The sequence below is a fragment of the Polypterus senegalus genome, chromosome 6 (assembly GCF_016835505.1).
Source record: "Polypterus senegalus isolate Bchr_013 chromosome 6, ASM1683550v1, whole genome shotgun sequence".
NCBI lineage: Eukaryota > Metazoa > Chordata > Cladistia > Polypteriformes > Polypteridae > Polypterus > Polypterus senegalus.
Window position 1 is genome coordinate 26,998,153 of NC_053159.1, and position 220,757 is coordinate 27,218,909.

Sequence of the window (220,757 nt, forward strand, 5' to 3'; positions counted from 1 at the left end):
ACAGTGGTACCAAGGATTCCCTGAAGAGACACAGCACTGAAGGAGTCCAGACTTCATCTCAGGTCACTGGATAGTGTTCATGTCTCACAACCATATAGCAAAATAGGAAGCACCAGGACTCTTAAAGACTTGGACCTTTGTCCTTTTGAGGTATTGGGAACACCAAACACCCCTTTCCAGTGACCTCATGACCCCCATGCTCTCCTAAATCATCTACTGACTTAATGGGAAGAATCATCAGAGACATTAATGTTGCTGTCAAGGTTTTACATGCACGTGGAGGAGTGAGTTAAAATAAAGGTGACGTCAAGGAAATGGAAGGGGCCAATGTACTAAATTGAGGGCGATGTCAAGCTAAAAGAAAGAAGCAGTTGCACCTGGACTACTTGCTGCAGCAAACAGGGCAATAATGTATAGCAAGAAAAGGACATTTTTATGCATTCAGCTATTGCCCGATCATGGTTAGAGTATTGTTTGGGCTGTCTATGATCTTCTGCCCTTACTCTATTATAATCCTTACTATAATATATACAATGATGGGCTATCCATCCATCCTTTTTTGTGACCTGCTTATCCAGAGCCCTTCCACTGAGTCAGCACCTTAACGTGGTAGAGTGGTTTACATGATCAGTGATCCCCTGAGTGATGTTAAGTTGTGTACACCTGGTTGGGCCAGCCATGATGCCAAGGTCAGAAGTGAGGTCCTGACTAAGACTGACTCAATTGCCCCATTCCAACACCTCACTCACCCACCAAGTGTCCATCCAAAGTGGTGTGACTTCCTGCTGCCCCTTGTTGTCCCAACAGGATGTGAAGCAATGTGATTGAGTAATTGCACATCCGCACTAACCACAACACCATTGTGCAGGCTTTTCTTCCATCCATCTATTACGCCAACCTACTGCACCCTCCATTGCCCTGGTCATCATACCCACAGGTCTGCCTTTTCCAAATTGGGCTGCTCTCCCACCAGCATTGTGGTAGAAATCAACATCTTAATTAAAGAAAGAAACTTATCTTCTAACAGGACAAATTTGATAACAACAACAACATTTATTTACATACCACATTTTCATACAAACAATGTAGCTCAAAGTGGTTTACATGATGAAGAAAGAGAAAAAAGACAAAATAAATAATTAAAATTAGGGAACACTAATTAACATAGAATAAAAGTAAGGTCCGATGGCCAGGTAGGACAGAAAAAACAAAAAAAGAAAAAACCCCAGAAGGCTGGAAAAAAAAAAAAACTCTGCAGAGGTTCCAGGCCACGAGACCACCCAGCCCCCTCTAAGCATTCTACCTAACATCAGTGACCTCAATCAGTCCTCATTGTATTCACAGTTCACATGGAAGAATTTGATGATGATGGTCATGTGGACTTGTGGCCTTTAATCCATCAATGTAGGGACATCACGGTGCTTTGATTTAGGTGGTGGTGGTTTTATGTTAAACCACTCCACCATCTTAAGGTGCTGACTCAGTGGAAGGGCTCTGGATAAGCAGGTCACAAAAATGGATGGATGGATATTCCATCAATGTATATATTATAGCAAGGATTATAATAGAGTAAGGGCAGAAGACCATAAAACCGTTTAGTCAGTAATCAGTTAGGAGAAATGCTTGTCCATCAGCATCTTTTGCAGCACCAAGCAGAGGAGGGAGCATCTCTTTTAGTAGTCTGCTACAGCATGATGGGAATGGTCTGAGAAACAATGGACAGAAGTTAATTTTATATGCTATTGAATTGATATACATTTACTCTGGTTGGTTCATTGGTTTACATTCAAATGACTTATATAAAAGACTATTTTATTATTTTCTGGTTCTCCTTATACCCTTTGCGTTGAGCCGCCACCCTTGAAATGTCTTTTTATGTAACAACTGTCCATTCTGGTGGTTTACAGGACATCAGCTGACTTCGTAGTCATCTCTTAGTCTTCCTCCAGTACATTTTGTGTTTCTATGTGTTTCACTGCTGTCTGCATATCCTCAAGGCATTCAGCATTATCTGCACATTTTTTATAGGTGTGTCACAGCCCACAGATATTCAGAGCTGAATACTTTTGCTTTCTCTGTGCACAGTACTGCAAACTCTTGTAACATCCATTCTGCTTTACCTTTATATATATATATTTACTGCCATGCATCCTCACTCCATGTATTCCACATTATTTTGTATGTAAAGCAACATATATCCCCTGCCCCGGGTCATTCAATAATTCTTTGCATATATGTCACTGTTTCTACTTCTTTTGCATACTCTACTCTGTTGCATTTAAGGTGGCCATTGTTTTGTATTGTTGTGTCATCAGTCCCGCTCTTCTATGTGTTTCACCGCTGTCTGCATATCCTCAGGACATTCAGCAATACCTGCACACTCTATATGGGTGTGTCACAGCCCACAGATATTCAGGGCTTTATACTTTTGCTTTCTCTGTGTAGTCCACATGATGTGTACAGCATCTTCCGTCCATTTACTGTATACAATAGATATGTTGCTGCCTCTGCTTTCTCAATACATTCTGTACTATTCTGTTGATCTTAAGCTCATTCTCTTCACGTCTGTCACAGCCTCAGTCTCAATTTATTCAGTACTGTTAAACATGGCCTCTCACACCTCCTTTCACTCTTCAAGGGTCTGTTACTGACTCTGTTTCAATAAACAGTGCAGCCTGTTGTCCTCAGATTAATTCTGTGCAAGTGTGTCATGGCCTCCAATTCCTCTGTACATTCTGCACTATGCAGTACTGTATATTTAATGGATTTTTTAAAATTGTACCTCCATTGCCTATACTGTACATATTTATAACCAGTTCATTTGAGCTATAATAATAATAATAAGAAGAAGAAGAAGAAGAAGAAGAAGAGGAAGAAGAAGAAGAAGAAGAAGAAGAAGGGTCTGCGTTGTGTTTTGACTAAGAAAAAAACATTACTCGGGGTGCAGACCAAAATCATTTATGGAAAAGACAGGCCAGGCCTTTGGGATTTTTACCAAGCCTCATGATGGCCTGTCCAGAAAAGGAGTAGGTTAATAAAAGTGCTATATAAATATAATGTATTATTATTATTATTATTATTCATGTTTTCCTCCCTCGCTATAACATTTACATGCAAGTTTAATTCTAAACTGGAAAAGTATGACTGACTGTGGGAGAGGGAGGCGAATGCTGCAAAATTAATGAGGCTGAAGTGGTTCCCCTATACTGTCTAAATAAAGTGATTCGACTGTCTAGAAAGTGATATATAAATGTAGCTATCTTTTTATCTATATATGAGATCTACTCTTCTTAGATGCATTCTGTATAGGAATGCAATTTGTATGCTGCAGCCTCATCTACCATTAATTTTCTATGTGCCATATATACATCCTGTATATATTGCCCGCTGTACTGCTGAACCTCCATGAACTCGCCATAGGTTTGTAAGTACCTCTACGTCCGCAATATATTCCTGATCATTTTACGTTCTCTTCTCTTAAGTAATCTACTCTCTGTACATTCTGTAAATATTATTTTATCTCAATATCGCGTGTCCTCCCACTGCAGTGAGCACTGCCATCACAGAACGTAGCGTGTAGTTCGCGATTCGTGCTCGCGCTCGCCCTCGCCTCTGGAGGTGGCGCGCATCCGAGGAAGGGGCGGTGCTGGAAAAGGCGGGTGACGCGCACCGCTCCTTGCGCTTTGCTTCACGTCTCGTGCTGGCTAGGGCACGAGCGCAGCATCGCTGCTCTTCATTCCTGAAGATCTCTGATCGGTGCACGAGGGGGTGGAGGACGTCGCCGTTACTATTGCTGCCCTCGCTGAATGGATTACTGATTTAGAAGACGTGACCTTCTCCAGCGAGAACCTCGAAACTCCTTTAAGGCGCCATGGCCTCCGACGAGCTGGCTAATAAGCTCACCCGCCGCTTGAAGATAGAGGAGGGCGCCGGGGAGCCGGCTGCTTTGGCCCGGGAGGAACCGGAGGGGGGCGGCCACACTGAGTCGAATAAACCGTCGACCGCTAATGCGGACACAGAGCTGGGGGCCAAACTGCTCCGACGTGCGGACCTGAACGACGGACACGGAGAGTCGCAGCAGCCCAGCAAGAGAGTGTTCAACCCTTACACCGAGTTCAAGGAATTCTCCAGGAAGCAGATTAAAGACATGGAGAAGATGTTCAAGGAGTGAGTCCTGGCATGGCAGGGCAGGGCAGGGCAGGGCAGGGCGGGGTAGGGTGGTGAGCGGGTCAGGGGCGTGTGGGACCATGTTCAGGTCTGAGTCAAGTTTGTAGGTCAGTGGGGTGTGGACCAGGGTTACTTGAGCACTGAGGATTAGGTGCGGCCTCACGTTACAGGGTGAAATTGATAAAGGTTTGACACCGGGGCCGTGGGCACCAACGGACGGACAGACATGATGCCAAAGACGAAAGTGCAATGTGCTTAGCTGATATACTTTTAATTTGGCACACGCTAAGCCATGTGCCCGGTACAATCTTGATTTTCTAAAATTTCCTAGTCGATGTAGTATAGTATATGTGAAATCAGAGAGTTGGAAAATAAAGTTTAAATAAGAAAAAGGCGACGTCCTTGTTTTAGAGATGTAGTTTGAACTGGTTATGAGTCATTCTGATCTTTGTGTGACTTTTGTATCACAATGTTGTTGATCATGCAGGACTTCCAGAATGACAGTTTAGTAAAGCTAGAAGGGGGTCACCTGTTCTTGCAGCCGGTAAAGGGGCAGCAGGTCTGTTAACCCCTCTTTAAATAAGAGCGTTTGACACGTTGGTGTGAGCAGATCTGTAACGATCAGAAGCAAAGTATTGCAATTACCTTCACTGGACAGAGGTGTCCTCTTTTATCTGTGAAGCTTGTTTTGTAAGAACAACAGATCTGCTTGTTTTTGCACCTTAGCAGCCTTTCAGAACTACCAGACACTGGGAGACGCAGGCAGTTACATTTCCAGTAAATAACTTAACCTTTCAAAAAGCATGAACAAGTTCCTGAAATCTATCGGAATTTCACTTCTGTTTTTACCAGCTGGGAGGAGGGGACAAAAAACTTGCAGTTCTTAACTGATAATAGTTGTGTACTTGGGTGGGAATGGCAGAGTAGATTAGAGGTGGATTAGGAGTGTGCTACAGAAGTGTTGCTTTTGATGCAGCTAGTTGCTATTTCAATGTATTTTTGGGATTTGTACACGCCTGAACATTTGAGTTGAAGTTCTTGGTGTAATGTGTTCAGTATTCTGTGACCACACTGAAGAATAGTTTACTAAATAATTATGTCTTTTAGATAGATAGATAGATAGATACTTTATTAATCCCAAGGGGAAATTCACATAATCTTTTAATAGGTTACCAGATTTTGCCATGCTCTTTTATTCCAAGCTTCCTGATTTATATTTTATTTAGATAAAATTAATTAATGCTGTTTCTGTGGATATGATTGTCTGAGACATACTGTTTTAAATTATGTTTAATCAAGGAATCCATGCTGAATCTCCTGTTAAAGATGTATTAGTGGCCCATTGTAACTGTCAGTTACATTACCAAATGGCATTTGGATGGTGAGTAAAATATTTGGACATATTAAAAATGGCACTTGTTTTTGATCCATCCATCCATTTTCTTAACCCACTTATTCAGGGAAGGGTCTCAGAGCAATTGAAGCCTGTTTCTGCAAGTATCAGGCACAAAGCAGGGTGCCAATCCATCACAGGGTGAACACACACACCGGCAAATGTAGCATCATCAATACACTTACCTGAATTTCTTTGGACTGTGGGAGAAAACCAGAGCACCTGAAGAAAACCCATGTGAAAATTGGGAGAGCATATAAACTTCATGCAGTGAGCAGCCAGTGTGCTATTTGTTGTTTGGCAGCATTACTACCACTATGCCTCCTACTTGTTTTTTATTTATATGTCAAGTGTTCAGCAAAAAGGTACGGTGTTGTAAGAAGGTGTTTTTTTTTTTTTTAATCCAAGTTATTCTGAATAGTCAAATGAGGAGCGACCATTATTACAATTGATTGAAGAAGAATGAAGAACTTTTAGTGCCTTCAAAAAGTATTCAGAGCTCATCACTTTTTTCACTTTATTTTGCAGCCTTACACTACAATTGTTTAAATTCATTCTTTTTAACTCCTCAAGCAGCACTTAGTAGACCAAAATGACAAAGGAAAAAACGGGATTTTAGAAAATTTTGCAGATGTATTAACAAAAATAAACTATGACATTGACACAAATACTCAGACCGGTACTTGTGTACTAAACGGATGGCACTATTATTGTCACGCAAATCGGTGGGGCCACCACCTTGGTTGCTTAGTTTTTGGAGTTTAAATTATTAGACTGACCTACCTCAACCACAAATACTAACCTTAAAGTTCGTGGGGGTGGAGCATAGTTGCCTATAGGTCCCTAATGTTCATGTCCCCTTTGGGTGCCTAATCTTAAAAACGAAAATCCAATTTGCATCACAATAATAGAAAAGGGTACTAGCCATCAGTACCGTCCATTTAGTACACAAGTACCCACAGAGCCTTTATTTAGTTGAAGCCCCTTTGTCAGAGATTACAGTCTGAAGTCTCATTGGGTATGATGTGACAAGCTTCACACACCTGCATATGGAGAATTTTTGCTGTTCTTCTCTGCTGATCCTCTCAAGATGTAAGGTTGGACTTAGGCTGTCAATGGACAGGTATTTTCAGGTCTCTCCAGAGATGTTCAATTAAGTTCAAGTCTAGGTTCAGCTTGGTGCACTCAAGAAATGAGTTGCACCTAAGCGATTCCTGTTTTGTCTTTGCTTTGTGCTTAGGGTCAGTGTCTTGTTGGACGGTCCAGTATGAGTGGTTTGGAGCAGGTTTTCATTAAGGATGCTATCCCTTGATTTGAACTAGTGTCCAAGTCTCTGCCACTGAGAAACAACCCCACAGTGTGATGTTGCCACCACAATGTTCACCTTTGGAATGGTATTGCACAGGTGATGAGCTATGCCTGGTTTTATCAGACCAAGGAATCTTCTTTCTCACAGTTTGATTGTCCTTTAGGTGCATTTTGCAAACTAGAAACAGACTTTCATGTGTCTTTCATCGTTGTGTGAGAAGACCTTTACTTTTACTTTGCAGTTTACAGGGTGAGGTGGACTTTGATATTTGTGTTTTCAGCCCTTATCAGTGAAGTTTTGCAGTGATGGTTGTCCTTCTGGAAGTTTCCCCCATCTCCACACAGTTTCTCTGGAGTGACAACATCATGGTTGTTCCAAACATCCATCCATCCATCCATCCATTTTCCAACCCACTGAATCCGAACATAGGGTCACGGGGGTCTGCTGGAGCCAATCCCAGCCAACACGGGGCACAAGGCAGGAATCCAATCCCGGGCAGGGTGCCAACCCCCCGCAGGTTCCAAACATCTTCCATTTAATAATAATGGATGCCACTCTGCTCTTGGGAACCTTCATTGCTGCAGAAACGTTTTGTAGGCTTCCCTAAATCTGTGCCTTGCCACAATCCTGACTCTAAGTTCTGTAGACAATTCTTTTGACTTCATGGTTTGATTTTTGCTCAACTGTGGGGCTTTATAAGCACTGGTGTGCTTTTCCTAATCATGTCCAATCATATAGTTTGACCACGGGTGGACTCTAAACATGGTGTGAAAACATTTCAATGATTATCAGTAGAATGAGTTGCACCTGAGCCATATTTCAAGTGTCATAGTTAAAGGGTATGAGTACTTGTGTCAATGTGATATTTTCGTTTTTATTTTTAATAAATGTTCAAAAATACTGTTTTTGCTTTGTCATCCTGGGGACTTGAGTGCTTCTTGGAAAAGGGCAGTGGTCTGAATGCATTGTACTGTACTTTAATTTTTGTGCATTTCATAAATATTGTGGGATTTGCTTGCACAGTATTAAAGACAATTTCTTTTGTACATGTAAAAACTGAAAAATATAGAAACAAAAAAAAGCTTAAGTTCCACTGTATGTCTGAGAGACTGCATATATGCAAAGTGCTACTGGAGGGGCCTCCATTAAGTTACATGGTGATCATTAAGCTATTTTATCACAGTAAAATATTTTAAGTAGCTTCACAGTGGCAGCGGTTTGTTATTAACAGCTCCACCCATCCTTGCAGAGTGGGGCTGACATTTGTTTGACTGGGGATGTAATGTAGGATGACAGCGGTACAAAGGTTGGGTTCAGAATGACTTTGATGGACAGGTGTCTCGAGTATAGGTCAGAAGAACTTTGGTCACAAAGTGGACTGAGGGACACAGAAATCTGGATGTCAAATTGGAATTCATTTGGAAAAACATCTGTGGTGGCTTTGTGATTTGATGATAGTTAGAGACAGCAGTGCCATGTATGATGTAGTAAATGTGGGAAATTTTCATTTGCTGCTTGTTACTAAAGTAGCATAATTTGACAAAGCAGGGATAAATGTGCAGTTTGACAAATATTCTGTAGGGTCCTTCCCACTCAGCTCCTGAAGTAGTTAGTGTTAAAACCTACACATCATCTGAGACGTATTTGCAAGTATCTTGTGCACCTGTCATGTGTTTGCTGTTTAAAGTGATCCAACACATTTGACTCTGGCAAGAATCGTATTGTGTTCAAAAATTAAAACTGGATATGCAGCCCATGCAAAAGTAAGCTTTCCTCAAAGGTTACATTCTAACATTGCCTTGTGCCCTGTGTTGGCTGGGATTGGCTCCAGCAGACCCCCGTGACCCTGTATTCGGATTCAGCGGGTTAGAAAATGGATGGATGGATTGCATGCAGTGGTTGCTCTTTTATAATGGTTTCTGGTTACTAAACTATTGTGTAGTTTCTTTTTGATGTGCTGTCAGTGAAACAGAGATATTTTGTTGCTTTTATTTTTAAATCTGACACTGGAGAAGCAGTAGTCTCGGCAGCATTGTGGTAGCCAGCCCTGGATGAGGTACAACTACATTGAAGAGCACACTCATTCGCACACCCATACTCCCTCATAATGCACCAATTAAAAAATATTTGTGGCAAATATAAATTATTAGCTGGAAAATTGCCCATGAAGTCACAAGCTGTTCGGTTTATATTTAAATTGCAGCTGAACTTGTGACCCAGGTGTAATTTTACCTTTATGAGTTACAATGATCATAGTAAGTGCTTTGAGAAGGTATTCGCGTCTTAAAGGCAAGACTAAATGAGTCATTGCAATTCACTCTTGACATGTATTAACTGTCCTGTTGTCTGATATTATTGTCCGTGGCCTGCTTGTTAGCAGCAGTGAATGTATTGTTGCACTGGAAAGCTTCTGAAGGATATCCTTCGGCTTCAGAAAAGATAGCATTGCTGTTTCTACACAATGACATTCCTCTCTCTTTTTTTTTTTTTTTTTTTAACCAGCTCCAATATTTAATATGTTATAATTGGTGGTGAAGTTTTTTTCAGGTGTTTTGACTTCTAGACCAAATTAAAATTCATGCTACATTGCCTGTTAACATTGTACTCTCTTGCCAACCACTCAGATATATTGTGTATATCTATCCATTTGTCATTTTAACATGCTTATAGGGTCACGGAGACCTGCAGTCTGACTTGGCAACAACTGTGAATGAGATGTCAAACCATTGCAGAGCAAACTTCTGAATATGTCGACACTCAAACTTTTTGTACTAAGAAACAAGCTACAATGCTGGTATCACTTGAATCAGTACAGTGGAAGCAAGAATTGAGTTGAGAAAATACAGAGATACTTTTCACTTTTTGGTGTACTTATGTATAGGGTGGTCCAGATCTAATTATGCAATTTTCATTACGCTATAACTTATTAAGTTTATTACATAGAAAATCGCTCAAAAAATCTTGGACCATCGAGAAGTGTGCAAACTGACGACATGAAGAATCGTCTTTGCACAGAACTGGAATCGTCCCCGCATAAATCAAAGTCATCCAGATGATCTGGATCTGCATAATTAGATCTGGACCACCCTGTATTGTTAAACTGGAGAGTCTATCATGTGATTTTTAAGACATTTTTTTGATTATGTAGCATTTTGCTGCATTTGATAAGTATTTTTAACTGAAGCTGCATGTTATATCAGGTTAATTGGTGTTTTCATCCTGACCCTTCACATGCATGAGTGGACCCTGTCCAGGACTGTTTTCTGCCTTGTGTTCAATGTGGGCAGGGAGGGCTGTAGCCCCCTGCAACCCTAAATTTGATATTAAGTATGTTTGGTAATACTGTATTATGTAATGTTATTCTGGTAACCTTTTCTACAAACTTGGCTAGGATTGTCTATTTTGAATTTCTCATTACTTTGCTTTTGTTTTTTTTTTGTCTTGGCTGATTGAACTTCATATTGTGGTGGATAGTTTTAATATGGAGTCATGGATGCCATCAACTTTGGCATTCTGGCTCATTGTCACCTCCCACTGATCGTTAGAACAGTATTTACTTTTAATAGTTAATACTTAATGTTATAATTAAAAAGACCTGTTCGTCTCTATTAACAGTGTTTTTTTAATGTTTACAGTAATTATAAAAGTTTGCCTCTGTGGTGTTATTTTGCTCTGTTCTTAAAACAGGTTTCAATTTTGTTTCTGTTCTGGCTGGTACTTTTTGTGTACACAAGTCTCTGTTCACGTTGTGTGAGAAGACCTTTACTTTTACTTTGCTGCTTACAGGGTGAGGTGGACTTTGATATTTGTTTTTTTTTTTGAGCTGTAACAGGATGTGGGTGACACATCAATATTTAATGACAGGAAAGGGCCTTAAGTGACCAGTACATTATGATATGTTTTTAATGTTAATTATACGCTATTGTGTTTGTGATTATTTTTGTATTAGATTAGACGATATATCATACAATATTTATTGAAGAATGTTATGCCCTACAGGGTCTTCATTCCTGGACCTCAGACATAGCTGGACCATAGTTATTTCTATTTCATTTATGACATAAAATGAAGCATATACTATGAACCTGAACAATTACATAGGGAGTTAATGACACACGGCTGTAAAAAAGTGGAACTAAAGACTCTGCATTCGATTAGTTTAATTTTTGCATACCTTATCTTTATAAACTGAGCTTTGTGATAAGGATCATGGGCCAATTTGAAAAAACAATAAAAAAGAGCCATTCTGTGCTTGGTGAGATAGCAGCAGTATGACAAAGTGTTTTGTTTATTTTATTAAGCAGGTAAATTGTAAGAGCTGATTTGTAAGTGTTATTTAGTCATAGTTTAGCTGCAAATCAGTGTTTTTATTTTTATACATTACAACTAGGATCCAAGGTCACGCAAAAAGATAATTTCTTCTCTGGGATTAACAAAGTATATCGAAGCAAAATCAAAGATCATTTCAGTACTTGTGTATTAAGTAAGAAATGCAGCTCCTTATCTTTAAGTTGTAATTAAAAAAAAAAAAAAATGTAACTGAAAAAGCAGGTAGTTTCCTGAGAAGCAGTGAACACATTTTTATTGTGTGTGTGCGCGTGTGCATTCTCTTTTATAACAGATTCTAGGCTTTCTGCTTTCCCTTGGTGCTTTTGAAATTTGCTCTTTCTGGTACTAATGGTAAAGGAGATAATTTTTTTTAATAACTATGTCATAGGATGAGAAAAAATATGATACTGAAGAGTGTCATGGTAAACACCAATATGGTAGTCTCTGTTTTCTGTTAGCATAGCAAACCAAATAGAAAGTCCTTGACATTTGTAGGACATGTTTGACAAACGGTAGTAACAGCGAATTTTGGTGCTCAACGGGATGTTTTCTGTAGCAATTTTCTCTTAAAGGGATTATCTTTGGCTACAGCTGTGCAGGACTACATGCGCCACAACTTTTTATATATTTTAACCTTTACCTGAATCTCCCAATTAACTACCAGAGTAAATTGGCATAGAAAGTATAATATCTACAGGTGAAATGCCAAGAGTTGTAATGATTGTCTCTGCTGCCTCATGATGCGTTCACGTGCTGTCAGACAGATGGTAAATCTAAGTTGTTGAGTCAGAAATTCCACATGAATGCTCTACTAACTCGAAAATACAAATCGGACAATACTAAGTTAGCCATATTGTTACGACATAATGCTAACCTTTCACTTTAGTTAGTTAACATAAAAAGTGTAACCTAGTCAGCCGAAATGCTATTGTTTGGTCAAATTGCATTTGGAACAAAGTGATACACATTTAATGTGTTTATTTAGCCATTTATTTCCACAAAAATGACCATTTATATTTAATTGCTTTTTTCTTTTTTTTGATCAATAAACAAATCAGTAGCAACTTGGTGTTTCTCCGAAAAGTCTGACCCGAAGCCCACGTGAACATACTGCAGTGGGAAGGTGTTAGCTTCAGAGCTCCAAATAGTCTTAAGGACACATGAATGCAGCATTAGATTTCAAGGACCTAGATTTTGATCGTCTGGCTAAGTCATTATTTGAATGGAGTTGCAAGTTCTTGCCATAGCTTGATGGATGTATGCAGACGTATTCTTGTAGTCAGAGCACTGGACTCCAAACTGAGGCATTACATGTTTAAATCTCCATCTCTAACAGAGTGTGTGTTTCCGAGCAGAATACCTACCCTGCCATTGATTCAGCTGGTAAAAATACAGAAACAATTATAATATACCCTTAACTTGTTAGCCACCTTTGGTAAACATGGGCGCTAAACAAGCAAAATTACTAAAGTTGTTAAGCAGAGAAGTGCCAATTATTTCTAAATGAAGTTGCTAGACAAAAGTCTATGTTCATCTAATTTAAAGGCATTGGCTGAGACACACCCATCAAAAAGTGTTAGGGTTAAAGAATCTTTTAAACTAAAAAGACATCCCGTCACACTGGGAACCCATAGTTGTAGCACCTGAGATCTGAGAATGAAAATTCCACATTCATTTCTTATTTTTTATCTTAAAGTATCTTCCCCTTTGCCTTTTTGGCTTTATTGTTGCAAAAACAATCAAGTAAAGCAAACTGCATAAATTCTTTATAAATGTTCAGGTAAACTCTGCTGATTTTGATGAACTGTTCTGTTACTTCGACCTGACTGACGATATGTGTACTCTTTGTGCATTCTGTGATCGTCTGAGTCCATGTACTGAAAGTGCTGTTCCCTATTGCTTTCTTTTCTGTTTGTTTAAATCATAAGTCCATCGAAACAGAGCGATACTATTGTCTTCAATAAAATGGCATAAAGATGCCTGTTGTAGCTTTTTTTTTTTTTTTTGCAGATCTGAGTTTTAAAACTGGAATTTTAATGTAATTTCTCTTAAGGCATTTGTAATTCCACAACTTGTTGGTACTTGTTACTGTATTTACAGTATTTTAAAACTATTAATAACTGATGTCTTTGTTATCATGCTAATGCTTTGCTTTATTGCAAGGTTATTTATCTTTGAAGAGCACAGCATGATGGAGGACAGTCATGGAACCTATGGTCTAAAATTACCGCAATTCCACAGTTGGATGGATTGGAGCTAAGAGGCAGCACAGGTGTTTGTCAGCTGCAAACTCACTGCATGTTTATACTGCATTTGTAAGAAGATGTGCAGTAGAGGCAAATTAAACCTCAATAGAAACTTGAGAATCTTTACTTATAAAGACGTTTAGAACAAAAATACTTTATATATATATATATATATATATATATATATATCTTTATACTGTATATAAAATTAAATGGGTTGTCTGCATCTATTCCAAAAAACATTGTAACCCCCTAGGCTTTGAACCTTGATATTGGTCTTATTTGGGATCTTATTGGTTGATATGCACAACAAGAAATGTAGATATGGGCTACGTGACTCACGTAATTGGGCTTCTGGTTCCTCTTACTGCAAGCATACCTGCAGCTGCAAGTTCCTGGCTGACAGGAGAAGAAGAAAACAATGCGTACAGCATTGCTGGCAGGTAAAGAACCATGGCAACCTTTGCTGACACAGTGAGGCACATTGCACAAACTGACTGATTGCTTTCCTGACAAATGCAAGCCACACACTCGGAGCAGAACAGAAAGTCTTACACAAGCAAAAAACTGAAAGTGCCATCTTCCTCCACCACATGATTGGGCTTTTGGTCCTCCTCACAGAAAGAGGCAGTGCAGCCGTGACCGATTGTTTTCATTGCAGATGTCATACACTTCAATCACACAAGACGGTTCTACACACTCTTAGGACATGACAAAGGATGGTTTCTTCCAGGGCAAATTAACCTGGGGTGCTGTGTTTTGTGATAGGGGCATGAACCATCTTTCTTTGAGGGCCGGATATCTGAGTGTTTCCTAGTGTTTTAGATATAAATATTACATTTGTAACCAAGTTGTAAGATTACAAGTCCCTAGGAGAGAAGGCCAAATACTTTCTCGACATGGTTTGGGCTGTGAAATGAAATTCTAGCCTTTACACAGCAGGCACATGTGATGATAGGAATGAAAATATAATTTTATTAGTATTAATGAAATTCTAATTTTGCACACTGTATCAGTGACAGTATATTTTGTGAAATTCCATTTTTGTTAAGGTAATTTTTACTTGTTTTACTGCATTCGCTTTCTTATAGCTCGTTTTCATACATCACTTTTATTAACATAGAATAACGCTTCAGGTCATCATAGTCTTGTTCTTAAATTTATAATTCCGTAACTTCTTTCTTAGTTATTTTAGGGTATTGTTTACAAGGGTGCAGATTTTGTTGTGACATTTGGGAGATCTTACCTCTGACCATTTTAAGGTTGGGAGTTACTTGCTTCTGATCACAAACAAAAAAAAAAAAAGAAAAGTAGACCATTGAAATGTAATGCCAATTGTCAAAATTTGACCGAGATTGACTTGCCAGTATTTTTTGCTTTTCACATTAATAATAATAAAAAAAAAAGTGTGCTATGTTATAATAAGCAGCTGATACAATCACCTAGCCAGCCAAGGCAGGCATGCCACAACTGGTCAATTAGATGATCAATTTTCAAATTTTTACACACCTACCCAGCAACCAAGAAAAATTAAAAAATAATTTTTGGGGTGGTTGTACACCCATCAGGTCCTGTCAACATTTTTTGTATTGTGCACTATGATATTTATTATGAAAAGAAAATTAAAAAAGTTAAATTTGCAGTTATTTCTGTGGAACAGTTAACTAAACAAAACCATTTAAGCTGATTGTGAGCCTTACTGTATTTTCAAATGAATGGTCTGAATATTGTAAGGAGTAGTTTAGGAACGCTGCTCTTACTTCGGCTGTCTCACACAACAACAACATTTATTTATATAGCACATTTTCATACAAACAGTAGCTCAAAGTGCTTTACATAATAAAGAATAGAAAAATAAAAGACACACTAAGAAAACAAAATAAATCAACATTAATTAACATCGAATAAGAGTAAGGTTCAATGGCCAGGGGGGACAGAAAAAACAAAAAACTCCAGACGGCTGGAGAAAAAATAAAATCTGTAGGGATTCCAGACCATGAGACCGCCCAGTCCCCTCTAGTCATTCTACCTAACATAAATGAAACGGCTCCATATTGAGGATATGATTACTGTGTTTCTGGAGACTGTGTGTTCTTATGTTTCTGCTGTTTTTACTTTTGTGTACCACTCCCACAACTCTGTGTATGCCCAGTGATGGGCTACTGCGTCATCCTAGGTTGATTTGTACCTTGTGCACTTTGCTGTGAGGATAGGCTCCATCTCTGGTGGTATGACTTTTATAAAACCACTAAAACAATGTCTAGAAATTCAGAACATTTTATCCTATCCATCCATCCATTTTCCAACCCGCTGAATCCGAACACAGAGTCACGGGGGTCTGCTGGAGCCAATCCCAGCCAACACAGGGCACAAGGCAGGGACCAATCCTGGGCAGGGTGCCAACCCACCGCAGATGTTATCCTACAGGACTTAAAATATTCACCCAAATAAAAATATTTAAATTTTGTATGGTTACTGCTAAGAACATTTACTATGTAAGAACTTTAGTTTGAGACCCACCCGGATATCCTACCGTAGAATTTCTGTTGTGTTTTTTTAAACAAAGTGGCAATCAAAATGCTGTGTAAACTCGGTCCACTAAAAAATCTATCCATCTTCTAAACCCACTTTAACAAACAACTATTACTATGGTGAGGGCCTCAAGAGTAACATACAGTAACACATTTGGCTACTTGAATCAGGCAACCCAAGCTCCGTGTTTGACTGTGGGATTTAACTCCAGGTTTTTTTTTTTATATACGAGTCTTGGAAATTTCAGATAAATTGAATCCTAGTAGAAGAATAAGTACTCTTGAAAGAAGAATTCCTTCTTGATAAACATGTATTTTTTTCCCCAACAGTCACGAATGAGATGCCTTTTTTGCTTTTGCTTAGAATGTGCTCATTACTGGAATGGTCGAGACTCACCCGAGTGGATGTGACTTGTACTGAGTGTGTTATATTCTAGAGGATTCTACAGGAAAATGGGGGCAGGCGATTCCTTTGTATGTACAACCATGAATAGGCTAGCAATCCTTATATCTTATAATATTTTCTTCTTTGCTCAGATAGTAGATGAAAAGAAGTTTATTGGTGTATCGGTTGTTCTTTTTTTTTTTTTGCCCTTTTATACACTTGATTTTTATTTTTGAGTATTTTCAGATATTAGGTTAAAATATCTACTGTGATCACTATTATTATTTTTAATTTTACACAGTTATTCTTAAAAGATATTATGTCAGGAATGTTCAGTTTTTGTATAGATAATCGTCATTACATTGTACTCTACAAAAATGTTAAATTTCAAAACCTTACACTGAAAAGCATTGGCGAATTTGCAAACACATCTATTTTAAAACAGAGACTCAATCTGTGTGACTGTAATTAAATATTTTACTGTTTCAGATTTACCTTGCGAGAGTTCACACCAACTTCAATTTCCTCTTTTACTCGTTTGACCCCCTTTCTTGCTGTCAAAATGGATCCTCAGATCCACAGTTAAGCCAATGTCATGTTATGCAACTTGTTGTCGTGGAGCATGTCAGATTTGCTGATTGCTGTTGTTAATCTTACTGCTGCACCATGTCAAAATACACAACTGAAAATCAAAGCCCATGTCACATTTACCGACTGAGCGCTGACCTTGAAGCACAGTTGTACACGCTCGTTTTTCTGACAACCAATAGCGTCTTGCTTTTACGAAGGTTTAACAGCTGCAGCAAGTTCATCATCAGTCGCTGCAATTTATTTCTTTTCTCCATGCTGTTTTGGTATGTAAAATTGGAGAAAATGGACAGATAAGCTTTAGTCCTGTTTGTAAGGTTGAAAACGTCCATACCTTATTGCTATATTCTATGCATTGTACTTCGGGAATAACATTTATTGGTTCATTTGTTTTGTCGATTTACCTGTGTACATTGCCTGCTTGTCTAACTGATGTGAAAATCAAACCTTTTTGATTTTATCCTAGCCAATTACAGACTAGTTGTTCTCAGTCATGAGGTATGTCATGTTAGGTGATCATCTTCACAGGAGTGTGCTGCTGACTGCCTCTGATAAGTGAAAATTGGTGAAAAAGTCATCTAATGTTACGTGGGCTTTAGTCAAACTCTGGGATAGATATGCACGCACAAGCCACTTTTACACCAGTTCGACATCTTCTGTTGTTTAAAGTAACTTAACCATAAAAGTAAAAAACAAATGCACATATCTAGAAAGTAATGTAAGAGGAAAGAAATTGTTTGAGCATCACTGTAGGCAAAGTCTGAACCAATAGGTACTCCATATATATGTTAAACTTAAAACAAGTTCTTGGCTATATTATGTGTACTTTATAATGAAATCAACTTAATATGATTTATTAGCCAAGCTCTAGACATGCTGTCCGTCATAGTCCAAAGCACTCAATGTTCAAAAGACAGTCATCAGCACTCCACAACCATCAACTAACAACACAGGACATCAGTCAGTGCCATGTATATACCACTTGAATTGGAATGTGCTGTCTATCAAATCTTTCTTGCCACCATAAGCCTATTTAGGTTATGGTTTTAAGGTTATATTTAATGTAGTTCACTATTGCAAGTATTTGCACTCTGTTATTACTGTTCTTTTGAGTATGTCTCACTGTTAAAAATATTTAGTAAACAAAAATGTGATAACTGGCTCTTTGATGAAGTAAAAAAAATCCAAAATGCTCCAGCTTTCCAATTGAGTTAACAAAGTCATGAATGCATCTAATGTTATGCCACACATATGCAATATTTTATAGCTTTTTTTGTATCAGTGCTGCTTTACAGTATGCTATGCTGGATGCCAGCTTCCTCCAGCTTCTTTGATATCACTGCTTGTGCTGCATGTTACTAAAGAGAAATTCTTCTATTTCACATTTTGTCTTTAGCCGTGAAAGTAGTTGTTAATTAAACATTGCAGAAAGCCATTCCAAACAGTTATTTGAAAATATACTATATGGTTCAAAGATGCCTGATGACACAGGCTGAGACCACCAAGTGACAATGACCATGGTCTTGCCCTTTTTATCCTAGGTTGACCCCAGCTTGCATATGGAACCTATGCTTTGAAATTTCGCAGTTGCTTTTTTGAAATATCTGGTCATTACTCCCCCAATGCCTCATTCAAGAGTGACATAAGTGTATTGATAGAAAAAAATCGGACCACCATTCATATTATACACTTTGCTGCAATGCTGCATCTATTACAATATATAATATATATAACATTCTGAAATGCATCAAGAATTTTGCCAAGCGTTACCCCTTTAAGTTGTAACAGATAATGTGTGCCATTTTCTTTAGTAGTATTTGAACTTATAAAGATTTATAACCTTAAGCCTGTCAGTACTAATGCTTGCATGTAAACAAGGAATATTAAATAGTTTAGAAAAAGGAATTAGATAATCTTTTTACCAGGTATTTTACATGTTTATCTACATATGAAACAATTTGTTGCTATGTGTCCATATGGAGTAGTGAGTTCTGTATGTGTGTGTTTGTGATTTTTTTTTTTTATCCCCTGTTTTGCATTACTTTAACATGTTAGAGTGAGAATACTGGACTGAAAGTCCTGTTCTTGTCAAAATTGTTCTAATGTTAGAGTGGCCTTTGAAGGGAAGAAGTATTACAATATTTCACGGGCACATATACAGAATTAATAGATAATATAGCACCATTCATTGTCACTTTTATCCCAAAATATTTTTCAGAAGCCCTCATCAATATACGAAAGAACAAACAAGTTCAGTAATTTGTATCCCATTCAGGATTACACAATTAAAGAAAGAGGGATTATTACACATAAAGTATTAAAGCTGTTTTGGCTGCTCTAGTGTTCATCTTCTTTGTGCATGTTTTATTCCATTAGGGGCCAATTCTTTTAGATGACACAAGGTAGTAAGGTACTCTAATCCTGACGGTGACCAAATGCTAGTAACATTAGGGGAAGATAAGAGGATAGACATTCATTATTTTTATTCACATTTACCCAGAAAGAAGACTAGAATATCAATGAAATATCTTTGTAATGAATGGAGCTTCTAAGTAGAACGCTGTTCCAGTATATCTACAGTGTTTTTGTATTCTGGCTTTTCCATCATACTTTCATTATGTGTTAGGGAACAATATAGTAGAAAGCTGTAGCTTGACTCCTCTACTACTACCAGTCATCACTTATAGGAATAGTGGTGAGCACTAGTGAAATAAATATATGGATATCATTATGCGTACTGTATTGCTTCACATAAAATCTGGGAGGAAATATGACACCATAAAAAAGTTGGTTGTGGTAGTACTTTGATGTATGGAAAATCTCTGAACTGACCATTGTATACTGCAGTACAACTAGTGCCATCTTTGATCATGTGAGACAGAAGCTTTGGAGAGCTAAGCTACTTTATGAAGCGCGGGGTAGGTTATGGAGCATGCACTGGTATAGCACGTTGCTGCACCCACCATATGATGAAACAGCTTGGGATCCCTGTTGTGAAACCCCCAGGCAGACACTCTGTCTAGTCCCACTCTCTGAAATTGACCATCTATCTGCTGCAGCCAGGTGTTACATGGACATCCCCTTGGCCTGGTCCATCCTCTTGGGTCCTCAACAATGAGGATCCGGTGAGCCGGATCACCCTCGGGGAATCGCACCACATGGCCATAGTGCCGTAACTGACACTCCCTCATAATGCTGGTAATGTGCCTTATTCGGGACTCCGTGAGCAACTGCTCGTTCGACACAAAGTCAAGCCAGTGGTACCCAAGGATTCTCCAAAGAGACACAGTACCGATGGAGTCCAGTCTTCATCTTTGGTCACTTGATATCATCCATGTCTTGTAACCGTACAGCAAAACAGGAAGCACCAGGATTCTAAAGATTTGGGCCTTCATTGTCTTGCAGAGATAGCGACTTTGTCAAGCCAAAATGTGAATTTCCTTTCCAGAAAGCCATTACCAATGGGTCATAGCAGCATACAAAGAAATGTCTGTTTATACCACGTAAATGAAGCCTCCAACAACATAATGCCGAGACTGCCTTAACAATGAATGTTCTGTGTGACAATCACTTGTCATTATGTTGTTGACTGTAACGTACAATATTTCTTCTTGTAAGCTAAGTGTACTGAAAAATGGCACAATGCACAAAACACACATCTCACAGCAGCCTCTGATGAGTGGGTTTATCAAGACATTGTGACTGCTTGTGTTTTTGGTAATGATTGCAATGCGCTTTATAGTACATTTAATTTTTTGTTGCATCATATCTCTACTCTTGTCAAATCGATAAACACATGCTGCATCTTTAATTACAGTGATTACATTAATTTTCAGGTTATGTAATACTAATATTAGTCAAAATCTGAATTTTGCAGGGAACCAAATATCAAGTTGTTGACCCATATGCATACTTGACTATCAAAATTAGTCAGAATACACATCCCTAAATGAAACCCTCAAAAATCCTATAGACCTAAAAGTGCTTGTCTGGTTCTGTTACTAGCTTGCACTATAGCGTGTGGCTTGTGGTAGGCAAATAATTAAGGTCGGGCAGTTGTTTACAACATTAAGAAGAATGCCTAACAATAGAATCTGACCCTTCCTTGTGAGAATGCCATTTTAATTTACTGTTATTGCTCTGGTAAGCTGCGCCGAGGCCTCTGATAAGTAGCTGTTTGTTAAAATTGCCACACAGCCACACTTCCCAGCACAGACTAGTGGATGAACACTTGATCTTGCCCAATGTGTACTTATGACTAAAGCACAAAGACTGTCTACTTGTATCTTCAATATGAATTTTCAACTTGTAGCCAAAATAGTGTAAGTTACCCAAGTAGTCACACTATTACTTTACAACAATTTGTTTTCTGATGTGTTCATACAGTTTGTTAAAACGGCTACTCCTAGAAACACCACCCTCCTTGTCCAGTGCTCTGCAGAATGACCTAATAACAGGGAGGTTAAAGATGATTTAGGTAGTATCCCGAGTGCTGCAGTTTTCAAGGTTTAAAGGGTTTTAGGCTATATGGGCTTAAGAAATCTATCTATCCTGGCCTCAAGGATTGCATTAATCAAGGAAATGAGCTGGGTGCAAACTATGCACCAAAGGTCCACTTTAACAGCCCATTGTAGCTTTAAGTAAATAGAGGTTTACCTTGCTTGGTATCGTGTAAAGTTAATTGAGTCTGACCATCATTAATATCTGTTGTTTTTCCATTTATAACCTTCATTAAGTCTACTGACTAGCTGTAGGGTTTCTGCGGCACTGTGAAAATGAAAGATGTGGTGAAAAAAAGCCCACATTTTCTTTGTTCTTTATACCAGGTGACATGTGTAATGACAAATGTCTTTATAAGTGAGCTAAATTTACACTCTTATCCCTCACCACCTTAATTTGAATTGATTTTTCTTCCTGCTGTTAATTTTTTTGCCCAGTTAAAAATACATTTTATCTTTAATTAGATAAAATTAGATGTGTCCCCTAAGCAAAACAGAGCAGGAAGATGAGCCCAAATATTCAAACTGCACTGAGAAGGAAGAGCTACTACAGATTCCCTGTAACACCGTGCCTTTGGAAGTCTGTCAGCCTCAGCGAGAGTCATGGTCACTTTAAACTCATCAGATTAGCCTTCTAAATAGTACTAATGAGCCTTGGCTGCTTGCCAGACAGGATTAGTGCAGTCTAAATTATGCACTGATTTTGGCTCCACCAGTGCTGCACACAGAAGGAGGAAGATGCAATCAGCTTGTTCTTCCTCCTTTATTTTTAAATAATACACTTCATAGTGTAAACAGAAAAAAAATATTTAGTTCAGGAAATGTTAAGTGAAACATCTCTGGTGTAACACTGTAGTTTGGACACCTATGGTTTTGATACTATAACTGTATATTGTTTAACTAAAAGTCTTTGCTGCTAGATAGTCATGAAGTGAGCTGCAGGTGTCTCGGCCTTGAATAATAAAGGAATCCCTACTAACTTTCTCCTCCTTCCTTGCCTTCTGCAAGGTTATTCTTTTGCACCTGGGATTTTGTGAGGCCAGTCTTCAACCCAAGCACTGACAGCCATTGCACATGTAATGATATCTGACATTGATGAGAAACAAACCCTAGCTGTACACAAAATGCCTAATCTGGCCTTCAGGAAATAGATTCAAAGTGTAATGTAGTTATTGTTTCGCTTTAATTGAATGGTCCATTCTTAGCACTTCAACGATTGTTGGGACCCAGCATTATTATGCTGTGTCATAGAGGCTTTGGTCTACTCTGATTTGGCTCTAGAGAGAGATTATGCTTTTTAAATGGGAACTGTAGTGAGGAGTGACCTTAAGATGTTAATGGTAATAATTGATTCTTTCTTACACTTGAGTTTTAATTTTATTCTGTGCATGAGTTTTTCGGTTTTCATATTGTTTGCACAGTAATGTAAAAAGCACTCTTAATTGTGCACTGTGAAATAGAAAGTGATTATCAGAATGTGGCACAGGCCCTTTGCGTGCAGTAGACCAAAAGAGTGAACTTGCCTGTTGCTGTGGGAATGAAGGAGTCTGTCCTTAGGCCCTTTAATGTTACAGCCTGCCATTATGTCTTTCTGAATGGAAATGATTTAATTATTATAAGTGCTTTCTTGGTTTCCCCACAGCTCCGTGGAGGATAATTTCTTTATAACGTCAAAGCACCGTTTTGGGATAATACTTTGAGCAGCCATGGTAATAGATAGATCTGATAATGGGCTGGTGCTGATTACTTGTACATTCCCACATCTTAAAAATAAAATTTTTCAACTGTATGTTGCTGTGAAATTCTTTTTAACCCCCATCTCCAAATCCCTTTTCAAGATTTTTGTTTTGGAAAGATTTTCATTTTGTCTTCTTTCGATTTGACATTCATAAATAAAGAAGAGGAATATTAGGAGGAAGTGTATCTTAACACCTATGTGATTGTAGTATAAGAGTGAGGGACAACAATCACATTGCTGGTTCTGACAAATCTCTGTTATTTACTGAATGAATTGTTCATCTACAATTAAGCATGTCACATATATCTGCTTCAGGTTAAGGTAAGCAATCTCTAGCATTTTTTTTTATACAGGCAGTCCCCGGTTACGTATGAGATAGGGACTGTAGGTTTGTACTTAAGTTGAATTTGTATGTAAGTCGGAACAGGTATATTATTTTAATAATTGCTATTGTTGACCGACTGTAACCAAGTGCTCTGCCAATATGAATGATGGAGTTTTACTTCTCTCTGACCTTTTTATTATTTCTACTTTATTTTCAATGGTGATGTTTTTTCTCTTCTTTACTGTATCACCAGCGCTTGCATCAGATTTGTGTTTCAGAGACATTCTTGAAGGGTTAAGACAAAAGGTTAAGATGAGCTCTTCTGCACACCACTGTACATGCTATCACAGCAGGAAGGCACCTGTCGTCCGCATGTTTGATGTACTGAATGAGAGACAACTTTGTGCTATGTGCGTAACGGTACAAGCAGGCTTGCTATTGAGAATGAATGGGGGCGGCAAGGGGCTGTTCATCACCAGCCCACCTCACAGTCACCTCCATTACAGTATGCTGACTGCAGCGTCCGCCCACCGAGAACGAACACATGAAACGCCCCCCTCCGCATCATCAAGCCTTCGTCCTGCACACGAGCGATAGTTGTGGCCCCGGTGACTATGGACCACGGGTCACTGCTTGCTGCCGGGAACCACCCAAGGGACACTACACTGCGCGAGCAGCAAAATCGCCCGCCTCCAGCCTCCATCCAGCCCCCGCTTGCAGCCTCCCCAGGCCGAAGATGACGGAGCGGGAGTTACTGAGGCACGTGCATCGCAGCTGCAGCCCCGTTCGTAAGTCGTAGGTCGGATGTCCGTAACCTGGGGACTACCTGTATTAGGCTTGAAGCCTTTGAAATGAAACTTGATGGTGTAGCATTTGATACAATGAGTATGATGTGAAATCTCCACACAGTACTTTTAAAACAATGTCACTCAACCTAAACAAACATGAAAATGTAGTTTTGTTTTTTTTTTTTTTTTAAATCAATTTCCATATTTTTCTTTTTTTTTTTTTTACTCGCTGTTACCTATCGGCACTGAAATCTGAGCTGATTTTACTCCCACGGAATGCCATCATACCATCATAGTTTCAGGTGATCCGTGACCTCATATGTAAACAAGACACAATCTAAGTATGAGGAGGTAAATGCTTTTTTTACTTTTTTTCCAAGGAGAGTATTTGTAGTCCAGAGACTTGTTGGCTTGGCTGAATCTGAAAAACATATTGGTATCAACACTGCAGTTTAATAGAGATTTGTCTGCAGGTCAATTTGTGCACCTCCGCTGTTCTTCTAAACCTTTCTGTCTTGATTCTTCAGATTAGCAGTAGAGCTGAAACAGGAGGGAACTTCACCACTCAGTTATTGTGAGTAGTTATGGGTAGTTTATTGTATTTGGCACAGTAAGTAGTGTGGCATCAAGTGAAATGAAAATAATATGTTGGCTGTGTGAAATGCTGCTGTAGTTTTCCTTGGATTTCCTAAAGATTTTTAGCATTCTTAATGAACTCACAAAATATGGCCAGATCAGGAAAGAAAACACTGTGCTGAAATGTAATCATTTTATGTAGGATGTTCTCAGTGTGCCTCTAAAGAGAGCTTAATTTTATTCAGCACATGAACTTAAAACATTACGTATCATGTTGCTGTCTAGAGTTGATTACTAATTCATAGTTGCCCAGAGTTGTTTTTAATCATGCCCTTTCATATACCAGGCTGTTAATGGTGCTCTGTGAAGTCCCAAGTTAAACGTTATTGTTTCGCAAGAGGACTATTTACTGTTTCATAGATTTGCTAATTTTTAACTTGTGCTTGCTGAGTCCAATTCGTTTTTAAAACATCTGTAATTTCACCACTACCCTAAATGCACACATTTGGCAATTATGCCTCAATATATAGAAAACCTGGTATTCAAGCGAATTATCCTTTTATAAAAAAAAAAAAAAAAAGGGCTCTGGTTTCCTCTCACAGTCCAAAGACTTTCAGGTCACATTAGGAGGACTTTATTATCCCAGAGGGAAGTTTGCTTGTGTCAGGAAAATACAAAACATTGGGCAGTGATGTCTGGATAGAAGACAGTAAACCAAGACACATCAACAGAAAACTAGTGTGATAATAAGTACACACACACAAGATTATTACAAAGTAGAATAATTACTTTTAACAGTACGAAAAATAATAGTTCAGAATTTAGTAGCATCCCTACAAGTAACAGAATTCAAAATGCTTATAGCTCCTGGAATAAATAAGCTGTTAAATCTGCTGCTCTTTATACTTGGAAACTCAAATCTGCAGCCTTATGGCAACAACTGAAATTTAGAAAGAAGGAGATGGCTGCTGTCTGACAGAATTGTTTTGGTCTTCTGACAAGTTTTACAATGTTCTTAAAATAGTTTATATTCTTAATGCTGAGGATGCCAAACCAACATATAAAAGCAAATGTGATAACAGTTTCAATAGAATTAGATAAGGTGGACTGACATCCTAATTGGCCTGTGAGTATGTATGTGTGTGTTCAACTTGCAGTGCTCCAATGGTGTTCCAGCCATTTGCCCAATGATTGCTGGGATTAGCTCCAGCTGCCATGCAACCCTATCCTGGATAAGTGGGTCAAGGAAACTGATGATTGGATATTCTAATAAAATAATAAAACGACAGCAAACTCTTGAATCAGTAAAATTCATTCACACAAACCTTGCAGCATGTTAAAACAATTTTCTTGGTTTGATTAATTTTAATGTGGTTTTAAAATGTACTGTAAGTGCCATGTACGAGTATTTAAACACATCTATTTATTTTCTGATCTCACTTTCTCCACTTTAGGTTTCATTGTACAATCACACACCCTGGACAATTTAAAGTAGTCAATCGACTTAACTTCATGTCTTTAGTCTATGACAGGAAATTGGGAGTCCCCAAAGGAAGCACATATGAGCAATAAAGCATACAACCTTACAAAGAGGTCACCAGCTGGAAATCAGATTGTGAAGCAACATATTGACAAATTAAAAAGCAAAGAAAAGCCTTTCTCTGTGGTGGTCTTCCTCTGGCTATTCCAGCTTACCTCCCACATACCAAAGACAGGTTTTAAGTTAACTGTCAATTCCAAACTGGCTGTCTGTGACTATGCCTTCTATTGGGCTGGCACCCTATCCAGGGTTGGTTCCTGTCTTGTGCCTGAAGCTGCCGGTATAGTTTTTGGCCACATTGTTTTAAAATCTTATATTCTGCTTTAGTGTCATGAGATAGCAGATTCAGATCTTGGTGTGGACAGGAAACAGTGGTGTATGTTTAAATGTCTAAAACAGTATCATTGTGTGCATTGAGCAGCAAGCATACCTCTTGTTTGCCTTGCTGATTAAAGCCATGCCCACAGCAAACCTCATATTCGCATACACATACAAGAGAAGCTGTGCCAGTGTGTAAAGCTAAAAAAAAAATTTAAATGTATTTTTAAAATCAAAAGACATGACTGTATTTATAATTTATTAGCTCACACGTCTGCTTGGTGTATGTTACTGAAATACTTGACATTCAGGGTGCTTTATGAAGGGTTTGCATTTTTTTTTTTTTAAGTGTCCAATTTTATAACATTGACTTTTGTTATAAACACTTATGGTATAATCTTCAAAAATAATGCAAAACTACATAATTGGAATTTAAAAATGGAATGTTTTCATCATATTTTTTAAATCAAGGGAATGGTAAAATTTGGAACCTTGGGTTGTAATTCTTTTAATGGCACAACCATCTTCGCTGGGCTATGTGTAAATGTTGAATTGAAAACCACAACATTCTTACAGGTCTCATTAAGACCAGAATAAACAACGCCTTTCTTCTATATATACAAACCCTCATTAGTACAGTACTCGCAGGCTTCTCCAGTCAGATAATGTAGCCCTTTCTGCAGCAATGTCCTCCCAAAAGCACAAAGCTGTGATCCATTCCTTTCAGACTGAAACACTTATTTTAGAATTGTGTAGTAATAAAATCATTAATTTTCTAGTATTGACTAGTAGAACCAGTACAAGACACTTTAACAGTACCCTAGTAGCCAAAATAATTAAAAAAAAAAAAAGACAAATGTACAAAACAAAGAGTGTATTCAAGTTCTATAGATAGGTAGATCTTTATTTGCCCTCAGGGTGGGAAACTGGACTTTTTACAGAAGTTCTTCAAATTAATAAACAAACCAATAAACTTGAACACAATTGTAGGTTCTATCAGAATACATATGAACAGAAGAAATACAAATCCCAAGGTGCCTTACTAGATCCATGAATTTCAGGAAATACGTTCCTGTCTGTGTGATGGAATTGCCCACTTACTTAGTTTATGAAAAAATATCACAGGAAGAGACTCGCTTCACTCCTTCTACCAGCTGAGCACTTGTCTGCCACAACACTTGTCTCATCTTGCCTCTAGCGGTCAATTCTGCCGATTGTTATTACTTCCAGGATAATTATTGGGTCTTTAAAGTTTTGTAGTCCGCAGACCACAGTCTCATTTGGTGGCCCCTTCCGTAGCCTTTAAAGATCCAAGATGCATAGGCAGCCTCCAGTCAGCCCACTGTACATGAGATGTACCACAGCTGTAGTTGCCTCCTTCCAGCCCCTTGTGTTATCTATCTACCATACGTACTCTCACTTTTGGTACAGCCCTATTCTCCTTCATATGAAGGATCAGGCATCCTACCATTTGGTTGTTTCACCTGCTCTGTAGCATCTGGGCAAAGCATAACCTTATTCTATTGCATGTCTCTCTTGCACTTAGTGGGTAGTTTTATCACATACAGCCCATATGAAAGGCATACTGGAGTCAGTGATGCCTTTCTCCTTGCCTGGGCATGATCGATTGTGTCATCAATGTTGGCACAGGAGTTTTTCTTTTTCTCTCTGTGTCTGATATATTTGCCTTTTCTGCATGCATATTATTTATTAGCCAGGCCATTCATCAAAATAAAAGAAGCTAGCCCATTAATAAACCCAATTTGCCTTGTCTTTTGTTCTGTATGGTTTCATATTGTGTGCCATTAGGTAGTCAGGCACTTCAAGTTCTAATGCACTATTGACAGTATTTATGTTTTAATTTGGTTAGTTTTTTTTTTTCCATTAACACCTTATTGTCAGTGACTTCATTTGGACCTTTTGACCTATGAACTTCAAATCCGCCACTTGCCTACGGCCAATAGAAAACTTTTAAAAATTTTGAAGATAATTATTCTAAGTAAAAAAGTATGTGTGATAACTGCTTTAAATGTTGCACAGCTTATAATAAATGAAGCACAACATATTGCCCAGATAAAAACATGTTATACTTCTAGAAATAATGACTTTAGACCAAAAATAAACACACATGGTAAACATTCTCAGGCCCACTTAATCCAGTTTATTGTTGCAGGCAGCTGAAGCCTGTCTTGTTAAATACAAAACAAGATCAACTTTATTTTGTTAATACATAAATATTAAATTATATGGGGGGTGTATTTTATGAGCCTTGAGTATTTTTTGGAGTAAAATGTAATTTAACCATCATTTAAAATTAGTTAAATTACATTAAAACAAACTGCAAAAATAAAGTAGGTGAAAAAAATATGATGGACCAGGCATTAATCAAGCAAAACAGGCACAACAGTAAAGAAAAGATGCTGCACCTGGGCGCTTATATACAATTCATTTTTTGTTTTTTTTTTATGTGTCATGAATGGTAAAAAGGACAGAGTGTTAAACATGAATAGATAATTCATTTTTTATTTTGTTTTTTGCATCTTTTGAGCGATTGAAATAGAATTTTCAAATGGTGGTTATTTCACATGAATAAGGTACTTACATACCTGAACCACTACAAATTACATATTGTTAGAGCTGCTTTGCCTCAGTGTTAGACTTTTTTGGGTAAATTAATCGGTCTTTTCAACAGCCTCCTCTGCAGATGCTCATTTAGAATTCTTCATAATGTAATTATGTCTGAATCTATCAACTTTGTGAAAAGTTAAAATGAAATAAGCCTAGGAAAGTTCAGAGATGCACAATATATCGGGAACTGTATTGTTATCGGCTGATATTCATTAAAAATGATAACATCGAAATCGGTCAGATGTGTACATTTTAACCGATACATGCCAACCGATATAATTCAGGCTTGTCAACACTGTCAGTTCACTAAATAATTAAATGTTTTTTCATTGTTCGACAAGGCAGACATTAACCTGCAGAAAAACACACATGCAAGCGCAGCCCCTTGCGCTCACAAAAAAAAAAAACCCAACACCACAGGGTTTCCTAGTTTTGCTGACAGGAGCACTACGCGCGTTGTTTATTCATTGAGTGAATATCGTTGGTAAAGCAGTACGTCAGCCGTGTGGTCATATTTTTCTGTGAAAAAGGAAGATAACAGAGTTGCTATCTGCTCTACCTACAAAAATGAGAACCACCATAACGAATTATACACGGAATTTCTAGCAGCTAATGCTACCAAAACGAAAGTTAAATCAGATGCTGCCAGGCTCACTAGCTGTAGCCTTATACAGGAAATCCTTCAAAACGTAAAGACGTTTCCTAAAGCTAAAGGCAAAACTACTAAAATAATGGAAATGATCGCACTCGATGACCAGCCTTTTTCCCTAGTTGAGGACAAAGGATTTCGTTGGTTACTACATCATTTAGAACCTCGCCACATTCTTCCAAGCTGGCGATACTTTGCAGATGTCTCACTGCCTACATTATACAATGTGATTGCTACTCATATCCACGAGCTTTTAAGAAACAATGCCCCCAGCATTAGCTTCACTACAGATATGTGGAGCGCAGAGGTCTGCCCCATGAGCATGTTGAGTCTAACGACACTCTGGATTTATGACAATTTTGAGTCAAAAAGAGTGGTGTTGCATGCTAAAGAGTTCTCATTCTGCAACTTTTATCGCACAAACTTTCGATTCCATGTTAGCGAAGTGGAACATTTCAAAAAGTAATGTGCACGTTGTGCATCGTGACAACGCTCGCAATATGGCAAAAGCTATGGAAGAAAGCGGCATTAAAAGTTTAAAGCTGCATGGCTCACACTTTGCAGCTTGCTGTAAATGAAGACTTATTGAGCCAGAGCATCATCTCCGACTGTGTTTTTCATTGGGAGGCGAATAGTTACTCATTTTAAGCACTCACGGCTTGCTCTTTCACAGCTCAGAGAAATAAAAACAGACCTTGGTACCCCAACAAGAATGCTTCAGCAGGACGTTCCTACTCATTGGAACAGCACATATTATGTACTTAAACAGTCTTATTGATCAGAAGTGCACTCTTGCTGCGTATGGTGCTGAATATGAGTATCCTGCCTCTTTCACGGTGCAACAGCATGGTTACTAAACAATAACATTTATTTATATAGCACATTTTCATACAAATAATGTAGCTCAAAGTGCTTTACATGATGAAGAAAGGAGAAAAAAAGACAAAGTAAGAATTAAAATAAGACAACATTAATTAACATAGAATAAGAGTAAGGTCCGATGGTCAGGGAGGACAGAAAAAACAAAAAAAAAAACTCCAGACGGCTGAAGAGAAAAAAATAAAATCTGCAGGGGTTCCAGGCCACGAGACTACCCATTCTGGGCATTCTACCTAACATAAATGAAACAGTCCTCTTTGTATTTAGGGTTCTCATAGAAGAACTTGATGATGGTGGTCATATTGACTTCTGCCTTTTAATCCATCAATGTAAAGACATAAGTGCGCATTCATCTATGATTGTGGATATGATTCTGTCTGTTGAAGCGCTTACACGTCAACTTAAAAAGTGTGGCAAGACAGATTTCGGAGTTCAGACGGCGAAAACCACACTTTTGGAGGCTGTCATAAAACGCTTCAGTAGTGCATTCTCTGAGCCACTATGCTATCTATCTACTGTCCTTGATCCACAGTACAAAGATCGATCGATTTTTTTGACCAAGATACCAAAAAACAAGCACAAGAAGCACTTCAGAAACAACTGGTTGAGATGCCAGCTGGTGAAGGAGATGGTGAAAGCAACAGCAAACCACAAGAGAAAAAGATTTACACTCGGAGAGATGTTTCTGCTTCATTGCTGGAGATGTATGTAGAAATTCTTGAAGAAAATTCGTATGTGGTTGCAAAGCTGCCAAGGTAAAATAACAGGATTATAAAATTAATAATAATCATACTAATTAGGTTGACCAGATGTCCCTAATGGAAAAACAAAACACTGTTATGGATTTAAATTTTTTTTTTTTTTTAAACACAAACCATACACTGCAGCTTCCAAATAGTCAATCAGTATCATCCTGCATTTACAAGGCAAACTGCTCTGCAAACATAAGCTGAGAAGAAACGGAATTTACATTTGCCAGATAGCCTACAAAACTGTCATTGCAGCGGTGCAGTTTGTGGGGTTTTCCATTGTAGATAGTCGAGTCGCTGTGGAAAATTAGTGGAGGAATTTAATTTAGTGGGCACTTAGCAAAAAGGAGGAACATGTTCACCTGCATGGTAGAATGGCAGCTTCAAGTTTTGTACATTGTGAAAGATGTGTCTCCTGTGTCTAAACTGTAAACGATTTTAAGACAAGATTTATTCCAGTTTTAATGTAAGCATTCTTTTAAGACGAAATCACCCTGAAATATACAGCGGTCTCTCAACATTTCAAGGCACATCTGCATTACAGCACAAGCTGTTCCAAAATGAAATACTTTGTATGTCTTAAAAGTTCATCCGCATCACACTTTATACAGAATGCCCTTCATGTGACCCAAATCATTATACATCAAGCTTTCAGCATCACATGTTTTTATTAATGGCAGTGGTTGGTACAGATGGTTGTCCTGTTTTTCTTTACCACAAATCTGGTCAACCTGATAATTTATTATTCTTATTATAATAATACAGGTAAACGTTTGTAAACTTTTTTTTTTTCAGCTGAATAACTATCTCAGCGAGCCCCCTATCTCTAGAAATAACTGCTCCCTCCAGCATTGGAAAAGCAATGCAGCCTGTTTTCCAACTTTGGCCAAGGCAGCAATCAAGTGCCTATCGGCACCTTGTACCAGTGTTGACAGTGAACGCCTTTTTTCAGCTGCGTCAAATATAGTAAATGAAAAGAGAAACAGGCTTACTGGTGAAAAGGCAGCAATGTGTCTTTTTGTTAAGAAAAACCTACCATTTGTACTTTTAAAGAAGCCAACTTAAGCTCAGGGTTACAGGCCTCATTGTACCCTTTATGTTAGTTACTGCAGAAATAATATGCATTCATTTTTTTGTTAATATACCCAATGCCATGTTATGTAATGGCATGGTGTGTTGATGTGCTTAAGTTATTCAGAATGTGTATGTTAAGCAGATTTTTCTATATGACCTGCAGTGTTTTTTGTATAGAGATGAGCCATATCTTGCTCTTTTTCTCCCGCATAAATTACTGGCTGCTTATATAGCAAAGAAGAACATAAAATTCAGCAAGTTAATTAAAAGTTAATCTCTGTTTCACATGCTACTGTTGTTTCTTTGATAATGCATAATATATTTTCAGCATGCCTAAAACATTCATACCTGAAGTAAATAAAAAAATATATATATATCGGCCATCGGTTATCGGTATTGGCAAAGATGGACAAAAACATATCGGTTATCGGTATCGGCCAGAATTTCCATATCGGTGCATCACTAGTTATGACACAGCAAGTGTTTTTTTTTTTTTTTTGAAATACTTGCTCCTTCATGGTTTAAAGCCTGACGCACTTAAGAACAGTGATTCCACCTCCTTAATAACCAAACCTCTGCCGCAGTTAATAGCTCATTTTGAGCAATAAGAATTGCTGCCATTTTCCAAAAGCATAAAAACCATTGGGTTTGTTTACTGCCAGTTGCTACCCATTTAAAAGAAAAATGCTTAAAGTGCCTTGCTGGATTTACAGATAAGTGTGGAGGAGGAAAAGTAAGAGAAGAACATCAAAATTCTGTAAAAGTACTTTGCACACTGACTGGAAAGATAGTAGGTGTAGCGTATTAATTTTTAAAATTAGTCTTTAAAATATGACAGTGATCATAATATGTAAAAGAGTGATTAACCTGAGCACTAAACCTCTACCTGACTTTTCAACCACTTGAGCCAGTGTCATTTTAATTAACTGGCCAAACGATTGCCAACAATCTGTTTTTTGAAATTTCCAGTTTGCATCCTGTGCCCACCTCAGGTGTTCCTTTTTCCTTGTTAGTGGTTATGGTTAATCACAAGTTACACAAGCTTATGAAGACTGTTCAAAGCATCAACCCACTTGTGGGAGGATATCAAATGGCTTACCTTACAACCAGCTATGCAGTGGTTTCCAAGGTCGGTCCTGGGGGACGCCTGTGGCCGCAGGATTTTATTCCAACCAATTTCCTAATTAGAGGTTAATTTCTGCTCTAAACTGGGCTGCAGCCATCATTAAAATATTGTTTCTCACTTTCTATCTTTATTGTGTCCACCCAGAAACATCCAACAAAGCACGTTCACTTGTCAAGTAATGTAGCAGGTATTTGTGTGTTGGTTTTGAACATAAGGAGTAATTTATTTCCCTTGTCTCAAAAATGGTTATTACTTTATTAAAGCATTATCTTGGTAATTTGCAATTTGGTGGTGGAAATTATGGAAGTATTGTTGCTCATTGAAGATAATCATTTTGAGTTTCAAAGGAGACTGTTTAAAATGTGGCATAAGAAAGAAGAATCAGAATAGCAGAGGAACATTTATGTATAAGAATTGCTTTCTCGCAGTGTGGTGCCTCCTCTTATCACTTGTGTTTTGATTCTCCTTTGTTTTGTACTCTCTTGTGTACTTTGTAAGGTGCATAGCAAAGAAGACTGATTGATAAGATACTTCCTGCATCATTTTGTGCTCTTTTTTTTTCTTTTTCAATTAAAGTACGTGGAAAATCTTTGGCATGATCAAACACAAGGCTGGGAGACTTCCGTGGATGGCTGTGCCAGTCTGCTCTATTATGCACCTGCTAACATCTGTGCAATTGCTTTAACACTCACCTCTTTATGATGTGCAAACAGTTTTTAACTCCTGGGTTACTAAACTGTTAATTCCCATACATACATTTAACTGCTTGACCTGTAACCAAGCCTCCATGAATTAAAGCACCTGGACTACTTTGCATTACTGGTTTCTTTTTGTTTTGCCAATCATCTGTAGCTTTTTAATTTTTATTGTCTGATATATATTGCATGTTCATATTTGATTTTTTTTAATTGATAAGGTTGTGCATTTATTTATATTTATGTCCTTTTGTTTATTTAGCAATTTGTGCCTGCTGTGTCATTACACTGTGTATTGTATTGTTAATGCATGTTTGTTAATGCAGGCTACTTTTCATTGTCATTTAAGGTATAGTTACATTTAATTGAACTAAGGCTAAATTAATTTAACTTAATTTGGAAGTAAATAGGCACACCCAGAACAACATGCCAATCTGGAAAGTTACAGACTACTGTGCCAACTAATGCACCAACGTGCAGCTCTAAATGGTTCTTTTTAAACTTATTTACAAACAAAGCCACACTCTGAGAATCTTTGCTGATGCCATGTGATAAAAACTTTATTTAATTAAAAATGACTATAGTTAAAGGTGAGCAATTAAACTGGTAGAAATGAAAACCTGCATCCACAGTGGTCATTCAGGTCTGACTTTATGAACAATTATTGACTGAAGGACTGTTTGAAAGTCAGTTAGAGATCAGAAGTGGTGCTAATAAAATATTTGAGCACATTTGGCAGATGTATGGTACTTTGTAGTAGAGTTTTATGGCTATTTTTTGAAGATCTCCTTTTGGGTGAGATGTCAGGCTTATGTTTCATTCAGTATTCTTTGTTAATATCCATTTTAAAATACCTGTATCACAAATGCCATTGTATGGTTGAGGCAGATGGAAAGCGATATCTGTACTAATCCTAAGCCTAGACGAATGGACACTAGAATAAATCGGCTTAAGTATGCAATACTAATTCAGAATTGTCAAACCAGTATTGTGTAAATACATTTTATTCATTCTTAGCAGCAGCAAAGTGTTTTTTTTTTTTTTTGTCTCGGCACGGGTCTGTAGTAGTGGTTTAAATATTTCAGAGCCTTAAGACCATCTGCTGTAAGAGCCAAGTGCAACAGATGCATGCTATAGTCTGTCCAATAAGGGTTTTAACATAGAAAATTTAAGACCATTATCTCTAGTCAGATAATCTTAAAGTCGTTGTGGGGTTTCGACAAACAAGAAATTGTACTGTTTTGTGGGGTTAATGATTTATATTTTTTGTGCTCAGTCATATATGTATCAAAATTTTATCCAGGTAGTCGTGCACAACGATTTTGAATTTGACTCTAATGCTTTGTGTCTTCTATACAGTTATTTGCATTCTAAATCAGTTTTGGTTTTCTGGAACTGTTTTAGGGAATCACGGCTAAACAGAAACCACATCAACCTTCACCGTCACACTATTCATTTTGTTACAGGAAATGATTAACAATTTAAATAGATTATCTTTTGTGCTGTTATCTTTGACAGTGTCTTAACTTCTTCCTTGTATGGACACATAGCTGCTAGTGTTGTAGCATAACAAGGCCATTGCGTGGGGGTTCACCTTATTTTTGAGCAGTGATAAATTCCTGTAGGTTACTTCCACTATGCTTTATAAAATATTAGAACTGTTTTTCTGTATTTACAAGCAGGCTATTTCAAAACCAGCTCTTTGACTTCTAGCTAGTGCCACAAGTATGTTAAATAGAGTGCATTACGAATAGCTTCCTTATTTCAGATAGAGGAAGTTGGAGCCACTCCTTGCAAATGGGTTCTGTATATGTTAACCCAGAGCTCATCTGTCAATGACTTCCTCTCATGGGGCCTCTTATAAGCAGTGTTGGCAGCTCATGTTCCCAGTAGCAGAACACCTTTTTAAAGAAGCTGCATTTCTGTAGAGTTCACTTAATGTAATGCCTGATGCTTCTGCTTCAGCTTCTGAATCACTAATTCCCCTCCTCCACTGGAACACATGAAACGGAGCCTTGCAGTATGTTTGTGGAGGCCGAACGTACACCAACAGTCCAAGAACTGAGAAGTCCTACAGGAAATGAAGCATATGATACACAGGGAATTGATTCGCAGTGAAGCCCGATTTGTGGCAAGAATCTTCTCGTAATGTCAGGTGCTGCAACCGCTCTGCCCTTTTTCCTGTTTCAAGCATTCTGGCCAATGACGAACCTATTCTTACAACACTGAGTTGATTTTTTCCCCCATTTTTTTAATACAGCTTAACATGAATGTTGTCTTCTGTTACAGATTTTGTGGCTTACATTGGAATAAATGAATTTTGTCATTTTCATGCTGAAATTAATCAATGCTCTTCTGCTTGGTCGCTGCCAATATATTCTCATACAATGCAACCTGTTCCGATTGTTGATACAAAAATAATACTGTAAATTTGTGGCAATTGGCCTACAGTGTATTCTGATTATCTTGCAAGTTGCCTCAGACTAAATAAATATTTTTTCATTGTTAGACATTATTAGAATAGCAGATGTTTACAAAAAACATACATTTACAAAAGTTCAGAATCTTTTGATTTCATATAAATAAAATGCAGTTATCTGACTTTCTCAACAACAAAAACGCAATTTCCCGTTTAGTTATAAAGCTGAAATGTTGCCAGCATTGTGTGTCTAGAGCAGTAGATTATCTGATAAAACAGGACATTTCAATATATTAGTATTTAGTAGTAAAAACCCCCACAACAGAAAAACTAAATACCCCAAAATCTCAAAAATATTTTGACTGATTTGATTGAAATTTGATGACCCTTTGCTTTTGTCGTTGGCTCTACTCTCTTTCTCTCGGGCAGGGGTTGAATTCAAGTTAAAGTTTGACTCGATTGTATATAATGTTATTTTCTTCAAATAAAATCTATAAAAAATTTTAAAAAATGATGACATTATAGAAAGACAAAGAAAATTCACTGACCTGTGTTTTTAACTCAATATTTGTCAATAATTATGGAAATAGTGAATGGCCTATTTTAGTGGACTGCATCACACAGAGAAATTGGATTGCCAATTTATGCATAATAATGCTTCTGACGAATAGGATGGACAAAAGAGTGAAGAAGGGTAATTGTTCTACATAACAAGTAAAGAACAGGTAGCATGGTTCGTGGGAAATTCTCAAAAATGCTTTAAGTGATTTGATTGAAATTTCATTACTTTATTGAAAAAGAAAATTAGGTGACCCATTTTTTTAAATTTTATTTTATTGATGGTAATTCTGTAACAAATAGGCTATGCAAATATATACTGTGCTAAAAACTAACAATGGAGATAAAAGGGGCTGATGGTAAGTGAAGAAGAGGAAGAGGAGGTGTCCTGCACAGAATAAAAAGGCACTGGGTGATGTATTGCTTAGAAAATGAGCCGTGAAATGGATGAAGGAAAGTTAAGCAAAGGTCAGGTAAGATTCGGTTAATGATGGTGCCAGAGGCTGTGGTTGTGAGTTGCTGCTTCACTAGAAGCAAAAATATAAATCCTAGAAAAACTCAGTTAATGGGTCCTGCCCAACTAGAACAGAGAAGGGCTGAGCACTGTATAGTTCACAATATCATTTTTTCACCTGTTATATACACTCCTTACTTCTCTCTAGGTTTGAACCTCATTCCTTCATAAAAAAAAAAAATCCTTTGCTTGTCTACATTTGAGAATGCCGCGTCTTCTTTCTTGTACTTAAGAAAAAGTCACTACTAGAGATGCACGATCTATCGGGAACTGTATTGTTATCGGCCGATGTTCATTAAAATTGACAACATCGAAATCGGTCAGATGTGTACATTTTAACCGATACAGCCAACTGATATAATTCAGGCTTGTCAACACTGTCAGTTCACTAAATAATTAAATGTTTTTTCATTGTTCGGCGAGGCAGACATTAAGCTGCAGAAAAACACGCATGCAAGCGCAGCCCTTTGCGCTCACAAAAAAAAAAAATTGCCACGGGGTTTTCTAGTTTTGCTGACAGGAGCACTACGCGCGTTGTTTATTCATTGGGCGGATATCGTTAGTAAAGCAGTACATTACCCGTGTGGTCATATTTTTCTGTGAAAAAGGGAGATAGCAGAGTTGCTATCTGCTCTACCTGCAAAAATGAGATAATGCAAGGATGCTGCAGAATTAAATCTTTCAATACCACAAATTTAATTACCCATCTGAAGAACCACCATAACGAATTATACATGGAATTTCCAGCAGTTAATGCTACTAAAGTGAAAGTTAAATCAGATGCTGGGCTCACTAGCGGTAGCCTTATACAGCAAACCCTTCAAAACGCAAAGACGTTTCCTCAAGATAGCACCAGAGCTAAAGGCATAACTACTAAAATAATGGAAATGATCGCACTCGATGACCAGCCTTTTTCTCTAGTTGAGGATGAGGGATTCTGTTGGTTACTACATCATTTAGAACCTCGCTACATTCTTCCAAACCGGCGATACTTTGCAGATTATCTCACTGCCTGCATTATATGATGTGATTGCTACTAATATCCACAAGCTTTTAAGAAACAATGCCACCAGCATTAGCTTCACTACAGATATGTGGAGCTCAGAGATCAGCCCCATGAGCATGTTGAATCTAACGACACACTGGATTGATGACAATTTTGAGTCAAAAAGAGTGGTGTTGCATACTAAAGAGTTCTAAGGTTTTCATTCTGCAACTTTTATCGCACAAGCTTTCAATTCCATGTTAGCCAGGGAAGCATCTCCGACTGTGTTGCCATTGGGAGGCGAATAGTTACTCATTTTAATTACTCACACCTCGCTATTTCGCGGCTGAGAGAAATACAAACAGACCTTGGTACCCCAACAAGAATGGGGTACTAGTTGGAACAGCACAGCACGTATTATATGCTGAAAAGTCTTGTTGATCAGAAGCGCACTCTTGCTGCGTATGGTGCTGAATACGAGTATCCTGCCTCTCTCACAGTGGATCAGTGGGGACTTGTGAAAAACATGATTACTCTACTCGAACTATTCGAGCAACTTACTAAAGACATAAGCGCGCATTCATCTACAATTGTGGACGTAATTCCGCCTGCTTAAAAAGTGTGGCAAGACAGATTTCCGAGATTTCACTTTTGGAGGCTGTCATAAAACGCTTCAGTAGTGCATTCTCTGAGCCACTATACTATCTATCTACTGTCCTTGATTCACGGTACAAAGATCGATTTTTTGACCAAGATACCAAAAGACAAGCACAAGAAGCACTTCAGAAACAACTGGTTGAGATGTCAGCTGGTGAAGGAGATGGTGAAAGCAACAGTGAACCACAAGAGAAAAAGATTTGCACTCCGAGATGTTGCTGCTTCATTGCTGGAAATGTATGTAGAAATTCTTGAAGAAAATTCGTATATGGCTGCAAAACTGCCAAGGTAAAATAACAGGATTATAAAATTAACAATAATCATACTAATTAGACTGACCAGACGTCCCGAATGGAAAAAAAAACATTTATTTTTTTTTTTAAAACACAAACCATACACTGCAGCTTCCAAATAGTCAATCAGTATCATCCTGCATTTGCAAGGCAAACTGCTCTCTAAACATAAGCTGAGAAGAAACGGAACACGTTAATGACATCACCTTTTTTTTATTGTCAGGTTTTTGCAATTTACATTTGCCAGATAGCCTACAAAACTGTCGTTGCAGCGGTGCAGTTTGTGGGGTTTTCCATTGTAGATAGTCGAGTCGCTGTGGAAAATTAGTGGAGGAATTTAATTTAGTGGGCACTTAGCAAAAAGGAGGAACATGTTCACCTGCATGGTAGAATGGCAGCTTCAAGTTTTGTACATTGTGAAAGATGTGTCTCCTGTGTCTAAACTGTAAACGATTTTAAGACAAGATTTATTCCAGTTTTAATGTAAGCATTCTTTTAAGACGAAATCACCCTGAAATATACAGCGGTCTCTCAACATTTCACATCTGCATTACAGCACAAGCTGTTCCAAAATGAAATACTTTGTATGTCTTAAAAGTTCATCCACATCATACTTTATACAGAATGCCCTTTATATGACCAAAATCATTATACATCAAGCTTTCAGCATCACATGTTTTTATTAATGGCTGTGGTTGGTACAGGTGGTTGTCCTGTTTTTCTTTACCACAAATCTGGTCAACCTAATAATTTATTATTCTTATTATAATAATATAGGTAAACGTTTGTAAACTTTTTTTTTTCAGCTGAACTATCTCAGCGAGCCCCCTATCTCTAGAAATAACTGCTCCCTCCAGCATTGGAAAAGCAATGCAGCCTGTTTTCCAACATTGGCCAAGGCAGCAATCAAGTGCCTATCGGCACCTTGTACCAGTGTAGACAGTGAACGCCTTTTTTCAGCTGCGTCAAATATAGTAAATGAAAAGAGAAACAGGCTTGCTGGTGAAAAGGCAGCAATGTGTCTTTTTGTTAAGAAAAACCTACCATTTGTACTTTTAAAGAAGCCAACTTAAGCTCAGGGTTACAGGCCTCATTGTACCCTTTATGTTAGTTTTATTTAAAGTAATAGATGTCTGATTACTGCAGAAATAATATGCATTCATTTTTTGTTAATATACCCAATGCCATGTTATGTAATGGCATGGTGTCTTGATGTGCTTAAGTTACTCAGAATGTGTATGTTAAGCAGAGTTTTGTATATGATCTGAAGTATTTTTCTATAGAGATGAGCCATATCTTGCTCTTTTTCCCCCCGCATAAATTACTGGCTGCGTACGTATATAGCAAAGAAGAGCATGAAATTCCGCAACTTAATAAAAAGTTAATCTCTGTTTCACATGCTACTGTTGTTTCTTTGATAATGCATAATATATTTTCAACATACCTAAAACATTCATACCTTAAGTAAATAGAAAAAAAAATATCGGTATTGGCAAAGATGGACAAAACATATCGGTTATCGGTATCGCCCAGAATTTCCATATCGGTGCATCACTAGTCACTACAGCACATTTACAGGGAGAAAGCCCAACATAGTAAAGACATTTTCCCCTTTTTTTTTTTTTTACCACAAATTCATTACATCCATGGGTGTAGACTTAAAGAAGCACCTCAAAGCCTCCAAGGCCGCTCTTGACTGTTTAAAAGCCTCAAACTTATTACTGGCAGTTATTTTCTTCCACTCCACGCAGTACAGAAAACAACCCCAAAATTGTAAAAAGTTCCACTCATTAGATGGTCTTTATAAATATGAAGCCTGTCGACATCATTGCTGTTTGTAATAAGGTAAAATAAAACCTGATTCAGTGTTACAACTTTATTGTCTGGCTATGGATATGAGCAAAAAAAAATACAACTGACATAAAAAAAAGCTTGATTTAACAACTTAAAGAAATAAAAAATCATGAATATTTAATAAAATGAAGAATATACACTCATAATTTTAAATGTATACCTACTACCTATTGCAATTTTAAAGAGTACAGATTTCTATAAATTTTTGTTTTTGTAATTACCAAAAACAAATGTTCAGTATGAACGGCAGGAATTGATCAATGGCAGAAATGTTTTTCTCATGTGCAACTGTATGTAGCATGTTTAAGGAGTAAGGAGCTTCAGTAATAATAATAATATCCCCAGGTGAAAAAATACAAATATTGCATACAGAAAGTACTTAGTTACACGGTACTTCTGATTTCATATGATAATTATGATTCATATGATTTCATAATTGATGTTAATATAACCAAGAGCCGTTGTCTTTGAAAATTTCCCAGGCAAAGTTGGGTAACACAGCTAGTATAAAAATAGTAGTAGTATTGTCACATGCACAGAATACAGTAATATTATTACTTATATGTCCATCTAACATGCAGCAGATTGCACCTATTTCTGGTAAAACAGAATGAATTAAAACATTAGCTTCAGTTTAATAGAAAACATAAACCAGTTTACTTGATGCACCCCCTTACCCTGTTTCTGCTTCTTCAGATATGTTCCCAGTTAATTTAACCGTGAGAAAGACTCTATTATTGTTTAGCACCATTTTACTTTATATACAGTAGTTATGAATGGTTGATTTGCATTTGAAGTTCACTATGACTATAAACAATAATAACAGGAGTGATTTGGTTAGATAGGTAACCTAAGGCAGGACAAACTTATTTTGCAAGGCATGTACTCCTTTTTTAGCTTTTGAAATCATGAGAAACAACAATACTGTACTGTGATGCATATTTAGGAATTTAATTTAATAGCCCTTTCTAGCCATCTATCCTGTTTTGTTTTTATACAGGTTTAGTGTCAATGCAGCCTTTAACTATAAGAGCATGCTATATAGGGTCCTTATAGCCGAATGATCATTTGGTTATAATGTCTACCTTGACAAGGCTTTGTTCAGCTAGTAATATAGCAAGTAAAATTTGCAAAGAAGCCAGGAGCTGAAGCAAGTATAATAACATAATCTTTTTTTGCTGTCCCCCCTCAACGAATTCCGGTAATAAACCCAAAAATAGTACTTAAGCCACACCGTTAACTGATCAGAGGATATACCACTATTCAACAGAGATCTCAGTCCAGAGTTGAAGCAGTTGTCACAAAGGTGGCAGCACAATTTCTTGTGATCTGAACTGGAGCTATTCTAATTATTTTCCTCTAAAATGGCATAATAAAGTACCATGTTTGTGTATTTCAGTCAAGCAGTGTCATGAGGAGTTTTTTTTTTTTGTTACATAAAAAAACCATTATGTAAGAGCATAACAGAAGCTTCATAGGAGAGTGTCACTTGAAAATTAATGATTATGCCCTGTGTCATGTTTAGTGATCAAAGCCTTGTACAACTCTACTATGAGTCATTGGGTATAGTCTTTGAGTTAAAAATGTATAGAAGAAATATCTTGTGCTGTAGAACTTCAAGGACAAGCCAAGGAGTTTTTCCTGAACCATTTAAACATTTTCAATCTTCTTCTCTACTGCAGTCTTGTGTGATATGAGCAGAAGTGACTTTGACCTTGTGGCTGTAATGACAGTGGCATTCATTGCAATGGCTCTGGCAGGATGTGCAGAAGACCATTTTAATGCCCAGACATTGGCTGCCCAGAAACACTTGCCAGACAAGTTATATGTAGTAACATACTAGCCTTCTCATCTGGCACACAGTGTTCACTCATCTTAGGCCATAAGAGTCCCATGATGCAGAGGAAAAGGATTGGATCACAGAACTGACACACAAAAGTGAATTTTGCATATAAATACTGAATTACATGGAATTTGAAAATTTGGGTGAGATTGTAACAATCTTTATGAACCGATTAAACATGCAAGTGATATATCCTTGTATCATTTGGATAATATGTTCACATTTTTTTTGTTGTTCTTTTTAGTCAATAGTATTCTTTTCTGTCTTGCTTATGTGCCTCTGCGTTTATATGTGCACATCACGGTTTTCTGGGTGTCCAGGACGTGCACGTCAGTAAAGTTATGTGGGTTAACTAGTTGCATGAAACTAATAGGGGAAAATGTTGAAGTGACGATTATCTGGTACCTCAACAACATCCCAGAAAAGTAAGATATACAATCTTAAATACAGAATTTGGGGCTCAGTGATTTTTATGAATTAGTGCAATAGTTTTTCTGCCATATATCAAAGCAATAACCTAAATGAGGGTCTCGCTCCTTGTGTGGAGCTTGCTGATTATTAGAAGGGTGTATAAAAGCAGTGATTTTCAAGGGTTGTAGAGATATGACAGCCCTACATATATTTATCAGTTGTGAGAGTAGTTTGAGCAGACACGAGACACTTGGAGAGTCGTGGATTGGGCACTGCACAGTTATATACGTCAATCACAGATGGAAATAAACCAAATAAGCACATGCTACATCATAACATGAATTGCACTGGAGGAAATTAGGACTGAAATGCTTCAAGTTAAAAATTGCAACTATAGCTAAACTTTAATTCATTTTTCACTCATTTCTGAATTTAATTCATGCTGTGAACTTATTGCTGTTACAGACTATGTGCAAGTTGTTTTATTGCAATAAAAAATAATGCACATTGACATTTTGCAATTTTTTACTCTTACTGTAGTTGATCATATACTTTCTTTTAGTAAAGATGAGTGAAAAATCCTTCAAAAAACAACCAAATAAGAGAAAATTAAAGGTGAAAAAAATGTGTAATTTTTAAAAAACTTGAATGGATTTAATCCTAATTAATCATACTTGTCAGTTTGTAACACATGATATAAGGCTTTGGATTTCCTGATCAGCAATGGATGCTGTTTTTGTTTTATCTGCTTGGGTGTAGGATTAAAGGGGCGATTTTAATATACATGTGAGGTGTGTACTGGGGGCATATGCCATTTGGGGTGCATAGAGTCGGCTGACTCCAGGTTTTCCACTAGGGAATATGTGGCTTGGAGTGTGCCTTTTACAAGGGTAGGAAGTCCAGATTGGTATGGTTTTACAGTGAGGCCTTGGATAATGTAAGCATGTGTTCATTTTACATTTTTGATTCTTTTTTTTTGTGTGTAAGATGTTAAGGTTCATAGTGTCTCTTATTTAGGTTGTTCAGAATTCATCCCATTTATCCATTTCTGCTTTTAACATGCATCAGCAGTGGGTGTTTAAGCCCTAATGTACAATTAGCATACTTAGAAGCACAGCAGTGCTAACCAGCAGTTTAGCTAATTTTACATAACTGCATTTGTCACTTACTTAATCTGGGGGGTTTGACATAATATATAGGCTCCATATTGTGAAGCGTTTAGTAGAGTGTTGAAACGAGATGATTAGCCGCATGTAGATTAGTCTGCAGTGTAAAAACTGGGTGTCATGGCCATGGCATGCAAACTATCTAAATCTTCTTATCCAACAGGACAGTTGGACCATCCACAAAATCCTTAGGGTTATAATTATCACCTGACAAGCACAGTAATGAGTGTGAAGCTGTTTGAGCAAATTGTAAGGTGTTCACATCTTGTCTATTGAAGAAACTTAGCATTTGAGTGGTTGAATTGGGACTGCTGCATACTGGACCAGTGATTGTAATTAAGAAAAGACTCCCTTAAAATCTGCCTATATGAAATACACAGCCTTATGTATATGTATATACTGTATATGATACATATGTATTTATTTATTTAAAGAGCTTGGGACAAATAAAGCTATGGAATGATGGATCGAACGAATGAATGATGGTGGAAATTTCTCATGGAATTTTAGATTTGTCTGACACCAGAAGTATTTCTTTGGATGAACCAAACGCAAGTTGAGCAGGGTTAAGCAAAGGATAAAATGATATTGATGGTCAAAGACTATTATTTTTAATGATTCAGCGATTAACCAGGAAACACTCCAAACAGTGTTTGACAAAAAATCTAATCCAAGAGAGAGGTACCTCAATAGCCTTCTCATATGTGAGATGTCATTTGATGGGTGTATTTCCCTTTCAAAAATGTCTTTTCGAATAATAGGGAAACACTATGTTGTTTTACTTCCTCTTCTAATTAAACTCTGCCTTTTTCCAGGTAAACAGTGTTTTATGAAATTAAAAAAGGTCCAGGAACTTGAGATCACCATCCTTAAGTTGCTTATTTTTTTAAACCCAGTATCAACGGCAGGCAGAATGTAACTTGACTCCTTATATTATACTGTATGTTGTTAAAATTTGCAAAAGATTTGTAATTCGAAAGAACCACTGGCAGTGCTAACTGCAGCCTGGCATTGTGCCCCCACACTTAATCTTTATGCCACCCCATGCCAGTGCAGCCATTAATTGTTGTAGCATTGCTAGGGCAGGATTGAAGTTTAGTGGGTTTCAGTTTTTAAATCTTGCAAGCTACCCTATGGCGGTTTGGATGTTATCTGTCAAAACCTTTACAAACTACTGTGTAAAGGTTTTTTCCCTTTTTTTGTCTTAGGAGATCCCCTTCACAAGCCTTCATTCTTTTCCTTGCCCCAGTGTATGCTTTTTGTTATTACTTGTTTCAATTGAAAAAACCGTAGTGGTGGTGGCTACATGTATTTAATGTTCAAAGAAATTCAAGAATCAAAAAAAATAAAATCAGGAAATGCTTTACTTAAGTCTTACTCCAAAATAAGAACTGAGAATTGCTAAATACAAATACCCTTAGGCTTTGTTGTCATGACTACAGTACTTGTGCATCTTATTCTAACCTGGTCCTAATCCACCTAGTCTCACAGAGGTTGATGTCCTTTTTTTTCTTTTTTCTTCCAGTTATGATGCAGGGAAAGATGGATTCATTGACCTCATGGAGCTGAAGCTGATGATGGAGAAACTAGGAGCACCACAGACACACTTGGGCTTGAAGAACATGATTAAAGAAGTAGACGAGGACTTTGATGGGAAGCTAAGCTACAGAGAGGTGCCTTTAAATTTATGCTTGTTGCTAAATATTCTTTTAAGTTTAAGTAGCAGTTGCTGCCTCTTTGATTGGAAATGAGATGTGCAGTTCTTAACAGTCTAAGCAGCTAAATAATACCATGTAGACAAAAAACTGTTGCCCAGAGTTTGATGTTGTTCAGTAGTGGCACTACGAAAGCAAGTGTGCATTCAGGGGAGAAATAAGACATTAAAATAATCAATACTAAATGAAAAAAATGACTGTGTTCTTTACTAGATTAATTTCTAAAAATATATTTAGTATACATTTTGAATCTATTGTTTACTTTTTTTATTGCTGGCTGTATCACAAAAGTTTACAAAGTGTCAGTTTGCCTTTTTCCTGAGCCGTATTATTTCAATTAAGTAAAGCAATGAATTATATGGTGAAACATAAGTGGAAAGTGTATAGCATCCATATGGTGAACAAGTAAGAAAACAATAAGATAAATCAGATAGGACAGGGTTACTAGTTTGAAGTATTGCTTTCCAAGTGGGAATATGTTATGAAATGCAGTGAATTTGGCTCTTTAGAAGTGATCAAAAATGTCAGACTAAAAGACTTAATCAGAAACTGAATGAATCTATTAGGCATACCTATATTGGTTTTATAGTGTCACTAGCTCTTGTACCTCTTCTATTTGTAGGGCGGCACGGTGGCGCAGTGGTAGTGCTGCTGCCTCACAGTTAGGAGACCCGGGTTCGCTTCCCGGGTCCTCCCCTAGTGGAGTTTGCATGTTCTCTCCGTGTCTGTGTGGGTTTCCTCCCACAGTCCAAAGACATGCAGGGTTAGGTGGATTGGCGATTCTAAATTGTCCCTAGTGTATGCTTGGTGTATGGGTGTGGGTGTGTGTGTCCTGCGGTGGGTTGGCGCCCTGCCCGGGATTGGTTCCTGCCTTGCGCCCTGTGTTGGCTGGGATTGGCTCCAGCAGACCCCCGTGACCCTGTGTTTGGATTCAATGGGTTGGAAAATGGATGGATGGAAGAAATTTGTAGAATTTTGGCCATCTATTTGTTTTCCTACAGACTTAATTAATTCCAGGAGAGCAGAGACTTGTCTTGGAAAGAAAATACTCAGGAAAAAAACAGTATATCAGATTTAGTGTGCAGGAAGATATTTAATGCTTTATGCCCAAATTCAGCTTGATAAAGAACATGCTGTGAAAGTCATCGGTAAAGAACAGCAAGCAAGTGAGCAGGAGGCGTAAAGGAGTGGGCGAGCTGACCATGACAGCGTTATTTTAAAAGATGAAATGTTTAACTTGCTGTGTTAAAATTAATTGGTAGCCTAGAGTGCTCCCTTCTAAAAATTTCGAGAATAAATTGCTCCTGTGAGCCTTTTATGAAATTTCTTGTCAAATTCTGCTCCTTGATACTATTTATTTCAGAATTGAATAAAATCTGCCACAGTAATTTTTAGATTTCTTCAAAATGTCAGGAAAAAACGCAAGACTGAATTGACCTTGCTTGATTTAAGTTAGAGCACTTATTTACTCAAATGCAGCCATCTTAGCACTACCTTTTAAATTACACCAGGCAGATCACTTATTTACTAAAATGCCACCACTGTATATGAATGAATTAATGCAAAATTTTATTACATAATTTAACTGAAACAGAATGAACAGTAAAGCAGGTAAACATGATATTTTACTAATTTGCATTCCTTTTGATGTTTGTGCTGCACATCTAACTCTCCAATAGGCAAACTTAAATGAGCAGCTATAGTTGCTCCTCTTTCTTAAATATCGATCTCTTTTGACTTGGCTGCTACAGATTCCAAATAAGGCAAAGCAAATGTGAAATGCTGTGTTGTAGCTCCCCCTAGCATCAGCTCAGTAAAATAACATTTAAATAAAACAACACAAGGTTAGTGATGGACATCAACATTTTTGTTTATTGAAAAGCATATTGTAAATTTGGTTTCAAAAAACAGCCTCTTGAAAAGTCCAGTGTTTTAAGAGATGATTAACCAAAATGTTTTAAAGTATACAGAAAGATCAACAGTACTCTATTAGTATATTGCTATTTTAATTCTCCCTGACACTGCAAACAAACAGTATGTGCTTACTAAATCATTTGTGAAGATACCTTAAGCTTACTTTTTTATTTTTCCTTTCTCTTCATTATTTTCCCTGAGCAACATGATCACTCTGTCATATAAAGTAGGAAGGATGTGTTGGCCACATTTGCCTTCAGAGAAAATATTTTATAGTGATCACAACCAGAGTTCTGAGGTTTGAATACAAGACCTGGTATCTTACTGAACTTTACCTGTTATCCCAATGTCTATATGGATTTTACTTGAGGTAGTATGATATCTCAAAGCATGTGCTTGCTGGGTTGACTGGCAACCCAACCAAAAAATTGCACTGGGTGTGTGCATAAGTGGAAAAAAATGGGTTAAAAAATATTGGTTGGCTGAGTATGTCTTTGGCCAATCAAAAAATTTACTCTTCTATGTTACTGTAGTAGCTTGACAGCTTCTTTAGTACTTCTGAGTTGACACCTTCAAACCACACATCCTTTCATCAATAAGAATATCTAGTGATATTTAAGAAGAAATGTAATAATCAGGGGTGGCACGGTGGCGCAGTGGTAGAGCTGCTGCCTCGCAGTTAGGAGACCTGGGTTCACTTCAATGAGTTTACATGTTCTCCCCGTGTCTGCGTGGGTTTCCTCTGGGCGCTCCGGTTTCCTCCAACAGTCTAAAGACATGCAGGCTAGGTGGACTGGTGATTCTAAATTGGGCCTAGTGTGTGCTTGGTATGTGGGTGTGTCCTGCGGTTGGTTGGCACCCTGCCCGGGATTGGTTCCTGCCTTGTGCCCTGTGTTCGCTGGGATTGGCTCCAGCAGACCCCTGTGACTCTGTGTTCGGATTCAGCGGGTTGGAAAATGGATGGATGGATGTAATAATCAGTAGATTATTTCTGACTTAAACTGGAAAGTTAAGTGCAATTCAAAATACCATAGGTTACCTAAGAACGATAAAGCAATTAACTATGTTTATCTGATCATACACAACAATATGCTAATCACAAACCCTTTAAAATACAACACAATGAAAACAATACATCTAGATTCAATCATTGTTTATTGACTTTTTTGATAAATAAAAACAAATGAAATTTATAACTTAGATGAACTAACTTAAAACCATTTTGAAAGCTGTGTCACAGGGTGAATGAAACCTTAATGACTTGAGTCTCTGACTGTGTAGTGTGTACACAAGTAGTGTGTATTTGTTGTAGGCCACTGTTTGTGCTAAACAAACAACTTTTGCTACCTGCCATTATTTTTCATCTGTCTTGCCTTATTTTTTACTTTTTGTCACAGTTCCTGTTGATTTTTCGGAAGGCAGCTGCTGGTGAACTGCCTGAAGACAGTGGTCTTCATGCATTGGCCCGACTGTCTGAGATTGATGTTTCCACAGAGGGAGTAAAGGGAGCTAAAAACTTCTTTGAAGCAAAGGTAAGCAAAAAAACTGAGTAACCACATATAAACCCTGAAGGTGTGAAGTGTGGTTTGGACTATATATTTCCTAACACGCTGCTGCAGGTTAATGAACTATTGATATAATCTTCTCAGTCAGCTTTTTTTTTTTTAGACAGGCTGTGCTGAAGTCTCTGTGTTGGTGTCACTTTGTGAGTCATGCTGTACACTCTGCTGTGCAAAACAGTTTGTGTAATGTAAACAGGTTAATGATGGGATGCTGTGGACTTGGTGAAGATGACGCAGTCCTCTACTCACAAGCTGTTGTTAGATGGACATTGTAGAATGTCAGAGGAATTACATTCTTTGGAGATGAAAAACTCGATTTTGCTAATCTGTCTTTTTTCTTTCATGCTAAATCAAGATTAGTATAAAGTGGAATGAAAAGCCAGGTACCGTCCCTGGATGGGGTTTCAGTCTATCAAATGCGCACTTGTTCTGTTTGGTACAGGAGCAGTTTATGTCAGCTTTCCACTAATAACAACCACCAGGAACTAAAAGCAGACCAGTGACTTTACAATGTTTTCCTACTACAAGAAAGAACTTTAATCATCACTTTTACATTGATACCATCAAACCCATGTCACCTAACATTTGCATTCTTGTCTGTATGGGGGAATAAAATCTGTGTATTGCTTTTGTTTTAGTTTTTATGATTATTCTGTGCATGATAATATTTAATTTCAGCTCCTTTTGTTCTTTTGATGGGCTTTGTTTTGGCTAATGATTTCCAAGTTGTGCTCAGAACAGTTATCAGACCAAACTTGAACCTTAACTGCAGTGCAGTGAACTAATGACTCCATTGTACTGAAATACTGAGTACTGGACAAAGCAAACCAAATAATAAAATTGACAATTATAGTCTGCCTAATGACACCAGCTGAAACATATTAGGAACCATAATGTTGGAGCAGGAATCAAGAGAGCTGTGAACAGGAGATTGCTGAAGCCATCTGGGAAAAAGGGTATTAGAAGTTAAATGGGAACCAGCCTTAGCCTAGTTCTTCCTGGTTCCACATGTCAGTAAAAAAGCAATTACTAAGACAAGCATGGTTATCAACTGTGCCCTTGGATCAAATCCCACATAGTTACAGGGACACCTTAAAGCATGACACAGAAGACACTCCAGTCCTGAAACTAAACCTGGAGACCTCTAATGAAAAACTACCTGCTCCAACTTTTTTGCAAATTTGCTTACAAGCAGAATAAAGAAAATACATGTGTAGTAATATAAATGTATCAATTAAAACTTTATTTAGTGCTTTGGATATGTTTTAATGGTAGAATGCAACATTTGTAAAGGGGAGGGGGACAAGTATATAATAATGAAGAAGTGAGAGCTGGTTTATTTTCGCCTGAACAGTGTTTTACATATTCCTTAGCATAAGCTTCTTGCTGTATGTGTGCAGTATGTAATGATTTCAACAACAAGGCAGCAGCTGTAAGAATATAGCACAAATAAACATTTCACTATATCCTCTTCAGACATGCAGTGTAAGTTTCCTCTGTCATGATCGTGTTTTAAAACTGCTGTGGTTGCCTTTGTCTGATCAAACTGTGTCTCATTCTGCAGGTCCATGCTATCAATGAGTCAAACCGGTTTGAGGCCGAGATCCGTCAGGAGCAAGAAGAGAAGAAGCAGCAAGCGGAGGAGAAGAAACAGAGGCAGGCAGCCTTTAAGCAGCTACAGTCAGCCTTCAAATGACACACAAAGCGACTTTCCCATTTCTTTTTCCTCATTTACATACAAAAGAAAAATACTATCACAACCCTACATCTTATATCTAGGGGGGCTTGTTAAGGGGTGGTATGCCAGAGCATTTTGAGGATAAAACTATGGTGGAGTCTGTGGGCTGCCCCTACAACAAGTGTCAAAATATAGGTTTTGTGCCATTAATGTTATCATTCTGAAGTGTGTCATCACAAGCAACCATTCACCCAAAGGTTGCACTGTCTGAATGCATCTCAGGTCAAAGTACAGAAAGCTGTTCCATTCTGTGTAGGACTTCTGCTATGCTCCACTCTGTGTCACTGGACTTGTCAGTGCATATCTTTACAGTTTTGCCTTTTCTTGTAAGTTACTGTCCTCCTTTTTCTGCCCCTATTAAATAGGCCTTAATTTTTAAAGGGCTACTAGTGACCGCTGGTCTGTGGAGACAATATGGCAGCCACTAGTTTGCAGAGGGTCTGCTCTTCACATAGACCTTCTGCACAGACACACATAAATATATGATAATTGAAGCACCTAGTGATCTTGGCTGATGTTATCATTTTTTTAATTTTTGAAAAACTTCCATCTCAGTTAATGATCAAATTAAAATTTCTTCATAGAAATAAATCTGATCTTCTAATTGGGCCAAACTGAAAATTGTCTTGCTTTTTTATTTTTATTAAATGCTATAATGCTGTATACTGTCCCAAAATCAGTGTGACTGGGTAAGGAAGTTGGCAGCCCACCCTTTCCTCTGATGTTTGAATGTGCTTTCTGCTTGACAGGCAAATTACCTGTTTTGCCCCCTTAGATATCAATGGATGTTGGAGTTGTCATTTCCTGTGCCTACAGGAGCGCTTCTGGGAAATCTGGAGCGCATCCATGACGCTTCCTGCTGCCTCTCAAGTTCCATGACAGTCATGGACTACATTTCTGCTTTGGACTGTGACAGTTTGTCATATATGCACACATCCACAAAAGCTTGTGAAAAACAAATGAAAAGCTACTAGTTTAATGTAAATGTCTAAAATTCTTTATATTTTTAAATGTGCAGGTGGGTGATGGGTTGAGATTATTGCATGTGATGGAGCACTCATGAATTTCACATACTGGGCTAGTCTGAGGTTTATAGCTTTACACCCCCATCTCTGGAAAATATGTTCTGCCTTCACAGACGCTGTTATACTGCTGAGTAGTCTTCAGATTGTCTGCGATTGGCCATGGAAACATATCATTACTTGCAAGTTGAGTAAATAATATGGAGTAATTTCTGTTTGTCCTGCTTTACATGTACTTAGTTTTACTTTAAAACCTCCCCTTCGTTATACATTAGAACAATTAAAGCCTCATCTTATGTTTATTCTAAATGGTTAGGAGAAAGACTGTCAGGCAAGGGTGGTCATACACACTAACTAGTGAAGGCCTCCACTGAGAGAGTGAAATCAGGGGGATTCATGTGTGGAAGAGGCAAAGATTAGAAAAACCCTGAGTGAGCAATTTGTGGAGCTCTGGCTCATTTAGCATGTAGTTCATGTGCTGAAGTGTTCATTTTAAGGTGCAATTTGCAGAAGATCAGCATGAGAATGTAATCTTCCCATTGCTCATACGGCAGGGTGGTAGACATCCTGGCCCATGGTACCCTCACCCATTCCCATGGAATGTACTGAGCCATAGCAGAGAGATGGATGAACTTGAGGTGCAGTCCACTTTGTGGCTGCCTTATATGCATTCATCAGAACATCTTTTGTCTTGTGTGTCTCATGTACTTGGCACACTGGTCGTGAGTGCAGAGTACCACTTGATCATTTCTCACCAGTCCACTTAAGCCTCCAGCCCGACTTTACGCTATCTGCTCCTGCTTGACTTGTGAGGCACTTTTTAATTGGTTTTATTGGTCACAAATTTATCTTCTTGTGGTCATTTTAATCAGTCTTTTAATGCTGAATTTCATACCCATATTTAAGTAGTTGAGCAAAACTACAAGGTAATGTGATTAAAAAAACACAGATGTGTGAGTTGTGCTGGGGTTTATGTTTTACAGTAGAAATGTGGCCAGTTTTCCACTAATACAATTAACTTTTTGCCTTTATTACCTGTAAGCTGGACATTTCCAGTGCAGCCTGAGTTGCTCAGCTTAGACTATTTAAAAATCTCCAAAATCTCCTGAACATGTCATGTAAGAAAATGAGGAGAGAGGTTGGGTGGGTTGGCTCATCAGATTATTTATATAGGTATTTTTACAAGACTGTATTTTAACTATTAACATTCAGTTTAGATAGGCTGCTTCAGCACGGTTCATGTTCTTGTCAGAGAATGTTATCACTGTGTTGTACTCTTTTTCAAAGAGTCTTGGGGAGTCAAAGGGATAGCTACCATGAAGAAGAAGGGAAGGCCTGTCATGCTGTGTTCATGTCGCACTAACCAGGCACTGTTCTCTACTGGATTGAAGTGTTAAATATTAAAGCCAATTACATTTTATGGAGCTCTATCTAGAAGGGAATGCTCATTGTTGAAATCAAAGCTGGCAGAAGTTTACTTTTTCTTATGGGGAGGTCTTCCTGTATTTTGAGAGGATTAATTCTTTTTTTGTTTCCTCCATAGATCAAGGATATTTGTGCCAAAACGTGACAATCATATAAAATGCTTTTAATTCACTGTGTATGAGCGAAAGAAGGCATTCTAAGCATGCGTGCAACGCTGCACAGATGTTTGTGTCACGGCAGGGATTGCTGTTACGAGCCTGTAGGATCTGAGGGCTTCTATGCTTGCCCCTTTCTTTACCTGAGCCAGATGTAGTGTTCTGCTGCAGGTAAGCACACACCTACTAGTGAAAAAGAAACAAGAGCGACAGAGAAGCTTATTTTGCACATGTAGCTTTGCCTTATGTCTCAGATGTATGACCAATCACAGTGAGCTGAGGAGAACAGATTCGCTCCTCATGACCTCATGTTGTGTGCTGTAGTAGGAAGCTGTAGATTTATAGAATCTGTGTAGGCAATGACGTCTTTGTCTTTCAAGTTAATTAGAAAAACAATTAAGTCTGCAAGCTGTGTCCACAACCATTTTTGACTCTAAAAATCAGCATCTTAATGAGAGCTGTGAATTGGACAAGCTTCATGAGCAGCACCCCATACTTTGTACGGCAGCCCCTGCATTAATGTTTGGTTAATCACCAGTTACAATTACCATAAAAAGGTGGAACAGGTCAGTAGGCCCAAACAGTTCGGTGAAGAATCGAAGACCTCTCCATCTCCCATCCCAAATCAGGCTGCTTTCTGAGTGCTCCGTTATATTCCACCTTGTTGGACATTCCTGATCGTGTCAGTGCTGGTGTAATTCCGCAGTGTCTTTATGTACTTTGAAGTCAGGTACTGAACATATTTTTGTAACTGAATTGCAAATATAAAGCAGTCTACATTTTTAACGATTATAATGAATTCCCTTTGAAATATAGTTTACGACCAATTCTGTCAACTTGGTGTGTGTGTTTGTCTTATTGTGAGTGGCTTCGAGTTTTGAACGCTTTCGACTCATTTCAGGCCACACATTCCTTCACCTTTTAAAGTTTTAGGCTTTCCTTGCGTCCAGTGCTTAAGTCAAAATATGTAATGTTGGTTAGTGGGTCAGTTTGTTTCCTGAGATTTATTTTTAAGTTGAATAAAAAAATATGTGAAATTAATGGCTTCTTTGGGAAAAAAAATTTATTTTTGATTTTCATACTAAAATGTATATTACTGTGGCAATAAATAAAAAGCATCTATAATTTAAATACCCAAGTCACTGTGAATTGTTCCTTCCTGTTTCTGTTTGTGTCTGTCTGCTTGTTTTGCACTATTTTGAAATAAGGTGGAGTCGATGGAGGAAAGTCTTGTCAAAGAAGTTTTAACATTTACATGAAACGTCATCGCAGCACTACAAAGACAATCGGATGGCGGCAAATTCGTGATGAGAAATATCGGCTGACATTAGATTGGAATGTATATGAAAAAGTGGAAACATGAGGTAAAGACACATTCACATACAGAACAAACTCTGTGGCAGTGAGCAGAGGTCCTGGTGGGCAAAAACTGCCTGCATTTTAATGGATCTTTCGCTTTTCTTGTGTGCTACAAACACTGCCCGCTAGCTTTTCAGGCTTGTACAGTATAAGCTGCTTTTGATGGTATAATCTACAGGCTATACTTGACGCAGAAGTATAAATCAGCCTTTTGGAGCCCCTGACTAGATTGTACCTGAAGGTCTTGCCCAGGAGGATTTTAAACAGGAGGAATCTGAAAAAAAGATAATACAACCTGAAGCCTACCTTTTCTTCAGATGAGGAAGAAATCTTTTAAGATGTTGAAAGGGTGACAGTGACTTGTATGCCTGTTAGCTTATGTCTATGTTTACCTTCACATGCCAAAATAATTAATATAATTTTAATGCCCTTAATATTCTGTGACTTCTTAAGTGATTTTCAGTCATAGACTTCATTTACATAACTGGCGAGACGGAAATAGTTATGCTGCACTCCCGTGACTCCACTCATGCGGTCTGACATCTTCAGCAACTCCGTCTCACCAGTCGTAGGGGTGGCTAGTAGCTGACAATCAGTGGGCACTCACCCGGGAGTCCACCTAATTTTAAAGCTGTGACAAGGAATAAAGAGCACTGGTGTTTTAGACCTCGAAAACAAGAGAGGCTTATCTGTCTGATACCATGTGTATCACATACCCTGACAGAATGGAAAAAAGGAGAATGAAATGGCCAAGATTGGGGCTGAGCTCACCATACCTGCTAAGCCGTTGTATGGTACCGGCTCCCACAGGCAGCATGCTATTGGCAATCAGAAAAGGGGGCAAGCTAACAATTCTTTGGAAGTGTGAAACTTATCTAATTATTTGGCATTCCCAGTGATTTCTAAATTGACATATGCAGGTGAGGGGAATCAGCAACTGGAGTCGCCCAAGTAGGACAACGAATGAGGGGGAGAAATGGAGCTTCAATTCAAAAAGCGAGTCCCATGTGCTTTTAATTCCCTGTTTATAATGTGAACGGAATATTCCGGTGGTATCTATTGAACAATATTTTAGCAAAAAAGCAGATGTTTTGCATTTTTTGAACATATGACTGCATAACAGATATATGGATTGTGTGACACAAGAATGTACGTGTGATTTATTTATTTTTTTCCCATAGAGGTTTTTCACACAATTTCCAATTTTGCAACATAGGTCACTTTCACCTTCTATTACTGTATATTATTTTTTTCCTTTCCATTTTCAACGGAAACATAAGATGAAAATTTTATCTCAGCCATCGCTACAAACTACATAGGGTAAATAAAATTTACTGCCTGGCCAAAAAAAAAAAAAAGGTTGCACACTTTAATATTTCATTGGCATGCCTTTAGCTTTGATTACTGTGTAGATTAATCATGGCATTATTTTGACACCCTTATGCAATGTTTCAGCATTTATCTTAATCCAGATATGCATTCATTTTTCACTGAGATCTTGCATGGATGATGGAACATAAACCACACCGCAAAAATCTTCTCCACTACAATGGTATTAAGGACTCTGTAGTGAGTAATTCATGTGTGAAAATGACTCTTCACGCTCTTTGAACCGCTCACAATATGAGCCAGATGAATCTTGGCATTGTCATCCTGGAATATACCCATGCTGTCAGGGAGGAAAAAATCCATAGATTTTGGATTTTTTTCCCACAGAATCTCCTCATGATTCAGTAGATTTAGATGTAAATGCTTTGCTTGACTTGAGAATCCTGTGGCTCAGGTGCATCCTCAAAGCTTTGATTGTGCGCATTGGACATGAGTGTGAATAAAGAAAAATGGGGTGCATGTCGTGGTTACTTTAAACCAAGAAACTCTGAATTCATCATTAGAAGTTTGCATCTGAAGTGTCTGCTGTAAATGTGATCCTCAATGGCCGAAAGTTTATGTCTGCTCTACCAGCGATTCTCCAATCAAAAAATAGCACTTGTTAGAACCCGCCATCTCAATTCAGGGCTTATTTAATGTTGCGAGTGGTGTCACTGAAATAAAGAAACAAAGGAAAAATTAAATTTCTCTATTATAATAAAAAAAACCTGTGATGAGACAAGACTTTTTCAGGGAGATACTTTCACTCCCATGAGATGAGACTTTGTGCCAAGAGATTTAACCACGCCTGGAGGCGGAAATAAAAGACAAAGAGTAGATGACAAAGCAGAACATTGTAAAGAATTAAAAAACGTTGGCGAGATACACATGCAGAGCAGGTTAGAGATAATGAAAGTACTAAAATTCGAAAGTCTGAAAAAAATGATAGTTAAAGATCGCATTAGTGCAAACAAATGGAAATTATTACTCGGTGAAATAACGGAACAGTGAAAAGAGATTGAATATATTGGAGACTTGCAGATTGTCTAATTTGTGTTGCCATCAGGGAAAAGTAGTGTTTCTTCCCAATGTAGAGGCGTATCCATGAGAATTAAAAGATTTCTTGTTTGGTGAAAGTGAAATCCACATACGCGAGCGTCAGAGATGCAAAGTGGCTGACAAATAGCGCGGCTTGTGGTTGGGGTGTGCTTGTGTTGGTGAGCAAAGTCCCCCAGTAAATAAATAAAGAATTAAGCAACAAAACATATTTAGTAATACATTTAATTACTTATGCACACATCTCATTTTACTATTATTTATTGCCACATTTCAGTGCAATTTTGTTTATCCAATTTTGTCCAAAATATTCCTCCATACATACCATCCTCAAGATGATAATGCAGGCTAGCACACTTGAGTTCTAATAGGTGGGTCCAAGTTGTGGCATAAATGTCAATCAAAGCTGATTTCAGCGAATCATGTTCTCACTCCAGTCTGTAGCTATGACGTCAGACTCGATAACATATTTATGTCAGTTGGTTTACTGTACAGACGCCATTATTCGAGTCAGATAACCTTCCCATAACCCAAATCTTAACCATTGTGTAACTGGGTGTACCGCGTAACATCGAAAACCACCTCAACGGACTGGAGTTGTGGAGCATAGACATAGAATTACTAGAGACCGCATGACCAGCAGCATCGTACATCAACGTCGCTGCCATATTGCGAGTGGCACTGCTGTGGAGTGAAGTAATGGATAAAGATGCCTCACGCATGTGCTGCTTGGGATTGTACAAACCACTGTACACTCCAAACTAGATCCTGGGGGATTACATTTCATAGGTAAGGCCGAACAATTGTTTGGTTATATTTGGCCATTAGAGAATCCTGTTTTATAATCTTAAATTTAGCAACGCCAGGCTAGCAAAGCTAGGCATTTATGTGCTCAAGTGAGCCTCCAAACAATGTTTTGGCTAAACGTATTTAGTCACTAACTGTGTAGATTGTTGTTAGCTGTTAAAATTTCTCAAACTTTGAAGGTTTCCCAAAGAAATCCACCTCAGGAAGCAGTGGGAGGTAGCCCTTAGACAGGATTTTGAGAAAGCTGTCCTGTGATGTGTGCCGTGCTAGTTTGGTAACAGAAGCTGTACCGGCATCATATGATCAGAGCTACCACTTGCTCACATTAAAAAACAAAGGCGGTTTGATGATTCCTTCTGAGGGTACAGTCAAAGTGGCCAAAGCAGCTGAGCGTGTTATCTGACAGTCGACATTAGGGCAAGCTGTCAGTGTATCTTTGCTCGATCCGTTTGTACAGGCTGAGATTGGTTCAGATGATGAGTTTTTTCTCAAGGAGCACATTGAGGAAACACAGTTTGAAATTGACAACCATCATTTTATGGTTGTGTCTGTCTTCCACAAACTAAGGCTGCACCATATTGCCAGACTGAATACTCTCAAATTACAGGATCTAAATGAACGAGAGGGAGTGTAAGTCTGTAGGAGATCAGTGAGGTAGGGGGAGCTTTAAATGTTAAGTGATATTTTGTATTGTATTAAATAGTGAACAGGGAGCCAGTGAAGTTGAGAGAGAATGGGTGTAATATGTTCAGTGGATTTAGAACAGCAGGTTATTATCCTGGCAGCAGAAATTTGAAGAAGTTGTAAGCGATGGATATGTTTTTGTGGGATGCCAGATAGAATAGCATTACAGTAATCTATACGTGAGGTGACTCGGGCATTAACCAATACTTTAGTACTGTGTTGCGTAAGAACAGGACGAAATCTAGAAATATTTCGGAGATAAATGTTACTTATATAGGATGAATTATTTAATAATAATAATTATTATCAATAATAATTGCCATTATTAGTGCATAAATGGATATAAATAATTACATTTAAACGATTCGCCAAAATGTTATATGTAAACGATACTGTTTTAAACGTTATTGTTTTTTCATCAGAAAACCCGGTTTCCACGTCAACCTGTATTAGTTTAAATGGCACTTTTGCCACTCGCAATATGGCGGATGCGTTGACCTATCGTGTCGACTGGGCAACACAGTGAACGCGGCGTCTATCTATAAGTCTATGTTCTGGAGGTCTGCACCTAGACTACTGACACGCAATGGACGTTACGTGACTCATGTAATAGGTATCGTGGGTTGCAGATACACTCTGTTGCGCTTTACAATAGCTGCATTTAACAAAAACTCGGAACTCGTAATTTTCGATCACCGACTCGGGAGACGGAAAGAAAACGCGTCCCAAACTCGAAATTCCTACTTGGAAACTCGGTCCTAGTTTCTCAAATCCGAGTTTATCCGACGTTCTATTATGGCGTCAATCTAAAATTGCGATATACACTGCGATCATATAGGTTTATATGTTTAACGTATTTATTAGAAGAATTTATCCTAAATGAATCATCTCATTCAATAACACTGAGAAGGCTTGTCTTAGCATTACCAAAAAGAAAAGTAATGGACTAACCGATGTGTGCTTGATACGCGCTACTCCCTCGTGCATTGCGCTCAATGGTTGCTTTGTGCAGTTTTTTAATTACAGCTTCCAAGCAGAAATTGCAGTGTTTATCGCTACAAACAGCATAACAATCTTTTTAGACATGACAACATGCTTTTTGTGTCTGTCTTGCTCATCAGTTTCTTCTTCGATCCAGACTATAGAACTGTTTCGAAGCTTTGTGGGTGAATCCATGTTTACTTTACCCACTTAAAATGTAGTACTAGGGTGTTGTACCGTGTTAGCCATTATGAATGTAGAGAAAAGCCACGCAAAATGACACCATTTATTGGCTAACTATAAAGATTGCAATATGCAAACTTTCGAGGCATCTCAGCCCCCTTCTTCAGGAAATCTTGCGACATCCGACTCCACACCTCCACTGTAAGACGAATGCAGCATTATATATATATATATATATATATATATATATATATATATATATATATATATATATATATATATATACACAGTATATATTATACTGGTATAGAATGGAGAAAAATGGGCGTAACCGACAGGCGTGTAAGTTATTCCGACTACAAACCCCGCCATTCACCCGATCCGTATGTAATGCGTCAGGTGTGCGGGAATAATTTGTCATTCTTCACGTCAGTTTTGTACCGCGTAACTTGCAAAAGCGCGGTATTTAATTAGAGTTGCGCGCAGAAACTGCTGTCATCAGGCAGCTGGACGTGAGCGTGTAGACATGTACCGGTAGACCTTCTTGTTTTCCCAACTTTTATTTTTTTTTTACCTTTCTAGCAGGCGATATCAAAAAATTGTCATATCTTTTTTTATTCCCATTGTAACCGTGGATTACCAAAAAAAAAAAATCAAAAACGTTTACAATCGGAAAAGCTCAGTTCTTTGTGTATAGCTGTTTTAATCTGGAATGGATCGAGCCCACTTAAAGCACGCCTTTTTTGTGACAAGACGACGACCATTGCTTATAATCACTGCCCCAAGCGGCATGTGAACGCTGCCTATTATTTAATTAGCCTAAAGGCCCATTTCTCGATCTGCTTTTCTCTTCATGTCCGCGGCCAGCTGGACATTTTCATATGCAGCACCCGAAGAGGATCATTCAGGCCTACTTTAGTCGCCTGCTGCTTCTCGTGCACGGCTTTGTTGCCGTGTGGCATACAGTTTGGGTAACGGGAAACCCCCTGTATTGGGGACTTTTGACCGGCGTTGGCATTCTTCTCGGAGAGGGAGTGTTTACGCTGCGGTCCACTAAGTCCGGGGAGTGGAAATGGTGAGTACTGGCCGGGGTCCCTCATGCATTCGGGTATTTGCTGTCGTTCCATGCTGCTAATGACATAGCAGTGGTAAGTTTTGATGTGGGTTATGTGCTGAGTTCTTTTGTTTGGATTCATTTTGAAGCTTACAGTGGTATTTGCTATATATTTATAATTGGTTACACACGTTGCTCAATACAGGGATTAATCTTTTCCAGACTCTTCACACAGGTTTCTTGCCAACATGCTGCTTATCATCAAAGTTATTTTTTCCTCCGGAAAATTGCACTAAAACCGCCAAAATATTTCACACGTCTCAAAATTAATTCGTACCATCAAAACATTAGCAAAGCTTGTCATATAACTAAATTACTTTGTCACTCATAACAAAATAACTGAAAAAACAGTAAAAACAAATGGCATTCCAAGAAAGTGCATGCTGTGCCTGTAGTATCTTAAATCTTAAGACTTGATACAGATTTTAATCAATAATGTAGTTGAATTTTTATGTATGCTTTATTTTTACATATTTTTTTAATATGGTACGCTAATACAAAATAAATACAAGCTCATATAAAAAAAGGAAACCAATAAAATTACCAAAGACACATTTTCAGTTGTATGTGCATGTAAGTGTGTGTATGTTTACACACACGTGCACACACACTCAAGGCACAACTGTGAATTCCTATTCATCTATTCAAAACTGACTCTGCATTGGGCCAAAGGTTCTCATTCACATTGCATGTTATGTGTTTTCTTGCTGTACAACCGGAAAAGAATCTTTTTGCATGCCGGATCCATCACTAGCATTTTTCTGCAGATAAGTCCAGGCACCCAGCAATTATTGTATTTTAGAGAGACATACAATAATGTAGGGCAGCACGATGGCGCAATGGTAGCGCTGCTGCCTCGCAGTAAGGAGACCTGGGTTCGCTTTCTGGGTCCTCCCTGTGTGAAGTTTGTATGTTGGCAGGGATTGGCTCCACCAGACCCCCGTGACCCTGTGTTAGGGACGATGACTGACTGACTGATAATCATGTACGTAAACCTTTCACCTCCATGGGGCAAAGAACATCTCTATGGGAATGAGTAAGGTAGTAGAAATAGTGGCATTATCCTACCATCCTAAACTACTCTGCAAAAGCAGCAGGATGTTGCAATGCCACATGGTCCCATATGATGACAAAACTTTTCACTTTCCTTGTTCTGCTTGATCCCCTGGGGCAAACCTGGCATAGAGGTCATTCAGAAAGAAAATGCACCTCTTTTTGTTGTTTGTGCTCAGTCTGTATTTGTATAGCAGGAGTCCAGGGACCAGGAACATTCATGATAACTTTTCTGACAAGTCCATTTCTTCCTCGGCAGCGTGTTTTTAGTCAAGCTGAATCTGGCCTTGTCATCAAAGACAAACATGTTGGATGTTTGTCTGCCTTCAAGCTGCATAACTCTCTAAAACAGAAAAAAAAACCATAACACACGAGTCACATTATGCCTTACTGCAAAACAGTACTGGGTATACTGAGTCATTTGATGTTCCAAATCAGTACTGTTATGTATGGACCTCTTACCTGAACATCTTAACTTTATCTCAGTTAATTCACATATTTAGACTTCCTTTTAAAGGGCACGTTTTGCAACTGTTGAATTATTATTTGGTTCTGTTTTCAAGACCCTAGAAATTGTTGTTAAGTACATGTTGGATATTCTGAAACATTTTCTTAGGAATGCTCTGCCAACCTCAATAGTCCTCAGCCAGCCTGGACAAAATCAGACTGGTTTGGTTTTGTCTTTAGTCATAACAATGTATAATATAATAGAATTTAAAAAGTAAATTACAATGCAGAAGAACATTAACATTAATATAGAATAAGATTGTCATTAGCCTCCATTTCTGACACGTTTTTCAATTTCTTTTGGCATCACGCTTTATATTGTCATTCTTCCTACTCTGTAAATTGAAGAAATATTTGAAATACTTTTGCTATTTTGTAAATGTTTAAAAATTTCAATTTTTTGCGACAATTTCAACACCACACGCATGCATTTATTGGCCACTAGCAAAATACCCGCGCTTCGCAGCGGAGAAGTAGTGTGTTAAAGAAGTTATGAAAAAGAAAAGGAAACATTTTAAAAATAACATAATCTGATTGTCAATGTAATTGTTTTGTGAGTGTTATGAGTGTTGCTGTCATCAAGGATTTGATTATCATTATTTCTTTCAATCAGGTTCGTATTTGTAGGATGTGTTGTGTTCAAATTACATTCCATGTTTGTCAACCGTTGTAAAGATAACAGCTTTCATTATATATACATATATATGTTGTGGAACTGGACCCGGACACAGACAGACGGACAACAGTTAAGCACCCATCACACTCATTTAATATATACAATATTTACAATATTGTCGTGCTCAACCCAGTGTCTCCAGCACCGATCCCCCAAAGTCCAGGCCTCACAGTCCTTCGTGCCTTTCCTTCTGGCCGCCTCCACTCCTCTCCTCGAGCTCCGTCCTCTTACACCTGACTCTTGCTCATGACGGAAGGGAGGCGGCCCCTTAAATAGCAACCCAGATGGGCTCCAGCTGCTTCCCGGGCAATCCCCCGCGGACACGCCCCCATGTGCCGGAAGTGCCGGCTGCGCACCCAGAAGCCCTCTGGGTGTTCCCAGTCCTCTTCCCCCCAGCACTTCCGGGTGTGGCGGAAGTGCTGAGGTCCAGGGTTCTTCAGGCACCGGGGCGCCGCCTGGCGGTGGCCACGGGCCCCTACAGGGTTGGGCTTCCATGCCCTCTACCCATGGCCGCCAACACAACCAGGATGGTCGCCCCCTTATGGTCTGGAGGACACCCCGAAGTGGGTCTTACTACGTACACAGGGTCCATCACGGCACCCTGGGACGCACCACTTTGGCACCCCTTCCAAGGCTGTTGCGCCCTTCCCGCGGAGCAACCCGTTCCAGGAGGGCAGGTTCCCAACGGCGCAGGTCCTACTGCTCGTCGGGTCTTCGGTCCTGTAAAGAGACAAAAGGGAGGGCCAGAAGCACTGCCTGGACACCCGCACCGGGCGTCTCCCCGATCTCTGTACCGGCATCGCTCTCCCCCCCCACTGGCTGCCCCGACTTGCCTGTTTGGCACCTCCGCCGCAGGTTCCATGCCCATCCGTTTGTCATCGCCGGGACCGCTCTCACATGTGGACTGGCGTGCCCTTGCCACGGACGCAGATCCGGATTGTCCCTGCCTGCAGAAACAAAGGTGAGACTGACTCCGAAGGGCCGACTACCGCGGGGCAGGGCACTTACAGGTCTGACATTGTGTTCATCAATACAGGGGCACCGCAGGGGACTGTACTTTCTCCGGTCCTGTTCAATCTATATACATCAGACTTCCAATGTGACTTGGAGTCCTGTCACGTGCAAAAGTTCGCTGATGACACTGCTATTGTGGGCTGCATCAGGAGGAGTACAACAGGAAGCTAATCAAAGACTTTGTTAAATGGTGCGACTCAAACCACTTACATCTTAACACCAGCAAAACCAAGGAGCTGGTGGTGGATTTTAGGAGGCCCAGGCCCCTCATGGACCCTGTGATCATCAGAGGTGACTGTGTGCAGAGGGTGCAGACCTATAAATATCTGGGAGTGCAGCTGGATGACAAATTGGACTGGACTGCCAATACTGATGCTCTATGTAAGAAAGGTCAGAGCCGACTATACTTTCTGAGAAGGTTGGCATCCTTCAACATCTGCAATAAGATGCTGCAGATGTTCTACCAGACGGTTGTGGCGAGTGCCCTCTTCTACACGGTGGTGTGCTGGGGAGGCAGCATAAAGATGAAAGACGCCTTACGCCTGAACAAACTTGTTAAGAAGGCAGGCTCTATTGTAGGAGTAAAGTTGGACAGTTTAACATCTGTGGCAGAGCGACGGGCATTAAGCAAACTCCTGTCAATCATGGAGAATCCACTGCATCCACTGAACAGTGTCATTTCCAGGCAGAGGAGTAGCTTCAGTGACAGACTTTTGTCACTGTCCTGCTTCACTGACAGACTGAGGAGATCGTTCCTCCCCCACACTTTGCGACTCTTCATTTCCACCCGGGGGAGTAAATGCTAACATTACTCAAAGTTATTGTCTGCTTTTTTTATTTTTATTTTTTTTTATTTTTCATTTTTATTACTCTTTAATATTGTTTTTTGTATCAGTATACTGCTGCTGGATTATGTGAATTTCCCCTTGGGATTAATAAAGTTACCTACCTACCTACCTACCTACCTGACCTACCTGACCTACCTACCTGACCTACCTACCTGATCCCATCACTCCGAGGCGCCTGCCTCAGTGTAGCCATCTGTATAGCAATGCCGTCCTTCCCGACAGCGCGACTCTCAGAGCCTGCTGCACTCTGGCAACGCCCATTCTCCTTCCTCTGCACCCGGGAAACATGGCCATTCTGCGGACCGGCGGCGGTTCGTGGGGAGAACCACTCCCGCGGGGTCTGCTGCTGCGCCGGGCCGTCCACATACTGATTTTTTTCTCCAGGTCCCCATCTTGAACCAGACGGAGCATCCTGCCAGCTACGCCACTGTGGAACTGGACCCGGACACAGACAGATGGACAACAGTTTAGCACCCATCACACTCATTTAATATATACAATATTTACAATATTGTCGTGCTTAACCCAGTGCCTCCAGCACTGATCCCCCAAACTGCAGGCCTCACAGTCCTTCGTGCCTTTCCATCTGGCCGCCTCCACTCCTCTCCTCGAGCTCCGTCCTCTTACACCCGACTCTTGCTCATGACGGAAGGGAGGAGGCCCCTTTAAATAGCAACCCAGATGGGCTCCAGCTGCTTCCCCGGCAATCTCCCGTGGACACGCCTTCATGTGCCGGAAGTGCCGGCTGCGCACCCAGAAGCCCTCTGGGTGTTCCCAGTCCTCTTTTCTCTAAACCCCCCCCCCAGCACTTCCGGGTGTGGCAGAAGTGCTGAGGTCCAGGGTTCTTCAGGCACCTACAGGGCTGGGCTTCCATGCCCTGTACCCTTGGCCGCCAACACAACCAGGATGGTCGTCCCCTCGTGGTTCCTCCTGGGCATCCAGGCTGGGCTCCACCCCCAGCTGCATGCCACAATGTGTGTGTGTGTATATATAATATTTATATAATTAACTAAGGCAAGACAACCATGGAAAGCATGCCGGAAGGGGCGTGGATTCACTAAGCCGCTGACAAGTGAGACACCTATGGCGCACGCAGGAAGGAGCCACGCCCACCAACTCCAAGACCATTGGATACGACGGCAACTCACAGAGCCACGCCCACCAACTCGGACGCGACGACACAGAAAAACCGCCGTCATTTATATTCGTCTGTTGTAGAGGTCACATGCAGCTCCGATCCACGTTGACTGTTAATAGAGGCATGTTTCTCGCGGAGGTGAATCGCCATATGTGGCGTGTAAAACTGTTTGCGAGGGGTATCCCATGGGATCATTAAAACGTTCCTTTACAACTGAGGTTAAAACACAATGAAGTGAGCAGTCTTTACAAAACGAGTTTTCGGTTGCGACGCACGACCACGTGCACTATAGCAAACTGTTTTACACGCTACATACAGCAATTCGCATCCGCGACAAACATGCGTCTTCTTAGATACTCCTGTACTTTGTACACACCCCCCTCCCACCGTGGTCGGGTGTCTTGGTGGATTATATATAGAAAGGCAGCCAAAACCGCACAGAGCAATGAAAAGTCTACGTGAGTCACAGGTGCATCTGGACTGTACAAAGACGACACATGAGCAGGCAGTGTATACTGAACGAGAAATCAGCAGACTAGCATGACGGAGGGAGCAGAGTGGATGTCCTTCTCCTCTCCTCCTGTTCCACCCTGAGCGCCGCACGGACGATTGTGTGTTGGTTCGTTCTGTGCATTGGTTAAAACCCAATGAAGGAAGCAGTCTTCCTATAAGCCCTGTGCCTCTGTTTCATTACCGTCTCACCTGCTTCACCATCGCAGGCCCCGCAACAGGCAGCCAACCGGGTAACCAAAGTCTTTGGGTTCAGGGGGGGAGTATGGTTACAAAGCTGAAACTTAAAGGAATTGACTGAAGGGCACCACCAGGTGTGGAGCCTTTCACTTCATTTGACTCAACACAGGAAACCTCACCCGGCCCGGACATGGACAGGATTGACAGATTGATAGCTCTTTCTCGATTCTGTGGGTGGTGGTGCAAGGCAGTTCTTAGTTGGTGGAGTGATTTGGCTGGTTATTTCCAAAAACGAACGAGACTCCCGCCTGCTAAATAGTTACACGACCCAACAGCGGTCGGCGTCCAAATTCTTAGAGGGACAAGTGGCTTTCAGCCATGTGAGACTGAGCATTAACAGGTCTGTGATGCACTTGTATGTCCGGTACTGCACGCGCGCTACACTGAATGGATCAACGTGTGTCTACCTGGCGCTGGGAGCCGTGCGTAAGCCGTTGAACCCCATTCATGATGGAGACCGTGGCTTGCAATTGTTCCCCACGAACGAGAAATTCCCAGTACGTGCGGGTCATACGCTCGCACTGATTACGTCCCTACCCTTTGTAAACCCATCCCCCCCGCCCCCCAATGGTTGGGTAACTTGGTGGATTATATATAAAAAAGCAGCCGAAACCGCAAAGAACAATGAAAAATCAACGTGGAAACCGACTGAGGTGGTGTTTGGAAAATTAACGTGACTCACAGGTGCGTGTGGACTGTACACAGACGAAAGCGACTCAGGTAGGGAGTTGGGGGCGGGCACATAAGCAGGCAGTGCGTACTGAACGAGCGCCTTTTAACCCCGTCCTTCGCTTTGGAAGGAGAAGGCGTGGCTGCGCCCCTCCGGTTTCCAGTCACGGACAATTGTATGTTGGTTCGTAGCGTGCATTGTTGCAATGTTACTTTTCTTGGTGGTTTATTAAATTACGGATTTTTCAAATGTTTATTTATTCCTCTGTGCTTAAAAATCATTTAAACAGTGGCCTGATTATGCGGCGTATGGTACGCTGTGGGTTGGCTAGTATAATATATACACACGCACACATCGAAGCTTCTCAGCTGTGCTTGTGCTATCCCGTGCGATCTCGCGATGTCCACGGCTTTATTTAATGTTAGCTCAGATACCCGTGCTTTGCAGCGGAGAAGTAGTGTGTCTAAAACATCACACACTGCATGCACGGGTTTACCTTTCCCAGTCCTGCAAAGTCAGTTCATATGAGCCGCTCGGAGTACATGCATCGAAGCTTCTCAGCTGTGCTTGTGCTATCCTGTGTGATTTCATGATGGCCATGGCTTTATTTTAATGTTAGCTAAGACCCGGCACTTAAAAGTTTCTCTCGCAGTTTCGCTGAGTTTGTCCCAAACACCACCCTGACCATCTCACCTTCGTCTGAATATTTAGCGGCAGAGTGTTTCTATTGGATTGCCTCTGACGGACGGCCTTATATGGGCAGGCATTCAATTACGTGGGAGGTGTGACGATGAGGGATGGAACTCCGCCTCACACGGCGACCGAGCTGCAGGCTATGGCCGGTATATATGTACATAAGTAGTTTCCAGTTATGACCGTTGCGCATAGAATTTCGAAATGAATCCTGCCCAACATTTGTAAGTAAGCCCTAAGGAATGAGTCTGCCAAATTTCAGCCTTCTACCTACACGGGAAGTTGGAGAATTAGTGATTAGTGACTCAGTGAATGAGTGAGTCAGTCAGTCAGTCAGTGAGGGCTTTGCCTTTTATTAGTATAGATAACAATGTATAGTATTTTAATTATAGCAAAAGAGAAAATCTACAAAATGCTATTAAAACTGAAGGAATGTAATTGACAATGTGATTTCAAAATACGCCATGACATGTGGTGCTGGGGATAAACACTCTGCCCTAGCATAAGGGAGAGTTGTTCCAATGTGCAGAGCTCACAGCACATCGTGCAGCAGTAGTAACAGGTACAAACATGCGCAATTAATGGAGACTGATGGTTAATTGAGTGATGGATAATCGAGGTTTTACTGTACTTTAGAGTTCTTGTAGGTCTCTTGGTGGTCTCCCTCACTCATGTTGTTCTTGCACGATCACTCAGTTTCTGTGGATGGCCTTCTGAATACAGATTTACAACTTTGCTATACTCTTTCCATTTCTTAATGATTAAGGTAACTGGACACCAAGGGATATTCATTGCCTTGGATATTGTCTTGTCTTCATTCTCTGACTATGCTTTTAATCCCCTTTTCACAGAGTTGCTTGGAGTGTTCTTTTTTTTACCTTGATTCACCACTAGTAAGTCCTTCCAGATGAGGTGCATTTATAATACAATCAATTAAAACCCCAGGCATCGGAATTGAATGAATTTGGTGACATCTAAATTCAAATGGGGATACACCAGTGATGATTTAGGAAGTGAATACTTTTATTTGCAATTAATTTAGACCACTGTGCCTGACAAATCCGCTCAATGATACAATGTTTCATAAAAATAAAATATGCAAACTTCCACATGACTGAAAAGAAACACAAGGGCAAATAAAAATTTTTCATTTAAGACAGGGAATTTAAAAATCTGATGGAAATGTTAGAACTAAGGTATACAGCAGGGAAAATCAGTATTGAATGCATCAACATTTTTCTCAGTAAATATATTTATAATGGGGCTATTGACATGAAATTTTCACCAGGTGTCTGCAACAACCCAAGTAATCCATACATACAAAGAAATTAAAACTATTAAGTCCATAAATTAAGTTGTGTAATAAAGTGGAATAACACAGGGAAAAAGTATTGAACACATGAAGAAAAGGAGATGCAAAAAGGCATGGAAAGCCAAGAAAGCAGCTGAAATCTGTCAGTATTTAAAAGGCTATCCTTCCCCCTATCAGTGCAAATTAATAATAGCTGGTTTAGTCCTAATAGGTGGCCTATAAAATGGTTTCTCATTACGAAGGTGTCACACACGAAGCATTTCATGATGGGTAAAAGCAGAGAGCGCTCTCTGAAGACCTTCACAGCCTTTTTGTTGCAAAACATACTGCTTACATTGTTATTTACTGATGAGGACCACACGTTCAATACTTCTCTTTCCCGCTGTAACGTGACAAGCAGTGCGCTTTGGCAGAATCATAATTCACTGCTTGTATAATAATGTGAAGATGAAAATTGTCACAATATCAACTTCACAATACATGAAATGGGGTTATGAATGCAGGATAAGCGTTTCACACACAATTAATTTAGAGTGTCACATCCTCAGATGAGTATGGCCAATCACACTGATGTTTAATGAGTGCACCACTGCATTCACGGGAGGCTTGTTTTCATAACAAATTTTTTTTTAAAATCAGAAAAGCACAATCTTACCCTCCTGTTGGATCATTTCTCATGTATTCAAACACTGCTTACAGAGGGTAGCAAGCTGCGGTTACTGCAGCTCTCTTGAGCCACAGATGTGATAGAATGAGACAGGGGTGGCGAACTCCAGGCCTGGAGTGCCGCAGTGGCTACAGGTTTTCATTCTAACCCTTTTCCTAATCAGTGACTGATTTTTCACTGCTAATTAACTTTTTCCCCCTCACTTTAATAGCCCTGTTAGAAGAGTTCAGCCCTCTGAATTGATTCTTTTCTTCATTAAATGACAGCCAAGCAGAAATGAGACATGAAACGAGCCAACAGATGACCCCAGCTGAACTGGGGCTTCAAACGCCAACCAATTTCACTCCAATCACTTTCTTAATGAGAAGCCAATTTTTGCTGTTAATTAAACCTGTTATTTAATTCCATGGCTTGTTGCTGCCACAGCACACATTTCGAAAACTGTTGTTTTTCTGTTCTTTCTAAGAGCACCGTCAAAATGTTTTGGTGACCTGAGAGATCAGCTTTACCAAGACCATCACCTTTCTTTAATTTCAGATATTGTGTGATGGGCACTGGGGAGCTGGTCATGTGGTGGCTTGTTTTGTGTCTCATTATTGTTTGGCTGCTAGTCAAAGAAAAAGAAACAACTATGGGGCCCGAGTCAAGTTAATTAAAAGAAGTAATCCGCAGCAAAAACTGTTCACTAATTAAGATAATGGTAAGAATGAAAACCTGCAGCCACTGGGGCATTCGAGGCCTGGAGTTCGCCACCCCTGGAATGAGAGCTCAAGATATCAATAAACCTTTCACTGATAACAATTCAGAAATAGGGTTACAGCTATTGGAATTATACAGCAGTGGATCTCACTTTGCCCTCAGTTTTCTAGCATGCTAGAGAAAGAAATCAGCCAAATCCACAATTCTTGCTTTTGGTCAAATATTTTATGTTAATGTTGTAGTAGTTAGCAGATTATCCTGAAGATAGGTGGGGTGAGAGGAATCAGATGAGGTGGCTCGGGCATCTGATCAGGATGCCTCCTAGACGCCTCCCTGGTGAGGCGTTCCGGGCACGTCCAACTGGGAGGAGGCCCCGGGGAAGACCCAGGACACGCTGGAGGGACTATGTCTCCCAGCTGGCCTGGGAATGCCTTGGGATTCTCTCGAAAGAGCTGGAAGAAGTGGCCGGGGAGAGGGAAGTCTGGGCCTCTCTGCTTAAGCTGCTGCCCCCGCGACCCGACCCCAGATAAGTGGAAGAGGATGGATGGATAGGTGGGGCTGAATGCATGATTGACAGCAACCTGTCACCAAGGTACGCAGAGATATGCATTCTGTAATCCCCAGGATTATTTGCAATACATTTTACAAGTCCAGGAATGTTCAAGAATCCTGAGATAGCATAGGTTAAATAAAAAGATAAATGGTCTCCAGTGGATTGTTGAGAAAGACTGCTTGCAACAGTGGAAGTCGATTGGAGGCAGGAATAGCAGTGCCTAGTTGCCAATGGGTGTTTGATTTATTCTAAGTCATTTCCTGTGGTGATAACAGCAGAAATGTGCTACTTTTCAAAGTACTGTATAATATCCATCCATCCATCCATTGTCTATATTCCATTGTTAAATAAATACATCTTTTCTTGGGCTTAACTGTCATTGTTCATTATAATATTTAGGAAAAAAAAAAACAAATGAAAAGGCTTACAAAAATGTACTTTTAAGATTTGCATAGTGATTTGAATTTTATTTTGCAATTTTTTGATTTGCCAATGTGTTTATGAAGATTTCATATTGTGGGAATATTGTTATCATGACCTTAATCTTAATATGAACTGTATTATGGGATAAATGTATTGTCTCATGCATAATTGTCACATTATACGTTTTAACACTTCTGGAGATTTCCCATAGACTATTGACAATAGGGCAGCACTGACAATGAATACAAACCCAGTGAACACCCATCAGGCGATATTTACAAGAAACTCTCCTGTAGTGTGCGCTGTACAGATAAGAGGAGACCTTGGGCATCTTTGCCTGCTCCATTACTCCTGGGTCTGCTAAGTTTTCTAGTCTGTAGAGAGACAACAAAATGATTTCTTTAATTACTTGCAATGCTGTTGTATGACAGAAGGTATCCTGTTCACCCTCTATAGTGTTTTTTCATTTAGTTTCCTTTCGATCTGATTTGTTATTTTGGGGAAACAAAATAAAATCATGCATAGTTGCTATAAATAAAGTGTGATAATAGAGTGACAGTGACTCTGGCATTAAGAAAGTCAGAGGTGTGTGAATCATTGTTTACTGTGATGTCGGCATCCAAGCAAGAGCAAAATGCTGGTAATGGTGACAAATTAACTGTGTTAAATTGAAAGTGTTGGTTTCTGGTAAGTAATGGGGTGATTACAGAAATGCATCTACTGTACAGTAAACTGATTAACTTGTACTCATAGCCAATACCAAACCTGAATTAAAGTTATGCATGGACTGATTTAAACATGAATGTCGGTATTGCTAAGAAAGAAGTGGTCTGTATACGACCTATTCTTTGCAATTATTTTTTTTATTATTTAGTAATTGATTTTGCAGATTCAGAAGGTCAGAGTAAGTCAACAGAGGTTAATAAAATGTTTACTTAGCAAGCATAAGTGCAAGTTGACCTGGATGCTCTGACTTTCTATGCAGGTTCTCTTTGATGGTGTTTCTGTACCTGTGCACTGCCATCCCCTGTATCTGGGTGCTAGAGCTCCATTCACTGGATTCCACAGTTTTAACAAGTATAAGCCCAGAGACTACTCCAGCTGCACTTCAGAAACCAGACTTGATAAGGGTTGGTACAGAAACATCTCTGGTTTAAGCAGATTCTTTATTTTTGTTAATGTAGCCTTTTTAGTAAATGTTTTAAAGGTATGAATGAATATAAATATATTATATATATATTATATATTATAGAATTACTTATCTATGTTAATTAATGTTGACTTATTTTTATTTTTTATTGTGTCTTCTATTTTTCTATTCTTCATTTTGTAAAGCACTTTGAGCTACATTTTTTTGTATGAAAATGTGCTATATAAATAAATGTTGTTGTTATAAATGTTTGAATTCTGGGGGTTAGGGTGTTCTAAGAATATGCAAGTGTTGTAATTAGAAATCAGAGTTTCAAAGGGTACTATTTTTATCGAACAGTTGCTGTAGTCTTACAGATTTGTTAGTTACATATGAAATAAACCAAAAATGCAGAGCTTAAAAAAGTATACATTTTAGTACAACAAATATGGCATTAGGTCTGTTCTAGTTTTATGCAAGTGCTTCAAACATTTATACCATTTACAAAACTTCCGTCAACATACAATTAGAAGTCTGTTAGTAATATATAAAATAAACCAAAAACGCTTTCTTTGTATTTTACATAGTCATGTGAAAGTACATCCCCAAACTGTTTGTTCTTTTTTAACCTATGCAAAAATATCAATATTTGATCTTCATTTTAAAAGTATCCATAGAGAAAAGTGATGTAACAAACACAATGCTGCATTTATACTTTGTAGTCGATTGTATAATTTACATAAGCATAACTGCATGTGGAAAAAGTAAGTACATCCCTACACTTATCACTGTCTCAGATACCTAAAATTAGAATCAGTTGAACCAGATTAGAGCATCTTGTCTGAACCTGCTTATCTATACAGTACCCCACATATTTAGTTTGGTTTGTGTGTGTTCTCACCCTGCCTAGATCAAAAGAGCACTTTGAGACCTTCAGGATGAAGGTTATAGATGCCTACGAGTCTGGAAAGGGATTTAGAAAGATCTCCAAACAATCTGAAATTAAACATTCCACTGTACAGAAGATTATCTACAAGTGGAGACAATTTTTCAGGCCAGGCCATCCCAGCAAGTTCAGTCCGAGAGCAGAATGCAAGAAACTGAAAGAAGTTGCTAACAACCCCAGAATTTCATTATGGGACTTACAGGTTGCCCTTGTCGCTATTGATGTCAAAAGTGCATTAGTCTACCATTGTAAAGCAGTTACCCACATCAGAGCTGCATAGGAGGTGTGCCAATAGGAAACCTTTGCTGTCCAGTAAGAACATCAGGTGGAAGACTAAAGATTGCCCATGGACACCAAGGCAAAGACCAAGACCTCTTGAGTGATGTGCTCTTTATAGATGAGGCAAAGATAGTTATTTGGCCATCACACTAGAAGAAAACCAAAGACGGCATGTGCTCAGAAGGACTTTTAAGTATAAAACATGGTTGTGGAAATGTTTAGGTTTTGGCTGTTAAGTTATATCAGGGCTGTGGCAGCTCATCATCATATAGTTGACTATGAATTCTTCCCAAGGATACCTGAGGGTGCTTGTGGATAATGTGAGATTCATCAGAAAATTGGCACTCAATCGAAATTAAACCCTGCAGTTTGACTAGGTCATATACATCCTAGTAAATCCAACAAGGAATAGCTGAAATGAAAAAAATAGTGGTTTCCAGAATGACCAAGTCATAGAAATGCTGTTTTTTGGGGGAGGGGAGGGGAGGGGGTGGGTGCTGTGCACAGAATACTAATACTGCATGGAGTAGTGGGGGAAAAACACCCAGCTGTCTGAGATTGGTAAATACTTCTATGAAATGCCTACGTAAGGGGGCAATACCAGCTATTACAGCTAAGGGTGGACTTGCTTTTTCCACAGACGAAAATGTCATATCTGTTCACTTTTTATTGACTAAATTATTGCAAATTTAAATTTTCACTGTTTTTGTTTTCAATTACTTCACATATTTTAAAATAGTCTGTTTAAATGTAGATCAAAATATGTTAGAAAGAAAAAAAAACATTTCATGGGGTGTACTTACTTTTTTACATAACTGTACAACTGTTTAAAACCGTAAATATTTTTACTTTCATCTACACTAAACCAGTGTTTTCCAGGATACACTACACTATATAATGCAAAATGAAAGTGTAAGCATTAATACATGACTGGTAACATTGAACTGTTTACCACAGTGATTTCCTTGTGGTGATGTATTATGTCAACTGTATACAGTGTCTCTACATTGGTGCATTTACAGGCATCTTACCTATATTCAATCATACCAAACTATTTTTCCTTGACTTAATTATGCTCTGCATTTCCTTACAGTAAGGTTAACATTGCACATATTCTAGCAATATGGAGTAGCTAAAAACAATGAATTCCTAGGTTGGAAAAACTGTTTCTAAATGGCTACTACAGTGATAAATTATATATGCCTCTTGTTATATTAATAGTACAAAATCTTTTTTATTTGGGTTAAATTATGAATTACATTATGTGTGCGAACAAGTTTTTATTGTGCGATTAGAATGTTTTGAACCTAAAGTGCAGCTCTTTAATTCTTTGTGTCTCTCTTACTTTCAGATCAGTATCACAGCTGAAGAGGCAATGTGGACATCTGGAGTTGAGCAAACCATGATGTTGATGTTAGTAGTGGGTCGCTGGCTAATGCCAAGAGGTGATCTTTCCCGTGCGCAGCTATATGAACTACTTCTGGTGGAGAGTGCACTAGGAGCTGACATTCTGGATATTCTTGATACCAGCAAACAGTCACAGGTTGAAACAAACCGAGCCATCCGTGTCATGGGGCTGGGGGTTTTCTCCTGGTCCATGATTCAGTTTCCTCTTGTTTTAACTAAGATTGAGGACAGTGACTCCTATAAGTATTCTAAGGTGCCCTTAAGGGATAATGGGAAGCTACAAGTACTCCCTAAAGTCAGAACATGGTTTAGATCCTGCATCTCTAGCCAGGTCTGTACTTTATTGATATCATTGTGCATGCAGGATGGTCCCTCTCTAGTATATCGCCTTTATCTGCTTATTGAAAAGAACATGAAGAACCAGATGATGATCTTCTTTATATGCCAGCATATCCTTCTGATCATCCTGCAGATCAACAGGATAATTGTTTACCCTGATTGTGATGATGAAGAATTGAAGGATTTGATAGGTAAATATTCTATTGTTAGATTGCTTTGCTAAATGTTCCTTACTTTTCTGCAGAAATGCTGTTGGCATTTTCATTCACAAAAATTGGCAGATTTGTATCAGTTTTCTGATTTATGTGAAAACCCAATCCAACTAGTTGTTCCGTGGAGGATTCTGAACTGATTTTGAAAACTGTGCCAACTCCTTAAATTAAACTCTAAACTGCAATTCTGTACTTTCCAATGCACATCTAGGTGCTCATAAATTGATTATTGATAGAAATTAGTGATGAGCGAAATGTGCATGTTTTGATTTATATACAGTTTTGTTAAAGTGACCCCAAAACAATACTGCTTCTTACTGTGTTCTTTTCTGCAGCTTCATAAAGCTTGTAATCCTTTTCACACAGGTAATTCCAATTTTCTTTCTGCCTCTCGTTCACATCATTGTGGAGAAATGCTGTACTAAAAAAAAAAGTGACATGCTGCATATTTTCAATATATAGACTTACTAAAACACACCTTCATGATCATTGCTGTGTTTTCTTCACAGGAAAACATTACTGCTGCCAGACACCCTGAATCCCCTCTCCACCCTCACTTCTGCTTCACTAGAAATCTTTATTTAAATACTAACTGGCCCCCACACGTATGTGGAATTAAAGAATGAAATCAGTTCCTAACAGGATCTAAATTCAATTGTTCTTGTTTCAGTGGCACAAATTACACATGAAGATAAATTCTGTTTATTTTGCAGATTTTTATGTGAACAGAGAAACTGAGTTTTGCTGTAAATTCAATTTCACTCATCACTGTTGACCAATAATTATGACTGAATCCCTACAAATCTCCTTTTCTAAGCTTGTTTTCAACTAGGTTTTGTGCTTTCATTCCTCAAACTGATCCCCGATCTGACGAGCTGTTGGTGTGAAAACAACCCTCTGTATTTTGTTAGTATCTTAAGCTCTTATATGAAGAGTTCTGTTTGCCAGTTGCTAACATTCAACCTTTCTGTTCTGAGGGCCAATATATGAGCTTAACACAGAATGAAGAGAGGAGCACATGTTCATGAGTAGGCTCGCGTTTGAAAGACAATGGAATGGTCCACAGCTTTTCCAACAGAAATTTTTCAGCTGACATTTTTACTGAAGCTAATGGTTCTACTATTTCAAAGCACTATTATAATTTACCATTTGGGTATCTGAAAGTGCACTTTCATGTACCTTAAAATGAATCCTAGATATCTTAACTGCGTGCCTAAACAAGTGCATTTTAAGAAATGTTCACTTTTTATTCAGGCTTCCATCCATCTTTTTGCTTCATGCAGCTCTTTTTCTTAGTTTGTATTTGCTTACTTTGCATGGCTAGAAGATGCGGGCATCTTCTCTGTTTCTGGTGTGCTCTATTTCAGTTGCAGAAGATTACAGAATCTGGGGCTTGAAGCATTAGATTTAGTTACAGAAAAAGCAGGCTTATAGGATTTTCTGTTTCCATGAAATGATTTTGAGGCACCTTAAAATGTTTGTCAGAATATTATTTATTTAACAAATTCTCTTTTCCTCAATGTGGCTTATGAACAGGATGCATGATTCCAAACATCCATCCATCCATCCATCCATTATCTAACCCGCTATATCCTAACACAGGGTCACGGGGGTCTGCTGGAGCCAATCCCAGCCAACACAGGGCACAAGGCAGGAAACAAACTCCGGGCAGGGCACCAGCCCACCACAGGGCGCACACGCACACACTAGGTATCATTTAGGATTGCTAATGCACCTAACCTGCATGTTTTTGGACTGTGGGAGAAAACCAGAGCACCCAGAAGAAACCCACGCAGACACAGGGAGAACATTCAAACTCCATGCAGGGAGGACCCGGGAAGCGAGCCCAGGTCTCCTTACTGCGAGGCAGCAGTGCTACCACTGTGCCACTGTGCTGCCTGATTCCAAACATGAAGAAGCTATATAAGCAATAATGTATCGTTTTAGATTTATAAGGTCAGAATTGTCACATTCGTTATTCTGCCTTCTGTGCTATTTTTGAAGAATATTTAACAAAGAAGAGTTGCATACAGGAAATGGCTAGGTCTGCTTTCTGAATTAGTAGTGCATTGAAGGGCTTGGAAAGTGATTCATTTAACAAGTATCACCAATTAAACAGAAAATTTTATTAAGAAAAATTTGCTTCACATTTTTTGAAAAATGAAGCCTTATTTTACTACCTGTTCATATACTAAACATACTTCTTTTTTTTGATGCAGAGCTCGGAAAAGAAAGAAAGGTCAAACTATGTACTCGGAACAACTGTCAGACCTTGATGAGTCGTCTGGTCTTCATCTTTCATGGCTTGCTCACCGTTTGGTTTGTAGTCTCGATGAAAGGCGAATCCTTGTATTGGGCGCTGAGCACAGGAGTGCTGCTTCTCTTTGTAGAAGCTCTAATCACTCTCTGCTCCCCCTACCATCTTGACTTGAAATGGCAAGAGCTACAGTATATATTGGCATTTTTGAATGGTTGAACTTAAAGATAGCACTATGGAGTTATATTACTGATTTTTTTTTTTTCTTATTTCCTGAATATAAACAGACTGATGTGAAAGGAGTGTTTATAAATCAAGCACAATGTGTACCTGCCTATTAGAAATGTCAAGCTTTATATACTAGTTTATATAATAATGGCCATTGAACTAATTTGTACAAATCATACAAAGTTAAGAAGTAAGATGCCTATGTATTGCCCAGATTTTTTTCTTGACTTACTTTTTATGTAGTCTTTTAGCACAAATGGGTTAAAACACTATATTTCAAATGTAATATTTAAAACACGTTACAGAAGTTTTCAATTATTTCTTTAGTCACAAACAGTTATTAATGAGAGAACAATGACAGAAACATGTCACATGTCAGTTTTAAATATGTATAAGAACTAAATATGGTAATCAAAAAGTAAGAGGGGAAAGTAGCAAACACATATTTCAAATATCTCAAGGTAATGTTTGATATTCTATTGAGAATTTTGCCAAGCTTAAGTGCAGAATAAGGAGCAGCAAATAGTTTCCCTGTGTAGAAGTCTGTCCCAAACAGATGTCATAGATGTTTGGTTTTCTTATTGGACAATGTTTGTCAGCTGCCTTTATGCAGACAAGAAGCTTGTCATCTTCAAGAATGCTAGCCTTACCGTTCTTTCCTGACCACTGCATTGACATTGCTGATATTTGAAATAAACTGCTTAGGATGTTTTGCGTAATGCTTGTTTCATGTGGAACAGCCTACATTGGAGTAGAAACTACTCCAATTGATGTTACTCCAATTATTAAAATATATTCCAGATTATTTTGTAAATGCTTTTGAGCTCACAGACATCATACATCCAGGAGTGAATCACTAAGTGTGGATACAGTATTTGTGTATGTGCTTGGAAAGCTCATTTTCATAACTGATTATTATGTAAAACAAATGTTTTGTTTCTTCTTTCATTCTTAATTTCCTTTTGGGGACAAATAAAAACTGTCTTGCTATATGGTTCCGAGACATGGACAATATCCAGTGACCTGAGACGAAGACTGGACTCATTTGGTACTGTGTCTCTCTGGAAAATCCTTGGGTACCATTGGTTTGACTTTGTGTCGAATGAGTGGTTGCTCATGGAGTCCCGAATGAGGCACATTACCTGCATTTTGAGGGAGTGTCAGTTATGGCACTACGGCCATGTGGCACGTTTCCCCGTGGATGATCTGGCTCGCAAGATCCTCGTTGTTGGGTACCCAAGTGGCTGGACCAGGCCAAGGTACCACCTACGTAACACCTGGCTGCGGCAGATAGAGGGTCATTTCTGGAGGGGGGGACTGGACCGCGTGTGTGCCAGTGGGGTTGCAAACCACAATCCTGAGTTGTTTTGTTGTGCAGTGGGTGCGGCAACACACTGTACCAGTGCATGCTCCCCAACTTGACTTGATTTGACAAATAAAGTATTATCTATCGATCCATTCATCCAAATCTAATCTATACTTTATACAGTGAATTTTATGTTTGTCATCTGTCAAGTTGGTATTTTCAGTAGAAAAAAATAATGAATATGACATTGACCGAAGTATATAATTGGTTCCTCTGTTGAACATACTCTTATCAAAAGGTAGATTTGTAATGATCAAATGTTAAAGATTTTTATATCCTACCAAGCTGTATTCCCTTTTTACTTGCCCTGATGACATTTTTTATCCTACTAGTACTGTGTTTATCTTCATTAAAGTGTCAGTTGCCTGGCTTTTACAAATCATTGTAAATTGCTGAACAACAGCTTGATGCACCATTAATTACAAAGGTCAAGAAAGAAATCTGGGCTGTAGATTATGGAAGGTTGGATCAATGGAAGGAGCCTGCAGAAGGTTCCTTTTCCTTAATTTTTTATTACAAAGTTTAATCAATCCATTGTATGTTGCCAAGAACTGTAACAGGGTAACCTTACAGATGAAAACAAACTGAAATCTAACTCTGTTACTGACTTTACAAAACAGGTTCTCCCCAACAATCATTCTTTATCTTTGCACTGTTCTGCCGTGTATATGGATACTAGAGCTTGGTGCTGCAGAAATTGAACCATCACTCAGAACTGCTCCTCAGAATTCCAGTCATCTTCCCATTCGCTTTGGAGCAGTATTGCTAGAGGTAGAATTATTTGAAAATGATTTAATTTCAACTTTAGTAACATTTCTATTTAAAATTTTGAGAAGTTAAGCAAAATGACACCTTTTATTGGCTAACTGAACCGATTACAATATACAAGCTTTCGAGGCAACTGAGGCTTCTTCTTCAGGCAGATTGTAAGGGTCTCAGTTGCCTTGAAAGCCTGCATATTGTAATCGGTTCAGTTGGCTAATAAAAGGTGTCATTGCATCCATAATAACACAGTTCAACACCCAACTATTTAAAATTTTAGAAGAGTACCATCTGCAAATTAGTTCTCTTGAGGTCTCTTGTTTTCTGCAGTAGAAATGTTGTATGTAAGTTATCAAGATGGATGACAGTCTGTTGGGCTGAATGGACTATCCTCATCTAAGTTGTTCAAATTATATTCCCATTGTACTACAGTAGGTGAGCAAAATGAAAGTTTAACTAGCAGTATAGTATAGCAGTGTTTCCCAACCTCAGCCCTGGGGTCCCACTGTGGCTGCAGGTTTTTCTTCCAACCAGCTTTTGTTTTTAATTGGACTCCTGGGCTAGTTAAGTGATGTGTTATTTCCCAAGTTCTGTGTTTTGGGAAAAATATAGAAATTATAAAACTAAGTTTGGTTTTATATATATATATATATATATATATATATATATATATATATATATATATATATATATATATATATATATATATATATATATATATACATACACACATACAGTGCATCCGGAAAGTATTCACAGCGCATCACTTTTTCCACATTTTGTTATGTTACAGCCTTATTCCAAAATGGATTAAATTCATTTTTTCCCTCAGAATTCTACACACAACACCCCATAATGACAACGTGAAAAAAGTTTACTTGAGGTTTTTGCAAATTTATTAGAACTAAAAAAACTGAGAAATCACATTACATAAGTATTCACAGCCTTTGCTCAATACTTTGTCGATGCACCTTTGGCAGCAATTACAGCCTCAAGTCTTTTTGAATATGATGACACAAGCTTGGCACACCTATCCTTGGACAGTTTCGCCCATTCCTCTTTGCAGCACCTCTCAAGCTCCATCAGGTTGGATGGGAAGCGTCGGTGCACAGCCATTTTAAGATCTCTCCAGAGATGTTCAATCGGAATTCAAGTCTGGGCTCTAGCTGGGCCACTCAAGGACATTCACACAGTTGTCCTGAAGCCACTCCTTTGATATCTTGGCTGTGTGCTTAGGGTCGTTGTCCTGGTGAAAGATGAACCGTCGCCCCAGTCTGAGGTCAAGAGCGCTCTGGAGCAGGTTTTCATCCAGGATGTCTCTGTACATTGCTGCAGCCATCTTTCTCTTTATCCTGACTAGTCTCCCAGGTTCCTGCCACTGAAAAACATCCCCACAGCATGATGCTGCCACCACCATGCTTCACTGTAGGGATGGTATTGGCCTGGTGATGAGCGGTGCCTGGTTTCCTCCAAATGTGACGCCTGGCATTCATACCAAAGAGTTCAATCTTTGTCTCTTCAGACCAGAGAATTTTGTTTCTCATGGTCAGAGAGTCCTTCAGGTGCCTTTTGGCAAACTCCAGGCGGGCTGCCATGTGCCTTTTACTAAGGAGTGGCTTCTGTCTGGCCACTCTACCATACAGGCCTGATTGGTGGATTGCTGCAGAGATGGTTGTCCTTCTGGAATGTTCTCCTCTCTACACAGAGGACCTCTGGAGCTCTGACAGGATGACCATCGGGTTCTTGGTCTCCTCCCTGACTAAGGCCCTTCTCCCCTGATCGCTCAGTTTAGATGGCCGGCCAGCTCTAGGAAGAGTCCTGGTGGTTTCGAACTTCTTTCACTTACGGATGATGGAGGCCACTGTGCTCATGGAGACCTTCAAAGCAGCAGAAATTTTTCTGTAACCTTTCCCAGATTTGTGCCTCGAGACAATTCCTTTAACTTCATGCTTGGTTTGTGCTCTGACATGAACTGTCAACTGTGGGACCTTATATAGACAGGTGTGTGCCTTTCCAAATCATGTCCAATCAACTGAATTTACCACAGGTGGACTCCAATGAAGCTGCAGAAACATCTCAAGGATGATCAGGGGAAACAGGATGCACCTGAGCTCAATTTGGAGCTTCATGGCAAAAGCTGTGAATACTTATGTACATGTGCTTTCTCAGTTTTTTTATTTTTTAATAAATTTGCAAAAACCTCAAGTAAACTTTTTTCACATTATCATTATGGGGAGTTGTGTGTAGAAGTCTGAGGAAAAAAATTAATTTAATCCATTTTGGAATAAGGCTGTAACATAACAAAATGTGGAAAAAGTGATGTGCTGCTAATACTTTCCGCATGCACTGTAACATATATATATATATGAAATATATGTGTGTTTATATATATATATATATATATATATATATATATATATATAAACTGCTCAAAAAATTAAAGGAACACTTTGAAAACACATCAGATCTCAATGGGAAAAAGAAATCCTCCTGGATATCTATACTGATATAGACTGGGTAATGTGTTAGGAACGAAAGGATGCCACATCGCTTGATGGAAATGAAAATGATCAACCTACAGAGCCCTGAATTCAAAGACACCCCAAAAATCAGAGTGAAAAAATGATGTGGTAGGCTAGTCCATTTTGCCAAAATTTAATTGCAGCAACTCAAAATTGTACGCAGCACTTTGTATGGCCCCTGTGTTCTTGTATACATGCCTGACAACATCGGTGCATGCTTCTAATGAGATGACAGATGGTGTTGTGGGGATCTCCTCCCAGATCTGGACCAGGGCATCACTGAGCTCCTGGACAGTCTGAGGTGCAACCTGGTGGCATTGGATGGACCAAAACATAATGTCCCAGAGGTGTTCTATTGGATTTAGGTCAGGAAAGTGTGGTGGCCAGTCAATGGTATCAATTCCTTCATCCTCCAGGAACTGCCTGCATACTCTCACCACATGAGGCCAGGAATTGTCGTGCACCAGGAGCCACTGTACCAGCATAGGGTCTGACAATGGGTCCAAGGATTTCATCCTGATACCTAATGGCAGCCAAGGTGCCTTTGTCAAGCCTGTAGCGGTCTGTGTGACCCTCCATGGATATGCCTCCCCAGACAATCATTAACCCACCACCAAACTGCTCATGCTGAATGATGTTACAGGCAGCATAATGTTCTCCATGGCTTCTCCAGACCCTTTCACTTCTGTCACGTGCTCAGGGTGAACCTGCTCTCATCTGTAAAGCACAGGGTCACCATTGGTGCATCTGCCAATTCTGGTATTCTATGGCGAATGCCAATCGAGCTGCATGCTGCTGGGCAGTGAGCTCAGGGCCATTAGAGGACATGGGGCCCTTGGGTCACCCTCATGAAGTCTTTCTGGTTGTTTGGTCAGAGACATTCACACCAGTGGCCTGCTGGAGGTCATTTTGTAGGGCTCTGGCAGTGCTCATCCTGTTCCTCCTTGCCCAAAGGAGCAGATACTGGTCCTGCTGATGGGTTATGGACCTTCTATGGCCCTCTTCAGCTCTCCTAGAGTAACTGCTTGTCTCCAAGAATCTCCTCCATGCCCTTGAGACTGTGCAGGGAGACACAGCAAACCTTCTGGCAATGACACGTATTGATGTGCCATCCTGGAGAAGTTGGACTACCTGTGCAACCTCTGTAGGGTCCAGGTATCGCCTCATGCTACCAGTAGTGACACTGACTGTAGCCAAATGCAAAACTAGTGAAGAAACAGTCAGAAAAGATGAGGAGGGAAAAATGTCAGTGGCCTCCACCTGTTAAACCATTCCTGTTTTGGGGTCATCTCATTGTTGCCCCTCTAGTGCATCTGTTGTTAATTTCATTAACACCACAGCAGCTGAAACTGATTAACAACCCCCTCTGCTACTTAACTGCCCAGATTAATATCCCATAAGTTTCATTGACTTTATGCTATACTCTGATTAAAAAGTGTTCCTTTAATTCTTTTGAGCAGTATATATATATATATATATATTAAAATGTACCAAGCAGCTATATGGGGAATAATGTTTTTTTTTTTTTTTTTTCTTTTTAACAAAATTTTCATCTTGATGTTCATTATATTTTTCCAGGTGTTCTAATTGTTTAATTAATCCATTATTTACTAATTAGTGGGTCTGATGCTAAAGTAGTTGCAGCCTTTGATTATTCTGTGTTGTTTGCCAGTGTGTCTGCTCTTTTCATTTTTAATTGTCATTAATAAGATACAATGAAGGGGAAAAACTGCACAGAGAAAGGGCAAAGTATAATGAAATCCACAAAAGAGAGTTAAGCTTTTAAATCTATAGCAAAAGCAGAAATATTTCTAAATGACTTATAAATGTAAAAATCATGCTGCTGTGCTTTTCTCAATGTAGAATAAAAGAAAAATACCAGCTAATTAAATGAGATCCGTGTTATCAGGTGTTGTCACTGATTAGGAATCTGGTTGGAACGAAAACCTGCAGCCTCAGTGGGACCCTCAGGACCGAGGTTGGGAAACACTGCTGTAAAGACTATTAGGAAAGAGTGGTCAACTGCCAATAGTGGAGATGGAGGATGGGGTCCACTGTAACTGTAACAACCCACAATAAAATAGTAAACCGTATAACGCTGGATTAATAATGTAAAAAACAAGTCAGGAGAAATGATCCTTAAAAAATGATCTAGATTAACCCGTATCTGGGACAAATTGTGCTAGGCTAGCCTGTTAAAGCTGGCATCCCTTTTTAGGTTTATATGCTCAATATTGACTTGTGTACAGGTAAAATAAGTAAAATGGTTTATAGAGGTGCACTTGATAGTAACATTTATCTCGAGTTAAGTTAGGGATGCTCTGATTGATCGGCCGCCATTTGGAACTGTCCAGTTTTCACCAAAAAAAAGACTCTTTATCGGTGATTGGTAAAAAGTCTGATTACCATAACCAATATTTTCTGCCCCTGCCTTTTATGAAAATGTGCTATATAAATAAATGATGTTGTTGTGCTCCTTTACTCAATGTAATACGTATTTGAGCCAGTGCACATACTTCTTGCAGTGTAAACAAACAGCAGCAAGTGGAGACTTGTTTTATCAGTGAATGCGAACTGATTGGTATATTAGCCTTTACACTGAAAAAAGTGAAGTAATAAACCAAAAAAAAAAAATTATCGGACAAGTTGTTTTACGCAAATAAACAAACAGCAAGCAAGCCATTCTGCTGTACTTTAAAAGCTATGTGATTCATTGTGTAGTCTCAACATTTGAGCATTTGCTGGCAAATAATTAAACTGAAAATCAGGAAAGCTACTCTGTAAATTTGGAATAAGCATTTGTTTAGCAGAAGCTTTTAATTGGAAAGAGAAAAGATAAAGATAAATTTGAAATTGCTGTGTAGTCAGCTTTTTTCTAATCTTTATTATTTGTCACTGTGTGTATTACAGCACAAGTTTTGGTAAGAAACAAGTACTATATAATTTAAAACAGTAATCCATATTTTATAATTACACCTCAAGAATTACAAATGTCTAGCAGATAATTTTAAGGAAAAAACACACCTGTATAAATATAGTAAATGTTTATTTGAACAGCAAAAAGCTGTAGTACAATTAATAATTTTAAATGATCAAAACCTATAAGTGCTTGTACAGTATATTTACATTTAAGCAATGTGTAATTGCAAATATCAGTTGATTGTGTGAGAATATATATATATATATATATACAGTGGTGTGAAAAACTATTTGCCCCCTTCCTGATTTCTTATTCTTTTGCATGTTTGTCAACCAAAATGTTTCTGATCATCAAACACATTTAACCATTAGTCAAATATAACAAAAGTAAACACAAAATGCAGTTTTTAAATGATGGTTTTTATTATTTAGGGAGAAAAAATCCAACCCTACATGGCCCTGTGTGAAAAAGTAATTGCCCCCTTGTTAAAAAAATAGCCTAACTGTGGTGTATCACACCTGAGTTCAATTTCCGTAGCCACCCCAGGCCTGATTACTGCCACACCTGTTTCAATCAAGAAATCACTTAAATAGGAGCTGCCTGACACAGAGACGTAGACCAAAAGCACCTCAAAAGCTAGACATCATGACAAGATCCAAAGAAATTCAGGAACAAATGAGAACAGAAGTAATTGAGATCTATCAGTCTGGTAAAGGTTATAAAGCCATTTCTAAAGCTTTGGGACTCCAGCGAACCACAGTGAGAGCCATTATCCACAAATGGCAAAAACATGGAACAGTGGTGAACCTTCCCAGGAGTGGCTGGCCGACCAAAATTACCCCAATAGCGCAGAGACGACTCATCCGAGAGGCCACAAAACACCCCAGGACAACGTCTAAAGAACTGCAGGCCTCACTTGCCTCAATTAAGGTCAGTGTTCACGACTCCACCATAAGAAAGAGACTGGGCAAAAACGGCCTGCATGGCAGATTTCCAAGACGCAAAACCACTGTTAAGCAAAAAGAACATTAGGGCTCGTCTCAATTTTGCTAAGAACATCTCAATGATTGCCAAGACTTTTGGGAAAATACCTTGTGGACTGATGAGACAAAAGTTGAACTTTTGGAAGGCAAGTGTCCCGTTACATCTGGCGTAAAGGAACACAGCATTTCAGAAAAAGAACATCATACCAACAGTAAAATATGGTGGTGGTAGTGTGATGGTCTGGGGTTGTTTTGCTGCTTCAGGACCTGGAAGGCTTGCTGTGATAGATGGAACCATGAATTCTACTGTTACCAAAAATCCTGAAGGAGAATGTCCGCCATCTGTTCGTCAACTCAAGCTGAAGCGATCTTGGGTGCTGCAACAGGACAATGACCCAAAACACACCAGCAAATCCACCTCTGAATGGCTGAAGAAAAGAAAATGAAGACTTTGGAGTGGCCTAGTCAAAGTCCTGACCTGAATCCAATTGAGATGCTATGGCATGACCTTAAAAGGCGGTTCATGCTAGAAAACCCTCAAATAAAGCTGAATTTCAACAATTCTGCAAAGATGAGTGGGCCAAAATTCCTCCAGAGCTGAAAAGACTCATTGCAAGTTATCGCTAATGCTTGATTGCAGTTATTGCTGCTGAGGGTGGCCCAATCAGTTATTAAGTTCAGGGGGCAATTACTTTTTCACACAGGGCCATGTAGGTTTGGATTTTTTTTCTCCCTAAATAATAAAAACCATCATTTAAAAACTGCATTTTGTGTTTACTTGTGTTATATTTGACTAATGGTTAAATGTGTTTAATGATCAGAAACATTTTGTGTGACAAACATGCAAAAGAATAAGAAATCAGGAAGGGGCAAATAGTTTTTCACACCACTGTATATATATATAAATATATATATATATATATATATATATATAAATATTTGTTGTTGAAGTGGTAAAAATTACTTTTATTATTAATTAAGCATTGTTTCATATAGATACATTACAAAAAAAATGAAACCATTTGACAACTAGTAATTATGAGAAGCATTTTATTTTCTTTTATGCTGTATGTATTATTTTAGTATTTTATGGTCATTGAACAATAAGTCTACAGAATTTTATTTTGTTAATGAAAAATGAACAGTTAACACTTGTGGTCTGTAGTTTAATTTTAAAAATGTACAAGGCATCTATGTGTCTGGCTATGCAGGAGCTTCGTGCAAACAGTTTTTTAAAGGGATAAAGAAAAAAATCAGTATTGGAATCGGCCAATCAAGTAACATGAAAATCAGTTAATGATATATCTGCCTTAAAAAACCTGATCGGAGCCTCCCTGATATCATCTATCATGATCTATCTATCATGATATCATCTATGCTCAGCAAGTTGTCTGCATTTGTGACAGTTTGTGGGTGTCGATATAACTGGTAAAGCAAATGAAGACAAAGAATGAAATATCCTCGTTTTACAGCAAGCCATTCTGATGTACATTAAAAGCTATGTGATTCATTGTGTAGTCTCAACATCTTGAGCATTTGCTGGCAAATAATAAAACTGAAAATCAGGCAAAGCTAGTCTGTTCCTAATTTGGAATAAGCAGAAGAGAGTTTACCAACTGACAGTGCCTCCTGGAACTAAAAAAGTGGAAGAATGAATTGGGCTAATTGGATTTGAGAGGTATAGCATAATATAGTCGTTATAAGTGCACAGGTAATAGGTTTCAGATTATTGTAATGTTGGCTGATGCATATTTCTAAAAGTGATGACTGAGAAGGAGCTTCTAGTCTTGTTTTGAACATAAAAGGAGTAAGTAATGCAGGTGCAGACAGAGATTTACACAAATTTCTAAAAGGAGCATTTGCAGTATGATCTTCAATGGCTGTGTACTCAATCTTCTTTCATAAACTATAGAATGGTGTACAGTTGACTAGATGTAGTACTCTGTTAAACTGTAAAGGGTATGGAACGACAATGAGTTCAAAAGTAGTTTTTAAAAATGAATTTTTTGTCTTCTGTGCTCATGTAAAATGCATGTACAGTTACCATGAAAGTTGTGTTTAGAGTTGAATCAGAACAGTGAACACAAGAGGGGTTTGCTGCAAAAAATCCTAACAGACTGGTGACAACATATTCTCAAAACTGCTGTGTGCATTCCTTTTTCGAATTGGTATTTTAAATGGGTAATATTAATTGATTGGCTGAAAACGCCACATTTGAAGTTTGGTTTAATTGCCAATGCATGCTGGTTACATTTTTAATAAGGCCATAGAAACTGTTAAACTTGCTTTCCTGAAGCATCAGGCAATTGTGAGAGTAAGCCCCTTCTCCTCCAACAAAACCTGTTGTGCCCTCATTGCTGTAGATGAACTTAAGAATCATAAAACTGTGTGTTATAATAGCCATTGTCTGATTAGTTCACTCTATTTTCCTATTTTTACAGTTGCAGAGTTTCAGCCTGCAGATGTGGACCACAGGGTTGGAACAGACCATGTTGTTTGCTCTTGTTCTTGGACGTTGGCTCATGCCACGAGGCAGCATGACACGTGATCAGCTCTCTGCTGTGCTTATGGTAGATGTTGGTCTAGGCGCAGACATTCTGGAACTTTTTGACCCTTTTAAAGAGCCTGGTGTAAAGCTGAAGAAGGTAGTGGTGGTTATGGGTCTTGTTGTATTTAGCTGGGCTTTCCTGCAATTTCCCTTGGTTCTGACCCAGAAGGAGTTTTCTGTTTCCACTTCATCCAAGAAGACAATGGAGTGTTTACAGTGGTGCTGCACTAGTGAAACCTTGAGCTTGTTAGTCACTCTTTGTATGCTGGACGGACCCTTTTTACTCTACCGCATCTCCATGCTGGTGCTGGCAAAGATGAGGAGTCAGATGATGCTGTACTTTGTCTGCAAGAACTTCCTCACAGTGGTCTTTGTCATCTATAGACTTATTATGATGGTGAGGGAAAAGAGAAAAAGAGTGGACGCATTCACCACAGCAAATATCCCCATAGGTGGGTGCCACTTGGTTTCACTATTAATTCATGTACTGTTTAATCTGATCATTTATCTTTATCATATGTCATGGTAAATGTGCTGCGTGAATCTTAATTCCAGAAAACCTTCAGACTACAGCAGAGGTGTCATACTCCGATCCTAGAAGAGTTTTGTTTCATGCTAATTTGCTTTAATTTTAACGGAATCACGTTTTAAAACTCTGATCCCTGATGTTTCTTTTTTTAATTAACCAGAAGCCAATCAATAATGAAATGCAAAGTTTGCCAACAGATGACTAGCTAACTTGGGGGTCTCAAAATCATACTTAAGAGCAATTTTTGCTGTTAATTAAAGCAGTTACTCAGTTCTGTGGCTTGTTGATTTTCCTTTTGCTGAGAGCACAAGCAAATTGTGTTTGGACCAGAGCAGATCAATTTTTCACAGAGCTTCAGTTCTTACTTTTATATATAGTATATTGGACACAAGCTGGGAATGAGATCAAATTAGCTGGCCCACTGTTGGTCTACTTTGCATTAAGGAAAATAGTTTTTAAGATTCTGAGTCACATTTAATATTTAGGCAAAGTAACTAGGAGGAACAGTAATGGTTACCAGTTTAGAAAGTGGCATCTCTGGACTTCAGACACCTTTAAATAGCTCTTTTATTGTAATCTTGGTTTTCATTAAGTATTTTAGAGTTCCACGGATGTAACACTTCATTTACTGAGAAGATTTAGGCATATATAACTTATCTGTGTGGATTATCTTAGAAATTTCCTTATCACTACAGCTCTCCTGAATTTTAATATAGGATGTTCCCACTATACAGCATTAATATGGAGGTGAAGAAAGTGCAACATATAGTAAATTGGCATGCAACAGGGCTGTTTCTCCTATAAGAAGTAATTGAAAATGCTCAGGTGGACAGTGTATCAAACTAAAAATTAAAGCTAACATAGTATGCTGCACCAGTACATTTACAGATAAATCAATTGCAGTTAATAGTTAAGAGGAAATGTTTCTTATCTTAAGACAAGGAGTGTTGTTAGTTGTGTGTGGGGGCTTTAGGCCTGACTGCATTTTCATTGTAAGAGGGGGAGGTAGACGAGGAGTTATAAGAACGAGCATTATGATTTTCATTATATACTTCTGTGAATATGTAGCACTTCTTGTGGGGTTTCATCAATAGCTTACTGGAGTAGCACCAAAACCTAAATGAGAACCTACGTGTGAAACCAACCTCACACACGCCAATATCAAATGTGTGTGTTTTGTGAAAAATCATCTCTTAAGTAAATTGTACTGTGCAGTCATACTCATTTTTCTCATTAAGATGCTGTCAAACTTTGTGTTATATGTCATTAAAAATGTGTAGCAAGAGACACGTAAAGATTGAATGTAATGTGGAAGTCTGCAGCAGGATGCCATTAATCAGGAACTCCATGTAGTTTTGCATAAATAGGTTGGTGGCTTGGAGCCCTAATTGAAAGATCATCAGCTGGGTTCAGATAAACGGAATAAATCTTTTAATTTAAGTACTATGTGCACTACAGATAACAGATGATTTAATCACAAAGGTAATGACTGTCACAAAAAGGAAGAACGGAAGAGAGAAAGAGAGCAAGAAGGAAACTCAGAATTAAAAATGTAATTGAAGATCGCAACTCAAGCAGAGTCAATGAAAGATAAATGTTTTATTTCCTGTATAATTACCATAGAGGTAGAATGTTTTAGAGCCTTCCATGTTTTTATTGAAATTTATGGTTACCAAAAACTGAAAGCTAATGTAATTTAGTTGTAAAGAACTTTTTGTGCAAATTATACATAATACTAACTTGCATCATTTTATTTTTTCTGCACTTAAGACTCTGACCAACAGAGTGAAGAGATATGGACTGCAGATGCAGAGCAGTCACTAGAGCTCGGTCTCTGGTTGCTGTCTGATGGCAGTCAAACCTGTTCCACTAGAGATTTGCTTGGGAAAGAATACCAGTGAGCACTCTAATACCAAGGGTCAGAATCAAATGCTAGGTGAGTGATGATGACTCCAGGGTCTGTGTACAAATGGGGCTCCCAAATCTCAGATCTCTTGAGTCAAATATCCCAAGTGGACTTAAAGAATTTCATGATCCCCAGTCCCCCAAGAGTAATTTAATTACATCAGGAATGAAAGAAAATTGAAAGCCACTGCAATTTAAAAGAGATGAGATATAATGTACATCATTGTGTTAAAGGAAAACAAATGGATACTCTACTAGAGTTGAGTTCTTTCTGAAGAAACCATGGAAGTGAGGTCAAGGAGAATCTGATCGTGCCCAGATGGAGTAGTAAAGGGACGTTTTGGGGGTTCAAAGATGAGGAAAACTCTTAACAGTATGTGAGAAAAGACATCAAGTTGTGTTCTGTTGTTTTGAAGGAAGTGTTGTCCTAGCCCTAGTTTGTAAATGTTCCTAATTACATAGATTATGCTCTTCAATCTGTTTTCTGTATAGCCTTGAGACCTTTTATATTGTCCACTAGAGCTACAACTTAATTTGGTAGAATTCCAGTCTGTATCACTGTTCAAACAGATTGACTTGAATAAAATCATTCGTAACGAAGGGAGTAGCAGCACACCAGATGGAGAACAGAATATGTTTGAATTCGAGACTCTGAGTGTGAGTGGCAGCAATTGACTGAATATAAAAGGCTTAAAGCCGCTGCTAGTTTTTCTTTACACATTTCCTTCAGATTCTAGATAATACTTTAAAAGTACAGGTTTTATCTAAAATGTACAATCCTAAATCATCTTGTGATATAGTTTGTCTAATTTATATGAATTAAACTTGCTCTAAATATCACCAAAGCCACTCCCTGTAATAATGAAGATTTCCATGTAGAAATCTCACAATCTAAACAGCCTAATTTGCTTTTTTTTTGCTTCATGTTTTTCCCAGTGGAATGTATATATCTGAACTTCACCTCCAAGTATAACTAATGGGACTTGATGGATTAGGAATCGACAGCCTTGGTTGAATTGCTACAGCAGAATCAAAAATCAAAATGTTCACACTACAGGTGGGTAGTGTCTGGGGAGATCTCATGGCTGGAATTTCTGAAACAGTGCCCAGTGGAATGACCAAACCTTACCTCAGGCCTGTGGTAGGCTGCAGGTTTTCATTCTAACCCATTTCTTAATTAGCAGCAAAAACTGATCACTAATTAACTTCTTTTGCCATAATTGTAATTGACTTGCTTAGTAAGACTCAGACCCCTTAATTGTTTCTTTTTTGCATAATCAGCAGCAAACAATAATAATGAGATACAAAACAAGCCGGCCAATCTGTGTCCTTCATATAATATCTGAAATAAAGAAAGGTGAAGTTCTTGGTAATGTTGATCTGCTCGGGTCCAGATATCATTTTGACAAGTGTTTATAAAATGAAATTCAGCTGTTTTGGAAATGTGTACTGTGGTAGAATGAGAGCACCTAAAGCCATGGAATTAAATAATAGGTGTAATTAACCAGATTTAACTCCTGATTAAGTAATTGGTTGGAATATGAAGCCCTGGCTTAGCTGGTCATCGGTTTCCTCAGTTCACATCTCATTTTTGTTTGGCTGCCATTTAAAGAAAAAAATCATAGGACTGATTCTTCAAAAACAATGCAATTAAAATGATGGGAAGAGAAGTCTGTTAAAAGCAGAAATTGGTCACTGCTTAAGAAAGTGACAGGAAAGAAAACCAGAATCAAAATTGGGACTCCACTTGTTTAGAGAGTACAGTATATCAAAGTTTGTAGAAAACGCACAGAAAGGCTTACCATCATTTTTTTTATTGATTTTATTCAGTTCTAACTTGTACAACAAATTAAATAACATTACATTTAATCAAGTTGAACTTAACAAAACTGAATGCAGACCCCTACCGAGAGAAAGAAAGGAGAACCAGAGCATGAGCAAATCTTTAAAAACAACAAAAGAAAGGAGAATGTCCTTTATCCCAATTTATAAATGCTTATTCTAAACTTTTATCAATTACATCTTGCCATATTTTAAAAAGGCTAAAAGACAGATCCTCTAAGTGAGAATTAGATTTTTTCCAGTTTCAAATAGTATAAAACATCAGTTACTCACTGACTTATAACAGTTGGGCTGGGATTCTTCCAGCTGTGCAGCATAATTCCACATGCTAGTAGTGTGGTAAAGGCAAGTACAATCAAGTTGTCCTCAACTTTAAGCCCAACAGGGAGTCCACCAAACACAGCTGTTAGTAGGTTAGGAGGGATTGTGGCACCAACGCCAACTGATAGGCACGCAAAGATTTCTGTCCAAAATGTTAATTTGATGCACGCCCAGTTTCCCAGTGAGGCTGGAGCTAAACTGCAATGTTCACATGTTGAATCTGGCCCAGGATACATTTAAGACAATTTTTTAAAATAAATATATAAATGTGATCGATTAAAAGATTTTAAGTCGAAAGACTGAATAATTTGCGCATTTAGAGCTGGAGTGTACATGGCTGCCTTCCAGTCCTTTTCTGAGCTGTTAAGTGAAAGATTCTCTTCTCACCCTACCCTGGGATCTTTGAAAAGAACGGACTTTATGATGTTTTTATATATTATTATTATGCTGTGTCAGTTTTCAGGACTGATCAGTACTGCCTCTGGAACAGAAATGGATGGGAAGCAAGGAAAATTGTAGGATCCTTTTAGTAAATTTTGTGATTTAAAAGTATTAGAAAAATTGTGTTGATGGGAAATTAAAATCAAAGTGTAAATGTTCATATGATGCAAAGATATTAGCTATAAACAATTTATAAAAAAAAGTACTTTAATCCTGTATGTTTCCCAAACATTGAATTGCTGAGGTTTCAGAAGGTAGAAAAAGATATCCTGTAGAGGTGCAACATATAAGACCTTCTCTGCCTTGAAGCGCTACCTGCATTGTTTCGATATTCTGAGTGTTTGATGGACAATTGGATTATTAGTATGTTGATGATAATTTATATTTACTGAGTCACAAGCAGGGCATATAAAGAAGTACAGCTATAAATGGGTATGCATCCAATTTAATAATGTGTGTAGAGAGTTCACTGGAAAATGTACACTTGTTTAAATTAATTTTGAGTCAGACATCTTTAGAAATTCTGCTAGTGCATTAAGGACTACTTGTACAGAGGTTTGTGGGTCTGACATACTGTATACAGTATCACGTCATCTGCATATAGTGACATTTTCTGTTCAAGTCCTACTCTGGTAATCCCCTTTCTCTCTGATGCATTTTTTGAAAGTGAATGGCCAATGGCTCAATGGCAGTTGCAAATAGCAGTGGTGATGGGGCCATCCTTATCAAGGCTTACCTGTCTTATTGTGTCAGTAAACATGTCTGGTTATGATTCCTACATATTTGACTTTATAACTGGTCCAAAAAAATCTCTGGCCACAGGTTTATTTTATTAATGGTCATCATGTATCATCATTATTATTTCAGGGCAGGTACAAATCCCCTGGCAGGGCACCAGCACACCGCAGGGCGCACACACACACCAAGCACACACTAGGGACAATTTAGGATCGCCAATGTACCTAACCTGCATGTCTTTGGACTGTGGGAGGAAACCGGAGCACCTGGAGGAGTTAACATTTATTATTGCTCAGAAATGCCAGTTATTAAAATCCGATTGCCTTACCTGCAAGTTTGTGAATTCCTTCTTTTGTTGGTGCTTATTTCAGTCCATGTGTGTGCATGCGTTTGTGTGCAGACACTGCTTTACAGCTAGGAACACTTTTGTGATCGCCATGCTGATATGTGTGGCAGCTTCAATGTTGTAAATGTTGTAAATGTCCATGATTTGTATCCATGTCAGCTTAGAGTCATGGTGTTTTAACAAAACGTCAATTTAGAAAGTTGCTCTTGGATGCAAGACAGTAACATTAATGCTGATGCTCCTCTGGGTTTGCTGGAAATATCTGAGATTTTTTTTTTTTTTTTAAACCATGAGTCAAAAAGTCATCCCAAAAGTCTTTGAACGTGTGCTATTTAGCTCTAAGCATATAAAAACTGTGGTGGTAAAATTGGTTTAAAAAAAACAAGTCATTTTGATTTATGCAGTCATAAGCAATGACATACTGTTTATTATGTTCTTCATATATTATACAAAATGTGTTCAATAAAGAAAAGGCTATCAAAGCATATTTCTTACTGCATGAAAAAGTAACTTCCTCTATCGAAGCTTAGATTTGGAGGATATGTGGTTTGAAAAATGACTACTGAAATGTACTGTTTGTCACCGTCAGTCCGAGCCCTTTCTTTACATTGAATATATATTTATTATTAGATTTGTACTTATTGTGACCCTTTGTAATGTTTTGGCTCCAGCAACCTATCGGGTTTTATCAGAGCTCTTCTTTAACTTTTATCAGTCAATGAATGGTTATCTAATATTCAGATTGAAGATTTTCATAAAAGGCAAGTGACTACTTCACTGAATATTTAAAAAGAGGAAAAGGTAACCTTTTGTTCATCCCATGTAACTGTACTCCTTTCAATTTAAAGTAATCTGACAGTTATCAGTTTTAGTTTCCATAAGCTTTATTGAATTTTTCTGTTGTGTGAGATGAAAGTTCTGGTCATAAGAATTGGTCAAGTACAGCATCCATAAGAAATCAGCAACACTGTGCAATTGCTAACTTTGATACATCACTAGAACCACCATGACTGGTAGTTCATACATTATTGGTAAGTAAGGTTTTACTTTTATGTAAAGAATAGCAAAGGCTGTATCTTGGGCCACATGACCACCCTGTACACCTTACGCTGTCACAGATGTGTACCTGAAATGTGTCCAATGCTGGAGTGCCATTCCATAGGATGCGGCACAGCAAACAAAGCTCAGTCCTTTCTTTGTACAGAATTAAGCCAAAAGTCCCAACTTGAAATGAGCAAGAAATTCCACACATAAACAGCAACAGCTAACAATTCACAGGGCTCCAAGACTGTGACAAAAATGTGAATTTGTGACAGTAATATAAGGTTTAGTCACCATTATTGAATAACAGACAACATTCTTTTTCTAGGTTAATATGTAGTCATTTTTATCTGCTGTTATTGTAGTAAACCTTGAATTACTTCACCTCCCTCCCAAGCTTAGGGCTACTTGCATGCACAAAATTGAGTCAGTCTATAGGCACCATACACATCATCATTATGCCTACTACCACTCATCACAACGTGAACAGCAGCTGCTTAATTGGTTGATCGTTGGTAGGTGGCTATTTGAAGTGATTTTGCCACCACTGTGGCAGAGAACAACCAGTATAAAGTTGTTTTTATTGTGTGACAAGTAACTCTTCTTCACAAATGGTGACCGTGAGGTAGATACAATTACTAATGTTACGCTGCACATGTTAAGTCATCTTAGTGTGCAGACTGTGGTACTGGACTAGAGCACACAAAGGTGAGTGTAGTCTGTGACAAGACAGATGTATTGGAGTCAGATGATCCCTTCACTATTTAAACCTGTTCAGAAATGACACCATGTTAAAAAAAAAAAAAAACAACAACATATGCACAGTGACTGATACTGAAACCGATTTGTAACTCATAATGGTTTTGATCTTCAGATTTCACTTGTTGAGGTTAATGTGATTATTGATAACACTGCATCTATAGGACTATCTACATTGAGTGATTCATTGGGATGGCACTTTAGAAATTAGTGGCTTCAGGAATTTTCTTGGCTTTGTATTGTGCTCCTAACCTCACTAGTATAGTGATACTAAATGATACAGTTAAATAAGTGATGTACTGCAGGGAAAGCAGGGTTTTTCAAGGGGACAAATAAAAAATGCATAAAGAAAACTGAGAGAATCAGAAACATAAAAATGAGACACCTGTACCTTGGGCCATTTCTCTCACCTGCAAAAAAGAAAAAAACTGCCAAGCAGGACATTAAATAACTGAAAACATAGTTTAATGTAATTACTGTGTCCAAAATATGTCTCTCAAACCTTGCTAATGAAAAAGAATGGAATGGATTTATCAAAGACGCATGATAACACTGCATGCGCTTCATTTATTGGGTGTACTGCAGACGTACTTAAATCACAAAAATTGAGTGGGACCGCAGAGGTAAATTACATCTTCATCATTACAGACTGGAAGAGATAATGTGATTGTATACTGTAGGCATAATTCTTTTGGTGCACTTTTGAACACTCTTGTTGCAGTAGTGTGTTCAAGGATAACTAAACACAATAAAATACATATTTAATAATGCAGATCAGGCTAATGTGTATCAATTTGAAACCTGTGCTTTTGGGGCAGACGGAACCTTTGCTAACATGGATACGTGGCTAAGTGGAGAGACTAGAGAAGCTTACATCTGTGAATTTGCCTTAGGCTGTAGCTACAATTAAATGCTGTGTCATGACAAAAGTATGAATGAAAGACCATTGAGAAATGGAAAGTTTTAGGAATTCATACAATACACAGAATCAGAATTGCATACCCAAAGCCAGGATATTGTCCAGGTGGATGATACACAGAACAGACAGGCAGACAACTAAAAAAAAAAATCATAGCAAACCACAAATGATAGCTGCAGCTGCATGACATTTCAGACCAACCAGCTCAAGGGTTTTCAGAGATGATATCTTAATCATCAGATTGAAATAAACAGTGCAAGTAACAAAGCTAGAAAAAAAGATTTGGAATTATGATAAGTGGTGAACAACAAGGTACAGGTTCAGGGGGGCAGAGATCATGCAATATTTCTCTGTATTGTGTCATGATTACTGTCCTGATCAACATCATCACTTATGAAGAGAATGACATTGACACTTTAATAAAAGGGAACAAAACCATCTGGCCGAAGAAGGGGTGGTGGTGTTGTGGCTGTCCAGACTGAGTGGACAGCAATCAAGTTGCTCATCAAAGGTCACTTTACAGACATGTCTTACAGTAGCTTATGGGGGTTGTCTTGTCATTGGGGGAAGATCCTTACCATAAAGATTTCAGGAATGATTTGCATTTAGTTCAGACCATGCATGTGCTACCCAGTGTGAATGACCCTTTTCTGCACTACACAGTTCACTTATGTTTCCACATTGGATGATTCAATCAAGATATCCATAGAACGGCCTTCACTTGCACAGTTTGATCCTGAGCCTTGTGAGTGACAAGGTCTCAGTATAGAGGATGGCAAAGTGACACGCCTCCTTTGATTTTCAATTACACAGGATTAGAATCTGATGAGTAGACCCTCAGTTTGTTACTGTATATAGATTTAATGCTCCAACAAAAAAGAGTCTAGAGACCTACAGGCATAGAATAGTGGACACTATGTCTTTGTTATGTTACTACAAACAGTTTCATTTCTGTGATTTGGCAACTAAAAAAGTAAATTTGCTCCTAAGTGTTTCACTTTAGGAGCCAGTGGCTTCCAAGTAATTTCTTTTAGTCTGGAGCCCCAAGACATAAATGCAGGATTTCAATGGAACAGCAAACTGAAGAGAACAAACATGTGTCACCACAGCTTCTGTACTGAATTTAAATTATGTGGCAATTTCAGTTCCTTCTTTAATTATACCTTAGTTGTCTTTAATGCCAATTTGCATTCTTTCTTCAGATATAAGACATGATGGCAAAGTAAGGGAAGAGGGATTATTTATTAAATTTAGTAAAATCATCATCCCTTTTGTTTCAAATATTAAAAAAAAATGTTTATATTACAATCTCCATGGTGTCCTGGTCCAGTTAAAATTTCCTTTGAACATGTGCAGATAAAGGACAGTCCTGAAAAATGACCCAAGTAAACCAGCGGGCATCCAACAGAAATGGTGATGTGCAGCGCAGAAGCAACAGTTTTCACATTTCTCCACACTGTGCTATAACAATAGGCAGCTTTGGCTTGTTGTTGGGTCCTGTAGGAACATTCTGAAAGAACAAAGTGTACTCTTGAGAAGCAACCCCTGCATTCTTATTCAGTGTTCTCTTCTCCCAAAACTTAACATTTTAAATGTAGAACCTTGCATATGTACATTGGCTCCAACCTTTTACCGTAGTCTGTTTTTTATTTTCTTTTTAATTACCATTACACACATAATGGGGATTCTCAATTTCATTTGAGCTAAATGCTTCATCCATTCTACTTTAGCTCAGGTCACAATGAAATGCAAAATCTCAGCATGGCTAATGTACAGTATGTTTATAGTTGGCATTCTGTCTCTACCCTCTATGCTGGCTGCTATAATTACTGAAATAATACAACAATTCATTAAGTATTTTATTGGTACAATAGAGTAAGATGAGATGGTTCTCTCTCTCTATTATATATATATAAGGAACAGTTGTGACAAAGTAATGTACCAGGAACAACTCACCTCAATTTTCCTCATTACAAGTAAGCCATCAATCACCTTTCCTAGAAGGTTAAAAAAAAAGGTTTTAACACATTATTAACTTCCAAGCTGTAGTTGAATTCAGTACAATTACAGTAACAAGTCTTTCTAACTTTCAGGTTTAGCTTAGCTGCAGACTAGCAGTGGACCAAAACTAAGACCAAGTGCAGCTGCAGTGTACTTTGTAAAGGTCAAAGAACAGGAGAAAACTTGCATGCTAACTTAAACCAGCTCATGAGGTAGTCTAAAAGGCTTAGCATGGTGAGTAACATTACAAAATGAATTCCACATGCATCAGACAGATGGTAATGGAAAAAAAACACAAATATGCTATTTGGACTGAAGTATAGCATGATACTAAATCAGATATATTAATGACACAGAAAGAGACAAGTGAGGCATGGTAATAATCATACTATGTAATAAAAGAAATAGAAAGTTACAGATCAACATACATGTAATAATTAATCTTCAGTAAAACAATGCAGAGCCATTGTCCCTAATTAAGAAATCGCTTGGCCGCCAGAGGTTTGTAAAGTGCTCATTGAAAGATGCTGCTGTTTATTTGAGACGTGTCTAAGCAGTTACACTCTGTTGTGGGAGTTTCTTTGAAGAGTTGTGGAGATATCTTTGCTGGTGTCCTCTAGATCTGATATGATAGCTCTCACAATATGCATGATACAGAGCTTGTGCTCTACTGTGAAGTTTGCACTGTGATGAGACATTGCTTATGAATACTGTCCTACCTCTGACTAAGTACTTTATATGCTTTGCCAACTGTGGGATTAAACGTAGCTATTAGAAAAAGCTGGGCACATAATGAATGACACATATCAGCTCTTCTGCATTATCTGCGTCTTTAGCACTAGAATTACCAGAGCCTACGAAAAAACTCGTAATTCCGTCCCACCTTAAACTGCTTCTTAAATCCCTTCACACCTCTCCGCCAGCGTCCTTTGTTCTCTAAATGTGCTGATAAAGAGAAGCTCGGAGCATCCGGCTATTCCATCCCCCACCAATTTAGAACGTGCACGAACTTCTCTCAGCTCATGCCTTGATTGAGTATCTGGGAGTGAAGTGGAGTTTTAGAGTGGAAATAATAGATCGTTGTTTGGAACACACGCATTTCATGTCTGTTCCGTTTCTACAGTAATCTGTGTCAACACATTGTTAAAACAAAAACTTTTTTTATATTCTAGTAGTAGATGACAAAATGTAGGCATAAACTATATAATGTATGAAGCCTGAAGTCCAAATAGCAAAGAAACATTTTCACAAGAATAACACAATTGCACTTTTATTCAAACATATAACTGCAGAAAGAAAAAGCGCCTTAACATGCGACATTGACACCAGTTTACTATAACTGACTCCGTGGTTCAATAGATACAGCCCCGCTTGGAATCAAGGGTCAGGGTTCGATCCTGCGCCTCCCTTTTGAGAAGTAAACTTTTCTTAGTCTTACTGTTTTAGTATAAAACATACATTTGATTTCAGTCTGTAACAGCCGGTGCAATTTATGATCTTTGTAAAGGTTAGCTTTTTTTTTTTATTCACTTTTCACTCTCTCAGTCGCGTTCAGAATCAATCCATACAACCCCATCTGACACGGCTGTTTTCACTAAAGGCGCTATAGCTCTGCAGTGTACCACGATGCATACTAACGCCCCGGTTCTGACACACAAACGCTGGCGAAGCTGCCTTCTTCGTATCTCACCGTCACTTGCTTTTCTTTTTATTCAGTTTTATTGAGTGTTCCTGCCAGTCCCGCATGTTGCTGTATGCTTTTCTTTTGCACCCAGGACATGCAGAAGAAAGAATGGTAAAGACCAACTTCGGCGCTATATGCAATCATCAGACACTCCCCATCTGCCCGTGTCGTTCAAACACAGGAACATATATTGGTGTAAAAGTATAACAAAAGTGCACTTTTATTCAAGTGCACTTTTTCCATCGCCTTTTCCTGTAAGAAGCAGTGTACACACTTCTCTCTATGCTGTGGTTTCTATTACACACCTGAAAGAAAGACAATATATGTGAAAATATAATCGCACTAATGCAATATTATTTGAAAGCGAACAGCGTCAGATCGGGTGTGAATTTATGCAGGAACTGGAAATTCTCTGATCGGGACTTTCCCCAGGGAAGAAAGTACAGTGTCAGGTGCTCATTCAGTGTAATAGAAACCATAGCACAGAGAGGTGTGTACACGGCAACAAGTACACGTGTCGTAAATGTAGGAAGGACGGTCCTTGGGTGTGTTGGAACTGTTAATATTTGAATGTGATGATTTTATATAGCACGGAATGAAAATCTTCACTTCTTAGCATTGCACCATGCAAGATGTCGTATCAATCGCCTACTGTATCTTGCTTTCTTTTTCTTGGTTATACAGGTAGTTTTGAATAAAAGTGCACTTGTTTTGTTTGCGAAATGAAGTGTCTGCGTGCACTTTTCGTGGCATTACGTGTATTTTTGAGCATGCCCGTTTGAGCAGTATAAAAGTATTGAAAAGTATAACAAAACAACGGGCAGATGGGGAGTGTCTGATGATTGCATATAGCGCCGAACTTACTGCTCTTTACTATTCTCTCCTCTGGAGTACAAAAGAAACAGAATACAGGCGCTATAGCTCTGTGCTGTACCACGATGCATACTAACGCCCCCAGGTTCTGACACACAGGCGCTGGCGAAGCTGTCTTCTTCGTATCTCACCGTCACTTGATTTTCTTTTTATTCAGTTTTATTGAGTGTTCCTGCCAGTCCCGCATGTTGCTGTATGCTGGATATTTTCACATGTATTGTCTCTTTCTTTCAGGTGTGTAATAGAAACCACAGCATAGAGAGAAGTGTGTACATTGCTTCTTACAGGAAAAGGCGATGGAAAAAGTGCACTTGAATAAAAGTGCACTTTTGTTATACTTTTACACCAATATATGTTCCTGTGTTTGAGCGACACGGGCAGATGGGGAGTGTCTGATGATTGCATATAGCGCGAAGTTGGTCTTTACCATTCTTTCTTCTGCATGTCCTGGGTGCAAAAGAAAAGCATACAGCAACATGCGGGGACTGGCAGGAACACTCAATTAAAACTGAATAAAAAGAAAAGCAAGTGACGGTGAGATCGAAGAAGGCAGCTTCGCCAGCGTTTGTGTGTCAGAACCGGGGCGTTAGTATGCATCGTGGTACACTGCAGAGCTATAGCGCGTCTTTAGTGAAAACAGCCGTGTCAGATGGGGTTGTATGGATTGATTCTGAACGCGACTGAGAGAGTGAAAAGTGAATAAAAAAAAAAAAAAGCTAACCTTTACAAAGATCATAAATTGCACCGGCTGTTACAGACTGAAATCAAATGTATGTTTTTATACTAAAACGGTAAGACTAAGAACAGTTTACTTCTCAAAAGGGAGAAGCGCAGGATCGAACCCGTGACCCCTTGATTCCCAAGCGGGGGCTGTATCTATTGAACCACGGAGTCAGTTATAGTAAACTGGTGTCAATGTCGCATGTTAAGGCGGCTTTTTCTTTCTGCAGTTATATGTTTGAATAAAAGTGCAATTGTGTTATTCTTGTGAAAATGTTTCTTTGCTATTTGGACTTCAGGCTTCATACATTATATAGTTTATGCCTACATTTTGTCATCTACTACTAGAATATAAAAAAGTTTCTGTTTTAACAATGTGTTGACACAGATTACTGTAGAAACGGAACAGACATGAAATGCGTGTGTTCCAAACAACGATCTATTATTTCACTCTAAAACTCCACTTCACTCCCAGATACTCAATCAAGGCATGAGCTGAGAGAAGTTCGTGCACGTTCTAAATTGGTGGGGGGATGGAATAGCCGGCTTCTCTTTATCAGCACATTTAGAAGACAAAGGGCGCTGGCGGAGAGGTGTGAAGGGATTTAAGAAGCAGTTTAAGGTGGGACGGAATTACGAGTTTTTTCGTAGGCTCTGGTAATTCTAGTGTTAGAAATGGCGTTACAGTAAGACTAGATTAAGATCTCTAAAGATCCTAGGGTCTCACATGCATATATTTACACTTTTGTACATCACATATAAAAATAAAATGAGCAGACTGTGACTCATACATGGGGGGTGGGGGACTGCTAATATACTGTAATATGTATGTGACTGGGAAGAATAACAGTTAAAAGCAACCAAAAAATGAAGACATTACTTTTTTCACGTATATGCCAAGGCCCCTTCGTGACCATCACCACACAGCGTGTACCAACAGGGTCACCCTGATAGCATATTTGCCAGTAAGTTACAGAGAGACAATTAAAGGTTCAGATATTATTCTACTCTTGTGTACCTCTCATTATCATTACTTCCCATATAGAGATTTATGGGTCTTTTTATACACTCTAAATGTATGATGTGGACAGTAATGAGAGTCCCTATAATGGAGAAGAAAGTGTAGCAGCACATTGTTAATTGACAGAGGGTGGGATCTTAATTGCTGGCGTACCACCATTAGGTACACTGCAATTGACCTGTGAAGTCCAGCAAGAACATACAATATAAAAAGATTTTAAGGCTTTGAAGGTGCTACACTTAATATTGTCACTCCCTGGGTACTCTCCAAGATAAACAATGCTGATCTCTTTTCTAGATCACTACATAAATACACTACTGCTGGATCAATACTCAAAATTTTGACTTTGATCAATACCAGCATTTAGACCTCAGTACCGATATGGCAAACAACAGATTACTCCAAATCCCTCAGGTCTTCTTCCAGCCTCCCTGATGTTCTACCCAATTGCTTGCCTTCCTGGTGTGGCATGCCCCGAGTTTGGGGGATTGAAAAGAAAGCTGATGTTTACCTTTGGTACTGAAAATCCTGAAATGCTTTTACTGTACTGTTTTAAATTGTGTGTTTTTCACTACTTTTCTAGTACTGGTATACCATGCAAAACTAAAATACACTGACTAATAAGGTTCTCTCCAGTCTTAATTATTTTTTTCCAAGTCATAGTTTCAACAAAAAGCCTAGACATTAATATTCTGGACAGAAGTTAATGTCAAATACCTCTGTTTTTGTCACATAACTTACCAAACACAACATGCTTGCCATCCAGCCAGTCACACTTAGTGCAAGTAATAAAGAACTGGCAGCCATTTGTGCTCGGTCCACTGTTTGCCTAAGTACAAAGAACAAATGGTTTTTAGATACTTTGTGCAGACAACATGATTAGACAACCAATTACACTGGGAAGCTAAAATACACACTATCACTCTAGGCTCAACCTATTTATAAGCAGAAGCAGAGAAACTGATGTTTAGAGAGAAACACATCTGTGAACAAGAATATATTTTTACATTTTCAGTTCCATATTTGCAGAAGTGTGACATGCAAATTTTATCTTAATACACATTTATTTATACTTGTATCCTTCAAACAGTAATAATAATTATGGAGCTCTATGTCAAACTCCACTGTTAGACTTCAGATTAGAAGATATGGGGTATACAGCCCATGGAGGGAAGGCATGAAACCCTAAGTGGAGAGTTACACAAATGCCCAGTACCTGAAGACATAGTACCCAGTGGTACATTATAGGTGGCATTTTGAAAAAGACACTTGTGGGGAAATATTTTTGAGCGAAAAGATCAATACCTGGAGTGAAAATGAAATGTTTGATGGATCAGAAGCTAAAGATTTGAATTTTTCCTAAGGTAAATTGCTTTTTTCACAGTTTTTTCCCCCCGTCTGCTGTGTATTGTCAGAAATACAGTAATTGATTAAAAGGACTTAATACATTTTTCGCCAGACTCACAGAAACCACCGCTGTCTCCTTGCCCCACATCCCTCCTTATATACATGGACATAAGTGAGAGACACACATTTCTGTAAATTTATTATTTGAAGTGTTCAGGGATCTTCACTACAGTACATTTATAACTGAAAGGAAAGTGTTTCACATCACCAGAAAATGTGTTGCCTCATAGCAGAACAATTTGAAAATTCTTTAATTCAAAATGTAAAAAAAGTTAATTCCACGATCACTGAGTTATCACAACCATTACAGTTTTCAGAAAACCTTAATGTTGACATAGACACAATTTACAGAACTCTTTCATTCTGTTTGAAAGTTCCGAACACAACATCATTGAAGAAACACATTTCCCCTCATGTTAGCAGTCATGATGCACTGTAATGCAAAATGAAAAACCAGGGCCAAAAAAAGAAACATAACTAGCATTCAATAATCATCATTTAGACAAACACTACTGAAAACTGTTCACATGCAGTGTAGAGACAGCATCAGTGGTTCAACAAGAACCAGTATTTTACTTATTTATTTATTTTTAACTCTCCCTTCCCCATCCAAGAGTTTGAGTTTTCTCTGCATAGTAGTGGGCAGTATATGACAAAAGGAAAACCCTTCAGGCAATGGACTTGGCCTCTACAGATGTAGGTGTGGAGTCATGTCAAGGTTGGTTTTGGCACACCAGAGAGATTCTTTCTCTATTGCTATTCAAGACAAAATATTGCCTGTGTTGGACATTATATCCTCTGTCCTGATGCAGCTCAGAGATGTGATGCTGAGGCAGAACAAATAGAACAAGTTGGATATTTTTCAAGTCAAAGTAATTTCTTCATGTGATGCACACACACGAAGAAGTGTACAGAGGTGAAAAGAGCACATACGCCACGTAAAGTTTCATTGTACTCTGTACACCTAACAATAAATCTGAACTGAACTGATTACACTGCACTACCATGTTGCACTTTCACTCACAAGCTTAATTATGTAAATGAAAAAATCAGAGTGGGCAATAGGGCAGACTGAAGTGCCTCAAATCAATTACAGAATTTTGTATTGCACAATGAGTCATTCTTGCCGAGTATATAAATAATAAAAGAACCAAGGATAACGTTTTTGAGTGAAAACTCGCTGACAATCTCCAATATCAATCAATGTGTAAATACATGGGGAGAACATGTAAACTTATTGTAGAACCTGGAGCTGTGAGGCAGAAATCACAGCTCTACGCTACTACTCTGCCGATGTTAAAACATCCGTACCGAACTTAACCTGATTAAACTGAACTGACATTGCTAAATTGGCCCTATAGAGAGAGTGAGCATGTGTTCACTCTGTGATGGACTGGTGCCCTGTCAGCTGTTGTTTCTGCTTTGTGCCGGAAACTTTTGGAGACAGGCTCCAGCTGAACCACCAGCCTGCCCTGGATAACCTTAATACGAAGATTAATGGCTTATTATTTTTGCTCTTGTGCCTACAGTGAGGAAATATATATGATTACATTAATAGATGAAATTATCTTCATTATTATAACTAACTAGGCAGTGCAGTGGTAGCACTTCCATCTCACATTAAAGTAGACAGAGGTTTATATTCCAGGCACGTCCTGCATGGAGTTTGCTTGTTCTTTCTGCGTGTTTCTCTTTCCTCCCACAGTCCAAACACATACAGGTTAAGAGGAATGGTAATGCTAAAGTGGTTTGTGTTTGTGTGCCCGACAATGAACTGGAACCCTATCTGGTGGCCCTGTCCTGGATAAGCGGGTTAGGAAGGTGGATGTATGCCTATAGCATCTGTTCAGTTCTTGTCACGTCATTGCATGCTCAATATTCTCTTTCATTGAAGCACACGTGAATTGTCAATCCAATGGCAGCAAGCAATATTTTTGCGCAATAATGAAAAAAGCTTCCTTATAGTGAAAGATTATTAATGACAAGTGTGACTTTTCAGTATTTAAAAACTAGGGGGCTTTGCCCACCCCTGGGTTTGGTTAACCAGATATACAATTTAAAGAGATTGTTATTTTCATGGTGAATTTTTACATACGCATTATTTTCACTTTTACTTTAATACTTCAGTAAACACAATATTTGGAATTTTCCTCAAGATCACATTGAATTTTGATTCCGTGTTTGGACTTACATCATGACAACGCAGTGTATAACTGCCCATGAGTGAATTTAGTTTCTTTATCTCTAATAAATGACCCGACTTTTTTGAATATTTGTCCCTGCTCTTTCTTCTTCGCTTAGTTGTTAATGTGTTATCTAGAACGTATAAAATTATTGTCCTGATAAAATTAATAAGAGCTGAGAGCGCTTGGAAGTGTGTCTGACAAAAGCATTCACACAACTGAGAGGTTGATAACCGTGGTCTTGTTTGAAAATGTTTGTAAGTTGGGCGTGACTTGAAAGAATCTCATGTTAAAAGTCTCCCTCTCATGGGACTTCATTCCAAAAAGTCTCTCAAAAAGTCACGTCTCGTCCCAAGATTTTTTTTATTATAATAGAGAGATATGCTTAACTTTTAAAATGCAGTTTTATGTGACAAACTAATGATTGTGAAGAAATAACTTGGTAGCATTTTACTGTAGTGTGCCTTTCATTTATTTTGTTTCCCTTTAGCTTATATACAAATATTCTATATTGCTTATGTAGCAATTTGTTTTGCTTTGTAAGCAAACATTATTGCTAAACAATTACTTTTCTTTACTCTGATTTCCCATATTGCGCCTACAAAATGCTAAAGACCGTATCCACAGTGCACAATTTTCTCCAGTGCCATGACCACTTTTTGCTGGCAGGGTTTTCAGTTTTTTGATGTAGTGTGTAAGGAATTCTCAGTAGAGTTTATATATGAAATGGTTTTAAAGCAGTATTAGGCTTTAAATAATGATAAAGTGGTTGGTGTCCATTGTTTTCATTTTGCCAGACCAGACAGATGTTTTGTGAAGGAAATGTGAAGATTTAGTTTTGGGTTTAGAGTTATGAGAAAAGGTGTGGCAGGTTTCAGGAAATGTATGGTAGCAATTGTGGAATGTAAATGTGGCTTGAAAATATTTTTCTGTTAATGTGCGTTCATGAAAAAAAGAAAACCAAAACTTTCATTATTGCTCTGGCCAAACCAGAATATCCACTTGGAAATAATGCATAGAATGAGCTGAGCCATGTGCTTGCGTCACAGTCACAACTAGCCTCACTGAACTTACTTGATGCTTCCTTCGTAGTACATCACAGAGTAGTGCAAGCATAGAAAATAAATAAGTTAACTGCCAACCAACATACCATAGACAGCAGACCTGGGGCAGAGTGCTTCAACTTGAAGTTCTCATCTGCAAAAGGACCTCTGTAGATGCTGCAAATTCCTGTTCCATCCCCCTTTAAAAAAAGGCAATGAATATTAATTTGTATTGAGCCAAATCAAATAATGGAATTACTTGTTAAGGTTTAATCATTATTCACATCTTACTGAATATATATTCTGATTTAGAGATGTCAGTAAAGCCGTCTGAGAAGACAATAAAAGGCAGCTGGTATGACTCCCTCACATTCACTGCAGGTCAGGATGTTACCTTACATTCCATTGAGTCTTCAGAGTATCCTATAAAGGTTTATCTTATTTATGAGGGTTAGTCAAAATGTTTTGAGCCTGGCCTATTAAGAGAATAACACCAGTAAAACAAAACAAATGTAATGCTGTTAACCCAGTTCATTTGAACAATCTAGCGTTCACAAAGCTTTTCTATGCTACTAAAAATACTGTGCCTTCCCTGTACCATCACTCTTCTGTGGTTGACCCGACTTCTTCACTGGCATGGCATGTCCCACAAAGGTAAGCTCATCAGGTTTGGGAGGTTTTGGTAGCCACATGGGGCCAGGTCTGGAATATAAGGTGGTGTGGCATAAACAGTTCTGCAGATCAGCCTTTGCAACCTATATAATGTGAGCAGAGTGCTGCTGTGAAACAGATGGGGTTCCATGGATAGCTTTGCTGGCCACTTTTCCCTAATCAGCTGTTGCAAGGTTAGGAGCATGCACTGATACAGTGCATTGCTGCACCCACCACACAACAAACCAACTCAGGATCCAGATTAGGCAAAGGAAATCAGATTAATCGTCTTTTTTCGGCTGCTCCCATTAGGGGTTGTCGCAGCGGATCATCTTATTCAATATCTTCCTGTCCTCTGCATCTTGCTCCATTACCCCCATCACCTGCATGTCCTCTCTCACCATATCCATAAACCTTCTCTTGGGCCTTCCTCTTGCCTGGCAGCTCTATCTTTAACATCCTTTTCCCAATATATCTAGCAACTCTCTTCTGCACATATCTAAACCAACGCAATCTCACCTCTCTGACTTTGTCTCTAGATGGTCCGACTTCAGCTGACCCTCTAATGTCCTCATTTCTAATCCTGTCCATCCTTGTCACACCCAATGCTAATCTTAGCATCTTTAACTCTGCCACCTCCAGCTCTGTCTCCTGCTGGTCTCACTACCATCCTGTAGACCTTCCCTTTCACTCTTGCTGATATCCGTCTGTCACAAATTACTCCTGACACTTTTCTCCACCCATTCCACTCTGCCTGCACTCTTCTACCTCTCTCCTCAACTTGCTCCCTACTCTGGCTACAGATCACAATGTCATCAGCAAACATCATAGTAGTGACCTGTAATGTAGGCCTTTTGAGCTATCAGTGTGGACTACACAATATCATAAAAAGCTACAATGAATTTCTTTGATTTTGGAGAGACTGCGAGTCCCAGAGATGTATTCAAGTTACATCGTCAATTATGAAAAGCTTGTTAAATTTATAATTCTCATTGGAACATTAACTGAGCTGATGTGTAATTTCAGGAGCCAACATTCTGTTCAGACATAGCGCATAGTCCTTGCTCACATTAACTGTCCGTGAGAACTGGATTCAACCGATGTGCCCCACAGTGGCAAGTGCTATTAGTAATGAAAGTGATTAGTACACGATTTATATTGTAAAATTTACCTCAAAGCTACAATACATACAGTACTAAGAAAAATATTAAATCCATTCGCTTCATCACTTCACCATAATACAATTAATTGCAATTAATGTTTAATCTTTATATTAAATACATATTAAATGATAGTAATAATAATATATTAATTAATATTATAATTGATAATATAAATTATTTAATATTAAATTAAACATTAAATTCACTTGCTTCATCACTTGTCTTAATTATAATACAATTGCAAATAATTATTTAATTTATAATTACAATTAATTGCAATTAATTAAAAAATGAATGACAAATAGCAAAAATACACAAGAAGTTAAGGATAGGGAAGGTAGGAAATGGATGAAAGCTGGCAAGTTCTTTAAGTGTAGAAGAAACAGAACCACCATCCTCTGGGGTCAAAAGAATGTCCAGAATATATTGCTTGTATGAACCAGCTGAAGAAGGTTATGTGTTGCAAAGGAGTTGTTACCGGTGTTCTCATAAATATGACAGGCGATTCTTATAAATCATCTAATCCAGGACTAGATGGGTGAAGATTGAATGAACTATTCGATTTTGTACACAGAAAAAGATTAAGAAATACAACACTTAAATAACAGAACAAATACATTGTAACATTTCATGTAGCCCATCTACATACTCGAGTACTAGAAACTTGTAATTTACCTATTTATTGCAAAGGACTTAATCTTAGTGAAGCCACTTATAAAATCGTCTCTGTAGAATACCATTTTAAGGGCTCACTCCTTATATAACAAGTCGAAAGGATCATATGCTAGATTTATGCTTAAATATAATTGAAAATGTTAAACTGTGAAAGTACACTTATCCAAGCAAGCACTAATGAAAGCTGACCAGCAGAGGGAGCTGCAGACTGCTCTGGTCAACAATCGCACACTGTGTTTTTGGAAAGCCTCAGTTGGCACAACACACCTTGGATAAAGTGCAGGGCAAATAAACATAACCAAACAAGCAGCTCAAAACTAACACAAAATGAAAATCTGAAGAAAGGGAAATGTCCTTCACTTTCCAACAAGGCTCCCTTCAGATCAAATAAGCTGCACTTACTTAATGTAAAAAGAGAGCAAAATGAAAAACAGCAAATCTGGGTCAGAAAGAGCTGATGATAGGCACCAGTCAAAAATACATCATAGCGTACTAAAAGTAATAATAAAATGTGCAAGGGCTACAGGAACGTGAGAGACTAAAACATAAAGGAGTACTGCGGACTCCTTTCAGAAGACTGACCACTGCCGACAGTCAGTAGCAATGTCTTGTCTGGGGTGCAGTGCTAATGTGGTATTTGTAAGAGAAATCCCTGAGGTCTTGAAAGGACTGGTGGAGAAAACTTCAAAGCCCCTTGAAAATCAGATTCACTAGTGCTTAATGCGCTTTCAATTCACGCAGAACGCTGATAGCACATTTACAACACTGACAAAAAAAAGATTCTTTCAGGAGCCAAAGCAAATTGCCCCCATGCCACTCACTGCACTGATTACAGCTGAATGTAACAATTGTCAGAACTGGCAACTATCGTGTTTCCATTAAATTAAAAACACCTCAAATATTAAAAGTGATATTTAAAAAAATGTAAAAGTGTTTAGCTTGGTGTTCTTTTGCGAGAAGACTGATTATATGCAGTCCACCACAATCGTAATGCATCTTATACCAAACAACATTTTTAAAACTAACTCAAAACATAATTTTACTGATTTTGTGTTTCTCTCTGTCCTGTAATATTCTGAACTCGGCTGCATTCTACACACGTCCACTTCGTTAAGCACCTTGTTATTCATTTTGCTGTGGAATGCTCTCCTCCTTGCAGAACAGATTATGTGATACATGTAGATTAGAGGATGACAACATAGTTCTTTACAATCTGATTTTTACGGGACTCTGAATTTGAACTTGATAACGCTGCCTGCCAGCCAGGGGATGTATCACAAAACTGAAGCGGTGGGTAAATCATTTGCTTTTTATGCAATTATGCAGCATTCAGACTTTACACAATGCAATGTAGGTGCATAAGAGTAGGCTGCACAACAAGCGCAGTGGAAATGAACTCTTCTGTGCCCACTCAGTTACAAGAAGGTTTTCTTCTGTGAAGGACAACCAATCCATGAATGAAATGTTATAATGAGCAGAATCCAATCACTGAAAGGCCACAAAATAAGCACAAACCAATCAGAGTGACTGCAGTATTGTTTTCGCTTGTCCACAACATAACACTGAAAGTATCTGGCTCTGGAAAGCGTTTTTAAAAGTATTAATTTTCAGGGTTCAAAAACAACGGGGAAGTATGGGCGAAAGGTGAAAACAGACAAATGTGTGCATTTTTAATGAAAATATTGTAGTAAGGACAGCATATTCGTAATACAACTCAAAATGAACAAAGACCCACAATACACTAACTCCATTTTCCTATTCCTAATTTTTGGGGGTCTGGGGGTCTAGTTGCATAACTGATGGCTCATTAATTGAGGAGCAGAGGTAATCAAAGATATATATATATATTTTTTTTTTTTTACAGTTTACAGGGACACATGTCCAGAGGCTTAAAAAACAATTGGTTCTAGAACCAACACCGAGAACAGCTGAATGACTAAAGTGAATGTCACACTAGGATTATTTTACATCTCCACAGAACAGAATAAGAATACATTTTATCAACAATGATTTTTAATTTGAGCACATTTAGTTTCTCATTTTCTTTGGAGACAAAGAGTGGCAGAATCTTTGAAATACTACTGTGGGTTTATAGTGACTGGTGAGTGACTTGCAGATAGTTTCATAAAACTGACCTTAAAATTTGTTTTGCTGGCAGTTTTGTAATCATGAAACACAAAACATTTGAAGTTATTTTTTTTAAATGTTTTTGTTGTAGAAAACAAGGAATATTGCATCATAAAGGGTTGTGCCTACCAGTGCTCTTTTTCTGCAGCCAAGTCATGAATGAAATTATCTACACGCCTGTCAAATCAGGTGTATTTATGCCTCTTAATCACATCACCATGGAAGTGCAATGCATTTTTTAAAAATGGGATATGCTGCATAGTCCACACAATGACACATCGAAATGCACCATTTTACTGTGTTTCTTACATTAAAAAAAAAAACAAAAAAACTTAGTAGACAGATGTCGCCCCCAGCCCCCCCAACCCGCACCTGCTCTTTCCTGTTTCCCGATTTCTGCAGTTATCCATGCACCATGGCACTTTCAGGATCATTTCTGTCCCCAATGCATAGCTCATTGGAAGTACTTCTAGGTCAAATGGAAGCCCCACTGAGTAGGGGGCACGAGTCATTCACAATTATCACAACAACTATCACAATTCAGTTAGATGTGAGCAACTCAGCCTTGAACACATCTGTCAGGTATACACTAGCATTCAAACATTACCCAGCTGATACTTTTTTGTTGGGGTGCCATTAAATTGATAGAAAGTCAGAGCCAGGGTGTAACTAATGTTGTAATGACAATGTCACTGCTTGAAATGACTCAGAAAGTGTCTGTCCCACTGCTGCCTTAAGAGAAGACAACAAACAGGATCTTATCAGGACAGACAAAGGTGGCCCCCGATGTACAACTGCACAAGAGTATAAGGACTTCAGAGTGCAGTTTGAGAAACAGATAGCTTACAGGTCCTCAGCTGCTCAACAAATGCTAGAATGTTATCTGCAACAGTGAAAAGAAAATGGCACTTGAACACAAGACACTGGACAGTGGTTTTCAAACCTATGCCCATTTTAACCTGCTGCACAATATCAGATATAGCTTTTTCTTAGTTATTCTGAATCTAAGGCCATAATTCTGGAGTCATCAAAGCCACACCACCAACCTTAATAACCTGTGCAGCATAAAGACAGTGGATATCCCAAACAAGACAATATTATTTGATCAGAGCTTTCTAAACACCAGAGCCATTTCTTTTTTTAGCCCTGTTTGGTGCATCTCTTTTAATACAACTGTTATGTTTCCATCAATGCTGATTAGTTGAATTAATGTTTAAGAGGTAATGTTTGTACAGAGAGGCACACAAAGTATATACAATACAACTTAATTGAAGTTCTTGTCTGTAGCTTCTGGCTCTGTGGACTATACTGGAGCTCATTATTGGATCCTTTTGCACTACAGCAGATGTCATTGTTAAATTATCACAAAAACACACATCCTTCAGCATAAACATCTATTTTAAACAAGATCATCTACAGATGAATGATCCTGAGCAGACTTCAACTGCTGTTGACTAATTTTCCTTAGCTCCGACTGGATTTGTAGATAGATGGACTGATAATACCTTAGTGGTCCCAAAAGGGAGATTTAGCTTTTTTTTTTTTTTTACAGAAGCTCAAGAAATGGGGACAGCAACTTCCTCAAACATACTAATAAATTACTATAGAGAGAACCAATTCTGAAATGGCTAAAACTAACACAGCAGTCACATTGAGGTGTCTGAATTAAGAAACCCAGATTGCATTTCATTGGCTAACAGTCCCTTGGTGCTGGTGTGTCAGAGAGACAGTATGCAGCATTGTTCATAATGGCACTCAGTTTTGTCTTCATTCTCTCTTCCACTACTACCTTCAGTGTAGGAATGGCACTATCTAAATAAAATGTATTATTATTAGCTCCAGTAGGTCAACAAAGATGTACCATACCTGACCCTACTTTCTTAATCAATTTGTTGATTTGGTGGGACACTGAGAGTGATGTTATTTGCCCAGCACACCACAAAATAGAAAATTGCACTGACAATCACATAGTTATGGATGTTAAAGAGCTCAGCCTCCTAAGAAAAGGGTATCTGCTTGCCCTTATTCAGTTCCTTTGTGTTATTAGACCAGTCCAGCCTGTTAGCCCCCTCTGACAGCCTACCACAATAGTACTTGTAGCAGTGCACCAGCTTCAGATTCACTCTCCTGATAGTGACTAGGAGTAGATGTGTTTAGTTGTAGTGAAAGTCAATAAGCCCTTCCTTGGTTTTGCTGATATTGAGTTGCAGGCACTTCTAAAAGTTCTTCACCTGACTCATCTCCCTTATCAATACACCCCATTAGTGCAGAATCATCTGAGGATGTCTGCAACTGACATGACCTGTGGTTATATTTATAGAAATGGGAACAGCAAAGACCAACACAACACTGATATACAGTCCACAGCAGTCCAACCCCAAATTGAACTCAATGTCTTCCGTGCAGATTTGTCCACTAGGTGGCAGCAGGACATTAACTGCCCCTTGCCATTACAGACACTAATATACTGCAAGCTAGACAATGAATTTTAGTCTAACATAGGACTGCTAAATATGCACTATAAGGAATCTAAACTCTGCTTTGGTTGAACAGTGAGGGTAACAGCACATTTATCTTGCAAAACCCCAACACATAAGCACACTTGGGAAATGTGCTCAGGTACACTACCAAGATGATACATATGTCAGTAACAAAGTCAGAGAGAGCCACAACAGGGCATGACTTCATGTGGCTGTTCTTGAAGCCATGACTTCATGTGGCTGTTCTTGAAGCCAAAGAGAAAAACACACATCCATCAGTATGGTATTCATGTAGGACCAATCTAAAAAGAACAGTGTTGATGTTTTTAAAAGGTGCAAACTCCAAAGAGACAAAAAAGATGATGTTTGCATTTCTAAAATAAAGTTTCATACCTGAAAAGAGCTGTTACTTACATTTACAAAATCCCCTCCTTGAATCATAAAATCCTTGATCACCCTGGAGAATAAAAAAGTAAAAACATTTCATTACTAAAAAGTGTTTTATACTGGGGAATCGATGGATTCGGACACACAACCATCTGTAATTCACCCATTGCTATGTCCTTGTACCCCACGCAGCTTCAGACTTGAGATGCCCACTCAACACAGCCCTGACTATACAATTACATGATGTTACCTAGTTAGCAACATGCGGTCTGCAATGTAGGGCTCATGCCTTTAAAAGCATCGGGTGACAAAAAGGCTTGGTTGCACACTCAGGCTTTAGAATTTCTTAAGAACAAATTGTTCTGAGCGCCTCCAGCCCTGCCCATTTAATGGCATCTTCAGCAAACAGGTGGATCAACAGATCACATTCCTCATGCTGAGTAAGATTCAGTTCTGCTAAGCAAGTTAGAAAACACATGGGTTTGGTGTCACTCCACACCCAACAGAAAACAAACCAAAAACACGTGCCTGCAGAGTTTTCCTCTGCTGATTACATCATCATCATCTATCCATCCAGCCTTCATGTCTGCACCTGGTTGTCGTCTGTGTGTAGTCTGCATGTTCTCTTTGAGCCCGTGTAGATTATCGCTGATGTCTGTCTTAGATTATTTTGATATTTCAAATTGGTTCCATGTTAGTGAGTGCGAGAGTTGCCCATGCAATGGATGGGCATCCCTGTCTTCATGTTGCCATGAAGGGGTTTGGCACCCTGTAACCAAGCAGGTTTCAGAAAATTGTTACATATGAATATTATACGAAGCAACAGGCAAGAACCCCCAGTATCTCCCCACAAGCAGAATAAATCCTAATAGTGTTTAAAGAGGAGAAGATCACAGGGTGAAAAAACAAAACTGCAAATTAAACAAATGACCAAGCAAAACATGCAGCTCCACTCGGTCTTGTTAAAAAGATTATTTTCCCTCAGGATGGTTAGTGAGATGGTGGCATCCCACCATCCCAAACCATAATCAAGCACTCTCCCTCTCAGATTCGTTAGTTGCCCCCTCAGACCAGCCAGATGATATACACCCTCCAGTGTATTCTGTGTCTACCAGGCAGGGTGCCAAACCACCTCACCCTGCTCTTCTACACCCACAGAGGCCAGAATTTTACTGCAGTATCCTCTCAACTGCAGAGTTTCTCACTCCAGTCTGGTACGCTCACTTCTGCCACTTGTACTGTACTTGTGAATTCATTTTTTCATCCCTATCCAAAAACTCAATGGTATTACAAAAAATATTTAAATCAGATGTTGGGTTGCTTATATTCTGGGTGGTAGGTGATACTCCAGTTGGCAGGCTGCAACTATATTTATTGCTTGGGGCCTGTTGGATTGTTCTTGAATGAAAGACAGTACCCCTACGTGATGACTCACAGTACATACATCACTGCTGTACAGCCTCCATCCAGCTCAATGCCCAATCAGAACCAACATGTGCCAGAATCACAGACATCCACAGTCCTTTGTCACCATCTCCTAGACTTCTTATCACATCCTACAGGGAGTCTGTTCTAGCCCACTCCATGGTGAGATGGTTTTGATCAACTTTTCTTGGGCTTCTGACTGCTGAATGGTCATTATTTCGGTGGTTCACTTAGTCTGGCCATTCACACGTTCTGATCCACCATTGTATGCCTAACGTGTTGTTGAACTGTTCAAGCCAACCAGCAGAATGATGCTGTCTAACAAACACTGTGGTAACACAGACACAATGCTGGTATTATTTTTCAGGATGAGGAACCTCTTCAGGCAAAGAGGAAGAAATGAAAGAATGCTGACATTCCAGTTTGTGGCTGGCAGCCAAGTAATCAGCTCACAATGAAAGTACGTGGTTGGGGCATCTCAGTAACTGAAGTCTAGAAAGCCGCTGGCAAGGTCAGTAAACTGGACTGGCAGGTTCTCGGTCTTAATACTATTTTTGCTTTTAAGGAACAAAACAGCTTCAAAACATCACTGCTATGTCCAGGACAACAGTAGTTTCCATTACAGTCAGTCCACCACTTCTTACTATTACAGGACTTCTCTTCATCTCACCAAATCATCCCAGGCTCTGAGCTTTGTCTTGTAGTGTGAAAAAAGAGGTCCTAATTCTCCTCTAATGGAGAAACCAAATTGGGAACCAGCAGAGTGGGGAATGAAACTGTGGCAGGGAAGGGTCTATGAAGCAGCATCTCTTGCAGTTTTTAAAACAAGCCTTGAAGTTACAGAAGTAAAGGCTGACCATGTTCTGCCACCTCCATCTTCCCCTACTGAACCGATTAGGTGTTTAAGGCAGAGGATGGGAAATCTCTGTACAAACTGGCCGTTACAAGGGCTCTATAAACAGAACACTCACCGTTAACCAAGTTAAAATGGTAAGGTAGTGCTGGACCAGTAGGTAGACAGCTGTGAAATCAGATGGCCAAAAGAGTGACAGAGAGCTCTCCTTTGTAAGTCCTGCTGGTCAAAATAAATTAGTTGTACCCAGGTAGGAAACTACCTGTCACTACAGGACAGGGGCACTCAACATAAGGACAGAATGGAATTGTGCAAAAAGAAACAAGCACTAATAGCAGACTAAGAGGTACTTGGGGAAAACAATGAGAAGTTAAGGAAAATGACACCAATTATCTGCTAACTGAACAAATATGCAGGCTTTTGAGGCAGCTCAGGCCCCTTCTTCAGACAAGTTGTAGTACAGAAACTGGAGTTCTCTGTGTTTATATATACACACTAGGAAAGAAACAGCATTCGATAACCTTTAATGGGTCATCCTCAATGTCAAAAAAAACAGATCTCTCCAGCCTAGGATTTTTATAAGATAACTGTCCAGCAGTCTTTTGAAGATTTTGATGAGCTTTCCTTACAATGTGGATCTGTAATCAAATCAACTGGGCCAGTCAGAGAGATGTAAACAGTCCTCATATCTGGGCATAAAACTCTTGTCTCTATTTCAACCATGTTGTAATGTGTTATATTTTAGTATCAGTTTAACTTCCCATTGCCTTCTCTCCTGGTAGAAACTTCAGAAACTCCTAAACTGATGCCATAACAAATCACAAAATGAGCTAGCAAGGAAGAAACACAAAGACTGGAAGCTGTCTACATTTCCTTCAGTATGAAAAGGGAACACTAAACTCGGAACAAATAAAAGATGGGACTTGTAAGTTTGGGATGTACGTTTCCACCGCTGCTAAATGAAAACAGTCCAGCCACCCAACTAGGGAGACCAGCAGCTGAAAAAGATGACCAACTCTGTCACTCATACATAGAGAATCTCTTTTCATATTGTGGATTTATATTAATGAACATGAAAGATGATTTGAACTGAAGTCAACGCACTCTAAAGAGCTTAAAGGATAAGCCTGTCAAGGCAAAATTATTTCTTTACATTCTTGGTATTTAGTAATCTGCTGCATAAAATCGCATTCTAAAAATTGTAGCACATTATTTATATACATTTTTTAAAAATTAACTGGTCTGCTGTTCTGTTTTATAATGGAGTTAATTTTATGTCCCAACGTGGACTAAAAGTCTTCAAACTTAATACTTTGGATGAATCCGTCCATTTTTTAAGAGAGAATTGTATTGATGCACATCTTGAGATTAAGTTATGACCAAGTGCTGTTTCTGACTATTAAATGTTGATGCCCAGATGTGAATGGCTGTAGACAACTAGACAATAATAACCGGGTGGAACTTATTCTGTTATTTCTGAAAGATATTTCCAGATGCTGAAGTAGTCAAGTGAGAGAAAGACTGAGCACAGACATAGTATACAATCAAGTGACAAGAACTGAACAGATGTTATGGACATGTATTTACTTCTAATCAGGTTGACGTTTAGTTCAGACGTTTTAGCATAGGCAGACTGGTGGTGTGCAGGGGCCATTCCCACCTCTCAGCAATTTCACAGCTCAATCGGTTTGATCAGACACTTTGCCTTTTTCTTTTTGTTTATATTGTGCATACACACAACATACCATGTAAAGTGTGGTGTGCAGGTGGCTGGGCTCTTTCAAAACGGTAATGCTTAGTTTAAAAATACAATGCAGTGTAATCAGCTCAGATTTATTAAGTGTATAAAGTACAGTGGCATTCTTGAGTGTGCTGATCACTATGGCACAGCCACTCAGTGTGGCCCTCACTCTACTGGCTATGTAAAATAACAACATAGACTAACTGGGGAAAAGCAGGCACTGTTTAAGAAAAAAAAAAAACAAAGCATCTCGGGTTGGAGTTGAATTCTGTTTTGTTAAGTTTGACTTGATTGTAGGTAATGTTATCTATCTATTATATAAAAAAACCTGGGACAAGACATGACTTTTACAGGGAGATATTTTCACATCCCGTGAGGCGAGACTTTGTGACAAGCGATTTAACCACTCCTGGGGCCGGAAATAAAAGGAAAAAAGAGTAGATGACAAAGTAGAACGTCGTAAAGCATTCAAAAACATTGGTAATGTTTTGATGCTGTTTTGTTCCTTAAAGGCAAAAATAGTATTAAGGCCGAGAACCTGCCAGTCCGGTTTACTGAGTTGCCCCAACCATGTACTTTCATTGTGAGCTGAGTACTTGGCTGCCACATGCAGAGCAGGTTAGAGATAAGTACTAAAATTCAAAAGTCTCAAAAAAATGATAGTAAAGATTGCATTAGGGCAAACAAACAAATTATTTCTTGGTGAAATAACAGAACAGCAAAAAGAGATCAAATATATTTTTCGGAATAAAACTTCAAGTCGAAGACTTGTAGATCGCCTAATTCGTGTTGCCATCACGGAAAAGTAGTGTTTCTTCTCAATGAAGAGGCGTATATGTTAGAATTCAAAGATTTGTTGCTTGGTGAAAGTGAAATTCACATACACGTGCGGCAGAGACGCAAAGTGGCTGGCGTGTATTGCAGGCCGGGGGTGGGGTTGGGGGTTGGCAAGCGAAGCGAGCAGGGGGTGAAGCCCCCTAGATTACTGAAAAAAACTAAACAAAAAGATGGCAAATGTAACTGCTGAAGAAACAGAGGCCAAAGTAGGAAATTACAAAACAGGTTGGGGGGCTGTCATGTACGATGCCCACAAGCTAATGAACCAATCAGAGTAAGCAATAATTCAGCAATTTTATGCAGATTCAGTAATCTATAATATAACTCTCTGTCTCTGTTCTGTGACCATTTACATACACCTCTGCAGAGGGAACTTTCTTAGTAGGCTGCTATAACAGGACGCTACCTCTTCATGAAGAGATGATTGAAGATGCATTGAACAAGCTTCCTCCTTCCTGGTTCTTCAGGCTGATTATTTATATTAATAAGAGGTCCTAGTTGAGGACAAAGTTTCTTTCTTTAATATATTTCCAGTTTATTTCTTCCACACAGAACATAATGGCTGAAGAAACAACTGCAGAGGCAAAAGTAGGATATTAAACAGAATACTGTATAACTTTTAGGCTATCACAACTCTATGCACAATGCCCACTGCAAGCAGACAAGTAATCAAAAAACATCGCCTCACCTTGAGAAAATATTAATATTTCATAAATAGTAAATTTTATAAATGTTTTTCTTAGATCAAAACCTTGTCTACTTCAAAGGGGACATTTTCAGTAAGTTTTAAGGCTTTTTTCACATTGGGACATCATCATATAACATGAGCAAGATAGGGTTTTTTTTTTATATAAAGTATGATTCACGTTCATGCAGCAAATTAGTAAATTTATCATGAAATAACATTGATTTGAAAAAATATCAAACTTGTCCTTTAATAATCTCTGTGCTTGTATGCAGAATTCTGAAACAAGGACTACAGCCAGGCCAAGGGACTCCATGAAACATGAGTAGCTTCACTGAGGATCCCAAGTCAGGTCTTTAAGAATAATACCAACATATTAGTACATTTTCTGATTAAAAATATGTGGACACTCAGACATTAATTCCTTGTGCCTGCAAAACATTTTAGTTTTTTGATATCACTGAGGCTTGTGTTGTTTGAAAGGAAGGAAGCTGTAGTCCATCCATATGTCCGTCTTATGAACTTTTCAGTTAAAGGAAGCTGATGCTGTCCAAGCAGGGTTGGGAAAATGTGTGAACCAATGGTGAATGGTGTGCTAACCCATCACAAAGCACAGGCACTCATGCCAAGCCAATATTGAACCTAACTTGTACATGTTTAAGATGTGGGAGGAAAGTGGGAGAACATTTAGAACAACTCACCTAGACACGGACAGCAAGTACAAATTCAATAATCAGTGGCCCATCAGCATTACTAGTAAATAAACAGAAGTGATGAAAGCAATAGAAGACCAACCTTAAGATGAAGACGACCAACCTTAAAAGAAGACCGCATTAGATGAGGGGCAGGCAAAGTTATCCCCAGAGGGCTGTCGTGGCTGCAGGTTTCTGTTCCAAACTGATTGCTTACTTCAAAGCCCACCCTTCCCAATAACAGACCTTATTTAATGTGATGGCTTGTTTGTGTTTTCCTTCTGCCACGTCATGTCATTCTTATATTGTGGATTTTGTGGTCCTTTACAAGGATATCATCCAAATGATTTGTAGTCTGAATTGTGCAGGTAATTCTCAGCCCTTCATGTTCTTCTCTTCACTTTCCTTCCAAATATCGCATTAAATCAGGTAGTTCCTGGTAAATAACACCCCAGTGTAGATCAAAACAAGGTAGATGGAGAACTGCTGGTTCCTTTGGCTTTTGCATCTTACTGCTTTTTAATAATCAAGCACGGTGAATGGAGCAGTTTAGGACGACAATAACCAATCAAGATCAGACAATCGTCACAAGCAAGACAACTAAAATGAAGCAGAAAGATGCCACTTGAGCAACAAGTGCTTCAACAGCAAGACTTGAATGTAGTTGGAACAAAAACATCTGCAGCCACTAAGGCAGTCCAGAGCCAAGTTTGCAGACCCCTGCATTAGATAATGCAGTATTTATTTATTTATTTATTTATTTTAAGTGTTTCTTCCAATTTATTGCTGTTTCAAACAAACTGTTGAGCTTTGTTTTTTTAAAGAAGCCTGAAATATGTCTCAAGTGCCTCTAGTCCCACAACCTTGTGAGAGGATTGGCAATTTTTAAAAATGCTTTACTTTACATACTGCAAGTTTAAGACTTTGCTCTGGTCAACATCCATTCACGCAGTAAACCTGAAGCAACAATCAAAGCATCTTCATGTTACAGAGTGTCATTTACATTGAGGAATCACACAGAGGCAAGCAGTGAGAGGGCAGTGCAGGGCATAAAGATTCTACCTGACGGCCCTTTTAAAGCTTCTTTGAGGCCTGGAGTTTCAGCAATGGACCTGAAGACTTTCACATCACTTTTTTATTCTCTCCAAGCATAACCTACAAAAATAAATGTGTACAGTGGTAGGCCACAGTTGTATAGCTGAATGGGCTTGTACTGAAACTGATTACATTTATTCATTTTAGTACAACATGATGCCAATTTAACCCTTTCCTCCTTTTTCCCCTCAGAAGCGTCATCATGAACAAAATGAGCCGGAAAGAGATGCCAGCACAGTTACCATGGAGGAAGCGGTGTGAAATCAGACACCGGCCTTTCAAGGGGAGCAGCGTCTCCACGCCAACCTGCCTCAGTAGGCTGCCCGCACAGTTTTATTTGGTTTGTTGCAGCAAACAGGAGAGCAGGTACACATTACTTAACAATGGATCACACAATGGAGGGTGGGGTTAGGTTGGGATAACAGCAAAACAAGCTTATTAGTTTTGAAATGTGTCCATTCTGTGTGCACTATGCTTATGTCAATCAGTATTTAGTCGTGCTGTCAGTTTAAAAAAAAATACATTTGAGAATGCACATAAAATGGCATCAGCACCAAGCACTCAGCGACAAGTAGTTCTCTCTATTTTCTTAATCTGTTTAATCCAATATGGATTTGCAGGGAGCAGGCGTCTACTCGGGCTGCATCTGGCACATGGCAGGAATCTCAACTGGATGTAGAAGAGGTGAATGAAACAGAGACATTCAAATGCAGCAGATGCTGGTTCATCCCACATAAATAGGAAACGCGCTATATAAATAAAATATTACTATTAGTATCTTGCTCATCACAGAGGTACACCTGTAGTCCTTAAAGAGCTGCCATAAAAGCAAATTCCACCTTCTGTTACGAATACCCATGCAGTTAAATAAAAGATTAAAGTGTACAGAGCAGAGCCCAAAGCACTCACTTCTTCCTCACTCAGGGTAATGCCAGTTACGTGGTTTTGCAACACTGCTGTTAACCAATTAGCTGTAACGGCACGTCCTGCTGTCCCTCGAAAGAAGGCTGTAAAACTGGACAGGCGCAGAGCGCTTACAGGTGTGAGCACAAAAGAAGGATGAAAAAATGAATAAGTAGCTTATACGCCATTGTGCTTTTATGTACACTATGCTTCAGTGCTTGTTGTGTGTGTGTGTGTGTGTGTGTGTGTGTGTGTGTGTATATATATATATATTATATATATATATATATATATATATATATATTATATATATATATATACACACACATATATACACACACACACGTACACGTGTAGGCTTACATAACTCCTTATTGAAATTACATGACGCATTTAAGCTGAGAATACTTACTTAGGCACAATATTTTGAGTAACCACTTCATATTAATTTGGAATTCATTTTTATGGCTTTTCTGTATAAAGGATTTTGCTCTGAAGGTTGCTGTAGACGGCCATGTGTAAAAACTAGCAACAATAAATAAAAAAAATATAGATCTGAAGTTTGACAAGGGGTGGAGATGGAGGAGATGGCACATGTGCTTACACAATGAAACACAGCACGGTAATGCGGCTATAAGCACACGTCTGCCTTAAAGTCTGATTTCTGCAAGCAGGTTGTCCAGACTGGACTTTCGCCTGTGTGTTTATTACTAACTACATAGTTGCTACATTCATTTCCACATGTTGCTTAGTTCTATGCTATATCTGTTGCTTGGATATACAGACAATGGATTCAAATTTGTAAAATCTAAAAGTGAGCCGGACCTAGAGATAAGGGGAAGTATTTACTCTGCTGTCAGACAAGCTCTCTGTTCTCAAACCCACTCCAGGCCTGATGGAACACTGGCTTCAACAAATGCCATTTTCAATGTTGCTGCTCTTCTAGACCAGCAGCACAAAGGATATTGCATGTAGTAGTCGTAGAGAGAGCATTCTTTGCATGACTTATATGAGCTTGAATCTTAAACAACAGGGCAGCTTCTCAGCTGGACTAGCATGGTACCCAACTCAGGCCAGCACCTTCCTTCCTGTTGCCCTGTTCTAGAAGACAGTAGTGCTATCGCACACTGAACAGTCAAAAGTCAATGTGTATTGATGATCAGCTGCAATACTCATTTTACTCAACATGTCTTCCTACTCTCCAGCAGCTGTTCAGTCCTTTTTGGGAATCGGTGAACAAGACAGGTTTGTTGGGCTCTATGGCTGCCAAAGTCAAGACAGGAATAACACAAAAAGCAGTAAAGAGTTACATAGTTTTCTGACTCAACCAGTCTATAATGCTCCTTTGCCAAAAAGAATCAGGCGTTCCAAAAGCACTGGGAGTTATCAGACTTTTATCTGACTCTGAATTTTGCTTAAGCCAAGCAGCCAGAAGATAATTTTTTGTACCTGAATTCAGTCAGATAATACGTTTTTTAATCTGCCTGCCATTATAGAGATTTAGATGAGTGTCGACATAAATAGAATTTACTTGTTAAAGAACACAAATTATGGGGTGGATGATCCAAATGGCCCTAATATAGCTGGCTGTCATTTCTACAGAGCTCCTCCATTTTTATTTAGCTAAGCACTGAGTCATCATCATCAGCAAACACATAGGAATAACATGAAATGAACTTTAGACAGAAGAGATGGATGGGCTTACAGTACCGGCTATTAAAACACAAAGAAATGTCCACTGAGTGTTACTGATAAACTGAACTGCATGAGCGGGGTTGGCATGGAGCTCATGGAGACTCTGCACTGCTCTCAATGTTATTTCAAATCAAATTCAAATGATTCAGTCAAAATGTCTGAAGAGACACTTTCATTACTTATGCAAAATGGATGCTGTACTCCCAGCAGGCAAAAAGCATGAACATTTCTGTGTCTACTGGAGCATTTTACATACGTGCAAAATGAGAGGAGTTAGGGCACGTTAGTCTACATAAGATTGACATTTTAGGAAAGAGGCTTTTGTTTATTAGGTGATGTGAAAAAATAATTGCCCCCTCTCTGATATCCTCTGTTTTTGTATTTGTCACAACACATGGCTTCAGATCTTTAGACAGAATATAATAATAGACGCAGGGAAACTGAGTCAACCTAGAACACCTTCACTAAATTGCTACTTCATGTATTTAAACAACAAAGATATCCAACTCCTGTATTGTCCATGTGAACTGTTCCCCCAAAGTTACTCAAAACAGCTGACCAAAGTTACCTCGGCCGATTGGACACAGCCAGATCTAAACCTCAGCACATACTGACCCTGACCAGGAGACTGAAGGGGTCACCACAAGGTTTCTTGGACAACACTAGGCCTTTGTAAAAGGAAATTCCAGAAGAGATAAGGAAATAAAGTTATTGAATCTAACAAATCAGGAAAGGGTTATACAGCCATTACCACTAAATGGAGAGCACTAGAACAGTGGGTGGATCTTCCGAAGTAAAGTACAACAATAACGTATTGTGGAAATTAGAGGATGCCAGAAAAGGATCCAAAGAACTGCAGTATTTTTTGAATAATATTCTATAGACAAACAAAAGTAGGCCTGGAGGACACGGGTCCAACTATGTTTGACATTTGACTAAGAACATCATAGCTAGAGTAAAGATGAACATTGTAGAGTGATGCTTTGCTGCCTCTGCAGCTAGAAGACTTGCCATCATTGAAGGAAACACAAATTCTGTGCTTACCAGAATATTCGTAAGGAGAATATTTGGTAATCAGACTTTGACATAAAGCTGAAGCATAGATGGGTTGTGCAGCAGGACAAAATCTCAAAACACAAAAGCATGTTTACAACTCAGTGGCACAAGAAACAAGTCTAAAGCCCTGGAGTGGTCTCATTAATCTCCTCACTTGAACCCAATGGAGTTGATTTGGCAGGATCTGAAACAAACATTTCAAGTTCTGGTTTAAAATTCCTCAAAAAACTGATGTGAAAGACTGATATCAAATTAAAGGAAGTGGCAGTAGCCAAGTATTGAAACTCTAGGGCCCATTACTTTTTCACACTGATGGCAGTGGTGTTGGATTACTTTCTTGACTAAAGAAATGAATGCCTGTTCACTCAGGATCCCTTTCTCTAATACTAAATTTTGTTTAAGGGTCCAAGGTCACCGATTGTGTAAAATATGCAAAAATGGAAGATAGTAGGAAGGGGGCACATACTTTGAGGTTAAATTGACACTTAAAGATACACTTTATGGTTCTGAGTGCTTTATTAGACTTTCAACTGCATGTACAGCACAGACCTCATACGCAACCACAACAAAACGCACAGCACGCTGTTCCTCAAAAGCAGAAACAGAGCTGCCTTTAGGCCATTGGAAACAGGCTGCTGTCGTTGTATTCACATTTTCGTTTACAGTTGAACAGACAAATCAATTTTAGTAATGACCATTTTTCAACCAGTGAACTAAATATTTCCACTTTAGACACTAGAACCTAAACATTTCATGACTCTGATTTAAACAGCAGCATTTCAGAGTTTCAATAAGGCTGCTGCAGCAAAACGTACAGGACCAAAGCATCAAGAGACAAAATCCCTCCTGGAAGAAGCTAATAAATCCACCCACCTGTGGAAGGTGCTGCCCTTGTAGCCAATGGGGACCCCATCTTTCCTGTCAAAAAAAAAAAACACAAGCAAGAAATCAGGCCTACTGAACACAAAGGCTGCTGTAGAAGACAGATTGTGGTCTCCAAATGACTCCCCAGCAGTCTGCCAATCAGAAACGGTTCCAGAAGAACCGCCGCATTTCAGAAATATAATCACTTTACCCACTTTTCAAATTAGGCATCATGGCAATTGGTTATTCTAAGTGTTTATGTGCCATCTGCATTCTTAAAAGCAAACCTGACTTTCCCACCCCAAAAAGGTGACTGGCAGCTACTTCTGGAATCCCACTGGTTACCTGGCAGTCTCCTATGAGGAAAGTCAAAGTTGGGGTCTGCAGATAAGGGCAGACATATCAAGCCATGGAGGTCTTCCAAAAAGGAAGTACAGCAAGAGATCTGCTTTCAGGTTTTGATTTTACAGTGATCCCCCGCTGTATTGCGGTTCAGCTATCACGCCCCGCTACATCGTGGATTTATTATTATTATTACTAGGGGGCTCCGCCTCCTGCTTTCTTTGCCCACCCACCCCCTGTGTGCCGCCAGTGTTCTGAAAGGAGGTGGGGGTGAGGGCTGAACGCATGCTAAGGAGAAGCGGGCAGATCATCTGCTGGCTTGCTGCAGCTGCAGAATTCCGCTTGTCGTTGTTCTAAGAGCTGGGAGCCCCTGAAGTTTGTCTACCAAAAGCATTCCAACAACTGTTAGGTTAGATGTCAGTGAACTTGTTTTAAATTGTTTGTAAGTAGCGTGTGACGTGCAAAAGTCACCGTCACGGGTTTTGCTTCCCAAGGTTGTAATGTCTAGTCTTGCGTGTCATTAAAGTATCTCTCTGAGATGATCAGGTCTCGTTCACTTCGCTCAACCAGCCCGGAGGTGCGCGCTACGTTCTTGCCACTTCATGAATCTCCCGCTCACGTTGTGAAGGGGGGGAGCTGAACGCTCGCTAAGGAGAAGTGGATGGATAGGCTGCTGGCTTTGCGCTGCTTCTGCCAAGATGCCTGTTCTGCTTGTCACTCTGCGCATCGATCATTTAAAAGCCTGTACAGCAGCTGTCCTTATAACTGCCTTGTCTTGCGTGACATTAAAATGTCTCTTGGGGGAATGTCAAATTGTCTTTTGAGATGATCAAGCCTCGTCTCCCTGGCAAGATTTTTTTTTTTTTTTTAGAATAAAGAGATGTTACTCATATCCTTAGCCCAACATCCACATATATGTGTTTACAAAGTGTGTTTTAATAAGTTTACATGTGTTTGAAGCGTGTGGGAGAGGTATTTTAAGGCTTAAACGATAAAAAAAATGATTTATACGGTCTTTCCATGTCACGGATTTTCACCTATTGCTGATGGGTCTGTAATGTAACTTCCACGATAGGCGGGGGATCACTGTATTTTCATGTCTTTTTTTTCCTGCACTTGAGAAAAATCAACATGAACAAAACAGAAAAGCAGGCCACAGATGATGAGAATTCCTCTCGCTGCTTTGCTCTTTTCAGCCCTAGTTGAGACAGAAGTGCAGATTGCAATTTAAGAAAATGAAATGCAAATACCCGGAAAGGAAAAAAAAAAAAATAAATTGCCATCTACCAAAAACAAGGAAGTGAGTGCCAGTTGGAATTTGAAGACTCCTATTTACTGGGCCAGGCCTGGGGAGGGAGATGAAGGCTGGGCTGCACTGTCCGTATAGTGTGTCACATGATGGTGACAGGAGAGGAGTGTGCCATCCGTCACCAAACAGCACTGTATGGTCTCTCTCAGAGTATGTGAGCAGTGTGCCATTATTCTGCCAATCGTGGAGGTACATTGGCATTTTACGGTGTCATCTCTCACTTAATAGCTGTTTTCTTCAATATTCAGTTCACTTTTTAAAACCTGTAACCCTGAGTGTTTCACTGCAGTTTAATGTAATGGGGCTCCATATTACTTTAAATCAAGTGCCCTCTGGTTGTGTCAATGATTTCTCATTGAGGAGACATACAGATGCCTGTGTCTTTGCATTTCAGCCATTAGTGTCCACTCAGAGTTCTACAGTCCACCCCCTGCTATGCTGTTCGTGTCTGCAGTGCTACATGGATCTAAAATTTAAAATTTATTTCTTACAGCAAAAAAATATTTCATGCTTAAAGGGTCTGCTGCCACCAATGGCACTAAAAGCTGCATCACATTCTATTGACCATCACTGAGATGTTCCTTCACCTTGTTTGGAGTCCACCTGTGGTCACTTCAACTGATTAGACAGGATTAGGAAAGGCGCACGCTTGTCCAAAGATGGTCCCACAGCTGACAATGTGTATCAGAACAAAAATAACAACAAGCCATGAAGTCGAAGGAATTGCCCGAAGGGCTCACAGACAGGATTGGGTCGAGCCATAGATCTGCAGATGACTACAAAAAATTTCTATAGAAGGGAAGGTTCCCAAGAGTGCAGTGGCCTCCATAATTCTTTAATGGAAGAAGTTCTGAATGACCACAGCTCCTCCTAAAGCTGGCTGCACGACCAGTCTGAACAATCAGGTGAGAAAGACCCTGGTAAAAGAGGTGACCAGGAATCTAGTGGTCACTTGGGCTGAGCTCCAGAGAACTTGTGTTGAGATGGGAGAAACTTCCAGAAGGGCAACCATCACTGCAACTATCCACTGATCTCAGTTTATGACCGTGTTGCCAGACAGACGGCTGTAAAAGACACATGGAGGCCTGCTTGAAGTTTGTAAAAAGGTAGCAAAAAGGACTCTCAGACTGTGAGAGGTTAAATTCTGTGGTTTGATGAAAGCACCGTTAGCGCCATGTCTGGAGGAAACCAGGCACCATTCATCACTTGGCACAGCACAGTACCATGAAAAGGAAGAAGCATGGTGGTGGCAGCATCATTCTGTGAGGTTGGGGACTGGGAGACTAGTCAGGGTCAAAGGAAGGCAAAGTACGGAGGTGACTTTAATGAAAGCCTGCTCCAGAGTGACCTGCAGTTGAATGCAATGGGGTTCCATATTACTTTAAAATAAGTGTCCTCTGGTTGTGTCCATGGCAGAGAATCCTCAAATGCAGACGGGTGAAGCGTGTCAAGTCAAACCCATGAAGACTGCAGGCCATAACCACTACCAAAGGGGGGCTTCAATGAGGTACTGAATACTTGTGTCAATGTGACATTTTATTTTTAATATAAATATGCAAAATTTTCTAAAAAATCCTGATTTTGCTTTGTCAGTCAGGTGTATTGAGTGTTGCTTCAGCTCAGGTTGGGGAGCATGACACATGACAAAACAGCTCAGGATCTCGGTTGGCAACCCCCCAGCCAGACACTCTATCCAGTCCCAACCCCGGAAATGACCCTCTATCTGTGATGATGCGGGTTCTGCTCCATGCTCCCATCGGCTCTTTGGGAGCCCTTAAACCCAACACCGTCGATAATGTCACCAAGTTGAGCTAAGCAGTGAGGCAACAATAACAAGGTGATGATGTAAAAAAAAAATGCATAACTGCTTTTATTTAAAAACAACAAATCAAAAACAAAGTGTCCACAAAGTGCAGTGCTTCAAAGTCTTCATCAAATAAATAATCCATTAAAAGAAATGTGGAGGTTTAAAAATACAAAAACAAATAGTCCTTTAAAAATGAGAGGTTAAAACCGTTGCTGGAAGCATTCTCAAATCAATATGCCCGGTGCTCGTCTACACTAGCGTCTCACCTGCTTCTCCCGGTTGGGCTTTGCAACAGGCGAGACGCTCCCTCTGCAGCTGCCCTTTCTCTCACTCACACAGGTCTGAAGTCCTCCCGATCCTGGCTTCGGTCTGGCACTCATCCCAGGCCCGAGACTCGGACTCCTTGGTTTCCAGGACGGCCACACCAAGGACTTCACCTCCAAGCCTCCTGACTCCCGCCGCCACCCCAGCCTTACGCGGAGTCTCTTCTTCTTTGGTCACTCCCACTACATGATCGCTCAGTGGGAGCGACTTCTACTTCAACTCCTGGGTGTCAGCCTAACACCCAGGCTTCCATGCAGCTGCCCGCGAGCGCACGTTCGCTCGCTCCCCCACACACACCGTCTCTCTCTCCTGCTTTCTCCAGCCACCTCCGTCATTTTCTCTCTTCCTTGTTCTTTTTTTTACTCCTCCATTTTTTGTTCATTCCCCCTCCTAACCGACTCGCGCTCTTTATATTGAGAGGGGGGCCATAGCAGCTGCAGCACATTAGCCACAGGAACAATCACGGTTGTGGACAGTCGCTCTCCTGTGCACTAGGTGAGAAACGCCCACACCGCAGATCGCCCTGCGGCTTGCTACGGCCACCACGCCCCCTCACTAAGCCGCCGCAAGCACGGTGATTTTTTATTTAAATAAAAAGGGCCTTTGCTGAGCGAGCTGTGGACCCATAACATCACACTATCTGCTACAGTCAGGTGTTACATGGACGTCATCTTGGCCTGGTCCAGTCGCTCGGGACACCAACAATGAGGATCCTGCGAGCCAGAAGACCCTCGGGGACTCACACCCCATGGCTGTAGTGCCGTAACTGGCACTCCCACACAATGCAGGTAATGAGCCTCATTCAGGAAACTGGGAGCAAGTGCTCATTCAAGACAAAGTCAACCCAGCAGTTTGGTTTTAGTGTTGAATTGAGATGATTTTAGCCACAACGCTGCAATATAACAAAATGCGTAAGACGTGATGGAGTCGGAATACTTTCTGAATGTACTGAAATTCTCTCCAAGGCGAAACAAAAAAGCAATGATGGAGTGGAGAAGTGAAAGTGTAGCAGCAATGCTGTCAAGTTTATGCCTTAGTGTGCCACTCTTATCGTTTCACTATAAAAAGATAATTTTGCAGAACAAGAATGAGGATCTTTAGAAAAATACATTGATGTGTACAATCAATCGTGAGGACGAACTGCCTAACTACAGGTCTGGGCTTTTGTTTGTTAGTTGGAACTGTGCAAAGACCAGCTCTCCGAGTTACTGTGCGACTTCTCTATTTGTGCAAGGCTTCCCCACCATGGCCGCCTCAGGCATACTGATTCCATGTGAAAACACTGGTAGTCGGTCTCTCAGCAACGCCCGGATGATAAGAAGTGTATTTATCACTTACCTGAACTCTCCGGTACAAAACTGCCTGCAAGAAAAACAAAAAGAAATGTTAAAATTACACAAGACTGGATAAGCAGAAGAGCTTCGTCCCCAACACACACAGCCATCATCAATTAAACAACATCAAAAGGGAACCCTGGGAAATGAGAAGAAATAAAGTGGGGTCCTTTGACACAGCTGCCTGGACTAATCACACCCCAACATCCTTGCATTGTGCACAAGGTCGACAACAATGCAGCTTGGCACGTGCAAGCAATGGCCAGATAGAGGTTAATCCTCCTCCAGTCCAACCTGATCGTCCCTTCTGACCCAGTGGCACTCCAATTAGGTGTACCGATACATTAATGTGGGCTCAAAGTGTACGTACAGCCCAGGCCGTTTCCTCTCAGTGATTAGTGAACTAGAAGACTGCAGAGTACTTGGTGTTTATATGCAAGCGAGAACTGCCTTCCAAGCAGGAAGATAACCGCAGAGAGTAAGCATTAAATGGGGGGATTTGTCTCCTGACAGACAGGATGGTGGCCTAGGTGGAGACCAGGGTGCTGCTCTTATTTTGACCCAAGGAACAGCACAGTTTCTTCTAAGCCAAAGCCCCCAAACGGCGAAGGTGTGGGCCGATGAAATGTGCCTCAACGCAGCACTTATCACTGGACTGCACATTTTTCAACTTTTAGTGTTGCTTACTGATTTTTTAATTTTTTTTTGGTGACTGATAGACAGCATCAAGCTGAACACAAATATAACTTCACATTGACAGTATGATGTAAGAAGTTGGAGACACGAGAAGCAATTTTTATTGAACGTGGTGTGTTTATTCACTTAATGATACTGACACATCACATTCATTCAAGTTTTGCTGCAGAGTTTTGTTTGTACTCAGCATCTCCTGCTTTGTGTTCCACTGCCTACCCTCTTTCAGCCAGTAACGAGGGATTTCACTCGCCTTGATGATTGTAATAACTTGGTGAAAACTTTTTCCATGTTCGTCCCTGACTGCACCCAGATTAACCCTAATCTTCCACGCGATTCCCTGCAGCTTCCACAAACCACTCGTCATTGGTGGCGGATCTGATTTGTGCTTCCCATAATCTTGGTATCAGTTGTTGGCGTCACAAATACGGAAATCCTTTGTGAAATGCATCATCTCCCTTGGTCATCACTTTCATCAATTCCGAAATTTTATATGAGGGGTGTTCAATTATAAACAGGGATTTTCATGCTCTGTTCTTATAAAGAGTGCAAGGTAGACCTGACTCATTGGACAAGCACACACATATATGAACTTGTTGTCAGTTTTGCTAGCTGCTCTTTCCCCCCTGCTTGTCTGCTGTAATCAAAATGTCGGAGCAGGGCATTACAGTAGTGGTGCTCGGTGCATCATTATTCAATTTTTGACAAATGAAGGAGTCATTCCATCTCAGATTTATTCGAAAATTAGTTTGGGGATGAGTGTCTCTCTCTCTCTCATTCTTAGTTAAGAGTGTATGATTGGTCATTCAGAGAGGGGCAATCATCTCTTCAGTCCACTTAAGGAATTTTTAGGAGGGAAGAAATGAGGAGGTTATTGACGCTGGGGAAGAACGGGTCAACATGCAGTCAAAACACTTCCAACTCTTCGGGGATTTAGGAGTTTCCTGTGCGCTGAAACAAGTGGATTACAGAGGCAGGAGTCTACAAAGAAAAACAGTGTTCAAGTCATTTCATTATATTCAATAAATAAAGCGTAACTCAAATTCCTGTTTATATCTGAAAATCCCTTGTTATGTACAGGGGGCAAAAATCTTTTCTGTTGTGTCGACAAGCGGTTTATGAGCCACACTTGACAGCTTACGGAGTGGTCAGTTCTTTTGACTGTCATGAGACTCTTTAATATAGCTGTCCCATTGGCAGTACCTGCACTCCAAGTCGTAGTTCCATTCCTTTCAGATCACCAGAGATGGTCCAGTTGTAGTTTTTGTATACTTATAACAAGGAAATTACAAAAATAGGAGGTTGCAATAAAACAGTAAGTGACAGGAAATTTTAAAGGTGAATTTTGTGATCTGCAGACCAAATCCCATGAAGTACAAAAGAAAATTGTCCAGGAAGCCAAGTGTTCATTGTCTGGTGTAAATAAATACTGGGCAGCACCAGGTAGGTTAATCTTTACACTTGGAACTACACCAGGGGTCTCCAACATGTCGCTCGTGAGCTACTGGTAGCTCACAACCCCTTTTCAAGTAGCTCGCCAAAGGGTTAATGAATTCTACATTAATTTGACTAATCAAGTTTTCAAATTTGAGGTGGGCAATATTTCCAAAAAATCACATCATGATCGTTTCAACACAAAATCATGATCCACAATCTGAATTGCAATCTATCTTTTTAATGTGGCGTACACTTAAGAGAATATCCAGACTCAAACTCATCAAGACCTAAGCAACACTTTATTTTAAATATCAAACAAAACTTGAATTCAATTGTTCTCTCGTTTGTTAGCTAAGTGGAGTTAAGAAACACACCCTGAAGCTGGCGAGCCAGTGAGGAAGGCCTTAACAACACCCTACCCCATGCTTGGCCCGCTGCGTGTTTTTTGGATTTGAGCAAAAACATCGGAACCGCAAGCGAACTATGATACATAGCAAAATGAGTCGCAAAATCAACCGGAATGTTCAAGCAAATTATAGAAAAAAACCCCGATCTAAATCTGCTACGTAGTTCTCTCATGAAAAGCGGACAGACAAACAGACGTTGGATTTTATATATTATATATTAGTAAACCTTCAAAATAATGTGCAGTTCAAGTCTCATCAGCATTCTCAGCATTTCTGGAGCTTAGTAGAGCCAGATAACTAGAAGAATCTTCACCAAGCAGCTCTGGGAATGTCTGCGTTGTTTGGGTCTCCATATCTCTGTGAGTCTGACATGAATGTCATGAAATCAAAGTTGAGAACAAGACGGAGAGACGAACATTTAAATGACTCCATAAGAGTTAACCTCAGTGGCTCCACTGCACCAGACACCTGCCTCTCTTGTTGAGTCATCTGACTAACTGAAAAACACATCACACGTGCAACTGGACATGTGAATAAAGTGAAACAGTGACATGTGACAAAATGACAAATGAATAAGGAATATCTGTGTATTTGGAATTGCATTGCTTTGTTTTGACAGCATTCATGTTTTAAGTCAATAGTGTAAGATACAACAGAAAATACATACAGACATACAAAATACACTTGCAGGTGAACTCAATATTTTTTGATGTTTTAATACAAAATGTGAGTTGTGGACACCAACATTTTGTAAATGTTCCGGCAAAACAAGCTTATTCAATTTGTTTGGGTTGAAATCAGCTATGAGAATAAACGTTAGAAAACATGAGTAGCTCTCGGCCATTTTCATTTTGTAAAAGTAGCTCTCAGGGGAAAAAAGGTTGGAGAAACCTGAACTACACAAACGCTGTCATATTAACGGGGCTGTCATCCCGGCTGTTGCTTTCACATCAAAGGTTAAGTAAAATAAATCCCGTCCCACATCAGCCCACCCCACAGGCACATGTAGGGCACTAGACTTGGCAAAAAAGAGACAATGAAACCAGGCGTGGCTTCTCCCAGCATTCCTCCTGTACATCAGCATAATGTTGTAGCGTCAAAAGGGGGCAACCTAAACCTTAAAGCAAAGCACAGAGCTAACATACCTGAAGTTCTCTGCAGTTTTAGGCACGACATCTGCAAACAGTTCAATCTTCATTCGTCCCACCTCCTAGTTCAGCAGAAAAGACAAAGAAGCGCCACAGTTCGGTGTTAGCTCGACTTTAATTATCCCAGAGGGCAATGAGTTTACAGCAGGAAAGTAAAATGTAAGGCAATGAAAAGCAAAAACTGACAGCCAGTGTTCTCCGAAGTCCACACACCCAAGATTTGTGCAAAGATGAAAAATTATCTTGGAGTTGGAGCTGCTAAAAAATTCCAATTTCACACATACTGACTTGAATAAAATGTATTTTTCTAGACTTTTGATAAAAATGGACCTTCTTTGTTAATTTTGTAAGTTTAGTCTTAATGTTTAATATTACTTAGTGTTTATAATTAATCCAAAAACCATCGGAATTATACTAAACCAGCTGCAATATAATAAAGAAACTACATAAGGAGGAGCAGCACAGTAGCTTTTCAAACACAGTTGTAGTCCACCCAACTTCTGTTACACAAATAGTTTTCTTAACTACCATATATACTTGCTTATAAGTTGGGTCTTGAAACCCGAAAAATCGATCATAATATCAAACCCTGACTTATACGCTATTTCAAAAATACGATAATTATTTATTTTTTTTTTACATTTTCCTGCTTCTTCCAATCTCACACCAGTTTCTCAGACACATCGAATTTTGTTGAAGCAGCACAAGTTACCAATTTCTTTCGCTACTTCAATGACTTAATTTAAAACCAGCTTCATATTTTCTTCTGATCTAACACTGCATCATAGATAAGGGATGCTCGTACGATCAAGGTGTATGCGGGTGTGAGATACACAAATCAGTGCAAATGTCAGTTTGGAATAGTTTGGGTATTACTGTGTGGTCACGTAGGCACAATACATAGAAAAGAGAGGCCGTGTGCTCCATGGTTACTCTCTCAGGTGGGCGTTAGCATATCGTAATCTCTTGGACCAATAGTGTGAGTTTTCCACATTCAACTTATACGACCAACATTATAAAATACCAGAAATTATACAGTAAAATCAAGCTCCGACTTATCTGCCAGAGAACTTAAACATGAGTATATACGGTATAAATACAAACATTTTTTATCATCATAACTTGAGCATAAGGTTTCCAAAATGTCAAACATATTTATGGAAATAGGACAGATAACCAACCCTGAAGTAACGTAACACCATCCAGAGGGTCAGCAAAGCCACCGTATCAGGATTTAAACTTCTGAGAGTGAATATTCGTACCGCTGTCCACCAAGCCGACGTATTTCGGGACTCTAACCCGCCACCAGTGCCGGACAAACTGGAAAATTAAAATGAGTCATTTTGACATCTCGAGACACTACGTCCATGCATACTCAAAGACCTTTCAACCCCGACAGTAAATATGTTAGTCTGATTACAAAGAGAGGAGTCAGCGGTACCGTCCATTGAGGAGACTGAGTTGTTGTGTAGAGACTCCACGGCCCAGTCTACCAGCGCACCAAATAATAATTCAGAACTCGGCAGGATCCCTGCAAGGCACAGAATTCCAAATGCTTACAAGTTCTGGGAATAAACAACTTCCTAAACCTGTTGCTCTTTACCCTCGGAAACCTAAATCTGCAGCCTGATGGCACACGCTGAAATTTAGAGAAAGAGAAGATGACTGCCATCTGACCAAATCGAGTTGCGTCTAACCCGCTCAGTGACTGCTGAACGAGAGACCACTATAAAATGTCCACAACGCAAACCATGTCGCCCTTCATCAGGCCAGCACCTCCAGAAACAGCAATTGGTTGCCTGCCTGCCAAGACCTTCCACTGTGGAAGGCCTCAAGATGACAGAAGTAAACGCATGGCTCTGCCTTCGGCTCGGGGGCCAGTGAATGTGGATGCAGTGCCAGGCTAAGCCAAGCCAGACTCTCATTTTCAACCTATTACAAGAGAAACTAATTAATCAAAGGATAAATAGTCCCCTGAGGCTGAACGTACGCTTTTACAAAATTAACAAAAGAGTTTACAGGGCTGGATATTTACAACCGTATTCTTTACAATTATTTAGGTCAAATGTTCTCAGGATTACAGATTGAAAAAAAAACAAGACGCAGGGTTTGGTTCTTCTTCCCATTGTTTGCCAGAGAGGCTAATGAAATTGATAATCTTCAGACGTTAAGATGCTTTTGACACTGCCACTCCCAAACCTTGTGAGCTAACCACATTACTTGACTTCATCCCTGATGTTCACTCTCAGACTTGTTTTACATAAGCTTAGGAAGCAGCGCGCACAGCAGAGGAGGCTGCTAGGTTTCCAAAAAGAGAGTCCTGGGATGTGGCTGGAAACTTGTTAAGGGAGGATTACGCACAAAAGTACAAACCAAATGAGCAAGTAGTGTTGTGGAGAGGAGGACACGAGGGACCTTCAAAAAACTCGATTTGAGGTTATATTGGAGAAATTAGGTGGATACGACTTGACAAGCTTTGTGGGGCTAAATGGCCAGCATTAAGGCTGAGAGAGGGAAATACATCATGGCAGTCAGTGAGCCACGTTGGTGTAAACACAGCAGCACATGGCATACTGGCAGAGACTGCAGTGTTGATGACATAAGGGGAATGATCAATCTTATAGACTGAGCAGACGCATCCAAAACAAAAACACCGCAACCAGTGAGCTATTTTAGTAGCAAAAGATCAGTCAAGGACGAGGTGAAGTGCATCAGTAAATGCATAGTAAAGGAGAATTAAAAAAATAGACCGTGAGATAGCAGATGCTTTGAACTCACATTTTAGTGGAGGTCTTCACATGTGTTGTGCACAGTGGAGGCAGGACCTCTGTGTTTTTCCCAGTTGATTCTGGGGTTCATCAGTAGTGCGTTTCTGCTCCTACTCTGTTCAATGCTTGTATGGACTGGGTGTTGGGCAGGGTCGTGGGGTCCAGCGGCTGTGGGCCATCTGTTGGTGAAGAAAGATTCATGGACCTTGACTTTGCTGCTGATGCTGTGATCTTTGCGGAGTCAATGGAGGCTCTGATCGGGGCGCTCGAGAGACTGAGTGAGGAGTCTGAGTGTCTGGGTTTGCAAGAGTCCTGGATGAAAACCAAGATCCAGGCCTTTAATGACCTCTTGGGCACAGCCATCAGCAGTGTGTCTGTCTACGGAGAGAGTGTCGACCTTCGAGAGGTTTACTTACCTTGGTAGTGACATTCACGGCTTGGGAGAGCATGGGGGTCATGAGGTCATTGGAAAGGGGTGTGTGGTGCCCCCACATCTATGCAAAAGGATGAAGGTCCAAGTCTTTAGAGTCCTGGTTCTTCCTGTCTTGCCATATGGTTGTGAGACATGGATGCTATCCAGTGACCCGAGATGAAGACTGGACTCCTTTGGTACTGTGTCTCTCCAGAACATCCTTGGGTATCGCTGGTTTGACTTTGTGTTGCTCATGGAGTCCTGAATGAGGCACATTACCTGCATTGTGAGGGAGCGTCAGTTACAGTACTATGGCCATGAGGCGTGTTTCCCTGAGGGTGATCAGGCTTGTAAGATCTTCATTGTTGGTGACCCAAGTGGCTGGACCAGGCCAAGGGGTCGCCCACATAACACCTGACTGCGGCAGATAGAGGGTCATTTCTGGAGGGTGGGACTGGACTGCGTGTCTGACTGGGGGGTTGCCAACCGGGATCCCGAGTTGTTTCGTCATGTAGTGGGTGCGGCAATGCGCTGTACCAGTGCATGCTCCCCAACTTGACTTGACTTGTGAGGAAGTAGATAACCTCTCAGAGGTAACAAGGGCTACTAAGGAGGTACTGAGGGATTAAGAAATTGTACAGGGAGAAGTGCTGCTCAGATGAAATATGCTGAAATAGAAAAATTACCAGGACCAGATAATAATATTTACCCTCATGTTCTTAAGGAGGTTAGCAAGTACAGATATAAACCCTTGACGCATATTTTTAGGAAGTCACTACACACTGGAAATTCAGAACGCTGGAAAATCTCAAATATTATCCCGTTATATAAAAGGGTGAGATTCAGGAAACTATAGACCAGTAAGCTTAACGTGCATCACAGGAAAATTAATGGAAGGAATTAGTAAATATAAGATAAACCAACACATGGCAAGGACAGGAGTTTTACTGAACAGTCAGCAGGGGCTCAGAGGTGGGAGGTCGTGTTTTACACAGATGCTGGAGTTCTATGAGGAGGCAACAAAAGAATGGGATCAGAGTGGAGCTTATGAAATTATGCTGAATTTCAGAAAGTATTTAATAAGGTGCCACATGAGAGGTTGGGCATCAAACTTAAAGAAGTGGGAGTTCAGGGTGTTGTGTGTAGTTGGGCGCAGAATTGGCACAGACACAGAAAGCAGAGGGTGATGTTGTGAAGACCCTCATCAGAACTGGCCGATGTTAAAAGTCGTGTTCCACAGGGGTCAGTGCTAGGGCCACTATTTTTAATAATTGTGCATATACATATACTAGCTGTGCCCCGCAGCTCCACTCACATAGTAGTGAAACAGGACAAACTTTAAAAATCAATAATAATAAAGAATAAAATGTAATTCTGGCCAAGCAGAAGGTAGGTACACTCTAATGTTAAACACTGGCACTGTATTTGATTGTATTCAGCTCTGACAGTAGAGTGTTCCCTGTGTGGGGAGAAAAGCACATGGCGGTGATATCTCTGCCAATCAGCAGCTACCCTCTAAAACACACGTAGCTCCGATCTCTCTCTCAAAAACGTCAAACGTTACTCCTTAATCTCTAGATCAGGGGTCCTCAATCACGGTCCTGGAGGGCTGCAGTGGCTGCAGGTTTTGCTCCAACCCAATTGCTTAATAAGAAGCACTTATTGCTCAAGTAACACTTCTGCTTCTCTTTAGTTGACTCACTTGTTAAGATTTTGAACCCTTATTGCTTATTTTAGTTCTAAACAGATTTAGCTTGTTATCATTTACACCTCTGTGTGTATTTATCATGCACTATTGGGTTTAATTAAATACCTGGAAGGAAAGTGAAGAGAAAAAAGTGAAGGACTGAGATTTACTCCTCCATTTTAACCTTTAAATCATTTGGATGAGATCCTTAGAAAGGGGAAGAAAATCTAGGATATGAGAATTACCTGACATGGCAGAGTTAAAGCATAACAAGCCACGGAATTAAAATTATTGGTAAGAACTGCCTTCCGATTAAGCAACCAGGTTAGAACAAAAACCTGCAGCCACTGCGGCCCTCCAGGACTGTGATTGAGGACCCCTGCTGTAAATGATAATGTCTATTGAACAAACGGGTATCACTAGCTAAGCAGAGACAAGGTGCACTCCAACACATGGTGAGATGTAGACTGACTCGAACAGGGCTGGCACACACAGTATATCACTATCTATTATAATAAAAAAAATCTTGCATTGAGACACTTAACGTCCCGCAAGACAAGGAAATGAGACAAAAGGACAGCTGCTGTACAGGATTTTAAATGATCAGGACGCAGTGCGACAAGCAGAACACGCAACTCGGCACAAGCAGCAGCAAGCCAGCTGATCAAGCATAGAGGAGGTAAAATATATATATATTTATTTGTTTCCCATTGTATCACCGTTTAAGAGGGGGTTTTGGAGGAGCGATCATGTCTCCTTAGCGTGCGGTCAGCCCCCCTCTTCAAAACGCGACAGCAGAGCACAGATGTGAAGTAGTTGGCGCATAGCACACCCTGGGGGATAATAACTCATTCACTACAGCTTTATTACTGGCAAATATCAAGAAATAAAAAATGAATGAAATGAAAATAATCTCTTTAAATTGTATATTTCTGCTTAACCAAACCCGGGGGTGGGCGAGCAAAGCGAGCAGGGGGCAGAGCCCCCTAGTATGTATACGAGTGTGTGTGTGTATATATATATATATATGATTTGAATAGGAATACAAGTAATCACCCAGTTAAGTCTGCAGATGATACCAAGCAGTGAAAATTCAAAGTACACCGTATGAAAAGGATTTAGGAGTCAAAGTGGACTCAACATCATCAACTGCCAGATAGCTTTCAGAAGCCGTTAAAGAGGCTAACCGAATGTCAGGTTATATAGCGCCCTGATGTGTGGAGTACAAGTCACAGGAAGTGCTGCTCAAACTTTATAACACACTGGTGAGGCCTCATCTGGAGTACTGTGGACTACTGAGTACAGTTTTGGTCTCCAGGCTACAAAAAATGACATAGTGGCATCAAAACATGTCCAGAGAAGATCGGCTAGGCTCATTCCAGGGCTAAAGGAGAATGAATTGTGAGGAAAGATTAAAAGAGCCGAGCCTTTTCAGTTTCAGCAAAGGGAAATGAAGAGGAGACATGACTGAAGTGTTTAAAATGATGAAGGGAATTAGTCCAGTGGATTAAGACTACTACTTTAAAATGAGCTTAACAAGAACACAGGGACACAGTTAGAAACTTAAGGGTAAATTTCGCACAAACATTAAGAAGTTTTTCTTCACACAGTGAACCACAGACACTTGGAATAAACTACCAAGTAGTGTGGTAGACAGCAGGACTTTAGGGACCTTCAGGACTCAACTTGATGTTTTTTTTAGAAGTATTAAGTGGACAGGACTGGCGAGCTTAGTTGGGCTAAATGGCCTGATCTCGTCTGGATTGTTCTACAGTTCTATTTATTATGAAAGGTTGTGAATGTGTTTTTTAGGCTGCATTTCTAATTTAATAAATTCTGAGCATGTGTTTAGCTCTAATATGTAGAATCATCCTTCTACAGTATATAAAAGCGGTCGGGATTGTTCTTCCGTCCCGTGAGTGCTACGCAGGCGGGGGTTTCACACACACCCCTTTCATTTTGCAATGCATGATGGGATTTGTAGGTTTTTTTTTCCAGGTAAAAGATGATTTTCTACTCCAGACTCTGCGATATCTTCTTCTTCTTCTTTCTTACTATATAACAGCGGTCGGGATTGTCCTTCCGTCCCGTGAGTGGAAAGCGTAGTGGTATTCCGCTTATCACAAACTTACTACTTGCAGCTTGCGGTACGAAGCGACATGATGTGAGCAGAGTTCTGGTGCTCCCATCGTTCCCTTGCTTTTGTGTGCGATGCGCTGGAAAAATAGACAAAATTATGTCTCTGGAAATAATTAATGTTGATGGAGTACAAATGCCACACCGCATAGTAAATATCAGGGGGGTTCAAAAGGGCGACCTCAATATAGAAAAAAGTTTAAATTTCATCACAAAAATAACAGAAACTACGAGTATTAAAGTAATACCACTCAAATGCAATATAACCAAATTAATGAGTTTGTATAAAATATCAAATTGATCTACATATTGAATTGCCTTAAGAAGTGGTCAACTTAAAAGTCAGGTCAGCCTAGTACATGAATATGCTCAGACAGAAATTTCCAGATCAGGTTGTCATTCCCAGAAATAATGGCACACAAACAGGCCAATTGTTGTACATTGATTAGTACGTGCAGGTAAGAATTTCACAGCACTCTGTACATGTTAGTCACACAGAGTCAAATGTGTAAAACAGATGCTAGGAGACAGCCAGGAGTGAACTGTTGCCTTCAGGTGGGCTGCAACAATTAAAAGGTTCGCTCTGTTTGATATTTCTAAACCAATCTAACGTCTCATGAAGGCGGAGCTCAGTGTGGGAGCAGGAATTTAAACAGCAGAGAGTAATGGTGCCCTTGTAAACCTGCTGTGGTTATGATGGAGAAACATCTTCTACAGCTGAAAAATCTCCTCTGCTAAGCCTAGAAATGTTCGGAGAACACTTTACTTCTGTTAAAAATACACATAAGTCATAGCAAAGGAAAAGCCTTTCATAAAACCAGATCATACTCTGGCATACAAAGACATCATGGGCTAGTGGGAGAAGCGAGCGATGCACTGCCACTGGCTGTATAAAATGGTGTCTGGCACACTCAGTTATGACAATAGTGGGGCAGTCAACTTCAGGCAGAAATAAATGGCAGCTTACACTAGCAAAAATAACAAGCTGTAAAATAAACATTGAAACTAAATGGTGTGACTGACGTCTAGCGACTGCTGGAAAAGGCCCCAGCTGCCTCATGACCCTGCCCCGGATAGGCCGGTTAAAATAAATGGATGGATGGAAAAAACGGTGTGACGTCACACTGAGTTAGGAGATAGAAAGACCTGCCGTTAGGCCAGTTGCCAAAGGAGAGCCACATTTGGGTACTTAATATACCTGAAACGGAAAATGTGTTGAACAACACGGACACAAATCCAGCAGGACCACAGATGTGGCTGAACAACAGCCAACGTCTCTCCATACATCTGAACAAACAACTGAAGTCAGTCAGCATTCAAAACTGGAAATGAAAAACATGCCACACCAGTTTGTTAACAATGAAGGCGATATATCTACACACACAAGAACATAAGAAATCTGACAAACAAGGTGATCATTCAGACCATCAAACCCGTTTGTTTACCTACAAGCTAAGCTGGCCCAACATCTCATCCAGGTTCTTCTTAAAGGTGGTCAAGGTTTCATGTCTTGATAGTTTGTTCCGAGGTCCCACAACTCTTTGAATACAGGGAGTCTTCCTGGCTTCAGTTTGAAAGGCACAACGCATTAATCTCCACTCAACACACACACACACTGACTGACTGACCAACTGGTAGACACAGAGGTCTTTATTTATCCCCATTGGTAAATTTGGCTTTTTACAGAAGCTCTTTAAATGAATAAATACATAAATTCACACACAGACCACAAATGCTTCTGCAAACATAATTTACTGCTGTAAGCTCACGCAGTGACGAAACAATCAAAATGACAGCAAAATATATATTGTAAATTAATCATTAAGCTTCAGGTGATAACTGATGACGGTAATTTTAGCTTTCTATTTCATCTCAGAGTTGAGTCTTTACTTTCAGTTTCTTTTCCTCAGTCTTTTTATTTTTTTTAATTTATTTATTTAATTTTTTACACACGATCTAATACAGGAGTAGATCAGCGACACTTCATTACTGACTCTTTAAAGCGCACACACTCGGGGAGACTGACGGTGGGTGGACGGAGTCTTGTCAGTGGCAGATATCTTGAGTACAAATGTTTAGCTAGCTGCCCGCCCCACCCCAGGATGTGTGTTCGCCCCTATAATCAATTTACTGGGCAGGTATTCATAAAGTCATTTGAATGATCATATTTTATGAAGCAGGTGGCACAGACATTAGGACTGCTGCATACCAGCTCCAGAAACCTGGGCACTACTGGGTGGGACTGGCACATTCTTGCTAAGCTTGGGTGTCTTTTTCAACGGGTGCTCTTCAGTGGACCAGCATGCCATGCCCATGCGGACAGGACAGGAACTGGCACATGGTGACCTTCAACTGCAGAAGCAGTTGGAAATCCATAGATAGCACTTATTTTATAAGCAAGTACTGTGTATAATTCAAAACAAATTTTATTTGGGTATTGTGTTGGGGTGACACCATGTCAAGGGTAATAAGGTGCCTTGAATAAAAGTGTCAGCCAGAGGCAAGATTGTACGCAGCCACTGGGGGGTCGCACCGCTCATACAGAGGGGGGCTTTTGCTCCTTTCAAAAGGCCACAGCCTACACCAAACAGCGTTCACCTTGAAAGGTGTGTCAGAATACCTGGAGGCTTTCAAGCTGTGCGCTGCAGTATAAAAACAAATCGAGTAAGAAATACCGTTCATACGGTGCTTTTCGACATTTCGCTTTTCAAAGCCAGTTACTTGAACCTTTTCACTTCTCTATACAAATGTTTACACAGTCCCTCGGGCTGGGCATGGCTGCATCACACAGAGCTTTCCCAAATCAACGCCTTTTATGGCGTCTTTCAGAACGAGAGCCCGAAGGCAGGAGATCAATAATGTCCTTTACTGTAAACGTACCAAAATGCATCATTTTTTAAATGTGTTTTTAATGACTATTTCGAGGTGACTTCGCGTCCACGACGTCGTGACCGCGCACTGAATACGAATGACATTCGAGCGCCGAACGCTTTATTTCGGGGGCCGCTGTTCTGATGTTCTGAAGGTCGCTTTCCGGTGGAGTGATTCGACTGTCATAGCCGTTTTGTTTTTATCACAAATCACTGAAAAATATTAACATTCACTCGTAACCTTTGTCCACACCCACGCCGATTTTCACGATCGGCCCGACGGTCAAAATAGAACATGGCACCTGGTGATTTAACGCAAAAGGCAACTAAACACTGTCGAGATCACTACGAACAGTACGCGATGTGTGACAATACATATAATACCCCGTTCCCCGAGGTCTCTGTGACGTTAAACTCCGCGGCCATGACCTTCACTCGCCCACTTGCAGTCCGCAGTTACCGGCATAAACAACCCGTGCCGCCTGGGCTCCTTGACATCTTTAAATATGTATACAGGTACACGAGAAGTTAATTTCTACGAAAGCATGGCGTTTCTAGGAAAGTTGCCACTTGATACCTTCTTAGACTCCCCAGGCAACGCACCACACAAAAGGACTTGGAGCTTATTTTGCAGTGAACTTGTCCCTCAGGTCTAATCAAGCGCTTCTGCCACTCGGCATGCCAGGTGCTGCTGCTGCATCTGAGGCACTCTTGCTTTCTAGGAGTGGACGCCAAAGCGCGAGAGAAGATCGCGGAGGTAAAAGCGGGCGCACTCCGCCTCCTTTAAAGTCGCTGCCGGGCGAGCTTTGGGGTTCTTCCACGAAGACTGCTTTGTTTCATAACTAGCCGGGTACGAGGCGGCCGTGTGGCCCTGCCCAGAAGGGGGCGGCCTCGACAGGTGTGACACACTGGCGAAATAAAGGAACCTGAGCCACACCTGCAGATTCAGTGTGGCTCTGGCCGGTCAAACCTGCTGTGAAAGTGACGGAGCGGCACCGAGCGGACGAAGGCGTGGGACAAGACAACGAGCAAGGTGCGTGCGGCTTTGAGTCGGGGGCGGCGGGGGTCTCTGGACACGTGCACGCGCGTTTGACGCTAACTTGCCACAATAAAGAAGATGAGGAGGAACGCGCGTCGGGGTAAAGAGCTGTGCCAACAATGGCGCGGTGTGTGCGGCGAGCTTCCGCAGCTTTCTGTCTTAATGTCGCTGCGTTAATAGTTCGCTGCCACTTTGGAAACGTCAAGCACTGTAAAAGCCTCCTGTCTTTAGAGATGTACCCACGCAGACACTGGGAGAACATTCCAACTCCTCACAGACATTCAAATTAGTCACGATGGACACTCTTTTAATGGCATTTTATGGTCTGGCTCCTCACAGAGCTACTGAGTGTCAGAACACCATTTCATTCTAAGAGGGGCTCTTTGGGTATGAAGTTGGTTCTTTGGGCTTTGAAAAAATGCAATATTTGGAAAGAAAACAAAATCTTTAATGTAAGGTAGAGTACCAAGCATGGCACTAACAGATCAAGAAAATCGGCACAATTAGTCTGTGTTACTTGGGCACATGTGGCGAGAGTCCTTTTAAAATCAGGGCCCACTGGCATTTCACACATCAGTTACCATCTGTTCATGATGGTTCATGAAGTTTTTTATAGATTTAATTAAATAAAAGTTCTTTCTGGAATCTTCACATGGCTTGGTCTTTTGGGGAGCAAAAGTGTTCACCTATAGCATCGCTCTTAAGAATTGCTCTGGCACCTTTAGTTTTTAGGGGCGGAGGACAATGTCGCATAAACGTACACAATGTAAAATGGCGAACAATACGAGCGTGAAAGACAAATCTGGATGAGAGAGAGGCCAGTTTAGCACTACACACAGTTCTAGTCAAACGCTTAGAAACACCCAGAAATGGTCTTTTTTGATAGAAAGTGATCCTTTTTTTAGTCAGGATCAGGTTACTAGTGTGGCTAATGGCTAGTACTGCTTGAAATGACTGATTTATTATTCACATTTGTCTACAAAGCCACATTTTCCACAGCCATCCCGTCAGTGTCCTAATTGTCAACTCCCTTGGCTTATCCTTAATTAGTCCTGCAGCAGTTAAATGTTAATTGGTTATTAGAGAAACCTTTGTTATTCTGTTTGCTTGGCTTGCAAGGCTCTGGCACTCCAAAAGTTCATTTATGGATTCAAAAATGGCCAAAATAAACTTTTTTCAAGAAACAAGTCAGCTTTTTTTTTTGATAGAATGAAGGTTATTCAATGCAACATATTGGCAAGAAACTGAGGATTTCATTCAAAGATGCCTATTACTGTCTTGGGAGAAGAGGACAAACTGGATCTGACCAGGATAGGCAAAGAAGAGGAAGGCCCAGATGAACAGCCATATAAGAGAATAAGAACATCAGGGTGTGTAGTGCGAGAAACAAACACCTTAAGGGACCTCAGCTGGCTTCTCCATTGAACTGTGAAAAGACGACTCTGAGAGGCAGAGGATCAAAGACGAAGTCATATCTGGAAATGGCAAATACATAGAAAAGATTAACACGGGCAAAAGAACACAGACATTTGATGGAAGACGACTGGAAAAGCATCTCATGCTCAGCATTCCCAGAGCCGTCTCTTCTCCGTTGCAGAGGACACTGAAATTGGGGGTGTATTTAAGAAGATGCCAGCTGAGGACCTGTGGTGTTTGTTTCTCACATTGCATACTCCTGACGCATTTGAGCCATGTTCTTGTTTTTATCGTGAATCAGTCCAGGATGTCCTCTTCTCTGAAGACAGTAACAGACCCCCACCCCCGGTATGAAACCTTCATCGTCTTCTCAGTCTGTGACAGGTAATAGCCTTCATTCTGCAAAGAAACAACAGACGGACATGTTCCTTGAGTAAGCTGTTCCATTTTGGCCATTTTTGAACCTAGAATTGAACTCTAGGAATTTCAGTACCTTGCAACCCAAGAGAACAGCGGAGATAATGCAATTACAAAGGTTTCTCTAATAACCAGCTAGCCTGTCAATACTGTAGGAGTATTAAGGATAAGCGGAGGGAGAAGATCAGAAGGACACTGAAGGGATGGCTGTGGTTTTGCAGTCATATGTGAATAACAACTTAAATATCAGTCACTTCAAGCAGTAGCAGCCATTACACACATTACTAATGTCCGGGCTGTATTTTAGAATCAATTTTATGGTATTTTGATTCAAACAAGGGTATCACTTTCTGCCAAAATGACGACAGTGTCGGTGTGCACCCAGAGTTTTGACTGCTGGTGTAGCTCGTCAAGCTGCTCTCCTAAATCTGCAGAACAACATCCAGTGGTATTCTGAACGTCTCCAAAGTACTGTCCCCTCCACCACCCGCTTGGCGATTTATTTCACATATTTAAGATTTTCCGTCACTATGTGACATTTGCGTATACTGTACATTTATCCTTGGCATCAGAAGGTGCCTGTGCTCTTCACGATCAGTTTAGAGCGGGCATATCAAGAGTACAACACATAAAAACAAAACAACGCAACTGCATAAACAGCACTGCTCACTCGTGCAGAATGCGGCACCATCTGTCTGGATGCCAACGGGCAAAAAGCACGCAAATTACAGACGGTCGCTACACCTGGTGCTTAATGCACAGCAGCACTGTGCGAGTTATTGTGCACAGCATACACGGACAATCATGAGAATGAAATGAACCGACGAGCAGCACAAGCAGTGGTGTCGGATTATGTGCTTGTGGAATCAACACCGGCGTCGCACACAAAGCACTAAGCAGGGGTACCCATGCTGTCTGCGGTGGGGGCAGCAGTCGGGCCACCTGCACTTCAGGACAGGTAATCCACCTGAGGATAAGCAATGTCTACTGAATATTAACCAGGAAGACTAATACAGTACTTGGATGGGAAACCAACTAGGGAAGTTTAGGTTGGCGAGTCCAGCAGGGGGGCACTGAACAGGGATGTGGAGTCGGAGTCGAGACAATTTTGGGTACCTGGAGTTGGCACATTTTTGCTGACTGCAGGTACCCAAAAATGTGCCGACTCCAACTCCTAATAAATTTAAATTGTAATGAAAAAAAAAAAAAAAATACAGCAAGTTCAAATGTCCCATTTCACGAACAACAGTCCTAATGAAGTACTTCTCTGATGTAAGAATAAAGCGGGTGCACAGCTGTGTTACTACAACCTGGCATGCACATATTGTAATCTGGATTGTGGTACATTACAAAAAGGGTTTTCATTTTATTTCAGACATTATGTGTTTAACAAGTTCATTTGAGTATAAACAAGAGCAATGATGTAGATGGAGGTGTGTGCAGTTTAAACTGGCCAATACGGTAGGTAGAGAGAGTCGGCCTCCTAGCCAGTAGTTCTGTGGTGAAATGACGAGTACGTGGAAAATACATCAGCATATTAAATACAGAGGAGTCGGAGTCGAGGGATTTATCTACCGACTCCACAGCCCGGTTCTGAATGCCCCAGTGCAGTGACGGGGACAGCGTGCTGTAAAAGTGGCGCCGTCCTTGGGTGAGACGTACAACTGACATCCTAACTCTCTGTGCTCGTAAAAAACCTGTGGGCATCCTTCGAAAAGAGTAGGGTGTACCCCGATGTCCTGGCTAAGCTGCCCACCATGGCCTCATCCATTCTGGCTCCCTTGTCATCCTGTGGCTCTAAGTGGCCATCTCTCGCTCTCCTTCACCACTTAATAGCTAACTAGGCTGACCTGACTTTTAAGTTGACCACTTCTTATGGCAATTCAATATGAAGATCAATTTGATATTTTATACAAACTCATTAATTTGGTTATATTGCATTTGAGCGGTATTACTTTAATACTCATAGTTTGTTATTTTTGTGATGAACTTTTTTTCTATATTGAGGTCGCCCTTTTGAACCCCCCTGATATTTACTACGCGGTGAGGTATTTGTACTCCATCAACATTAATTATTTCCAGAGACATAATTTTTTCTATTTTTCCAGCGCATCGCGCACTAAAGCAAGGGAACGATGGGAGCACCAGAACTCTGCTCACATCATGTCGCTTTGTACGGCAAGTTGCAAGTGGTATAAGTCTGTGATGAGCGGAATACCGCTACGCTTTCCACTCACGGGACGGAAGGACAATCCCGACCGCTTTTATATAGTAAGAAAGAAGAAGAAGATATCGCACAGTCTGGAGTAGAAAATCATCTTTTACCTGGAAAAACGAAACTACAAATCCCATCGTGCATTGCAAAATAGACAGGGTGTGTGTGAAACTCCGCGCCTGCGTAGCACTCACGGGACGGAAGGACAATCCCGACCGCTTTTATATAGAAGGATGTGTGGCGAGTGAGGTGGTGAAAGAATGGCTGCCATCACATTGCGCAAGTGGGTGCTGCATATCAGTGGTGCTGCGTGCAGTCTACGTATGTAAAGAGCGTCCAGGAGGTTAGAAAAGCAACATATAAATGAAGCTGTATTAGTTTTCAAACAAATCGCTTCGCCTGTACAAATGTGGAGATTTGCATGCCAGACAAACAGACGTTAAGCTTTATCTACTAGAACGCATGCATTTCTCCGATGGACACACAATTTGGGCCCAGACTTGTTAATAAAATCTCGCAGTGCGTCTTACTCACATTTATTTGGGTACAACACAAACACATCCATCCATTTTTCAAACATGTGCCGCCGAGAGTCCATCACTACATAAACACGGTGGCCAGTCAATCACAGGGTACATTAGTGTGTGCGCACGCACATCCCTGTCAAGCCAAATCAACCTTTCCTGAATGCGTTTAGGATGGAGGAGGAAATGGAAATACTGGGAGAGAAAAAAAAAAAAAACGGGACTCGGACATGAAGAGAACAAGTGAGCACCAGAGCAGAGATCAGGCCAGGACTGCTGGGACCAGCAAGCTGCTCTCAGACTCTCATTCGTCAGCATTAACAGCTCGCATATGGAGGTGTCTCTCTCACACACACACACACACGCCACTTGTAGAACGTCACACAGTGTAACCCAGGGTTTCCAAAGGGCCCACAAACAGCAATGGATGAACAGGATGGTTTCCTCCTTGCTTTGGAATAGCGAGCAACACAAGCGCAGTTAGAAGCCTTTGGCGGTGGAGAACGTGCAGCACTGTCGAGCGCGTCAGCAGACTGGTGCGGGTGTTGACTTGATGTTATTTTGGCTAGAATGGCCTGTACTTGTGCAGACTGTTTCAATGTTGGAGTGCGTCTAAGTAGTTGACATGGCTCTGCCATCCCCGTGAGGTCGTGACCCACAAACGGCAACCCAATGGTTGAGAAACGTCTCCCAGGCAGGTGTAACTCAATGCAGTATCAAGCCGGCACCACACACAGAACAGACTCGGGCTGATGTTCACACGCGTCCACCGCATACATCACAGGTATACGCCACTTCACACGCACTCTTGTGTGTGTGTGTTTTGTGTTTTCCCCGTGTTTGGCTTTACGCCATTAAGCACACAGAGCTTACACATTAACCAGGCTACAGCGGAGTGCAGTTCGGCGTGAGGGAGTCTCGTATTACTAAGCAAGAAGGCAACAATGCAGTTTGCAAAAAGAGACCCCCATCCATTCATCAGACTGGACTCCGGGCAGCGAGGTCACACTACAGTATGTGGCACATTAAAAACGGGTTACCTTTATCTGTTACACACTTCAGTCATGCAAGAACACAGCAGCCATACGTTCACGTTATATAATAAGCCTGGCGCTTATTTTGTCTTAAGGAGGTCTGTGACACCTGCAGGATGTCAACTGCCATCAAGAATGTGTGGAGTGTTAGCAATACTGTAGCGTGCCATCCCACCCCGAGATTGATGAAGACTGAATCTGCAGGAGGGGAACACGCTACCACAGGCCAAGGCGACACCCTGCAAACTGAACACAGGAGAGTGAAAATCCAGTCAGGAGTGAAATCAAATGCACATTATGTGGAGTAGGGTGGCATGATGGCACAGTGGTACTGCTGCTGCCTCGCAGTAAAGAGACCAAGGATCACGTCCTGGGTCCTCCCTGCGTGGAGTCTGCATTTTCTCCTCGTATCAGCATGGGTTTCCTCCCACTGTCCAAAGATGTAGCAGTTAGGTGAACTGGCAATACTAAAATAACCCGAGTGCGTGTGTTTGCCCTGCAATGGACTGGCGCTCTGTCCAGGTTTTGCTCGTGCCTTGTGTCTAATGATAGCTAAGATAGGCTCCAGACAGCCCTCCAAGAAAACCCTGGACAAATCCCATCATTTGTGACAGAAAGGCAAATCGTTGTGAGTGCCTGGACAGACAGTGTAAACTGAGAGACCATGGGGGTGAGCGAAATGCCATCCTGAACACATGGCTTTTACATTTTTTTTTTTTTTAAAGAATGAATTGGCACCGTTTAGCTCCCTGGCATCTGACGCCATGCATTCAGAATGTGTGGCACTGTGACAATGGAATACTAAGCAGAGATGAGAGGGTGGGACCAGGTAATGCTGCCAGTCATATGAAGAGGCGGTCTCAGCGCAGACCCCTAGCAATGGCCATTTGAGACGGTCAGCACACCGGTGGGCTTCACCCACTTCAGCCAACAAGCAGCATCCTCTCTGAATCGAATACGTGACTTATCTTTCCATTTTTCCACTCCCACTGATGGCATGACCGAGTATTTGAGACATCTGATGGAAATGAACAAATAGGACGCCCACCTCCTTGCCAACTGCCGTGACTGAAGGCTTACACAAGATAATAATCACAAAAAAAAAAAAAATTTCAAATACTAAACAAAAATAACCTCCCACACACTACGGCAATTAACCTCATTGAATTCTTCACCTTCCACTTCCTTAACTAGCATGGCACAGATGTGTTTGCAAGAAGAAACAGTAAGGCAGCAAGTCAAATCAGACAGCGATGCTAATATAAGAGGGGCTCAGTTATGGTGGTGGTAAAGCTACATCTTGGAGAACAGAGGGGTCTTGGAGTATCTAAAGCAGCGGAGCCCAGGTGTACTTGCTTGAATGTCTTCAAGAGACACCAGACAGCTGCTTTCTTCTTACCTGCCCAAACACTCGGGACCGCAGGATCTCAACATCAAAGGGGAGCAGAAAGCAACAATCCGCTTTTTATGGGCTGCAGTTGTACCAGGGGCCAAAACCCACTGAAGGCTTTCTGCACAGTATGGAGACAGTGGAATGTTCACAAATGGTCAGATAAGTCTTAAGCATGAAGGAGGAGTGGGACTCCTGTCCACGTCCACTGCCAGTGACAACGTTCAGTAAGTCCGTACCACGATTCTATTGAGGATTTCAGCCCCTGGTACACCTTCGGCCCATAAAAAGTGAATCACTGCTTGCTGTTTTCTTTGGTGCAATGGAGAGTGTAGTGTCCATTTTAACTCCTATAAAAAACAACGAGACATAGACTGACGAAGGTCAAAGCTTTAGCACCGAGATGTTTAGAATCAAATGTATGTTTTTACTGTACAATAGCAGCAATAAGAGCAGCTCACTATTCAAAATGGTAATTCTAGGAAGTGCCCAGAATTGAACTGGCAACCTCTTGATGATGAGTCAGCAGTTCTTACCGCTGCACCACCAAAGCGGTCGGTGTCAGCATCGTACCCTAACTCAGTTTCTTTTTCTTCGGTTATATTCTTGGATAAAAGTGCGCTTGTTTTGTTGTACTCGTACCTTTTGTGAAAGTGTTTATTTGATATTTGGACTTCAGTGTTCACACAGTATACACTTCATGTCAAACTTTTGTCTATTAGTATAACATGAAGAGTTTGTTTTATTTGTTTTGCTGTCATCCTACATTTACACAGATCATTGTAGACACGGATCACACCTGAAAATGCAGGTGTTCCAAATGACGATATATTATTTACCCTTTACAACTCACGCGTAGATAAAGAGCCTTGAGCTGGGCTAGCCGAGTTCAGCTGTGGCGGTGGAGGTATGGGATAGCAGGCTGCTTGTGCTGATCGACACGTTTGCAAAACAAAAGGCGCTAATGGAGAGGTGCGAAGGAACTTAAGGTGGCCTGGGATTACGAGTTTTTTCATAGTGTTAATAGCAGATACTTTACAAATTTTCTCATGGTTTAATTGTCCCTTTACTCACGTCACTTTCCAGACCAGAACAAGTGGGCTAGTGTTAGATCGGTGCTAAAATTTGGACTTTGTTACTGATTCCAGCTTTCAGACCTCGGTAGCAAAATTGTTTCCGGAGCAAACAGAGAGCTCTGCACCGTTTCCCTCTTGATTCCAAAGGGGCATGCGTCTTATTAACACTAATGTTCATTTCCAGTTCTGAAGATGCTTGCATCGCAGTGTTTTAAAAGTTGGATTTCTCGGTGCGTTTTCTAAAGTGGGCTCAGTTAACAGGAGGACGTATTTAACGTATGGTGATGGCACACAGAAGTCCGATGCTTTCCAAAGAGTTATTAGATACTGCATGAAAATGGGCAGAACGGGTCTTCAGCTTCTTGTTTTTTGCATTTTTTTCTAAAGCACCCACCTAATAATTTAATTTTTTTCCATTAAACATTACAGGCCAAAGCAAGTGTCTTACAGAGCAAGAGATCTGCAGCACCTCTAAGCAGCGTACCACCCTGACTAGTTCAACATGTGCCTTGGTGACCACACAGACTGGAAGATGATGGCCATTCTGGAGACAGGTGCTTTGATGGAGAATCAGTTTGAGGACAACACTTCTCATTTCCTCTCCATCTTGATCTTTAAGCTGTGCCTCAACGGTCTGGTTGTACTGGCGACTCACTGCAGCCTGAGGAAGTCCTTCATTGGCTACTTCTGCCTGTCTTTGTTCTTTGCGGACTTTCTCTTGTTCTGCTCTGCGGGGTCCATCTGGTTGCTCAAGAACCCAGGAGACACCCCTGGGTCACTGTGCTTTGTACTATCCCACTTCTCCACTGTCTACAGCCTGCTTCCAGTCCCGGTGCTCATCTTGGGGTTCCTCGATCACTTTGTGAATCTCTCTTCCAGTGCTTATCCAGTGCCTTCTAAAAGAGCCGTCCTCTACTGCGCCGAAATGATGCTCGTGTGGGCCTTCGCAGTGTTCTACACAATTCAGAACAATGACTCCCAAGTCCACGAGGCCACCCTCTCTAATAACAAGTTGGCTCTACTCTGCCCAATTCATGGCTCCCAAACATCAACATTCTTCTGCCTGGCACTCATTCTGCTGATTGTCTGGGTGGGTATCACCAGCTGGCAGCTGGTACCAACTTTATGCAAAGCAATCAGTAACATGGATTTGGAGGAAGATCCTCAGCCCACTGTCCTACAGAGCGACTTGCCTTTCTTCCATAAGTCACCTCCCAAGCAACAGAGAAGCCTGGCAGTGTCGAGCTTGGCACTAGCACAGGGCACTAGAAAGCAGCTCCTCTTGAGCATCACTCTGGGATTCAGCATCAACTGGATTACGTTCTTGCTGGTTAACTCCATCAGCCTCCTGCTAGACCTCGCTATTCCTTCTTACATGAGCTTCAACCTTTTGTGGCTCTTGTGTGTGAACAGCTTCTTCATTGCCATCATATACTGGTACAAATCAGACCACCTGGGCACCACCCACAGCTTTCCTGATGACATCTGTAGATGGAGCTTCTACAAGCACGTAAGCAGAGAAATTTTTCCAGCATCTCAAAGCTCACTACCCCATGGTATCTACTCTGTATATGGTCAAGAACAAAAAGAGGGCCTGCTTGTGTGAGACCCCTGGCTGAAGTGTTACGAAGGCCTTATGTACATGCGTAAGATGTACTCTGGTGGTCAGGCATGCAGAAGTCCCCTATAATACAAAAGTCTGCTCTACCTTTCTTTCCAGGACTACTGCAAGGACTGTTTAGCTCAGCATGTCTGCATCTCCCAGCATGCTCAGCACATTTGCAGAATGACGAATTCTGCTTTACAATGGCGCATGATGAAGGGAATGCTTATGTCTGAACACAAGCAAGTGGAACAACACGAAAGCTCAAAAAGCAGGACACAGACAGACAATGAGAAGCAAAACAAAGTGCAGTGACGACTACCTGTGGCCATAAACCAAACCGACTACAACTCCTAATAACCGTCAGCCAGTCAGTACGGACCAAAAAGAAAGTCGCAGAAGCAGCATCAGTGGTCATATATGTGTGTGTGTCCATTTTAGGTACGTCAGCAGTCTGTACAAGAAATGTATGAATAAACATCTTGTTTTGTAAATAAACTTTCAGTCTTATACATAACTTGCTAGGAGCATTCATTTTATGTTACAATCATTTTTCATTGCATGTCTATTAACATATAAGAAAATCTAAAGCATTAACACACCCGGAGCACCAATATGGATGCCACCAAATTCCACAGGGACATTTAAGAGGTTCTGCACAAGATGGGGTTATGACAGTGCAGGTCAGCTCCACGCCACGGTCCTTCCAGTGAACCACTTGAACCTGCTACTGCCGATAACGTACCCGAGGGACGAGCCAGCAGATGAGGACACAACACACAAACATAGCGAGGGGAAGGTGAAACAGTGGCAGTGCTTTTATTACAGCAATCAAAATCAAACAGTGCAGTGGTCAAAACTCCATAATAAAAGAATCCATGAAAGCGGGGTGAAGGTGAAGGTTAAAATATGAAAAATATCCATTAAAACCAGAAACAGCCCAGGGAGAAGAAAAAACAGCCCCAATGCTTCCTTCTCAAATGCGGCGTTTCCTCCAATTATCCTGTCCAGACCTCACCAGAGGAGGAGATACCCATTGGCAGGTGCAGTCAACCTTCAGATCCTCACTGCCCAGCCTGAGCCACGTACATCTCCTGCTGTCAGTCCCTCAGCATCCATGGGAACACCGTGTATCGGTCTGTTCCTACCCTCCGGCAAACACGCAGTAGGAGCCCTGAGACTCGCACCCAACCATCAGCCTCTCTCAATGCAGCATGGGTACTCTCTTTGGCCGACACCCTGCCTTTTTAAATTTCTTCCTCTTCTTTTAACTTCCCTTATGTCTCGTCTCCCTTCTCTCTCACTTTTTTTCTCATGCCAGCCTCCGTGGGTGCAACGGCTCAATCGCGCACTGCACACGGAGACAGACTGCACCCACACACGCAGGGGTGTCTACTCCAGTTCTCTCACCAACCTGCAGACCCACAGCGATTGAGCCGGGCAATTCATTCTTTATTTATTAAAACGAGCTACTGGTTGTTAAGCCGTGGACCTGCAATACCACAGGGGTAACAGGAATGGTTTCTGAGTAATGGCCTTGAACAGCGAAAAAAAAGCAGGTGAGGAGGCCAAAGCGTAAACTACAAGAAGTACCTTTTAGAGATTACAATGATGGAGTCGCTCATGGAAAGATCAGCCGGTGGTGTCAATGCATGTGTGCAACAGAGTAAACAGTAGCTACAAGATCGGCAGCCATTAGTCTTCACTGATGACTCTCCGGTTTAAAAGCCACTCAAGGAATGGTATATCGTCGTCTTCCATTTGAGAACTAATCTGTACAGAACGGTGGTGTAACAATTCTATTTTCTATTAAGTTAGAATGACAGAAGTGCCACTTTAACAGATGCATACAAAATGGTAATCACTAGAAGACAGACGTGTCTGGAGGTTACTAATGCCACTGTAGCAGTGAGGCAGCATGGGGGGGCGAGCAATGGCAGCAACGACACCAGGGTTCGCCTCTCTGCATGGAGTTTTCACGTTCCTGGCGTCTCTGTGTGTGTGTGGGGTGTGTGCGTTTGCCCTGTGATGGACTGGCGACCGTTTCTACCTTGCGCCCTACGCTAACTGTGATAGGCTCCAGTCCCCCCCCCAGACCCTGGTCTGGATTAAGGAGGTTAGGAATGTCAAGATACTGTAGAAGCCTCTCCTTCTGTGGTAGCTTTTTTAGACTTTAAAACAATTGTGAATAAATGTGTCATTTTCTGATTTCACCATTGGAGAGGCACGTGTAACGGTTCCAATTCACCCTAACTACACTTTGGAAGTACACTGGATCTTACAGCGTATACACATGGCTGTGCTGCTGGTTATCTTCGCCTCTCATACCATAAGCATGCCAAGAGGACCAGCACTACCTGGACAGAAAAAGAGTGAAGGAGTCCTACCCTGTCTTGCTGTGCTGCACTGGCCTCGAGCTAAGGGGCGTTACGGGCTGTTGTGTCGCATGCACCCACAGCTGGACCATGTCCACTACTACGTTCTCATTTAGAAACATTAGTCACCATTTTCTCCTTCCATCCACATCAGTCCAGCGTTTGCACCTTTTGAAGAGACTCTTCACGGCTGCATGCTTCTCAAAACGCGGGGTGTAAATGTAGACTTTTAAGGCGGCAGACTCTGTTCTGATTGGATCGTTCCCAGATTGGTCGCCCTTGATTGGAAGTGAACCACATTCCCACACTGCAGACCTACACAAGCCACCTTCCATGGTGCTTGATGTGTTCCTTACCTTTAAACATCTAAATTGCGTCTTGCACAGTGTGGGTGCAGCATACATGCCCAAAAGGTGCTTAATTAATAAACCGGTCGCTGCAGCTTTCAGACGGCAGTAAATTCTGCGGTCAATGACATCACCTCCCCTCAGGGATATTGCTACTGATGCACACATACATTTTCAAAAACTTATGCTACGTTGGTGTGGACGGAGATATCGTTGTAAAAAACGTGGATGGATATCGTTTTTTGGTTAAAAACTCAATTTTTAAATGAAAAATATAGAGTGGACACGGCCTAAGAGTGCCCTTTGTGCTCTGCACAGATCTAGGCTTGTAACAGGCGATTGGGGTCCGGAGTACACAGCGGTACCCATCTTCTATTCAAAACGGTTGGCTGGCAGAGCCTTGTGTCCCACGCGTGTGTCTGTGGGTCATCTTGGGTAAGCAGTTCAGTGCCACCCCAAGATGAGAAAGGGACCATCACAAACTGTATCGTCTCCTTCTGATCGCGCAGCCAGGAGGAGACGCCCAGGGAGGACAATGGACCCTCACAGAAGGTGTCATCTCACTCTGGACCGATGCTCGAGAGAGATATGGCGCTCCAAATCACACGTGATCGCTATCCATTCCCATCGGAGGGCAGTTTATGACTTGTCAGAGCGCCATCATGTGCAGTTTGTGTTTAAGTTATTATTAAAATGCGGTGACCCAGCTGGTACCCCAACACTTCTCAAGTCCAGCTGTAGTACCCTGCATGACCACCGGTCCACACGTTACAGTGTTTGAGCAAATTCTACATTTTTTTAAAATCCAGTCTAAAGCAAACTTTTTCATTTTATTGTTACATCAAATTCTTATTTGTATGTGAACTCAAAATGTGACATGTTGGGACCCTCTGGCTCTGTGATTAGCGATTACTACAACAACTTTACCTTGGAAACATCGGCCTCCTTTATCTGATGAAGGACATACAAATCAATTTTAGTAAGAAACAGTACGCGGATTACAGCATGACCAACGATCTTCCAAATATAAAAACAAGACATTCATTGTGTCTCTCTGCTTGTGCTTCACTGTGACGGTTTGGATTACACGACGATAAAATCAGCCATTTGTGCAAATGCCCTCAGCCTGGAGACGCATCTCAAAGCTAAAATAAAAAATGATCAAAATAGATTGGTGTGGCAAAACACAAAGCTGCATGAAGATATAAAAAGAATGTAAGCCTCGGAAAACCCATTAGAATACAAACTTGACTGCCGATGAAATGCAGTCAGCAACACACACACACACAAAAACTATCAACAATGTCTGCATTAAAACTTCAAACAAAATAAAAGAAGTGTCTTTTAAAACGGCTCAACTCAAGGCTTTGTTGTTAATGTAAAATGCTGTAGGGGTTTACCAGATCTTCTGGCTGCTGATGCCAACAAAAACAAAAGGCTTAGTAAACCTAATGACGATACCACACTGGGCCTGAACGACTCTGAATGAACACTTCAGCAAGCGTAGAGGAGACAATCGGCCGCCATCGGCACACACTCTACCAGCGAAACAGAGATTAGGTGAAAGAAGTGAGAAGGATGCTCAAACCGATTATTTACAACATTTCAAAAGTGGCATCAGCACGAATATACAGACAGAGATAGGGACTGCAGGTTTGTACTTAAGTTGAATGTGTATGTAAGTCGGAACAGGTACATTATTTTAATAAATGCTATTGTTGACCGACTGTAACCAAGTGCTCTGCCAATGAATGATGGAGTTTCACCTCTCTGACCTTATTATTATTTCTACTTTATTTTCAATGGTGATGTTTTTCTCTTCTTTACTGTATCACCAGCACTTGCATCAGATTTGAGTTTCAGAGACGTTCTTCAAGTGTGAAGATAAAGGTTAAGTTGAGCTCTTCTGCACAGCACTGTACACGCTATCACAGCAGGAAGGCACCCGTCATCAACACGTCTGATGTACCGACAAGAGACAACTTTCTGCTATGTGTGTAACGGTACAAGCAGGCTTGTACACCGAGTGCAAACGTTCAGCAAGTTGGAGATTTTCTTCTTTCCCCGACTCATACTTTTCAATCAGCTCTTCATGGAGATGCTTTTGCATTTCTTTTTTTTTTTTTTAAACCAGTGGCTTTTTCTTAGCCATCTTCAATAAAGCAGTGACTGGTGAAGCCCCCAGGCATCAGTTGTGGTCTGTAGTCTCTCCAACATCAACCGCTGTAGCTTGTAACTCTCTCATGGTTCTCACAGGTCATATTAAAGGGGGTAAATACTTATATAATCAGTTACTTTAGGTTTTCTATTTCTAATTAATTTACACCACTTTGCAGAGACCCACTGTCACTTTCACATTAAAAAGAGAGTCTTTATGTTGCTCAGTCTGAAAAACATCCAAACGAAATGCACTGCAATTCAATGTTTTAGAACAACAAAACGTGAAAACTTCGAAAGGGGTGAACACTTTTGACAGACATTGAAGGTACAAACAAAATGGAATCAAACGCCCCTAATCACTAGGCTGCCCCAACCTGTTCAGTACAGAAAGCCAAGCTTGTTCTCAGGGTACCCAGGGACCGACTTTTACAAACTCTTCATTCCACATTTGAGTACTTTGAAGTCCTTTACAACACAAATCACCAGTAAGAACAAAAACTACGGGCCTATAGCTCACGTGTAAGGAATTATCCATGTAAAATATGGACCCCACATTTCCAGGTTTTTCAGTAAATCTCACACATACTGCAAAGGAGGAGCTTTTATTAATTTTATTACAATCCATACAAAGCAATCAAGTTTTTACAAAAAGTAGAATTATGTTAAGAACAGATCGATCCCCACCCTGAGAGAGAGAGAGCAAGCCAAACGGCGTTAAATTTAAGGCTTGTAAACATACCTAAATTAATAAATTCTCTGTGCTTTATGAACTTATTTTAAAATATTACTGATTAGATCCTGCCATGTTTTTAAAAACGCTGTACGGATCCTCTAACTGAGTATTTGATTTTTTCCAACTTCAAATAATATAACACATCGGTTTCCCACTGACTTAAAAGAGGAGAGTTTGGGTTCTTCCAGTTTAGCAGAATAAGTCTGCGTGCCAACAGTGTAGTGAATGCAATCACAATTTGTTTGTCCTTCTCCACTTTAAGCCCCTCTGGAAGACCACCAAACACAGCTGTTAGTGGGTTAGGAGGGATTGTGAGTCCAAGGCTGTCTGAAAGGTAATTAAAAATGTTCGTCCAGAATAATGTTAATTTGGTGCAGGCCCAGAACATGTGACCTAGTGAGGCTGGGACTTGATTGCAGCGTTCGCAGGTTGGATCATGCCCTGGAAACATTTTGGAGAGTTTTAGTCGAGACAGATGTGCTCGATATATAATTTTGAGTTAAATAATTGTATGCTTTGTGCATATGGAGCTCGAGTGAATTCTCTGCATTGCTAATTTCCACTCCTTTTCTGATATATTATTTGAGAGATCTTTTTCCCAGTGTCCTCTTGGATCTTTCAAAGGAAGGGATTGTAAAATGATTTTATATATTGTAGAGATGGAGTCTAAGTCCTTGAGATTGAGCAATAATTTTTCCAGCATGGATGAGGGTGCAAGATGAGGAAAATCTGGAAGGTTCTGTTTAACAAAGTTCCTGATTTGAAGATAGTGAAAGAAATGTGCAGCTGGAATGTTAAATTTGGAATGTAATTGTTCATAGGATGCAAAGACGTTGTCTATATAAAGATCTCTAAGCAAGTTAATTCCACATTTTTTCCAGATATTAAAAACTGCATATGTTTGTGAGGGTTGAAAGAGGTGGTTCTCTTGCAGAGGTGCCACAGATAGAAGCTTCTCCGTCTTAAAATGCTTTCTACATTGGTTCCAGATTCTAACTGAGTGGAGCACAATTGGGTTATTAGTGTATTGCCGATAACGTGTGTTTATTGGAGCACAGAGCAAGGAATACAAAGAAGTACTGCAGGATTTTACTTCTATTGCGGTCCAAGCCTGTGTCAAAGGAGGACCTTTTTAGACATTCCTCCACACACGCTCATTCCCATACAAAATACGCTCAATCAAGTTCCAACACAAAATACACCTGAAAATGTCAGACCGGTTGCCACTCACTGCCACACACTGTGCTGGACCACTGCGAAGCACAGCGTACTCTCGTATACAACAAATCATTTGAATACACAGCATTTGAGAAATTTAAACTTTCCTTCTCCTTCAGTTAAGTACTACCAGATAAACCGGTTTTTGATGAACCAGTTTTGTTGTCGTTTTCTGTCATCCAGAATGCATGCCTGGTTGCACTTAGAGAGCACAGTGTGTTTTAAATTATTTGCGCAGCTTTTTTTGGAGACTTTCTAAAAATAAACTGCAATCTAAGAATAGCTCTTGATTTAAGGGCCACATTGAAGAGCAGGTCAGAGAAAAGGGTCGGTGTAGCAGATAGCAAATGTCAAGCAGCAGCAGGCAAACTGGAAACTCTGGATTCTTCAGGCATTGTACCTTCGTGGTTAGTAAACTTCATGGTTTATTTTTAGAAATTAAATTAGTGTTTTGGGCTTTGCCGGCTTTGTTCCTCTGCACCAACAGGATACAAACCCTATCTACCCTTCAGATTAATGCGGCATGTCTATGCAGGAGAGGGACGCTGGTGTCACAATTGCCCCACGCAACTGCATATTGACTAATTACTTGACTCCAATCAATCGCAGTTAGTTACCCCATTAGCTTAGGGAAAGACCTAATCTGCATTGTTTTAAAAAATGTTCTTAAAAAGCTCAGAAGTTAAAGGATAAGTTTGGTATTTTTCAAGTTGAAGCTATTTCTTGTCACTTTTCTCTTACAGACTGTTGCAAACGGCAAAGCAAATCAGCTTAATATCGACCTGTAATGTGGGCCTTTTGAGCAATCACTAAGGACTACAACTTTAAAAGCAGTAAACAAAGCGATGAATGACTTTGATTTTGGAGACTCCCCAAGCTTCAGACTCGGAGACTAAATGATGTATCCAAGCGTCATCCTCGGCTATGAAATGCTTGTTAAACGTAGGATTCTCATTGGAGGTGATGCTTAATTTCTGGAGTCAAGACTCGGTTCCCAAACAGTCCTTGCTCATGTCTAACTGTCCATGAGAATTGGATTCAGCTGACCTGTAACTGAGCCCTCCTCTCCTGTCTTTATCCTCAATCTTAGATTTGCCCCATGGTGGCCACATTTTGTTCTGTCATTAAAGCTGAAGACTGGCGAGACTCTGGCTCACCTCAGGGAGATGTCCTGCCACCATGGATCTCTACTGCCCAGTCCTCATGGGCTGATCCTGTTACACTTTGACTGAGTGAGAATAAATCACCAAAGGCGTACTGCTCTTTCGCATTAAAAATGATAAGACTGGCACCGTTTAGGCGTGACCATACTTCGCTTCCAGATATTAAAGGATACGTTTGCTATTTCTCAAGTTTGTAAAGAAATAATATTAACATGCTATATGCATTTCCCAAGCAAAATTGTTTTCTAAAGTTCAGTGCTTTCTATAAATTTAAAACAATGTATTGTCCAACCTGGCTCTTGACAATGGAGTGTATGGGGCATAGAGAATAAAGTAACATTTACCAAGCCAAGACAGTGTCGTGTATTGATCCAGGTCTTACAATTACACAAACATCGTAAAATAGTTTATACGTGGCATTTTTGAACAAAAACAAATCAATATTACGAGATTTGGCCATTTTAACATGTGTGACAGCTCAACACTTAGTCTTCCTGTGCAACAATCTTCCACAACCCCAGGGAGCGGTTTCCTTCCAACACACCAAGTTACAGTAAACGTTTCATGCCACATGTTTTTTTTAATTTTTTTTATTTCCTTATTTACGTGAACATTTGTGCAAGTCAATAGATAATGTATCCTCACTAGGAGAAAAACAGTACCAGGATTATGTGACAAAATGAATACGCACCTGTATCTGAGGCACAGAAGATGCGGATCAACACTTGAAAAATGGACGTATTTAGTAGGTTTTTAAGTTTTTTCTCCATACCCTATACCCTCCACTGTAAAGTGCCAGTGTCGGCAAGATATATATATATATATATATTTAATTTTATAGAAAATTAAACTTTACAACACAGTTTTGCAAGGCAGATAATATAGAACAGGTTTATGAAGAAATAACTTTGTCTTGAAAAATGCCAAATTTCTCCTTCAATCACGCTGTGCATGAATGATGACCTCTTAAAAACACACTTTAAGAACTAGTATGGCAGGTTTGTCCTCCTTCAGCTCCCGGCTTCTTTATCTGTCACTGTCAGAGATATATGCATGTCTCAAAGCTTCACGAGTCAAAGCAGCAGCTTTCCTCTGCATTTATTAAGTTCCATATGAGGCTAGAGTTCTCTTCAAAAGTACAGCTAAAGGTAACAGTTATTGATTATAGAGGATTCAGAACGTATTCAGACCCTGTTGCCTTTATCCCCCCCATTCATCCTTGTGCTCATTTAAACCAATTTTCTCCCCAAGCAACACTCAATATTATCAAAATGACAAAGCAAGCACAGGACTTTAGAATCGGCTGAAATAACCCTCTGCTAGATGTACTCAGACCCTTCGCCTTGACACCTGAAATGTGGCTCAGGCGCGTCTCATTCGATCATTGAGACGTTTCTACATTTTGTTTGTTGTTCACCTGCAGCCAATTCAAATGATTGCAAACAATCAGGAAAGGCACACACAGGTCCCCCGAGTTAACAATGGGCATTTTCCTACTGCTGGAATGTTTTTCAGGAAACGGGAACATTTAAGAAACTCTGGAACTTGTGTAGCAAACCAAAGTAGGAACTCTGTCCATTTGTAGTTTCTGGTAGTTTGTTTTTTTTTTTTTAGCTCCTACTCCAGAATATGCGCTTTTTGTTCAAACAGAAAATATAGTCAGTGGGGCTCAGGCAATGAATTATGCAGTTAACCACAAGCACTAGCACCATTGTTCAAATCGGTTTGTAGTTTGGACTTTGGAGAGTTATCTGTGAAGATGAAGTATGCAATACCATTGCAGTGGTAAAGCATGGTGGTGGCAGAATCATGGTGTGCGGCAGGGGGCTGAGATGTTAGCCAAGGTCAAGAGAAAGCTGAATGGAAAAAAAGTACAGAGAAAAAAACGAAGGCAATCCGGCTCCAGAGCACTCTGGACCACAGACTGCACAGAACAATGACTCTAAGCACACAGCAAAGACAACACAGGAGTTGCTTAGGGACAGCTCTGGGAATGTCCTTGAGTTGCTCAGGAGGAGCCTGGATTTGAGCCAACTGAACATCTCTGAAGGGACCTGAAAAAAGCTGTCCACTGACGGGCTCCATCCAGCCCGGCAGAGCTTGAAGGCATATGCCAAGAAGAATGGCAGAAATTCCCCAAATCCAGGGGTGTCAAGCTTGTTGTGTCAGACCCAATAAGACTCCAGGCTGCAATCACTGCCAAAGGGGCTTTAACCAAGTACCGAGTAAAGGGTCTGAATACAGTACTTGTTTCATTGTGAATTTTGTATTTTTAATAAATTTGCCAACATTTCTAAAATCCTGTTTTAGCTTTGTCATTCTGGGGCATTGCTTGTTTCTTAAAGAGGGGAAAAAAGGAACTGAAGTTACTTCAGCATAAGACAGCAGTATAACAAAATGTGAAAGAAGGGAAGGGGTCTGAATAATTTTTGCAAACAAGCAGGTTGCAATTTCTTGTAAGAGAAGCACAGTCTTTTTATTTAATATGCAATACTGAATTTTGTTTTCATATTTATCATTGCGTCTTATGCCACTATTATTAAGATACTCGAAAACTGAATGGTCCATGGCGACAGTTGCCTATGGCTCTCTAATTACATTACAGCTCTGTTTCTTATAGACATTACACTATAAAAGAGAGAGTACAGATGATCCCATGAAAATTGGAGGGGCACAAAATTATAGGTACGACACAGATAATAATCCAACAACAACAATCTTCTACTAGCGTGGCGTAGGAGGCACAGATGTGGCAAAATAAACTTAAACTATCAAAAAGGCAACAAACTACAACTCTAGGCTTTGACTTCAAAACATCTCTTAAATCAGTTGACATTAAAGGTCATGTTAAAACTCTGCAGATATCTTCTATCATTCACCACCATCTATCTATAACTTGATTGATTATACTCTTCACATTCAGGTTGTCGAAAATCATTCTCTCTAAAATCTAGTATTGATTGGATGGTGCTAACTTCTCTCTCTCGTTCTTACCTAGGGCACGAAGCAAAAGCAGACATGGCCGACAGTGAGATGAATCTCGTCATTGAAGAACTCCAGGCTCTCGACATCCAGAAACTCCTGTCCAGACAGAGGTACCTGAGAGATTTGAAGGCTCATCTGCTGGAAAAATCATCCCCGACATCTGAAATCGATGCAGCACATCGAGTTTCAGTTTAAATCAACTCCACACTGTGCCTCTCACCTCCAAGGCCAAATGAGCTTTACCCCTGCGCCTCATCGTCGGAGCGACGACATCAATGATGAAGACCTCGGCTTGTTTCAGCTATGCAGGCGAAGGTTAAAGGCTAGAACATCTCCATCGGCACAGGCAAGCATCTCCACCCAGAACCGGTTCGACCCTCTCCATGACTCCAGTTTGCCTTAAACCTCGGGTGATGTATTTGTGATTGGAGATTCAATTGTACAAAACCTAAACATTGCATGCCCTAATCAGAAATCTTTTGTTTCTTGTTTTCCCGGTGCTCACGTCCGAGATATTATGAGACGGCCGCCAACAGTCTTCAAAAGGCACAAGAACAGGGCAGTGGGATCCATTGTAATACACGCCGGGGTAAATGACGTGAGACACCGACAGTTGGAGATTCTCCAGGCAGACTTCACAGCATTAATCAAAGCCACAAAAGAGAGGACCCTGTCTGCAAGAATCTTCATTTCAGGTTCCCTACCTCTCATTAGAAGATCAAACGAGTATTACAGTCGTCTGCTGGCATTAAACATCTGGCTGAAAGGCTTCTGTGAGAGTCAAAACATCGGGTTCGTAGACAACTGGGACCTCTTCTGGGAGAGGCCGCGTTTCTTCAAGCGGGATGGTCTGCCCCCATATAGATTCGGCGCCCAGGTCCTCTCCGAAAACATCACTAAGGTAATTTGTCTCTCTTGACTCTCCATTTCTACTCCTAACCCTTTCCATAATGCTTTGCTAGGACACGATAATTCGTTAACAAAATCTTCCTCAAAAGTGCACTACGTTACTACTCTAATAACTAACCTCAATGCATGTAAAAAATCTAAGCAGTGTGGCATAAATACCATCCATCCATCCTCTTCTGCTTATTTGAGATCAGGTTGCGGGGGCAGCAGCTTGAGCAGAGATGCCCAGACTTCCCTCTCCCCGGCCACTTCTTTCAGCTCTTCCGGGAGAATCCCAAGGCGTTCCCAGGCCAGCCGAGAGACATAGTCCCTCCAGCGTGTCCTGGGTCTTCCCCGGGGCCTCTTCCCGGTTAGACGTGCCCGGAACACCTCACCAGGGAGGCGTCCAGGAGACATCCTGATCAGATGCCCGAGCCAACTGATCTGACTCCTCTCAATGCGGAGGAGCAGCGGCTCTACTCCGAGTCCCTCCCAGATGACTGAGCTTCTCACCTTATCTTTAAGGGAAAGCCCAGACACCCTACGGAGGAAACCCATTTCAGCCGCTTGTATTCGCAATCTCGTTCTTTCGGTTACTACCCATAGCTCATGACCATAGGTGAGGGCAGGAACATAGATTGACCGGTAAATTGAGAGCTTTGCCTTGTGGCTCAGCTCTTTTTTCACCACGACAGATCGATGCAGAGCCTGCATCACTGCGGACGCTGCACCGATCCGCCTGTCAATCTCACGCTCCATTCTTCACTCACTCGTGAACAAAATCCCGAGATACTTGAACTCCTCCACTTGGGGCAGGATCTCACTCCCAACCCTGAGAGGGCATTCCACCCTTTTTCGGCTGAGGACCATAGTCTCGGATTTGGAGGTGCCGATTCCCATCCCAGCCGCTTCACACTCAGCTGTGAACTGATCCAGAGAGAGCTGAAGATCACGGCCTAATGAAGCAAACAGGACAACATCATCTGCAAAAAGCAGTGACCTAATCCTGAGTCCAACAAACCGGACCCCCTCAACGCCCTGGCTGTGCCTAGAAATTCTGTCCATAAAAGTTATGAACAGAATCGGTGACAAAGGGTAGCCCTGGTGAAGTCCAACTCTCACTGGAAATGGGTTCAACTTACTGCCGGCAGGGACCAAACAGTCCTTACCAGGGAGTCCGGTACCCCATACTCTCGGAGTACCCCCACAGGATTCCCTGAAGGACACGGTCAAACTCCTTTTCCAAGTCCACAAAACACATGTAGACTGGTTGGGCAAACTCCCATGCACCCTCCAAGACCCTGCCAAGGGTGTAGAGCTGGTCCACTGTTCCACGACCAGGACAAAAACCACACTGTTCCTCCTGATTCCGAGGTTCGACTACCCGACAGACCCTCCTCTCCAGGACCCCCAAATAGACTTTTCCAGGGAGGCTGAGGAGTGTGATCCCTCTGTAGTTGGAACACACCCTCCAGTCCCGTTTCTTAAAGAGGGGGACCACCACCCCAGTCTGACAATGTAGAGGCACTGTCCCTGATGTCCATGCGATGTTGCAGAGGCGTGTCAACAAGGGCAGTCCTACAATATCCAGAGCCTTGAGGAACTCCGGGCGAATCTCATCCACCCCTGGGGCCCTGCCACCAAGGAGTTTTTTGACCACCGTCCCAGAAATGGGGGAGCCCACCCCCGAGTCCCCAGGCTCTGGAAGGCATGTTAGTGGTCAGGTCAGCAGTGCACCATCTCCACCATATGCAGTGTTGACACTGCACTGCTTCTTCCTCCTGAGCTGCCGGATGGTGGACCAGAATCTCCTCGAAGCCATCCGAAAGTCGTTCTCCATGGCTTCCCCAAGCTCCTCCCACGCCCAAGTTTTTGCCTCAGCAACCACCAAAGCCACATTCCGCTTGGCTTGTTGGTACCTATCAGCTGCCTCCAGAGTCCCACAGGACAAAGGAGTCCTATAGGACTCCTCCTTCAGCTTGACGTCATCCCTCACTGCCAGTGTCCACCAACGGGTTCGGGGATTGCCGCCACAACAGGCACCGACCACCTTACGGCCACAGCTCCGGTCAGCCACCTCAACAAAAGAGGCACGGAACATGGCCCATTCGGACTCAATGTCCCCCACCTCCCTCAGGACGTAGTCGAAGTTCTGCCGGAGGTGGGAGAAGTTGAAGCTACTTCTGACAAGGGACTCCACCACGATAAGTTGACGGTTCAAGGAGGAGGTGGCATAAATACAAATAATTTAATTACAATTACACCTCTAGACGAACAATGTATTAAAACTATAAAAACAGATTATAGATTAAATAAAAAATACACACAGAGCAGCATTAATAAAAATAATTTATCTTGAATACCCATAACGCACATACAATTCAGTTCTGCTCTTCCGAAACATTAAATATGGTTTTATTAAATGTTAGAGCATTAACCAACAAGAGGTTTTCCATCAACGATCTTATTAGTTATAGGAAAATTGATTTTTATTGCACTAAGTGAAATGGTGCTTAGCTCTGATGGCGCGGCTGTTTTAATCAAATTTGCGCCTCCAAATTACAGCTTTGCTCATGCGGATCGCCAAGGTAAGAAAGGCAGCGATTTAGAAAACATTTACTCGAGCCGGTTAAAGTGTAAAGATGTCAGTTTTAGTAAATTTAAGTCCTTGAGTATCTTACTGTTGTTATTCATGAAGTTTCTCAGTTTCTAGTATTATCCGTGTATAGACCTCCTAAATACAATGCGTCTTTCTTTGAGGAATTCTCAGACTTGGTGTCAATTACGAACTATGACACGTTCCTAATAGTTGGTGACTTTAACTTTCATATCAATACTCAGTGTGACCCGAAAGTAAAAGAATTCATGAACCTCCTGGACTCTTGATTTGAGACAGCTAGTTAGTCAGCCTACACATAAAGCAGGTCATACGTTAGACTTAATAATTACTAAAGGACTAAAAGTTGATGCGAAGCAGATCATTGGTATTTTTTTTACTATTTAATATAGAAATGATAGAAAATATTCACAAGCAGCATTTGTTAAAAAACGCTTCTTTGATTCATCAGCAGCTTCAAAATTCACAAACATTCTAAGCAACCAGTCCGTTTGTAGTGAGGATAACATAAATAGTAAGGTGGAAAAGTTTAATACTAAGGCGAGAGCTGCTGCTGACATAGTCACATCTGAAAAGACAGTTAAAAAATCTTCTAGCATTGTTATACCATGGAAGACCAAAATAGTGTCTGATTTAAAGAGAACATGCCGGAGAGCTGAGCGTAAAAGAAGAAAAACTAAACTAACTATCCACTAGGAAATAGTGAAGGTTAAAATAACAGAATACGACAACATAGTCCGCCTTGAGAGGTGGTGTTATTTCTCTAGAATTATAAATAACAATGCTAGTAATCCCAGACTTATTCTCTACGATTGATTGTCTGCTAAATCCTGGTCACTCAATGGAATGCCTCCAAAATAATTCCAGTGAAACTTGTGAGGCTATTGCAGTATTTTTCAAACAAATAATTAATGATATTAGAAATAATATAGTACATCTCCCCAACACTGATCCTCTTAAGACCAAGTACTCCATTATAAACAAATTAAATTCTTTCACCAGGATAGATTTACCTGATTTATATAATTTCTCAACTGAGACCCTCCACCTGCGTCCTTGACCCAATACCAACAAATTATTTCAAAGAAGTATCGGGCGTGCTAATTGATAGCATTCTTGACATAGTAAACTCGTCATTAGATACGGGGGTCTTCCCAGACTGTCTTAAGACTGCTGTATTTAAAACCCTACTCAAGAAAAATAATCTTGACTCCTCTGCTTTTGAAAATTTTAGACCTATTTCTAACTTGACTTTCTTAAGTAAAATTCTAGAGAAGGCAGTCATTATGCAGCTAAATGACCACCTCCATAAACATGCTATTCTTGATAAGTTTCAGTCGGGTTTCAGAACAAATCACAGCACAGAAACTGCACTTGTTAAAGTAGTAAATGACTTGCAGGTAAATGCAGACAGAGGCCGTTTATCTGTTCTCATCCTCTTAGATCTGAGTGCTGCATTTGATTTGATGTTCATCAAATTTACCTATCATCAAGCTCATGGTTAACTCATCAAGTCTTACATCACCGGTCAGCGCCTGACACAATTCTCTGCCGCTCTCTCCAATAAGATAACAGAATAATCTGACCGTAGTGTTTTCCTTTGCCTCCGGCATTGCAAGTTCTGTGAATAATCTGAACTCGTCCTTCCATGTTCTCCATGACTTCGCCAGGTTTTTAGCATCGAGGCTTAATGTCAGCGGCGGTCTCAGACCCTCCATTTTCGTTTCGTGTTAGTGTCTCTCAACCTGAACTTTTAACAGCAAACTGGCGTGACTTTCGGCGCAGTTCCGTCACCTACGCTGCCACCATGTTTCTCTCTCGAGATTAGTAAAAGGCACAGACTCACACTTCCAGTTTATGTCTGTATTTCACAGTAGTTAAAGCCAGAACAAAGTCAGTTCACGTGAGCCGCTTGGAGTACATGCATCGAAGCTTCTCAGCTGTGCTTGTGCTATCTCGTGCGATCTATCTCGCGAATATCGTATTCGTCTTAGGCATGACAAAACGCCAGCGGCAGCGTGTCTATGAACCTAATTTAAAGTTAAGCTTTACACCCTGCTTTCCTATTCGTTTGCATAAGCACAGTGCTTCACCACTCCATTACAGCAATTTTAACCTCTGCTACAAAGTGATCAAAAGTCTCGTTTATACTCTGCGTCTTCTCATTAAACTTGTATCTCGCAAATATCATATTCGTCGTAGGCATGTCAAACGCCAGCAGCAGCCTGTCTATGAACGTAATTTAAACTTAAGGTTTACACCGTGCTTTGTTTCCTCAGTAGCTGCACTTTTGAATATGCTTGTATGCGTCACTTGCTTCATATTCTTTTGCTGCCTTCTCAATTGTGTAATGCATTTTTTGGACAGGTTTCATTCATCAAAGTGATCACTACCTAAATCTGTACTCGTGAATCTAAGATGTTTAACAGGCATTCTCAGTATTAAGTTCTGGATTTGCCCGTGAATATTTAGCGGCAGCGTGTCTATGAACGTAATTTAAACTTAAGCTTTACACCTAGCTTTCCTATTGATATGTGTACAAAAGGCTTGTTCAGCGTCAGAGGGTTGTTAAATCACACACTGCATGCACGGGTTTACCTTTCACAGTCCTGCAAAGTCAGTTCATGTGAGCCGCTCGGAGTACATGCATCGAAGGTTCTCAGCTGTGCTTGTGCTATGTCGTGCGATCTTGCGATGTCCACGGCTTTATTTAATGTTAGCTAAGACCCGACACTTAAAAGTTTCTCTCGCACTTTCGCGGAGTTTGTGCCTGACCATCTCATCTTCGTTTGCATAAGCACAGTCATCATCCACGTATATTTCGCAGCAGTGTGTCTATTGGATAGCTGCTGACGGCTGGCCTTATATGGGCAGGCACTCAATTACATGGGAGGCGTGATGATGCGGGACACAACTCCGCCTCACACGGCGACTGAGCTACAGACAAAAGTAGGTTCCAGTTATGAACGTTACGCATAGAATTTTGAAATGAAACCTGCCTAACTTTTGTAAGTAAGCTGTAAGGAATGAGCCTGCCAAATTTCAGCCTTCCACCTACACGGGAAGTTAGAGAATTAGTGATAAGTCAGTGAGCGAGTGAGTGAGTCAGTCAGTGAGGGCTTTTTATTAGTATAAATGACACATGATATTCCATATAGTGTTCCACAAGGTTCTATCCTGGGTCCACTGCTCTTTTCGATTTACATGCTTCCATTAGGTCAGATTATCTCGAGGCATAATGTGAGCTACCACAGCTATGCTGATGACACGCAACTATATTTATCAATAGCACCTGATGACCCCAACTCTGTTGATTCACTGACACAATGTCTTACTTATGTTTCTGAATGGATGAGTAGTAATTTTCTCAAACTAAATAAAGAGAAATCTGAAATTTTAGTGATTGGCAATAATGGATATAATGAGGTTATTAGAAATAAACTTGATGCATTAGGATTAAAAGTCAAGACAGAGGTAAAGAATTTAGGGATAAGTATTGACTCTGACCTGAATTTTAAATCACATATTAATCAGATCACTAGGACAGCATTTTTTCACTTAATATAGCAAAAGTTAGACCTCTTATATCATTGAAAGATGCTGAGAAATTAGTTCACGCTTTTGTTTTCAGTTGACTAGATTACTGTAACGCACTCCTCTCAGGACCACCCAAAAAAGACAACAATCGATTGCAACGAGTGCAGAATGCAGCTGCTAGAATTCTAACTAGGAAAAGGAAATCCGAGCACATCACCCCAGTACTGATGTCACTACACTGGTTACCTGTGTCATTCAGAATTAACTTTAAAATACTGCTTATGGTTTACGAAGGCTTAAATAATCTCGCACCATCTTATATTTTGGAATGTCTTACACCTTACACTCCAAATTGTAACCTTAGATCTTCAAATGAGTGTCTGCTTAGAATTCCAAGAGTTAAACTTAAAAGAAGTGGTGAGGCAGGCGGCCTTCTGCTGTTATGCACCTAAAATCTGGAATAGCCTGCCAATAGGAATTCGCCAGGCTGATACAGTGGAGCACTTTAAAACACTGCTGAAAACACATTACTTTAACATGGCTTTCTTATATCTTCATTTTAGTTTAATCCTGATGCTCTGCTCTGTATATTCAATTAATTATCATTACTATCCATGGTGGCCCCAAAATCCGTACTAACCCCTACTCTCTCTTCTGTTCTTTTCCCAGTTTTCTGTGTGCCACCACCACCTAATCAAAGCACCACGATGTCCCTACATTGATGGATTAAAGGCCAGAATTCCACGTGACTGTCATCATCAAGTCCTTCCATGAGAACCCTGAATACCATGAGGACTGACTGAGGTCATTTATGTTAGGTAGAAGGCCTAAAGGGGGCTGGGTGGTCTCATGGTCTTTAACCCCTGCAGATTTTATTTTTTTCTCCAGCCATCTGGAGTTTTTTTTTTTTTGTTTTTTCTGTCCTCCCTGGCCATCGGACCTTACTTTTATTCTATGTTAATTAGTGTTCTCTTATTTTAATTTCTTCATCATTTAAAGCACTTTGAGTTACATTATTTGTATGAAAATGTGCTATATAAATAAATGTTGATATTGTGTTTTGTATATATTGGCAAGGGTACAGTAAATGGAAATAAAGGGTCAATATTTAAAGAAAATCATCACACTTCAATTTTATCATATTTTAAAATTGTATGAGGTTGGTCAGCTTATTTCAGGGACATAAAATTAATTTAAATGTATATGGGGCTGCATGGTAAGAGTATGGTGACACAGCAATCATCACTGTTAGCTACCTGTAAACAGAGACCACTTGCTCTCTAGCAATTTTGACTTTTCCGAGGATGGAGCTCCCAAGGGCTTTCCCCCATCCCCTTCATAATGCGAGCAGCCTTTCTATGGGCAGCTGCAGCAGAGCTACTCCTGCAGAGACCAAAAAAAAGTCCTGTGTATTGTTTTGGAGCTCTGTGGTGCCAATCCTGCCACTAACCCCCAAGCTTTCCCTGCAAGTTGGAGGACCCTTTGCAGGGCGGATGCAGTTTAACATCATACCAAGGACAATCTTTCCTGAATCTGCAAAATTATTAAAAAATTAATTCAACGGACATATGCCACATAGTAGACAACCATGAATACCAGAGATCATTTATGGTGCAGGACATCTGCTAATTTGTCAGCTCTTTATGACAAGTGCTTAAAGATGCTTTCAATGGAATCATCCCTGGTGGATCTGTGTGTAGAAACCTGTAGATACAAGAGGAGAGCCAGGACCCTTTTTTTTTTTTAACTTTTAAAAAGTGGACAGTTTTGATCCAAAATAGCAGCAATGTCTGCCCACAAGATTGTCTTGAAAAAAGAGACTTAAGGCATATTTCAGAAAGCACAAAGCATTTGGGGAGTATGCAGTTTAATGTCATACCCAGGACTGGTACACAGTCACATTTAGAATAGCTTGAACAATTAAACAAAAAAGAAATTACATTAAAATAATGGAGAGCAACAAAAATCATGCAGAGTCTCTTTCAGCTAGAGTTTCAATGTAGCAACATATAGACCCCAGACGCAACAGGCATGGATTTCAACTCAATTTTCACCATTGCTGCTCTTCACTAGCATTATTCTGGGGTTTGTGGGCAGCTGTGTCTGACTGGCAGGTTAATCAGCAAAGGGTTTAAATAGCCAGGTAAGCATAGTGAGAGCACACTGTAGGGGTACCAGTGGATACTGTCAAGAAGGTAATAACAAAAAAGTTGAATTGACATTTGAAAGGAAGGAAGAACAACAACAAAAGAAAAAGCTGCGTTTTAAATGAACAGCAGAATTCAGATTATCTAGTATGGGTACCGATTGTCCATCAGGGGAACTACATATGGAACAGGGATAAACCTGCAACTTACATTACTGGCATTTCTTGTGTAAAGTAGCAGTTACTGCTGAATCTGGACTTCTTGGTTTCTTCTCCAAGTTCCCACCCTACTATCAACTTACATTTTACACAAACAAGTTGAAAAGATAAAGACAGGAGCAGCTAAGAACCCAACCAACCTGTTGCTCACATGACCTTACTTATTGACTGTTGGCTTGGACCCAACTCCAGAACCATAGGTGTATTTTTTTTTTTTTTGGGTATGAATTAATTTGTACAAACACAATTAACGCAGTTAAGGCTTAACATGAAAAAATAATATACCATTGCTGTGTTAATTCCAAAGGTCTCTCTGGGATAATAATGTTCATTAGTCTGCGAGCTGTTACAGTCATGAAACTATCATTAATCAAAATGAAAAAGTGTGTCATATTCTTCAAATATAGCTATCTTTACTCTAGTATCTTGACTGATAACAACTGAACAGAGCTTTACTAAAAGAAAGTAGGTGAAAAGTACTTAGGTTTCTTTAGTGGTGAATAAAAAGCAGCAAATTCCACAAAGATATACAACTTTTTATAAAATAAAATTAAAAGATAACATGTAATACATTAGGTTTGCTTAATTGGCTAATATTTGAGTTATCTTCTCCAGGCTCTTTTCTTAAAGCACAGAACTGAACTCCTGCTATATTAAACAAACACAACTCCCTTTAAATCCAAAGAAGTGGCTATACTTATCTGAAAATCCTTTGTGAATGGTGACCTTGCATTCATTTTAGCACTGCCACTACACTGTTTTCAGAACTTGCAGCACCTATTGAAATTACACTAACAACATGCTCTTGGCCATTTTGAATTTTTAGAATCCCACAATATAGAGATAGGCCTCTTCATGCCAGACATTTCAGGGTTTTGGTTTTAGACCAGCCTCTAACTATCGGTCTCTTACTCGGCCTGAACATGACATGTTAAGCCACTGTGTTCCTCCCAGAAACAGATTCAGCTAGCCTAAAAATGATTATTTCTGTTCAGCTGACTGACCGATTTTTGCACAGCTGACGAGCTTGGTGTGTTCCTAAATCTGGTCACAGGTCTGCCATTCTGTCTGCTTCCCTGAGTGAAGAATGTGTTGCCCAGTTACTGTAAGATCACCTGGCACCTTGCTGGAAAAACTGGGACCAATGCTCAAAACAAGCCTGGGGGAAATGATTTTATAAATCAACTCTTTTAGAATGTTTGGCTACTCATGTGAATTTCTCTTCTTCACCCACTATTCATCTCTTGAAACATAAAACATGCTCTTTAAGAACAGTTTTCATTTGTTTAAATTGTGACATGTCAGGTGTCATGGCATCAGTATCATGCCTCTTCTTTCTGTACTTGCTTCTGACCTTGGTCACCTCCAAATTTGGGGTGGCAGACTTTGGTGGGTGGGATCCAATTTTCATCCCTTGTTTGATGTTTGAGCATTTCCTCATCTGCTTGTTCTGCTTTTTCTTCTCCTTTAAAATTAGTCAAAAATTGGGCAAAAAACGTTACTGCTGCTTCATTTTGGTGGTATTCCACTCAATGGCAACAACTGACCCAAATCTTAATTCAACTGGGTGTCCCCTCTCCATTGTGGGTTCTCTCTAATTTTGAAATCTGAAACATAAACCCATTTAAATCTTCTTTGACTTATCATACTGTATTTGTCTCTTTAATTACAACCACAACTACAAGATTCTGCGGTGGGTTGGTTCCTGCCTTGTGCCCTGTGTTGGCTGGGATTGGCTCCAGCAGACCCCCGTGACCCTGTGTTCAGATTCAGCGGGTTGGAAAATGGATGGATGGACTACAAGATTTCATTGACTTGTCCACAAGCTGCAAGACATACACACTTGTCGTCATGACCATTAAGGAATTTCTACATAACTATGACTATTTTTTTTTTTTTTAATTCTTTACTTAAGAGCTGCTGGGCAATAATGATCAATGCTGTTCACATATTGTATATTTGTGTTAATTCTTTGCTTGATTGAGCTTCACCAAATTCCATGCTGCTCATGTTATGGTAATATGGTACTCACTCCATGTAATACAGAAAAGTCTATCAAGAAACTCATGACAGACTGTTGAACCATATAGTGTGTACAGCGAAACCAGGCCACATATTCAAAGTGAAGGACTTGGCCATAAACAAGATACTTTAATGGTCTGTCAATCAGCAGATCCAAGAAATAAGTGACCTTAAAACTCATATCTTACATAGCATTTGTGCACACCTGAATGCCGTGAGCAAACAGCTGAAAAAACAGTGAAGACCACTCTGGATCAGAGAAGAGATAAGATGTGGAAAGCATAATCAACTTAATAGTTAAAGGAATCTAAAAGAGTTGCTTTGGAGCAGTCTCTTAAAAACACAGGGCCAAATCACAAATGTCCTGCAAGACCACCTACTCTGGCGCTCAAAGTCTCACAGTTTACAGGTAATGCAAGAGTTTATCCACACTAGTCCAATTCCCATACAAAAGCTCAACAAATGTGTTAATACTAAATCTGTGAGAAAATACACAAACATAGAGTTGAGTCCTCCAATAAAACATTACAGTCAATTACAGGTGGCACAGTGGTTAGCACTGCTCCCTCATTGATCTCACATCTTTTGGTTGGATTCAAATGCCAAGTCGTGGCTTGTGTATAGTCTGCACGTATTCCACAAGTGTGCCTAGGTTTTCCTCCTGTATCCAGAGAAAAGCCAAGCAAAATGACACCTTTTATTGGCTAACTAAAAAGATTACAATATGCAAGCTTTCGAGGCAACTCAGGTCCCTTCTTCAGGCAAGATGTAATCGAGTTGCCTCGAAAGCTTGCATATTGTAATCTTTTTAGTTAGCCAATAAAAGGTGTCATTTTGCTTGGCTTTTCTCTACATTCATAATGGCTAACACGGTACAACACCCTAGTACTCCTGTATCGAAAAAGATGTTCAAGATAGTTTAGCTGGTAACTAAAATGGTCTGGAATGAGAGAGAATGGGTGGGGTGTGCATATTCAGCAATGGACTGACACCCCATCCAGGTTAGGATTCAACCATTCATTCAATGTTGCCAAGACAGGCTTTGGCTCCCCCAAAAGCATGAACTGAATTAAGCAGGTTTGAGAATGTCATGCTATGAAATGTTTCCGGATAACTAAAAATAAAAAAAAAATAAAAACAAAATGTGAACACTTAAAATAAAAATATAAACATAACATCCTTCTTGGAAATAAGATTTTTTGTTTACTATAGAATAGATCAGGAATAAATGCTCCCTTTTACTTGGTATTCCAATTTCCCCATTGTGATCATTTAACGAGTCTTGAGACCATTTATGGCACTTTAAAAACATAAAGTATGGTCTAACATTCAAGACCCAAGGGTAACATTAGCTTGAAGGCCTCAACAAAAGCACACAAACCGGTCTGCCCACCAGCATGGCAACAAGCATCACAAGATTCCTTGAATGTCACTGGTGGCAGTTTAAGTCTGGATTTTTTAATAAGCAGTTGCTAGAAATAGAGTACTAACTTTCACCCTCAGGATGTTAAATGCCCCACCCTGACTCATGCAAAAAGATTTGATTTACTTTGCGCACCTCTGATGTGTAGATAATGGGAAACACTAGTATACCTTAAATAATGTTGAACCACACAGGGTGGACATCACCTCAGTTTATGTCATTCTTCAAACATGACACTTAAATGCCACATCAAGACACTTTACCCATACTAAGGACCCAAACTGCTCAGTGTAAGAAAAAGACTGGTGTGACATGAGCTAGCTCACCTTTTAAAAATGTTCAATACAATATAAATTATAGCTAAACTAGACATTAAGTCCGTTACAATAACGGGTGCTAGAACAGTATTGCATAAACATTATTAGGAACAGTCTATATTAAATGGCAAGGGACCTTGACCTCATTCTGTTTGTTGTCTTAATTTTTTTGTTAAAAATATTTTTGCAAGAAGCCTAAAGTAAAATAATATTAAAAATAGAAACGTATATGACAATACAGTAAGTATCTATATATATATAATTCACTAAGGCAAGACAACCATGAAAAGCACGCCGGAAGGGGCGTGGATTCACTAAGCCGCCGACAAATGAGACACCTATGGTGCACGCAGGAAGGAGCCACGCCCACCAACTCCAAGACCATTGGATACGACGACAACTCATAGGGTCACGCCCACCAACTCGGACGCGACGACACAGAAAAAATGGCGTCATTTATGATCGCCTCGTAGAGGCCACATGCAGTGCAGGTCAGGTTAATGTCACGTACCTCCGATCTACGTTGACTGTTCATAGAGGCAGGTTTCTCGCGGAGGTGAATCGCCATATGCAGCGTGTGAAAAGGTTTGCGAGGGGTATTCCATGGGATCCTTAAAACAATCCTTTAAAACTGAGGTTAAAGCACAATGAAGGAATCAGTCTTTAAAAACCAATAAGCCCTTTGCCTCTGTTTCATTACCGTCTCACCTGCTTCACCAATGCAGGCCCTGCAACAGTCGAGACGCTCTGTCAGCAGCTGACCTTCTCTGTGCCTGACCGGTTCACACAGAGGCAGCGCAAGAGAAAGCCGCGCCAGAGACAGACAGAGGCACACACACAGGCAGCTGGTGGGCGGCTCTCCGTGAGTTTCTCTTGCGAGCGGACACATGACCAGGCAGTGTGTATGCTTCGAGAACGAGGCTGGACGCGGCTTGCGACTGGGCACATGAGCAGGCAGTGTGTATGCTTCGAGTGCGAGGGTGGACGCGACAGGACCATCTAGGAAAAATCATGTCGCGGATGTGATTCGCTGTATGCAGTGTGTAAAACAGTTTGTTTGTCGCAGATGTGAATCGCTGTATGTGGCGTGTAGAACAGTTTGCGAGGGGTGTCCCTGTGTCTTTCCAGAAGTGTTCAACCATCAATAAATAATTATGCGGCATTTGTTATGCCACGGGTCCACTATTGTGTTGTATTTTGCTTTCTCTAGAGTTCCATCTTTTCATTCACTTACTGTTGTATTCTCACACTAACCTGTTTTAGATAACAATGTCTTTCCAGAAGTGTTTACCATTCAATAAATAATTATGCATGAGATTGAGCGTGTGTCTAGGCGTGGGTAAGCCGTTGAACCCCATTCGGGCTGCAAACCGTGGAACTGCCACTAAGTGCGACTCATACGCTCCCACTGTTTTCGTCCCTTTGTACACACCCCCCTCCCACACGTTGACTGTTAATAGAGGCATGTTTCTTGCGGAGGTGAATCGCCATATGCAGCGTGTAAATCTGTTTGCGAGGGGTATCCCATGGGATCATTAAAACATTTCTTTACAACCGAGGTTAAAACACAATGAAGTGAGCAGTCTTTAAAAAAACGAGTTTTCGGTTACGACGCACGACCGCGTGCAGCATAGCAAAGTGTTGTACACGCTACATACAGCAATTCGCATCCGCGACAAACATGCGCCTTCTTAGATGCTCCTGCACTTTGTACACACCCCCCTCCCACCTCGCTACACCGCACGGACGATTGTGTGTTGGTTTGTTCCGTGCATTGTTACAATGTTGCTTTTCTTGCCGATTTATTACATTACCGATTTTGCAAATGTTACATTTTCTCCCTGTGCTTAAAAATTATTTAAAAACCGGCCTGATTATGCGGCGTATGGTATGCCGCAGGTTGGCTAGTAATTAATATTGCCTTAGTGTAAAACTTTATAACAATCTGTAATACACAATATATGAAGAAGATATTTAGGAAAATGTTATTTTTTTTACCTCAGGAAATTTTTCAATAAAATTTCATTATAGACAACATTTTTTGTAAACACTCTTGTTCAGGACCATCTACAACGTTGACAACAACATCTGTAAAACATCTAACTCTTGATAATGCAACATATAACTGACCGTGGCTAAATAATGGTTCTGGCAAGTAAATGGTAACTTTTTCTAAGGTTTGCCCTTGAGCTTTATTAATTGTTATAGCAAAGGCTAACGTAACTGGAAATTGTTGCCTTCTTATGGTAAAGGGTAAATTAGTAAAGGATAGAGCCAAATCAATACGGGGAATATTCTGACGCTCATTTCCTTTTTTACAATTGATCTATTTGCTTGTATTTTTCTTCGTCCTTCAGCCTTCTTTTTGTCGATGTTTACTTGCTGAGCTGACCGTTCTTCCAGGAGATGTTGCTTATATATGATTTGAGTGTGTGTTTTTTGTCCTACTTGACGTGTCCTTTTTTTTTGGGTGGCATGTTGTTAGTAGATAGTTAGTAAACATGCACGGGGCAGTATGCGTGGCGTCTCCCCAGCAATGGATTTTATGTGCGCAGCCGCAACTACCAAATCAGCACGCTCCCCAGCAATGCTGTCCTTTACTTGCTTATCATGCGCGGCTACGCCATTCACTGAGTACCCAGCTTCCAGTGTGTGTGTCCATGGTCACCCCAGCAATGATGTCCTTTATTTGCTTATCATGCACGGCTATGCCATTCACGGTGTGCTCAGCTTCCAGTGTTTGTGCATCCACGATGCCAGTCGTGCGTGTCGCACCGAGCCTTGCGCATGCGTACTTCACCAAAAGACACACACACACACAGACACCTGGACGCACACAGGGGTTTTATTAGAGGATTGTTTTTAGATAATCAACACAAACAGTTTTCTTGTACTCCCCACACCAACCCCACTACAAATGCTAAGGTCAGAAACTGAAGCCCTTCCAAGTTCAGGATGCATTTTTAATATCATGCTTTGCTCCACACCTCAGGGACACGGCTCAAACTCGGACTACAGGCTTCCATATGAAATGAGGACGAAGCCTGACAATTAGGGTTGACAGCAGACCAGGCACACTGGACCCCACTAGTTGGGTTTGGATTAGGATTGGGCAATGAAGAGAGCTACACCATGACACGGGGCAGGTCATAGAAGTGTAACTGGCCTAGGTGGACTATTGCATGGAAACAGTGGTCCATTTCCAGAGGTGATAATTGGTTGAATGAAGGAGATCTGCATGCTGAGATTGGTTATTATGGCTCCGTAGGAAGCCAATGCTCTCGCCTCCAAGACCTCCCTAAGCTCTCATTTGTTGATTTTCCATGGAAAGCAATTGAATTCCAAAGTTTACTTCTGTAGTTAGAATCTGAGCTTAATCAAACACATTACTGTTTGTTTCTACGTGTACTTCATCAACTCCCAAATGCCCAAGCAAACATTGCCCAAGCTGAACCAATCTGTTGTTTAAGTGACTCTTTTTACTGGCTGTTATCCTGTTCTTATCTTTAACAGAATAATTAATGAAAATACAGGATTATGTTCATCAGGGTGTGTGGATTAGCATATCGAATGCCAAACGTGACAAATTTCATTACTATAATTACTCATTGTACATTCATGCCGTCAAACAGATGTGAATACAGAGTGTTGGAAATGGCCTTTGATCTTCTTTTTGGGATCTAACTGTAAAGTTAATGGGACTAATCTAACGCGTCTGTGGCTCCCAAACTGTGTATTGTTTATTCTAGTATGTTTCACCCAATTTGACCGTAGATGTGTAAATGTTGACATCTTGACACATTGCTTGTTTTGGCCCACTATGTTGCTTCATTGTGTATTTTAGTACAGTGTTGTGGAGACATGTCACATGTTGGCTGGACATGCAAGTAAGAATTTCACTGTACTCTGTACATGTGACCATACTACTACTACACCTCCATTAACACAAAAGAATTGACTAAGAAACTAACAAGCTAAAATCATCAAAATGACAAATGTGGAATACACTGAAGAAGCTGTCTTAGTGTATTTTGCGTTCTGCAGCTGCAAGATCAACTGAAGAAAACAAGTACAACTGATGAAAAAAGATAAAGGTACTGCTTTTTACAGAAAACCTTGACAGCAGAATTATAAATCCAACACCATAAGAAGCAATCCTCTTGACATCAGCAAAAACAAAAAGCTCAGTTTACAATTTACAAATTATAAAAGAAAGGAAAAACATGAGCAATGTTTTGTAAAATGGTGTTACGGGGAGATAAAATAAACACAGACCCCAACAAAAGACTAGGATGCTCACTGCTTCATTCTGGATGGCCGCAGTTTTTATTACAACATAATTTCCCAATTAGAAGCCAGTTGCTAGCACTGATAAAACTATCCCTTGAGCAATATCTTTGTAGTTCATTTTCGTTAACCGGCTTGTTAAGACTCTTTCCTTAATTGCTTCTGTCATTCGTAAACAGCTGCATTTGCAGTTTTTAAATGATTCTTGCTTTCTTAACCAGCTGCCAATTTACATTGTGATAAAAATTACAAACAAACTGGTCCCATTTGCACTTGCATGTCTTCGTCATGTAGTAAAGGATCCGTTTTAATAAAATACATGGACATAATGGAAGGAGAAAAGATCTAAGAATAACTGATCTAGGGCGAGTTCTTCAAAACCAATCAGCCATACCAGTTTCATGAGAAACTCTACTGTAATGCGCTTGCTACCTTCTTTGAGTGTTTCTCCAAACCTCTTCAATATCAGCCATGAAGTCACCTGGCAAAAAGCATCAAAATTAAACTTAAAAACAATTGATACATAGTACTTTCATCATTTGGTGTTTTTGGTCCCTCTTTAGGTGGAAATACATTTGTGAAAGGGGAGTGAATATGACAAGTTAACTAAGTAGAAGAAAGTAAATACGTACAAAATCAGACACATACTGATTTATAGGCAAACAGAAAATAAACAGATACAAGGCATGAAAACCACCACATTTTTCTAAAGAGCCTGTTCTTTTCGCAGAGTTTGACAAAAAGATTTCGCTGTTTACTAAAGCATACGGCAGCCCTTCTAAAGCAAACATCAGAAGCCAAAAGATTAAAATCCAAACAGATGAGCAGCAAAGTTAAAGAGTGAGAGGGCCAAGAGTGGAGACATGAAAAGAGCACAATGCTCCTTTCTCACAAAATCTTTAGATTAAAAAGAGTGCCTAGCCTCCACACCATCCTCTGCAGTAAAATCAGAAATGTTGATATTTCCATCCTTTCTTCCTCATTCCCCATCTTCTTCAAAAGTACACTTTAACAGCAATGTTGTGCAGCACTGATCAAGCGAATATCTGATGTCACCCAATGATTTACGAGGACAATGGAACCATTTTTCAAAACACCTGTATTGCCTTCCACCACACTGAAGGTTCACTAATGTGCTCTGTTGAAATTCTCTTCAACCACCATCTTGGAGTTAGTTACAGCTTTCAATGGGTATGTAAGAAAATGATAATTTAGTCAGGTATCATTTTTACTATTTTACATTTCAAGAGAACTGGCATGAGATTAACTTAATCTGCTCTGTCTGACAGCTTTTGTTATGGTTGGTGCAAGTAGTAGTAGTAGCACTCTACACACAGCTATTGAAAATAGTTTTTCAAACAGTTGGCTAACAGGACATTTCTAGCTTAAAATTTAAAGCACATTTCACATCAACGTCTTGTTCATTTAAATGGTAACACTCTTTTTGAACAGATTCAGTTGGGTTTCTGGGCTAAACATACAGTTGAGGCCAAAATTATTAGCCCCCTGGAATCATGGAACATTTTCCTAAACTTCTTCCCAAAGTTTGCAACATTGATGAAACTTGATATAATCAAACATCCACCAGTGCTATTTACTAGCTTTTGATACATTTTGTAATATAAAATATATTTTTAGTCTTGCTTTACTTTATATCAAATATAGTAAAAAATGGGGTGGTCAAAAATATTAGCCCCATGTTAATGTTTGCTTTCAAAACACACCTACACTAATTAACCAATCAGCTTTGAAACCACACCTGTGCAATCAATTGGCTTCCTAACAACACTCAATCAGCATAAAAAGACTCCCAAGGAACAGGACTCTTGAACACATGAGAGGGACTACTGTTACTGACCATGCCAAAGACAAAGAAAATCAGTCTGGAGCTCAGAAAGAAGATAGTAGAGGCTCATGATAAGGGGCAAGGCTACACTGCCATTTCCAAGCGATTCACAGTGTCTAGAACTGCTGTACGTTGCATCATTGCCAAGTACAAGGAGACAAATTCTGTTAGAAACAAACCTGGCTGTGGCCGTAAGCGCAAGATTTCAAGAACTCTGGACAGAAAAATAGTCAGAGATGTCAGCAAGGAACCCTGGACATCTGCCAAGATGATTGTTGCTGACCTGGCCTCTTCTGGAGTTGATGTTTCAAGGAACACAGTTGTGAGGGCTCTTCACCGTGGTGGGCTTCACGGCCATCGTCCCAGAAGAACCCCTTTACTCAAAGAGCGGCACATCACAGCCCGACTGAGGTTTGCCTGTGAACATTTGAAATGTAAAGATGATTTTTGGAAGTCTGTGCTTTGGTCTGATGAGACTAAACTGGAACTGTTTGGGCACATGGATGTTGCTTATGTTTGGCGAAGAAAGGGACAGGCCTTCAACCCTAGGAACACAGTTGCCACAGTTAAACATGGTGGTGGGAGCATCATGCTGTGGGGCTGTTTTGCAGCCTCAGGCACAGGGAGCCTTGTTCAGGTGCATGGTATCATGAAAAAAGAAAATTATGTTGACATTCTGAGGGAGAATATGCAGAAATCTGGTTGTAGTCTAGGCTTAGGTTGTCGCTGGGTCTTCCAACAAGACAATGACCCAAAGCATACATCAAAATTAGTTCAACAGTTTTTCAAGGATACCAAAAGCAAGACCTTGACCAAGAGGAGTGGCCCGCACAGAGCCCAGACCTCAATCCCATTGAGAATCTGTAGCGAGTGCTCAAAGTGAATGTCCATGCTCGGAAACCACGCAATTTGGACCAGCTAGAACAATTTGCAATGGAGGAATGGACCAAAATCCCTCAGGAGACCTGTGCTAATCTAGTAAAGACCTACTCTAATAGATTGTTGTCAGTTGTGGCTCAAAAAGGGTACAGTAATGATTATTAATGGGTATGGGGCTAATAATTTTGGATGTCTCATTTTTGCCCTAAATTGTTTCCACTCAGTGTGTCAATAAAATATCCAAACTACAATTAGTGGACCTTGTTATTTTGGACACAGATATGCTTTAAAAAACAAACATTTGTTGTTAATGGTCATTTTCATATTGAAATCAGGAGTGTTGCCTAATTTCATAAGGGGGCCTAATAATTTTGGCCACAACTGTAGTACTAAAACAGCACTTGTGAAAATCACAAATGATCTCCCTTGTGCTGCCGATGCTGAACATCTTGGCATTCTTATTCTCTTTGATTTAAGCACAGCTTTCAACACAATTTCCCATCCCCTTCTACAAGAGTGTCTTTGTAGGAATTACAGGCACTGGTTTATTTGCAGGTCAAATCTAAGTATCAGATTTCAGTTTATTCATTTGATAAATCATAGAATAATACAGTTGTACATTCCTCCCACTGTATTAAGTCCTTTGCTTTCATTGTGTACTTTCTTCCTCTAGTGTCCACCCCATTATGCATGATGGGTGTCAGCTTTTACCGTTTTACAGATGATAATGAAGCACTTCCTCCCTCTTCTTTGATTTGTTGCCTTCTTGATAAGAAAATTTGGATGATACACCACCTTCTTAGACTCAACAGCAAAGAATCTGAATTTTTACTTATAGGCTTAAAATCAACTGTACTAAAATCTGATAATGCTAGTATTGAAATAGATGGTTCTTCAATAACACTTTGACCCCACCTCATGTTAAAAGCTTGTTATCCTTGACAGTTCTTTCTTTTGATTCTCATGTTAATTCTGTACAGTACATCGGATTTAGATAGATAGATAGACAGATAGATACTTTATTAATCCCAAGCGGAAATTCACACTTATTATCATATCTCAATATTATGTTCCACCTTATCTTATGCTTACACTGACATATTGATTCATGCATTCATTATTTCAAGATTCAATCATTGATATGTCCTTTTGCTTCATAGCCCTAATAAACCTCTACACAGGCTTCAGTTGATTTTAAATGCAGCATCCCGTGTACTTAATTATCCTAAAATGTACAATCAGATTTCAGCTGTTCTCTACAAGCTTCACTGACTGCCAATTAAATAACTGGATTAATAATAAGATTCTGTTACTTAAGTAGAAAAGCCCTCCATAATGTTGCCCTGGGTCCACTTGTTGGATTTTCTTAAGCATTATCTCTCATCTTGTTTGATTCACTCCTGATACCTTCGTTTCCTTATTGTCCCTTCTTTACAACTTTCCATAATGGGAAGGCAAGATTTCAAGTATGCTGGAATTCACTTCCCTTACACATTAGCTCTACAAACTCAATTTTAATGCTTAAAAAGCAACTTAATACCTCTCTTTTTAAACTTGCCTTTACTCTGTATGTTTAGGTTTTGTTATTTCTATGGTATTTCTAGATTGTTTTGTTTCATTTAATAGTCTTTAATATTTAGTGTGTTTTATACTTGTAATCGGAGTGTTTTGGAAGGCCCAAATAGAATGCATAACAACAGCATAAAAAAATAACTATTTTTGTAAAAATATTTAAACATGCAAGTGCAAATACTAAGAAACAAGAGATGACATTTTGCACTTTTAACTCATATTCAACATTAATCTCAAATCTTAATTTTTAAACTGAGCATACTGTACAGTCAAACAGCAATTTTAACTTTAACAAAAGTTGTATATGAAGGACAATGTACATTGAATATAAAGTCTACACACTCCTGTCAAAACTGCAGATTTTGTATAATAAAAAATGAAACCAAGAGAAATCATGTCATAACTTATTCCACCTTTATTGCTAAATTTCAATCTATACATAGAAGGTGAAAACAAATCAGAAACCGTATTTGTGAAAAAAGGGGAAAAAAATGTAGTGTTATTTTTACGCAAAACATACGGCCGGGACGCCTCTTCCTTGTATGGTGCAGGGGAACAAGCATGGACAGAGCAAAACCTCCCCCGGAACACTAGATAGCAGCCCCCCTGGTTAGCAGCGGTGCCTCACACTCCCGCAGGGCTTCATGGGAGATGGAGTTGGATAGAGCCCTGTTGAGATCCGGAGGCACCGCTAGGGGGTGCTGCAGCTGTTCCGGAGCCCGTATGGGTGGTTCTTCTGCTCGAAAGTGCGGACAAGGAGCACCTGGAGCACTTCTGGGTGACTTATATAAGGGGCCAACTGAGACTACTTGGTAAGCCAGAGTCAGGAGGAGGGAGACAAAGCTTGACAGGAGAAATGGAGGAGAAAAGAGAAGAGAGAGAAAGTATTGTGCGTAATCATTGTGCTTATTGGGACTATGTTGGGCCTGTGGGTAAAGAGGAAGAAGTTGCCCAAAAGGTGAAGAAAAATAAAACATTTGTGTTGTATCAGTATGCCTCCTGCGTCTGTCTGTGTCGGGTTGAGTGGCTGCTACACCCTCTATCTTGGTCATAATACCTTTGGGAATTATGGCCAAATAGTTCAACCTTGTTCTCATCAGACCATAATGCACGTTTCCACATGGTTTTGGGACACTGTGTGAACCTTTTGGCAAAGTTTAACTGGGCTTGGATGTTTATCTTTGGGAGAAAAGGCTTTCATCTTGCTACCCTACCCCACAACCCAGACATATGAAGAATATGACTGTTTGTTGTCACATATAGGGAACAACCAGCACTTGCTAGGAAATCCTGCAGTTCTTTTAATGTTGCTGTAGGCCTCTGACCAGTTTTCTCATCAATCTTGGAGGGATGTCCCAATTTTGGTAGAGTCACTGTTGAGCAATATTTTCTCCACTTGTTGATGACTGCCTTCACAGTTCTAATGTTAATACTTTGGATACTTTGTTGTACCCCTGTCCTGATTGATACCTTTCAATGATGAGATCCTGTTCATGTTTTAAAAGTTCTTTGCAGACCATGTTTTTAGGGTATGTTATAACCAAGAGGATATCAGAATAATCCTACAGGAACAGCCAAACTGCATCTGAGTTCAATCAGTGCCACTTTAATTAATGTCAGGCTACTATCTGAGGTAAGACTTACTGGGATTGCTTGATTCTGAACGCAGCCACATCCTTGATTAAAGGGTGGACACACTAATGCAACCAGGTTTTTTGTATGAATTTTCCCCCCTTTTTTCACTAAACAATTTCTGATTTGTTTTCACCTTCTTTGTACAGATTGCAATTTTGTAATAAATATGGAATGAATTCTGACAGGATTTATCTTGGTTTCTTTTTCTATTACACAAAATCTGCAATTTGGCAGGGGTGTGTAGACTTTTTATATACACTGTACATACACTAAGGCTAACACCACTTGTGTTATCCCCATTAAGAAACCCAAAAACTCCAGAAAAGCGGTAAATTGAAAGTTCTCCTTTCTTACATGACTTTGGAATAAAAAAAAAAACATACATGGTTGATTGTAAGATGAAGAATGTCAAATTATTAACAGAGAAACAAAAGAAAAAAAATTATGACCCACTCGGACAAACCTAATCTGACAGAGAATCTCTGTAATTGGCTGCTTAGCATTCATTGTGATTAAACAAACCTGCTCTTTCGTCAGCATGCATTCAGTAGCAAGCATTGTTTCAGCTGCTTGTTTGTCTGGAGCTGGCTGCTGCTGCTGCTACTACAGTTTCTTTGCCATCTAGAACATTCTATACCCACTAGATCTTGGAAAATATTGTTATTCTTTTGTGCAATTCCTTAATATTCTGCAGTTGGCTTTAAATCCATGAGGGTTGGATAGAGGCAAATTATTGATAAACCAATTATCGATCAGTAGACACCACTGTACTTTCTAGACAAAACGCTGAAAGATTCTGGACATACTGTATGCTGAAATTCACAACTCTGTAGTTGCCAGCAGGCAATGGGCTGCAACTGAATGCCATTTGCTGCACAGTCACTGGCACCTGCCACTCCTTATCACAGTTAAATGTTTAAAGAGGAATGACAATTTTGGTAATTTAACTCTGCCTGCTCCTTTGTTATGCAGTATAGCAAGGAGTTTGTTCCTCTTAGTATTTAAAGAAGTGTATTTAAAGGCACACACCTTCTCACAATATCATGCTGAAACCCGCCCTTTCCAAAATGCAAGAAGTTAGTTTTTGCAGGGAAAAAAAAGTTTATTACAAGTGGATGGTAAAAAAAATAATAAAAAAAAAAAAATGGTTCTCTAAAGTTTGGGGATTAAGCTGAATTTCCTCTCCCTGCCCATGGAAATAGAAGACTAGATAAGCAAAGTAGCAAAGTGACAATACAAAAGTGAACATTTTAACTTATCTGTTTGAACCCTCACCCTTACAGTAACCTTAGATCTTCTCCAGAGGCATCAGAAAACAATGAAGGTGTGTGTGTAGCCCACTCCCACTCACCACAGTTCTGCTATATCACTATTACTCTGACAACCAATTAGTGAGTTTTATTTTTTTTTTAAAGATTTCACATCCATTTACAGAGCGATGACACCAAAATAATGTGCTGACCAGGGAATCTGGTATGATAGAACAGCACTAGGCAGTGTGACACACATGTGAATAGGACCAACAGAAGGTAATTCCATGCCAGGCCAGGAGGAGGCGGGCTGCACTAAACCTCTGCACTTCCGGCCCTGGCATCCAAGATGACATCTCTTCCAGGACCTGGTCTATAAAGATGCCATTTTAACTAAATGATTCAGTTCACCTTGAGAACCTGACTTGTGCACTTCAGTGATTATTTAAAAACCACTGCAGCCAGGTATAATATATAGGTGGTTGCCACAAACCTTACTGTGTGCCCGAGGCTGAAATATTTCACAGCAGCTACTTTGTAGTTTGAGTGTTGGCAGGGTATTGGACCTGTGATATAAAATTTTAAATCTGCTGCAAAGTTTTCTGCTACAGACCTATACGAAAATTAGAAACTTATTTTACAAAAATATTTTATTTGCCAGAAAAAGGAGGAACCAAACTTTAAATAAGTGAGGAATTAACATATCTCATTCCTTATATAATAAATATGGCTTGGACAGTTTGTTTTTATAGATGGGAAGTGTTATGTTTTGAGTGAAGTGCAAATTAAAGGATCAAATTAGTAAAAAATAATCAAAAAAATTACAAAAGGTAGGAAGGAAAATGTTAGACTTCACAAAGTCTGCCTGAGAAACTACCTGTTTTCTAAGCCACTTTTGATTACTTTCGGCTGTGCATATCCTGACATCAAGAACACTGAATGGAGTGCCTATCTACTGCAGGGCACACTTATACATCCACACCAGGCCTTCTTAGGGGTGACAAATAAGATAACATTTACATCTCTGAGATGTTACAGGCAAACCAGAAAACACAGAAGAAAACTCAAATACAACAACAAATTACTAATATCTTATCAAACTGCATTGTCCTGCTGCTTTCCACCATCTAGATCCAGAGTGACACTATATGCTTGAAGATGTGCAGCTTGAGATTATTTTATACAATACAAAGACCAGGAATGCAGCATCTTTTCTTTCATATCATCCATCCATCCATCATCCAACCTGCTATATCCTAACTACAGGGTCACAGGGGTCTACTGGAGCCAATCCCAGCCAACACAGGGCGCAAGGCAGGAAACAAACCCTGGGCAGGGCGCACACACACCCACCAAGCACAAACTAGGGACCATTTAGAATCACCAATGCACCTAACCTGCATGTCTTTGGACTGTGGGAGGAAACTGGAGTACCCGGAGGAAACCCACGCAGACACGGGGAGAACATGCAAACTCCATGCAGGAAGCGAACCCGGGTCTCCTAACTGCGAGGCAGCAGCGCTACCACTGCGCCGCCCTCTTTCATATCAGTGGAAGTTAAAGTTAAAATGTGGCCATTTTAGATAAATGTAGGAATTCAGGAGCAGGTTTATAAAAATAATTCTAGGGTTGAGCATGAAATTAAAATGAGAGATCATGGCACATTTGCAGTGAACTCAACATTAACATTACACATATGGAGTGTTTCAGAAGATTCAAGAAGTACGTAGTCTTGAAGTCTTTAATATAACGGCTGGAGGATTATTCTTTCAGAAAAGAACAGCAGAACAAATCTAACTATAAAATGAAAAAAATATTTGTTACATTCTGCCATTTTTGTGCAACACATATGAACATCATTCTAAAATGAGGAGACAGACAGGCATGTAATTTGCTGGTAAAACAGATGTGCAAAGATGTGGAGATCAACCTTTTCGTATTTCAGAATACTGTTAATAGTAGACCTAACACAGTCACATATGGTTAGACCTTTATAGTTGCACCTTTCATAGAGAATACCACTCCTAAGCGTTTTGTACTTGACATACAAACTAAGAGTCTAAAGCATAGGAAAGGAGTGCAGGTGTCACTCTAAGTCAGCAGTGGGGTTTCAGTACAAGAACTCCAAGACAAACATTTTTCTCAAACTACCTTAAAGTATGCATCTGACTTATGGCCAGTGAGGTGTCAGGAAAATAATAGAAAGCCATTTGCTTTAAAAAAACATTCAAACCTCACAAATCAAGGTTTAACCCGTGTGCAGTAGTACTCCACTAGGTGTGAATAACAAGGTCTATGTATGCCCTGAAATTATTTCCATTTGAATGCACTTGCCACGTGACTATAAGAGAAGCTCACAGCTTTGAAACTACTACCGAAGGCAGAAAACTGGAAATGGAAGATTTTGGTGCCCCCTGCAGGACTGAGCTGAAAAAGTCTCAGGCAATAATCACTTGAGGAGGAAATTACACAAGGTGGATGTCACCAATAGACTCTTTTAATCAAAGCTAATTAAGCAGGGTTAGGGTTTCGCTTTAGTCATTTATCCTTCCCTACATGCTCAAATCTAATGATGGATGTTAAGCAGTACTTCTGGTTTTTTCCCTTATAGATAAATAGATATGAAAAATGGTATCTCTCTTATTATAAAAAGAAATCCTGGAAAGAAAAAGCAAGGTGACGATACGTGATCTTCTCGGAAGTTCTCGAAAGACATTTAAAAGACCCGCGAGACAAAACAGACTTGCCACGGAGCGTCTCACGGGGACCATAAACACAGTGGCGTAGCGTAGTGGGGGCGGCGGAAGAAGTACAACAATGTTTTGAAATGGCTGTCACAGTCCCCTGACTTGTATATCATCGAAAATCTATGGGATGTTGAAGCAGGCTGTCCATGCTCAGCAGCCATCAAATTTAACTGAACTGGAGAGATTTTGTAAAGAAGAACGGTCAAAAATACCTCCAACTAGAATCCAGACACTCATCAAAGGCTATAGGAGGCGTCTCGAGGCTGTTATATTTGGAAAAGGAGGCTCAACTAAGTATTGATGTAATATCTCTGTTGGGTGCCCAAATTTATGCACCTCCCTAATTTTGTTATATTTTGCATATTTTCTGTTAATCCAATAAACTTAATGTCGCTGCTGAAATACTTCTGTTTCCATAAAGGCAGGTCATACATTAAAAGGAAGTTGCTACTTTGAAAGCTCAGCCAATGATAAACACAAATCCAAAGAATTATGAGGGGTTCCCAAAGTTTTTCATATGACTGTATAATACCACGGTGTTCTGAGACCAGTCATTAATGTGGACCCCCAAAATACTTGTAGAACTGCCCCACCTCAACATCCACTCTCCAAACAGTGACTGGACACACAGGCTCTTTGGTACGGCGAAAGTCGATAACCAGTTCCTTGGTTCTGATGTTAAGTTGAGCAGACCATTCTTTCTGCAGCAAAAAAACAAAGCTCTCCACCTGACTTTTCTCCTCTCTCTTATTGAAACATCTCATAAGTGCAGAGTCATCTGAGAATTTTGTGAGCATATACTAATAGTACTACATTACAATGTTCAGCAAAATTGAAAATGTAACAGTAATTAATAAATAAACAATGAATGACATAACCACCTTCCCTCACAGAGATGGTGAATCCATTGGAACACTGCATGTTCTCAGACCTTCCTGTCAGTACTGACAAAATGTTAATTTTGAACCTCATGATTATTAGTTCAATCCAAGCACCTTAAAGAAAGCCACCATGTTTACAACAGCAGATAGCAGCCTATGCACTTTGACTCACCCAGCGATGCACAGCAGGCCAAATGAACATTCTGAAAAGGTTTAGCAAATTAACCTTAAAATGCATCTCAAATTTCAGATAGCTGAAACTCATTTCATGATATCTCAAAATACTTGTTTACAAGTTAGGACATTTGAAATGCATTCTGAAATATCTAAAAGGGTATCAGTCATTGTTGTGAAGACTTATGTCAACACTAATATTACCTTACACATTTTATATTATTTGTTCATACTTTTCTTTTGGCAACTTGTATTTTTGTATATTTTATTTCTGCTTTTTTTTTAATCTTCTTCAGAACTTTACAATTCATGTATTATTTGATGGTTAATGTATGGTACTAGTTTATATCTTCTATTTATTTGATCTTTTTCCACACTTTTTTTCTTTTTGTACTTTACTGAGTACTTCTGAAGGACTTCAGACATGGCAGAGGTGCAATATAAATAAAATGCATTATTATTATTATTAAATACAATTTAAAATATCTAAACCGAACTCTCCAATATCTCAAATAACTTGCAGTGCATTTCAAAATACTTCAAACTGACCTTGCAGGCATTTTAAGATATATAAAATTTATTTTGAAACATCTTAGAAACACTGTTTCTTAAAAGGAAGTTTGTCTGTTTTAAGATATATATTTTACTTATTTGAAAACAGACTTTGAGATACTGATATCGACCCGAGATATCTTTAAAATTAAACTACAGGTAGCTAAATATTCAGATACCTTGAAATAACTTCCTTTTTAAAGACTAGGGGGCTTTACACCCTGCTCACTTCGCTCGCCGACCCCCGTGTTGACGCTATGTGCTAGCGACTTCGTCACTCTGCCATTCGCATATGGGGAAGCAGATGTACAATTTAAATAGACTGTTATTTTCATTGGAATTGTTACATGTGCATAATAGAACTAAATATTTTACATTACAGCAAGTAATTAACCATAGTAAAAAATAGTAAAATGTAGTAAATTGAAAGAAAATTATGTTTCATGTTGCATTAGAGGTATTGGTTGCGTTATACATTTTTGTTCTGTTTGGATTTGAACACACAAATATATTTTAAATTTACACTTTTAATGTAAAACTTCAGTAAAAACAATTTTTTTTTAATTATCTTTTTGGCAATATCGCATTGAATTTTGATTCCGTGTTTGGTCTTGCATCATTACAACGCAAAGTACAACGCAAAGTAAACTGCCCGCAAGTGAATGTCATTTCTTTCTCTCTAAAAAATAAACTGACTTTTTCGAATGCTTATCCCTGTGATTTGTTAATTGTCATAGCAAAAGCTATTCTAATGGGAAACCGTAAACGTTTTAATATGCATGGCATATCAAGATCTCCTTTGATGTCTAATGTTATCCATGGAAGATGTACTACATTACCTTTTTCGTAACCTGTTAAAGTTTTACATGTCAGGATTGTTCAACCAATTTTGAATACAACTAATCTTGTCCTATTGCATAGCCCATCACTCAGACATAAATTACGATACATCCTTTTTTCAACACTAATTCTGCCAGTGGAAGACCGGACGGTGTTAACGGTTGTAGATATTCCACGGCATATTGTAAGTTGATGTTGTCATCTTCTGCATCATCATCACCACCACCACCAACTGATTCAGCATAGTCTATCGATATGTATTTAACCAAGTTGCCATGTAACTGATCAACAATTTTCGTGTAAATTCATTTGACTTCGTTTCTCGGTGCTAGGGTTGCCCGTGTACTCATTTCTTCTGTTGATAACTCTTTGGGATGAAATTCTTCAATAAGATTTGGAAATAATAAGTCTTCTTTTATTGGGAACTTAAAGTGAGGAAAATGTAAAAAGTTATAAGAGCTGAGAGCGCAGGAACTGTGTCTGACAAAAACATTCACTCGAATGAGAGGTGAGAGGACCGTGGGCGTGGTTAAAAAATGGTTCAGAGTAGGGCGGGACTTCAGAAAATCTCTTGGCAATAGGCTCATCTCAAGATTTTCTTTTATAATAGAGATATCATAAAATGTATGCGATATATCTTGATATATAAATTTAGTTTAGGATATCTCAATTACAGTGGAAGCCCACTTTAATAGAGAGTAAGACATTGAAGGATATGTGTGCAAGATATCTCCAATGGAAGTCAACGTGAAGATAACAAATATATTGTAAGATATCTTGAAATAACACCCAGACTATTTTGAAATACCTGAAATCCATGTCAAGATAGCTTAAAAGGACAAACATTCCCGCATAAAATATGAGCAATTTTATGATAAGTCATTTTGAGATAACTTGGGCTGCATTTAAGGTAGCTCAAGATGTGCACAGCCATTTAAGTTACTTTGAAGTGTATGAGAAACATCTCAAAATACACTAAAATATCTGAAAATACAGAAGAAACATGGACTTTCTGATATCTATAACCCATTTCAAATAAAAATGTCCACAGTGATGCACATTCTCACTAGTACTTCATTTCTGTTGCAGGTCTCTCATTTTTAAGCCTCTCCACTGCCGATGCCGAACCAATAACAAATCCTTGGGTGGCGGAGTTCAGACGTCACCAATTAAATATTTCATAATTTTAAACAGTCAACCATTACATTTAATGTACAGATTCTATAACAGTTTTTAAAAAATACACTTAGTATCTGTGATATTCATCTATTTTACAAAAATTTTGATAAGTTGCGTTTACACAAAAACGTTACAATAAGGAGTATACTTTTTATGACTACGTTTTGTTTTAAAACGAACTACTTGGTTTTTACCGTTATTTAACAAAATTAACATTGATTTTATTCGAATAATCCTGCAACCTGTGAAACAGATTAATATTTATAAATAAAGTAACAAAAGAGGTTATTATGTTGTATAAAACGAGTCAAGAAGTATGTCGGCTACTTACTGATCGAGCTCTTGTAAACCTTAAACTTGTAGAGTTTGTACCGCTTTGTTGCGGATTATTTTATTTCTCTTTTTAAGGCTAACTATGGGAATTTGTCATTTTCATTGGCAGCATCAAACGTGCTTTTATTTTATTAACTTAATTATTTATTGCCAGCTACACGTTTATCACTGCAGCCACCACACGGCGCGACTTCTGCTGTTCGCTTTACCAGTCTTTGGTTGAACTCACCTGACCACCAATTGTCACATCGAAGAACACGATTGGATTATTGGGATTGCTCGGCTGAATGGCCATGTCTTCTGTAGTCTTGAAGCAGTATTTTTAAAAATAAAAAGGGTTCACCGTGCTCAACACACCACTTTCATCCAGCCAGAATTATTTTAAAAACGAGCCCAGCTACGGTTCACAAAGAGGGACAAACTTTCTCCAAAGCTACGGGTGCTTGGAGGGGACAAACTGTGCGGCGTTTAATCAATCTAAATCAAGCTGTCAAATTCTCAGGATTAATCTTTAACGTGTGTGGGATGTTGATGAAAGAACGACAGGTGACGTCCACATTTTCGTATTCCTGCTAAGTGTTGGAATGATTTTGATTAATGAATTTGATTAAAGCTGGTAGGGAATGTGTCTTCAAACATTTCGCTGTCATCACAGGTGGAACAAACTCTCAATGACACCCAAATTACGATTTTACCATTCATTTATCGACAGATCGTATGACCAGAGTAGCTGCTGGTGTCCGTTCCAATCAGCTAACGGGTGGTAGCCCCGGTGCTCAACAGAAGTGAGTGTTTTGTCATTTGTATTGCGTTGTCTAATAACGGATCGCCCTGTTTTTAGGGGGCTCATCAGTTTATAGCCTGTTTCAGTTTGAATCCAGTTATTTTTTCCATTCAATCGACCGCAGGTTCACGCCCAGCTTGTAGTACTTTACTGCCACCTTCTGTGCTACGTGTGTTACTGTGCTTCAATGAAGAGCAATTAATTTAATATTAACTAGTGGAACACGCGGACCTACTGTACTAAAATACATTACATCGCCTAAATTTATTTGAATTTCTAGAACACACAAGGACATAAGCTTTCGATTAAGACCAATGTCACTGTTCTAAACCCTTTAGTTAATTTAGATTAGGTAAACTTCTTTATTCAGATACATACAGCAGCAGAAACATAAAAACGAGAATACAGACTTACAGGATAAATAATACAGCCAAGTAATCATAAATAAATACATTTATATTGTTCAGATATTTCAAAATGAACTCAACAATCGGGAGGAAGCATTGAATTGCCTAATAGCAGTGGGCAGAAAAGACCGCGGGAGGTGTTTCTTAGCACAACATGGTGGAACAAGCCTGCCCCTAAAAGAGAAGAAGCCACACTGACACCAGGAGAACCTGCGGGCTCCATACTGTTAAGACTGGTATTTGACTTTCATGAGGTGATGCAACAGTGCTAATCACTGTGCCACCTTCTGCTCATCAGTTAAGTTTTAAATGTTACTTATTCCTGTCATCTTCCATATGCAGTACCTTCTCACAGTTATTTTTTTTTTCATGTCATATAATTTTCCACCACATTCAAACCTTTTAAACCCATTTAATTCAATCCAGGATCACCATGTGAGAGGCTGTCCTGGCAGTGCTGGTCACAAGGATAGAGACCAGGCCAGCAGTCCATTGTATGGCTCATATATGTGGTGTGGGGATGGTTTGGGGGGTAGAACTGTAACACTTTTTGGGATGTGCCAAGAAAACCAGAGTAACCATAAGAAGTCAAATCGGAAATTTCAATTTGTCTCATTTTATTATCTTCCCAAATTTGTAGACTGCAAAATGACATACACATACTTAAGATCAGGACAGTCCAGAGAGTGATCTTGGCAGAGGCTGGGTCTAATGGAAAGTGCGATAAAAAACAAGAGCTGGGCTGCCTGTTATTGGCCACCAGAAAAAGGGGGCAAGCACACAGTACTTTCGAAATGTAAAACAAAGTCGTCACAGAGTCGTGTAATTGTCATGCCCTACAATATCAAGTCTTGTAATCAGACATCCTCTGGAGATCAGATCAGCAACTGCACTCCTCAAGTCTGACATCTCCTCTGACTAGAAGTCGTGTAACATGCCACCAGCCGTGGCTCAGTAGGTGAAGACGCAGGCCCAAACCACAGACTCTACCATTTAAAGGTGAACTATAAGCGGGAGACTAAGGTGATTACATTTGGGAGGTGGTATTTATTATTATTAATTAATTAATTTATTTATTTTAAACAATCTAAACCCTGACTTGTGAACATTTGGTCTCAACACAGCTGTCTAACACATATTAGCCCTGTTGTACTGTCTCCCTATTATAAAAGAAAATCTTGAGACAAGACTGTTGCCAAGAGATTTTTTTAAGTCCCGCCCTCCTCTCAACCATTTCCGGTTAACGGCCCACGCCCACGGTCCTCTCACCTCTAATTTGAGTGAATGCTTTCGTTAGATACAGTTCCTGCACTCTCAGCTCTTAAACATTTTTAAATTTTCCTCACTTCATGTTCCCAATAAAAGAAGACTTATTATGTCCAAATCTTATTGAAGAATTTCATCCTGAAGGGCTATAAACAGAAGAAATGAATACACGGGCAATCCTAGCACTGAGAAACGATGAAGTCAAATGAATTAACGTGAAAATTGTCGATTGGTTACCTGGCAAATTGGTTAAATGCGTATCAATAGACGTCTGCTGGCTGAGTTACTGTTGAAAGAAGGATGTATTTATCATAATGTTATTGCGTAATTTTATGCAATGGGACAAGATTAGTTATATTCAAGGTTGGTCGAACAATTCTGACAATTTTAACAGGTGACAAGTAAGGTAACATAGTACATCTTCTGCGGATAACATTAGACACTAAAGGAGATCTGGATATGCCATTTGTATTAAAACGTTTACAGTTTCTCATTAGAATAGCTTTTGCTTTGACAATTAACAAATCACAGGGACAAATGTTTGAAAAAGTCGGTTTATTTATTAGAGAGAAAGAAACGATATTCACTCACGTTGTGTTGTCACGATATAAGTCCAAACACGGAATCAAAATTCAATGCGATATTGACCAAAAGTTAATTCAAAAAATACACTTTTACTGTAAAACTTCAGTAAAAACTAAGTTTAAAAAGTATTTGTATGTTAATTTTAAAGCCAAACAGAATGAAAACGTATAATGAAATGAATACCTGTAACACAACATGAAATATACTTTTCTTTCAATTTATTACGTTAATTACTCGCTGTAATGTAATATAGTTAGTTCTGTTATGCATATGTATCAATTCCCATGAAAATAACAATCTGTTTAAATTGTCCATTCGCTTCTCCATATGCAAGCGACAGAGCCACAAAGTGGCTAGTGTATAGTGCCCGCATGGGGGTTGGCGAGCGAAGCTGGCAGGGGGCAGAGCCCTCTAGTTTTATATCATTTTCGCTTATTAGCGGTGTTTGGTCTTTACGACTGACAGCCTACATGAGCCTTTCACAGGTAGTCTTTAAAGTGCCAGGATGGCATACACTTTACAACCTTGGCATTTCTGACATCATATATTTAACACTGTAAACGAGTTCTGTGACAAAAGAAAGAGGCGCACACACACAACGACCATGCAACATGTGCAGGTTTGTATCGTTCAGCGCCAGGACACAAAATAGGCAGATCACTAAACCCCACACTGTTAAAAATGGCTGTTAATTTTGCAGTGTAAAACTTTTAACAACTGTAAAATGAAGGATGGTAAAGCACTGTTTAAGTAAAAGCCCTGAAATGTGCAGACCAATATAAAGTTTTTATACTGTTAACCCATTAAAATTTTTTTTTTTCGTTAAAAAATGATAACCACAGCACCAAAAAATGAGATAATGCCATATGAAAGGGAATCATATTCTCTACCTTCCATTTTCTCTCTATTATATAAAAAAAAATCTTGGGACGAGACAAGACTGTTTCAGAGAGACAAGATTTTCACATCCCGCGAGACAAGACTTTGTGCCAAGAAATGAATTAAAAACCTAACAGGTCCTAGCGGGGGAAGAAATAAAAGACAAAGAGTAGAAGAAGAAAAGACAGAGTAGAAGACAAAGTAGAACGTCGTAAGGAATTAAAAAACGTTGGCGCGATACACATGCAGAGCAGGTTAGAGATTATGAAAGTACTAAAATTCGAAAGTCTCAAAAAAATGATAGCAAAGATTGCATTAGCGAAAACAAACAAATTATTACTCAGTAACATAATGGAACAGTAAAAAGAGATGGAATATATGGACATAGGTGATATGACAGAAGTATGAAGATATTGTTCGGCTTTAAAGTTTAATTTGGAGACTTGTAGATTGTCAAATTCATGTTGCCATCAGAGAAAAGTAGTTTTTCTTCTCAATGAAGATGCAGATCCGCGAGAAATAAAAGATTTGTTACTTGGTGAAAGTGAAATCCACAAACACTACAGGAAAAATATCTGAATCTACAATAATCTGCTTGCATTCGTATCATTCAATGCTTAAAACGTAGATTTACATGATTCAGGACCACACGCTATGAGAATCTGTGGTCCCGCAGCAATTAAAGCTACTACAAGTTTAATTTCAAAGAAACCACAATTCGGGCAGGAAATCGAAAGAGTTAAATGATCGGACAAAATTAGAAATTGTACAGCCAACAATGGATACAATTTCATATATCCAAAAGCATTGCACATTGCACAAATTTTATCGGAAAAACACGGACAAAGAAGTTTTCTTGAATTTTTACATGAATCTGAACGATCACACAAGCATATATAATAAACCAACATTTGACGAATTGTCAGCAATAATAGTTTCGAAAGACAGAGTTGATATTCGTGTTTTTGGATAAACACAAATATCATCACGATTCGTTGCAAGCGGCAGATCTGGGAAATGACTAGTGCATAGGGCCTGCACAGGGGTTGGCGAGTGAAGTGAGCAGGGGGCAGAGCCCCCTAGTACTGTTTAAAGAAAAGCTGCAGTTTGCTGACTGTGTGTGGTTTGCTCTAATGCACTGTCACATGGTTACCAAGAACAGATATTGTATAACTTTAAACAACGACCTTACATTAATTTAACTGAAAATGATCTTATGCACAGTATTTGCTTTATGTAGCTGCTTCTTCAATAAATACTTTGAATTAATATGCACCCAACGTAAAATAAGTTACGTGTGTGGCTGCTATATAGAATATGATACAATTGTTTTAGAGTTTAAACATTTCCTTTTTTTTTTTTTTTGGCATCAGTTTCCAAATTTGCATACAGTTATGATATTTACGCAAGGAAACGCCCCCTTTTACCATATTGTTCCTAGTGATCTGCATACCTTTGGACACTGGGGAAAAAACTTAAACAGAGTTAGCAAACTTATCAAAAGTGCTGAATGGTGCTGAATGGTCCTTTAGGTTTTGGAAGCTGATTTATGGTCGGTTGTTTTTGATTAACTGGCAAACCTGTAGGACACCACACACCACAAATGGTTTTATATTTATTACAGAGCATGCATTGTCGTTAAACCTTCACTTTTATTGTAATGTGCTGTGAAGAAAAATGTTATTTACTTTGTAATATACAGCTTTAAAAATGTATACTGTATACCTAAAATAGTGTCACCTTATCTTTCACAATAAAATTTTACAGTAAGCTGGCAGCTGTGTACATTTAACATTTTTACCGTGTAGCGTGAATATGTAATCTTCCCCTCAGTTAGTGGCCAAGAGGAATGCCACACAAAACAACAAAAATATTGATAAACACCAGGAAATGTCACGCGTCACCTCGCATAGCCAGTTCTGCATGCACACACAGAGTGACCACTGGGACATTCACATGTCGTCTGGTGCCCAATGCTGCCCACTGCTTTGCAATACCTTTTCCCTTGCATGAATTTTCAGGACTCCAGAATTTTTCTCGTCTGCTCCATCATGCACAGTACTTTAGTAACTGGTACCTCCATCCAGTTCAGGTCACTCCTCACACAGACTGGCAACACTGGACCTCTCGATCCTCGTGGCACCCTTGTTTAAAAAGGGTGAGGTACAGGATACCCAGCGCTTCATAGAAAGCAGTGGGACAGACAGGATATTTCTGGAGATTTTGACTTCCGCCAGATGGCTCCATGTTGTCTCTAAGTGTTGTACCCCTGCTTCAGTGCTGCAGGTATTTGGCCCCAGGTGAGTGATAAAGTGCTTCTGTCTGCTACAATGCAATGCATGTTACACCTCTTTCATAATACTATCATAAAAATTATTCTATGGTGTATTAACATAAATAATTTGCATAATTAGTGAAAAATGTAGAAAAAAACTATCATACAAAGAAAGTGGAGATCGTCTGCAGCATTTATATGTAAGGATATATATGATATATTGTATATGTGCACACATTTTTATGATTCATGTCATTCTAATTCTTAGGATCCTTATCATTGGAGAGTGCGCTGGCCCAAACAATGGATTTCAAAGACATCATTCTTTATGAAGTCAAGGGAAAAATCAGTTTTGAATTTCAGTGATTTGTATTTTTAGAATTGTAAAGAGCTTTAATTAAACATTACTGTTATTTATGTTTTAAAATTTTTCTTTTTGTAAAATGAAATTACCATCAAGGAATTAACCTCAGGGCGGCACGGTGGCGCAGTGGTACCACTGTTGCCTCACAGTTAGGAGACCCGGGTTCGCTTCCCGGGTCCTCTCTGCGTGGAGTTTGCATGTTCTCCCCGTGTCCTGCGTGGGTTTCCTCCGGGCTCTCCGGTTTCCTCCCACAGTCCAAAGACATGCAGGTTAGGTGGATTGGCGATTCTAAATGGTCCCTAGTGTGTGCTTGGTGTGTTTGTGTGTGTGTGTGTGTGTGTGTGTGCCCTGCGGTGGGTTGGCACCCTGCCCAAGATTGGTTCCTGCCTTGTGCCTTATGTTGGCTGGGATTGGCTCCAGCAGACCCCCGTGACCCTGTGTCTTTTTATTATATATTTTTAGTTATGCTTGTGCATTTTGTAAAATATACTCAGTTCTAAAATGCTAATAAATCAATTTAATAGATGACATTTAAACTACCAGATTACAAACAAAATGCTATAAAGTTAAAAGTGTATTAAGTGGTTAAGCAGCAATAATCCTCTTACTGTTATACAAAGAGCTGCATGATTGGCAGGGGAGTTTTGGGGACATGGGTGCCATATGCAGTTTCTTTTTTTTATCTTTATATATTTTATTTTATTAAAATCAAAAAACATTCCATACATGCAAGTCAAGTTAAAAAAAACTGGTTTGAAATAAAATCACCCCCCCACCCATCGTATGCAGTTTCTACTAGAGCTGATCCTGCCCAGGCCACCAATCCAGGCAGATATGACAGCGCCAGGGAATTCCCTAAGAGGAGCTGGAGACTGATTCTGGGATGGGCCATTTTTCTTAGCCTGTTCCAACCACTGATACATTGAAATTACAAAAGGATGTGGAAAGTCAAAGTGAGAACATAGCAGGCTGACCGAGTCTGCTACCCCCTTCCACAGTTGTAGGGATACACTGAACCCAAGGTGTTGGGTTTGGAGTCTGCTTATTATTGCATCATAGAGCCCAGCTTTATCCAATTCTGTACTCTGCAGCCAAACCCATAAGGCAGGAACCATTCTTGGGTGGGGGCCGCTCCTTTCACGTGGGGACAATTTAAAAAGCTACTACTAATATTACATTGTGCTTCACTTCCTCAAAAGATGGAACCAATGCAAGGTAAAGACTCCACTGTTCTAATATAGGATAACTTTACATTTAAGCCCCACTTCACTTTCACAGTATTTAATTCATGGAAGTCATATGGGCAGGGGTCCCCAACTCTGTTACTGGAGGGCCGCAGTTGCTGCATGTTTTCATTCTAACCCTTTTCTTAATTAGTGACCTGTTTTTTCTGATAACTAACCTCTTTTGAATTTATTTTCATTAACTTACTCTTGAAGACTCAGACCCCTTAATATTTTCTTTTTCCTTAAGTAGCCAAATTATAATGAGATACAAAATGAGCCAAAACGACCAGCAAACTGTGAAGATCATACAATATCTGAAAATAAAGAAAGGTGAAGGTCTCAGGAATGTTGATCTGCTCAGGTCCTCAGAACATTTGAACAGTGCTCTTAGAAAAGAGAAAATCAGCAATTTTGGAAATGTATTCTACTTCACAATGAGAGCAGCAACAGGCTATGGAATTAAAGAACAGGTTTAATTAACAAGAAGACTCGGCGTCTAATTAAGCAACTGCTTGGAATGAAATTGGTTGGAGTTTGAGGCCCTGCCTTAGTGGGTCTTCTGTTGGCTCACTCACTTCACATTTCATTTCTCTTTGGGTGCCGTTTAAGGAAAGAAATTAAGCAATTTAGAGGAAGGATGAAGAAATTCAGGGGAACAAATCTTCAAAAACAAGTCAATTAAAATGAAAGGAAAAGAAGTTAATTAGCAGCAAAAACAGGTCACTAATTAAGAAAAGGGTTAGAATGAAAACTTGCAGTTACTGTGGCCCTCCAGTTTGAGTTTGAGACCACACGGCATCAGAAATCTTTACATTGATAACAAGTTTGCACCTCTATATCATCTCTGTTTTAAATACCCATATTTTTCTATTTACGAGTTAAGCACTTTATAAAAAAGAATTTGCCTAACTTCCCTCATCCTCCATCAATGCTCACATCTAAACATATTTGTATTATTATTGAGAAGAATATTGGTGGTTGTTCTGGACTATGCTGAATAATCTCCCAGTGCTTACCACTAGACCACCTTGGGCAATGCTAGGAAAGGCAGCCAAAGAGAAAAGCGAGGTGAAGTAAGCCAGTTGATGGCCAGCTGCTTGGGTGACATTTAATGAAGAAAAAAAAGGAAGCAATTCAGAGGACTGAAACTTAAAAAATAAGTCAATTAAAATAAGGGTAAAAAGAATTGAATTAGCAGCAAAAACTGGTTACTAATTAAGAAACGTTTTAGAATGAAAACCTGTTGCCACAGTATGAGGTGGTCCAGATCTAATTATGCAATTTTCATTACGCTATAACTTATTAGGTTTATTACATAGAAAATCACCTGAAAAATCCCAGACCATCGAGAAGTGTGCGAACTGACGACATGAAGAATCGTCTACGCGCCAAACTGGAATCGTCCCCTCTTACGAGGTGTGGCAGAAAAGTAATGAGACTGGCAACACTGCGCTGTTGTCCTTGATAGAGCACGTGTATCAGTACCCTCCATAGCTCAGTGCGAGTTTCAACTCCTTCCGTTAACTACGTGATTTTTGTAACTGTTATTAGCAAAGTTGTGTTTTTGGTTGTGCGTCACGCAAAATGGAACAGCGGAATTTGGAGCAACGTTGTTCCATTAATGCCATTAAATTTTGTGTTAAGCTTGGAGAATCGACAAGTGTGACGTTTGAAAAGTTAAAACAGGCCTATGGGGAACATTCTTTATCCCGAGCTCAAGTTTTTCAGGGAGGCCTTCAACTTTGAAAACCAATAAAAACATCGAACGTGTGAACACTCTTGTGAGATCAGACCGTCGTTTAACATTAAGAATGTTGAGTGAACAATTAAATTTGAACAGATTTACCGTTCATCAAATTTTGACTGAACATTTGCACATGCGAAAGGTCTGTGCCAAAATGGTTCCGAAAAACCTCACAATTGAGCAGAAGGACAATCGAAAAAACGCATTCCTGTGGTTCCCCAGCCCCCTTATTCACCTGACCTCAGTCCGTGTGACTTTGTCCTTTTCCTAAACTGAAAAATGTCCTCAAAGGACGTCATTTCGGGAGATTAGAAAACATCCAAAAGAGTGTAACGGGCATGCTGAAGACCATACCGGTTGAAGACTTCCAGCGCTGCTACCAACAGTGGGAACAACGTCTCCATCGGTGTGTAGCTGCCCAAGGGAACTACTTTGAAGGGGATAACATTGATGTTTGAAAAAAATAAAAACTTTGGTAAATATAAAATCAGTCTCATTACTTTTCTGCCACACCTCGTAAATCAAAGTCATCCAGATGATCTGGATCTGCATAATTAGATCTGGACCACCCTGTAGAGTTGGAGACCCCTGGCCTACAACAAGTATTCACCTCATGGAAGTTTTCACATTATACTGTTATACAACTTATAATTGCAGTGAATTTAATTTGGACTTTTTGACACTGATCAATGGAAAAAGACTTGTTTTAATGTTAAAGTAAAAACAGATCTCTGCAAAGGTGTCTAAATTAATGATAAATATAAAACTCCAGTAACGGCACACTGCACGATAACATGCAGTGAATACACATGACTTGAGCATTCCTAGTTTCATCCTCTTTCTCTGTACGTTTAGCATTCGTTTGTTCAGAGGCTGATTAAGTCAGTGTTTGTATTGCAATCACTTAGTACGTTTTTCTTAATTTTTCACATAAGCTGGCACTTAAGTCTTCAATCTGCCTCAAGAATGATTTAAGATATGAAGAGGTAGGGGAAGTGACGGCGAAGGTGGTAGGGAATGAGAACGGCGCCCGTACACATACACGACATGGCCGCCCTGCTGCCTGCTGCCAAGAGTTGATTCTTCAATAAAATGAAATAAAAATAAACACAGTAATAAAAATCATCACCCTGGAAGTGGACAGTAGAGGTCATGTAGTATATGTGTACCAAATTTCACATCAACGGGTTAAATGGTTTGTGAGCTACAGGTGATTTAAAATCCTGGACAGACAAACGGACAGCTCAAGTAGCATATTATACTGTATAAGAAGACAAAATAATAGTTTCCTTAATGATGGTCTTACTCACCATCTAAAATGCTGCCAGCAGACCTTCGTGACTATATATGACTACATCTCACAAAGCAAAGTCATTGTGAAAGATACGCAGTAATTCTGAAAATCAGAGTGAAAACACTTTACAAAGACTCGCAGAAGCTGATGAGGGTCAAAATGACTGTAGTGCCCACCTGCAACCCTCTTAGTTTCTACCCTTGTTGACTGTAGCAAATGGCAGCACTAGTTGACTAGGACTGCTGCCTTGCTCGCAGCTTCGGGCACATGGATTGTGCTCACCATTTTAGATCCCACACATTCTCTTCTGTTTCTTCCCACTTTCTTCATGTCATGTTGTTGGATTATCTATTTGGGAAATCAGGCGAGTGCCCAGGAGGCACCAGGGCATGGGGTTGGCGCACATAAACCAAAAAAATGTACACAGGAAACCCTAGCCTAACACCTCAGAAGCTTCACGATGGCTAAGTCTGCACATCAGCATTTGCAAATGAGCCCCACTGTGCAAAAAAATACATAAATAAATAAATAAAAAAAAAATAATACTAAGTTCACAAGTGGGTGCTGGCTTGCTTCACATCTGCTTTCTGTACAACCTGAGGTGTTGTCAGTTTAGACAACATAATGGATTGGCGCCAGCTTAGGTGTGGGCATGCTCTTTACCAGTGGTTCTCAAACTCTCATATGGCTGTTACTTCTGTTTTTAAATGGACTCCAAGCCAATTGAAACAGGCAGTTATTTCCCTGTTTCTGTGTTTTGGGGTCAATGCAGAAGTTTGAAAACTACGTTTAGTCAATTTTTATTAGAATGCACGAGGTATTTCTGGATCTATATATATCTACAATGTTTTTTTATTTCCATTCTTAACATTTTCATGACCATCCTGATTTACATTCAGACTTTCCACATATTCTAGTTATTTACTAGCGAGCACGTCAGTGAGTCTGACATCGTGGTAGCTGCACCCTTTCAGCATTCAGTGCTGTTTGCACATCGGTCTGCTCTTCTCATTGTTAATTGTAGCTATTAGGGTACAATTAACACAGAAACAGTGACATTAATAGGAAACAAAACAAAAGAGGGTTCAGCATTTAAAGCTATATTAGAAATAGAAGTCTCATAAATAAATGTAAAAAAAAAAAATCACACTAATATGCTCTGCTGAATGCAGAAGAAGAGAAAAGAAGAAGCTAATTAAATGAGATCAACTGAAGATTGATTGTGAAACTGGTGGGAACAAAAACGGGAAAGACACACAGACACGTATCCCGTCATTAAGGTGAAAAGCTCTATTGATGGGAACAAAAAGTTTGTTTGTTCATATATTCATTCAATCTATAATATATCTATATCTAAATATTGTGACTCATGAGTCGCTATCTTGCATCCCAAAAACGAGGCTGAGTCTCGATACTTGAGCAATACCAGCTTAATTCTACTTGGTTATTTATTGTAGCGGGATCTACCACTCTCCTACCCACAGACAGGCAAATGGGCAGAGTTGCCACCAGGTCAGTGGCCAAGTTATCCTGTTCCCTGCATTTATAATGTTTCTTGCATCACTCATCAGCGATAGGCCAAATAGCGAGACTGCGATAGGCTCGGATTTGTTTCTGCAACACTATGCTGCTGCGTTCCGAACCTGCGGTTGCAGGACAAGCAGCCCGCCACAGATGCGGCAATCATGCTTTGATATGCTGCCCCGTTGAGGGGGTCCTAAAAGCAAACAATATAATGCATATCTATATATAATCTTATACAGTGCCTTCCCTACCCATCCCTTGCTTATATAGTGCCTTACATGCCTCTTTATATATCTATATATAATCTTATATTGTGACTTTCTTACCTATCTCTTGCTTATATAGTGCCTTTCTTGCCTCCTTATACATTTATATATACTAGGGAGCTCTGTCCCCTGCCCGCTTCACTCGCCAACCCCTGGCCAGGAACTACACGCTAGCAAGGCATATGGGGAAGCGGATGTACAATTTAAACAGATTATTAATTTCTTGGGAATTGTTACATATGTATAACTAACTTTTTTACATTACAGCGAGCAATTAACCAGAGTAAAAATTGTACAATGTAATAAATTGAAAGAAAATTAAGTTTCATGTTGCATTAGATGTATTTGTTGTGTTATACGTTTTTGTTCTGTTTGGCTTTGAAATTAACACGCAAATACTTTTTAAACTTACACTTTTGCAGTTTGTAAATGTTTCTCCCTGTGATTTGTTATTTGTCATAGCAAAAGCTATTCTAACAGGAAACTAAACATTTTAATACAAATGGCATATGAAGATCTCCTTTGGTGCCTAATGTTTTACCTTTTTTTGTCACCTATTAAAATTTTATACGTGTCTGCATGGGTTTCCTCCGGGCGCTCCGGTTTCCTCCCACAATCCAAAGACATGCAGGTTAGGTGGATTGGCAATTCTAAATTGACCCTAGTGTGTGCTTGGTGTGTGGGTGTGTTTGTGTGTGTCCTGCGGTGGGTTGGCACCCTGCCCAGGATTGGTTCCTGCCTTGTGCCCTGTGTTGGCTGGGATTGGCTCCAGCAGACCCCCGTGACCCTGTATTCGGATTCAGCGGGTTAGAAAATGGATGGATGGATGGAGAATAGTTCAACCAATTTTCAATACAACTAATCTTGTCGTATTGCATAGCCCATCACTCAGACATAAATTACGCAATAACATTACGATACATCCTTTATTCAGCAGTAATTCGGCCGATGGAAGACTGGACGGTGTTAATGGTTGTAGATATTCTACAGCAGGGGTGCCCAATGCGTCGATCGGTAGATCGCACAGATAGTGCAGGTCGATAGCATGGCATTCAAAAAAAAATTTTTTTAAACGTTAGTCTACCATATATCCTCCATATGGCATTTGCCTCTTGATTGACATACAGGGCGGCCAGTCTGAGATCTCTTCTCTTCTAGCACACTGGTCATCCCGCTCGCACGATCAAACGCGTAAGCTACTGCAAAACTCCGGCTGTTATCTAGTTAGCCTTCCAATTTATATCAACTAAAAAAGGGATTTAAAAAAAATTGTTTGGGGAGGGTAAGGGCTGGATGTGGAATTGGAAGAGGTTTTATTTTCTCACAATGTCACAATCGAAGAGCGTTTGTCTGATCTGTCAATCTATCATTGCTATTCCAAAGACGGAAAATGTGGAGAGGCTCTTTCGAACTGTACATAAAAACTACAAAACTGACTTCCTTCTGAAAAGCAATCTGAGAAAGAGAAAGGAGAGAGAACTAAAATCGCAGTTAATCGGACAGCAAACATTTTTCACTCGGCTGAATTCAAAAGCTCCTTGACTGAATTATTCGACTTTTTCCCACATGAAGATTATTAAATCCAAATAATGTAGTGATCATAAATGTATTGAATTGTTATTGTGCCATAAAGGTTATTCAGTTATGCAAGGTACAACAACATATATTTTATGCATAAAGTATACTCAGTATATATATATATATATATATATATATATATATATATATATATATATATATATATATATATATATATATATATATATATATAAGGCAAAGTCCTCACTCACTCACTCACTCACTCATCACTAATTCTCAAACTTCCCGTGTAGGTAGAAGGCTGAAATTTGGCAGGCTCATTCCTTACAGCTTACTTACAAAAGTTGGGCAGGTTTCATTTTGAAATTCTTCGCGTAATGGTCATAACTGGAACCTATTTTTCTCCATATACTGTAATGGATGTTAGCTCAATGGCCATGGGGGGCGGAGCTGCATGTGACATCATCACGCCTCCCACGTAATCACGTGAACTGACTGTGACCACAGTACGTAGAAAAGAAGGAAGAGCTCCCAAAGAGCGCTGAAGAAAAATGCCAAATACTTTATTCGCGAGATACAAGTTTAATGAGAAGACACAAGGTATAAACGAGACTTTGGATCACTTAACGGAGTTAAAATTGCTGTAGCGAGAAACTTTTAAGTGCCGGGTCTTAGCTAACATTAAATAAAGCCATGGACATCGCAACATCACACAAGAGAGCAGCTCATGTGAACTGACTGAACGCAGTACGAGTGATCACTTACTTCCATGCATCAAACCTGTTCAAAAAACGCATTACACAATTGACAAGGTGGGAAAAGAATATGCTCCGAGCTGAGCTCCACAGCTAACGCGGTCTTGCGGAAGCAACTTCGTCACGTTGCCACCAAATACTCACAGAAAAATCCACAAGTTAATACACACGCTGTCTCTAGAGTTTCTCCACACTCAATGTATTCCTCGCATCCCCGTTACACCCTCTGATCTCCCATTTCAATTCAGATGCCTCCAATTTCCAGTAAGGCTCTGCTTCACGATGACAAGTAATAAGTCTCAGGGACAGACTGTACAAAACGATGCCATTGATTTCTGGCAAGATTGCTTTTCTCCTGGACAACTATACGTTGCATTCTCAAGAGTGAGCTCGCGCAGCTTCGTCATATTACAACCAGAGTGCTGAACTGACAACGTGATATATAAAGAGAACTATAATAATCATAATAAACGATCAATAAAACAGTGGAGAACCCGTGGATTAAATTAAAAGGGAGCTTTCTTGGCAAAGCAAGGAAAAAGGATGTCTTTATATGTCATTCGTTTATAAAACAGCGGAGAAGCTGTGTAAAGGCTGCTTCACAAAAAAACAGCAGAGCGCCTTATATGAGCAGGCAGTCAGCTAGAGAAGGGAATCAATAAATATCTATAATCGTAATAAATGAACAAACAATAGCGTACAAGCCGCGGATTAGATAAAGGAAATGGGTACCTGAACAGTACAGTAAGTCTGGAATAGCTACACAATAACTATAAGAATCATAATAAACGAACAATAAAACAGTACAGAACCGTGAAGCAAGGAGAAACGATGGCCTTATATGGCGTTCATTTATAAAGCAGCGGAGAAGCTGTGTGAAGGCAGCTACACAAAAAAACAGCAGAGCGCCACACTCTGAATGTATTCCTGGCATTACCGTTATACCCTCTGATCTCCCATTTCAATTCAAATGCCTCAAATTTCCAGTAAGGCTCTGCTTCACGATGACAGTTAATAAGTCTCAGGGACACACCCTACAAAAGGTTGCCATTGATTTGAGGCAACATTGCTTTCCTCCTGGACAAAACTATATGTTGCATTCTCAAAAGTAATCTCAGTGCACAGCTTAGTCATATTACAACTGGACTGCTGAACTGACAACGTGGTATACAAAGAGATCCTTAACAGATAGTTATTGGTATATTTTCCCTCAGTTTAAAAATGTTTTCTTTTCTTCTTAATAAAAATTTAAAAGCAGTTCTTCGTTGCTGCGAAGCGTAGGGATTTTGCTATATACAGTATATATATGCAGATATATATGTATGTACGTATGTATGTATGTGTATATATATATGTAGATATGTATATATATGTGTATATATACTGTATATGTGGATATGTATATATATATATGTGTGTATATATGTAGATATGTATATACGAGGTGTGGCAGAAAAGTAATGAGACTGATATATATATATATATGACAGTAACACTCATAACAGTGACAAAACAATTACATTGACAATCATGTTACGTTATTTTTAAAATGTTTTCTTTTCTTTTTCATAACTTCTTTAACACACTACTTCTCGCATGAAGCGTGGGTATTTTGCTAGTATATATATATATATATATATATATATATTGTATATATTTTTACAAAGTATATATATATACTGTATATAGCATTTTTAATGTAGGTAGATCATTTCGACCTGGTCATTTTAAAAGCAGCTTGCAAGCCGAAAAAGTGTGGGCACCCCTGTTCTACAGGATATTTTAAATTGATATTTTCATCTTCTGCACCATCACCACCAACTGTTTCAGCATAGTTTCAGCATTAATAGGATTTAACCAATTTGCTGTGTAACCGAATGACAATTTTCTTGTTAATTCGTTTGACTTCATCGTTTCTCTGTGCTAGGATTGCCCGTGTACTCATTTCTTCTGTTGCTAATCCTTCGGGATGAAATTCTTCAATAAGATTTGGACATAATTAGTCTTCTTTTATTGGGAACTTAAAGTGAGGAAAATGTAAAAAATTATAAGAGCTGAGAGCGCAGGAACTGTGTCTGTCAAAAGCATTTGCACGAATGAGAGGTGAGAGGACCGTGGCTGTGGGCCGTTAACCAGAAATGGTTGAGAGGAGGGCGAGACTTGAAAAAAATCTCTTGGCAATAGTCTTGTCTCAAGATGTTCTTTTATAATTGATTATAAATAATCTTATATAGTGCCTTCTCCACTTATCTCTGGCTCATATAGTGCCCTTCTTGCCCCTCTATTGATTGTTCATATAATGCACTTCTTACCTATCTATATCCCTCCAGTGCTGATCAAAGCCCATTTGGAACCCTAGGGCAGGGTTGACAGACATCAGCCCTCATTATCCAGAGCAGGTAGTCCACAATATTGGATATTGATGACTGGGGGAGAGGGTCCCACTCGGTTTCCAATGCATGCCTGTCCAATAGCATATTGAAGTACAGAAGGCAGACTTTTAGGTGTGCGTGTGTACAGAAATACAGAAGCCACCCCTTTCTTGACATAATGTGGATATTATGCTCATGATTCCACGACCACGGTCCCCCTTGGTGTCATCTAATGGATTGGTTGGTTCTGTATCTATCTGTCTACAGTATATAGCACAATTTTAAATCTGGCTACCTAGTCGGTGCACTAAAGGAAAAACAACACAAGGAGTCTAGAAATACAGCAACATCACAAAATGCGCCCAAGGTTGCTAAATGTTATTCTCATAAGACATTTAGTGAAGTAGAGTACGTTGCATGTGATGTGTCACTTTGTGTGTGTGTGAGCGTGGTGGTAGAGGACTATGGTGGGGAGACCAGTTGAGCTTAGCTTATTGCCAGAGGACCCATACTGTATTTTGCAGGACCCAAGCTGGATCATACTGCTCCATGTGTTGCTGGGCTCATTTCCTGCCAGCTTCAGCTCCTCTCAACCCTCCACAGTTGGTCCTGGCTCGTTTGGCTTGGAACACAACATGTGAACACATCAATGGAGAAGGATGAATGAACATGAATGACTGCAGATGTCTTAAATTCAAGTGTTCTTTTCGGTCATACATTGTACATTATTTCATGATTTGAATCACCAAGTTACAGTAATGCTTGAAGCGGGCACATTACTGCACACATCATGCTTTTTGCTGAAGGTTGGTTCAGGTTGAACAATTATGGATTCAACAGTTTTCTAACTAAAAAACCTGAAGCTCAGTATACTTTGTGGATTGAGCAGGCAGGCCCGGTTCTCTCGTATTTGTAGGGGTGAACATGTACAATAACAAACACAGCTGAGGCAGGACAGGACAACAAGAAGGCTTGGGTCACTCACCTGTAAGTCAGCATGAACACTTCCCTGCTCTTCCCGTGATATCAGGACATGGCCTTTTGGCTTGTTCTGCTCTCTGATTTTCTACCCTCACTCCAACATTTTCTCAGGAAAGTCGATTGCAACTGAGGAAGAAGAGATGCACAATGTGGGGAGTATACCACGCAAGAAGCCAAAAGTTGCCAGAGGTACAACACATTCAAGCCTAACTGACAAGAAGCCATTCAGCCTGTTTAATGAGCGACACCACCCATTCGGGGTCTGCCTCAGCACAATGGGCCTGTCCCAATATGCCTTTGTAAGATTTTTTTAATCAAAAAAAAACATTGAAATGAGGGCCTCGTTTGCTGTATCTGTCATCCTGGTTATTAATAACTTGACTGCGTAACTTTAGATGCCTGCAGTCGGCTTCAGGCAATCCACACCAGTCAGGCTGTTTGCAGTGTCATTTTTCACAGTGACAG

General features: G+C 39.8%; 5 protein-coding genes and 1 long non-coding RNA gene across 11 annotated transcripts; 5 read left to right on the top strand and 1 right to left on the bottom strand.

Annotated features, from left to right (window-relative positions):
• Positions 1 to 3,654: 3,654 nt before the first annotated feature.
• efhd2 (EF-hand domain family, member D2) lies at positions 3,655 to 55,901 on the top strand. The gene is made up of 4 exons (XM_039755660.1): positions 3,655 to 4,167; positions 46,758 to 46,905; positions 50,259 to 50,393; positions 51,988 to 55,901. The coding sequence occupies exons 1-4, from the start codon at positions 3,872 to 3,874 to the stop codon at positions 52,117 to 52,119; spliced, it is 711 nt and encodes a 236-aa protein (XP_039611594.1). The 5' UTR covers positions 3,655 to 3,871; the 3' UTR covers positions 52,120 to 55,901.
• A 74-nt stretch (positions 55,902 to 55,975) lies between these two features.
• LOC120530894 (transmembrane protein 26-like) lies at positions 55,976 to 80,965 on the top strand. 4 transcript variants are annotated; one of them, XM_039755662.1, is made up of 4 exons: positions 55,976 to 56,127; positions 74,304 to 74,448; positions 77,024 to 77,609; positions 79,850 to 80,965. In XM_039755662.1, exons 1-4 carry the CDS (start codon positions 56,123 to 56,125, stop codon positions 80,104 to 80,106), a joined length of 993 nt encoding a protein of 330 aa, XP_039611596.1. In that variant the 5' UTR covers positions 55,976 to 56,122; the 3' UTR covers positions 80,107 to 80,965. The 4 variants fall into 4 exon arrangements, with proteins under 4 accessions (XP_039611596.1, XP_039611595.1, XP_039611597.1 ...); XM_039755661.1 differs by lacking the exon at positions 55,976 to 56,127 and adding an exon at positions 61,661 to 62,276; XM_039755663.1 differs by lacking the exons at positions 55,976 to 56,127; positions 79,850 to 80,965 and adding exons at positions 61,661 to 62,276; positions 77,966 to 77,996.
• Positions 80,966 to 82,079: 1,114 nt separating this feature from the next.
• On the top strand, positions 82,080 to 94,829 carry LOC120530898 (transmembrane protein 26-like). Its single transcript, XM_039755668.1, has 4 exons — positions 82,080 to 82,252; positions 91,110 to 91,668; positions 93,516 to 93,681; positions 94,587 to 94,829. Exons 2-3 carry the CDS (start codon positions 91,131 to 91,133, stop codon positions 93,644 to 93,646), a joined length of 669 nt encoding a protein of 222 aa, XP_039611602.1. The 5' UTR covers positions 82,080 to 82,252; positions 91,110 to 91,130; the 3' UTR covers positions 93,647 to 93,681; positions 94,587 to 94,829.
• Positions 94,830 to 97,606: 2,777 nt separating this feature from the next.
• On the bottom strand, positions 97,607 to 220,478 carry ppih (peptidylprolyl isomerase H (cyclophilin H)). 2 transcript variants are annotated; one of them, XM_039755670.1, is made up of 9 exons: positions 220,297 to 220,478; positions 139,117 to 139,181; positions 135,439 to 135,462; positions 130,328 to 130,372; positions 118,500 to 118,542; positions 111,097 to 111,189; positions 107,098 to 107,185; positions 102,014 to 102,054; positions 97,607 to 101,567 (listed from the first exon to the last, which is right to left on the bottom strand). In XM_039755670.1, the coding sequence occupies exons 2-9, from the start codon at positions 139,167 to 139,169 to the stop codon at positions 101,499 to 101,501; spliced, it is 456 nt and encodes a 151-aa protein (XP_039611604.1). In that variant the 5' UTR covers positions 139,170 to 139,181; positions 220,297 to 220,478; the 3' UTR covers positions 97,607 to 101,498. The 2 variants fall into 2 exon arrangements, with proteins under 2 accessions (XP_039611604.1, XP_039611603.1); XM_039755669.1 differs by lacking the exon at positions 220,297 to 220,478 and adding an exon at positions 202,261 to 202,467.
• On the top strand, positions 125,993 to 160,207 carry LOC120530895 (probable G-protein coupled receptor 160). Of its 2 annotated transcripts, none has more exons than XM_039755666.1 (2): positions 125,993 to 126,166; positions 158,533 to 160,207. In XM_039755666.1, the coding sequence occupies exon 2, from the start codon at positions 158,606 to 158,608 to the stop codon at positions 159,707 to 159,709; it is 1,104 nt and encodes a 367-aa protein (XP_039611600.1). In that variant the 5' UTR covers positions 125,993 to 126,166; positions 158,533 to 158,605; the 3' UTR covers positions 159,710 to 160,207. The 2 variants fall into 2 exon arrangements, with proteins under 2 accessions (XP_039611600.1, XP_039611599.1); XM_039755665.1 differs by lacking the exon at positions 125,993 to 126,166 and adding an exon at positions 149,725 to 150,025.
• LOC120530900 lies at positions 166,770 to 178,431 on the top strand. The gene is made up of 3 exons (XR_005634034.1): positions 166,770 to 166,946; positions 170,701 to 171,588; positions 178,399 to 178,431. It is a non-coding gene; the product is annotated as an uncharacterized LOC120530900 (long non-coding RNA).
• Positions 220,479 to 220,757: the final 279 nt, after the last annotated feature.

Coding starts and splice junctions, on each gene's coding strand:
- efhd2 (XM_039755660.1), top strand. CDS start 3,872: ATGGCCTCCGACGAGCTGGCTAATAAGCTCACCCGCCGCTTGAAGATA. Junction 4,168..46,757: donor ATGGAGAAGATGTTCAAGGA/GTGAGTCCTGGC, acceptor TTTTTCTTCCAG/TTATGATGCAGGGAAAGATG. Junction 46,906..50,258: donor GGAAGCTAAGCTACAGAGAG/GTGCCTTTAAAT, acceptor TTTTTGTCACAG/TTCCTGTTGATTTTTCGGAA.
- ppih (XM_039755669.1), bottom strand. CDS start 202,326: ATGGCCATTCAGCCGAGCAATCCCAATAATCCAATCGTGTTCTTCGAT. Junction 102,055..107,097: donor TGGCAAGCATGTTGTGTTTG/GTAAGTTATGTG, acceptor TTAACCTTCTAG/GAAAGGTGATTGATGGCTTA. Junction 101,568..102,013: donor TTGTAATGAGGAAAATTGAG/GTGAGTTGTTCC, acceptor TTGTTCTTTCAG/AATGTTCCTACAGGACCCAA.
- LOC120530894 (XM_039755661.1), top strand. CDS start 62,083: ATGCAGCACCCGAAGAGGATCATTCAGGCCTACTTTAGTCGCCTGCTG. Junction 62,277..74,303: donor AAGTCCGGGGAGTGGAAATG/GTGAGTACTGGC, acceptor CTTTCTATGCAG/GTTCTCTTTGATGGTGTTTC. Junction 77,610..79,849: donor AGAATTGAAGGATTTGATAG/GTAAATATTCTA, acceptor TTTTTGATGCAG/AGCTCGGAAAAGAAAGAAAG.
- LOC120530895 (XM_039755666.1), top strand. CDS start 158,606: ATGTGCCTTGGTGACCACACAGACTGGAAGATGATGGCCATTCTGGAG.
- LOC120530898 (XM_039755668.1), top strand. CDS start 91,131: ATGTGGACCACAGGGTTGGAACAGACCATGTTGTTTGCTCTTGTTCTT. Junction 91,669..93,515: donor CACAGCAAATATCCCCATAG/GTGGGTGCCACT, acceptor TCTGCACTTAAG/ACTCTGACCAACAGAGTGAA.